This window comes from Ptychodera flava, chromosome 13, assembly GCF_041260155.1.
Source record: "Ptychodera flava strain L36383 chromosome 13, AS_Pfla_20210202, whole genome shotgun sequence".
Classification (NCBI taxonomy): domain Eukaryota; kingdom Metazoa; phylum Hemichordata; class Enteropneusta; family Ptychoderidae; genus Ptychodera; species Ptychodera flava.
In genome coordinates, this window is record NC_091940.1 from 33,922,186 (window position 1) to 34,165,978 (window position 243,793).

At 37.8% G+C, this 243,793-nt stretch overlaps 8 protein-coding genes, 2 long non-coding RNA genes and 2 other non-coding genes across 17 annotated transcripts; 6 read left to right on the forward strand and 6 right to left on the reverse strand.

Annotated features, from left to right (window-relative positions):
- The first annotated feature begins 22,302 nt into the window (after window positions 1–22,302).
- LOC139148232 (uncharacterized) lies at window positions 22,303–30,155 on the forward strand. The gene is made up of 8 exons (XM_070719545.1): window positions 22,303–22,513; window positions 22,882–23,018; window positions 24,475–24,733; window positions 25,718–25,903; window positions 26,507–26,707; window positions 27,720–27,842; window positions 28,292–28,499; window positions 28,984–30,155. Exons 1-8 carry the CDS (start codon window positions 22,405–22,407, stop codon window positions 29,309–29,311), a joined length of 1,551 nt encoding a protein of 516 aa, XP_070575646.1. The 5' UTR covers window positions 22,303–22,404; the 3' UTR covers window positions 29,312–30,155.
- Window positions 30,156–37,229: 7,074 nt separating this feature from the next.
- On the forward strand, window positions 37,230–91,406 carry LOC139148235 (acid-sensing ion channel 1A-like). Of its 2 annotated transcripts, none has more exons than XM_070719548.1 (11): window positions 37,230–37,306; window positions 79,816–79,986; window positions 80,622–80,828; window positions 81,103–81,224; window positions 81,509–81,687; window positions 85,606–85,762; window positions 86,474–86,530; window positions 86,919–87,087; window positions 87,235–87,768; window positions 88,036–88,127; window positions 88,828–91,406. In XM_070719548.1, exons 2-11 carry the CDS (start codon window positions 79,883–79,885, stop codon window positions 88,947–88,949), a joined length of 1,743 nt encoding a protein of 580 aa, XP_070575649.1. In that variant the 5' UTR covers window positions 37,230–37,306; window positions 79,816–79,882; the 3' UTR covers window positions 88,950–91,406. The 2 variants fall into 2 exon arrangements, with proteins under 2 accessions (XP_070575649.1, XP_070575648.1); XM_070719547.1 differs by lacking the exon at window positions 37,230–37,306 and adding an exon at window positions 74,012–74,519.
- LOC139148583 (uncharacterized) lies at window positions 42,468–45,341 on the reverse strand. Its single transcript, XM_070720068.1, has 4 exons — window positions 45,215–45,341; window positions 44,514–45,044; window positions 43,991–44,115; window positions 42,468–42,589 (listed from the first exon to the last, which is right to left on the reverse strand). The coding sequence occupies exons 1-4, from the start codon at window positions 45,307–45,309 to the stop codon at window positions 42,468–42,470; spliced, it is 873 nt and encodes a 290-aa protein (XP_070576169.1). The 5' UTR covers window positions 45,310–45,341.
- Window positions 51,142–52,159, reverse strand: LOC139148763 (uncharacterized). The gene is made up of 3 exons (XR_011556001.1): window positions 51,961–52,159; window positions 51,601–51,722; window positions 51,142–51,314 (listed from the first exon to the last, which is right to left on the reverse strand). It is a non-coding gene; the product is annotated as an uncharacterized lncRNA (long non-coding RNA).
- Window positions 56,806–71,256, reverse strand: LOC139148234 (acid-sensing ion channel 1A-like). The gene is made up of 11 exons (XM_070719546.1): window positions 70,929–71,256; window positions 67,370–67,540; window positions 66,808–67,014; window positions 65,214–65,335; window positions 64,741–64,919; window positions 61,669–61,825; window positions 61,226–61,282; window positions 59,413–59,581; window positions 58,681–59,217; window positions 58,322–58,413; window positions 56,806–57,746 (listed from the first exon to the last, which is right to left on the reverse strand). The coding sequence occupies exons 1-11, from the start codon at window positions 71,177–71,179 to the stop codon at window positions 57,625–57,627; spliced, it is 2,064 nt and encodes a 687-aa protein (XP_070575647.1). The 5' UTR covers window positions 71,180–71,256; the 3' UTR covers window positions 56,806–57,624.
- Window positions 91,407–93,310: 1,904 nt separating the features above from the next.
- Window positions 93,311–103,994, reverse strand: LOC139148259 (glutathione S-transferase Mu 1-like). Its single transcript, XM_070719607.1, has 9 exons — window positions 103,760–103,994; window positions 100,788–100,863; window positions 100,428–100,492; window positions 99,946–100,027; window positions 99,335–99,435; window positions 98,349–98,444; window positions 97,668–97,757; window positions 94,659–94,679; window positions 93,311–94,018 (listed from the first exon to the last, which is right to left on the reverse strand). Exons 1-9 carry the CDS (start codon window positions 103,793–103,795, stop codon window positions 93,920–93,922), a joined length of 666 nt encoding a protein of 221 aa, XP_070575708.1. The 5' UTR covers window positions 103,796–103,994; the 3' UTR covers window positions 93,311–93,919.
- Window positions 103,995–109,500: 5,506 nt separating this feature from the next.
- Window positions 109,501–127,567, reverse strand: LOC139148258 (glutathione S-transferase Mu 1-like). 4 transcript variants are annotated; one of them, XM_070719604.1, is made up of 9 exons: window positions 127,435–127,553; window positions 114,875–114,950; window positions 113,813–113,877; window positions 113,207–113,288; window positions 112,646–112,746; window positions 112,291–112,386; window positions 111,506–111,595; window positions 110,426–110,446; window positions 109,501–109,707 (listed from the first exon to the last, which is right to left on the reverse strand). In XM_070719604.1, exons 1-9 carry the CDS (start codon window positions 127,468–127,470, stop codon window positions 109,609–109,611), a joined length of 666 nt encoding a protein of 221 aa, XP_070575705.1. In that variant the 5' UTR covers window positions 127,471–127,553; the 3' UTR covers window positions 109,501–109,608. The 4 variants fall into 4 exon arrangements, with proteins under 4 accessions (XP_070575705.1, XP_070575704.1, XP_070575707.1 ...); XM_070719603.1 differs by lacking the exon at window positions 127,435–127,553 and adding an exon at window positions 117,207–117,380; XM_070719605.1 differs by lacking the exons at window positions 109,501–109,707; window positions 110,426–110,446; window positions 111,506–111,595; ... (3 more) ...; window positions 113,813–113,877; window positions 114,875–114,950 and adding exons at window positions 121,345–121,722; window positions 122,406–122,426; window positions 123,219–123,308; ... (3 more) ...; window positions 125,308–125,372; window positions 125,630–125,705 and having other exon boundaries at window positions 127,435–127,567.
- A 4,053-nt stretch (window positions 127,568–131,620) lies between these two features.
- On the forward strand, window positions 131,621–131,693 carry Trnav-aac (transfer RNA valine (anticodon AAC)). The gene has a single exon. It is a non-coding gene; the product is annotated as a tRNA-Val (tRNA).
- Window positions 131,694–134,191: 2,498 nt separating this feature from the next.
- Window positions 134,192–134,264, forward strand: Trnav-cac (transfer RNA valine (anticodon CAC)). The gene has a single exon. It is a non-coding gene; the product is annotated as a tRNA-Val (tRNA).
- Window positions 134,265–135,042: 778 nt separating this feature from the next.
- Window positions 135,043–157,312, reverse strand: LOC139148236 (protein mono-ADP-ribosyltransferase PARP14-like). The gene is made up of 25 exons (XM_070719549.1): window positions 156,849–157,312; window positions 156,044–156,150; window positions 153,340–153,472; window positions 151,611–151,835; window positions 149,506–151,185; window positions 149,208–149,299; window positions 148,422–148,559; window positions 148,033–148,128; window positions 147,669–147,791; window positions 146,699–146,869; window positions 144,820–144,943; window positions 144,309–144,413; window positions 143,922–144,026; window positions 143,571–143,711; window positions 143,210–143,389; window positions 142,905–143,012; window positions 142,152–142,256; window positions 141,803–141,943; window positions 141,436–141,594; window positions 140,322–140,522; window positions 139,853–139,970; window positions 138,951–139,156; window positions 138,017–138,248; window positions 137,624–137,718; window positions 135,043–136,421 (listed from the first exon to the last, which is right to left on the reverse strand). Exons 1-25 carry the CDS (start codon window positions 157,021–157,023, stop codon window positions 136,138–136,140), a joined length of 5,244 nt encoding a protein of 1,747 aa, XP_070575650.1. The 5' UTR covers window positions 157,024–157,312; the 3' UTR covers window positions 135,043–136,137.
- A 114-nt stretch (window positions 157,313–157,426) lies between these two features.
- Window positions 157,427–242,326, forward strand: LOC139148237 (probable E3 ubiquitin-protein ligase DTX3). 2 transcript variants are annotated; one of them, XM_070719550.1, is made up of 8 exons: window positions 157,427–157,603; window positions 167,386–167,564; window positions 167,865–167,929; window positions 170,565–170,761; window positions 170,876–171,043; window positions 171,358–171,437; window positions 239,388–239,605; window positions 240,117–242,326. In XM_070719550.1, the coding sequence occupies exons 4-8, from the start codon at window positions 170,632–170,634 to the stop codon at window positions 240,184–240,186; spliced, it is 666 nt and encodes a 221-aa protein (XP_070575651.1). In that variant the 5' UTR covers window positions 157,427–157,603; window positions 167,386–167,564; window positions 167,865–167,929; window positions 170,565–170,631; the 3' UTR covers window positions 240,187–242,326. The 2 variants fall into 2 exon arrangements, with proteins under 2 accessions (XP_070575651.1, XP_070575652.1); XM_070719551.1 differs by lacking the exons at window positions 157,427–157,603; window positions 167,386–167,564; window positions 167,865–167,929; ... (1 more) ...; window positions 170,876–171,043; window positions 171,358–171,437 and adding exons at window positions 172,868–173,960; window positions 174,677–175,189; window positions 238,871–239,008.
- LOC139148238 (uncharacterized) lies at window positions 218,526–226,202 on the forward strand. The gene is made up of 5 exons (XR_011555901.1): window positions 218,526–218,688; window positions 221,534–221,598; window positions 223,770–223,966; window positions 225,266–225,424; window positions 225,860–226,202. It is a non-coding gene; the product is annotated as an uncharacterized lncRNA (long non-coding RNA).
- Window positions 242,327–243,793: the final 1,467 nt, after the last annotated feature.

Genomic DNA, 243,793 nt, shown 5'->3' on the forward strand with positions numbered 1-243,793 from the left:
TTTCATCAATCCAGTTATAACTTTGTGGTGTTTAAGTGATGGAGCTTTATCAAGGAGAAAGTCAATTTCATTGACTTTAATTAAAGCACTTAAACAGTTAAACCAGGATCTATTGTTAGTGTTGTTTACCATTTGCTCCAGAAAAGATTTTAGCAAGATTACAATGTGGCAGTTGTACGATATTAAGCCAGTATTTCACAATTTTAAGTTTGATCTCAAGTAGAAGTGGTAATTGTCCTAGTTCACCCCTCACAGCGGCATTACAAGTTTGTCTATTACACTGTAAAATGTTCTTACAAAATTTGAGGTGAGTTTTTTCATTTGCTGATTTATCCCACTTCTTGTAATCCATGAAATCTTGTCCCCAAATCTCTGAGCCATACAGTAAAACAGGTTTAATGAAAACATTGAATAGATGTAGGGAAAAGTTTATCTTTTTGTTGAGCAATAAAACCCTTTTTAAACTATACAAAGATTTTGCTGCTTTATTAGCCAAATTTGTAACTGTGTCACTAAAACTACCATTTGATTTAATTGTCAGTCCAAAGTATGTATAGCTCTTAACAGATTTGATGCATATACTACCATAGTTAAATACAGCGAAAACGGAGTCAGCGTGGACTCTCTGTTGTGTCGGGCAACAAAATAAACGCAGCCACAGACGTTTTTTCAGACAGAACACCCAAACTAAATGTCATCAAAAGCACACCGCCTATTCAATAAATCCCACAAAACAAACAAAAGATTCAATTTGTATTCTTATTGTTACAAAATGTTCTTCATGGCGAGTTGAGAATAAAACCAAAATACGGTAAATTGTGTACAGAAAGAGTTTGAACGGCGCGGTATCACGTTTCCTGCGTCTGCATCTACGCAAACTTCAATCGAGGTGGTAGCTTCAGCGAAACGGGGAAAGCATCAACCGGCAAACATCGCATCAAGTGGCTCAATATGGATTGCTGCCATCGAAATGCCAGTATTATACACCTTATCTATATTATTCGATGCCACCTTCATCACCGTACGTCTATTACAAACGTCTAGACGAAATTCCGGCGACAGCGAGCACACCGTCGACTGTTTGATCGACACCTCTACCCCCAGGGTCTATCCGTACTAGGGTCGGGTACGTAGTGTGTTTTTCCATTGACGCTATCCTCTTTTAGCGTCAGCTAAAGACGGAAAACCCTTGGTTCAGTTTGTGAGGTGGATAAAATCATCGATAATATTGAAATTTAGATTTTTTTCAATTATTTTTGTTCAAGACATGAAAATATTTGTCTTACACATCCATGAGGAAATCAACACGTTCAAAAAAGTAAGTCCTGGTAACGCTAGCACGCCTTTTCAATAGAAAAAATTTCATGACATTTGCTACATTGTCTCTGTGTTTAGTCTGCAAAAAACGTCAGTGGCTGCGTTTATTTTGTTGCCCAGCACAACAGAGAGTCCACGCTGACTCCGTTTTCGCTGTAAGTGTTTATCTATCAAAGGAGATTTACTAAAATTAATTGCTTGGGTTTTCTGTAAATTAACATCAAGTTTCCAATTTGAGCAAAATGTGTGTAGTGTATGTAACTCCCTCTGCAAACATTCTTTTGAAGTAGAGATTAAGACTAGGTCATCAGCGTAAAATAATAAGTTAACTGAGGTATTATTCAACACTGGTGATTGAGTATTTATTTTGTCTAGATTTGTTTTCAAGTCATTGACATATAAATTGAACAGACTAGACTTATGTGCTGACGGCTAACACTTTCTAAATGAGATAGATACCACAGAAACGACTTCGATCTGTAAGTCGAAGCATGTGTCATTAGTCTTCAAATGTATGTATCAAGCTGTGTTTGTCTTGTGTATGTTATAAGCTCATCGTTTGATTAATAAGTAGGGCCACTTATTACAAGACACAGTGTACATGTGTAATATAAATTATGTATTTACCTGGCATGTAGAAATATCTGCATCCACACTGTTCCACAGCATAGTCAGTCTCACACTCCATCCAACACTTCGACAAAGAGTATGCACTATCGAAGTACTTCAAAGTGTTTTTAACATCTTCTACGCAGTCGACATATGGTAGGCCAAGGTTTTTGATCTGCGTAAAGTGACAATTTATTTATGCGGACATGTTTCTCATATAGAATAACGCATATAAACGCATTTCTTTGTTTACTCGATCATAGGCAATAGGAGAGAACAAGTGCTTAGTTTTAAGAAGGGGGATGTCTTGTAAGATTAATGAGAACCTATGAGAAAGATGATAAGGCGGTTACCGAGAGAGAGAGAGAGAGAGAGAGAGAGAGAGAGAGAGAGAGAGAGAGAGAGAGAGAGAGAGAGAGAGAGAGAGAGTAGCAGACTGAAAGACAGACAAACAAACAGACAGACAGAAAGACAGATGAACACAGCTAATAACTAATTTTATAAATAATCGACATTGGAAAGTCACGAGCAGCGTAATTAATTTTGACCCTTTTCAGATATTTTCCATATTTGCTAGGCAGTCAACCGACAAGAAGACACGAATGCTACACATCAAGCATAAAACAACAAATCAATTTAATCCGAGCAAACAATAAACGCATTTCAATTGCACTAGTTAAAAAGGATACGGATGATCCTCTGCAAGATTTGATACAAGGAGTATGGTTATATAGTATTAAAATCAATTCAACCTTTTGAAGTATTTATAACGTCACTACAAAACATACAATGTTGACATGCATTATCTGAGATGAAGGCGTTTGATGTAAGTAGTAAGCGCCTGGAAATTGAAAGTTTTACTCAAATTTTTCTAGAGGAAACTTCAACCCTTTCCCTTCCTAAATAAAACGTTACTTTAAGGGCGAGATTGCAAAATCTGGTACTCAAGAATCAAACAATCTAATAGAAATGACCGACAATGGATATTCGAAATTGTCGCGATCATCAGGTTACCTCTATCGAGAAAAAAATATATTTTACGAAAAAAAACCAGGCCTGTAAAAACTGTATTTACCTGATTATTTTTAAAATGAGATATGAAACAGAAGAGGTAGAGTAAAATTTAGCGGGTCCAGAAATCTGTCTCCGAGATGCATCCTTCCGTAAAACGTTAATAAATTATATACCTCATATCAAACGTCTAAGTAACAGTTATTAAGCTCAACAGGGCATCCCCTTGCCGCTAATTCTGCCAAGTCATTTCCCTTTGCTGTGGTTTCGCTAGATAGTAGATAGGGACAGTGTGAATCTCATTATAATCATATAGGAACAGAGTCAATGATAATGTCGGTGGCCTATCTTCTTTATTTTTTTTTTGCATCATCGCCAATTTTCCTACAGGAAGGATGTTCTTGCTCGGTAAAACTTTTTTTATCTTGAAAGTTGGATAGCACTACCCGTAATTTTTTCCAAGTTGCCAGGGTGAAAGTATATCGATACAAAGGGCTTTACCATTGAAAATGAAAGAACAAAGCGAAAGGAATATACAGCAATAAATTAAAAATGAAAATAATTAATGCATCAACATCAACTAGTGCACATATAAATCTCGTTTACTTTTCTTGTAGTTAGTCCAACAGTGGTTTCTGTGCCAGTTGAGATAGACACGCCTTGATTGGCAACGTCCGGTATCTCACCCTGCCCATGTACCATCAGACGGAAACCAACACTATTTCGTGGTGCTAGATAATTTTCCTCGTCTGCATAAAGCGAGAGCTTCAGTCCGTAACGCTGGCCTGTAATGTAAATCCATCGAAAATTTTAATGTGTGCAACACAATACAGGGGCATCGCCAATCAACATATTTTGATGCCCCATCTATGTGCAATTTTAGGAATTGTTTTCTTTATATATATATATATATATATATATATATATATATATATATATATATATATATTTATATATATATATGCATGTGTGTATAATATCGGTTATGAGAGGACAAGAATTTAATGGTTGAGAGCTACTTGAAGATTTAATGTTCTCTCCTGTGCGCTACTTGACGATATACGGATTTGAAGCATTTTCTATCTCACAAAAGCAATTAATAAGCTTTGTGAATTTGTTACATGCTCGATGCAGAGAACAGTAAGTAAAAACGCCATCTTGTAAAGTTCGTTAAATACGTACAGAAGCATAAACTTCACAAATACACAATGCAATTTAAGTAAAACTACTAGTAAGCTCATTTACATAAAATGAGATCGTTTTAAGTTTACACTGATTTGTATTTTTCATTAATTCATTTAATTAGGAGACTTGAGATCAATTTACACATAACATGCTTATCAAATATGGTAGCAACCATAATAATTCAATTTATGATAATTTCTTCATTGTTCTAATCACTAAAAATCATTATACACCCAATTTCATATAAATGAAGTGTGCGCTCTCTGACAAAGTTTCATTGGGTTTAAGTCCAAAGCTGCAATGTGTATTTAACAAGCACATTAAATGTGCAAAGGTTTACTATTACATGTAAAACTATTGATTGCCTTGTAAAATGGAGTTTTCGGAGCATTCATAATGAACACATCTTGCCAGAGTGGTTAAAGTTTGCTTGTACTTTAGAGCATAACTTTTATGAATACATTCATTAAGGAACTTCTCAATGTCCATAGGTATCAATCTGTTCTAAATATTTATTTCTGTAATCATATGGGACGTACCTGAGATAGTAATCATTTTACTACAATATTAATCATGCAGATGCCCACTAAAATCTATTCAGATCGAGTGATATGCAGACATAGTCCCTCTATCAGATTCACTGGAGTCGACCCGGATGGTCTAGAGACATTGATTGCACAATCATACCTTTTTCCCTAATTGTGAACTCGAAGTAATGATCAGCGAAATTAGGAGCTTACCCGCATCTCTAACCTTGTGAATACGCCCGTCGTCACCTGCGTTGAAGGTGTAGCATACACCGTAGTTTGTAACAACTTTCGTCAGGTTTTCTGAACCACAAGCTATCCCTCCAAAATCACAGCTGAAACGTAACATAAAGTACATCATTATAATCTATCGTCATACAAAAAGAAAATCCAAGTGTTGAGTTTCAGATAAATGCACTTACTGCGATTACTATCATTTTGATGCAATTTTACATATAATTAAATTTTGATATCCGGAACAGTTGCTAAAATTGTTCATTGATCATTGGGATCAGTGGCTTATAATTAGAAATATGTCCTACACCTATTAGAGATTGACACTCTCTTAAAAGTTGTTCTATTGAGTGAGAAACACAGACATGGTTTCTTCGGAAAGTTGCAAGATTTTGACATGTAGATTATTCCTGATATTTTGCTAGACCTTGCAATACGATTCTGTAATTTTTAAGGTTACTTAAGTGGTAGGATAATGACATGTTTTTCCTTTCTTTCTGGTACCTGCTTTTGTCATGTGTTTTCATGTCTTTCTTTTAAATGAAAATTGACCACAATTTATATGAAAGCTCTTTAAAGGATCTTCTGACAATATCGTGACAGAGATATGTAAAGTATTTTACTCTCTTCACAGTCATTGTTTACTTTTTGCTCTCTTTTCAAAAAACAATAAATAACAAATAATAAAAACAAACAAAGTTCATGGCTTCTTCTTATCGCTCCTTGATCCGTTATGTTTTTTCGTACTTTTGAAGCGAGAATTTGCCAAAGTCAAATCGAGGAAATGATTTAAAGGACATACTATTTAAAGGAAATTTACCCACAATTTCAGTTCATCGGCACTCTTTGTTTCCCGTAAACTAGTTTGCATAGCTTTTGCAGGTGAAAATTCAGCTGAACATGTCTTATAAGCACAGTAATGACACGTCGTGTTAAGATTGCATCCTCGACATCACATCACAAGGTATTCTACGTGAAAATATCATTTTTCCTTAAATATAGTCGAAATACTTCGATTGCTTCAAATATTTTAAAATAGGGCTATCTTTTGATGAAAAAAAAACACAAAATTGATGATCACTTCCTTGCTACACGTTTCTATGGCGACCACTTTGGTGCCGACAATATCAGTTTCCCCCTTTTCTGGAAAATATTTTTGATTGTTATAAACATTGCAGTGTAGGTTTCTTGGGTCGCAATAAGTAAAATCAATATCCGTTCTCATATGGCATGTTTCTATGGCGACCATACTACTACTATTACTACTACTACTACTACTACTACTACTACTACTACTACTACTACTACTACATGTAATAAACGTTGAAATAATAAGAATGTTTACTTCATGACAATCTGACTACTCCTGTGGGCGGACACTTCAACAACGTCAAATATCGAAACTCCTTCTCCAAATGTAAAATCATCTGGAATTTGTTGCTCCGCTGAAAACGACACTCCGCTGGCCCCAAATAACGTATGCAAGTACGGCGCGACAGCATCGTATGCAGTTGTACCACCTAGCATACTTTTCAGATTTGAAGACCTGTTGTTAAAATATTATAATGCACTTTTAGTTCAAAGGTATGGGACAATTCCTGTAAATATTGGGCAATTTGTTGCAATCTTTCAACTCGGAGGAGCGTACTACCTTGACCCAGAGGTATGAAGGAATTTTAGGTCAAGCGTTTATCTCTATACAAGCGAGTAATAAGTTAGCAGTGACTGCCTCTTGCCTGTAATGAGCAGTAGCAGGATTACAGACAGCTGTGTAAAATTTCAATTGTCTTGATGAAGTAAATTACGTATAGTCATTGCTGCTCGAATAGTAACAATCACTCTTCTAAACGGCATTTCAGTTATTCCGTGCTCTTCTGAATGCAATTAGAATATCCTGTAGATGGTATTGACATATAAAGTTCAAGGTGGAAATCCCTCAACATTTGCACTGCACATGAATCCTGAAAGTAGTGGACATGTATCTAACAGAAATCTAAAATTTGAAATGCTTCAGTACCATACTTAAAGTTAGTTGTTTTTCAACCTCTTTCCCCAACATATCATTTCACTCACAAAATGCCACAGGCTAGCATAATAATATAAAGTAATTTGAAGACTAGCTAATTTTACTGCCTCTAGAAAGTTAACCTGATGCTGTAGATTTCAATATTTCAAGAGAACAAAAATCAACAGATGAAGAGGTTGACATCGAGGTAGAGCAAACCTCGCAGCGATGGACATCACAAGAAAGGTTCAACGTACGCGGTGTATCCCAATAGGCCATACCTTATCATGTTGTTGTTGCAAATTGTCACTGCAGGAAAATCCGGCTTTTCTTTAGGAGTTACATACTCTATATCCACATTTATCGGTCGGTTGATGAATGAGTGGATCATTAGTGAGACTTGATACAGTAGTCCAGCAAGCGCCAGCAGTACGATGACACACCAGAACAGTCTGCAAAAGAAAATGACTACATTCATTTCAGCAAGAAAAAAGGATCTGAGTTTTGTACATCTTCGCTTACCAAGGTTTCTCGTTTTGGGGGCAGCCTAATGACGGAACTAGTCGTAAGATCATGTTTTTAAAGCGCCACCACACAGTTGTATATTACCTGTAAATAGCGAATCCGGTAATTGCTTTTAGTTCATGATGGCGACGTCATTAGCTAACTCGTAGAACGTATCGCGAGCTTCATTTCTGTTAAGAGTTTCACTGACAGTCAAAAGAAAGCAGTAAGCTCAATTTTAAATGGCAACGATTTCTTAAAGTGGCAAATCTTTGTGCTATCAGTCACCATGGGCTACCAGTCCAAACAAAAAAGTTATTGTTGTTTCCCTCTTGTGAGCATTAATTTTCCCGGCCCTGGTACTGTCTTACGAGGTTGTACGGCAGAAGGGCCCATACGACCAAGGAAACGCAGAGCAAAACCAAACAATTCATACGTAAGCACGGATACGCGTACGCCAATGAGTGCCTTCATGTGTGCGCGTAATTCCGCGTAAGTAAACCTCTCTAAACAGCTCCCACGCGGGCTAGTTAGCGGGATATTGTAGTCGTACTAACTACCCGTGTGAGCTTTGTGAGGACGAGGCTATGGTGTAATTGCGAAGATGAAATAAGATGTGTACATATAAAGGTACTGTTACCACCAAACAACTCAGGCTACGGAGTTGCTACAACTGTGGACCCCAAACCTCCTGCATGCCTCCTGTTTTCAAATTTATTGATTTTACCAATCAATGGATTTCGAAAGTATTGCAGTAATGCATAATGCTGTGTCTTTTTTTCCTATGATAGCTTCACACTTGGTTCGCAAATGGTCAATTCATAATTAAGTCATAATCTTTCCTTATAAATATATGCTTATTTCATGTGGACAACGTCAGAGAAATGAGTTCCAAGAAAGGCTTTTAATGCACGTTAAAATTATTTATTTGACTGTATCTATAACCGGCAATGGGTGTTTCAAGAATAAATTGATAGCTTGGGATTTGATGCTGCTCAAAGCAAAGCGTCCAGAAATTGCAAAAACAAAACTTCAAAGGGCATGTTCATATTTGAGTAGATTTCTTTTCGTAGACAGACAAAAAACGAGCATTTCATAAGTAAGTGTCGTTGATACAAAGTCGTATTTACCGAAAGGGAGAGAGGGCTTGCAGATTCATGATAAATCATCAGTGAGATAAACAATGAACGACAGAATGAAAGAATGAATGAATGGATGGATGGATGGATGAATGAATGAATGACTATATCATTATATTAACAAGACACTATAGATAGTAACTAGGCAGAAGACTTAACGATCCACGATTTCCCTCGTCCTGTTTGTGTTATAGATTCAAATTGCAGGTACGGCTTGATGCATGTGCAAACAAATAAAGTGTGCAAATTCCTGTACATGCCGTTAGTACAGTTTTAATATCATCCCATCATTGCTCTTACTCATTGCACTCTACAAAGAACTTAAACTTTACATTCAAGTGTTCAGTATAGGTAATATTTTAGAGTATATATAATGAATCGTTTGAAAACCATAGGCAATCCCTAACTTTTCAAAACGGCGGCTGACACCGGCAGTGATTATTGCCGCACAGCAGCGGGACAATCGGGAGTCTGCCAAGTTGCGACCATATTTAATCAACGCAACTTCCGCTCCTTCAAAAACCTACAATATGTACTACCTAATGTTCGCCATTTTACTCGCTGTATTGGCTCTTAGAGTGACAGACATTGCATTGTCATTGAATTTTCTCATCTACTTTGACGTTTGCCCTGAGGATAAAGTTGCACTAAATATCGGTCTCTTTGAAAAGTTCTAGAACTAATGAGATGCTTTATGACAAAAAAGTGCATCGTTAAAAGGTTTTATAATTCGATAGTAATGTCAAATCTATAAATAAAAAAACAAATTGAATAATCAGGTCGAAAAAGATAAATAAATGTTCTTAAACTTTCACATCTTTTGAACGTTCTTAAAGATAATCGGCTACAGCCAAATCAACAAAGTCCGTCAGTAAGGCTCACCTTTATCCAAATTCCACATATAAGAAAATTGCAATGTACATTCAGACCGCCGGTACAAGTTTCTATTCAAAGCCGATAGTATGTTTTCACTCAGCATCAATTCGAAAAGATTGTGTGCGTAATATAATCACCATGGTAACGTCGATAAACAAAGTGCCATACTTAGTCAGGTTATCAGTCATTCTTTTTCGGACATAGTTTTTTCATCATTGGGAAGTCATTTATCTCGCAATAGTGACATGAAACATGCTAAATGGTCGAAATAAACATTCCTTAATTAGCACCGTTTGCAAACGAAACATATTGAGAAAACGTACACTGTATATTAAACTCATTTGCATATCTCGGTGTACAGTATTGTGAGGCTATAGTTTACGCTAATTTGACAATCAATATTATTTGACGTCGCAATTCCATTAACCGGTTTATCTCAAATTTCTATGAACAGTCCATAATCACTATTGATCACAATGAATATGGGCCAAGCTATTACGATGAAGCGCTAAAGAAGTTATTTGATATTTCCTGAAAAAATGGCTTTAAAAAGCAATTTAGTGCCTTCAATGTGAACGACTATGCACGGTAGCTAAGAAAGTTGTCGTTGCAATTCTTTTAGTCTGTCCGTCTACGGGCATTAGCCCAATTACAGGATGAGGTACCCATATCTCACTACACCAGTAGAGCACTGAGGATTAAAGTGCCTTGCTCAGGGGAACAACACGGTACTGGAATCTCAAACTCACCGTCTTCCGACATTCAGTCCGTTACTCTGGATCTACCAGGTTCTCGAACTCACCAACCTCCGATAGTGAGTCCGTTACCCTAGCCACTTGTCCACGATGCCTCCCTAAATTTCATTCAGTTCCATTTGTAACTTTTTATGGGCTTTGCAATTGCAAGCAACTTACAGTTTGGAGAACTATAGGTGGCGGTAATTTACCGTCTAAATGACAAATTGTCGTTTCAAAGTATGAAAAAATCAGCAGAATCTTTAAATGTTTGTTGAAACTGGACACAACGTGATTTTCTCGATCTCAAGTTCTGTAATAATCCCTTGAACCACGTGTTTTGGCGACTTTTTCACGGCATTGATTTGCTGTTCTGGTCGAACTTGTAACTCCTGACTTGTGGAACACACTTACTATAGTTTGTTTGGTATTCTGAACGTTGCAGGGCGTTGCTGACCACGTCGTGTCGTGGCGCGGGTACATGTTGTAAAAAGAGTAATAAAAAGAAGATTTTGATATCTTCATAACGAATTTATGAGATCGATTCATCTGAATCGCCTGGAGGATCAATGTTTACGGGAAAGTACCATTAACATGGAAAATTATTTCGTATGGCAGCACATTCAAATACTGAGAGTGGTTATTCAGGTCTACGTTTCCAAAATGCTTCATATGCTGATAATCGACAAAGGACATAACCCTACCTACTAACAGTAAATGAACACTCCTAAACGTGACTTGTACTGTCTAACCAACCTTACCTTCTATGTATGGACGCTGAGGGCTCACAGATGTGGCTGATCCCTGTTAGACCAGCTTTTTGCGTGAAAAGCGCAAAAATAGAGTAACACGTCTTTTTCCTGTGCTGTTGATCTTCAGTCGTGCTCAAGTTCGAAGGTGTCCAATTGTTGATACTTGGCATGGCCGGGCAGTCAGCCGCGAAGCCGGGGTTACCTATCGCAAACACCGGCCCGCCTTTGATACCGAAATCGGCAGCAATGCGTCTGCTTGTCTGCATTTTCGATTGTGTTGTCGAAATCGGTATACCACTACAAGTGAGTAACTTCTATATATACAGTCTGCCATGGTGTTCTTGTAGTGACAAGACGTATAATCACCAGGGAGACGAGGCCATGGGCTGAATAGCAATCTTTGTTGATAAGGGAACCAATGGATTAAGATAATGGCTTATTAATGGCTGCTATTAAGGGATCTAGAAGTTCCCAAGCATCATCACTTTTCCTCTATTATTGACAGGATATGAATTATGTGACGTAGAGTGTTACATTAGTTCTTATCCAACGGGGGAGATGCAAGGTCATCCAAGTAAGCTTTGTTTATTCTTATGTCTGGAAAAATTTCCACTTAGTGTCATTGTTTCCAATGTGTACTCTGACTGCACAACGTATGTGACCCAATTTAAGTACAACCGAGAAACGCTTTGAAGCGACGCATCCTACAAACACACAGCGTGATTTTAAGTTGCTTTAATGCAATTCACTACTGTTGTACGTGCCCACATATTGCCAAGAGGTTGGTGTACCTTAGTTTAACCATAATATCTAAACCTGAAACATAAGAGGTGTCACCTAACAATTAAAAGAAGAAAATAGTAATAAAAAAGTAAAGAGCGTTAAAGCTCTATTGCTGGCGCGCATTATACCGATACTTTGGCAAGGGGAGTAAGAATTTTCCGGCTGCAACAAAGCTGACAGCCATGTATGCCCTAAGCGTGCAATATTGTTGTTCTTGTATTTCATTGACAAGATTTATCAACCAAAACAGACAGGTAATCGAATAAAATATCATTTGACGTTAACGATACGTTTCTAGTATTAAGGCAGAATACCCCTTTAGGACACGTATGATGACTCTCAAACTTTCACAATGATATTTTTTTGGCCTGCCTCTTGTTGTGGCTCATTTGGAACCTATGGTGTAAAACAGTTTTCATTGGCTTAGTTATGCGAAAATTGGAAATTTCATTTTTCTCCAGTGAGATAACACTAAGATGGTGCCATTTTGAAGTTCAAATATCAGTAGGTATTCATAAGGGGACGACTGCATTAACTTGCATGGTACCTGAAACCCGAGTCCTTGCCTGAGCAACTCGGGTGACAAACAGAAGACTTTTAATCCCCTAGGTTTGAATGTTCCATTGTTATGTTTATCTAATCCAGCTGGTGCTATTGTAGTGCCATTGTAGGAAAGGCAGGTCTGTGAAATTGATCGTCTAGGGAAGTAGGGTATTCCTAAGATAATGGAGCCTTCCCGTAATGTGAATATTTTGTTCCTCTAGAACTAAACTTTGCACGATTACTCCTGATTTTTATTGTTTAATTTGAAAGAGAATAGATCAAACTTTTCTTGTTGAAAGTTGAACAAAATGTACATTAAATCTGTCAAACATTTTCGCGTAATGTTACAAAGACATCTACGAAATATTACTTCCGCATAATTCCTTGCTACGAAGGTATGGTTTGCCAGAGTAAAAATGTTCATAAGGAGATGGATATATTGTATGAATGCTCTCAAATTGTCCAAAAACGTAATATTACACCGCGGTCCACAAACGAAGATGCATACACCTAGTACCTGCTGGAGCTATCCTCCAACAGTATGTGAAGAAAACTTAAAACCGACGTTTACACTTAATAGAAAAAAGATTTGACAAAGGATCTAAGATGATAAGTCTGCGAGATGCATTATCAGGGAGCTTTCAGTCGCTGAAATAAACTCGGATACACTTTGTGACCCAGATTACTTGAATTTTGTAATATTAAATGTAATTTTTATCGCATTGGAAGAAGTGTGTCCTGCGTTGCAAGCAAGAAGAACTCTGTGCTGAATCAAGACACCCATACCCCCACCTCTACCCCTGGGGGCAGACATATTTTGCAGCCCCTATGGTCAGTCGCATTTGTGAACACTTCCAAGGCATTTATGCAAGATATCTGTCTTTGATGATCAGAGTACAGCCTTACTTCGCAACACAATAAACACCGGTAGATTATAGTAGTGAGTAAAACAACGGCGGACATTGACACCTCGATCCTTTCGGTCGATTTCTTATTAACGAAGAACATACTTCTTCCAATGCGATAATTGCATTTAATATTGCAAAATTGAAGTAATCTGGGTCACAAAGAGTATCCGAGTTTATTTCATCGTCTAAAAGCTCCCTGATAATGCATCTCGCAGACAGAAATATCGATCGTAGATCCTTTGTCAAAGTTTTTTTTTTCTATCAAGTGTAAACGTCGGTTTTAAATTTTCTTACCCCGCCCCTGCCCCTTGGAACTGACATTTTGAGCAGCCCTATGAACTCGCCTAAAATGGTACCACCCAGAAATGGAGGTGGTCGCACCTAGGACCTAGCGCGTTTTACGGACAGCATGCAATGAAAACTTAAAAAGGATCGACGATCGATCTTTCAATCTGCGAGATACATTATCGGAGAGTAGTCAATGGAATAAACTTGGATGCACTTTGTGGCCTAAATTTCTTGAACTTATTCTTACTGGTGGTTCATTGTGTTCAATCTTAACTACTCCCTTCCTAAAATAGAGCATTATGAGACAGCTAGTGACACGCTTATAATGGATTTTTTTTAATGGTGTAATTCTTAAGACGACAATGAATTGCTGAATTTGCCATCACTTTTAAAATAATCCAAACGCATGCTGCATTTAGGCTGATTCTGTAATCGATGTTGTGTCTTCAGATCAAACACTGAACACTTTTGTAAGGGAATTGCAGTTTTCACATGACCAGGATTTCTTTCAACTTCTCTAAAGTACCGTATGTTCAAATATAGACGACAAAAACCTGTTACCTTTCATATTTGCATGATTTGGCGACACAACATGATTATTTGAATTTCACAGCCAGCAAATTTCCCCCTGATTAGTATAACCAAACAGTAATATTATTTCCAATAAATGTTTTGGCCTTGTAATGAACGGACACAATACGATTACAGAGTAAAATTCGGCCAGTTTCGGATATTAAGCATTTTAAAACTTTTAGTTTTTAGTTTTTTCCCCACATTATCTTGATACACATTTGAATTCAAATATATGGAAAACCGTCACCATCACCATTATCATTATCGTCATCAGCAGCATCTCGGTGGCCCTCAGAAAATAAGGCTTTAAATTATGTCAAATGTCTATATAAGGAACTCAATTAATATATATTGAAGAGGCAACACTGTTTTTAAATCCGGTTTGACATTAGGAGCTATAGAACGTTTAGAACTGCAAGCTTCCTGCCACTGAAAAGGGCAGAAGAACTCATATTGTACTTACGTGCTGAATTCTGGGAAGGTTAAGTGCAATGACCGCAGATATGCATTTTACTTCGTGACCCAGATTGCTTCAACTTTAAAGACTTGCTGAACGACTCAGCGATTTCGATTCAGTCATTTATTGAACGATTATCGATCGAAACTTTCAAAAAGGTTTGCCTGAAGCGATAAATGTTTGGATTATGCATAACATGTAATTTATCTATTCGATCCAGCTAACGGGGAAAGATCCTTTTGTACCATCTTTTCTGGAGAATACCATAAAATGTTAACCTTCAGGAGGATAATTCTTCTCTAATTTGCATAGAGAAATATATCTTTATTATTCTGTCTATGGTTAATTAATAAAACTGTTCTACAGAAATAATAAGGTTGAATTTTCAAAACACTTACAGAGTAAGATAATTTTGGAATGCTAAGATAAAACATGCCATCCATGTTGTGGATATTTCCATGGCAACCCTTTTAGTCGTCAAAATTGACATTCATCAAATTTACAGTTAAAGGTTTTTAATGTTTCTGATTCCATCCATTTTGTCTATGTATGTTTCCATGGCAACTGTTATTTCTCATTAAAACTATTCATGATAATCAAAAATTGAGTTCCCTCAAATTGACGGCATAAAGTTCATTGATTTTTGTGATTACGAATATAGGATTCATTTTATGTTCGTTTTGTTTCCATAGCAACGGTTTCTGCCATTAAGATTTGACAAAATTAAAGTGGTGCAGGGCAACACTCCTGATGCACAGAATTTGTACATAATAATACCACAAGCCACTGGTACAGATGTCATTAGTTTGAAGATTGAGCTGAAAGTGTTTTGTTTAGGTAAGGGACATTTTGGTAGTTTTCATTTAAATATCCATTGTTACCAGATTTGAAGGAAACAATTTCCTCAAATTTACATACACCAGTTTAGGGGTAATGATATTTAATATGATTACCAGACAGAAGTATTTTTTCTCAATGATTGATATGTTGTTACCATAGCTTCTATTGTAAGCTGACAAAGCATATTAGTGTTTCCTTTTGCATGACCAGGTGAATACAGTTCTGTACAATTTATGCGTGATCAGGTGTGTTCACGAATTATTTTTTTGCTTCTATGTGTGTTCTATATAAGTACAATTTATGCGTGATCAGGTGTGTTCACGAATTATTTTTTTGCTTCTATGTGTGTTCTATATAAGCACACGCATCGCCACGTCGATTATCTTCTGTTAGAAGTGTGATCTGCAGAAGGTTCGTGTACTTTGGAGGCCATATGACATGATAAAACATACGACAGTTGACACAGATTATATTTACTCTATGATGAACCAGATCCATTTAGAATAGTAATTTAACTTCATTATACATGTGGTTAATTGAAATGCAACTATCAACAGAAATTGTGGACGTATTTAGCTATGAGATATGGCTGCAAAACTATACCTAAGAATATACATGGGGGCCATATGACACAAAACAGACAAAAGCTGACAAAGTTCACACTAAATTCATGATAGATCTGTATAAAGTAAGATTAGTTTTTTGGATAATAAATTACTACTCTACATTTATGCGATGTTTCAACTGTAATAGCCTTCAAATAACCAGATATGAACTGAATATGCTCACGTGTTTTACAACAGGTTCATTAATAGTCAGTAAACAGACTAGAAAATTTTAGTATTTACTCAACAGAACAACTTGACCTACTAATGTGATCCCTGAATGGAAGGAATGACTTTGAGTTTGACAAAATTACAAACTTAGTTATCAAGCATTGAAATTGACTGCTGATGACTCGACATGTATTGACATTTATCAGACACTACTGGACGCATGAAATAATACAGTATGACATGAATTACTGCATACTTTTTGACTGTTATGAAGTTGTGTAAAACAATTGTACCTTTGACCTGTCTCATATTAAAGTGACAAATCAACGAGCAAGGAGATGTTACGCAACTTTTGCAGACCTCAGGATAATCACTAACCAAAACACAAGAACAAAGACAGACATTGTATATTCTGACAGCAGTTCAATTGAGCACACGACGCGGAGTGGAAGACAGACTTCTGATAAGACTAGCCGTGCATATGGTCTATTGCCAGAGTAATTATCTCTGACGAGGATTTATTGTATTATGTTTTTCAATATTCCTGTCAATAACCAAATTCAAATGTAATGCTGTAATGCTGTAATTTTTGAGTAATATCACTTATTACAAAGTTCATTTAATATGCAAATGAACCCTTAATTAACTCCACACAACTAAATGCTTTACACCACAATTAGATATCTGTAAGATCAGTATCTGCAGTGGATTTCATCACATTTAGTTCAGCTATTTCGGAGGTATATGACTAATTACAAAACTTCATAAAATGTGCAAATAAGCTACTTGTTAACTTGACACTGCCAAATGCTAGTCAGTACAATTAGATATTTATCAGATCAATATCTGTACCAGATTTCACTGACTTGGGTGCCGTAATTTCAGAGTTACATACCTAATTACAAAGTTCATTAAATATGCAAATGAACCCTTAATTAACTTGACACTACTAAGTGCTTTACACCACAGTTATATATCAGTCGGAATAATGTCGGATCAGTATCTGCAGCAGAATTCATCAAATTGGTACAGTTATGTCGGAGTTATGTGACTAATTATAAAACTTCATAAAATATTCAAATGAGCTATTTATTAACTTGTGCGTGTAATTTCATCAAATTATCAATACTTTTACAGCCATGTCATGAACGTGAGCCCAGATAGACATTAATTTTCCGAAATCTGTCACGATTTTCTGAAATCTGTCTCCAACTTTTCATAATAATCTTTGGATGAAACCGTGCCTCAGTAGCAGAGAGACAAGACGGTGTCAAGTAGTTGACAAATCTATATCCATTGCGTAGCTTTCGCCGATCTTCGCTTCATTTTGTCAAATTTTGATGATGTCATCTTTCCATATTCGGTAGAAGTAAGCTTGTATGTTGGGGCTGGGCGATTTCGATTTTTTGCAAAAAGGGGACAGCTAAAGCCAGAACTCAACAGTTCATCGGCGTTCATTTACCGCGGAACTTAGTTCTACAATAGTTCGGCTCCAGGATTCTACTAAAGGTATTGCATGCGTCTACTCAGATGGAACCTTCTCGGGGGACTATGATGCGTATAATAGTGAAAAGTACCGTTCTTGTGAATGTGAAAATTGAGCACATGACGGAATGATTTCGAGTCCACTTGCGCTTGCAGACAAAATAAAAATATATCTAATTTAAATTTACAATATATTAGTGCGTTTTTTTCGGAAATTGAGCTTAAGAATTAAGGTTTTATGATCTAACTTTCTCCAATAAAATGTTGAACATTGGTTTCAAAATTAAGAATAAAAATCAGTCACCGTGCAAATTTTTCACATTAGAGAAATACGTTTTCTGATTTTTGAAATTCAAAATGGCCGTCACTCCGAGACCTGTGTTAAGATTTTTGATTCTCAGAAAAGAAAATCTACATTTACTTCTTGCAAAACTAGCCACCAAAAGTGGTTGACCAAAAAGTATTCTAGAAGTTTGAAGGGCAACATATATCCCAAAGGTGCGTTCCACCATAACTCCGTCAAGCCGGAATAGAGCGTTCTCCAGTATCTCCTATTCGAAAAGCTCGGGAAAATGTTGTTGTAAGATACAACGTATTACTGTGATGCTCATTTTGCGAGAGCAAATTTTTTGAGATTATTTTTTTCTTTTAAAGCAGCAGAGGGGGCTCTCTTCGATGATATCGCGCCTAAGCCCTTAAGGATAATTGGACAAATAATTTCAAAGTTACGACGAGGTCAAGTTGATTTTTTCCCGCCCTGCGTTGCAAATAGAATTAATAGGCTTATTCGTAGTATACCAACCGCCGAACAATAACAGTGTCGTTTGCCCATGACAATTGAATGATATTAACATGTCTAAAAGCAAACATTCAATCTAGAAGTCCACAGTCAAGAAACCATTCGTTCTACAGTGTCGTAATTGTAACACTTATGATTTTCACACAGTGAGATGACAATCAAAGAAATTCATTTCCAAAAATGTTCCGAATAATGTGCCAAAAATAATTTTATAACTCCTTCGGACGTCTACGACCAACAGGGAAAATGAAATTAATTGAAAAAAATCCCCTTCTCGAAAAGTTGCATATATACTAAAGGGAATTATATTGGAGACAAGGATCGCAGGTTTTGGATTAAGGTCACGGGAAACACTTGATCTAGACTGATCCGTCGTCCTCGGAGGGCGCTCTCTACCTTCATCCCATCCTTACCGGGCGTCCCTCCCTCGAACAACGAATCTTTCTGTCTACCCTTATTCGTACTTCATCTGATCAAAATGTCGCCGATCCTAGTCGCTTAAATCACGCGGAATTGATTGAAGTGATCAAAAGTCACTTGAACTGTCAAAAAATGTCATAAACAATGATGATCATTCATCGCGACATTTTGAAAAAAATGCTTTTCCAGTCCGCGAATTCGAACCGCTGCATAAATTGCAGACAGAAAATGCTTACTCTCTGAGCTGTAATTGACCGTAAGCCCCCCTCCCACATAGACAGTAGTTTTTGTCCATAGTCCATCAACTGTGCGACATCAACGATTAGGTGATCTCTTTAACACTCAGGGACGCTTTCTTTTATAATGAACGATGGAAGTACACGTACGTCAAGGTCACCTTGTCGGATAATCGATTGCACGGAGTGAGGACGTACGTCACCGTTTGTACATACCAGTGCAGATCATAGCATGATCTCCTGTAAAGTGTCTCGTTAATTAAAGGCCTGTGTAAAGTGTCAGATTGTCTTGCCAGGAAATTCACTTTCTAGTAAATTCAGTGGAAAACAAAAGACTATGACTATATCATAATCTTCTTACAGACTAGTACAAAACATGATCCCTGTGATCAAGTGCCCCTACCTTTAATAGATGCACGTCTAAAGCCATATGCACAAGTAAGTAGTGATTCAGATTTGAATATGAATTGGAGTTGCCTCTTGCTATCATGGAAACGGCAAACAAACCGGCGACGTTGAAGGTGCAGTTACGTAATGAACGAAAGTGTGGCATTTAAGTTTACAGGTTCGCACTGGCCTGTTTGTCGCCTTGCATTGGAAAGCTCCCACACTAGGATAAGGATATCCGGCTCTTCGCTGACCCTACAGTGTGTTGTACAATACACCTGACTGAAGATCGGAGACTTTTTCAGAAAAGGGAGAAGTCGTTTCACCACAGGGGATAATATCTACTCGGCTATGGCTGTCTAAATACAAATCCTTCGCTCGAGAACCTTACAACTCGAAACCCAGGGCCGGCATCAGCGGACACGATGCTACGCAAGACAATCTGAAAACACACAATGCAGCTACTGTTCCGTCCAAGAAGTGAAACCCTTGCAGTTGAAACAGTTTATGAATGATTGTTTTAAGAACTAAAAGGACTGCTGTGACGTTGCAGAATCGTAGGACACAATTTTTTTTACATTTTTGGTAAGATATATCTCGAAACAGTGTGACGTATAGATGATAAACATAGTACAGTACCGAGTTCTTTCAAAAAGCAATGCTATCGCAATGATCGACATATTCCGATATCAGTAAGATTACCAATGTTTACTGATTATTAATTCATTAGATTCTCACGCCTATGCTGTTATCAACAACATATCGATTAATCCATAGACCCTAATATTATATAGGGCTCAGCCCTTGGTGTCGCGCCAGGGGTTAAGATTGGCAATGTTATTTGTATTGATTCATGACAAACTGTAATTGTTACTTCATAAACGTTTATATGACAACTATGCCCAGTTTCCCTCTGATGAAAGCAGTTCACGTACTTACACGACGTCAAACCCTGCAGCAGGGCAGGTATAGATTTTCTGTAGCGTGTAAAAATTTTCGACAAAAATTGGCAATTTTTACAATGATAACAGCCTATGGCGTTAAACAAGGGACGTATTATGCAATAATCATTGCAATGGTAACCGCACTGCCCACCTTCCACTTGCAAGCTGAAAACTATAGCGTTCCGTCTAAAAACTTGCAATTTTTGAATCTAATTATTGACACAGGGGGCGCTCTTCTATAATTCAATCCCAGCATTCTTTGCGTATGCCCCCGTTCATATGCACGACAGTTTTCTCCGTTTATCTATATCAACGATACTTTGTATCAGCGACAAGGTGTATAATAACATTTACTGGCTAATAAAAGAGGTATATTTTATAAAAGGCATGTTATATCATAGTAATTTGTTTCGTATTTGTTTATTTACGAGTACTCAAAAAAAAACATGGCGGCGCCCAGAAGGGTACACTTCCGGTTACTCGCATAGTATATTATGAATAAGCGCATGCGTAGTCAGTAAGCCGCTGGCGCGACTAAAAACATATCGATTAACCCCTTTTATCACGTTCGACACAGACGTGACGTCATCGATCGATCACAGTATCAACCTTTTTGATTGTCATGAACTAGTGTATGCAGTAATACATTTAACATGAAATAAATTGCCCTCTGGTAGATTATTTCAACTTCAAGCAATAGTTTTAAATCGCACGTTTAGTCTGGTATTTGCGTCAATCCCTCTGTTCACGTGACTGAACTGCTCAAGTGACTGAACGTGTATATCGCCCTACTAACTTGAAAGGCTTCAGTGTTTGCAACATAATTTTATCGCACTTATCATACTCCTTCCACTTACCCTAAAGTCGTAAATACCCCTAGTATTTATTTCAGGCACAGACTTGTTTCTGTTTCTTGACAAGTGTCAAAAGTGATGATATTGTCTTCTTTTTTGCTCAATTTTCTTTGCTTCCGCACTTTCCTACCATTTTGGCTTTTGGGTATCAACCGAAGTGACTATTGGACTTTAAGGCCATCTTTATTTTCAACATTTTTAGATCGACCAAAAGGGACAAACCAACCTCACTCATTGATTGTATTTGGTGTCATAACACTATGAATTGTTTAGCCGTTCGATGGCGGTGAATTTGCCGCACATATCTGCGTTATGGGAAATGTTCTGACTCATCCAGCTATTTTCTTCATTGCATTGGGAACAATTGCGAGCAGTTAGTACATTCAGTAGCTATAGGTGACACCGATTGGCAGGTTTTGAAGTGACGCAGGTAATGATAAGAACACATGTTTTGTCTCGTGAGACAAACTTATCAACTTCAGTCATTATTGGAAGAGAGTTGTGGCTATAAGTAGTTCATATCTACGAATCGCGGTTCCCTCTTGTGGGTGAGTTTATGAACCTTTCACGTCCGTCAAACTTAAATTTTAGAACATCAAAATTTCCACTGGAATTTCTGCTCAAGTTCGAAAGCTGACGGCGCACCTGTGGCATGTTATGCTTCATGGTATTGAGCTCGAGGCGGAAGCTGGCTAGCCGAAAATAATCACAAAATGACATAAAAACTTTTCCAAGACAATGAAAATTCTTTCTAAAATCATAAATACTTGGAATGGCTCTACCAGTCAGAGTAAATTAATGTTCTGACAGAAAAAACACTAGTGTCACTGTGTTTAACCTATTCAATGAAAGTCTATTATAAATGTAGTCATAGAGAAACATGCCTTTCAGTTTCGATGCAATATAAGATTACAACTCTGGCCATTTGAATTACAGTTTTGTGACATAATTGAAAACAAAAACATATTCGAACCCCGTGATGATAGTGAATTTTGTTTGTCGGGAAAAGAATCTCTGGCAATGAGATGGAATCGGCTGCATTCGCTAGCTCGGAATACTTTACAGCTTAGTACTGTTGTCACAATTCCATTTCAAAAAAGTATTAAATTTCATTTCAGATAACGTGGTTTCGGGAACGTCGAAGAGTTTCATCGTTGTGGTTTTGCCACGAGGGTGTCATCCAACATCAGCAAGTCTTATCAACATCACACCGTCGTTATGGAAACGAATTTGGTTCACCTATTGATTCTATCAATACTCGCATCTACTCACCTCTGCAATGCTGTACAAAGAAAAGATTTCAATCCGCCGATACGCCATGACAGGAGTAAGTAATCTGTGTAATGTATACATACATACATACATACATACATACATACATACATACATACATACATACATACATACATACATACATACATACATACATACATACATACATACATACATACATACATACATACATACATACATACATACATACATACATACATACATACATACATACATACATACATACATACATACATACATACATACATACATACATACATACATACATACATACATACATACATACATACATACATGCATGCATGCATGCATGCATGCATGTATGCATTAATTCATGCATTTAGCCTGGACTGCATCGCCAAACGTTGATGTTTTTTGTGTTTGTTTGTCGCATTCCCTCAGATAGTCGTGGTGTTGAATGTAATGGTTACTCTAGCGAGACACTTGGTGCCATCAAGTCACCCAACTACCCGTCGCCTTACGATGACTATGCCTCTTGCAGTTACAGCATCGAAGTGCCTTCTGGGTATACGATTCAAGTGAGTTTCGGGTTATGTTTTTCAAAAGTGACCTCCTCATTATAAATATTTTGATCCCTTTTTGCAGTTGAAAGGTCCAGCCTTGCCGTACAACAAAACAGGGCTGTAGTACAGTTTTGCTAGTAAATAATCAATGATCGGACAGACTGTGTACTTCCTCACTATTACTTTGCTCAATTTTTTGTGCTTCCATTCCCTTGCTGCTACATTACTATCTTCCTTCTTGCTTAGCTTGTATTATTCTTTGCTTCATTTTGCAAACGTAACGGCCTTTTTAGTCACAAGTTCTGTTCTTACCTTCTTTCTAACTTACTTACTTTCACTTACTATATCCTTGGCCTCTTGGGTCATGTAAATGTTAAACAATTTACCAGGTCAAAAGAACACAGAGCGTACTCTGCCAGCATACTATACCCGTCACGATTGACCAAAGTGACACATCTCGTGTACTCAATCAAATCCACCATATGTACGTTTGAGTCAAAGTCAGGAATGCGGTCACTCTGCTTTTGATAATCAGACCTGTCGTGTTTCGATTACATTTCCGTACCTACCCAGAACTTCCTAAATAACCTAACTAAATAACCTACATATCGAGAATCCCTGCCTCACAGGCTTTTTTTGCGAATAAGCTGTTTTACCAGAAAGTCTGTATATAAAGCTTTTACACCATATGTTAGGTGGTGGATATGTGTACATCGTCAACTGGAGCAGATTGAATATTACTTGACGACAAGGGGTAGTTTATGATTTCAAAAGTGAAAGAGTCTCTATATAGCCACATAGTCTTGTATGCACTGTATTTCGTATGATTTCGAAAGGTATGTCTAGGTATTATGCTTAGCTCACACTTTCAGATGTTGCTTTGATTTCTAAGTCATAAAAGTTGAGTTTCTTTATGTCGAAAAAATGCCCCGCCCCCATGTTTATCTTTCCCGCCATTAAAATGAATGTGTAGTCCACTACTCACGTGATGCAGCCTGTTCTAGGTCCTCAAATGGAAAGCGATTGCCTATATTCAACAAACAAGCCAAAGTACACTGATGAAATGCTTTGCACGTTCTAGCGCTGTAAAAACAGGGAACGGGTTTTATGCACTACATATATTGAAAAATGTTAGTTAATAATTTGTAGAAAATGTTGCTTCCATGCTCTATGGATCCAGCCACATCATCGGCTTAGCAAGCTCATTTCGCATTGTTGCTTTCATTTTTTTGTGATAGAATCAGTGTCAACAAAATATCGTACACTACAAAATCAAAACGGTGACCAGTCACTCTTCAATTCTTACTAACTTTCACTTACTATATCCTTGCCCTAAACGTTAAGCCAGGATCACTCGGGACTTTTATCACTCATTACACCCTCACAGCCCCATTTACCCACCAGAGGGGAATTAGAAACTGAGTTCCGTTGACTATGATGGTAACTCATTCAAAGTCGTCTCTTATTTCAGTTGATATTCAGTTCATTCGAGCTTGAATCCTCGTACGACTACCTGTACATCTACGACGGCCAGGACGATTACACCTACTTCGATATGGTGAGCTACACGGGATCCGACTTGCCGAGCGACTTCATCACCACGTCCAATCACCTGTACTTGGTATTCAACGGCGACGGTTCGATTTCGAAAGACGGCTTCTATGCAATGTATGTCGCGTACGATGACGGCAGTTGGGTTGAACATGAGGAGGTCGGCACCACTGTAGAAGGTGGGTTAACACAGGTGATAATGGTAAGATCAGCTTCAGTCTTTCATGTCCGAATGCTTCGCTTTTTTCCAAAAAACATTAGACTGGCAACCCAATCTTCCCTTTTTACACCGGTCCAAAATTGTCATACGTACTGAGAAAATATTTAAGTTGACCAGATTTGAAAGGCATGTGACAAACATAAATTTTGTTCATAAAACAATCAACAATACTTCACGGAAGCCTGTCGCTGGAAGCACAAATAGCTTATAGTTTGTTTTGTGGTTTTTAGTCATCGTTTTCCTTCGTCTCATGTTTTAATCTTGCCTTTAACTTTCTTTCTGTTCAAATTTGGCCTTTATAGCATGTTTACATACTCGATCTGTAATTTATAAAGGGAACACTTCACGTATGGAAAGCATGCCATTAATCAAAGCAATAATTCTCTGAACAGATACTGTGCAGGCTGGATATGAGATCTATTTGTATTAGTCTATAGATAATTATTACATTGCGTAAATGTTGCACGTAGACATCTAGGAAAATCAAGCAGGTATAAATATCGGCCCTCATTTTATTACAACACTCACTGTTGTTTTTATTACGCGGATAAAATTGACAACGGCACGTACAACAGTTCAAACAACAACAAGAAGACAAACAATGCTACATAAATAGCACGTATCCAAGGATACTGAGAGCAACAGTGATAACTTCGCACGTTATACAAAAACATGTGATTGGCAGTTAGGACTTGTTTTATTTTGAAATCAGATCATTGGTCAATGTCAATATGTCAAATAAATCGTATAATCTTACAGTGTCTCTTCCCCCAGTCCGATGAGTGATTTGTACGAAAATAAATTCAGCCTGAGAAAATATCTGTCACGCTGCTAGTATAACGAACACAAACTGCCATACTGGCTGCTGGTAGAGTAATGGCCTATTTTAGCGTTCAGTTTTCTTATAATGTTTATTGGTATTTTTTCTGTCTGTCCACATTAGTATGCGCGGGTAGGCGACTTATCAGTTCAGCCGGCGGAACAGTTCGATCTCAGGCCGAAGAAGTGGATTCGTATCTCGATGAAAACCCAGAAGACTGCGAAGTAACTTTCATATCTCAAGACGGCTTCACCGATATGACTCTCACTTTCACTGAAGTGCATACCTACAAAGACAATAATGATCCATGTATGTATAATTCCGTGTAAAGAGGGATACCTTGCTGGTGCGTTCGTTGTTGGCTTTGTCAAAGTGATAATCTGGTGACAGCGTCCACAGATTAATAATTTACTCTAGCTTGCTTTAGCGCAATAGGCAATCAAACATATCAGATAATAGAGGCAACACAGTGACAAAACTGCGCGTAAGATTGTCATAGGGCAAATACGTGATACTCCGAAGAAGAAAAAGAAATCGTTCCAAAACCAGTGCTAACATAAGACCAAGACACCAAAGGTTACTAGTAAAAATCTTTATTTACAATACATGTCACAGTCAAACGTATTAAAATGAAATAAACCATGGCAAGAAGACACCTGTGCTGAGACCAAGACACCCCTACCCCTGGCCCTACCTCTTGGGTCATTTGTGCAACCCCTATGGTAAAACGGAAAGATGAAGAGAGTGGTTTTATTTAAACTTCCCTTATAATCATGGGAATGTCAAATGCTCGGGATTTGGTGTCTCCATTGCTGGCCATTAGAGAAAATGATATATACGACAAAGTTCATACCACACAGATAGCATTCACTGCACATGTATCTGATACGCTAATGTTTTCCAATATTGTAGATTGCTGGTCTGGCGAGTCGGATGTGGTCGAGGTTATTGATGCAGAGAGCACCTTTGATCAATTGTGTGGCGAGCAACCGTATATGACTTACATCTTACGGCTGCCTGTCAGAATCAGGTTTAACTTCACCTCAAACAGACCAATATTTGGTGGACAATCGTTCACCGGATTTCAGGGAATGTTTGGCCTCTTCTATGATCGTAAGTATGACATGATTTGTCAAAGGATAAGGTGTAAATGCGAGACAAGAGGGGTTTACATACCCAACGTGTAAAGGGGATAAATTCGAATTCGCGGTCTCTAGACCTAGTTTTAAGTCACTTGAAATGAATTTGAGAAGTCCGTTGCATTCTTTTTCAATTCACAAGACCAATAAAATATAAGTTTTCAGACTCACAGTCAACACCTGAAACGAGAAAATTTTTAAGTCATAACAGTTACTGAACGTTTCCTCGTCTATTGAACAGCAAGAGTAAGCAATGATCAGGACATCACATCATACACACAGACAAAGACAAGTAGACGCATATATGTTATATAATACACACATACATGTATATTTATAACTTGGACTTAAGTTAGATATTAGATCTATACAGAGAGAGGGGGGAAGGAGGGGTCCCGATTGGTTAATATTCATTCTTCATTATGCTAAAATTTATACACAGAGACATATATATATATATATATATATATATATATATATATATATATATATATATATATATATATATATATATATATATATATATATATATATATATATATATACCTTTATATGCATACATGCATATTATAAATATTTTATTATCTATGATATAATACATATTATATTTTATTACATTGTGTTTTAAATAAATTTTTATATAGATATATACGCTTATATAATATATAGATGTATTTACCAACATATCTTGGTAAAATATTATTTAATATAAGAAATAATAATGAAACACTTTTGCTTTACTACATTTATCGCTAAGTGTATGTGTAATAATGAGAGTATTTATCAAAAAGAATGCACAGATCTTGATATCGTCATTTCGAATTTCCAACTTATACGGTTGAAAGAAAATCAAATTGTGTTATTCAGTTATTTTGGCGGGTTTGATATGTCTCAAAGGAGACGAAATAATGAGCGCTGTAGGAAAAGGGTCAAAGATCACATTATTTCTCGTAATATTGATACATTGGATGTCTTTTGTCACGCAGCAAACGATCAGGACGACTGTCGAACGGGCCTGTTCAAGTGCGATGATTCAACTTGTATGAGTAGTGACCTGAGATGTGATGGCCTGCCGCATTGTTTGAGTGAATCAGATGAATGGGATTGTTGTAAGTGATGTCAATGACGTCATATATCGCAATTAAAAAATCTTTGGCATACTAATTATAGGTCAATATGTTATATGTTATATGGTCATAATAGGTCAATATGTTATATGTTATATGTTATACGGTTGGTCCGAATCCTCCCTTGTAACCAGATGCTGTCGTAGCGCCCTCTTTCAACTTCAGAGACCGAGTGGTGTTTGTGTCGTATTCTTGTGTGCTTTTTAATGAATGTAAATTAATGTTGCCTATAGTACAGCAGATTTCATGTGATCTCACAAAACAAAAGCAAATTTTCCATACGCAGGTCACTGGACTTTAGATAAATTGAAGTAATTCGCGAGTATAATCAATTATGGCCTTTACATGAATTATTAAAGACATGTATGAGGGATGTCGATTCACATTGCCATTTATATATTGTCAACATTTATTTTTGTGTATCATTCTAGCCTCCAGCAACACCGTTGTAATTATCTTGGTGAGCGCTCTAGTACCCGTGGGCTTAATTCTACTGCTGGCGCTGTGTTGTTACTTTTGTTCCGAGAAGAAATCACCAGCTGTAACGCCTGCAACGGGAGCCACCTCGACAGCGGCCACATCAACGCCAATGACTACCACAGGTGCCAGGCGAGACATCAGAGCAGCACCGCCTTTTGGGTAAGAGGAAATCAGAGCTTTCGAAACTTGTTTGAGGGATCGTCCCAAGTTGTGCGGATTTTGTGATAATAATTCTTTCCTCATTTCGATTAATTTATACGGCAGAGTAAAAGATCAAGCTTGAAGAATGTACGTCTGACGCTTTCGCCACCATCGATAAGGACAGTTTTAGGCCGTAAAGCTAGTACTCTGTGCAACAAAGTTGGAGAAATAAACAGCGTGCATGTTGGGTTTGCCAACAGAAATCAATGCCGGAGCTTTTTGTTCTACAGAAAGGGTGTCGACAAGTGTTTTAACTATCGTCATTATTATATTACAGGTTTTGTTTTTTTTTTTTTTTGGGGGGGGGTCATGTTTTTACTATTTTCTGCAAAGTTCAATAATTACGTCACTAAGTCACAAAAGCCATCCGACAAATTTATTTCTTCTTAACTCTTCCTATAATCGCGATTACAGCCAACTCAATCTTTTTCTTCCTGTAAAGGTTTACGTCTGAAAAGCCAGCGGCATACGGCAACCAACCACTTACATCAGCAGGTCACCTACCACCTCTACAGAACCCACAGTTCAGCCAACCGACAAGTTTTGCGAATACCCTGCCACCTGTTCCCCAATCAGTCCCGCCAACGACAACTCACCCTGGACACGTGCAAGACCCGAACCAAACGGGCTACCCGAACCCCTATCAGTTCGAACAAGGAGTAGAAAACGACCCGGCGTATCCACCACCTCCGGAAATCGCAGTCCCTACAGCGCCACCATCTTATGATGAAGCCGTTAACTATAACCAGGCAACGCAGCCCCATCTGTAACCATAGCTTCTGTTTCAAGGCAGCCTACACTGGTAGAGATTTGTAATAGTTTGAAATGTCACAAAATGAGCCTGCAATTTTCTGAGATTGTTTTATATAACGGCAGCCTACATATTCAGAAGGTTTTCATCCGGTTTCCCAATATTTTTCTCGGCGGAAGACTGGATGTCAAAATCAGTATTCCTTTCAAACACTCACCAGTATGTGATGGGGCCATGATATCGAGTAGGTTCAGGTTTTCTGTCATCTGCAGCGTAACCCGATTCACATTGATGTTTGGACCTCGCAACTGTGAAATATAAACATCCAGTCAAAGGCGGTCCAAAAGTTTTCTTTTGTACCTCATACAGGTACAATTTAACCTCTAATAGATAGGTGTAATATTCACGTAAGCACTTCGAGTGTCCTTGTCTAAAGCACGCCCGCGAATTTTGCCAAGTTACGTATGGAAAAAAGTTTTTTTTTAAATAACTCAGTTCTAAACGCCCTCGGTAATTTTAACAAAAAGTGTACTGTAAGATATTAGGCTAAATAAATAACTACGTGTGTTTCCGGCAATCCAACCTAGACCTTAGAAAATCCCACCGACTCCGAGACTAGATATATTTTTTCCCATTTTCAAAAACAAATGATTATTTTCGCTGATGTTTACCTCATTTTATAGGTCTCAGTAAACAGAACTCAAAAAAAATCCTCCAAAACACCTACCCTAATTTTCTGAGGCATGTTATTATTTTTACTTTTATTTTTATTACATTTATTTTAAGAGGCTAATCTGATTATAAAACGGTTATTGTGATTTCCATCAGAGCCCTCCTGAATAAAGAAGCAAAAAGTACACTAACAGATCGTCATATACACAGGCTAATCGAAGTCAGTTCCTTCATTACAATATTTCATGAAAATATATCTATATAATTCTGATTTGGGCGTGCTCAAGGCCTCACAGTTTCGGAAAAATTAGGGAAATGACATTCCAAATTTTCGCAGTTGAGATACGTTTGATTCGTCTGAAGTTGTGCGACACAAGGTCCAACATTATGCAATTGCTGTGTTAAGATTCAAATATGTAGCAACAGTAACCTTTGCTGGATCATTTTCCCACCCTTATAGGCCACACACGGCTGATCCATGAATCAAAGTAAACTCGGTCTGACAGTTGCTCTTGACGACTTTTACCTTTCATACAGTGTACACTCGGCAAGACCAAAATCATATGTTTCCCTTGTAGTGCCTTGAAGCATCAAGATGCCAGGGATGTTTGGTCGCCGGGCAACCCTTCTTAATTTTTTTTCACGAGTTTTCACATGAATTAAACACCAGCATTGAAAATTTTGCCATCTTTTAAATAGGGTAGCTCAGGGTTACCCGAAACGCATACATTACCTTTGACAAGGCAAGTTCCATGCTTCCATGTACGCAAAACTAGGTGGAAGAGCTCATTCATAAAATCAATAGCGTTGTCCTTATTCAAAAATGTTCCATACAGCATGGTCCCTCTATGTGGTAGAGGGACCGTGCATACAGTGACGAACAGCGCAAAGTTTATTTTTATCCATCGTACACCCAAGGCCAGACTAGCCCACTAGTCACTTTGCGTGTTTTTTCGTTTTTGACTTTTAATAAAGATTGTCAACTAATTCAGTCATTCCCTCTCTCTTATTGCTGTTTTTTATCTACGTTCCGTATGTGGTTTTGGCCATGTCACTTGATCGAGGGGATTCGCCTTCGTTTCTTGTAGGTTTGTGCTCGCTAAGCGTTGGTCCAAGCATGGCGATCACACTGCTATTACCCGATCACACCACGCACGTAAAATTAAATCAAGACAAATTTTGCTTTAATGTATTTATTTTATTACGACATAATTAATCCCACAGTCTTGGGGCAGATGTGTCCTAAGGTGAGTTTGTTAGGGCAACTGGTCGACTAATATGCAGCCTACCTAGCAATTATGTCAACAGCAGTCATAAATTATAGGCCAGCATAAACAATAGTTAAATTGTTAACAACAAGTGATGATGAAAACTCAAAAGATAAACTGCGACCAGAAGTAGAGCTCAAACAAAGCATGATAACCCTGCCTAAAGGTACAAAATGCTGAAAATAAAATCTGGTATGTGTCTGCACATGCTCATCAGGGTTGGTACATTGGTTTTAATGCATCAACGTAGGCAAGGACGTTCGAACTGACGAAGTAACACATAAACTTTACAGCAAGCTTTGATGTATATACGTATCTGTTTTATGCATTGAAGAGCAATGACAAATTCGAGTTTGCTGGGCCTAAAGTAAAAAAATCGTGCATAATGATTTTTGACAAATGCCGGAAAAAGACCAATTCCCTTTAAAACCGGGGCGTTTGAATAATTATTGATCGATTGAGCTCGCAGTCAAGCAGCTTTTAAGGTAGCACTGGCCTCGAACTTCGGAAATACTTTAGTTTTTTTCTCAAACTTTCCCAAACAAATGTTTAAACCATGCTCTTTCAAAATCAGGAATAGGAATCAGGGGTCACCATGCAAAGTTTTGCGATATGGGGAACCAATTTACCTCGAATTGCTGATATTTGAAATGGGGGAAAGTAAACTTTGCTCTATGTGATTCAAAATGAGCTCCCACAAGTGGTAGACTGAATAACATTGTTCATGTTTGAGTTCGAATATCTCGCCCGAGGCGAGTTCTACCTGAAGTATAAGTTATTTGCTTTATTTTAGTAGAAAGCAGTGTTATATTAGTGTGCAAATATGATTTACTGCCCCAAATATTCATATCCATGAAAAACACACATAAGCTGCCTTCATTCATTAATGCTCAGTCGTCTTTTAATGAAGTTTGTATATTTTTACATTACATTTTCCTTTAAAGGGACGATACCATTTTAGATAGTTCAAGAGGAATCTGCCCTAGGCGATTTTTTATATGTCAGAGCAATAGTTTTTGGTCTGGGTACAGGAAATCTTGTTTTTACGATCTTTAACTCGCGCGTTCTTTTCAGAACGAATAAAACAAAAGTAGAAATAAGGTGCATCATGGGAGAAAAGCGCCAAAGTTGGCGCTTTTGTCACATGGTTTGGACCATTTCTCGATGGGTATGGCAGTGCTGACTCGCCTAGTAGTACGCTCACCTCGAGCAGCCCTTGATCGAGGTGTCAAATTTGCACCGAGTGTCCCTTTAGTAAGCAATCTATAGTAGTTGGAAAAACTGTGGTTACACCACTTCTGTACTGTTTACTCTCAAATAGCTGATTCTACCATAAACCTTGTACTTCGCTTATAGTCCCAATTTTCTCGATTGTGACATTGCTTTATTGTCAGTCGAAATCAAACCATATAAGTTTGAACAAGTCGGCGCGTTCCAAGTCAAATAGACGGTAGCAGTGAAGACGAAGGCCATTCAGAAGTGAGTGCTGCTTCATCTCGAATTTGCTGAGCAAAAAAAGGCATGTCCTAGTTTGGACTCCATCCATCCATTAAATGGAATTTTATCGCATTGGAAGAACAGCAAGCTACTGTGTCCTTCATTAGTAAAAAATCGACCGAAAGGATCGAGGTGTCAATGTCCGCCGTTACGTTGCTTTACTCACTACTATAATCTACCGGTGGTGTATCGTGTTGCAAGGCAACGCTGTATTCTGATCATAATCAGATAGATATCTTGCATGAATGCCTTGTAAGTGTCCACAAAAGCAACTGACCATAGGGGCTGCACAAAATGTAAAGTACCGTATTTCTCAATGTAGACTACAAAAAATTGTTATCTTTGATATTTGCATGATTTGGCGAAAAAACATGATTGTTTAAATTTCCAAGCCAGCTAATTTCCCTCCTTATTAGTATATCCAAATAGTAAATATTGTTTCCAATAAATAGTTTCACCATGTAGGGAAAGAAAACAAATACGATAACAGAAAAAAATTCAGGTAGTTTTCGGCTTGTATTAAGCATTTCAAACTTTCTGTTTTTAGATTGTTGTCTACCTGATACCATATTTTGATACACGTATCAAATAACGTACGAAGCCATATTTTGAATTCGAATATATGGAACAACAACCGTCACCATCATCATTATCAATGTCGTCATCAGCAGCGTCTCGGTCGCCCTCAGAAAATCAGGTTTCGCAATTATGTCAAATGTTTATATATGCACCTCAATTAATATATATTGAATAGGCAAACTAAGTCTTTTTGAAATCCGGTTTGACATTAGGAGCTACAGACCTTTTAGGACTGCAAGTTTTCTGCCACTGAAAAGGGCAGGAGAACTTATATTGTACTTATGTGCTGAATTCTGGGAAAGTTAAGTGCAATGACCGCAGATATGCATTTTACTTCGTGACCCAGATTGCTTCAACTTTAAAGACTTGCTGAACGACTCAGCGATTTCGCTTTAGTCATTTATTGAACGATTATCGATCAAAACTTTCAAAAGGTTTGCCTCAAGCAATACATGTTTGGATTATGCATAACATGTAAATTATTTACTCTATCCAGTTAATGGTGAATGATGCTGTTGTACCGTTTGTTCTGGAGAAAACCATTAAATGTTTACCTTCAGAAGGAAGAAACTATTCTAATTTGCATCGAAAAATATATTTTTATTGTTCTGTCTATGATTAGTTAATAAAACTATTATAAAGAAAATAATAAGGTTGAATGTTCATAACATTTACAGCATAAGATAATTTTGGGGTGCTAAATAGTATAAAACATGTCATCCGTGTGGCTGATGTTACCATAGCATCTCTTTTGGCCGTCAAAATTAATATTCATCAAATTTACAGTTAAAGGTATTTAATGCTTCTGATTCATTTTGTAAATGTATGAATCCTACGCAACTGTTTTTTTAAAAATCGTTCATGATAATCAAAAATTGAGTTCCCTTAAATTTACGGCATAAAGTTCATTTATTTTGTGATTACAAATATAGGATCCATTTTATGCTCGCTTTTGTTTCCATGGCAACAGTTTCTGCCATTAACATTTGGCACAAAAGTGGGGCAGGTCAACACTCCTGATGCACAGAATTTGTATATAATAACACAAGCAACTGGCACAGATGTCATTAGTTTGAAGATTGAGCTGAAAGTGTACATGTTCTGTTTAGGTATAAGGGAAAGTTTGGTAGTTTTCATTTTAATATCCATTGTTACCAGATTTAAAGGGAAAGAATCTCCTCAAGCTTACATACACCATTGAGTTTATGGAGTAAAACGACATTTCATATGATTGCTAGACAGAATTATTTTCACTCACTGATGGATATGTTGTTACGATAGGTTCTATTGTAAGCTGAAAAAGCAAATTAGCGTTTCCTTTAGTATGACCAGGTGAATATAGTTTTGTACAATTTATGCGTGACCAGGTGTGTTCATTAATTATTATTTTGGTTCTATGAATTATTTTGTGCTTCTAAAGAGGCACACGCATCGCCACGTCGATTGTCTTTTGTTAGCAGTGTGACCTGCAAACGGTCCGTTTGCTTCCCAATTGCTTGCCAGTGAAATTTGGATTCTTCGGCGACGAAGAAATAATGCCAAGTTGTCTACTGGCCGGACTGTTTTTCTCCGAAAAAGTTCTTATGGTAGGAATAGCACGCCGTATATGTGGTTGGTCGACCCTAAAACTGTATTACCGCTGTTACTTCGAAGTTCTTCGTCAAGTGTCCCACAAGCATTGTTTACTCCGTATGGACAATCGTAACCGTGTCTAGTCTGTTCGTAACCAACGTGGTTCCAGACTGGAGAACAGGTCTGACGAATCTATGCAGTATTTTGATAATCCCACAACAGATTCAGGCACGCGTGGAAGCCTGAGTTCATCAAAAGATGGTGAACTTTACTACGCATATCTGACACAGTGCGCAGTCCGTCACGTCTCAAGCGAGAAGAGCGTATAAATAAGAGAAAGGCGGAAAAAAAACTTGTAGACAATTTTTCTTTGGTTTTTATCATATAAGTGTTTATTGTCCCTGCATATGTCCCTGTGATTGGAGGCTATATGACACAAAATCTACATAAGTTGACACAGATTATATTTACTCTATAAAAGTGTCAGTTCGTTCTCTGTATTACCTCAAATATCTGTTAGTATTATTTTTCTGAAAGGTCTTATTAATTTATCATATACTTATTATGTCTTTCTATATTCTCAAAGCAACAACTTTACAAAACTTAATCAAATGGATTTTTAATTAAAGCAACAACTTTACAAAACTTAATCAAACGGATTTAATCAAACGGGTTTTTAATTAACAATTCAAACACCAATAAAACAACTAAATAAGAACACCCTAAAGATATTGTTAGTAAGCGCTTACAATTTTCAGTATTTTGTTTCTTATATTTTGATACATCCCACTATACTTGCAATTTTTCAGCGTAGTGCACTTAAAAATATTTTTAACAACAACACATTCCGAATATCTAGGTTTACTTTTTTACATCTTATTGTAATTATGTATACCGTACTTGTACAAAAAGTGTTTAAAATGTAGGTAGTTTACCTACAACATAAATTTAATATAATATAATATAAAATATAATCGATCTAAGAATTCCCCTGTTCATGTTTCCTGTAAATAGAACAAGTAAATCTTTCCGTATCCATCATGATCTGTCGTCTTGAACATTTATTTCGTCATGAAAATTTGCAAGAAAATGATAGCTATTTCATTGAAACTGAACAACTTAACCTGCGTGATTGAAAGGCGATATTGTTTTTATACTTCGAATGATCAGAAAATAAATTCCATCGTTGAATCTCTTCATACCTTATTCATTTATGTTACAAACGGCAGCTACATCGATATAGTTTTGTAGACTCGCAAAATGCTTATTATATTACCATGCCCTGTCCATTGCGTTTTAATTGGTCGAGCTGAACCACATGACTGCCCACAAATACACAGTAATGGTTTGTTTTCATGCCCGTGAATATGAATAATATCGTAAACATAGTAACTTTACGGCTAAAACGAAAATTGTGATTTGTACAAAGATCATAATCAACCACAAAATAAAATGGTCCAGCATTTGTGGGCCAAGTTTAGGCGTTTTTTTCAAAAAATTCTCCGGTTTTGCAAAATTTTTGCAGCGCGCGCACTACTCACTGACAGGTTCTGGGGCCCCGTTGGCGTTCGCACAGGATATTTTAGAAAATTTTGACGGTTTTTCGGGGTTCGTTGATAATATAATTGAAATAACAGACTCCGTGCTGACCATTAACGTTTATTTATGGGCGCGGGATCAAGGAAAGCCAAATTAACGGGTTCGGCAAGCCTCGCCCGTAAATGTTTGCTTTCCTCTCGCCCTTGCCCATAAATAAACGTTAATGGTCAGCGCGTCGTCCGTTATTTCTATAATATTCGGCAATATACACACATATACTGACTCTCTACATATGTCAAACACGTTAGGTATACACGTAAATACACTAATAAAATGCACAAGTACAGTGTACACTCGGTGAGGAAAAAACTGCATTACGTATACTCTTGTTCTGCATAGATATACTCTACGTATATCAATGTATTTATATGTTCCATTTACAAAGATATAGGTAACGTGTACAACTAATAGTGTGTTCCATAAACGTCAATATGCGTAATTATATCACACCAGTATATTGATGGTGCAAACACTACGATCTGATTGGTCGAGACGTGAAAAGAATCGTGGTATATTGGCGATATACCACGGCTGCAAAACGCGTGAGCTCTCGGCTTGAGCAAAAATCCGTTTATGACGTTCTACGCCAAAATTTCAGTATACTGTTGTGATAATAGCAATAAATCACACCCGGCGATTTTGACCAGTTCACTTCATATATGCACTCGCTATCGCTCGTGCATATATGTCGTGAACTGGTCAAAATCTCGTGGTATACCGTCGCTGGGTGTGCTTTATTGCTCGAATATACTGAACTGTATCAAGATTTTGCCCAGTGAAAGTTTTTGTCATTAGGGTTTACAAATGGATTCAGATCTTCCCTGAGTGTAAGTATTATCTAATTTATGTAATTTTCGTTCACAGTCCAGTGTGTTACACTCAACCTCGTTCGACTGCTTTACCATATCAGCTGTCACAATATGCTACCTACCTCTTCGGTATGGTCCAACATAAGATGTTGATGTTTTGCAAATACATGAAAGGCCATATATGCCCCTGTAAGTGAATATATGACAAGATTTCTCGGACCCTCGAAGTTAAGTACGAAAAAGATGTTGCACAACTAAAGCGTTAAGTATGTCAGACCTAAAAGGTCAAAGAAAGCACGATAATAATTAGTTTGGTTCTCATACTCTGAAATCCAAAATGACTAACAATATATTTCGATAAACGCGAGTTACTCAATAAATAATACCTTCTCATGGAGAGAAAGGTGATTTATTTCGTGTAAAAGAAGTCCTTGACCCTAGGTTCGACTTTTCATTGAAAAGCGGTAATGACGTGCTCCCTCTGATTTGCCTGTTTGATTCCATGTAGCTCACAGTTATTGTACTTGGGCCTCAGCCCAAGTACATTTGTTTTCATTCCGTGGGAAAAAACTCTGTAAGGTATAACCATTTCTGGCTGAGACCAGGGAGGGCAAAATGTCTTGGCTTCATCTTTCTTGGCATAATAAATGGCGTAATGATGTTAACTGAATGGAAGTGCTGCTCTCAGCCAGTCTTGAATAAGTGAGATGTGAATATTAATGCTTCTCTATCTGAGTTTTTACCACAAAATCTTCTGAATATAATCAAAATGTGCATCGAAATGCAACAATTAATGCACCCTCCGTTTCCTAGGCGATGGCACGACCCTTGCTACACCCACTGGACGAGCCAAAGTGGGAGGGGTAATTTCAGTTTGGTCGAACAAGAGGGCTCGAGACCAGAATTTAACATTTAAACTTGTAGCATGTTTAATCGCTGACAAGATGTGGACTAGTGTTAATTAAAGTAAAATTGTGAAAAGGAAAGGTTTTATATCCCGGACACAATGAAAAACATTACGACTGGAAACTGTACCCCCAGTTGAGAATAGTAATGCCCACAGCGATGGAGAACACTTATCCTTGAGCTGAGAAAACCAGACCATCATTTCGAAATAGAGCTGCAGATTCGAGAAGCTCGTTCAAAATAGCTAGGTACACCCCATAAAGGGGTGGTTTCGAGTTTTGAGGGCAAATTTCGCCTCCTTCATATAGAAATCGTACGTTTGTTTTTCCAGGAGAACACACCATTTGACACAAATTTGCATGTAAAGGGGTCTCCAGTAAGCACGTGGTCAAATCTGGCATAAGAAACAATATGAAATGTTGGGTAAAGCCAGTCCAAAATAAACTGATTTGAACTTTTGTGTTTTGTAATTTATACCACTGCAGTAACATCACCTTTTTTGACAACATCACACAATGTAATACGTTTTGAAACTGAATACTCCGACGTATTCTGTGTCTCCCTTGCTAAAAAATACGGTATGCCGATTACCATGTAAGGAGATGATGATGTCAAGACAGATTTGTAGTGCGTTTGGTCCTTGATGGTGCACGAAGTTTTGTCAAGGTAGCTTGTGTATTTATTTCCTAAATGGGAGAGATTAGGGTCGATCTAAACGAAGGCCGAAGAATGTTATGATACTCTAAGCGAGCTGAACTCTAACGCGAATGGTTGGATAATTTGGAGGATGTTTAGAATGATCTCGTCTCATTAAGATTATTTGGCGGCCAGTATTGAATTTCAACTGCGTCACAAGTTTGCGAAATGAGTATTCCGTCGAACGGTCAACGAACGATATTTTAGAAATCTGGAGACATGGCACATCGCATTTTTATTTTAGTATTTTATATTTTACAAAAGATTTACAAAGCAATGATTTTGTCGAAAATTCTGAAAAAAATATAGGAAGATTTGATCGCGAACACGTTTTCACTTGGGGTCAACTAGCCCTGCGTACGATGCTGTGTGTTCCGCTACAGCTAATCGCCCCGCTCACCACAGCCCTGCAAAGACCCGTACGTAGGGTCGGTGACTTCAAATCCATTTTGGGACTTGACGTAAAAAGCCAAATTACTGCCGAAATTCAGCGTTCTTGGGCCCAAGTCGTATCCCAGCCTACCTCAGCTACTCGATCGCTTCCAAAATGACAGTCTTTTATTCAGTTCTCGTAAATAACCGTCGATGTCGGCAACTCTGTCGCTAGCCCTGCGTACGATGCTGTGTGTTAGCTGTAGCACATAGCATCGTACGCAGGGCTAGGGGTCAACATGGGGTCGCAGCCATGTATGTTGCCTCAAAACTTATTTCTGTCTGCACTCAAAACTCAAAAATGTCGGATATGAACCTGAAAAATCGATGCAATTTTGTCAAACTTCGGCGAAATTTCAGCCTATACAAAATTTCATCTAGGTAAGGTAAATTTACTGAAATTTGATCGACAAATAATCCTGAGCTTGAACGTGACAGCTCGCCTTCTCCGGGAAGTCAAGTATCCAGCTGCCCATACACAGTTGCCCATATGGCCAGGTTTATGAGATTGTTTTCAAGCGACGGCGGCAGACCGTACGGGGCTCTGGATATGAACCTACCGCCGATGTAGCTGTAATAACTGTTGCGTTGTTTTTAGTGCCCACGGACGAAGTCCTGGGCGAGTTATAGGTTTGGTCATGTCAGTCCGTCCGTCCGTCCGTTCACGCAGATATCTCAGACATGCCCTGGTCAATTTCTTTCAAACTTTGCAGCACAAGAATAGTACCCAACCCCATACAGATGCACGTCGATTTGTTTCACAATGCGATCGAATTTGGCCGTGTTAGAGGACTTTTTAGTTTACACCTCCATAGACTCCCATGTATAAGGCAGTTCTCCATAGACTCCCATGTATAAGGCCAAGAAAAATAAAAATTTAGTTTCTCATCGTATTCATATTGCCTAAAGGATGCAGTGACACAGTTTTTAGTCCCCACGGATAAAGTCCAGGGGACTTATAGATTGGGTCATATCCGTCCGTGAGTCCATCAGTGAGTCCATCAGTTCACGCAATATCTCAGACATTTTGACAAAATATCATGTGACCTTGGTGACCTTTGACCTCAAATATACATTATTGTCCATAACTCAGTAACCACAAGTGCTAAACCTTTCATATTTGGTATGATGGGACACCTTATGACGCCACATATTGTACTCCATTAATTATGCGCATATCTAATTTTGAGCGAGCCAATAGAGCTAGAGGTCTGATTTTTGGTATATAGGGATAAGTTAACAATATAATTTGTTTGACAAAACGTCACGTGACCTCAATGACCTTTGACCTCAAATATACATATTTGTCCACAACTCAGTAACCACAAGTGCTACACCCTTCATATTTGGTATGATAGGACACCTTATGACACCATATATTGTACCTCATTAATTATGCTCATATCTTATTTTGAGCGAGCAAATAGAGCTAGAGGTCTGATTTTTGGTATATAGGAATAATTTAGCAATACAATTATTATGACAAAATGTGACGTGACCTGAATGACCTTTGACCTCAAATATATATATTTGTCCACACTCAGTAACCACAAGTGCTACATCCTTCATATTTGGTATGATGGGACACCTTGTGACACCACATATTGTACCTCATTAATTATGCGCATATCTAATTTTGAGCGAGCAAATAGAGCTAGAGGTCTGATTTTTGGTATATAGGAATAACTTAGCTATACTATTATTATGACAAAATGTGACGTGACCTGAATGACCTTTGACCTCAAATATATATATTTGTCCACAACTCAGTAACCACAAGTGCTACATCCTTCATATTTGGTATGATGGGACACCTTATGACACCACATATTGTACCTCATTAATTATGCGCATATCTAATTCTGAGCAAGCCAATAGAGCTGGATGTCCGATTTTTGGTATATATAGGATAACTACAGGGTAGAAATCTAAATATGCCCATCTAAATATTAGACATCTACCATCGAGAACAAAAGAAATTTGCAGTAATTTGAATATTTAAGGAGTTTAAGCAATTTCCACTATAAATAAAGAACCCCTGCCTCAAACTCCACAAAAGTTGCTAGACATATTTTGCCGTTGTCATGCCATTGCTTCGTTTAATAACCAGTTAATCAAATGCCTAACTGACAGGAGGAAATTCAAGACCATATTTGAATAGTAGTATATATTGTCCTCAAAATTACTCTATCATGGCCCAAGTACTCATTGCCTTCAGCAATACTGCCTTGTTGTCTTTGAAGTTACAGTCTAAACTTAGTAACAGCTTACATGCTCCAAAGGCCGGTCGAAGTTGCAAAGTAAATTGCGGATCTCCCGCTCCTCTAAGTGTGGTTGCCGGCTACGATTGCACATATCAGATGATTAGGCCGTGAGTGGCATCAAGGTTTTCCCTACGTACCCGTCAATGGCAAACTGTGTGAAACATTAAATTACAGAAGCATTTAAACTCCATTCCCTCGGTCACTATGCTCTATTCTAAATTTGGCACACGCCGCTTTTCATCATAGAATATCTCGCTAAACTTGCCACAGGAATATAGGATTCACTTGAAAACCCACTTATATCGGACAGAACCCTATATATTCCGAAGTCACAAACAGAAACCTAAGAGTTCAAGTTTGAACCAGAGCTAAGATATTTTCTTCTGTTTTCGTTAGAAGCTGAATATGTTGAAAACTAATAGGTTTTGATTAGTTTTGAATATGAGCGAGAGAGAAAGGGGACTGCGCATGCTTCACTCAGTGTTATGCGTCACATTTATGAATTTAGAAGGAAACTATCGTTGATGATGTCCTCAGAAAAGTGTAAGACAGCGCCCGCCACGTTTGAAAAGTGAAGTATTGTTTTACATATAGTATAGTTATTCAATCATCAACAACAGATAACAGATACAAGATACAAACAGGAAACTATCGTCAAATCCCGTGCAGATTGTTGTATAACCGAATGTACATGTAATATCATACAATCGCTGCAGTCTTAAATCGTACATGAATGGATATGAAATGACAAGAATATTCGTATTGTATCCCTCCTATGAAATCGATAGCTCTCTGTGCGGTATATGTAATCATCCGGGTGCAGGAAATATTTACAAGGCTTCATATGTAATGTTACTTCGGGAAACCTTGTCAAAAAGAAATCATTTGCTGTCTATCTTGTTGAGTTTCTTCATCCAGAATTGTACTATGAAGAAATCGATGATTTCCAAGAATGTTACCATGCTCGCTCCGAAGAATAACCCCAGAGATCCACCGATGTCACCTGAAAAAAAAACATTGCCGCATACGGTATGAATAGCTACGTGTACACTTCGTCGGCATAAGAACTCTAAAACGACAATCATACCTCAAGATTAACTCTATCTATCAATTAATTTGACTACACCGTGAACAATTAAAACACGTACGTAATCGCGCTCATATCGCTCTAACTACAATTATACTCGCCCGTAAACGCCATGGAAACCATGATTGATTAATAGTTCGTTTACTTTGTTTACTGTTTGTTCTGGCTTGTTGTGTATAATACTGAGTGTTGCGTAATTGCCTTTCGCATTCGAGTACGTAATCGTTTGTGTTGACGATAACGAAAAACCGACCCTTGTCGAAGCATAGACTTTAAAGTCTATGGTCGAAGGGTTATTTTCCCGAAATTTGTCCATTGTTTGCAAGCTGGTTTATCGTGATTCTTGTGGCACGCGACGTGTTTTGTTTCCTTGGTATGTATGTTCGCTTGGTATGGGTTTTAGTTAGCGCTTGGCGCGTTTGTTTTGGCGATGAACCTAGCTTTTTTATGCTTCTTTCCGCCGATTCGATGTGCTTGGTGAGTAGGTGTTTACCGCCTTTTTGTCACTGTGTGTGCGTACATTGACAGTCTGCATAGCCCTTGAATGTGGTCTCGATTTTGATCAAACTTACAATTTAGGAGTATATACCAAAACTGATAAATGATTTATGTGATTACTGTAGCTATAGATAGGCTACATTCTCCAGGACGGGCCAGCGACGGGCAGTAATTAGTAGGCGAATTTGGTTTTCACCGTGGGCAGAACTCAGTGCAATGATACTGAACATTAATAGTAAGCCTGTCACCTTGTATGTAATGCTGTAGGTGAAACAAGGACTTCAAACGCACGATTGTACAAACATGGAGGTCTCTTCCTACCTCCATGGTACAAACAACACCACAAGTGAAACGTACACATAGAAATACACGCGTTCCTACGTTGTGCCCACCCGGGCATGAGTAGCTACGTGTACACTTCGTCGGCATAAGAACTCTAAAACGACAATCATACCTCAAGATTAACTCTATCTATCAATTAATTTGACCACACCGTGAACAATTAAAACACGTACGTAATCGCGCTCATATCGCTCTAACTACAAGTATACTCGCCCGTAAACGCCATGGAAACCATGGCGACCTTTATGCGTTGTACTCAGTCATCGTTCATATTTATTTAAATGTTTGTTGTTCAGAAAATTAGATGGTACTTTAAACTCCAAATGCCCTATTTCAACAATATATCGTAATGTGCATGTCATAATGCACTTCGATGTTGGGGTTTCGTACTTCAAAACGGTCATTCAAATGAAGGTGTTTGAGGTGCAACGCAAATAGTTTCGGGTTTTTTTCATAATGCGAATTGAAATAATTCACGGTCACTAAGTAAATGATAACAGGCATACATACAGATAAGGTTGAATGAGTGATATCCTGGCTGCTGTGCAATCGTATTCACTTTCAAGTCTTCGAAGTAAACGGTTACCTTAGACAAGTTTTCTCTAAAATGAAAAAAAAAGTCGATTGTTTTAATTGAAATAAAATATTAACTTGCTTCATTTGAAAGGGAAACGTCAGCAGATATGCGATATACGGTATTAAAGTTTTCACTAAAAGCAAATTAATTTAAAATTTCTCAACTGAAAAAAATATTACATGTTTGCCACGCATTTGAAAGGAAAAATTAAGCTAACACAAATTCATAAATAGTTTCGCAGCAGCTGATGTAATTTTGAATTTTAGTATTCTGTTATATTTAAGTCCGTACTGTGTTTTAAACTTTTGTCTACAAGACAACAAAGGACTGCATATTCGGTTAAAAAGCAGTTTAATATTCTCAGGACAGTATCGCCTTTGTTCTGAAATTTAAGGGAAAAATAATAAAATACAAAATACGCACTGCATGTAGTTTTTGCATACTGCACCGGTTTCTCCTTCTCTCAATTTAGCCGTTCTGTTATTACGCATTTCTGTCGTTTTAGAATAGCTGTAAACAAACGTTTCTTCAATTAGAGGTATATAGTATCCTCGGAAGAGGCTGTCCACCAGATACTCAATGACGTCAGATGTAAGATTGCCTGCGATAAACATGCCCCACATGGTTGCATTCAAGTCGCTCAAAGGGTCCGCTGAGACGTTGGTGTACTTTGCAATAAATATGTCCTTTGTTTCGTTATACACTGCTGAGTCCATACCGTCTGCCGTCTTGCCGTTGAGCGATGCCAAGGCGTGTAAAAGAACTTCAAAAAGCACGTCATAGAATGCGTCTACACAAACCCAATTCAGAGCATTCACCATAATTGAGTGGAAAACGGCTGCAGGTATGAAAGCGGAGATATTTTGACCTTTAGCCTCGATAGCATAGTATCTCTTCATGATCAATTCTTTCATGTTCTCAGAGATAGCCGATAGCTCCTCTGACGATTGATCCCTGTAATGAATATAGTAATATATGTTTTAGCTAAAAACTGATTACAATGTATATAGCAGGCGTGACAATTGATGATGGCCAAAAGAAGAAAACTAACTTTGCTGACTTTCAACAATGACGTGAAATGAAAGAGCGCGTTTGAATGGATGAAAAGTTCCTGTACCACTTACAGCAAGTAGTATGCCAAAGCTTCATCGCAGGGCCAACTTACAGAGTAAGCTAAGAGGTCGGAGTAAATCGTAGACGGGTAGCTGCTGTAAGACATTTTAGTCCCATAGTTGGTCTGCACGCACGGCTCTTCACAGTGTTTGCATAGGTCAGCCTTCAAAGCAAACTCATCTGAAAGCAAATAGTTTATAACTTAGGAAGTGTAAATGTAGCCAGTGGCACAACACATTGAAACCTTTTTAAACAGTTTAGTTCATCGTATACACGATTGGAACTAATTTGGGATAATAGGATCTTCATATTTTTTCAAATTTCTCAAATTTGTTAGGTGCCTTATAGCTGAATGTGGCAATATTACAAATTACTCATACAAACAATTTTTAACTTAAAGAGGAAAGCAGATGAGCTCACATTCGCAGATTAAATTGACATTAATTCACCATCCGATTATCCAAAATTAGTTCCAATCGTGGTAGTAGTGCAGTCCAATAATATTCAATACATGTAATAGACACGCAATAATATGTGAAAGTTTACATGTACTTGATGTCTCATATTGTAGACAACAACAATTTGAATCTTTTTTCAGTCAAAGCCTAAAGGTATGATTGAAAGTTTTTTACCACTTTCAAACTAAATTAATATTCACCCTTTTTATCATAATGGTTTGGCCAAAACCTCCTGCTGTTGTGATTGTGAACTTGTCAGGGAATTGGGGTGCACAGGTGATGTTCTCAATCATGATATTTCAATTTAATCTCGTAAACTTAACTTTATTATCATAATAGTCTCTGGAGAGTTACACAAAGATTCAAAATAAAACTGAAAGACTAAGTTTTAACCCCCGTTGAACCCCCGCCCTGACCAAAACGGGATCTAGCGGACATGACTTGCAATAACTATACGTGAAATATACTAATGGTATGGCCTGCGAATTAGCCCGGGCTGTTCACAACATACGCAAGGTGTCATTAAAATCGTTGTTTCGGGACAATCGTAGTTTCTTTGAATAAATCGTTTTTAGCTTCACATGTTTCAATGGTTTCCTATAACATACTCTAAGGTATTATCCAAAGATCAGATATCTGTAAGTAAAGATATACATATGCTTACTCATTTTGTTAAAGTAGCAATTCTGTAGCATGTACGGAGAACAGTACGTTGCATTTCCTGTATCGAAGAGACAGATATCATCCACTTATTATCTCCATATATATCGGTCGTATACATAGTTGATGACTTTCAAACCTGACTAAGCATCGAAGTGATACAGTTTGTTAACGTCCATCTACGTTTCCTTTTACAAACTGAATTTACAACCATTTTCAGTATTAGACAGAGAAGCTACTGCAGTGAACTGCAATAAAACTGCTTACACTAATTAGTTTCAGCTGTAGCAAGCTGGCAGATTGGCATGTAGTGTGTTCTGGGCAGTTTCTGTTACACCCTTGGCCATTTTAGTATTGATCAAGGCTACTTGATACAGACAATAATTCTGCTTGTCAAAAGGCAACTAGCTCTGTCTCTGGTTGTAAATGAGAGTTTACGATTGGTACCGTGTGTTAAAGATTAAGATACAATGTAACATTACCATACACAGGTCCATGTACAAATCTTGCTTATTTCAACTTCCCCAGACAAACTGTCTGCATAGGACATACAATGTTGTCGACTTTGCCAGCTGGCGACAGCTGAAACTAATTAGTGTGAGCAGTTTTATTGCAGTTCACTGCAGTGGCTTCGCTGTCTAATACTGAAAATGGTTGTAAATTCATGCGGATCAATTTTCAATTGTGCTTGTATGATACATGTGTTGATGAAGAAGGTGGAAATCTTTGATTGCTCATTTCAGTGGTTAGACAAAAAACGGCAAAGACAGCTGCAAAAATACACTATTGAAGATTTCTTCATAACTTGAACATATCACATTAAGATCATCCCCAAGAATATGTTAAACAAAGCTATATGATGAATAGTTTTTTGAGAATCAATTTATTTTTACAAAAATGGCAAAAATTGTCCCCAAAATACAAAATTGCAGATTTCATCATATATATCACATTTAGTATATCTGTAGGAACCTTTATCACATGCAAAAGCCAAGTTTGTCGTCTCCGAACAAAAAATACGGGATTTATTCGCTGGTAGTTCTACGTCACTACAACCCGCGTCTATGTCCTCAATTTTGGTGCGTCGGACCATTTTTGCGTCGATCTTCGGTGTGCTCGTCAATGTAATCAAACAACATGGCGGCCGGTATTTCTCCCACGAACAAAATGTGTCTGACGTGAAAATATCGTAAACATTAGTTATGATTACTAGAGTCTGACAAAATACATCAATTGGGCAAATTTTTGATTCCTCGTGCTTTAGTTTTGTCGCCAATATGCATGGGGCTTCGTATTCGTATAGACCATGCCGATACCTGAACTATCGACGCACAGTGTACTTTCAGCATTCATGCGGTAGACCTACGGTTTCAACTGCAACAATGGGGTCAAGTGTGGTGTCCAGGCCTCCAAAAGTCATATAATGAAATCGATATTTTCACAGACTACGACAATAATAACAATGTAAACACAAGAGTGTACCGCCTGTATATTCCGAAGGAATTACGGGAATAATTTGCGGAAACAACGAACTTGAACCTGGTCGCGTTACCGTGGGTTCGGTAAGCATTGCAACCAGGGTCAGGCGCGATGTTCACAGTATTCGCGCCGTCGAGATTCAATCGATTTTTGTTCCCGAAAAAAGCATATGTTCTTCTGAGGTAAATTTCTAAGCCTATGCTATCTTTGAAATAGTGTATACATATCTTTGCGGAAAGTACGTATAGACTGAGAGATCGTCTGGCATGTGCTCCATACACGGAACGAACGTGAACACCGTGTTCCTCGGTCACGCGACGGACGACTGGAAATGATCGACAACTTGCGCACGGTGTATTTATATTATTCCTAAAGTAGTTCAAAGGTTTAAACGCGGAATCGCAACCGAAAGTTTCTTTTACTTTGCAAAAAATAACGAATTCTTGGCTTGTGCATGTGATAAGTATATTATTCCCTAATATTTTTCTTCGTTCAGCTCGGAAAATACGAGTGACGTAATGACCGCGTCACCACTCGTCTTCGACTCGTGGTGACACGGTCATTTCGTCACTCATATTTTCCTCCGCTGAACGTAGAAAATATAAGGGAATAATATCTAAGTATACTGAATATCTAAGCTAAAAGACCAGTACATTTTTAGAAACAAATTTTTTGACCAAAAGTGGCAAAATTGCCCAAAAAATACAAAATTGCAGATTTATTATAATTTCGATATATCACATTCAATTAATCTGTAGGAAGCCGCATACCAAATATCAAAGCTATCAGACAAGTACTTTTTGAGATACACATTTTATTTGACCAAAATGGCAAAAATTGCCCCTAAACTACAAAATCGTAAATTTCATCGTAATTTCAATATATAATAATTTGCTGATCCAATAAACCTATACACTAAATATCAAAGCTGTCAGACAAGCGGTTTGGTGAAAAAAAAATTTTGATCAAAAATGACAAATAGTGCCTTAAAAATTCAAATTTGCATATTTTTGAACAATTGGACAAATCTGAAGTAGGTCATCCCCAATGGAGCTATGTATCAAAGCCATCTAACCTGTAGTTGTGAAGAATAAGATTTTTAAAGATTTTTGACCAAAAATGGCATATTTGTATTTTTATTCAAATATTCAAATTTCACCACGATTTGAACAAATCTAACTGAAGTCACCATAAGTAAGCTGCATATCAACTTAAAAGGAACAGGAAATGACAACAACAATACAAGACATATCCATTATTAGATTTACGCGTACCAAACTTACATAATTCACGTGGAGCGAATAGTTGCGTTGAATGACAAAATGTTAATCATTTTCTTTTACAAGTATGTGAAGAAAATTCTATGTAGGGAACTGTTTACCTGGCATGTAGAAATATCTGCATCCACAATGTTCAACAGCATAGTCAGTCTCACACTCCATCCAACACTTCGACAAAGAGTATGCACCGTCGAAGTACTTCAGGTTGTTTTCGATATCTTCAACGCAGTTGCCGTAAGGCGAACCAAGATTTGAATTCTGTGAAAAGAAAGAAACTTACAAATGCGTACCATTTCTAATATTAGTGCAACATACATGGCTATTATTTTCATGTGTGGTATATGAACTTAGTAATTTTCTGTTTCACTTAGAAACTAAATGACGCTGATGTCGATGATGATGTCTACAACGACGATCGTCAACATCGTCATCATTGACAAAATTTACGCCGGACCTGCAATAATTATGTGAGAAGTTTTAGGCGTAAAAAATAAACTTGACGGCAGTTTTTAACATATCCATCAAAAAAATATCATTTCGGCGTTTCGAAAATTGTGCTATAGATTTTAATCATTGCGTTTCAGCCGTGTCTAGCGATCAACTCTTGTCGCGACAGGTCAACGATTAGAATAATTTTCGACCATTATAGTTGTCTTCAAATAATTACGCTTATTAATAATTTGCAGAAAGCGCGCTGAATTTATTCATAGTAATTACCGAAACCTGTACAAACATGTTTTATATACACAAACAAAATTAGCGAGTGTTTCTACTTTAAACTGTAACTCGGTCAGGGTAGTTTACTTTAGCTTATATTGTAAATAATTAGTTTTCGATCGAATGTTTAATACAATATTCTATAGACATTTAGCTTTCAGCCAGTTGTGTCGTTAATGAATTATTGCCTATCCCAAGTTAGTAGTGGCAGTTGCAAGCGTGTTTCTATCACAAAAAGGAACAATCATCCCGTAGAAATAGTTGCTTTTTGTTCAGGAAACATAATGAACACAGTATGAAGGCGCCTGCCAGTCATTATATATTATTGTTCAGTTTGCCACTATGAAACCGCTGTTAATCATCTTTTATGAAGAAAGGTTTACTTGTAAAAATTCGCTTACGTGTCGTTTTGATAATTTACTCTGTCAGTAATGTCAGTAATCAGAGAAATAATGTAGATACATATGTGATATCTAAAGAAACATAATTCTAACAAGGCCAGAGCCTCTCTGTTCAGTGTTTTTCCACGCTGCAGTATGTAAGCACTCGCAAACAAGACTTACTGCAGGCTCTAAAATTCTAAAACGATAAAATTTCATGCCCGTATATTCATTGTCATTAATGAACAAAGGAATGTTTAAAAATTGATGAGCATTGTTTCGGTTATCAAATTTTATGCTAATGATTCTTTATCAATTGGGAATATTCATGTACCTCGCACCTTGCATTGTATACCCTTCAAAGCAGACGGTAGAAGTCATTTGATATTTGTCTGTTTTTGACCCGCTATATATGGCAAATTTGGATAAATTATTGAAGTTGTGACCACATCAAGGATCATTTGTCACTGTCATACACAGCTAACATTTATAAGCTCACTTGCAATAAGACTGGATATTTTGAATAATAAATTCGGGCCAATGTGAAAGTAATGTGCTTTCATTATGCCAAGTTGTAAGATCGATCAAGGCGTTAGCCATGAAATGGTTCAGTGTAAAATCGATCAATGAATAAAAAGATGCTCCTTGAAGGAATCAAAGTCGTGCGTATAGGTCATGCTAAACATGAATATTCTTACCATCTACTTAAATAATATTAAGAAAGGGAACTTTTCCTAGATTCTGGAAAAAGTCAACTACAAATCGTTTTGAACAATTTCGACTTAAGATACACCAAATCTAACGAGCACGTATATCTGACTTGTTGATGGATTTACAAGCTTTCATTCGTCGGAGGCATGGTCAACAGAGGCTAAGTAAAGTAAAGAAAAGAATTAAAAACCATATAAATTTTCAAATTTAGATAACTTTACTATGAAAGAGTAATTGTATCAATTACCATCGTAGATTTTAGCCCAATGGTGGATGCAGTCCCAGGTGAAAGCGATAGGCCGTAATTAGCGACGTTAGGTATTTCGTCCTGCCCGTGAACAATCAGACGGAATCCTACATTTGAGCGGGGAGCTACATATTGTCTCTCATTGACAAATAAAAGAAGTTGTAAACCGTATCGCTGGCCTGAAAGAAAATAACATAGTATTCCTCTTACTAGTGTCTCCTGTCTTTCACATAACACCAGATAATTTAGACGACTCGTCTTTAGTGCATGAGAAGACTGTTCTTATCAACGAAAATACAAGATTTATTGTCATCAAAATGGTACGTATGGCAATGTTGCTTAGACTCTTTTGAACTAGTCCATAGAGAAGCTAGAGATAAGCACATTTGGAAAAAAACCATTGGTGATTAGAAAAAAGGTGGTCATTTTCATGGATTTGTCTCAATGTAGTCACTTTATACTCACCTGCGTTTCGAACTTTATTGACATAGTCCTCTTTGTTGGAGTTGAAAGTGTAACACACTCCATAGTTTGTAATTACTTTCGTAAAATTCTCGGGTCCGCATGGTACGCCTCCGAATGAACAGCTAGCATATCCAAAGGGCAAAATAAAATTTCTTTATTGATAACTTTTCGACAAAAGACTTGATCTTTTTGAAGTTTTGTAAAGGAAATTTTAAATCGACATTAAATGAACTGCGTTCTTGTGCCACATTTGGAATTCCAGTAAAACATGTGTATATGATTACAGCACATTTATGTACAGCGATTACTTTCGTTTAATAAATATAGTTAATTCAACAAAAAATAAAAAAACACAATCACCTTCTCAACATATCTGCCACGGAGTGAGCACTTTCATCAATGAATGAAAACTGATTTTGTTCTTTTCCGTAATCCGAATCTTCTGGAATTAGCAAGGATTCAAAATCGGCAATCTTTTCCCCGTCCACTGAAAATAGCGTGTATATGTAGGGGAAGATAGTGTAGAATATGGAAGTCCCTCCTACTAGTCTTACCAAATTGTCGTATCTATTTGAAATAAATTTGATGAAAGCATCGTCTGTGAAATCAATGTCTAATGCAGGTAGCGGTGAATTACTTTGATTATTTAAAAAAGATATGTCACCACACGTCTTTGACTGACGATTGCCAGTGCTTTTGCTGACACATTTCTACATACAAAATGAGGTCTGACGAAGTTATTTTAGATTTTAGGATTTTTTTAAATATCAGAGGGCAATGAAAGGAGAATTTTTATTACTTCGACTTACACTCTCTTGTCCGTTAGTTATGTATTTTCGTATTTTAATGCTGTTTCTCACGTATGCTAGTGGTTAAAAACAGAATGGTATATTTCTTTTTGAATGCGGTTAATTAGTGCAGACTGGTTTTCGTATCGTTGTGAATTATGCTACGCTTTCAGTAATCCCTTGTCATAATACTAAGGTTACCGGAATGAACGTTGGAGTAAGAATACTAAAATAGAACGATTGTTGCTTCAAAATCAAGAGGCACTTTGCAATAGAGTTTTCTTGGTGAAATGTTCTGAATCTAAGGTAGTTATGTGAGCACTGATGTCAATAATATCGAAATGATTAAATTTGTTTTCATCAAAATTAGTACTGTTTGTCCATGGAGCCATTTCCTTAACGCCGGACATTGAACACATCCTAATTTTCAAGATGGTCAATGCTACTCCTTGCCGATTGAAGGTTTTATAGCCCAACCATAGATGGCAAATCACTTCTTCAATGAGTTTCCCTGATTTGAAAACTACTAGTCGAAATCCAGGTCAACAGAATAGAGCACGCTAGATTGTTCTTTTTAATTCAAGGAAATTTTATCAATCGCGTATAAAATATTGATTTTAGTTTTACGTGTATTCTTAATACAGCATAGAGTAATACTACAAAGTAGAGCAAAAAGTAAAATTTTACCATCTACAAGGTAAAGTATAGTGTCTTTTTCTTACTGAAAAGCTAAGCCATTGAAGCAGAATTTTATCTCACGGCGACTTCTTTCTCTATGGCCAAACTTTGAGTGCGTACTCACTTGAACATGTTGTTGTTGCATATTGTCACAGCAGGAAATACGGGTCTGGTGTCAGGCTCTTCAAACTTGATGTTAACGTTAATTGGCCTTTCTGCAAACGACACGATTAGTCTGATAACTTGATAGAGGAGTCCAGACAATGCGAGAAGAATTATTAGTAACCAGAGAAACCTGAAAATAGAAAAACCTATCTTATATTTATAATCATGATTGATACTTCAAAATATAAATAACTAGTTATTTAAGCGCAACTACAGAACGATAGCGTGTAATACCACTGGTTTTACCCTTTGACCTATCTTAGGGGATTCAGAAACAGAGTGGTTTTTATTACTTTTATTCGATGCATTTTTAAAACATGGAATCTGATATTGAAAATTCAATATTCAAATAACTTCCCAGTGTCAGTGAACATTTCGTCTGAAGGACAATAACGTCAATTACATGTAATTCAACTTCAGTCTTCAGTAAAGCATCAGTCTTGGCATTTGACCATTTAAGCATTGCTAAAAGTGTAGTAATTCTGTAAAATTTCTCAAAAAAATCGTTTACATGCTCACGACTGGTTGATTTAAGGGTTGAAATAAATTGTTTCTTGTGCCAGATCATTCGGCTCAATCTATACGCTTGATTTCCATACCGTTCAGTAAAGCAAAGCAACAAGTAATTGTCGGGCAAGTTCTAAAAACAGGAGAAGCAGATACATAACTAATACTGCAAAGGTCAAGGTATATCACTTGCACATTTACAGTATTCAACATAAAGAATCAGGTAAGCGAGAATTCTACACAATTCTACAACATATACATGAAATTAGACTTAAAGATCATAAAGTCAGTCACTTCTCAAATCGATATTGACTGACAAAATACAAAGCAACCTCAATCAAGTCAATTCTGTCTAATATAAAAAGGTTACATTCAGGATATTTGTCGTGACTATGGTTACAAAATTGACAGGTGTCAAACCATCAATACATTTATTGTAACAAATTTTATGCAGGCACAAAATAACGATATGCAATAACGAGTTTAGCTTTTGGTTCATATGCAATTAATCTGTCAGCAAAAATTGTGAATGCAGCGTTGCTAACAAACTGGAAAAGTGATTGTGTAAATTTCCATTTGCATTAGTTTGATAGAGATTCTCCTAAAGAAAGGATAATCAAAGAGCATTTTATTAAAAATCAACGGTAATCCTGACTTCCACCAATGGTTATATTTCATACAGCCTTTGCTTTGTCCGTTTTTAGATTTGTCGGTTCTCAAATTCGCAAATTCAGGCAACCGTCGTCAAACGCCTAAATTGAGAAAGGAGCTTTTAAAAGTGAATATCAAAATACCTCAAAATAATCAAACAGCGACAATAATAGTTGTGCAGCGAGTTTTGAAATTAGTTAACCGTACCTTCTTCCCTGTGAAGCGTTGACGTCACCGATGTATTTCACACCAGAAACGCCCGCTTCTTGTGCGAACGTTTTCAAAACTCCTGGCCATGTCGTGTTGTTATTTCTGGATTGTTGTTCATCTTGCTTTGTATTTCTATTGGTAGGCACATCCTGTGGCCGTCTTTCGCTGTGTTCGTAGCCAAAGTTGTCCATCTGTAGAATTGACGAACCGTTTACATTGAATCTACTCGTGTCAACCATTAAACGCCATGCATTGTCGGATAGTTTTGTGAAGGTTTTTACCCAATCACTGCAGTCACTTTCACGCAGGCTCAAACGCCGTCACGACAATGCTACTTACAACCATTTTCAGTAATAGAGCGCGAAGCCACTGCAGTGAACTGCAATAAAACTGCTCACACTAATTAGTTTCAGCTGTAGCCAGCTGGCAAAGTCGACAACATTGTATGTCCCATGCAGACAGTTTGTCTGGGGATGTTGAAATAAAAAAGATTTGTACATGGAACAGTGCATGGTAATGTTACATTGTATCTTAATCTTGAACACAGGGTGCCAATCGTAAACTCTCATTTACAACCCGAGCCCCAGACAGAGCTAGTTTTGCCTTTGTACAAGCAGACTTTTTGTCTGTATCAAGTAGCCTTATTCAACACCAAAGTGGCCACGGCTACAGCTGACACTAAATAGTGTAAGCAGTTTTATTGCAGTTCACTGCAGTGGCTTCGCGCTCTATTACTGAAAATGGTTGTAATTTTAATGCCTTGAGAACAAGCGGCAAAAGGTCCACTGAACATTTAAAACTGTGAATAGATCACAAAAATCAAAACAATGGGCTATTGAACTGCAGATCATGACCGAAATATCAAGCGTAAAATCGGCCGACGGCAAAGGATGGTCATGAAATTATAATAACAATACTTTATTACCATGATATGAAAAATAATACATTTCAAGTGCCATGAAGGGCAGATATAAAGTTTACAATTCAATGGTAATATGGAGCCAGAAATATAGCTTTACGCTAGTCAGGCGCGGCCCATTTACGAAATTCAAATTGCATACTTAGATAAACAAGTGCGCTGTTATACAAAATTGTTTGTATGTACATGAGAGATAGTTTGATACCAGAGTGAGGTATTCCTGTAAAACTATTTTCATGGTCTGAGGTATTACACCTTCGGGAAATTGCTTTAATGATTGATCACTGAATTACATAACGACTATTATCATGACTTAATTAGTTCATAGCAAGGAATTCCTGTCACAGAATCTGACAAGTGTCTCAGTGCTTTTGTGAAGCTACACCTGGAAGTGTTTGCTTTGATTACATTAGGTAATGAGTTCCAGAATTGAACACCCGTATACGATATTGACGACTGACCTTTACATGTGTATTATTAGTCTCGTTGGATTAGATAATCGGATTTGTTGATCACTAAAGACTTCATGCAGTTAGTGTTAGTGGAAGTCGAGAGTTGACCGTATCGCATCATCATTAAAACCATATTTCATTTGTTCTTCTCGATGTCATTACGCTGTCAATTTAGAGAGATCAACGTTAACTAAGGAAAAGTATCTTCGCAAAAGAGTTTGCTATTACATATTATCTCTTTGACCGGAAATCTTCTTTGGAAATTCGAGTAGGAATTTTTCTTTCGAGTGAATATCCTTGATCGTCGTTCGTAGTTAGCAGTTAGGACACATAAACACATAACACCGTCACTGCAGTAATAAATATATCTTTCATGTGATATTATATATATATATATATATATATATATATATATATATATATATATATATATATATATCAGTATTCTGGACGGCGATTCCCCGTGGAGCGGCAATATCCATCCAAGCCGCAGGCGAGTGGGATACGGCCGCTTCAAAGGGAATCACGAGTCCGTGAGTGAGGAATACGGGCGAGTATGTATTTATCACATACATAGACCCAGTTTTCCGTTAAGAAACCTAGAGGTATGATATCTCTCACTAACGCTGCGAAAAAAAACGATAGGGACCATTTTGAAAAGAATACATGAGCTTGTGTTTAATGCAGTCAAGGCTGGGTCACTGCTGACATGACCGCGCTCGGCTGTTCATGGCCATGTCAAGGTTACCTTGGGCACGCCGAAGCTGCTCTTATGGATAGCATCATGTCGAGTTTTTCTGAATGAATCAAGCGGAAATAGTGACCAGAGATTTTTACAAGAATGGTCAGGGATTTTTAACGCAAGGTATTTATTTGGTACGTACTATAACGACAATATTATAAGGGTAAATTCATTCATCAAAATAACACATGACGTGCAAGTGCGACGCCGCGACATGTTACGCTTGTTATAACCAAGAAAGGGTTGGCATTTGCAAGTTTGTGAATGTTCGAAAATCATTAATTCAGAATGCAGTTCTGCTTTGCAAACACTGTATGCGTTCCTATCATGCAAAGGTTCTGACAAGTAACAGTTCTGCTTTATCATTATGTAATCGCGGTGAATTCGATTGAGCAATCCTGTTAAACCTTTTGCTAAAGTCATTTACGAATTAAAGCTTTAGTCTAACAGTTTTTATAACGACATAAGAAAGTTTTTTTACTAGAGGGGAGAAACAGAGACAGACAGATGTCCGATTAAACATTTTCGAAAGACATCCTTGTTCACATCCTCCGAAAAATAGAAGACCATCGTTTGTCAAAAGTTAAGTTTCTATGATATAAAATTGTAAAAGTTTCAACGACGATATACATGAACAGTAAATGTCAAGTCAAATCTGTTATTGCTGTATTGATGTATGATACAATGTCATATCATATCCTCGCTTTAGTCCTATATCTAACTCGAATCGGAGACTGTAATGACAGGAACGGTTTGTATTCAGTCCGCTCAAGCATAGACCCTCGAGACTCGAGGGTCTATAGCTCAAGAAACCGACAGCTCTGTTCGCGGTATACACGACCGTCCGCTTGCAAAAAGTAGTTACATTACTTCACGTGTAATGGTACTTCAGAAAGAAAGTATCAAATGCAATCATTTGCTATGTCTATTGCTGAGTTTTTTCATCCAGAATTGAACTATGAAGAAATCCATTATTTCCAAGAAAGTAACCATGCTTGCCCCGAAGAACAATCCAAGAGATCCTCCAATGTCACCTGAAAAAAAAACGAACACATGTGACTCATTACGAGTTACGTCATCTTCATTGCTCATATGGCGTAATGAACCACGTACATTGCAATCATGACACTGGATTAACTATAAGTTTGCAATTGATATGACAGTAGAATAGGCAGACGCTGCGTCAAATGTACAGGTGTATATATGATATGTAATAGGTTCGGCGTAAAATGGCGTCGAGACAATCAACCATAATTTTTTTTTGTTTTTCAAGTATAACTACAATTTCTTAGGTATATAGATTTTGCGAATATATCTATGGCGGATATAGGAACATCCTCTTACCGTTTACACATACAAATTTGACTGCGCTGCTACTAAAACACAAGCATGACATATAAGTGCTATAATAACTAGGTTCAGGGAGAGAGGGTTCAATAATTATTGTAAATTTCTATTTTTCCATGCTTTAATTATATTAATTCACAATCTTCAAACCTTTCATTTATTGAGGAGGGCTTGATGTAAAAAGCAATTAGTTTTGTTCGCTACGCTCACTTATTTTAATTATGCATGATCCTTAAGTGTAGGGGAAAACAGGCATACATACAGATAAGATTGAATGAGTGATATCCTGGCTGCTGTACAATCGTATTCACTTTCAGGTCTTCGAAGTAAACGGTTACCTTAGACAAATTTTCCCTAAAAGGAAAAAATTGATTTTGTTAATTGGAAAAATATAGATATTACATTTGTTGCATATTTAACAGCGAAACGGCGGCAGATACAATATACGGTGTAGAAATATATTTTGAAATTTAGTCCTGACAAACTTAAGTTCATAAAATACGGCTGTAACATTGTACATCAAGTCGAGAGTTGCTAGTCCACGAACGAATTCATTCTAATGGTAGTTCATATTGTTGTATCGCCTTTGAAATGAAATTTAAACAAAAGAAAATTACGCACTGCATGTAGTTTTTGCATATTGCTCCAGGTTCTCCATCTCTCAGTATGGCCGTTATGTTGTCACGCATTGCTATCATTTTTGGATAGCCGTAGACAAACACTTCTTCAAAGAGCGGTACGTAATATTCTGTAAAGAGGCTGTTTATCAGATACTCTATGACGCCAGCTGTAAGATTGCGGTTCAAAGCAAACATGCCCCACATGGTTGCATTTAAGTCGCTCCAAGGGTTCGTCAAGAAGTTCATGTACTTTGCCGTTAGTATGTCTTTGGTTTCGTTATGCACTACTGAATTCACACCGTCTGTCATATTTCCGTAGAGCGATACCAGTGTGTGTAAAAGAACTTCGAAACGGAGCTCATGGAATACATCTACGAAAAGCTGATCTATTAGTTTTTCCGTCATAATTAAATGGAATTCCGCTGAGGGTATGAAAACGGATATATTTTGACCATTAGCCTCAATAGCGTAGTATCTTTCGATGACGAATTCTTTTACATTCTCAGAGATGGCCGATGCCTCTTCAGATGAGTGATCCCTGGAATTAAAAGATTAATACACTTTTGGTCACGGATTTATTGTGTAGCAGGTGCGACTTTGGACGGGAGTCAAACAATGAAATACTGATGTTGATGTCCCTTATAAATGGTGTGCAATGTAAGAAAGTGCTTTGCAAATGCAATAAAATTTTTACAGCAGGAGATTATAAGTGTGTCGACTTTGTTTCACTTACAGGAAATAGTAAGCCAAGGCTTCATCGCAGGGCCAACTTACAGTGTAAGCTAAGAGGTTGGCGTAAATAGTAGACGGGTAGCTGCTGTGAGACAATTTTGTCCCATAGTTGGTCTGCACACACGGCTCTTCACAGTGTTTGCAAGGATCGGTTTTCAAAGCAAATTCATCTGAAAGTAATTGCGAACAACTATAAAAGTACAAAGAAAGTATACGTTACACAACATCATAACGTTGTCAACTTTTGCAAAAACTGTAGTACATGTTCAATGCATCGTAACGCGTGAAAGTCTACCTGGTGCCAAGTATTGCAGAATGAAATAGTCTGATGATCTTTGTAAACAAAAAATTAAAATAATGCCAAGCTCATATAATTGTGAGTTTAATCGATTAAACAACTAAATAGACGTACCGATAATGACACTATCGTAAATTCTTACAAGTATTACATACATTGTTATTCCGCCGACTGCAAATTCACTATCGCTAGTCTTTAAGGGGTTAATGTGATGAAAAATATTGCAGCCAGGTCAACACGTGGTTGAACAACTGCGCTGATCGAAACAGCAATGGGCGGACACGATTTACCTACATGAAGTTTACAAATGATATGGCCTGGAAAGCCCGGACTAGATAGATTTTAGTTGTTTTAGTGCTTGTTTATGATTAAATGGTTTTCTCAGCCCAAAAGTTTTACTTCCATTTTCCTTGATTAAAGTAGAACTTTTATAATTGCATTTGCAGAGCTATGACATTTGCAGCAATTTGCTGTGTTTCAAAGCTTTATTGTGAATAAAGTATACGTTCTTTGAATTCCATTACAGAAACGCTAACAATTAACTGATTTAGCTTCGCATATTTACTTTGTTCGATGATGTTGAATATTCTGGGTAGTTTTCAGAGTTTGAAAAATTGCCCTCTCGGCTAAACAGTTTTTATACTTCCATTTTTTTATTTTCTTTTTGATTAAATCTAAGATTTTATAAAATATTTGTAGAACTATGACATTTGCAGTAGTTAGTTCAGCTTCAAAACTTAGTGAATAAAGTAGACATTGTCTTCATTCCATCTCCAGTGTCAATTTCCTCCGCCAGACTCCCTGGTGATTTATGTAAACACATTAAACTGCAAATGGTCGTATAATCGGAAATTAAAGGAAGAAGACACAGAATATAACATCTCGGGAGAATTCCTAAACAAGCGAAACCGTACAGCCCTATTATCAATAGATTCAAAGTATGCCTAAGGGAGAAATACTTCATAATATGCAAACCAAAACTGGTTGCATAAATTAAAATTTCTTTATCACGCAACTTACGACTGTTCGACAAGCTTAAAGGTGAACCCAACCAATATTTTTATCTTGGCTTAACAAAGTAATTAAAATTGAATGATTATTTGCAAAAAAAAAAATATTTTTGAGCAAAATACACTGTGTTATGTCCTTATGTGTAGCACCCCCTGAAGTTTCATGCATCCTGCAATCTTAAGACAGACTATCAGAACTGACTGTCTGCAACGAGGATAGATAGATAGATAGATAGATAGATAGATAGATAGATAGATAGATAGATAGATAGATAGATAGATAGATAGATAGATAGATAGATAGATAGATAGATAGATAGATAGATAGATAGATAGATAGATAGATAGATCGATAGATAGATGTAAAGAAGACATCGCCATACCTGAAGCATATTATTGCTGGTCACATTACACTTTCCACATAGAAACATTGGTTGTATAAGAACTTGCTGTTTTGCGCGCCCCTCCCCCCCAAAAAAGGTATTGCCAATGAACAGTATACTTACTCATTTTGCTGAAGTAGCAGTTCTGTAGCATGTATGGCGAACAGTACGTTGCATTTCCTGTAATAAGAAGAAAAACATCATCCTATCTTGTTCTGTTTGAATTATATTACCCTGACTAATTTTTAACTTGACTCAGCCCCAAGTTCAAATATTATAACTTTCATTTGCATTGCCTCGACGATCAAGGCTTAAAGTTGAATGTAAGCGATACCGTGAGTTAATATAATCATAGTGAACAAACCATAAACACCAGATGTTAAAAACAGTGATGAATCATTTATTCAAGCGTTTTTAACAAAAGATCACGGAAATAAATTACACATATAATTTCTCAAGAAACGTAAGGATAGACATATTTAACACTTATTGCCAAAGAGTAAAAAGTTAAACTTTGACTTTTACAGATAGTTGAAGTTATTAATATATGACGGGAAATGTTGTACCTGGCATATAGAAATATCTGCATCCACACTGTTCCACAGCATAGTCAGTCTCACACTCCATCCAACACTTTGACAACGAGTATGCACCATCAAAGTACTTCAGGTTGTTTTCAACATCTTCAACGCAGTTTCCGTAAGGCGAACCAAGATTTGAAATCTTTGAAAAAAATGAAATTAACAAATGGATCTAGTCTTATACAATAGTGCAAAGACGGCATATTTTTGTTCCGGGTGTATTATACGAGTTTTATATTTTTCTGATTAAGGATGATGATGATGATGATGATGATGATGATGATGATGTCAACGACAACGACGACAAAAACAATCATCTATATCACCACCACTACCACCACCATCTTCATCATCATCATCATCATCACCATCTTCTTTGACCATTTTTAGTCCTGGAAGATTTATGTCATAAAAACATTACGCTGACAAATGAACGATCAGAATATCTTTCGAGTATTTAACTTATGTTGTGAAACAATTCCGTTAATAAATAATTCGTTGAAAGCGCGCAACATTTGTACATTGAAGTTACTATGATGTGTATAAACAGGTTTTAAGTGAAGAAGCAAAATAAGTATAGCTTAATCGTAAATCGATAGTATTTTGATCAAATGGTAGGTGTGTACAAGTGTTTTCGTACCGTGATAAACTATTTTTGAGCTTTCAGCCAATTATGTCATGATTGCATTATCGCCTTGAGAAGTTGAAATATTGTAATAGTAATTGTTGCAGCCCGGTTTTCTTAAATCTGCTTTAATAATCAGAAAAGTATATATTTTCAGGGACAAAATCATCATGCTCCTATAAGAGGTAGTTGATCCAATTTCCTTTGAAAGCAAACGTTAAGTAAGGGATATATCATACTTCTGTTTCGTTCTGTTTGCTTAATGTCTTATCTCCGTTTAATTAAAAGTCCTGTTTATTGGACACGTAAAGGCTGTTCTCTTTCTATCCTCCTTTCTTGATATAGCAATCACGCACAACAGTTTCTGCTATCCCTACGATTTGCTTCAATGTGGTTCTTAATGCTTATTTAACGACTTATAACATAACATTGATAGAATCATACAGAGTCCGGCCTGCGAGATTCAAACACGTTTATATTCCATCTGTATTATTGCAAAGTTGACTTTCCTGACGATTGCAGTGTTTGCTATGTAAATATTGAATCAGTTCGTGACATACTGTTCAGTTCCTGACCTTTCATAGTGTATGACATTTATTCATGAAACCTGTACAGGTCATTTGTATTGCAATCCGCATCCTTTGGCTTCCATGGTGATCAAACCATTTCGATACAAGTACATGTCAAGCAGGTAGAATGCTGATTTTATTACAGATCTCGTTTTTAATTCCATGCTTTGCTTTTCATGTAGAACTTGTCAGGGGCAGATTTTAGCCCTATAAGGTATTCAAACAGTGTTGTCCAAGCCTACTGCTCGCGAAAACTAAATTTGAAACCTGAAGTATAATTAAGTTTCCACTGACGTCTGTTTTGTAAAAGATTGAAATTTTAGGCTTCCGTATAATGTTAACACAGCGTATAGTGGCCATTTCGGTTTGGAACATTTCTATATATTTCAGGATCCCAAATGCCAAAATTTGAACTGTAAACCTTAATTTCTACCTCACGGTTATGAAGATAAATAGTGTTAATATTTGCTTGAAAAAAAAAACATGTTCAACGGTGTAAAAGTGTCACAGCTTTAAGAGGTTTGCAACATTCAATTAAAACGAAATATCTCAGTAAAATAGTAAAATCTTAAGTTGTAAAATACTAAGGAATAAGTTCAAGCTTGTCCTCCTCTTAAAACGTCTATATACATTCAAGACGAAATTGTTCTAGAAAATATGACTTTGATTAACCTGTTTATAGTAAACTGATTTAATTCTAGGGGCCTGTCACTTGTCAAGCAACTTAACCAAAATAACAAATAATGAAGGCTAAGAAATATTCATGAACATGAAGTATATTGATAGAGTCTGCGAACGGGGAAAATTGGTTTGAATATGTCTGAACTGCATAATATTAAGGGTTGTATCGTCCGTGGAACTAATGTGATCTAGTCACGAGAATATTTTTATCTCTGTCATACATATTGTACTTCCAAACCTCTCTTGCCAGGAGAGTAGATATTGAAAAATAAATGTGAGTGTATGTGTAAGTAATGTTCCTTCGCTGTGCCAAATTGGAAGAAAATTGATCGAGGCGTGAGCTATGAAATAGCCAGGTTACAAGCGGATAAGGGAACAACTTCGAGCTCAGATTAGAGATTCAATTGACATCTGTTCAAGATTTCAAGAGCGATAAAAACATGTATAGGCCATGAAATTGTTGACTTGGACTCGCGGAATCTTACTCGAAAGTAAATAATCAATGAATCTTCCGATGCCAATAATACCCATTTTTCAACGTATCGAATATTATAATTTAATTATATTTTGTTTCTTCGCCTCGATAAAGTTTGTATGTGCGATGTGTGATAGTGAGCATGCGTGAGTGAGTGCTTCACGAACTCTACAACGTGTGGAGCGGTCTCAGTCAGAAAAATGTAACAACTTAGCCGGCTATTAAACCACTCTTTTTGAGAGTGGGGATTTAGTCGAGCGCTTCTCTCTGTGGCCTCTCCGCTAGGCGACTGATGCCGTATGTTGTGGGTTCGAACCCGATTGAAAACTAGCCGTATTAGGCATAACGCAAAGTTAAACATCTGGACATCAATTTCACATAAATAAAAAGAGTGAACAACATTACTTCATTTGTACAGTTCAAAACAGTATTATTACCAAGACAATTCACAGGAAGTCGACCAACGTCATCAAAGAAAAAGAGAGTACGTGGTAACATTTATAAAGAACGATATAATGTTTCTAATTTGATGTTTGCACAATTTTGATTTATGATATATCCAAACAAACGAACACTTATCAATCTTGTTGACCGATATTTTAATAATTCTGTTAGGAACAAATTGCTATGGCGTCTATTCGTCCAAGCCATTGTAAACATAGAACAAATGTAAAATTTCAATCGCTTTGTTTAAAAATAAATATTACCTGCGTAGTTTTTAATCCAATAGTCGACGCCGTTCCCGGTGAAAGCAATAGGCCGTAACTGGCGACGTTTGGTATTTCGTCCTGCCCATGAACCATCAGACGGAATCCTACATTGGAGCGGGGAGCTACATATTGTCTCTCGTTAGCAAACAAAAGAAGTTGTAAACCGAATTGCTGTCCTGAAAAGAAAATGAGAGATTTTTGCTTACAATTTTCTTCTTTATGTTGCAAAAACGGAGATACTATAATCTTGACTAGTCTCTTATTGTACAAAGTAACTGAGAACGTCCCTCTAAAATAACAAAGAAAGGAACACTGTGATCAAGGTCGATCCGTTCATTACAATGGTAATGTAACTCTCCCTGTGCTAATTCACAGGGAAGCTCTACAGCTAAACCACATATGTAAAATCATTGTAGCTAAAAAAATGGTTATTTTCACAGGTATGTCTGAAATTAGTCACTTACACTTACCTGCGTTTCGAACTGTATGAACGAAGTCCTCTCTATCGGAGTTGAAAGTGTAACATATTCCATAGTTCGTAATTACTTTCGTGAAATTCTCGGGTCCGCAAGGCAAACCCCCGAATGAACAGCTAGAAGTGTTCAAAAGGCAAATAAAAATTTATTTGTTGACAACATATTTTTTAACTCAACACTATCGGTCAAAAATATTGATAACAGTCTCGGATACTATAAGATCGGTATTCCATATTTGGAATTCAAGTAAAATTACGATTACTATAGGTAAGCGGACGAGTAGGAGGCGGTTTACGGAATTTAACGGTACAGTTTGCCAGTAAAACTCCGAGGCCCGCAGGGCCGAGGAGTTTTATGGCAAACTGTACCGTTAAATTCCGTAAACCGCCGACTACGAGTTCGCTGACCGTGTTATACCACGAATTTGCCGAGTTTTAGAGCCTTGTTTGCACGCCGAAAGTTTTTATTTGTAATTTTAGTGCATTGCACGTTGAAACTTTGGCAGGAAAACATTGACGCGTTTTGACACCTTGTTGAACGAAAGTATAAAAAAACAACCCATGATTGGATAAAACAAAGTTGACATGTGTTGCTATTGTAGTGCGATGACGTGGTTGAGCACCTGGTCTTATTTGAATTGTATGAATTTGCTTGATTGATTGGTTGGTTGAATGAAGTGAAAGGGTGTTTGCAGATCGACATTAGAGTTACGCTTTGCTCATTTGGGTCGAAAACTTTGAGCAGCATACACGCAATTGCCGAGTCGCTCTACGTAGTTCGATATGGCGGATGTCGTACAAATGAAAGCTGTATCCGGTGCACTTCAACTACCAAAGCCAAAGATGGAAAAGAAAAGTCCCCTGTCACGCCAGTGCTAACGGCCACAATCGGAAGACCTAGCTACACAGCCACATCAGAGAAATGCGCAACAGAAAGCAAGTACAAAAAAAACAATATGTCTAGATCCACAATGACTGTGGTACTGCGTGTGTGTTTCCTATAGCTAGATTTAACTTTACCGAAGGCGACTGAAATCTCCACATTCAGTGTTTGACAACTGACTTTGAAGTCTTAAATTTCAGCTTCGAATGATCATGATAACAATAACCCTAACACAGAAGTGATATTTGCAATCAATACCGTTATTTCATGGTGACCTGTAATTGATTTGGAGATGTACAGTCATGCAAAATTAATTTAGTCGTTACTCTGTACTTGATTGTGAAAGAAATTCCTTCTGGTTAATGTCTCGCATTTGTTTTTTTTACTAGTCGTCGCCATGTGATTTTCTTTTGTTTAAAAAGTGTCCATTTTACAAGTTTACTAGTAAACCGGACAGTTTTTAACAAAAGAACTGTCCGATTTACTTGTAAATCGGACACTTTTAAACAAAAGAACTTGTAAATCGGACACTTTTTAAACAAAAGAAAACCAGGTGGTAATTATAAAATATTCGGTTATGGAAATTAGAATGCATGGTTAGAACAATGGGCACGAGGCGGAGAGTGGTATAACATAATATAAAAGTAATCAAAATGATTCCATTTTTAAAATGATAAAATCCATTCATGAAAAAATTACAAATTACCTTTGTAACATTGTCTCGAGGGAATGAGCACTTTCATCAATGAATGTGAACTGATTTTGCCCTTCTCCGTAATCCGCATCTTCGGGAATTAAAAAGGAGGCAAAATTTGCAATCTTTTCCCCGTCCACTGAAAACAGCGTGTAGAGGTAGGGGAAGAGAAAGTTGAATACAGAGGCCCCTCCAACTAGTCTTACCAGGTTGTCATACCTGTTAAAAAATAAAATGAAGAATAGAATCAACTGAGAAGTTTATAACTTAAATATATAACACTTTAAAACTGATTTCGACTGATTACTTTTACATGTCATCCATTGTTACTCATGAAATTGAGGTGAATAGTATAATGCATGCCAGAAAATATTTATTATTTCTAGAAAGTTTTACCAACTGCTGGATGTTAATTCGCGTTAAAATGTGTTAATGTAAAAATGTGTACTCTCAATACAATATACAACAATTCGAAAATGAAAAGCATACAAGTTGGCTTTTGTTATGTCCAGACAAATCAATGGACGCAATAGCTATCGTCATTGGTACCTCCATTGCAAAATTCATTACTTACTCAAACATGTTATTATTACATATTGTCACAGCTGGAAATTTAGGTCTGGTGTCAGGCTCTTCAAACTTGATGTTAACGTTAATTGGCCGTTCAGCAAACGACATGATTAGTCTGATAACTTGATAGAGGAGTCCAGACAGTGCGAGAAGAACGATTAGTAACCATAGAAACCTGCAAAAAGAAACGTTTAGCTTGATTCGTATTCCCAGTTAATACTTCAAAAGGTTATATAATAAATACGTTAATGTGGAATAACATTATTATCGTCTGCAGTACCACCTGGATTTACTTTTTGACGGGTCCGTCTTAGAGGCCATAAGACTGTTGAATGACATAGTATGTCATGTTGAATATTCAATGTTGCAATAGCCTTTCCATCATTACTGGAAATTTTGTATGAGAACGACAACGACAATTACTTGTAATTCGACTTAATTAGGTTTCTTCCTTGTCATTTGACTATTTAAATGTTGCTAATAGTTCACTGCAGGTAATGTTTACCTAAATTGTCCCAGCACTACGTAACTTGGATAGTATGCCTAATATTGTAATTTGGCCGCACAAATTTCTTATATTCCTCATAAGCGGTTGGTGTGATGGTTGAAAATTAATGATTGCCTTTGTCCGATCAATCAACTCAATGTACACGCTCAGTAAAGCAATATCTGCATAGTAAGTTCTAGACAGTGCAATCGACTGATAAACTAATGCTGAGGTAGTCGAGATGCACCCCTACATACAAATAGGGCTCAAATTAAAAGGAGAAGCAACGAAGGGGATTCTAGTCTTGTCAGCATTAAGGTGATATTTCACATCATTCACCAAGGGGTCAAAACACACCTTACAGGAAGCAGTTTCCTACAGCTGATGACGAAAACTTTTCTCGGAAACCCCCGTCCATTTAAATTAGAGCTAAGGGCACAATGTATTGTCTAATGATGGTAAGACATGTAGTGTACGACCCTATAGCCAGGTTTTTTTCTAACATGAAACGATACTTGTTGATATAAACATGTGCGTTGCAAATGTGTGCGGTTCGATAGAGACTGTTGACGAATTAGACAAAGAAAAAAAGATGTTCATCGGGCGAGGTGCTTCAAGCTTGGAGAGGTAAAGGGTAGGTCGGTATTATTTTTTTCAAGTTTTTCTTTGTTTTTCAGGGTTCCTTTGCAAAATGTATTTTGTACCGATTTTTGAACTCCCTTAGAGGTAACATGTGCCAAATAGATTTTATTTATTTTAAATAAATTTAGCTTTATTTATTTATTTTTTTCATGTTTCTATACTGATAATTCTTACATCATTTCTGCCATATCAAAAACAGCATCGATGCCATGAATCGTGTACAATTTTCAAGTACTACAGTTTTACTGCTGGTGCCATAGGCGGAGAATGCACATATCGTCTATGCAAAATATATAGTTGTTATGAAATATATATATCATAAATAAATAAGATTGGTTAATCAGAGTTGAACTTCCTTTCCTTCTAGAAGAATGCTTGAAAAATCACTAAACCGATTCAACAAGGTTAAAATTTCATTTCCGCTCCTCAGTACGTGAAAAGTCACAGGACAAATATGGATCACACTTGATACAACCGTTTGCGGCGCGTTTAGTATATGGTATATAATTGATATTCATATTTCATTACTATTATGTTAAATATGCAGTCTCTGTCTGTCTAAACGTTTTATAGGTACGCTTTTGATGAGCTTGTCAATAACAGTTCATTGTATTTGGACGTCGACCAGACTTTCATGAAATAAAATTACGTAGAATATTTGTAGAATATTTGTGCATATTTTAGGGAAAAAACAACAAAATTTGTGAAATGGACCAAATCTAGGTCGGTCAGGTCTTTTAAACAGATTTTTTTTTCTCGTCTTCTACCTGTAACGTCTTTATGTCTATGGTTCCATCACCAGTTTTTATATATATATCATTCAACAAATCTATGCATTTATTGAGGTACTATGATCATGAAATCATCCACGCCACTTTTAATTTCATTTCGAATACGACGAACGTTCATGTTGAGTCTGATCTTGAATGACATTTTCAAAATGTTTGTCACAACTGCGACTACGAAAATCGACAGATATCGTGCCACCAATACATTTGATGTAGCAATATTTATATATAATAATGCACGCACATAGTAACCATATTCAAAAGCAAGTTTAATATTTGGATAAGATGCAATTAATCTGTCAGCGAAAATTGCCGCCGACTGTATGCAGACAGCTAATATGACATTAAACTGGTCCAATAATCATTTCCATTCAAGTTAATAAATTGCTAGGTCCATGGGACATTTGTGATTTACAAATATAAGTAGGACCATTCTGAACCACTGATAGTCAGTGGTCGTGGTACCAGGTGTCCGGAATGGGTAAGCGTACCCTGCTATCATGCTACACCCGTCAGGATTGGTCCCAAAATTTTCTAAATATTTTATGAAATGATACAGGATATGAATCACTGTAATAAGTCAAAGCCGGGAATGCTGTCGTTAATCGCTTGAGTGACCGAGGTGTCATATTTGGCCATAATGTCGTCATATCGACCGTAGAACTTTTTGAAAGTCCTGACGAATTTTTTTGTTGTGTATCCCTGTCTCACTAATTTTGATGCCAATTAGCTGTGTCTCAGTTGAAAATCAGCATAGGAATCACAAGCCCTACAATATCTGAGAAGTTGAGACACGTACACACCATAAGCAGGTGCAGACGGAATATTACTTGACAAGTGGGGATAATTTATGATTTCAAAATCGAAATCATCCCTTTTGTAATACAGTTTAGTGTGTAGCCCATTAGTACCCACTTGTAGGACATCAAGATATGAAGCAGAGTTCCTACCCTCTGTTGTTTCTTTAATTTCCAACTCATCAGGGTAAATATGATGTAAGTAATTTGATATGTCTGGATTGTCTAGACTAATCAGATCATCAATATACGTGCGTGTTGTTAAAACGCTTTGCAAGTTTTTTAGACCCTGCTTTATAGAGAGATTCTAGGAACTCTGCTTCATATGAATACAGAAATAAGTCAGCAAGAATAGGTGCACAATTTGTACCCATTGGTATGCCGATAGATTGTTGAAATGTCATACCGCCAAACTTAAGAAATATATTGTCGATTAAGAAATTAATTACGTAATTGGTTAATATAGTGTTTCCTTTGAACTGACAAACGGAAAGAAGCCCTATTTAAAATTCTCCCTTTGAATATATACTTTATACATGATGTCAGAAAGAAGAGAAAACCGGAGAACAGTGATCAGGAATAAACTACTATCGCTTCTAAATAAGAGTGCTTTCCATTCATGGAGCCTTTGACTCTCCAATTTTCTTCAGAGCTACATTTCACAAAGCCTTTGTTCGTTTGCAGAGTCGCAGACAACCGTTGAATGTAAGCGACCCTTGCGCAAACTCCTTACTCGAGAAACGTTTTTTGTGCGACTCGATAGAATCAACCAACAAAATATCAGATAGGTAATCAAACAGCGACCGCCGACAATAATCGTTGTGGAGCGAGAATGTAACTTTAACGTACCTCCTTCCCTGAGAAGCCTTGACGTCGCCAATGTATTTCACACCAGAAACGCCCGCTTCTTGTGTGAAAGTTCTGAAAACTCCTGACCATGTCGTGTCGTTGTTTCCGGATTGATGGTCACTTTGCTCTGTAATGCTATTCGCTGACTCATTCCCTGTTCCTCTGCCACCGGAAAACTCTGTCTCATAGCCAAAATTATCCATCGGCAAAACAGACGAACCCTTTCCATTGAATCTACTCATGTCCACCATTAATCGGGTACAGTCGTTTCCCGATGGTTCAAATACTGTCACAACAATGTGACCCGACTTTCCACGCCTTGACGACGAACGACAAAAGGCCCGTCTGCGTCATAATCAACTATTCAAACCGTAAATAGGTCACATGAAACCTGACCAAAGGCTTTCGTGCTGCACATTGTAGAGGACGTGTATGCATAGAATGGAGAATCGCGCGTGAATGTGATCAGCCGACCTTGCCCACATGTTCATTTAACGGTTAAAGATATCGTGAAATCATTCTCGTAAAGTAAATAGATTTTTTGATCACTATAGCATTCATCTGGCGAGTGTTACCGCAATAGCGGTACTGCCGCAAATACACTTTTCTCTTGTTCTCCTCCATGCTGTCAAGCTGTCGAATATGAAGTGACTCATGAAAAGAAAATTACCCTCGCAACTCAAAGTGTGTCAATATCACTAAAGAAGAGCTCCGTCAGCAATGGCACTCTACGAGTTGGACTTTCTGTTCTAAGTGTACAGCTAGAAACCTGGCAACATATAAGTACATGACTGGTATTTATCCCGGTGTTTGTCTGTGCATAAATCTAGGTACAGTGTCAACGTTGCTCGGCCATTTTAGGCACATTTGTAGTGATAAGGAATATGATGCCGACGGAACAACATCACAGCCTGAGTGGTAACATCGACGTGTTTTTGTAACCTGTGGCGGTGCAACGCCAGATAGACGGTAGGATAGATAAAGTTCAACTTAAATCACAAGTGAAATGTACTGAAAGGACAAGGTTTCCCACTTCAGCTATCAAATAGCGTATTAAAGTTATGATTTTACGTTCTGTGTCGGTGTAGTAAGTGCTCAAAGTGTAATGAAGCTTATCTTCACAGCAAATATCTTTTCGCCATACTTCAAATTAAAATGTACATTCCACTACTAAGTCCTTGGTTCAACCGATTTGTCACAAACGAGAATGATAATTTGCGTCGTTTTAAATAGGTACAATGATTTAAACGATACTGTTGTCGCGCTCGTAGTTAGGGGAATTGCGAGTTGAGGTACCAGTCTGGACGTAATGCTTTCAGTAATATAATTGAAGCTGACACACAAAGATGTAGTTTGTAACATAGCCTTGTACTTTATTGCAAGATGGCGACCGTGTCGTTCACCGTCAAAGGTCTGATAACAAGTCCTCTTGTCTAAGCTCTCTACAAAGTTACATCTTCAAAGTTATATAATTACAAAAGTTATCACGTGGTAATTTTCCCACCAGTATTTGATTGTTTCTGAAGATTAAATAAGATCACACCATGGAATATCCCGTTCTCGACTGTTCTCGTTGAAATCTTAACCAATAATAAATTTAACTATCACACTATCTCTTATCTGCTTCTCGTACGATCTGAGTCAATGACCTTCACACGCCTTGGCCGCGTAAGGGACGCTTCCAGATAAATCTCTACAGGGAGGGGCGTTACACTGTCGCGGACTTTGTGTTTCTCTGAGAGCGACTGGCCCGTAACAACCACTCACCGTCTTATCCACGCTGATAAGACTGGTTAAGACTTCACATCGACCAAGACTGTATTGGTAGCGCAAAACCGACGGGAAGGCAAGTCAAACGTTAGTGCAGTGGCTTCCTATAAGAAATGATGGGAAGTGAAATTATATGCAAAACACAGGCTGCAAACAGTATTGCAGAGCAGAAGTCGAAAAGACTTCCGGCATCGACCGTTGCAGTCCGAACTCCCTTGTCTTTCATCTTTTCCTTGGTAAATTCGAAAAAGAGGCATCGCCTGAAAAGTCACATGACATAAAAACAAAACTCTTATTATTGGTCAAAAAGTGAGAGGATAACTTTACTGTAAGAGAAACAGTAAATTACTGACATAAAACTTGAACGACTGTAGTGTAATAATCGTCTGGAAGTAACAAGGCATGCGCTGCCAACAGCTTGTATCTCCAAAGTTAGATCACAATAAGCAGAATAAGGTAGTAAATAAGGATGATAAAATGGAGGTTTTCCATCACAATATTATCTACTAGCCTCATGAGAAATTGGACAAAAGTAATTGATTGAACTAACGCAATGTAAAAGACAGAAAACATGATCATTTCATGTTCCACATTGCAGGTTGAATCTTCGAAAATTTGCTTTTATCCCTAGGTCTATTACATAATTTGCAATGACATTTCTGTCGATATATTTTTACCTTGTACTGCTTTTAAGACTTTTGTGTCCAGATATTTTTATTCATAGGGTCCATTCTCTGTACATATTATAATTTCAATTGTAGTTATGGCTGTTGATATTGTACTGTTTGCTTGTTTGTTTGTTTTTACTTATTTTCTCGGAGTCTGTTATTAGGCCTTGGGACTTTTGACCTGCCAAATAAATTAATTAATTAATTAATTAATTAATTAATTAATTAATTAATTAATTAATTAATTAATTAATTAATTAATTAATTTAATTAATTAATTAATTAATTAATTAATTAATTAATTATTGATTAATTTAATTAATTAATTAATTAATTTAATAAATTATTTAATTAATTAATTAATTAAAAGTATTCATCGCTGTGCATTCTCAGTCAACATCATGTAGCCATTTGTGTTGTAGTTATTGTCATGCTCATGGTCTCGCAATCTGCTCACAATTGTTAATAACATTAACGTCGAAAGATAAGGCATTCACATCAATAGGCGATCGTACAAAATAAAAGAACAAGTCAGATAAACAAATATTTACCAACAAATTAAACGTTACAGGACCGTGGGCGCACAATAGGGGATATATATAATATGTTTGTTGAATATGACGACAAGGTGGACCTATCACCTTCATACGCGATATATCTGTTCCTTTCATGAAAACGTCCTTCTCAAGCTGCAGTACGTTGACCAACGCTCAGCTTTTATGTTTACGGTTTGAAATGTTGATTACGACATGGATTGGTCTTTTGTCGCTCATTGTCAAGGAGTTAAAAGTGTGGTCGTATTAATACTGCTGTGATTTACCTCGCGTGAAAGCGACTGCTGTGATTTTGTCCTGAAGCTTCACGTGACTATGTGAAACAACACTACCCGGTTATGTTGATTAACGTTGAATATGAATAGAGTCAATGAAAACGGTTCGTCTGATCTACCGATGGACAATTTCGGTTATGAAGTAGAGTTTTCTGACGGAAAGCGAATACCGGATGAACCTACTAATTGTAAGACAGAGCAAGGTGACCATCAAACCGGAAAAAGCGGCTCGACATGGCCAGGAGTTTTAAAATCTTTCACACAAGAAGCCGGCGTTTCTGGTGTTAAATACATCGGTGACGTCAATGCTACACCGGGAAGAAGGTACCTTTAACTATGTTAAATCTCTGTCAACAACGAGTGTTGTGGTCTCTGTTTGATTTACGAATGGGTATTTTGCTCTAAACTTCTATCAAGTCTCACAAGAACTCTCAATGGGAAGGGGAGGGGAAAACACTCTCAGAAAGAGCACAGGGTGTGTGAAATGCACCCTTTAATGGGTATGAGGAGAAATCATTAACTCCAGAAGGCACTTGACCTTACAAGAGAAATGAACTTCGTCTGTCCTTTGTTTCAGATAAAATGTATAAAAGAGTAAATAACGTTTTCGTCGGCTTCCATTTTGTTGTAAACGCCGTATGCAAAAGTAGCATAATTTTGATGTCACCACAAAGTTTGTTGTCACATTTGATGACAGATTATTTGTATCTTGTCGAAATTAGTGTTTGCAGACAAAAGTCTCGGAATACTTATTATTACTACTATTATTACTCCTTCTCCTAAATGTGCTTGACATTCCAATAGCATATTGATTCAATCGACGTGCTAGTTGGAAAAGTCGTAAAAGACAGACTAATATTATCATATGACCACGCCCTTCTGTGACATGACCTGGCGGCCATCTTGGATTTTAACTTTAAAATACATCTCATTTTCAAATAATTCTTGACCTATAGAAACACTCTGATTACACTTTTTGTCCAGAATGCGTAGATGATGAATACTAGATATCAAGATCATTGATTCTGTTGCCATTCAGGAGAAGATATTTCAGTATTTAAAATCTTCATTTTCAGCACTATTAATTATGCAAAAGTAAACTTATCTGCGAGAAAATAAGGGCTCGTGATTTGTTTTTTGGTGGATTAGATCTTGATCAGTGTGATAACATAACCTTTTCCAAGATATTTTTGACGACATCGAATGTCCTGTGGCCAATTTTCAATACTCAGGAAATACAAAAGTTTGTCGAAGATATTTTTATATTCCCATGTGCGAATGAAATTTACTTATAGCCTTATTGGAATGATGAGCTTAATACCCTCTGGAAATCCATGCATGAAAAGAACAGTTGTTCTTGTCTTGTCGATTGAGCAACTCCCGTTTCAAACGAGAATTGCGTTGTGCCTTCAAACATGCCCAGTATAAGTTTGATAAAAAATTACGGCATTATGAACGTTGTTGGAGAAATGGTACAATTGCTGAAATTGAGAATGTCTCCACAAAAGACCCTAAAATGTTCTGGAACCATATTCAAAATTTACGTCCCCCAAAAAGAAATCAATTTTGATGGAGGTGTATAATGAAAATGGTGAAATCATAACAGATCCAAATAGAGTGCTAGATTCTTGGCGTCAACAGTTCTCATCTTTATATGAGGACAAAAATTCCCAAGATTTCAATGCTGGGTTTCATGATCAAATAAAAACACATAAGATATTGATGGAACAAAATATGTCGGGTCCAACTTATCTGCCAAATCAAGAACTCAACAGAAATATTATTTACGACGAAATAGACAAGGTTGTAAAGAGAGCAAAAAGTGGTAAAAGTTCTGGCATAGATGGTATCCCGTATGAGGTTTTGAAAAATAAACACACAATAGAGGTCCTGGTACATTTGTTTCAATTATGTTTTGACACTGGTATCATGCCATCACCTTGGAAAACGGCTGTTATTATTCCCATACCTAAAGATACATCATCTGACCCACGTATACCTCTAAATTATCGAGGCATCAGTCTGCAAAGTACTATCTCGAAATTGTACAGCTCGTTTTTGAATTGTAGACTTTTAAATTATTTAGAATGTAATGAAATTTTAGCAGAGGAACAGAATGGATTTAGAAAGGATAGGTCTTGTCAAGACCATATTTATGTTCTGACTACCATCATTCGCAATAGAATGAATGAGAATCTACCAACGTTTGCTTCATTTCTTGATCTACGTAAGGCTTTTGATTTTGTAGATAGAGATTGTTTACTTTACAAGTTATTGATGAATGGTATAGATGGTAAAATGTATTCCTCCATAAAAGCAATTTATAGCGATACAAATGCAGTTTTAAATCTCAATGGTAACCTATCAGCTACATTTCACACAACTACAGGTGTTAGACAAGGAGATAATTTATCACCAACTCTATTTTCTTTGTTTATTAATGATATGGTTAGTGATTTACAAACCTTAGATTGTGGGATAAAGATTGGTGGATCAAATTACTGTATGCTACTCTTTGCTGATGATATTGTTTTGTTTTCAGATTCAGAAATGAACTTGCAAAAGATGCTTGACCAGTTTAATGTCTGGTGTAAAAATTGGCGCTTGACAGCGAACGCACTTAAATCTAAAGTTGTTCACTTTCGAAGAAAAAATAGCAGTCGTAGCGAGTTTCAATTTCACATTGGAAATGTCAATTTAGATATTGTTACACAGTATAAATATCTTGGAGTTTTACTTAATGAGCACCTTGATTTCTCTGTAACAGCAGCAGCTCTTGCCGAATCGGCAAATAGGGCCCTTGGTGCAGTTATGTCGAAATTAAGTTTTTAAGTAATATGGGATTTAATACGTACACAAAAATATATAATGTCTGTGTGGTGCCGATCTTAGACTATTGCTCAGGAGCTTGGGGTTACAATACGTATAAAGTGTGTGAAACGGTGCAGAACAGGGCTTTGAGATTTTTCCTGGGGGTTAATAAATTTGCACCAATATTAGCAGTAAATGGCGACATAGGTTGGAATACATGTATCACAAGGCACTGGGTAAACAAAGCCCGGTTATGGAATCGTCTATGCTGCTTAGATGAAAGTAGATTGACAAAGAAAATTTTTTTGTGGGACCACTCACTGAATATAATAACTGGTCATCTGAAATATACAATATATTTGAGTTCTTGGACATAGATGATATTTTCCCTTGCAACATTCACAATATAGAATTAAAAAAACAAACAGACTGTACTAAAAATTGGTCTGACTTTGTAAAAAACAAGCCAAAATTGCGTACATATGCCAAATTTAAGTTTAATTTTGGAACAGAAAAATATTTATTATTAGATTTATCAAGAGCCGAAAGATCTTTACTTGCTCAATTACGGTTAGGTATTCTTCCACTCCGTATCGAAACTGGCCGATATAGAGGCGAATGTGTAGAAAGACGTACCTGTCAGCTGTGTTCTTCAAATGAAATTGAAGATGAAATACATTTTATGTTTCACTGTTCCTTGTACAATGACCTTCGTGACCACTTATATAGTACATTAAGACTTTCAAACCAAGATTTTGTTTTATATGACGACACTCGAAAACTTGCATTCCTAATGGAAAATAATACTAGAATTACAGCGAAGTATATAGTCAAGGCATTTCATAGGCGACGTAGCACTTTATTTCAGAAATGATATTAAATAGATTTTTTTGTTGTTTTTGTTGTACTTTCATTTGAGTGCCAAATGTATTTCAATGGTTCCAATACTATAGTGACTTATAAGCCCGTTGGGCTGGGTGACCACTCACTCTATAGATATTGTATTTTTTTACAAGTGATGTATATGATTTTAGTGATGTCACATGTCACTTTAATAAATAAATACTACTACTACTACTATAGCAATTACCTTTGGCCATGAGGAACATTTTGGCGTTACTAGAATTGAGGTAGTATGGGTTTTGAATAAGCTAATACTACCCCGTATTGAAGTGAAATCTGTAGTAACGTGCATTGAATTGGACGAGTTGTAGGAAAACGCGATGTAGACCAGTGTCAGAAATTATCATTAAAGGTTTGTCAAAAGTATGCATGGCACCTTAGTATGACTTGTATGTTTATGCAAGGATTTTAGAAGCACAGCCAAATGACAAAGCAAACTGTTTGGCAAGGGAAGACTTTTTTATACCTTCAGCGGTTGTTGATGTAGCTGACAAAGTAGACGAGTCCGCTCGTGAATAAAACTATAACAATGCGTAGTGTACCTTCAGTGTGTAAATCCTGTTAAGAGTGAAATGAATGATTTCAATGACCTTTTACCTTCATGTGTGTACCAGCAACTGTTAAAATGCTCTGTGTCAATTTTAACTGAAATGCTCGTATTATGCCTCAAAACCCGGTTATCGCTGCTCTGTAGCCATATTTAAACTTGCTATTGAATATCGCTACTGTGTGCGTGCATCAAATATTGCTGTAATGAATGTGTAAAGGCGCAATACAGGTCAACTTTTGTAATAGTGTAATAACCAATATCCTCAATATTTCCTCATGTATCACAAAATCGACTTGATAAAACTTGCGCATGCGAGTATGTTACTGATTATATGATGTCAATACCTGCATACATGTATGTTTTAGGAACGACATATATTGTATTGAAATTCGTGGTGAAAACAAATGTTTATGCATATTGGAGATATAATTCGTAAAGCAACTTCCGAAATGCTAGTCTTTGCAATAAGTTGAGTACACATCAAAGACCCATTTCATGTTTGTAATCAATACCATTGTGTAAGGGTCGTTCACTACTACTGTGATTATTTGATGGCCGTCTCTATTCAAGCCCACAGTCAAATAGGAAACAATGGCTCCGAAAGTTAGCTTCATGAGCAAGAGCCTCCTACAATCTGTAGGCTGTGTTTGGGCGCGAATTATATGGAATATTATAATCAAGGCTAACAAGACCCAAATCCTTTTCCGGTACGCTGTTGGCAAATATGTTGTTCACCGTAGAGGTATACATATGCAAGCACTGTCACATTATCAAAATATTACTCTTTTATCCGTTTCTTTATTTTGAATGCTATTAATGTGCAAGTGATAGATGTATTTTATCAGAGCATTAGTCATACTTGTCCATAGTATTATCTAAAGCTTACACTGCCGTAGGTGTCTTATCTTTGCTTTACCGATCCATACGCACGGTCTATCGAATAGTTTGCGGTGATTCAGTAACAACCATTGATTTTGTACAGTTAAATTAACCTCTTTTTGAGCAATCAAAACAAATTTGTTCGGCGAATTAAAAACAGGCTTACTGTGATAGTCACTTAGTGATCGGAAAATTTAGGTAACATTATACAAGCAGTGAAGTTTTGACAATGTGTTAATTATCAGATGTCAAGGCTGAACCTTTGTAAGTCGAATAAGAAATAATTGACATTATCTTTTTTTCTATGAAATGTTCAGGGAAGGTTATTGCAGCATCGACCTCAGATAACCGTTTTATGTCTTATTGCCTCTGAGGCCAGTCAAAGAAAAAACTAGTGGTATTGCATTCTATAGTTCTTGATATAGCATTCCCTATTTATCTGTTAGGTATTAACCAAGTACATCTATCTATTTGCAGGTTGCTATGGTTAATAATCGTTCTGCTTGCATTTTCTGGACTCCTCTATCAAGTCACCAGACTAATCATGTCATTTGCGGAAAGGCCAATCAACGTTAACATCAAGATTGAAGAGCCTGAGACAAGGCCTGAATTTCCAGCTGTGACAATATGCAACAACAACATGTTCTTGTGAGTGTAGAAGTTCAGCCCTGCGGGAACAAGCAAGACTCGTTCTTCTTCCGTGGCTTAGCTTATCAACGACAAAATATACACTCATGTTCCGGAGCAAAAGATACTTAAAATTTCAAAATTTTTAAGAAACTTCCTGTCACCTGCTAAATGACAAATCGAGAAGGTTTTTTCTTCTATATTTGCCGTTGTACTAAAAAACCTTGAATTTGCGAAAAAAAACATTAACCATTCTATCATTATCAGGTTGAAATGCTATAGAAAAGAGGGATTAACAACAAACAGTATGTAACCTCACTATTGGCCACTAACGACTACAAACATTTTCAAATGTTTGATCTACATAAATGTATGACGGTAATTTAAATACTGTTGACCACAGTAATCACACTGCCCTGTATATTGTCGTTACACACTCAAAAAGCGTGTGACAAAATCTAGAAATATACGACTTTGTTTACGTCTGGCGAAAATTTCTGTTAGAACAGTGACAATCCCTTGACATAAACATTATATTAAATCAAACTATAAAGACGGTGTGATGTCATATCTTGTGTAAATAATTGTTCTTGTTCACTTTTAAGTATTTAATTCATAAATTTCTGACTCGATTGTGCCATTGTTTTTTATAATAGATACGACAATCTGGTAAGACTGACAGGAGGGGTTTCTATGTTCACCGCTCTCTTCCCATATCTGTACACTCTGTTTTCAGTGGACGGGGAAAAGATAGCAAATTTTACCTCTTTCTTGATTCCGGAAGATGCGGATTACGGAGCGGGACAAAATCAGTTCACATTTATTGATGAAAGTGCTCATTCCCTGGAGGATATGTTGAGAAGGTGACTTTCTATTATTCCTTTAATGCATTATACCACTTTTCAAAGTAATTGCTTCAGTAAAATATCTTATCATCATGTGTTTTACTTGAATTCCAAGTAATGGACAATTACGTAGTCTATTTGGCATCGATTCTTAAATTTCCTTTTAGTTTTATCAAATATTTTATTTCACTGATTTAAAGGATTTAAGTTAACAAAAATTCAAAAATACTAAAAAGTCTTTAGGTGAAAAGTGTTCTCAACAAAGATATATTTTGCCTTTTGGAAAAACCAGCTGTTCATTCGGAGGTTTACCGTGCGGACCCGAGAATTTCACGAAAGTAATCACAAACTATGGAATATGTTACACTTTCAACGCCGGCAAAGAGGACTACGCTCATAAAGTTCGAAACGCAGGTGAGTATAAGTGACTACGTTCACACATACCGATGAAAATAACAATTATTTCCTATCATCAATGATTTTACACTTGTGGTTCAGCTTTAGGTATAGCAGTACAGTAATCGCTGCTATTGCTATGTGATCATAATGTATCGACAGATTGGGAGAAAGAGGTAACTGTGTTTATTGTTCAATGCAACGCTCTTCTTTTGCACTATAAAATACGAGTCCTGATTATCTGCTCTTGTTCACCAAAAAGGAGACACTAGTAAGCGGATAATATGTCATTTTCTTTTCAGGCCAGCAATACGGCTTACAACTTCTTTTATTTGTCAATGAGAGACAATATGTAGCTCCTCGCTCAAATGTAGGATTCCGTCTGATGGTTCATGGGCAGGACGAAATACCAAACGTCGCCAGTTACGGCCTATCGCTTTCACCGGGAACGGCGTCGACAATTGGATTAAAAACTACGCAGGTAAAACGTCTTAAATCTATAGGGTTTTATTTTTTATCATGGAAACTTAATTTTTGTTGATAAAAGACACCCTAAAACTGGTCGGAAACGGTACGATTGACAAATCAGTCCAAAAACTGTTATAAATGTTAGATCGTTTGAATCTATCATAAATCAAAATCGTTCAAACAATTTGTGAGTTCGAATCAGATCGAGAATTTACAGCATTATATAGTTGACACTTGGCTTGTATAAAATTGTTATGAGGGAGGTCGAATTTTCCAATAGACAATTTGAGTGGGGTTAAATTTTACAAATGATTTGTTTGAACTGTACGAAATAAATCTGAAATTTCAAACACATGGAATAGAATAATTTGTTTTGTTTGAACCCCGGGAAACCAATTAAATTTAATTCAGCAACAGTGCTGGTCGTAAAAGTAAACAAGCAGCAAACTGCACAAATACCGGCATGTAGCTTAATAAAGATAATGATTTGTCGTTTCAATATTACACTTCTTACCTAAAAAGGTAAATATCTTACAATGTACACAAACAACATGTGTCTGAAGTCATTATGATGACATGGCACTTTAATTGTTCGAAATTGCATGCAAATCAAGACGAAAAAATGAAAATAATTATGGTTGTGCCACAAAATGACGCTATGTTAACCTCGATATACTAAATATTCCGGATTTTCGGGGAGTACAAAAAGAAACGTGATCTGACTGCTCAGAGCAAAATTCTGAAAACATACTAGTTACAGATATTGATCATAGGATCAAGTTATGTGATTGTATTTTAAATTCAAGTGCCATATCTTGATAGTACATCATGGCTACATAATAATTGTAGAAACATGTATTCAAATCAATAAATTTGACTGGCAGTTCACATTTCAAAATTGATCAATTTAAAGGTAGTTCATAGTTTAAAATGAATACTTTGAGGGGTTAGCTTTACATTTCTAAGATTTCTAAAATTCCACCGATTTCCCTACCCGTAAATAATAAAGGGTTCCTAGATAGTCAACTTCAAGTCGACTTCAAGTCAGCTTCACCGTTTATATTGCTTGCCTCACCAGTAATAACCCTGTTCTGCATTGCATTGTACAAATGAAATGAACATGGAGTAAGTTATTCAGTCTATTTCGCTTATATAAACTTTATGTAAAGATGTATTACTTTAAGCTATACCTAAAGCAAATGACCAAACTCAAACAGGTTGGACATTATTGGCATCAGAAAATTTAGTTGTTATTTACCTTTGAGCGAGATTACTCTCATCATTGGTCTATATTCGGACCGCTTCACAAAAATCATGTTCTCCTGTCTCTCAAAAGTCTTGAATATTACGTTTAATCCGTCAGTAACTGGACCATTTCACGGCTCACGCCACGATCGTACTTGCGCATTTTCTCAGCTACAGTTTTCAAACTAATTGCTGCTCTGGCAAGTGAGGTTTGGAAGATACATCAGGTATACCAGAGGTAAAGGATCCTTGACTCGATAAAAGGCGAAACAGCCCCTTTATACTATTATGTTACCCAGAAATAGAACATCGTTTTTATAGATGCAGCATCTATCACCAAACTCCATGTACGTGTTCATAACTTTCTTTGTCTGCGTATTAATTTGATTCAGTGCATTGACAACTAACAGCCCATGCCTAGGTTTTTCCACATTAGAGGCGAAAATTATAATATATTCGAAGGAAGAGATGATTTTGTTAGGAACACATTTTTGCACTGGTTCAATTAGCCTCTTTGTATTATTGGTTGTCAAACAAATGGTGATTCAATATCTGCTTTTGACTATGTTGAAAAAAGGGTCTGTGTACAAAACAAATAGAACAGATCCAAGACCTGAGCCCTGTGCACAACATCAAAACAGATAGATGATGATGTCGATGACCATGGAAGTAAATGATGCAGATAGTAATGCCTATAATCTGTTAAATATTAATGAATAAATGGTATGACTGAAAACAGGTCACGAAATAAACACTTACATTACTGACTGAGTACATATTTCTAGTGCAAACACTGCAACCGCTTGGAAAGTCAACACTACAATATTCCGGATAGAATGTCAATCTGTTTAATTATGTGAATATTGCGGGTTGGAGACATTATCGATCATGATAAATTGCGTTATTATTCGTAAAATCCATTGAAACCATCTGTTCACCACTGAAACATTGTCATACGGTGTGTGATTAGTGCCAACAAATAAAGGGGTATAGGACGTGGACATTGCAGCAGAAAATATCCAGTAATGAACACATTTTCAGCAAATGGCCAAAGTTGCAGTATACAGATAATAGTGGTGAGGCAATGAAACGGAAAGGCATAACATGACCCCTTAGATCCGGTCAGCTTTCAAAGCAGGTCAGATTAAACTACATTATATTACCATGCCCTGTCCTTCACATTTGATCTGTTCGAGCTGAACCACGTGAATATGAATAATAATGTTAACATCGTAACTGTACAGCTAAAACGTAAACAGATATTTGTACCAAAATCATAATCTATCCCAAAACAAAATGAAGCACTCACGGGCCAAGTTTGGACACTTTTTTCGAAAAAATATCACCGGATTTGCAAAGTTTTACGGCACGCGTGACACTGCGTCGCGTTTTGCACAAGTTCTGGGCCCATTGTCTTTCGCCTGGGAAATTTTTTGGATTCTCGATAGTATAATGGAAATAACAGACTCTACCCTGACCATTAACGTTTATTTGTGGGCGTTGGCGCGAGGAAAGCCATAATTAACCGGCTCGGCAAGCCTCCCGTTAGTTTTCGCACTTTAAAAATATTTCTATGTTCTCCAATGTAAATTATTACACGAGCGTTAAGGTTGTTTGTGTTTAGGTGTTATAATTTCAGTTTTTTGTCTTTACATTTTAAATAATATTTTCGGGACAAATAGCAGCACATTTTTACAGGATTATTCTTCCGTTATGTGATCTCTCTTGCAACTATTAATGTTAACTTATCTTGGACAAAATTCATAAACAACATATGTGACTTTAAGCTCAATTATGGTATAAAAACCTTTGAACAAAAATCTACATTAAGCTAAGGTATTCTGTTTATCATGTAAAAAACCAACTATTTGACAACGAAAATAGAACTTTCGAAACTAACTTCAAATTTTTCATCTGTCGCTACAAAAGCCAATCGCTTGAGGTGGCGGAAACGCACTTGTATAAGCTAATCGATCGGATTCCAACTCGCAACGTACGAAACCTACAGAAAACATCGCAGTCAAAACCGCTCGGCTAAATCCTCACCCTTGAAAAGAGTGATTCAATCAATTTCTCTGACCCTGTGATTCCTCTACACGCAGTAGAGTTCATGAAACACTCACACACATACTAATAAATCTCAAATAAACGTGATCAAAGCAATGATCACATCTCTCAACTACGCAAAAGACAAGCTTCAGAGCAAGCAGAGCTGTCAACTCCGGGTAGAAAATTCGGATTCGAACTCAAAAAACGTAAGGCACCCTTCCAACTGCGAAGACAATCAGAGTCAAAGCCGCTCGGCCAAATCTGCACCCTTAAAATAAGTGTTACAATACCTTGCTTGAAATTAGTAACCGATGTTTAAACAAACTGTGAATATTTCTCGAATGGATATTTTAACAACTTCAGTCAAATACAAAACTTCGCTGTCAATATTATATTTTTATCAAATTTTAATATTTCTGGAAAACCATTGATCAAAGATGATTACTGCGAAGGTAACGACAACGAGATCACCACCATTATAATCTACCACGCACACGTATACCTATACTCAATGTTAGCACCTTACTGAAACAGATGTTTGTTTAATTTATGTACAACACACGAAAATAATAACACCATGTTTTAGCTAACATTATTAATGGAGTGAATGAATTTGTGATCTTTTTTCCTCTCTAAGATTTCAAACCTTGGTTCACCTCACGGCAACTGCGTCGAAAACGTTGAAAACAACCTGAAGTACTTCGACGGTGCATACTCTTTGTCTAAGTGTTGGGTGGAGTGTGAGACTGACTATGCTGTGGAACAATGTGGATGCAGATACTACTACATGCCAGGTTCATAATTCCCAAAACAGAATTAACTTTTAATAGTTGTAAAGTTCATTGTAACTTTTTGACACTTTGACGCGTATTGTAATATCTTATACGCAGTGCAGTTTTTTGCCAAACATTATGTTAAATTTACCCCAGTAATGCTACCTTAGTTATGGTAAGTCAATTGATGGCCATCTCTTGTATCGTCATTTCCTAGTTGGTTATTTTATCCACTCCAGTTCATCCTGTGGTAGATTTCGCCTGGAGAGGCAGATATTCTGACTGTCGATATTGTTACAATGCCTCTTGCTGGGGCTCGTTTTTTAAGGTCTCGGAGTAGGTAATGTTTTTATTTTGAAAACCGAACATTTATTTTTTTCCAATAAAGTAACTACCTGCTGTTTAAATTTTCAATTAAAAGTTTGTTTTTATCCTGTCACCAAAATGTGCACAACGACCTCTGACTTTTGCTGTAGACTTTCAAAAAGAATGGTTTAAAGTTTCTTTGAAGGGAGTTTCAGCGAGGGTTTAAGACTTTCACTTTAAAGGCGCATACTATTTAATATGAAATTAATCATACAAATTACAATTTAAAAGGTATATCAACGGTAAAATTCAAATGAAGACCAGACCATTTCAATTTCAGGCTGCGTAAGGTAAGAGGTCATCAACCATTTACGACCGACTCAGACAAAGATGCATAAGTTCATGATGTATTTCTCTTCAATACAGGAAATGCAGCGTACTGTTCCCCGTACATGCTACAGAACTGCTACTTTGGTAAAATGAGTAAGCATAGAGTTCATTATCTTTATTCTACTTTCCAATAAAGTAACATAACCAATTTTACGAAAGTCATCTATACCAATAGATAGCTAAAGAAAATGCTCTATAGAAGAACTTCAACTTCGACGCATTTGTTATATAAAAAACAGATAAAGGTTAAAAGCTTAAAGGGGATTAATTTATGAGTCGTGTTTTCGCGGATTCATTCGATGATCTCCGTTTCGAAGTTCTTTTAAACACAAAGTAGACTCTCAAGCATTGTGACGTATTTGTGTTACTTGTACGAGACACGATACTACAACTACTTTTACTGTATATGTTGAAAACGTTTTGATTTCATGTAACGCGTACTTTCTTTACACTTCTCAAGTTGTTCACCCATTTCTTTCAGATGAATTCGCTTTGAAAGCCGATCCCTGCAAACACTGTGAAGAGCCATGCGTACAGACCAACTATGGGACCAAACTGTCTTACAGCAGCTACCCGTCTACGATTTACTCCGACCTCTTAGCTTACTCTGTAAGTTGGCCCTGCGATGAAGCTTTGGCATACCACTTGATGTAAGTATGTCCTATTGCTGTAACAGTTTCAGTTCATTTCAATGCACTCTTCTTATATCTCATATCATTTTTGAAAGTCAGCAAAGTCGGAATTCCTCCTTGACACAATCGTCAAAATTTATAAACCTATCTATTTATTGATTCCAGGGATCTCTCATCTAAAGAGGCATTGGTCATCTTTGATAACATACAAGAATTCATCATAGAGAGGTACTATGCTATTGAGGCTAATGGTCAGAATATATCCGTTTTCTTACCTTCACCGGAATTCCACTCAATCATGTTGAATGCTCTAGTGAATCGTCTGTTCGCAGATTCGTTTGAAAATCTCCATTTCTACGCTCTTTTACGTACACTGGCATTGCTCAACGGTAATAAGAACGACGATGTGAATTCTTCAGTGTACAACGAAACCAAAGACATGTTCACGGCAATTTACACGAACTTGTCTGCGGACCCTTGGAGCGACTTGAATGCAACTATGCGGGGCGTGTTTGTCACATGGAATCTTACATCTGACGTCATTGAGCATCTGATAGACAGCCTTTTCCAAGAATATTACGTACCGCTCTTTGAAGAAGTGTTTGTTTACAGCTATGGCAAAACGGCAGAAATACGTGACAACAAAACTGCTGAAATAAGAGATGGAGAAACCAATGCAATATGCAAAAAATACATGCAGTACGTATTTTTATATTAAATTTTGGAACAAAGGCTTTACAGTCCTAATAATAACAATAAATCGCTTTTGAACAGAAATGAAGTCCTGTATTCTCCAGCAAACAAATATTTGAAGCATGGAGCCTTGCGACCGTTTTGTATGGATACGAGAAGTTCAGTACAAGACTTCGGTGGTAGATTTAAATAGCGGCCATTCCCTTTTTTAAATATACTGCAAGCGTGGATTATTTTTGTCAATTAACATAATTAATCATAACTTTGCTTTAGGGAAAACTTATCAAAGGTTACCGTTTACTTCGAAGACCTGAAAGTGAACACGATTGTACAGCAGCCAGGATATCACTCATTCAACCTTGTCTGTACGTATGCCTGTTATTATATTTTGGGACCGTCGATAATTTCAACACGCGCATCAAAATCAGTGCATTTTATCTCAATTACCCTCCACTAAATGACCGTTTAAAAGTACAAACGATGATGATAGGAACTTCACAATACATTGTTGAAATGTTCTGTAGAGGGTTTAAATGCAAACACGTTTTTGACAACAATATAGTTCATAAAAGTATGCGATGATGGTTTATTGAATGTCAGACGTAAACAGTTTCACGGTTTCAATAGCGCAACCATTGCATATAGTTAGAGCGAATATGAGTGTTATAACAACGCAATGTTCATTTGTCATGCACGTGATTTAATGGTCCACGGCTTCTTGGAAAGTTAGTGTTTTTTTCTATCTTATCTGTGTAGACGGATAGCCAAAATGCTCCAGTCCCAGGATTTGTCACATATATGTTTAGAAATTTATTTACCTACCGAGGAGGGTTGAAATGGTCGAAATACTTAGATCTCTGGTGCTATTGTAAGGATACACTATCACGTATTATGAATATCTAAATATTTTAGGTCGCATATTTGTTCTCACCATCATATTTATTAAAAAAGTACAGTTAATATTGTGTTATGATAAAAGTTTTACGTCTTAATAGAACAACATAATCGAGGTGTACACTCGAGGCTATTCATATCTCTGTGTTTTTTTTGTTTTTGTTTTTTCAGGTGACATTGGAGGATCTCTTGGCTTGTTCTTCGGGGCAAGCATGGTAACATTCTTGGAAATCATCGATTTCTTCATAGTACAATTCTGGATGAAGAAACTCAGCAAGAGAGAAAACAAATAATTCCTTTTTATGCAGCATCTTATGTTCTGTAATCAAACTGCTGGTCCAAACGCAGTATATAGGTATTTTTGTTATTAGGACCAGCTGAACATAAAGATGTTATCTTTAGTTATTTTGGGTGCACTGCCTATTTTGAGCCAGTTTTGACTTGCTTGTTTTGAAGTTGCCCAAAATAGGAAAATAAGAGTAGGGATGAGGGTACTTTATTACCTGCGTAATGAACAAGCATGGCATACCATAAAACGTATGTATCTCAAAAGCTGAAACGATGCTCTTTCTAGAAAGAACAGCAAGTGTTAGAAAAATCCTATCTTAGACAGTCATATGGAATTGTAAGCAATTTATTGCGTTGATTTGTTTAATTTTTTTGCGGAACTACTATGAGATAATCGTGATTTCTTTCGTAATTAGCAAATTTGAGGTGAGTGTAGGGGTTACTTTGATTAGGTGTATGAGATGAACACAAAACAAAGTGTAAGTATTAGGTATATTGAGATTTAATGTTTCTTCTTAGTCAATTTGAGCTGCATATGTTTCCGTATACTATGTGGCAAACCTAGGACACAGGTAGAGATAACATATAACGGCTGCTAGAATACATACTGGTATTCGTTGAAAGCTCAAATACTGCCATTTCTAATAGTGAAAGATTTATAAAAGACAGCGACATATCTAACACAGTAAAACAGCCTTTGAGGTGAATGATGTGGGATTTGATTTTAAATTTGTACTCAACGCGCTTTACAAGGACTACAAGTTCCAAAAAAAGCAACGTTGTGAGAAATTTAGAGGATTTGTTTACTTTTTGACAAGTTTTGAAAGAGTACGAACATTTTAATAACATTGTTGTGTCAACATTTGTGCATGGTTTATCGATTATGAATGATATTGTTTCATCATAAAGGATATTTGAGCAGATAAGGGTATGGGTAAGGTATTCCCTTCTGGCGGAAATTTGGATATTAAAGACTATTTTCCTGAAATCTGATTGAATAGCTTTCCCAAGAACATTTACTTCCCTAATTATTAATGCTTGTAAATTTAATAGTATGCAAAGAAAACTAAAATTTGACTTTTTTACGAAACACTGAAACTTCGATCAAATGGTCCACATTCGTTCTCTCGGTCTGAGCGAAGCGTTATCGGAGAGCTTTTAGTCAATAAAATAAATTTGAATACATGTCAAGTCAAAGATTACTTAAACTTTTCATGCACCTCGAAATCGAAAGCCTAAAAGTTTTGGTCAAAATTATCGTACACGAAAGATTAAACCACTTTCTTTCGAAACCAAAAATTAAAAGGGGGGTCGCCGCAAAGGTTCTTTTTTGGGGTTATGTGTTTGTGTTACTTTAAATTTAATATTGAAATTGAAAATGGACGCTATCTCTATGTTTATTCTGATGGAAAAAATTGCATTTGTGATTTTCACCGGTGGAAAGAACATGAGCTTCAGAATGAGCTCCATTTCTTAGATTAAAAAGCCTTATCTAAAAAGTAGTGAGTATCTAACTGTCCTATGGGCTCCTGTAATTTAATCACTATCAAGTCAATAGAAATTTATAACGTCATCCGGGAGGAATCGGCCTTAATCATACTTGTGTCGATGACCACTATTTTATTACATGAATCACAGTCTTAAGTTTGATTTATAGTGTTGCATCTTCACATTTTAACTGCAATTATACGATTTCATATAGATAAAACGCCTTTGAAATTTCAAAGCGATATGAAGGGGCAACCGTGAACAGAAAATATGCCTATACACAGTCCCTATAGGTACCTCGGTATATTGCAAACCTGCCTCAAATCAACTTGAAAAACAGGTGTAATTAAACCAACGACGATGAACTGCGAACTTGCGAAGCAGTTTGTGACATGCGCTAAGTTGAAAATCTCAAATTTGTGTGTTTTCAGATACCTAACCAATGGATTTTCCATCTTTTCCCCCTACTTCACCGTGGCCAATGCTGCAGTTGATGTTGTGAGTTTACATCACTCCCTGAGAATTTTATTGCAAAAATTCAACGTTGTCAACGAAGTTGACCAGAAGTGTTCACTTCTTCGTGTAAATAAAGATATAATGGATGGGTATAAGGCAGAAGACAGGTCCCTCAATATATGCCATTTCTGTTTCTTGACATTTCGCATAAATACTCTAAAATAATGTATTTCTTCATGTCGAAAGGGGAGAATGTTCAAAATATATTACATTTGTATGACTTTGCAAGACAAACATTAGTGGTAATTTTATTAAAATCTAGCGCATTTTCTCGTACATTTTGTGACATTAAATAACTGGGCTCTAGCACTAAGGGGTAGAGTCAGTAATAGTAAACAGTAAACATTATTTCCTAAACTTGTGTTCATCATGTATTAAATTGACAAGAACAAAATGCATTGTAATATTTATATTATTTTGTTGATTTTAGGCATCTTAATAAACTTTGACAAAAACAACGATTTTGAGAAGATGTTTTCAATCAGATTCCGGCCTATTTTGACCCCAATTATTAATCATACAATTAGATATTATTCCCTAATATTTTTCTTCGTTCAACGAAGGAAAATACGAGTGACGTAATGACCGTGTCATCACGAGTCTTCGACTCGTGGTGACACGGACATTACGTCACGAGTATTTTCCGAGCTGAACGAAGAAAATATTAGGGAATAATGTACTTATCACATGCACAAGCCAAGAATTCGTTATTTTTTGCAAAATAAATAAGTTTTCCATGACGATTCCGCTTTTAAACTTTGAACTACTTTAGGAATAAATATCAGTACGCCGTGCACAAGTTGTCAATCATTCCAGTCGTCCGTCGTGTGCGTTAGTACTCACGTTCGTTCGTGTGTGGAGCAAATGACAGCTCTCGGTCTACACGTAGCTAGGCTACCTTCCGCAAAGTTATAATCTATTTCAAAGATAGCATAGTCCTAGAAATTTATTACAGACGAAGATACGCTATTTTTCGGGAACAAATATCGACTGAATCTCGACGGTGCGGACACTGTAAAGGTCGCGCCTGTTTGCAATGCGTACGGAACCCACGATAGGCTATACGCGACCACTTCGAGTTCGTGTTTCCGCAAATTATCCAGGTAATTCCTTCGGAATATACAGGCGGTACACTCTTGTGTTTACATTGTTCGGATTAGTAACGTCGTAGTCTGTGAAAATATCGATTTCATTACATGACTTTTGATCGTGGAGAAACATCGGCCGCCATGTTGTTTGTTTACATATTTACGAGCACACACGAAGATCGACCAAAAAAAAAGGTCCGACGCATCAAAATTGATGACATAAACGCGGGTTGTCGTGACGTAGAACGACCAGAGAATAAATCCCGTATTTTTTGTTTGGAGACGACAAACTTGGCTTGTGCATGTGATAAGTTATCATTATCATCAGTAAAGGCATATTCGTCCTCGGAATTGTGGTTTTACTTTTTTGTGTGTCATATTTCCAATAAATATGTCACGCATTTATTATTTATTGAATCGGCGGACTGAGTGACGTTTCAATGAGACGCAAAGATTTGGAAGATGGAGGCATCATGGACCAGTGAGTTAAGTAGTAAACGCATGATCACAGGATGGTGAGTTCGACTCCCGACATGGCTATGGTGTTGTGTCCTTGAGCAAGGCACTTTATTTCTCATTGCTTCTCCCCACGCAGGAGTGATGGGTACCTGGTAGGACAGTGGTTGTAATGTGTGCGTTTAGCTCTGCAGCGCTGATTGGCTGCACATGTGAGCTTTTATTTGCTCCCCAGGGAGTTGAGTGGAATCATATTAGGTCCAGTGACCAGGGGTTACAAAAAACTGTAAAGCGCTTTGATCACATGTACTTGTAGATATGTGCTCTATACAAAACAATTATAAAAACCCCATTAAAGATTTGTTTGAGTTTGCGTTGAAGTTGAGATCAAGAGGTTTTTTGGATTTTAAGTTTCTTGGAATTAAAAAAGGTTTGGTAAAATCGTATTGTACAGGTACTTATGTACTGAATTATTAAAAAGGTTCAGGGCAATGATCGCGGATATGCATGTCAATTCGTTGCCCAGATTAAGTGAACGTTACAGACATATTTGCTTCTATTCAGCACTTACATTTCAATCATTCAAAATGGCTATCGATAGGTACCTTATTGTCTACCTATGCCAATGTGAGAACGAATGTTAGCGTTGATAATATGACAATTGAGATGTGATGATGATATACGGCAATTCGAAAGCATGAGATTACGCATAAGAAAGTGTAATGTTTAGTGTTTTTAGGTATATGTGCGTTCGTCGTAAGTTGCGGTTCTCCCTTTCTTAAGCCGGTAGTAGGACTTTCGAGCACTTTTTTCAATTATAATTGGTTCAGTAACAACAAAATTCAAGTTAAACATATCAATAAAATATAGCTTTGGTCAATATCATTTTAAACACTTCGAGAGCGTCTTTCCGCACATTTTGACAGAGGCCCGGTTCAGAATCATATTTTTTGAGAACGTTGCTTTGGTTCAAGAGGACAAATCTTTATTGTGTGATCTGCTTGTGATCACTATGATTGCAATCCGTAAATACAATAGAGCTAATGACGTTGCTACAAAGAATCGAGTATGTTTATTTCTTGTATTTTTCGTCGATGTATTAAAGAACTGAATTAAATTTTACATACTTAATAAGTGAATTTTGTACAACATTATCCAATGTACATGTACCTACAAACATACTGTATCATAAAATGCTTAAGATGTTCAAAAGAACCTACAAAAATAGCATGTATTAACCGTTTATATGTTAAAATTCAAGATCACGTCATGATATATTGGATGAAGAAAAGCGAATTATATTAATAAACGACAGGGTGGCAATTGAAAATGGGCATTCGCTTCTGTAGAATAGGAAAGCAAATATTTCTTGACTTTACTAACATATCAGGTTTGCTAAATTTTATCCCGAATATCTGAAACAGCGATTAATCATTGACAACTCCGCCGAATGTAGCAGCCTCCGTGTAGATTGGAAAACTCTTACAAAGGTCCGTTTTTCTGTAGGCTGCGATCGCCGGAATAGCCTGCAATGAAGCATAGAATCATTACTGTTTATGATATAAGTAAAAAGTGACATTTAGATTCATCCTCCGATACCACGTAACAAGGCAGCAGGTAAAAAGAGTGGCAGTGACTTCGAGGTCTGAGTCATCATGAGTGACGCTGCCAAATTTGCTTTCAACCATGCATTGAGCAGAATATGCTGCAGCAAAACATAGTGTGTTTATCCTGTAATTTAAATTGGTTTAAATCTACTGTTGGAGTGAAGAACAGCGCCCTCATCATCATCTTCTGTTTTAGTCTTTCTTTTTCAATGTTTTACCTTTTACCTAGCCAGCTTGCCAATATTGGTACAGGTTGTAATTTCTGACATGAAGTAGGCTTGATATCTTTGGAGATTACATGTACAGTTTGCCAATCCAACGTTTGCATGCAAGGCCGCTTGGTTAAATAGTGACCTCGTCATCATCAAAATTTAGACTCAACTAGCTATCAATTTGCAGGTTATCTTCTGTCAATTTAATGACTGCATCGAATGTATCTTCAAAGTTCCAGACAATTACGATACAATCGGCACAGTAGTCGAAAGTATCCACCATTGTAAACTGAATGTTGGTGCATGCAAACACGGAATCTGACTTTTTGAAGCTCGGTCGTACTAACCTCAAATCGATCCTTTAGGTCCTGGCGTGGGGAAATAGAGAAAAATCTAGTATCACAAATTAAGATGTCATTTTACTTAGCCGTATAGAAAGAAGGATAATTATTTTTTGGTTTCTGTTCGTGTCTTTGTTTTAGGTCTGTATCTGTCAACGTTCTTCTGTTCGTCTACTGTAGTTGTGTTGCATACGAACTCTCTCTGCTTTATAGTCTTTACCCCATTTTAACATCGTCGCCGATTTTTAAGTAAGTTAAACATCTCTGTACCTTCACTTGTCTTGAAGATATTTTAAAAGCACTTGTTTTTATGCTTAGATATCTTTGTTAGCACTACCAGGTTTTAGTTTCCTGAGTAGTGGAAGAATTTAAAGAAAACTCCAAATCTTCGGGATTAATTACAACAGTGATTGTACATACTGAACTATAACTACAAATGAAAATAAACTATAGCCTCTGTGCTTTCATTTGCACACAGATGGTACTTTGCATTGTCCAATAGCTACCCTCAGCCGTACTTTTGGTTTTTTTGCTCCCACACACCATACGTTGAACAGGCCAGCAGATATTTACTGCTTCACTGAATGAAATTTGACACTGAATCCCAAAAATACGGTGGCCCAAAACTACCTGTTCTCCGCATTCAAGTCTGCGTCGCATTCAATTGTTTTTCTCTCACATATGTCTCCGCATTCAAAGTCTGCGTCGCATTCAATTGTTTTTCTCTCACATATGTCTCCGCATTCAAAGTCTGCGTCGCAATCAAATGTTTTTCTCTCACATAAGCTTATGTCTCCGCATTCAAAGTCTGCGTCGCAATCAAATGTTTTTCTCTCACATATGTCTCCGCATTCAAAGTCTGCGTCGCAATCAAATGTTTTTCTCTCACATATGTCTCCGCATTCAAAGTCTGCGTCGCATTCAATTGTTTTTCTCTCACATATGTGTCCGCATTCAAAGTCTGCGTCGCAGTTAATTGTTCCTCTCCTAGATGGGCCACAGGCGGCCCAAACACTATTAATAAGCTTATTATTGAGTTTTTCTCAGTTTTCTCTATCAGTTCTTCTCCCTTTCTTCACGCTCTGACTGTTCGTAGGAAATAAAAAGAAATTACTTTATAGCCTTACCTAGCCGCTTGACTCTTTATTTATTTTACACCCTATTACAAGGACGTTTATCTCTCATATACACACATCTTGTAATTAATTAGTCACATGACTAATTATGCTAATCCGTGGACTTATCAGGGATTTTATAGGTTAGTCAACATCGCGAAAGATAGGAAGGTTACTGAAACCCCTTTTTCATTTACATCTCTATCTTTCCAATGTTGACCAACCCTTGATAAGTCCACGGATTATTAGTTGTGTTGACTAATTAATTACAAGATGTGTATATGAGAGATAAACATGCTTGTAATGGGGTGTAAAATAAATAAAGAGTCAAGAGGCTAGGTTAGGCGATGTAGTCATTTATTTTATTTACTACGATCAGTCAGAGCATGAAGAAAAGGAGAGGGACTGACAGTGACAGAGAAAACTGAGAAAAACTCAATAATAAGCTTTATTAATAGTGATTGGGCCGCCTGTGGATGGTCGTCGCAGTCAATGATTTTGTCACCCAACATGAAGGCGTTGGCAAGTTTTGGTGAGCGTGACCCTCGCTCCATGACCCATGATTGCATCCGGAAAAAGTATCACTCTTTTAGTGTTCGTGATCGCGAAAAGCTCATTTTTGAAGGTAAGTGACAAAGTAATTTATTGTATTGTAAGCTTATGGGGTTAATGATCTAGCCAAGGGGGTACGCTGCTCACCAGTATGGGCGCATCATAATGGGTCCCACATGAGCGTCCGAATGTAAAACGGCAGCCCGTCCCACAACTGCCAATACATCCAGGGCTAGACGGTGGCTAGATCATTAACCCCATAAGCTTACAATACAATGAATAACTTTGTAACTTACCTTCGAAATCAATGAGCTTTTCGCGATCACGAACACTGAAAGAGTGATACTTTTTCCGGATGCAATCAGGGGTCATGGAGCGAGGGTCACGCTCACAAAAATTTGCCAGCGCCCTCATGTGTTGGTGACAAAATCACTGACTGCGACGCCCATCTAGGAGAGAAACAATTGAATGCGACGCAGACTTTGAATGCGGAGACATATGTGAGAGTTAAATATTTGATTGCGACGCAGACTTTGAATGCGGAGACACATGTGAGAGAAAAACATTTGATTGCGACGCAGACTTTGAATGCGGAGACATATGTGAGAGAAAAACATTTGATTGCGACGCAGACTTTGAATGCGGAGACACATGTGAGAGAAAAACATTTGATTGCGACGCAGACTTTGAATGCGGAGACACATGTGAGAGAAAAACATTTGATTGCGACGCAGACTTTGAATGCGGAGACATATGTGAGAGAAAAACATTTGATTGCGACGCAGACTTTGAATGCGGAGACATATGTGAGAGAAAAACAATTGAATGCGACGCAGACTTTGAATGCGGAGACATATGTGAGAGAAAAAAAATTGAATGCGACGCAGACTTTGAATGCGGAGACATATGTGAGAGAAAAACAATTGAATGCGACGCAGACTTTGAATGCGGAGAACAGGTAGTTTTGGGCCACCGTACAAAACATTCAATGTCACTTGTCCCTAACTCTCCTACGTGAATTCACAGTAACAGAAATTGTAAGTTTCAGGGGAAATGCTCTGTCCAAATCATTTTGACGCCTAACGCTTCCTTTGTACACGTGTTGCATCCCACACATATGAGGAATAAACACAGTGAATAAATTTACCTCTCTGGAGTATATTTTGAACCAGAAAAATGTGAGTTTTTACTTTTATATAGACCAAAGACAGGCTGTCTCGGAGCTTCATTCACTGTATTCTGAACAGACACAATCACAGACGCACTATGTCTTCTGGGATAACATCGTACAGGGAGCAATCGTCCCCGTTGGTGACAGATATAACACTAATGCACTTGCATCACTTACCTGTAGGTTTTTGTAGCCGTCCAAAAGGCTAGAATCAACCATTAGAAATCTATCCAATAGTTCGTGCATGACGAAATCGGCGTAGGTAAGCTGTGATAAGTCGGATGAAAAGGTAACGATGGTACTATTCAAGGTTTTATCTGCTGCATCAGAAATATCAAACGTTGACCGACGTAGTGTATATTGTACTGAAGCACGGTTTTGGGGCAAAGCTCAGGCTTAGCAGGACGTATTAAAACTAGCCTCTCCCCCGCCCAACCCCCCCCCCCCCCAAATGTTGATTAATATATTTCTGAATGTATTAATACACGAGTATATTACCAAACATATTCTCCCGGTGCGTCATTATCTAGTATTATAATTGTCTCCAGATGATTTTAAGCGTAGCTTTTCTAACATGGCCTTACGGGTCTTTTGCTGTAAGGGGTCGTGATGACATGTTCAATTATACTAAATTGTCAAATTTGTACTTATTTTGGACTTAATTTTACTTAAAGTATTGAATACTACCATACAAATATAACCACTAAATACAAATATCACTGGACATACGTGTTCTAGAAAGTTGACTGATATTGAGAGACTGAAGTTGCTACACTTAATCATTATCCAAGCAGTAATACAGCTATAGAAAAGTTGCGACGCAAAAATGTACAGGAAAATGTATTCGAATTCACCTACATTGTCCCCAGCGAACCACTTATTTCCAACAAGGAAATCGGAGTAAGATGTAAGCATTTCGCCTGCATACTTCACAATGCCCGGTTTCAATTCTTCCTGTTATGATACAAATAATGTCGTTAGCATTTCTGCCTTATTGATATTAGGCAATATCGACGAGGAACATATACCTGTTTTCAAAAAAGGAAGGCATACTTACGTGTATCTAAATTGATGTCTTTTAAACATTTGCCATTTCTACCTAACAGCTTATTAGAATGCGTTACAGTAAAATAAATTACCCACAATGCCGTTTGATTTGTACCAACGGGGTTAGTTTTCTTTTAACTTTTTCAGTTCTGCATAAAAGCAATAATGTGAAGTCCTAGATAATTGATTAATTATATTTATTAAAAGTACGTGAAATATTGTAGGATAAATTTCAAAGAAACCATTAAATAACCATACAAGTCACATTCTGCAGGTTCTACAAATGTCACTGTAAGTTTTGGGAAGCAAGTTATGACCAACTGAAGGGTCATTCTCCGAAAAAAGTTAGCATGTAAATTTCTTTTTCTTTTTTTATTTGGAAAAAATCAATATCCTTTTGTTTTATAAAACAGATGCAACTAGTCTCCCTACTTTCCATCACCTTATTCTGTAAGGCTGACGATACAATCAGTGGAAAATTTACAAAAATGCTACCTCCTCTCTCAATCAAGTACAATTTTCTTGATCCTTTGAAATGGGAATTCAGAAGAAAGGTGCTTTTAAAAGTACGTTTTCAGAATTTTTAGTCCAGGACTTTGTCTACACATGGGAGACATGACAGACTTCACAGGGAAATCTACGTTGGTACAAATCATAATGTATTATGGGAAATCACTAGTACTTTGAGTCAGGATTAAAGTAGAAACATGGGTCTGTGGAGGTTCGTTTGAACAGAAACGTTGGCAAATGGCGATGAGGAACTCATTGCTAGTGCAGTTATGTCGTGATCGACCTACCCACTTAGGATCGAAGGCAGCCGTCGCCATCTTGATTCTAATGTCTCTAGCCACTTCATTCACCCAGTCCGCTCGCATTCTTTCAACATCGTTGGCGCCCACTGTCAAACAGATAATATCGAGACGTGGGCAACCGCTCTTGGCAGATTCTATACCTTTAGGACGATGTCCTATCTATTTAAAGTTACTAAATGTCCCAATTTCTTTAAAACTTTGTAAGTCCCTATATATACTGATAAGTTATAGACCTCGTGCGCAGACCGGAAACCTGAATTCCATTTGGTTGGTATCTGGGGATTTTTGCTGCAGTATTTGTCCTCGACATTTTATACGACAAATTTCGCAATGACAGGTGCTGTCATGAGCACATTCCAATATCAAAAATCGCGAAACGTCGGTTTGCCTTCACATTGAATTGATATTGAAACATTCCACAAAAAGGCCAGTTCTTCGCCTTTGCCAAGTCTGATATACATAACTACAGCAAAGACCTACATGTATCATGTCGTCTAGAACATTCTTTGTGAGAACTTGCATCCCTACTCAGTCGTCTCAAATTATTGACAACAATTATTAAATGTAGACGAAATAGTTCCTTCATAGATACTTACGAAGGTTTGCTTTTCCGGCTAAATATCTCAGTATCACATTGCTCTGTGTCAGCTTGATATCTCCATCAATCAAATATGGCACCTGAAATAAATGTCACAAACGGGTCACATGACATGACATAGTATTACAGCTGATTTATTGACAAGAGATGTGGGAAAAACATCTATAATTATAGACAGATGTACGACAATTATATATATATATATATATATATATATATATATATATATATATATATATATATATATATATATATATATATATATATATATCAGGTTTCCGGTATTTTCAATTTCTTTGCTGAGTTTGCATCCCTTCTTCGCAGCTGTCACACCTATTCACATTCCTTGGTGCAAGTAGGACAATTCCGAGGTCGCGAGGATGGCATTGTCTGTTACCGCAAATTGTGATCTGATTTCTCTGTAGAGTCACTGAAAAAGTTTAAAGAGGCAACAAATCCACTTGCTTTCAAGGTACTTACATTTGGAAATGCTAACCCCAAGTTGTGTTTTTCTTTCAACCAACTCTCTTTGCTGCACTCGGGCGCTATAATGAATGAAGAGTTATTGTCAAGATGCAGACTATATGACCAAAGGTGAGTGTCGTTTCAACAATCATCAGCTTTATAAAGTATGGTTGCAGTAACCTTGGTGTATTTCTTTCCTTCAACCTACAAGCCTTTCATTGTCTGAACTCTCTCTTCACATGAGTTTTGAAAACGGTTCTATTCTTCATATTTCATTCGAAGTGCTTTTGGTGACGACAATTAAAGGAATATTCACTGTCTTCGCCTCAATATGTTTCAAAGGAACGCCGCACGAAATAACAATTTACGGCTTACCTGGTCCAAGTTCGTAAAATTTCTCTTCATAATCTATGCCTGCATATTCGAGGATACAGCGGATTGGTTGAACAAGCTAAAAGGGAAGCAAATATGCACGAATTTGCCAACTTTAAGGTAAATGCTGATATTACTTATTTCTAACCCCTTGAAGTCTGACCCACTTCTGAAGACGTTCCATAGGGCAGAAGGGTCCTGGCAACATCTTCGGGACTTGCTTTGAAATAAAAATTTAAATCTTCGAAATTCCTTTAAAAGGTGCCATTCATATGCATTTCCTCAACATAGATGCTGCTTATTGGCCTCTAAAAATTGAAAGAAGGGTGCCCAAAATGTTTCCTAGATTCGTACGCAGCTTCAGATCGAGAATTTGCAGTTTTAGAGCATTCTTTAATTCAGAAATATGTTAAGAACTATGAACGTAATGCCTTGATTTGTTTTTTGAATAATAAACTGCATTCACCAACATTGGGGATGGAGGAATTCGGGAGCAGGTTTAAAGTTTTTTGAGTAGTCGAAGGGGATTCAGGTTTTCATTGAATATTTGGGGAGTAACTGAAAATGTTTTGCTTTCCTATTTTTTTACATGGAATTTTTCACAGTTTCGTAGGTAAGTCAACAGTGAAAAGTATGAGTAGCATTGTTATATGATAGAATGGCTCAAGTCTAAATATTCATAAGAAAGAACATGAAAATATAGCTTTTAACACGAACAGAATCTGCAAGTGTTGATAATTTGTTTAATCATACATTACATAATTATACATAACTAACGTTTCTTGCTATCTTGCTATCTTCAGCATGCTTAAAGAGGCACTCCCACTTGGTAACATTTTTAAAACACATTTTTTGAATGCCAATGGTCGATATTTGACGTGGCGACTGCGCGCGGATCGCAAGATATCGATAAAAACATGTCCTCAAAAAAGTAAAAGTTTGAATTCCGGTGGCCCACCTAAATTCAGCTTCCGAACATCGAACGTTCGGCACTGGGGCCATTGTCAACTAAGCTATGGAGTACGAGTCTACGCTGACGCTGCTGTACGCCACAGTACCACTTGCGTCAGTGATCGGTCATGCCCCGTGGGAGAAAGCTGAGTCTTACTGACTTGGCGAAAAAACGAAAAACAATTTTTGTTGTAACACACCTCATCCGCAGTCTGTATTCTAATTCGTCAATTGATAGTCACGTGGGATGCGTTCTTTTTGTGCTGATCCACGTAAACGGCGTCATCAGGCATCATATGTTTGAACTGTTGCCTGCCAGGCATCAGTTCCGAAAAATGATGCCCGCTGACGTCAAAAACGACATTGATGCGTGCACGGACCGGAATGTAAACAAAGATGTCGTCTGCGGCCGATCGAAACGATAGTCGAGAATTTTTTTGGTTTATCCTACTTTCTGAAGAAGAATTGAATGCTTTGGTTTCCAACAAGGACTCGAAACGGACGAAAACTACAAAGCTGCATTGAACGTTTTGCAGAAGTATTGCGATCCTGTTAGGAAAAACGTTTTCTTACCGAACCACTCCACCATATTACATCATAGGCCTACATGAGACACTGAGTTTTGTGTATAGTACGTTCTTATGCATGGCTACGGATGAGATGTGTTACAAAACACATATTGACTGGCCATGAGGGCAACAGCATACGTCTGTACCCCGAGGGACTGTGAGTCACCCCTAAAAACAGACAACAAAAAATGTGTTTTAAAAATGTTACCAAATGGGAGTGCCACTTTAATGTCTTGATTGCATCGCACAATAATTGTAGTATAACTTTTGATTTGAAATCATTTCTGATAAATTGTCATCAGAATGCTTCAAACTTACTCTGAAAAGACAAAAAACTAACCACTGAAAACCCACAAAATTGTTTCATCATTGTGTACAAAGGGTGGAAAATAACCTCTAAAACCCTAGGAAATATCAAGGACGGCTACGATCCCTATCCAGAGGGAGGCTCATATTCTCTCTCTCACTCTCTCTCTCTCTCTCTCTCTCTCTCTCTCTCTCTCTCTCTCTCTCTCTCTCTCTCAAATAAGATCTCAAAATTTAGTAAAATATTGTTGGCTCAAAATTGTGTGTATAAATAATTCTACTAAATTTGTACACTTTGATTATATAAAGGGGTGAGATTTGAAATGTTCTGGGAGTATTGACGGAGATGTAAGACAAATAACGATTTAATAGAGATTCCTCCGGTGCAATACTAAACCGCACTATGATGATAAGAATACGGCAATTGATCTCTGATTTTATTTGAATGGCCTGTCCTGATAAAAAACAAACAAATATACTGAAAATTACGAAAATGACCTTTTGTACAGTGCTCTTGTTAATTTTAACCTGCAAGCCAGTCAAAATGGGCGTTCACCTACTACGGGTTATGGCATGGAAAGGGTTAAATATGTGTCTGCCTGATTTTATCACTGTTGTTAACCTGCAAACAGAATATAGAAAGTGAGTTCACCGTAAAAAGGATTGTTTGGCATAAATGTGCAGACCTGTGTCATGTTTGCGAAAAATAACTTATTTGAAAGTTTACTCTTAGATAAGGTCGGATTTGCTTCAAGCGCTGATCGGGGTCACGCCAAACCACATATCATCATTTCATGGTTTGGTAATGTAACTGTAGATACGAACAAACACAAGGATTGGTGTGAAGGAAATTATGTCAAACTTGACAAGTCTGAAGAAGTAAACTCTCAGCGGACATCATGTGCTCGTTACAAACTTCAGCAGACTCGTGAGTTGGGTGTCTAATGTCAACCAGAAAAAAACTTTGTATATACCTACGACGATGCCAGCCAGTGCCAGCCCAGTCACGTTTCATGTGATATTCTCAGTCTCCATTTCAATCACTACCATAGTAATACTTACTGCGCATCATGGTTATGTGTAGCTACAAAGAAAAAATGTGCAATTCATCTCAACACCGCTTCGTTGACTCATTAAAGGGCTACTTACCCCACGAACTTTAAAGTAACCAAGTAACATTGGCATGGTGATAGCAATCCTTTCTTAGAATTCCTTCCAAGAGACACGAGTACTTGCCAAAGATGTGAGTTAACTCAGAAAGAGTGGATTTGTAATCCCTACCAGCGTTAAAATCAATAAGTATTTGCGAGAGCAAATATGATTTGCCAAATGAAATGACCTGAGGTGTCAAGGAAACTGTACACTGTATTGATCAAGTTAATCATTAAAGCTGTTACGTGTTTATCTACACTTCCATCATTTTTTTTTATCATTTTATTTTTATGGCCCTGCCCATGCAAGTTCCTAGACCAGTCAGGGTATTGTCTCAATACAGCATAGTTGGGAAGACCCAATGGCGTACCGTATATGTAATATGGTCGCTTTGAAATGAGATGGCGATCTGCCCTGATAGATCAACGAGTCGATCGAGCGCGACTGTTGGCTATACACGGAACTGTCTAAGACCGAGTCTATTTGATACGTTCTCGCGAGTCCCGTTTCAAAATTGTAAGGATTAAGTTTTCTTCGTGTCTTACCCCTCGACCATGTACGACAATGAGTATTTGGACGTTTTTTGTTCTCTTTTCCCGCTATTGACTAATTTTTCGGCGATTTGATGCGACGCGCGTTGTTGAGTGAAGAGTCTGAGAAGGGTCAATCTTACAAGGAATTGCGTGATGATCGAAAAATAATCATGCTCCACAGTGCTCCGATGACCGACAGGAACAGTTGACCCATCGCTTTTAACAAAGTCTCCATGATATTTCAGCTGGGAAAGTTCAATTAAAATTTGGCCAAAAATAGGCGATATTTGGCGACAAATAAGTTGCTGTATAAGGGTCAAATCCTGATTACTACAAATTCTAGGAGCGGTACCTATCCAGAAATACCATCAAAAGAAGTAATTTTTAATGTACTAACCACTAGTGTAGGTCGCCATCACGACCATACTGAACCATGTACGTGACGTTTACATCTAAAAAGTACCTAGTACTTAACATAAAGGGTGACATCTGGCCGAAAAGTTCCGAACTCGTTACACGGTTAATTATTCATTAAGTTGGCGACTGTGGTTCGCTGATTGGTCAATACACAGTCCCTCCATGTGTGTGGAGGGACTGTGGTCAATCTATGCTCCATCGAGACATAAACCGGGCTGTAGACTGTCGACAGTCCCTCTTGAGTTCTTTGCCTGAAGCTCAGCGAATCGTTCGAAATGATGCATGCCACAATGATTTGGCTGCCGTCAGTCCAGCAAGTCTCTTGCTATCATTCTCTCTGGGCCCATGATGAAGAGATGTTCAATGAAATTAAGACTCTTATGCACCTTTATCATTCCCAAATTCGCAGTGAAGACTGAAGAGACGCACACGTCATTCTTGAAGATTTGAACCGGTGGCATGTACATATTCGCGTCAGCAAGCAGAAAGAAGCCCGAGGGGTAGATCTCAGATGTGAAGTCTGTGTGCTCTACATCTATGATATATGATATTCATGTTAGTCAAATTTGAATTTGAGTCCTGGCGAGCAGTTAGTTTACGCTAGCTGTCCTAATACCACACACTTGTGCACTACTCAATGTACACAAATGTTATGCGCCTATGAGGAAATGCTGAAGCTGAACCTTTAAACAAGGGTCGGAGCCATAGGGACGCGAATAAAACCACGTATTGTGCTATGCTCAAAATTATATGATCGTAAGGTGCTACGGAATCTGCAACTTTGCAAACTTATATATTTTCAATGTTTCATTCCTGATTTCATATTTTCATCAACTGTGTGTTTCCACAATGTTATGGTTATCTCTTTCGCCTCACACGCGAAGATTCCACAGTTCTATTTTCTCATTGTCCAAATATGAAGTTATTTTTTGTCATTTCCTGTCACTATTACGCCAACGTAATTACTTTCATATATTTGATTTTCTGCGAATTGCAAAAAGTGACGCCCTTTGTGAAAGAAAGTACACTAGCGAACGTCTGGACTATGCAGTCCATGTGTAATCAAAGCGGCCTCAGCCGACAACTAATCATACATGTATAATCTATGTGAGTTACATTTGTTCGATTATCGTGTCATTGATGACTTGTTTGTCGATTAAGAAAATCGATTTTTGAATGATAATCATGACATAGTAAACTGTCACCTATAGCACAGTGTGTTCAGGCAGAACACGCTTCGAAGAGTGATAAACGGAGTGCCAAATCATGCAAATTTTTCGGTATCTACTGCTTTTGTTGATTAATCGCACATTGCTATGTCAAAGGTCTTAATGTAACTGTTGGCTTACATTTATGCTCAATAAACGTGCAACTAAAAAGTATAAAGGTCCGTTTACTATAGGTAAGCGGACGAGTAGGAGGCGATTTTTTGGAATTTTATGGCAAACTGACCGTTAAATTCCATCACAGTCCCTTTATATTCCATACCACCGAGTACGAGTTTGCTTACCGTGTTATACCACGATTTTGCAGAGTTTTAGAGCCTTTTTTGCCCTCAGAAAGTTTCGATTCGTAGTTTTAATGCAAAGATAAGTTGAAGCGTTGGCAGAAAACATTGGGGCGTTATGTCACCTTGTTGAACGAAAGTGTAAAAAATAATCGATGATTAAAAAAAACCAAATTGTATCATTGCTACTATGGTAGTGCGATGACGTGGTTGAGCATCTGGTTTGATTTGAATTGTATGAATTATATTTGATTGGTTGAATGACGTGAACAGGTGTTTGCAGACCGACGGTGAAGTCACGCGTGGCTCATTAGGGTTGTATACTTTGAGCATCATGCAGCACACACAAACAATTGCGGAGTTGCTCTACATATTTCATTATAGCCAAACCTCTCGCTGGCATGATTGACTGAAAAACAGAAATTCAGCGGTTAGAAGAATGAAGAACAAGCGAAGGCTGTACCCGATGCCCTTCAACCACCAAAGTCAAAGATGGAAAAGAGATCTCATCCTGTTACGTCAGTGCCGACCGCCAAAATCGGAAAGCCAAGCTGTACCGCCACGTCAGAGAAGGGCGCCCCTGCAACTGAAACTGCAAGTACAAACAAAACAACATGTCTGGAGTCGACCAAAATGAGTGTGGTACTGCGACTTTGCCTGTTAATTTAACTTTCACCACAGGGGACAGAAAACTCCACATTCGTAATTTCAGCATCGAATGATCGTGATAACAATACCCTTTCCGTACCACATTGTGCTATTTGCAATCTAAACAGTTATTTCACTGTGACCTGAGTCCGTAGCACATGCTGGCCAACCAATAAACCAATTTGCATCTTGATTATTAACTGTTAGGAAGTTTTAAGATTTGACCTGAGATTGAAATATGGAAAATAGGTATATACTGATGTGATGATGTCATTTTGCGGCCATCCAAATTTCCCTCTGACAAATAACTGTGACCATGGTGACAGTTATTTGCGCTCGCAACTTGTTTTCAATGGGTCGAGTAACGAACATGTAAAGAACCAATTGTGTTGCCGCTGGAAAGGAAAGTTCGGTATAATCAGTTTGACCTGAGCAGACCTATTAAAGTTTTGCGCTCTTCCCGAGAATGTCGCTAACTTGTACGTTGCACAAAAAATTGTGACAGCCATCGGCCCAATCAGATCGCAGCATCCACATTTAATTTTATCTGATCAATTTATTCAGCTGTGAATTTTTGTACGTACCAGCTCGTCTTTTTCAGTTGAAGTTGAGGTTCCAACGTCAAAGTCTGGTTCAAGATCGACGAACGCAATGAACAGAACCAATTTTGAAATTGAAGGCGTTTGTATAACGTCGGAAACTATATCGTCTTACATTTCGTTCAGAGATACCACTCGCACTGGGCAAAACATTTAGGAGAGGAGCACTTATTTCGCGGTGACTTCTTCCCTTATCAACCGTTCTTGAATTCCATGCGCCTGAATGTAACCACTTAAATTCATTGCTTGAAGTACACGTACTCTACCAACCAAAACCAGTGTTTACTTCTCTTCCAGTATAACTATGTGGGTCGTTTGACGATGTTATTTCCGCTAATTTTTAAAATTATATTGTTCAATTATAGTTACCAGCCCCTTCCGAAGTACATCTTGTCACGCAGAGATAAATGTTACACCTAAATTCCAAATCGATACAGTTATTTCCGCCATAGTATCAAAGGATACTGAGCCACGCCCAAAATGAAAAGGGAAAATTAGACATTTAGTTTATTGAAAGACTAAAATACTGCATTATTAGAAACAAATTTGTCAGAGGGAAATTTGGATGGCCGCAAAGTGTCATCGTCGCGGCACTATATATATTTCCTATATTTTAAAATAGGCCTCAAAGTTAATAATCAAGATGATTAAATCATTTGAAAATTGAAAATTGCCCCTCTTACGATTTTCTTTTTTAAGATGCAAATTGGTTTATTGGTTGGCCGAAATGTGCCACTGATTGACCTGTAATTGACTTTGAGATGTACTTGAGAAATGCATTCAGTCTGATGCGTCTTCTTCCTTCAAAGTTTCCTTGCATTGTACTTGATGGTGAAATAAATTTTTTCTGGTCAACATGTCGCTTTTTGGGTTGTTGACTCGTCACCACGTGACTTCCTTCGTTTAAAAGTGTCTGATTTACTTTTATACCGGACACTTTTAAAAAAAGAACCGTGCGATTTACTGGTAAATCGGACACTTTTAAACAAAGCAACTTGTAAATAGGAAACTTGTCAAAGAAAAAGGCAAGTGATAATTATAACATATTTTGTTATGGAAATTCAAAAAGATATTTAGAACAATGGGCACGAGGCGGAGAGTGTTATAACTATGTTAAAGCAGGAAAGGAGGGGTGGGTACACCAACAATGTGTCGAATATCCCCCCTTTCTGTATATTGAACGATGCCTGGCCGCGCCGAGTCGGCTTGCTCAATAAATAACGCAAAAGACAGGAAAGCTTTTGCCCTATACCCTTTGTCAAACCCAATAATAAAAGGTTGGTCAATGGTCACCTCAAACCTTCATCTACCGATTTCACGTATACGACATGAAATATTTCTGTAGAGCAACAGAGGACAACGTCCATAGGACATTTGCATGATTGTGCAAGCCAAACATCAGCGGTAAGTTTATTCAAATTTAATGTGGTTTCTCTTACATTGTATGACATTAAATAACGGGGCATTAAGGGGTAGAGTCAGTATTGGTAAACAGTAAATATTATTTCCTAACATTGCGTTCATCGTGTAATGAAATGACAAAAACATATTTATATCCTTTTTGTTGATTTTAGGCATTTTTAATCAAAATCAACAAATATGGAAGAGATAATTCTGGATAGAATTTTTCAATTAGCCTTATCTAAAGGCAATCATTTAATTTTACTGAGCTTAAGAGATCATATTTTTTACTTCAAAAATAAGGAACAACATAGTCATCATCAGTAGCAGCGTCTTCGTCGTTTGCACAATAGAAGTTTTACTATTATTTGTGTTAAAGTTTTGAAATATTTTTATTAAATCGGCGGACTGAGTGACGTCTCAATTGTACGCAAAGCTTTATCTTAGGTTGACGTTGCCATCTTGAAAGGTTGGGAAAATTGTATTGTACCCATGGTGAAAAGGCTCAATTAAGTGTATCTTGTCAAACGTTACACATAAAACCTTATCTTATTCATTTGTGTGGTAAAATGCAAGATCACATCATGATATAAAGGATGAAGAAAATGGAATCATGTCAATACATTAGAGACCAATAATCGAAAATGGGCACTCATTTTCGTAGAATAGGAAAGTAAATGTTCTAAACTAAACGACCATATCAGTTGTGCTAAATTTTATCCCGAATATCTGAAACAGCGATCAGTCAATGACAACTCCGCCAAATGTCGCAGCCTCCGTGTAGATTGGAAAACTCTTACAAAGGTCCGTTTCTCTGTATGCTGCGATAGCTGGAATTGCCTGCAATGAAACACAGAATAAATATTGTATATGAAATAAATAAAAAACTAATGTTTTGAGATATCCTCCGATACCACGTAAAAAGGCAGCCGATAAATGCGCAGGCTATTTTGTGCACTGTCCAAGGGGTAGCAGTGACTTGCAAGTCTGAATCATCATGGGTGAAGCTCGCAATCCTTCTTTCTACTATACATTGTGTAGGATTTTGTACAACACACTGGCTTTATGCTGTGACTTATTCTTTCAAAAATACTGTAGAGCGCCCTCATCACTGTCTTTAGTTTTCGTCTTTCTTTTTCAATGCTTTGCGTTATTTCAAGATCAGTACTCTTGGCACTCAATGTTATCAAACGAGTCATTGCATTGTTAAAGCAAAATTGTTCATATTGGTACAGGTTGTTACTCCTGAGATAAAATTGGTCTGAAAATTGGCTTGATATCTCTGGAGATTACTTTTACATATTACCACCCCAATATTTGCATGCAAGACCGCTTGATTAAATAGTGACCTCATCATCTTCAACATCGAGACCCGAGCAGCTGTCCACATTACAGATTATTTTCTGTCGATCTAATGACTGTCTTGAGTGTATCATCTTTAAAGTTCCTAAAAATGACGATAAAATCGTCACAGTAGTCGAAAGTATCCATCATTGCATACTGAATGTTGATGCATGTAAACATAGCACGTGACTTTTCGAAGCGCGGTAGTACTAACCTCAAATCGATCCTTTAGGTCCTGGTGTGGGAAAATAGAAAAGAAGTATCCAGTATCAAATGCTCAAATACACACACACACACACACACACACACACACAGTGTCACATAAACACACACACTGATGAGTCTGCTTTACTTGACCGTATAGAATAAAGCGTTATTTGTGTTTCCTCCCCGTCTTGGTTTTAGGGTTTGTGTCTGTCTATTTGCCTACGTCTTCCTACTCGTCTATTGTCGTTCTGTTGCTTAGTATACTCTCTCTCTCTCTCTCTCTCTCTCTCTCTCTCTCTCTCTCTCTCTCTCTCTCTCTCTCTCTCTCTCTCTCTGCTTTAAAACCAGTACCTTTTTTCACATCGTCGCCTCTTTTTCTCAGCGAGGTAAATATCTCTATGTACCATCACTTGTCTTGAACATAAAAGCACTTGCTTTCATGTTCGAAAACATGCTTAAATATCATTGTCGGCTCTACCAAGTTTTAAGACTTTAAGAGGTGGAATTATTTAAAAAGAAGCTCTCAATCCTAGGGATTAAATACATCGATGAATATACATACTCAACTTACACTTAAAAATAAATATAAACTCCATTTGTGCCTAAGCTTCTTTTGCTCAGCTCCACACAGACAGTATTTGGCATTGTCCGATAGTTACCCTCAGCCATTGTTTTCGCTTTTTACTTCCATAAACATACTTTTGAACTAAAGGTGTCATATTCGCTGCTTTACTGAAACAAGATTCGACACTGGATCACCGGAATATGTCCCTAACTGTGTTACGTGAGTTCATAGTACCATTAGAAAATTGTATATTCATCGGAACCCTTGTTGAAAAATTGACGCCATGTTGCCTTTGTACATGTGTTCTACCCTTTTTCATTTTAAATGAAAAATTAGGGGCATAAACAGGGTGCATAAATTTACCTCTGTAGAAAATATATTGAAGACAGGTAGATCCGGAGCTTTATACACTATATTCGCAATATTGTGAACAGACGCGACATGCCTTCTCGATTTATATCTCAAAGGGAGCAATCGCCCGATCGGTGACAGGTGTGACACCAATGTAACTGTATCACTTACCTGTAGGGTTTTGTAATTATCCAAAAGGCTAGAATCAACCTTTAGAATTCTATCCAATAGTTCGTGCATGACGAAATCAGCGTACGTAAGCTGTGATAATGTATGGAATAAGCCGGTGAAAAGTCAATGGTGACATGGTAACTTAATTGTAACAAGAACTGAGAGGACATGCGTGTCTCTTCTTGTTTCACGGAAGTGGGGGATTTCTGTCATGGCCTGCTACATATCATAAGTACGTGCAAATTTTTTTGATGTACTGGTTCAAGATTTTACTTGCTGCGGAAGCAAAGTCAAAGGTTAAGCGACGTAGTGTATCCTGTGCTTGAGCACGGTTTTTGGACCAAGCTTAAGAATTATAAGTTAAGGATTAGCAGGACTTATTACATCTACAATTTTTTCCCAATGAATACGTGTCAATTAATATATTTCTTAATGTATTAGTACACCAGTTGATTACCAAATATTTTTCTGGGTCGTCATTATATCTTATCATCAGTCTCTAGAGGATTTAAAGCGTGACTTTATTAACATCACATCACGAACCCACTACAAATTTTGAGGAGGGAATGATGTACAATACCAAATTGTCAAATTACATGAATCTGTATTTAAGTCTGCCATGCAAATACAACTGCAAAATACAAAAAGACACGAACGTTCAAGCGAGTCGAGTGTTATTGAAATATTAAAATTTCTTCACTGAATCGTTATCTAAACAGTACATACTACAGCTATAGAAAAATTGTGACAAAATATGAAATGAAAATCTATTCGAATTCACCTACATTTTCACCAGCAAACCATTTGTTTCCATCAAGAAAATCGGAGAAAGATGCCAGCATTTCGCCTGCATATTTCACAATGCCTGGTTTCAATTCTTCCTATTATGATAGAAACAATGTCTTTAGTATTTCTGCCTCTTTGACATTAGCCAACATCGACGATGTACAAACCCACTTTGACAAAAGGAAGGCACACTTTTCTAAATTGAGGTAATGCAAACATGTGCTGATTGGAATGCGATAGCGTCAAATTTGAAAAAGAAAAGTGGGTCTGTGGAGGTTTTTTGAATGGAAACGTCGGCAAATAGCAGCAAGGAACATAACATTGCTGGTGCAGTTATGTTGTGGATCGACTTACCCACTTCGGGTTGTAGGCAGCCATTCCCATCTTGAGTCGAACGTCTCTAGCCACTTCATTAACCCAGTCCGCTCGCATTCTTTCATCATCGTTGGCGCCCACTGTCAAACAAATACCGGGACATGGGCCATGGCCTTGGCAGAATTAATACCCTTAGGACAATGCAGTATCTATGTAAACTTACTTAGTTTCCTGTGCAAACCATGTGCGCGGCGCTGAAACGACGTTGGTTCATATCTGCGGGCATTTTCCTAAAATATTTGTCCTTGGCATTTTACACGACGAGTGTCACAATGATAGATGCTGTCATGTGAACAAATCTCAATGTCAAAAGTCGCGAAACGTCGTTTTGCCTTCACATGAAACTGATATTGAAACATTCAACAAAGAGGCCAGGCCATTTCGCCTTTGCCAAATTTGATATTCGTACCAACAGCAAAGAGCTACAGGCCATGTCGCCTAGAGCATTTTTTGTGAAAACTTGCATCCCTACTCAGTCGTATCGAATTATTGGCAATAGTTATTAAATGTTGACGAAATAGTTCCTTCAAAGATACTTACGAAGGTTTGTTTTGCCGGCTAAATATCTCAGTATTATATTGCTCTGTGTCAGCTTGATATCTCCATCAAACATATATGGCACCTGAAACAAATGTCACAATATGGTCAAATATTACGTACTTGTAAAGCTCATTTATTCAGCAGATATATATATATAAATATATATATATATATATATATATATATATATATATATATATATTATATATGCAGATATATATATATGAAATTAGAAAATCTTCACGGGTTAAAACTTGGCATCTATTTTCCACTAGTCATCAATTTGTTTCGATGACGACGCTTTGTAACCAACTCAGATCGTTCGCTTAACAGTGTATATTGTTAGCATTGATTGTACACACACGCGCGCGCGCACACCACGTCCGGTTCTTTGGTGTTGTCCATTTATTTTATTTCCGGATGAATGTGGTTTGCATTTCTTTGGAAGCAGATGTCGCATCGTATCACATTCCTTTGTGTAAGTAGGGTAATTCCGATATCGCAAGGATGACATATTGTGGTAACTGCTATCGGTGATCTGATCTCTCAGTGGAGTCGCTGAATGTTGTTGACGGTAAGAAAACCGCTTTACTTTCAAGTACTTACGTTTGGAAATGATAACCCCAAGTTGTGCTTTTCTTTCAACCAACTGTCTTTGCTGTACTCGGGCGCTATAATGAAATAAGAACTGTTGTATAACTATAAAATACGTGACCAGGGTAAACGACAGCTTTATTAACAGCTTTATTAACATCTTTAAGGTGGAGCTGCATGTTGCCAGCAGTTTTTTTATAGCAATATTTCTCATCAAATATGACAAGAAAACCCTCTCACACTATATATTTTCAAAAGCAGAGACTCTAAAGTTTAGTATAGTAGCAGTAGTTTACCGGAAGGATGAAGTGAGGGTGTATTTTGGGTAAAAAACTCAATTTTGGTATTAATAATTAAGTAAATGACTTGACGCTTTTTCTGAAACGTAACATTTCACTTACAAGAAGAGTATATGTACAAAAACGACTTTTTTGCATTATCTATTCTCATTCTAAATTGGCATGGGTTGGAAATTGAAATTCAAAAAAATGATTAAAACCATGATTAGCAAAATTAAAATGCCTCTTATTTAAAAAGTAAGATTTGTATTGGCAAACAAAATTGCAGTTTCATTATATAACACTTAGAGAACACAATGTGAAAATTTCAGAAAATTTGACCCAGTCAGAGTGGAGTGAAATTCTTCGGAAATCTTGAAATTGGGAGAAGAAAGAAGCCAGGAAATCGGGTGATTTGCATACATTTGCATAAACTAGCATTTCCTTATCACACAACTTACGACTGTTTGATAAGGTAAAAGGTGAACCAAACCAATATTTATATCTTGGTCAACAAATTAATTCAACTTCAATGAATATTTGCAAACAAGTGATTTTAGAGCAAAATACGCTGTGTTGAGTGCCTCGCCACCTTAAGTATGATTACAGTAACCTTTGAGTAGCTTTTTCCCTTCAACACATTTTCTGAACTCGCTATTCACGGGGAATTGGAAAACAGTTCTTTTCCTCATACTTCATTTACAGTGCCTTTTGTCAAGGACGATTAAACAAATTCATGTTCTTCGCCTCAACATGTTCCAGAGAAATACAACACAAAATAACATATTACGCTTACCTGGTCCAAGTTCGTAAAATTTCTCTTCATACTCTATGCCTGCATATTCGAGAATATAGCGGATTGGTTGAGCAAGCTAAAATGGAAACAAACGTGGGCGAATTACCACAGGGAAATGTTGAATACCCTTTTTCCCTAATTGAAACCTGGCCCACTTCTGAAGACGTTTCATAGGGTTGAAGTGTAGCAGTCCTCGTGCTATCTTCTCGTCTGCTATCGAATAAACTTTTGAGTCTTCGAAGTTTCTCCAAAATGTGTATTACATATACATATACATGTACTCACCATAGATGCCGCGTTTATTGGCCTCTAAAAATTGAAAGAAGAGTGCCGCAAAATGTTTCGGTCGTAGCTTCTAGAATTTGCAATTTTGATTGCATCCTTTAATTAAGAAATATGTTGCCGGCAACATTTAAAGAATGAGAATAATGCCTTCCTTTTTTAAAACTTCTTAGGATGTATTCACCAATACTGGGGGGTGGAGAAATTCGGGGGCTGGTTGAAAGCAGAGGGGGATTTGAATGGTTTACATCGGCAAGGTCTATGTGGGTAAGATGTGAAAAGGTTTGGCTTCCTTTTTTATATTTGCATGTTTGTATATTTCACAGATTGGTAGGTAAATCAACAAAGAAAAGAATGAATAACTTTGTTATGTCATCGAATGGCTCTAGTGTGAATAATAATTAAATGAATTCTGGAATCATTTTATAGCATTTCATGAATTTTTTAAATCAAAAATATCATGAATGCTAATGAATTTTCATAAGAAAAAAACAAGTAGACCTTTTAACTTAGGACAGAAGCTGAAACTGTTGATAATTGTTTGATAATTATAACTACAGTTTCTCGCTGTCTCCCTGCGGCATACTGAAACACGAAATTTTCTACTGGTCGACAAACCTGGATATGAATGTATACTGTAGATTAATGTAGATTCTAGTCTGAACTTCATTTGTCAACGATAGAAGTTTTAGCAAGCTGAATACTGAATAGTTCAACATGATACTATTAGTACTCTACATTGAACTGCACAATTACTGTAGTAAAACTTTCACTTGTAATCATTTCTGAAAAAACGTCATCAGAATGCTTCAAAATTATTCATAAAACTCCGAACAAAAAACTAACCACTGGAATCAATACAGTTGTTTCAGAATGTACACAAAGAGGCAGAAAATGCTCTCTAAAACCCCAAACGTATCAATGACGGCTAGGACCTCATCCTCCCTCTCGAGGTATTCCCTCTACCTATGACTGTCGGTCATCTGCTTTAAACACCAGACAGTTGTCACAACTTTTTAGCCTGATGATAAAGTAATTAATGAATGTCCTGCAATAGGGTGTAAAACAATAAGATATCGAAATTAATTTAATATTGTTGCGTTGATAAATGTTTGTCTATATAATATGGGATTTAACACTTTGGAATCATACTGGGATGGGATCTGGATTGTTATGGAGTATTGAGGGCATCTAAAACAAATTCAGACACTTATCGCGATACCTCCAATCCCACATCATACTGATAGTGATCAGAACAAAACATATGATTTGTGGTTTTATTTGAATAACCTGCCCTTAAAAAACACAAAACAAATATACTGAAAAATACCAAAACGACCTTTAGAACACGTACTAACTTTAGCCAAGCAAGCCCGCCAAAGTAGCTGGCTACTGATGACCCGCAAAGGGTTGAACATGTGTCTGTCTGATTTAGTTGTTAACCTGTAAACAGAATAGAAACTGCACTTACCGTAAAACAAAATTTGGCATAAATGAGCGGACCTTTGGTCGCATTTGCGAAAAATAATTGATTCGAAATTTACTCTAAGATTAGGTCAGATCTGCTTCACCCTGCTAAAAATTAAGCCCCGGCCGGAGTCACGCCTAAACGTGGGATTGAAACATAACACATAACCTTACATTCCTTTAAGAACGATTTGATAATGTAATAGTTGATAAAGATAAATATAAGGATTGGAGTGAAAAAAATTATGTCGAACTTGACAAGTCTGAAGAACTAAACCTCAGTAGACATCATGTGCTTGGTATAAAGTTCAGTAGACACGTGATTTTGTTTTCGAATGTCGACCCGACCACAATCTCGAAAGCAGAAGAGAGGGCACTGGTAAATTTTGAAGCTTTGTTTAGAAAAAATTGTAAACCTTGCGGTGCCGGCCCGATCACGTTTCATGAGATAATCTTCAGTCTTCATTTCATTCACCATCATGGGAATGCGTGATATGCATCATGGCTACGTGTAGCTGCAAAGAAAAACTATGCTAATATTCCCTTCAACACCGCTTCATGGTCTCATAAAAGGGCTACTTACGCCACGAACTTTCCAGTAACCGAGCAAAACTGGCATTGTGAAAACAGGCTTTTCTTAGAATTCCTTCTAAGAGACGTGAGGAGTTACTTGCCAAAGATGTGAGTACGCTCAGAGTGAGTGGACTTGTGATCCCTACCAGCATTTTAATCAATAAAGTATTTGTGAGAGAAAATATGATTGGTCAAATGAAATGACCTGTGATGTCTAGGCAACCGATAGGTTGTATTGGTCGAGTCTATACTGTTTATCTGTACGTCAATCAATTTTGGCCTTGCCTATGCAAGTTCCAAGACTGTCGACATTCCCTCGTGACTTTTGTGCCTAAAATATCCATATAACCACTATGGCTGGTGCCATACAGTATATTTGTCCCCTCGACCGGGAGCCGAAGGCATAAGGGCGAGTGTCGAATGCGCTTATGCAAGAGAGGCGCACGGGGGTCGTCAGTCTAACAAGTCTCCTGTTATCATTCTATATGAGCCTAAAGTGTTGATCGGTCGTGATTTGCATGAAATGTCAAAAACACGATTGCATTGTAATATTTCTATCCTTTTTGTTGATTTTAGGCATTGTAATCACAAAAGACAGACATGGAAGTGAGGATTCTGAGCAGATTGTTTAGCGTTATCTAAAGGCACTAATTTAATTTCAGCTTAAAGAGGCACTCCCACTTGGTAACATTTTTAAAACATGATTTTTTAATGCCAACGGTCGATATTTGACGTGGCGACTGTGCGCGGATCGCGAGATATCGATTCAAACATTTCCAGAGCGTATTTTTCACATCCCGAAGTTTCTGATTATGACCCGAAATCCCCCGAAGGTTTGTTGTTGTGCTGATGGACGATTCTAGGGAGTCCAAAAACGTTCGAATGACGCAATTAATTACCTCCCACTGCGAAGACTTTATGTACATTATTATGCCTTTACCTCAGGTATTTTTTTTAAACTTCTCCTTTAGTTTTTGTCGTTTTCATTATTCTCAATCTGTTGTATTAGATTTTTAACCAATACCACATAGATATCAGAGTTTTTTACGTGTTAAATATTAGCCGCCTCAGATGACTACATTTTGTCGTCTGCCAAACAGTTACGCATGGTTCGATACATACATAGCGGCCACCGCATGGTATTCGTCTATGCATAGAACGCGGCGGGTGCTATTTATAAACCAAACGTAACTGTGCCAGTCACCTTTGCGATTTCTGGTGGAATCAGCAAACTTTGTTTTTCGGGGGTTTTTTGCCGAGTCAGTACGTCTCGACTTTCTCCCACGGGGCCCGATCACTGACGCGAGTGGTACTGTGGCGTACAGCAGCGTCAGCGTAGACTCGTACTCCATAGCTTATATGACAACGGCCTAAGTGCCGAACGTTCGATGTTCGGAAGTTGAATTTAGGTGGGCAACCGGAATTTAAACTTTTACTATTTTGAGGACATGCTTTTATCGTTATCTCACGATCAGCGCGCAGTCGCCACGTCAAATATCAACCGTTGGCATTAAAAAAACATGTTTTAAAAATTTTACCAAGTGGGAGTGCCTCTTTAAGAGATCATATTTTTGCTTCAAAAATAAGGAACAAAGTAGCCACCACCACCACCACCACCACCATCAGCAGCAGCAGCAGCAGCAGCAGCAGCATCTTCGTTGTTCTTTGAATTGAAGTTTTACTTTTGTTTGTGTCAAATCTCTGAAAGATACTACGCAGCAATTTTTAATTGAATCGTCGAAATGAGTGACGTCTCAATTAGATTCAAAGGTTTGTCTTAGGTGTAAGTTGACGTTGGGATCAATAGGCTTAAGTTGCCATGTGAAAGATTTGGTAAAATCATATTGTACTGATGCTTATGTACTAAATGGTAAAAAGGCTCCGTGCAATGGCCACTGACATTCATGGCCCAGATTAATGGGAAATTGCAGATAGTATGGTCCCCTGCCTGCGCTGCTCACTAAAGCTGCTCACAAAAATAGGATTCCTTTTTTCGTAAACCGTCGCAGCCTGTGGTAGGGTACATGGGTAGGTTATAGACGTAATTATTAAGCCGAATCAATCGAATGATATCACTACACATGTAGAATATTCATAAGGTAAATCTTTGTCTTTCCTTTTTGTTTGAAAAGTCTTGGGACAAGCGCTTAGGCTCGATAGTTGATTTTAGCAAGGACTCTCAAGAAAAACGTTTTGAGGCTCGATAGTTGATTTTAGCAAGGAGGCTACAGGGATATGTACGCTGAGGTACGAATAAGATTGTGTATAGTGTGCGAGGTGCTAAAGAATGAGGTGGCCATATTTCGTTCAAGTAAAACGTGACAATGCACTAGCAGTGCAGGTGTGCATTTTTGCATATATCTGGCTGGCATTTGTGGCCAAATTATAGAGAGATGTTTTCCTTCTTTCTACAGTTACCTGTAGGAGATGCACTGCTACAGTATTGCAAAGCAGGGTTGAAAAACTGCTGCAAACTGTAGACTCCGCAAACAGGGAAGGGGCGCGGCGCTGCACAAGAGATGCTGAAAAATTGATAATATTGCTGAAAAACAAAGAGGGGAAGAAATTGAGTTAAGTGAGGAGAAGTTTCCGAAGAAGGTTCGGGGTGACTCGTGATAACCGTACCTACTGGCCAGCGACGCACATCGGAGCAATAAAACACGAAATGTTATGGCTATGAAAAGGAGGGCCATAGTGCTAGGCAGTGCCCATAGTTAAAATTTAAAAGTTTTGTAAAATGTAGGTGTAACAACTTGAAATCAAGATGGAAAATGATGTGGAAAAAATAAAATTTTCTGGAAATGGGTAAAGTTTTAAAAAGTATACAGTAGGTTTTTGTACTTGTTACGAACTGCAATTAAAGTATCTGTCTCCTCTCCTGAGCGACCTATCGTTCGGTAACCTTGAAGGAAAACCAGTCAGCCCGCCAGCTGATACTTCTAAGCCAATCCACTGGCTATCGCCCTGGTCTTCTTGGACAGGGTATCTGCCTCCTGAGTGCCTTCGCCTTTTAGGCGGCCAGCATTTCGTATGGTCCTCACTGGGGGTGCCCCGCCCTGGTAGCTTCTTTTTTCCACGTAAAATCGCTGGAAGGTGAGAAAATGGCGTAATTCTCGTCATCTCGACAGATGCTCAGCAATGGGAGTATGAACATCCTGTAGAAATTGATAGACGACTAAGAGGAAGCTTTAGCCGGCTATCGCTTGGGGCACCCTGGACAGGTGCGAACTAGTGCAAAGCTTTGAATAACTTCATAGTGTCGTGGATGGCGCCTATGGAGCTTCGTCATTCCTACTGTCCTTTAGAATTCCAGACTTGATTATTGGAAGTGAATGGCACAATCGCATTAATAAATAGGACAAACTTTCGGATAGCACTGACGATAGAAAATAAATCCTGTGCTGGTTTTCTCATGGTGTATAGATTTTCAGGTTTCTTTCAACATTAAAAAAAAAAACATACGGGAAGAGAGCTCGATCATACGCCCTCCTTTCCAAGGCATCATGTATCATTTCTTCAGAGACTTTAACAGTTGTGGACGTGGGTGTATGCAGGGGACAAACAACAGAAAAAGAAAACTACTTGATCTACAGAGTAAAGAAAAAATGTCTCTCTCATCGAAATCCTTATACAATGGGCGAAATTATGAGGCTTTAAATATTATAATACTTCAACCCAGCGCTTTCACATCAATCATTTAGAATGGCTATAGATCTGTACCTTCTTGTGTACCAAAGCCGAAATGAGAATTAATGTTATCTTTAAAAGTATGACAATTGTGATTTGATGATGATGTACGGCATTTTAAAGGGATTAGATTATGCAAAAGAAAGTGTAATATTTAGTGTTTTGAGGAATTTGTGTCTTCGTTATGCATTGTGCTTCTCTTTTTCTTCTACCGGTAGAGGACTTTCATGCACTTTTTCAGTTAAAAATGAGGTCAGTAACAATAAAATCATCAATACCATTTGTCAATATCACTTTGTAAATGCTTTGTGAACGTCATTATGTACATTTTGACAGAAGTCTAGTTCAGAATCATAATCATGTGAGAACATTGCTTTCGTTTAAGTGGACAAAACTTTGTGTGCTTGGTTTGTAAACAATGTAATTGCAATATGTAACTGTAATGAGCGAATGGCGTCACGTAGAGTCAAGATTGTTTATTTCTTGAAACTTTCGTCGGTATTAAGTGTATTTGTCAAACGTTACACATACAAGTACAAATATATCTTAACTGTTTGTGTATAAAAATTCAAGATCACGTCATGATATAAAGGAAGAAAGTATAGTAGACTCATGTTAATAAAGGACAGGCTGGTAATCGAAAATGGGCACTCAATTTAGTTGAATAGGAAAGCAATTATTCTAACCTAAACGACCACATCAGCTTTGCTAAATATTATCCCGAATATCTGAAACAGCGATTAGTCAATGACAACGCCGCCAAATGTCGCAGTTTTCGCGTAGATTGGAAAACTCTTAGAAAGGTCCGTTTCTCTGTAGGCTGCGATGGCTGGAATCGCCTGCAACGAAGCGTAGAGTAATTATTGTATATGATATAAATAAAAATGATTTTGACTTATCCTCCTATACCACATGACAAGGCAGCCAATAAACGCTCGTGCTATTTCGTACACTCTCCTAGTAGTAACATTGATTGAAAGGTTTGAATCATAAGAGGTGAAATTTTACTTTCTACCACACATTGTGTAGGATATTTCAAAACCTACTGACTTTACGCTTTGACATGAACTTGTTTCAAAAGTACTGTTGAATTGAAGAACAACGCCCTTATCATTATCTTACGTTGTCAGGTTTTTTCAATGTCTTGGCACTCATGGCTACCAAATTTGTCACTCCACTGTTAAAGCCAGCTGGTTAATATTGGTACGAGTAGTAATTTCCTGGACAAAATAGGTTAAATATCTCTGGAAATTACATGTACATATTGTCAATCCTATGTTTGCATGCAAGTCCGCTTGGTTAAATAGTGACATCATCATCTTCAACATCTAGACCCGAGTAATTGTGCGCTTTACAGATTCGTTTCTGTCAATCAAATGACTTGCGTGGGCGTATCATCTTCATAGTTACTGACAGTGAAGATACAATCGTCATAGTAGGCGAAAGTATCCACCGTTGCATACTTAATGTTGGTGCATGCAAACATATAGCATCTGACTTTTCGAAGCGCGGTAGTACTAACCTCGAATCGATCCTTCATTCCCTGTTGTGGGAAATAGAAAAAAAAATCCAGTATCAAATGCACGAACATTGACATGTCATTGTTACTTGACCGTTTAGAATGAAGCATTATATTGTGATTTCCGTCTCTGTCTTGATCTTTCTATTCGTCTACTGTCGTTAACTTTTTTCTCAGCGAGCTAAATATCTGCATGTAAAATTTATTGTCTTGAACATATTTAAAAGCACTTGCTTTTATGTTTGAAAACATGCTTCGATATCGTTGTTGGCACTAGCAGGTTTTGGTCCTTTCAATTATGATGGAAATATTCAAAGAAAAAAACACCTAAATCAGAGCTATCAAATACGCTGATGAAGGTGCATACACAGCTATACTACACATGACAATGACTGAACAAAATAGTGTGTAATATTCACTGCTTTCCGGAACCAAGATTTGACACTGGATCCCCAGAATATTCAATGTCATATGTTCCTAACTCTTTACTTCACAGTGGCATCAAAAATCGAATTTTCATCAGAACTTCTGTTTCTAAATCATTTGACGCCAATATTGCTTTGTACATTTGTTGTAGCATATTTCGATGAGATATATGAGGCATAACAGGCTCAATAAATTTACCTCTCAGGAAAATATATTGAGCCGATAAATGTGAGTTTTGACTGTTATAACAAAAACAGACGGTCTCGGAGATTTATTCACTATATTCGTAATAATGTGACCAGACGCGGCATGCCTTCTCGGATAATATCTCAAGGGGAGAAATCGCCCCATCGGTGACAGAGGTAACACTAATGCAACTGAGTCACTTACTTGTAAGTTTTTGTAGCCGTCCAAAATGCTAGAATCAACCTTTACAAGTATATACAATAGTTCGTGCATGACGAAATCGGTGTAGGTAAGCTGTTATAATATATGGAATAAGCCGGATTAAAAGTTAACAATGGCATGATACTCTTATAACTTAATTGTAGCAAGAGGTGAGAACACATGCGTGTCTCTTCATATTGCAAAGAACAAGAAATTTGTCTCATGGCCTGCTATATATCATAAGTATGTGCAAATGTGTTCGATGTACCGATTAAAGATTTTACTTGCCGCAGCAGCAATTTGAAAGGTTGATAGTAGCGACGCAGTGTATGTACTGTGCTGAAGTACGATTTTGGGGCGAAGCTGAATAATTATAGGCTCAGGATTAGCAGGACATATGAAATCTAGCCTTCTCCCCAAGAAAATGTGTTGATTAATGTATTTCTTCATCCAGCAGATTACCAAATATTCTTCTGGCGCGTCATTATATCTTATTTATAGTCTCTTGACGATACTAAGCATGACTTTTCTAACATCGCATCACGGTCCCTCTATGCATTTTGTAGAGGGACGTACACGGCATGTACAACACCGAATTGTCAAATTTGTACATGTGCATGAATCTGTATTTAAGTGTCGAATACTGTCAAACAACTATAACTGTAGAACGCAAATAGACATAAATGTTCTAGCAAGTTGAGTGATATTGAGGGGCGGAAGTTGCTACACAGCTTCATTATCCAAACAGTAGTACAGCTACAGAAAAGATGTGAAACAATACTGTACAGGAGAATCTATTCAAATTCACCTACATTGTCCCCAGCAAACCATTTGTTTCCACCAAGAAAATCGGAGAAAGATGTCAGCATTTCGCCTGCATACTTCACAATGCCTGGTTTCAGTTCCTCCTATTATGATACAAGTAATTTCGTTAGCATTTCTGCGTCTTTGACATTAGACAATATCAACGATGAACAGATCTGATCTAATTTAACAAAAGGAATTCAAGCCACTTTATCTAAATTGAGGTCTTTCCAACATTTGCCATTCCTGTCTTATTGGTGATTGGAATGCAGTGGTGTAAGAATTGAACAAGAAATGTGGGTCTTTTGAGGTTCTCTTGAACGTTGGCAAATGGCAGCGAAGAACATTGCTAGTGCAGTTTATGTTGTAGATCGACTTACCCACTTTGGGTTGTAGGCAGCCATTGATATCTTGTGCCGAACGTCTCTAACCACTTCATTCACCCAGTCCGCTCGCATTCTTTCATCGTCGTTGGTACCCACTGTCAAACAGATAATATTGAGACGTGGGTCACCGGTCTTGGCATTATCAATACCCTTAGGACGATGTCGTCTCTATATAAACTTATTAAGTGTCCAATTTCTTATCAAATTTTGTCGGTCACATTAAATGCTGGTATATTAAAAACCATGTGCGCGGAGCGGAAACTTGACGTTTGTTAGTATCTGTCATTAGCTTTTTTCTACAATATTTGTCCTTGAAATTTTACACGACAATTGTCACAATGATAGATGCTGTCATGTGAGCAAATCTCAACGTTAAAAATCGTGAAACATCGTATTGCTTTCACTTTAAATTGACATTAAAACATTCAACAGCGTGGCCAGGTCTTCACCTTTGCAAAATCTGATATTCATGTCTGCAGCAAAGACAGATCATGTCGTCTAGAGCATTCTTTGAGAGAACTTGCATCCCTACTCAGTCGTCTCGAATTATTGGCAATGATTATTAAATGTAGACGGAATAGTTCCTTCATAGATACTTACGAAGGTTTGCTTTGCCAGCTAAATATCTTAGTATGACATTGCTCTGTGTCAGCTTGACATCTCCATCAATCAAATATGGTACCTGAAACAAATGTCATAAAACGGGTTACATGACGTACTCACTAGTAAAGCTGGTTTATTGACAAGTGATGTATGAAATATTGTCCATTTATTCCGAGATCGCGAGGATGACATCATCTGGTAACCGCAAAGGGTGATCTGATCTCTCTGTAGAGTTGTTGGAAAGTCCTCCAAGGTAATAAAACGGCTTGACTTTCATGTACTTACATTTACTTACTTACATTTGGAAATGATAACCCCAAATTGTGCTTTTCCTTAAACCAACTGTCTTTGTTGTACTCGGGCGCTATAATGAAATAAGACAGGTGACCATCGTTTCAACATCACCTTCATTAAGTATGGTAGCAGTAAGCTTTGCTGTCCCCATTTCCCTTCAGATGGTTTTCATTGTCTGAACTCTCTCTCTTCACAGGACTTTCGAATACAAGGCTCGTCCTCATGTTTCAATCACAGTGCCTTTGTTAATGACGATTATAAAACATTACGGTCTTCGCCTCAACATATTTTAAAGGAATACCACACAAAATAACAAATTACGCTTACCTGGTCCAAATTCATAAAATTTCTCTTTATACTCTATGCCTGCATATTCGAGGATATAGCGAATTGGTTGAGCAAGCTAAAATAGAAAACACAAGGACGAATTACCCAAGGGAGAAGCTGAAATTCATTATTTCTTAATTGAACCCTTACCCACCTCTGAAGACGTTTCATAGGATTAAAGGATTACAGTCCTCGTACAATCTTCAGGACCTGCTATCAAATAAACTTTTGAGTCTTCGACGTTTCTCCAAAAGGTGTAATTTATATACATGTACTCACCATAGATGCCGCTTATTGGGCACTAGAAATTGAAAGAAGAGTGCCCAAAATGTTTGAAATTCCTAGATTAGATTCGGTCTTAGCTTGTAAGATTTGCAATGCCATTGCATCCTGTAGTTAGGAAATATGTTGCCGGCATTATTAAAGGAGCGAGAACAATGCCTTCATTTTTTAAATAATAAGACTGCATTCACCAATACTGGGGATGGAGGAATTCAGGGGCGGGTTGGAATTAGTGAAGAAGATTTAAATGGTTTGTATTGGGTATGTTGGATAATGCTTTGCTTCCCTTTTTTAACATTTGTATATTTCACAGTTTTGTGGTAAGTCAAAAGCTCTCCCCTGTACTATGATTTTCGGTCATCTGCTTCAAACTCCAGCCAGTTGTCATTTCTTAAAAGCCCGATGATAAAAAAATTAATGCTCTGTGATAGGATGTAAATCAAGAGGTTGGATCTAATACAGAGGGAAAATATACTGAAAATAAGATATCAAAATGCAATTTGATGCTTTTGCGTTGACAAATGTTTTTCTATATAATGTGGGATTTAAACCCTTTGATTACATACTGGGATGGAATCTAAAATGTTCTTGGGTACTGAGGGCATCTAAACCGAATTAAGATTTTAATCGCGATACCTCCAGTCCCACACCATTACAGGACACTTGCATTTAAAAACCAGAGCATTTTGGCCCCCTTTCTGCACTGATAATATGCGATCTTAAGTAGTTATATCAGATATTACATAACACTGAGTCAACAACTTCAAGCGCAAATGATTGTCTGTAGGAGTAAAGTGTATTAGGAATTGGGCTTTGCCCTACACTTATCGCTATCTCTAATCACATACATTGTAAACGGCTTACAAGATAGCAAACAATTTTAATTAGGATGAAAATACCCGACTTCCTATCTCATAAGTCGGGTATTTTTGCACTGTTTTTAGATGGGGGTGTCCCGTCATGCCATACTGATAGTGATAAGAACACGACAAATGATTTGTGGTTTTATTTGAATAACCTGCCCTTACAAAACAAAACAAATATACTGAAAAATACCAACACGACCTTTGGTACACTTGCTAATTAGGTCACGCCAAAACTAGGCAGTGAAACATATACGTTACATTATTTTAAGGACAGTCGTGAAATATGATTGTTAATAAGAACAAAAATTAAAATTGGTATGAAGATAAGTGTGTCGAAATTGACAATCCTGAAGAAGTAAGCCGTGCATGAAGCTCGCAGCAGACATCATGTGCTCGTTATAAAGTTCAGTACACACGTGATTTATTTTCGAATGTCGACCCGACCACAATTTCGAGAGCAGAAGTGAGGGCACTGGTAAAATTTGACGCTAATTTCGTGACAAAGAATTGAAAACATTGTTGTTCCGGCCAGATCACGTTGCTGTTTTCATTTCATTCACCATCACTGGAATTCGTACTAAGCATCACGGCTACGTGTAGCTACAATATGCTACTCATCTCAACACCGCTTCATGGACTCATAAAGGGGCTACTTACGCCACGAACTTTCCAGTAACCGAGCAAGACTGGCATTGTGAAAACAGGCTTTTCTTAGAATTCCTTCTAAGAGACGTGAGGAGTTACTTGCCAAAGATGTGAGTTCAGTCAGAGACAGTGGACTTGTAATCCCTACCAGCATTTTAATCAATAAAGTATTTGCGAAAGAAAATATGATTGGTCAAAAGAAATGACCTCTGGTGTCAAGCAACCGGTAGATTTATAGGTCGAGTCTATCATTTAAAGCTATTAGGTGTTTATCTACATCGTAATCATTTTAAAGTCCTACCCATGCAAGTTTCTAGACTATCGACAGTCTCTCGTACCTTGTTTGCCTAAAATACCAGTGTAATCACTTTAACAGATGCCACACAGTATGATTGTCCCCACAACCGGGAGCCGAAAGCACGAGGACGAGTGTCGAATGCGTTTTATGCTCAGCGAATCGTTCGAATTGCATGCCACAATGGCTCGGCTGTCGTCAGTCCAGCAAGTCTCCTGTTAATATTCTATCTGTACCGACAGTGTTGATCGGTAGTGATTTACATTAGTATTATACTGAGGTCTCTCGACCACAAGTGCTCGAATTTCTATCATGAAAGGGTCTCGACCATATGTTTATGTGAGAGCAAGGACCAGTACTTTTCTTGTATTATGGTCAATTATTGACAGAGCATACAGTTACTATAAGATAAGCAAGCTATGTATCTTTGTCTGTTGGAAAAGATACACATAGTCAATGCTGTCAATTCTATGCTATTCATCAAAAGACCCGAGTTGGTTTCAAATTGTTGTCGACATATGTCGTCCGTACATACCTTCAAATTTTGTTACTTGACGGAAACTCTGTTGTCAGAGTCGATTTTCGATAATACATCCACAGCGCCGCACTGCAGAGTTCAGGCTACAGCTCGACACGTATGTCTTCGCTACTACAGCCCTAGGCCGCGCTGCAGGTTTGGCGGAATCCGATCGAGAATTTACAGAATTTCTTATGTGATGAAGGACATTTATCGTTGTTCGTCGAATGACTTGATGTTTGTGCCTTCCATGTCGCTTATTTATTCATTTGCGCTTATGTTGAGATGTGGCTTTCGGGTTTATCGCCAGGTACGACGTCCACATTGAGCCTTGCGACTCGACTGGAGCCGCGACGTTACTGAGCCATTAAACGATGGACACTTTGTTTTGCTCTTTCGGAGCCTTATTCAGATGATCGGAGTATGATGACTCATTTGATTTGAAGATCCTTATACACCTTTATCATTTGCAGATTCGTAGTATAGATTGGAGAAACTGATACGCCTTTTTTGAACATCGTGACCGGTGTTGTAGACATATTCTCCCAAGGAAGGAGAATGAAGCCCAAGAGGTAGGGTAAAGCAGTAAAGCCTGTGTGCTTTATATCTCTGAAATATGATATTCATTTTGGTCTAATCTGAATTTAAATCCTTGGAAACTTTTTTTTGACTAAATTTCCTATCACCATACGTTTGTACACTACTTCATCGTGATACCATAGTAAGAACTTGGAGCGGATGATGAATGATCCGCGCCATGGGGACGCGAATAAAACCATTCATCAAAATTGTGCTCAGAATAATATGATTGTGACGTAGCCACTCGATAGTTAATATTATATGATATTTTATGACTTGAATTTAGTTTGTATGACTGACAGTGAATGACCGACAGTGACCTATAGTAACCCCTTCTGCACGTGGTGCATCGTGAGAACGACTCCCTTGTTTATTTTCGTGACCTTTGATGTAACCGTTCATCCGTCTTTAGTGAACGTATTGTTTTAACAACAGCTTAAGTCATTAACACCGACCGGAGGCTTAAGCAGGACCTCCTGCGTTATGTTGACAGATGTACTGATGACAGCTGAGCTTCCTGTCCTTTGCACGTATGCCGACTGTCTTTAGTTAATTCTTTAGATAATGATATACGCATACCAAAGTCATGACAAAGCCAGATATTCACCCAATATAAACTCTGCATTTTAGTGTGTTAAAGTAGAGAACCTGTTGCGACGCTCGAGACGACACTGACCGTGACCGACGCCTATTATTAGACTAGTGTGAGACATAGAAGTTTTACCGTGTAACTTATGTTACTCAGCTGAATAAAGTGCTACGACTTGGAATATATTTCGGTGTATCGTGCCGTCTCTTATACGTCTACTGCTATATCAAGCCACGCTACGTGACATATTTGGTGGCAGCGGTGGGATCGACTCAAGCCAGAAGCCTTCGCCGTTATTGCTTCATCGGTATGTATGCTGTTCGCTGTTCTACCGTTTGTTATGTGCTATTCCCGAAGACAGAGATCAGATTGAACTGTTGTAATAGATGGAATCTTTTGATGAAGAACATTGACTAGATGAAAATGACAACTGATATGATTTCATGGCAGCAGAAATACGGACATTTAACGATCTGAGAATTTGTGGATATTACGAAGAGGCATGTGAAATTGAACCTGTAAAGGAACTGTTGATGTAATTCACATTAGTTACCGACGACGACGACTATGGCGCGTGTAGCAGTAGACGACAGTAGCAGTAGTAACCGGGTGATGATTCCAGCGCGCGGAGACGATCATCAGCCCACGTTCCGGTCTGTAGTGGACGAAGACCGAGGTTCCGGCAGAGGCTTATTACTGTCAACCGGCCACAGGAGGCGTTGACCCGAAGGTAATTTGTAATGCCGAGGAGATGTGTTTTGAAGTTTTTGACGACGATGATGTTATTGTATGTGTATCGAATTTGGGTGCTGAAAATGACGACGTGTGTAATAATGATGATGATCACCCAGTGAATGCCGGTTCTAGGCAGACGTGCCTTGACGAGGACCGATGAAATTGCGACCCAGGCGAATTACTGGCAACGGGCCCGGATGAGGTGTTGCCCGAAAGGTAATTCGAGGAGCCGCGTGAATCTGTGCGAGACGACAGATGTGTCTGCCGAGCAGCCAGGACAGCTGGATGAGCTGTGTGTGGAATACAACTTTTTACGGACATTGACGAAGATAAAAGAAGACGGACGTGTGTAATATTGTAGTGACAATACGAGAATTAACCACTTGACAATGCAACTCCTGTATATGTAAGTACCTGCTTGCCAGTGAACTGATAGAAGCGAATACAACCCATGTACGTATGAGCGATGATTACACTGAAAACATTATCAATGACTCTGTAGTTATTGTTTACGAACAGACTCTGTGGTATTGAATTTGAATCATCATTTGAGAGTATTGACAACATTTGATTTAAAAGCGAATATAAATCGACCTCTTACGAACTCTGAGAAATGATCACAACTGTAGTGAACTCTACTTCACAGTGTTTTGTAACACCTGTATTCATTGATTGCTTTCTGTTGTATTCTTATGATTTTGGACTTTGCTGATTTTGTTTTGTTTTGTTTTATTGTTTTGTTAATTTTTTGATTTGTAGATCGAGCGAGGACGCCTTTCGATCTTGGTTGGGAGGTGTGATGTAGCCACTCGATAGTTAATATTATATGATATTTTATGACTTGAATTTAGTTTGTATGACTGACAGTGAATGACCGACAGTGACCTATAGTAACCCCTTCTGCACGTGGTGCATCGTGAGAACGACTCCCTTGTTTATTTTCGTGACCTTTGATGTAACCGTTCATCCGTCTTTAGTGAATGTATTGTTTTAACAACAGCTTAAGTCATTAACACCGACCGGAGGCTTAAGCAGGACCTCCTGCGTTATGTTGACAGATGTACTGATGACAGCTGAGCTTCCTGTCCTTTGCACGTATGCCGACTGTCTTTAGTTAATTCTTTAGATAATGATATACGCATACCAAAGTCATGACAAAGCCAGATATTCACCCAATATAAACTCTGCATTTTAGTGTGTTAAAGTAGAGAACTGTTGCGACGCTCGAGACGACACTGACCGTGACCGACGCCTATTATTAGACTAGTGTGAGACATAGAAGTTTTACCGTGTAACTTATGTTACTCAGCTGAATAAAGTGCTACGACTTGGAATATATTTCGGTGTATCGTGCCGTCTCTTATACGTCTACTGCTATATCAAGCCACGCTACGTGACAATATGATCGAAAGGTAAGAATCTGCAATTGCAAACTTATTTGATTTATGCTTCATTTCTAATTTCACGTCTTCTTCAACTGTGTGTTTCCGTAGTGTAGTGGTTATCACGTTCGCCTAACACGCGAAAGGTCCCCGGTTCGAGCCCGGGCGGAAACAAAACTAATTTTAGATCTTTGTGATCATAGATGATGTATGATTTCACCGCTTGTCTGTCGAGTATGTTATGTATGCTTGGCAAATGAATTTTCCTGCTGTCGAGACAAGTAGCAGTACGTTCACTTAAAACCGTGTGATTTTTTTACGTATCGTGATAATTGCATATTTGCTATAAGTTACGCCAACTATATTTGATTATATTTGATTTTCCCTGAATCGCAACACCATGCTTTTTGTGAAGGAAAGTACACAGCGAACGTTTTTACAACACAGTGTGTAATCAAAGTGCCTGAACTGACAACCAATAATACATGATTTATATGTGTTACATTTGGTACATTATCATATCATTGATGACTTTTTTGTCCGGTGTCAGTTTAAAAAATTGATTTTGGAGTGATAATAATGAAATATCCAAATGTCACTGATAGGCAACGTATATAATTCAGGCGAAATACGCTTCGAAGAGCGATATTCTGAGGATAACAATCATGGACATTTTTTCGTTATCTTCTGCTTTTATCAAGTTGATTAATCGCAAAGGTGCTCGACACATCGCTATTCCCAGGGTCTAAATGCAACTGTACGCTTTCGTTTCTGCTCAATAAACGTGGAAATGAAAAGTACACAGGTCGGTTTAAATCCGAAAAATAAGTGGCATTTGGTCACCCCCGAGAATTTTATCGTGAAGATGAGGTGACTTATAAAAGTGATTTGTGTTGTTTTGTTTGTTTTCTTTGTTTTGGGGTTTTTTGTTTTTGTTTGCCGGGGGGGGGTTGAAAGATTTTATTTCAGTACCACTTTTTTAATTGCGAATGCCGTACGGAGTCCATGCTATGGTCGATTAATCGCTAAATCTGCTCTTCGGATAAATCCCGTTCCACCACCACCATCACCACCATTTCGAAGGATCGTTCAACTGCAGGAGCATTTCGAAGCGTAATGACATACAGGGTTATAGGCAATGAATGTAATCTATACACGTGGCTAAGTGTCAATCTGTCATCACAATGACAGTGAAACGGGAGTTGTCCGAAGAGCAAAATTTACAATGTAGCTGTTTAGCCCGATTCGTTGTTTTATTTGCAAACAAAAATAATCAATTGACTTTAAGTATGTAAGTGCCCCATTTATCATGGCGCAGCTTCCGAACTCGACGATAGCTGATAACAATTTCATCCTAGATTTAAAACATCTATGGGGTAAAAGCCTTCTTACCTTTCGTATTACTTAGTGAGCAAGCTGAGAGGTCGAACATCGCTAATTTAGTAGAAAGGGATGCAAGCACACTATAGGTGTGATTGCCCACCATTCAATAAGCAAGACGACAAACCGACATGTGCACGTTTATTGAGAACATGTGCATTCGACTTAATGAAGACCGTTGACTTTAGCAATAGGCACCTCTGCACAATCTTAGGTACATGATAGGTGATTATCACGGAATATGATATGCATACTGAAAAAATAACACTATTTCAAATTGCGTGAAATTAATAACTCGCTGATCATTAGAAAGAGAGAGCACACAGAACGGCGACAAACTGAATTTCGAACATCAGTAGATTGCAGCCAAGCCCCGACTATCTAGCAGAAATGCTTACAGTACGTCATACTGGTCGTACACTTAGGTCCCAGTCTAGTGGTGCGATCATTTTGCATCAGCCTGTTTGCAACACGGCTTTTTATGGCAATAGAGCCTTTTCTGTATGTGCTCCCCATTTGTGGAATGCTTTACCATTTGAGATAAGGCTTGCTAATTCTTTTAACAATTTTAGAAGTCAGTTAAAAACTTATCTTTTTAGATCATTTTATTCCTAGACACTTTTGAAAATTTTACCTCTTTGCATTTTATTGGTGTTTTCTCGTAATTTTTATTTATAATTTACCTCTTTTTAGTGTTGTGTAAAGCGCATTGAGATTTTTAAAATGTAATGCGCTCTATAAGAAATAAATATTATTATTATTATTAATTTCCACTCTTTATACACGTTGACCCCTGTCCTATTTGTAAAGGTAGAATGTGGTTCGAGGATAAATATTCGGATTGTCAAACTTCACAGAACTTTTATTCTACCACTTGTGGATGCTCATTTTGAAGCTTTTAACATAATTAACTTTTTAGCAGCTTGCTTTCGAGAAATCGAAAATTTATTTTTCCCAAGAGAGTTAACATGGGGATGATGGTCATTTTCAATTTCAAATATCGGTAACTGTTGAGTAACTTATTTCTCTGGTACAAAATTTTGCCCGATGACCCCCGATTTTTATTCTACATTTCGAAAGTTACTGTTCAAAATTTCCTCACGGAAAGTTTTAGCACAAATTTTCGGTACTATGGTTTCGGTTTGAACCAAGAGCGGAAATTGTGTAATGTATTGCCTTTGAACTGATCAATGATAATTTGATCAATTTCGTCAGTGATGATTTTGTTCTGGTAGTCCTGTAAATGATAGTTTTCTTCCATATCATTTTGACACAATTATATTCATACATAAGTTTCCGTAGTGTAGTGGTTATCACGTTCGCCTCACACGCGAAAGGTCCCCGGTTCGAACCCGGGCGGAAACATTTTTTGTAAACCTGTATGTTAAGAGTAATGTGTCGGAAAGCGGGAATAAATTGACTTTCCGTATCGGTACTCTTACGTTTTTGTATATCAAAGGACATAATTACTAAATATAGTAATGACACTGCAAAATATTAAAGAATTGGAGAATCAAGAAACACTACCCCAATTATATGATTCACTTCAAAATGGTCGCCATTTATACAACGGGCAGAAAAGGCTGAGTTTATGGTTCCTTTACTCCTCTCAGTTCATTTTGATCTGATCACGATGTTCCTAATTGTGTCTCAGTTAGTCAAATAAAATTACAGCCAGAAAGATAGAAAGGTAGTTACGTATGTATTACGACTGACACAGATATAAAAGTACCTCATACGTAAGAGTGATCTTTCTCACATTTTCTGATGATGGATGATTTGTGTACATGAAAAGCGAGAAAAAACATAAACAATCACATTTACAGTTATTTAAAAACGGCTACTTAAATTTTGGCCTATCTGTGAGAGGAAAAAATAGTTCATCATCAACGCTCTAGGTTCATAAACAGTCGGTGGAAAGATTTTAACACTAATTATTGTTTCCATCGGCTCGAGCTTGGGCGTTTTGCTCGCTAGGCCAACGTAATAAATGGTAATGTATAAAACTACAATTCTAGCAGCTGCTCGATAAGTCACTTATTTATTACACAATAGAATGACTGAACAATAGTTTGACTTGTTACGCGCAAAATAATATACCAAAACAAACAAAATAAATGAATCTGTGCAATGACATACTGTCAACATTCAACAATATATGTGCTCTTTAATGCTCTAGAACATATACTGTCAACATTAAAATCAACATTCCAAGAATGAAAAGTAAAATATTCCTGTATTGGGCAAATCATCATTCGCATTGAGCTCACCATGATAACGTTGATCATTTTGCAAATGTCAGCGATAAAATGGTTTCTGTGGTAGATAATTACATGATAGTTACGCTTCTGAGATTCACTATACGTATTTTTTATTGTTGAACACGAAAAGTGAGGCATGTTAAAAACACTATTCTTTAAGGCAGGGGGTTACCCGAGCGGTTTTGGCTGTGATTTCTTCCCTAGGTGACTGGGTGCCGAATGCCATCTAAAATCTACTGAATTCACATATACGACATTGGCTTCCTAAGTATGATGAGAATTACCGACACGATTTCTAGAATGGAGAAACGTTACAAAATATGTTTGCAAAGCACACCTGAGTATATACTTTGCAGATTAAAATGATTGGGCATATCATATATTCCTAAAATAAGGAATGCGATTACATACAATTCGAAATTGTATTACACCATCAGTCTTATGCAACTCATCATTGCAGGTTGGCAGTCAAGATTAATGAAAGTTACATTATTCCGATAATCCTTGTAGACCCCTTTGTGCTGTACATGTGCAGCTGTCGATCAAATGTTCATTTAAGCTAATGCTTCAGTACATGATCTCCGTATTGCGCTGACATGTAACATCGATACAATATAATGTCGGAGTAATTGCACTATCCAAGGTAAATGATGTGACGTTGTATCTTGCATTTCCGAAGTACAATATTCGACCAATCTATAAGCTTTGTGAAAACGTTTTAGGGTGTCAATAGTGACAATATGCTATTCAATTTAAGTACAATTTTCTCATAATGCTGAAGAGGTACAAGTATTCTTGATTAAATGGCAGCGTTTTCCGTCTTTATGGTAAAAAAATGAACAAGACGACAATAAGTGGAAGGAAAATATCAACTTTTACATTGGTTGACTACCACTCTACGCTATCTTAACTATAGCACATATTGCAAGCAAGTTTATATTAATATACCGCAGGAGATTATGGTGAAAACGTTGCATTCATACAGTGAACGTGATGATATAATCTGGACAAGCCTGGTTGTCATAGAAGATGGTGAAGGCTGTAGGGTTGTTCACATTGTCTGCGACGGAGTCATAGCGATCCCCTGTGGCTTTGAATGGAGGGGCAAGCATTTCTCTCGAGCCTTTTGCATACTCGCCAACCAGAACACTGACTTCAAATATCCATTTATATCCATCATTGTCTTTTGGGGTGTATTTATCTTGCATGGAGTAAGCGGAATTAACGGCAAAGTATGTACCCTTTCCGTACCATGTACCACCTGAGATAAAACAAATGTTAACATTACATTTTCAAGCGGCGTTGTCGCTCTTTGATCTGTTTGTACATGTTAACTTGATGCCAACAGGTCAATATATAATCCTGCAATAATGGTCTTATCGCATGACATTGAAAAAACGCGGACCGTTTCAAAGTGCGATCCTAAGAACCGGACGTTTTTCGATTATGTCAGATTTACACATCATGTGTATTATCTGATAAAGACTATTATAGTTTTGACTTGTGCTTTTCTAGGGAGGTCACACGAAGCAAGGTGACGCGTGCGTACCGTATAGCTGAGATTTCAATACTGTCATTTCCTAACGTCCAATCTTGAAGTTCGGAGATTGCAATTCCTTGAGCCATGGAAATGCAAACTTCTCTCCCCCCTCCCCCCGGAACAAATCACCTTACAGATTTGGCATTATTTTGGGGTAAAAGACAACATATAACCAAAAATAGTATGAATTTAGATAAAACATAGACCGTTTGTATTAAATAGTATGTTGAAAAAAATGTCATAGAAATACAGTGTCTCTTTTAGTTTCTAACTTCCAAAACATAATTGAGGTTCCACAGGGATCCCTACAGCTTTTCGATACGTGTTTTATGTTGTTGTCATGACTGTTGCCGATGATAACCATAAGAAAAATGAAATGGGTCTTGCTAGTAAAAGCAACGTCCTTCACCTTTTCAGCCCTGTACCTTTTGCTCACTAGTACACGTCCATTGTAACAAACATAATATTTTCATGTACGGCACATATCATTATTTCAAACCTTCACAACATTTCTTAATCATATTTAAATGTATGCATAAAAGCGACACAGGTAAACGTTTATTGTTATTTACATAATGTAGACGGGTTAGAATCCTCATTATTGCGTTACAAATCTCGTCTGAATGAAACAATAGAAAAATTCAATCCGCAGGTTGAGGGTTGCTTTTCTTTCAAATCTTGAAACACTTAAATTGTAAAAGTGCACATTATTTGATACCAAAAAAATATCACATTACACGAAAACTCTGAAACCTTCTACTTCCTTTAAATGTAATGAAGAATGATTTCATCAAATGTGAAATACAGCCAAACACCTTTCATTCTCACCATGAACGTTTTAAGTATTGCTGTTCGTTTGAACCCCTGAAAGTAGGAATTCAAAGTATCGATTTTTAAACGCGAACATAGTGTTTTCTTCTTACCTGCCGTACCAGCAAACGCCCGGTTGAAACCTTCCTTGGCAATAATCTTTACAGATTCTGCCTTTGTTTCCTGGAATAAGCGCCATTCATTTTTGCTGTAGAAAAGCAAAAATAATCTTTGGATCCGGCGGACAAAATAATTCCTTTCATAATTTTATCAAGGTGTAACATTTATGCACATCATCAATCAGTTTTTTTCCTTTTTGGTTTTCAGAGGTTCTCATGAGTCATGACCCAGATATAATCGCGTGGTAAGCATATACTTGTTCCATCATGAAATTTCATGAGTGTGTACCCTCACACTGCTATTGGCAGGAACACGAAGTGGGCCATGGGCCGTAAAATAAAAAATATAAAAGTTACGTGTTGTTTGAATAATGATCATTCACTTACATTTTCCCGTTTTTTCTCTTGAAATGCATCTTCTTTGAGTTGTATTGCTCGTATATATGTCGATTTTGCACTCTTTGTATCTGTACAATATTCTTTAGTGAGGCTGCATTCTTTTTGAATCGCCTTTCTACATCCTGGTACTCTCTGGAAGATTGATCAAGTTTAACCAGGAGTGGTTCGGTCGCTGAATGACCAGGGGGGAATTTTTTCCAATCTTTCGGAAAAGTCATATCTGTTGACGAATATAAATTCAACAGAGTGGGTATTTGCAATGAATTTCCTTGAAGTTAGAGTTCTCAGAGTTAGCATTTCGCTAGGCTCTTAGCAAGTGGTACATTTCTCGTGTGTAAAAGATGTGGATGTGTGTCACTTCTTACCTGCCGTACCAGCAAACGCCACATATCGACCCAGCAGTTTTAATGGCAGCATATGCCGCTTTCTATGTACATAACATTGTCTTTTGTCATACTTATTGTGATTCATACTATTCTACAGGATACTGTGCTCATGAGTACTCCCTACATTCGGAACGTTTTTTACTCCCGATATAAGATTACAGTGTCGCCAGTGACTAGCATTATGTCTTTGGAACTTGAAAAATGCAGTTATCCATCGAAATCCAAACTTTCCCAGACACGTCAGTTTCATATCGAATTAGCAACATCCGCACATGACTTCGAGTAAAATATTGGCCGTTAAAAACTTTGTATTTAGACAACATATTTAGAGGATGTTACTAAAGACAATAGCACAAAGAATTGATCCAAATTCGAAACAGATGTCTGTGTTAACGTCTTTTGTGTTCATTGCTTCTTTGGAATGACAATGATCTCTCTGCCCTGGAATGTTCCTTAAAACAGGTATACATTATGTCCCGTTCATCATCTCAGAAAGACATTGATTACTGGAAACTCCTACCATCCATGATACTTACCAGCACTTTTAGTTTCTCTTTCAATTTTCCCTTGCCGTCCTGTTCTCATGTCCGTGCTAACTTTGGCTCTAAGGTCTACGTGGTAGTGAGGTTCACATCCTTCAGGGAGATGTATATCGGCCTTTTTCTTCTTCCAGGCTTTTTCGATTGCGGCACTGCTAACTGCATCAAACTCTCGTTTGGAACCGGTAGCATCATGGTAATACCTTAATTGAAAACAGAAAGTTTGGTTTAAATTAACGAAGTTGAAGAAGGGCCGAAATATGACACATAGAAACTTACTGATTCTAAAGTGTGTGACGACAGCATTTATAATGAAGAAAATATCAACATTAAAATTCAAGATGACTTTCAAAAGTTGCTTAAAATGTTGTTTTTTCTGTGAACATGTGACAAAATAAACACGACTGGAACTAATTTGGGATAATTGAATCTTCATGTTTTTAAAATTTATGTTAGGTGCCCTATAGCTGAATGTTGAAATGTTACAACTTACTTATAAAAAAACAAGTGTGTTAGGCCTACTTACAAAGAAAGTGGATTAGGTTCCATTTGCAGATTAAATCAACATTATTTCTATCCAATATCCCAAACTAGTTCCAATCGTGTTAATAGTTTTTAATAACTTTATTTATGGAGGAAACTGATACTGATATGTCGTCTTCTAGACCGTTACATGAATTTTTTTTTTTTGATTTAGCCAAAGGAAATTACTATCAGAATTTCCAATAATATGCTCCGATGAAAACGTCGAACCTCGAGTATCGTGGAATTTTAAACCATTTCAAATTTGATATTGATTTTTTCTCATTAAATGAATTTATTGAAGATTCTGATTTGCACAAAGTTTCAATGTATTACTATATAAACAGCCGCCCTACATTATTTCAACTTCGACTTACCATCTAACAGTTGAGCTGAACATTTGTGCAATCTCATATCTCTCTTTGAAATTGCTGAGTTCTGCCTTAAAAGCTCTTATGTCTTTTTCTAGTCCTTCGACCGCAATTTCACATTTTCCTGCAAATAACACAAACAGATTATTCATAAATGTTACAATTTATCAGAGCGTATTCCTGGTTCCGCAAACGGCGTTGAAGTCTTTTAATTTATCCTTTTTCGGCAGGTGATAGCAATGACTGATGAAGTAAATTTTGTATAGAAAGGAGTAGGATTTCTGCTCTTTTCGAGTTACCAAGTAACCAACACTTTTGTCTCATCAATATGACAAGTGACACAAATCAATACAGATGCTGTATCATTATTAATGATGCAACTGTTATCGAATTTAAAGAAATGCAGCCTTGGCTATGATATGAATTCATATTTACAACATTTAATGAATGCCCACAAAAGTTTTGGGTTGCTTACTGTTATCCACACGGCTGTCAAGACAAAGTTTGTCTGCTGTATCCTGTATCTGCTTGATGATACCAGGATCATAGTCACTCAGATACTTGTGATGTATTCGTTCCTTCTTCACATTTCGTTTTAGAAGAGTTTCAATCGCCGTGAAAGAGTCCTTGACTTCATTTTTACTCGTCGCATACACAACTAAAGTCACAGAAGCAGCTGAAATGGATTGAAAGAAGGGGTTAAATTTGACTGAGAAATAAAGTCCCCAAATTTGTTCTGCTGTATGCGACGACGACGATATAATTACAGTTTTTGTAATACGTACCTATGTTGTATGCGACGATAAATGATACACTCTACAACCAACCTCTGCATTTACGCCAAAATTGCTCTTTTTGAAAGTTAATCTATTCGATAAACTTCTCATTTCTCGTTCGTACGAGTGAAAATGATGTCATTATACTCCAAAAAACTTTGCGAAGATATCTGAAATTCTCTGGCGAAGAAAATGTTACCTATATGCACTAAATAATTTGAAATTTTCGCAAGTTGCTAAACGTATAGTCACTTCATTAGTTTATGATTACACGCAGTTCAAAAATAACGATTTAGAATTTGGGCATGCGTTTCTCGAGTGAAATTAAATCTTTGACAAACATTTTCCGGGGAAGAGATCAAAGGCAAAAAGAGTTTCCCCAATATGTGTTGAATAATGGCCATCATGGAAGTCCATGAGAAATTTAATTCACCAGTTTGAGAAATAAAGGCTGCTACAAGATTTCTTAAAGTGAAAAATGTGTTCTAAACAGATGTGGGCTTGCGGAGAACCGAGGTTCAGAAAAAAAATGTTCCTAAGTTCCTACTGAAGTCTAAATTAGATTATAGATGCGGCAAATTTAACTACTGCGTACAAACGTTACACATTTTCTTTGAATAAGGAAGTCAAAGTCTTCATTTTGACCGAATATGTCTATATTTCATTAAAAGTTTCTTTGTCAGAAGTCTACACGATGCAAAAACAGGGAAGGGTGGGGTTTAACATGTTGTATACCCTTCCAAGAGAAAGTATTTTTCCTTCAAATTTTAAAATGAAAATTTTGTTATTTTTTTAATGCATATAATTAAATACCTTCATCTTTGAGTTCCGCCTCGAACACTTTCATCATATCCTTTTGGAATATCACAAAGTGTACATCCGTAAGATGAACAGGTTTGTACCGTGTGACGTAATTGATTACTCCATCAGTCATATTCTTCGCAGCGGTTTTGGCAGCAATCCCAAAATTTCCTTAAAGGGAATAGTAAATGAAAAACAGCAACACCTAGATTGAACGTATACGTCAGATTTGCATCCTCAGAAATCATTATTCAAAACAGACGTTCATAAATCATTTGAAAGTCAAAGGCATTGCCATCCCGCCGGCGACCAGTATACTTAATGTTTTGTCCATTTTGATCTCTCACTCGAGTAGAAATATTAAGCAACTGTGCCATACCCGTGCCTATAGCAGGAAGTGCAACGGAAGACAGATGTTTCTCCTCTGCTAGTTTCAGTACAGATATTACCGTTCTCTCTAAGTCGCTCGCATCCGGTGAAATGACGTGTATAACAGACTTACAGTCTAATTTTCCAGAACCTGAAATACCAAGGAGATCTAAATATTAAAAAGCAATTTTCAATGCAAAAGTGCCAAGACAATATTGTACTATTTAAATTTTTTAAGGCACAACATATCAAAGAGCGAACATGCTTACATTGACGTGATTATAAACAATAACAAACTAAGATATGAAGCACAAACCCCTTCGTTAATGTTTCATCGTAAAGTATGTCATAATAATTACCTGTAATCACAGGGTCTTTCTTTACATCTCCTCTTTTCTTGTGATACTCCTGATCAATAATTTGTCCACCGTCCGATATTATGGATTTTCCTATTATGTAATGACCTGACAAGAAACGTGGAGATCAAATTATTCTCGTTACAGTCTAAGATAAGGTTTTATCTATAGACGATTACGGCACAGATAAGATTTGACGTCTACTTTCAAATTGATATTTTGGATTTTTCGATATACCTGACAATTAGTTCCAAATATCTACGCGTTTCATTTTTGTGAGGCGCCCAATCAGTCAATATTCCGCTTGTATAAGTAATAGTAAATGATTTTGATCATGATCATGAATAATGTCTGAATAGGACTTCTTATCTTGCAAGATTACGCTATGCTGGCTTGCAGCTTCTGGTGACATCGTGCCAGATGTCCAAGGAACGATAGTTTGTTTCTCTCTGCGGTCATGGTAAGCTCTGACTACTTCAAGGAGGTAGTTCTATTGGTCGTTCGATGACGTGTTACATTGTCTCCATTGATAATGTATGAAAAGATGAGAGTTAATAATGAATAAATTATGATATTCCAATATATTCTATTTTTACTGAGAACCTCGTTTTGAACATGTAGTCACACCAGAAGTGGCATCAGAATATTGGCGGTCGGACTTACCATTTTTCGTTCTCAAACAGTATCATCTTTTTTTCGGCATTTAGTGACTACACTTCTACATTATTAGTTTCCTTCTAAAATATAATGCCCTACCTCCATCTTTGCCGACAGGGTTAACGATAGCATCTACTCTAGATTTCGTGATATTTCCGTTTCTCACGACCAACTTGACTTTGCCATCTATTACCTTAACCTTTGTATCTGTAGGTTGACAAGTTGTAGCATGTTGATTAGTTTACAGTTAACAAAAATGGAAGAAAAGACAAAATCCCCCTAAACCTACATCTGTTGCATATCTTGTCGTTGCCCAGGTAGGTAGGTTGCATGTTTCGTGTGCGTAGTAAAATGTGTTAGCAATACATAATTGGAGAGGCGTGTCAAAATTAGCAATATCTAACCTGCTCTTCCAGGGGTTGGAGGTGGGTTTATGTCATACTGTTTCAATTCAGACAGGAAGGTGGCGACCATAGCCTGCTGGAACACTACAATGTTTACAGACACCATAGTTGTTGATCTGTATTTTGAGATCGCCCTGAATGTAGATTTGGCGGAAAGCTGTGCTGGTATTCCGAATCCACCTGTAAAGATAATAATTATAATGTTTATAACATTCTTGTCTATATGTTGTTAAACAACGACCGATATCATTTGATAGTGTAGGATTGATGGAAGGTTTGATAGTCTCAGGCTTTGGGTGTTCAGTCACTTTTCTGTTCACAAGTTCCGTAATTGGTGTTCATGTCAGTAAGACAAGCTTACCTGTTCCGAGAGCCGGGAAAGAAATCTCCGTCATGCCATTTGAGTCAGCTACATTGAGGCATGCTGAGACGCTATCTTCCAACCGACTTGCATCCTGGCAGATAAAGTGAATGACGCCTCCACATTGAAGGTTACCAGCGTCTGCATGGATAAAAACAAGAGTTCTTTGCTTGAAGTAAGATTAAATAGTTTCGAAATTTTACAATTAGGCTAACATCTGCTGTTTGTACTAAATGGAGCTTAGCATATCAACATTGTTCCAAAGAAATTTCAGAGAAAATTAGTCCAGTGATTATCTTCTATTTCCTCGAAGAAGTGGGTGTAATATCGTGATTCCAACTGACTACTAACCTGTGAGGATTGGCCCGTTTTTAAAGTCTTGTATTTTCTTCGAATACTGATCTTTTATTGTGTTCCCACCTATCTTCAGAATTTCGTTACCGATAATGCCAAAAGCTGTAAGTTGAATTAAACATTTTCATTAATTTTCAAGGATATATACCGTCAGAATGATACGACTTACACTTGCTTAGCGCATGGCAGGTAAACAGACTTATGTCGCCTGTTCCGTGTTTGGAATTCGTGTTTAATTCTGTATTCATTAACACAAGTCAGCCTGTATAAGAGCAAGCAGTCGTTACGAATTTTTGGGGAATTTTTTATTCGTTACCACGTTGGATTACATTGTAGCAATATTTCACTTAATAGCGGATTCATTGCAAGTAAAAGACCACTTACAACAATCTCTGTTCACAGGATTGACAATGGCATCACAGCTCTCGTTCATCAAGTTACCTTGTTTGACTTCCACGGCGATATTTCCAAGCGTTTGGCGGGTTGACACTGTAAGAAGAGTTATAATATCAAAACGAACGTCATTAGCTAAAATTAGTTTTGCTCAGCATATAACACAGATATATGCAATGAATGTAGTCAGAATTACGGGAGATTTGTGAGCTAGGGAGACGAATTTATAATTGTTGAATTAAGAGCAGAGCCTATATGTGTAAAAAACTTACGCCTGGCCATTGACAATTTTTATCATAAACCTAATTTCCTATTTATTTTAAACCTTTACTGTTACAAATGCACAACATTATCAAAGTTTAAAGATTTAAAATTCTCGAATGCTTTTGCTCATGAGTTGATTTCATTCTCCTCAAAATCAACAGCTCGATAAAAACTAATCGCGACGAAAAATTTGTCAAGAATTAAAACATTTACATCATAAAGACAGAAAAGGACTTACTTGGTCCAGCTCCTCGTCCGTGTGTGGAAGTAATTGAAATTACAGATGACAATTTATGTATTCGATTCATTTCATGTTGGAAAGAGTCTATAGTTTCTTTGTCAAAGACAACAAATCTTACGTCCTGTAAATCAAACAATGACAGTTTGCTTTAAAATATGACAATCCGCTCCAAAAAGGACAGGATAAACGTGGGCTAATCAGGGGTGAGTAAATCCCGTACTAGCCAAAGCTCATGGGTTGGTACTCTCAATGCTTTGGCTGGATTACTATCCAAGTCCTGTGAATTAACTATCAATAGTACTACGATGTTGACTATTTTGTTAGTAGACACTGGCTGGGACTTTTATATGGCGACTATCAAGTTACCTAGTGGACCTTAAAATCATTTGCTTATCCCTAGCTTACACTTTATGACCAATAAGCTCATGTAAACACTATACGCCTATGTTGCTCATTATGACCGAAGTAAACATTTATTAGTGAAACACATTTTGGGCCGACATAAAGGATCAGTATACACATATTGACTGGCCATGAGGGCAACAGCATACGTCTGTACCCCGAGGGACTGTGAGTCACCCAAAAAAAACAAACTGTTTCCCGAGGCCGTAGGCCGAGGGAAACAGTCTGTTTTTGGGGGTGACTTATGTTTTTCGGGGTGACTCACAGGCCCGAGGGGTTAAAGACGTATGCTGTCGCCCGCATGGCCAGTCAATATGTGTTTTATAACACACCTCATCCGTAGCCATGCATAAGAACGTACTATACACAAAACTTGCCGCATGGCATGAATGATGTACTATGATGAAGTGGTTCGGCAAAAAAAGTTTTTCCCGACAGGGTTGCAATACTTCTGCAAAACGTTCAATACACCATTGATTATCGTTTCGTTTTCGTTCGTTTCGAGTCCTTGCTTGTTGGAAACCAGAGCATTTAGTTCTTCTTCAGAGAGTAGGATAAACCGAGAAATTTCTCGACTATCGTTTCGCTCGGCCGCAGACGACATCTTTGTTTACATTCCAGTTCGCGCATGCGCCAATGTTTTTTTTGACGTCAGCGGGCATCATTTTTCGGAACTGATGCCTGGCTGGCAACAGTTCCGACAATTGATGCCTGATGACGTCGTTTACGTGGATCAGCACAAAAAGAACGCATTCAACGTGACTATCAATTGGCAAATTAGAATAAGACTGCGGATGAGGTGTGATATAATGAATAATGATATGACAAGAATTGGTGATAGGGTAATATCACATAGGGTTTAGTCCTTGGTGTCGCGTCAGAGGTTAAGATTAGAAATTTTATTTCCGCCTGAAGATGCACAGTCGCACTTACATGGTCAATAATAGTATTGATTCATGACAAGTAATAAGAAAGAATAGAATGCAATTTCTTACAATAGTTACTTGTTATATACATTAGTAAGGCCACTGCGCATTGCGCACACAATGAATTCAAACACTGAGAGTTTACTTGGTCACCAATTTATACTGTAGCTGTAACTTTTAATGATATTTTCACCATGACGATTTTAGTTTTTATGTCAACTCAAGTTTCTTGTACTTCTCCGCAAAGCACATGGAGATACACAGTATTAAGGTTGTCAAGTCAAGTTGTATATGGTCACACTAAGTATTAATTTTGATAAGTGAATTCTAGTTATTACAATAATCCAAATGTGAACAATAATAGTGCTTGCTTAGCGTACAAACGCTGTGTTGTCAAGCAACAAACTATATTGATAATGAGTCATTAGCAAACAATTTTAATACCCAAACAATACTCATCCAAGTAAGATGCGTAAAGTGTGCTAATTTACCTCACATCTTCCACCTCTTGGATGGTCATTTTATAAACATGGATTAAGAAAGCTTACCTTTAAGCTACTTTTTGGATTTAGCACACTAAAGTGCTGAACCTCATCGAAGAATATGAAGGCAACTTCGTCCTTTGGAAAGCCCATGTAGCCTGTACCAATAGCCGGTATCGCTATGGATGTATCGTTGATTGCCATCCCAAGGCACTTCGAGATCACCGATCTTAATCGCTATGTTGAGAGTTAAACATTTAGAATACATGACATACGCCTTTTAATCCCGCCAACTAAAGGTAAACTGACGCACAGTACTTTACATTACCCACCATTCCATTTGATTTGTACCCTTGAAGGCTGCCAGTCTAGTAACGTTTTGTGTCATATCTATTGGAAACTCAAAATCAATAACTTTTTTCATTTTGTTCATCTTGTGCAACTTATCTTACTGTTGTTACGTTACCCTTTCCTTTATGAATGAGGACGTGGTGGATGGTTTACAAAAAAAATATGCTATCTCCTCTCACAATCAAACACATTTTTTTAAATCATTCAAAAATGGAAATTGAGAAAAAATGGTGAGCTGAAAAATACTTTTTCAGAATTTATAGAGCTGGTCTACAAATGTGTCTATACATTGGACATATGATAAACTTCACTGAGGAATCTCCAAGGGTACAATGACAGGATATCTCAAGTACTGTGCAACGGATCAATTTCATATTGCAGTGCAATGGTAGATGGAGACTTAATGGCCTCTATGAAAATACAAGTTCGATACATTGATTCGACGGCGGATATAAGACAATGTTAACTAAATCGATGTGTTACACAAATTTACATAAAATAGTATATGAATGTAATGATGGCGAATTCTTAAATTTTCTGCCATGTTCATCAAAGGTAGTTGATTAAGTAATCAGGAAAAAGTAACATTGCTACGGAAAGGTAAATACAAACTGGATCTCGTAAAGTACTGTGAGGTAATATTGTCTGTTCAGTTCGTGTTCGTTGGTTAACGAAGACAACATACCATATCTCCTGTTTCCGGATCCCAGCCTCCAGCCACTGCCAAAATAAGTTTCTTGCAGGGAAGACTGCCCGGATCGATCGCAGCTATATCACCATTCTTTACAGTTTTTATCTGCTTACATTGCTTTTGTGAAAACAAAACAATGAGGTCAAACAATCATCGTGTCATCGAGACTAATCCACCATAATAAAACTTTCTTAAATAAAATAAACTGTGAAATGAATATTCGAACTGTCACAATGAACTACACAATCCTATGATATCAAACTGCGCGGTGATTGGTTTGATGCTTAACACAAAGTTTCACAATAACTTCTTATACTTTGCATAACTTTGATATTTTTTTAAATTTTCCCTCACTTACATCTTCAATTGTTTTGCCTCCCTTTACAATCAGTGATTTAGCCGCGCCACTTCCAAGGCTAAGGTCATCGCTACAAGGTAGAACTAAGAAGTCTGCCTGCAATTCAAACAAGTTATCAGAATAATACATGTTAATGCTGTAATTCGTTCTTTCTTTCAATTGGATGCACAAATACAAAGACGAAAATCTCAATATTGCCATGGATCGAAAGACTTGTCGGATGACTGAGAAGTGACTTAAAGCCTAATAACTGGGTACCTGATACATACAAACACGAAGCTTTACTTTTAAAATTGTAAATCAAAATATTTGAAAAAAGTAGCAAAGCAATCTGTGTTTTTCGTAACCAGTTTACAAATTTTAAACCATATCTGTATGATTGTCATTACCTTTTCGTCAGCTATATTTCCTTGCTTCAGAGTGATTGTGACCCCTTCCTTTGTGGTCATTTTACTTGCAGACACAACGCTGCCAGTAGCGCTGACCTTTGCTCGAACAGAATGAGTTAATGGACTTTGCAGTGTGCCCTGTCGTCAAAACAAACAAAAACGAATAATCAATCTTGCGAAAACGTGGATGTAAACTAATAGTAACGGAAATATATTCGATCTATTTCAATGATCTCACATTTAAGTTTTTGATGAATAGCATTTCACTTTTCTATTGATTGATGGATCAATCGATCAATCGATCTCGATTGATCGACAGATTGATCGGCTGCTTGCTTGATTGTAAGCTGAATCGATGTGTATCATTTTGATGCATTCATTGATCGCAAAATGAACAGTTTTATGGAAGAAAATTATAACCAGTCATTGGTATTTATTTGGGCTTATCAACTAAACTTGCGATAAATATATTTTTTGCTAAATGCGATGGACAGTTGTTTGTTATGACATTTTAGTGTACCATGCCTGGGAGTGAACAGAACTCTAATGTAGCAGCTAGTTTTGATTTGAAGAGAGAAAAATCATCATCAAGACCCATTATGTATCCTTTATGAAACGTTTCTGCTTAAACAAATGTGAATTTATTGAATATTATGAAAAGAAAGCTATCTTGAAGCCTAACTTCAAGACAGATTTTTTGATGGCATTTAGAGTTGTGATATCACGATGGCATATCACTTGCGGTATGTCGGTAAAATCCAACGTAAATCAGTGTGGAAAACATACCCGTGTCTCTACTCGCGCAACAAAGTTGTGTTTTTCCTCCAAGTTTTTCAGCAAAACTATACCATTCTCTTCCATGAAAAGTTTACATATACCTGGAAAATATGGAGAGGAGATATTCTACAGAATGACTGTAACATGGCTCTCGAAGCGACAAAAAATAGTTCAATTTATTCTACTACAGTACCTCACGTGTTTCGCATTATTGGTTATAAGTTTACATGCTCAAAGTGCCGCTTGTGAGGAAAACCGGTATTTCATTCAGTCTTAAATTGAATGGTTTTGGATGTCGAATTCCTACCTTTTCCAGTGAAGCGCTTCTTTTCGGCACCATTCTCAATTTCTTGAACAACAGCCTTCACTTTTTTGCACGCCCTTTGAACTCCCTCAATCGATCCCTGTACAACAAAGCCTTTCTTCGGTTTTGGATATATTATAATCTGGTAATCACTCAGTGATCTGGCAATGCTCTCTATTTTCTTATACTGCTCGGTTTTCTGCAGGAATTTGAACGGCTGCTTTTCTACTTCAACCAACTCCTCCTGTATCGCGTTGCTGCCAATGAAGTCACGCAGTTCTTGGCAGGACCGGATGACGTCATCCTTGACTCCCGAGATGACTACCTGAGAAGTGCCGTCACTTTTCAGCGTTTCAACGTTCACGACCTTCTTCTCCTGTAACTCCTTCACGAGAGAGCCAAACTTTGCGTCCTTAAGAACATGAGCGGTCGCCACATCCACATCTACCGTCAAATGTATGAACTCTTCGGTGATAAACTCCTTGACAAGTTTTGCCTCTCCTCTGTCCACCGCCAGAATGACGACTTCATCATCCTGCACATCCACGGCAGCATTGATATCCTTATTCGTAAGGTAACTTGATATATATTCCTGACCTCGACCACTTCTGATGATTGCCAACCTTTGCTGGTGAATACCGACATGAGTGGTGTCTACTTGACTTAACACGATCATCAATTCCAGCCGTCCTTCGTCTACTTCACTTTTATATCCGCTCAATTTTATTTCACAGTTCCCCAGGTCACTATCAATATCAAGAGCTGGGAACTTTTTGCCGATGTCGTCCACATATCTGCCCAAAAGTTTAATTTTACCTAAGTTCGGGCAAGTAACTTTTGCGCTTGTTTTGGTGGCTTCAAGCTCGGACTTGGCCTTTAGCTCTTTTACTTGCTGACTCATCTTTGACTTTGCCGTGTATACGCAGCTGGCAAGCCCAGTAACTGTGATGTGACAATCAGATGAATTGAACTTCACCTCCAGCGCAGATGGGTGGTCCTTGAGGAGACTGTCTTGAATGTCAAGACAGGCGTTTCTCACAGTTACCCAAAACTTCTCGTCTACTTGGATGTCTGTCGTGTCATAGCCTTGAAGGAAATCATCTACTGCTTGCTCACTCTTGTTCTTCCAAATGTTAAAACTCTGTAAGTTTTGAAAAGTTTTTTGGGATTGAATCTTACACTGTGAACTTCCTGCTTTCCAATGCGGTTCACTGTCGACGAGTCTTGCAGCACTGATGAAGCTTGAGTGATGATCTTTATTGTTAAAGATGAAGTTCATGATATCTTTGTCAACATGCATTGTGAATTCACGATCAGGCTCAGCTAATTTCGGAGGAGGTGCCTCGGGCATTGAGGAATAGATGTGACTGCGGGATGTTGGCGGTGGTCCAGTGAAGAGGGGGACTTCAGTGACGACTCTCTTTCTTGAAGTGGCTGGGTCATCTGGTACCATTGATATGAAAGAATCTGAACGAAGTGGCTCAGGTGGCGCTGTATCCACGTCAACATATGCGTGTGCAGACAAGTCAGGTCTCACCTCGGTCACAAAACTTACAGGGGAACTATCGCTAAAGGTTTCAGCTGCATATTTCGATGATGGTTCATGGAGTGCGCTGTAGTATGGTGAGACCACTAAAGTTGTACCGAATACACGATGTTCACGATCAAGGACAGAGTCTATCACTAAAGAATGAAAATGAAAATATAAAAAAACATTTCATGAAGGACGAGACTGCAATTTCGATAACTCGAACGAACCAAAGATAAGCTTGGACCAAATCTTCTATACCAAGAAGCATCTTAAATTGACATTAACCAAATCTTGCAATTGACTTTGACCTTTGGCAAATATGAGTGAATTGCATTGCGATTGCTCGAAATAGACCTATAAGTAATGAAATGTATTTGTCTTTGATGGTTTTACCAGTAATGAAATTGTAGCTGGACAAAAAGTTGGGTATGATGCCATAGGGAGGCTGATATTGAGATTGCCAATGCACAGAAAAAACTTAGCGAGCATATAGGGAGCGTATCTAAGGGTTATAACCCTTACTTTTGTTCAATATCAGGAACACTGTGGCTACGAACGCTGTGTAAGTATGCCATACCTGAAGCATCTTCAAAATATACGACAGCGTGGTCTCCTTCCATGTTGACGCTTTCCACGTCGCCACCACCGCTCTTCTTGTTTTCGAAGTAAAATGATAGTGCATCCTCAGTTGTTGATTGGTTTAATCCCCTCACCATGATAGCGTTTGTTTCTAGTGGTGTCAGTTTCACACATTTGCCGCCCAGTCGCTTCTTCTGACATTTCGTGACGGCTTTATCGAAATCTGTGATTTGAACGATGACAAAAAGTTGCTATTTTGAAAGGAACTATTTGTCGGCTTTGACTTCGGCTCTACTGTGATTTTCCCTCTGCCCCACTTTACCTACCAATACGACCAAGCAAATGCAGGGGGCTACAGCATTTGCGGATTGTCACCTAAATATCTCCCTCGGAATCCGAACATGTCTATCGTTTAAGGTAGTACAAGCCTTGAAAGTGAAAGAGAAACCTTTGCTCAAACTTTCCTCGCGGGATCTTTTAACTATCCTCTTTCTAAATCAAGAATACAAAATGGGGGTCACTGTGCAAATTTTGGTACTAGAGATACAAATTACACACGATTTATCCAAGATATCTGAAATTCGGAATGGCCGCCATCCCGTGTTAACTTATGGAGATAGCATTTTCGATATTTTTTAAACTGGACGGTAAAAAAGTTTTGTTACACCAAGAGCTTTAAAATGAGCCCCACAAGTGCACTGAAAAGAATTGTAAACGTTTGAGAGTCCGAATATCTGTCCCCGAGGCACATTCTACCTTAAAGATGTGCATTATTGCGCAAGAAAATTGATGTCGCATTGCTACAGGGGACGTCTAATCAATCGTATTCGATCCTGGTGATGTAAGACTGTTGTCATAATGGTAAAGTTATCCTCTATGCGGGAAACCTAGTCGCAGTTTCACAATAAATTTCTGGAGTCTGAAAATACGCTTAGGTGCTAGGCCACAAACCTCGACTAATTAGCTTGACTAACTCTGCCATTTTACCATCGTGGGTAACTAACAGTCTAAACTGATAGTGTTATGCAAGTAACCTAAAACAAAGATTGTAGACAAATGGCTGGGGTGAAGTAGACCTTTTTCGGGGAAAATACAAGGCAGTTTCACTTTCACAATACAGACTGGAGCCGCGGATTCGACTATGCTAGTAGTGAATTAACAAACGTCGGCAGTCAAATGAAAAAATCAAGACTATGCAAGACTACCAGTACTTTATCTTCTGTTTACACAAGTCATTTGATTTGCACGACATGAGAGGCAGAAAATTGGTAAAAGGGGCAGACACATTGTGAAAGGGAGAGTGGTGGCTAACACTTCAAGCATTCCTACGCTTTCTCACAGCCTTTCAACAGCTACGCCAACTCAGATTATGCCAGTACCCGCAGTTGAAGCATGAAGGCAGCACACAGACTACCTCAATAGTTGAGCCAAGTGCAGCTCGGCTCAGTGAGTCCGCGAAGTCGGTGAAGTCGGTGATATTTCGTTAGGCGTTAGCCCGGCTGGCTCAGTGAGTATTGCTAGGAAAATCGTTGAGGGAGAAAAATCAGTGCCGCCGAGCGAACGAGGTGGCTGCATTACCGCCGCCTAAAGGATTCCATATGCAGAAATAATTTTATTATGTAGGATTAGATCAGCGCTCTACCCTTGTAATTGTCTCGTGATGTGAATAAGTATTCCTCCACAGGAATATTCCCTTACATCGATTTTACCGAAGTCAGAATACTTACCTATGCTGCTTTCAAATGAAACGACTGCAGTTGTCGGGTTATGCCCTGCTTCGATACTCTTGACATCGATGCCCTCAGATAAACTCTCCATGAAATAAAAGAGCGCATCTCGAGTAGTGCCGGACGGTATTCCCTAAAGGTGAATTGTAAACCCAATAGTAAGGTCAAAGTGAAAGCCGAGTTTAATTCAGAAAAACAAAACGTTACTGCAATAATTATTGCAATTCGTCGGCCAGACGATATGTACGCTTAAAACTTTACTTGACATTGTATGAAAGTTTACTTGAAATTGCAAAAATTATCAGTGACTGCGAACTTGGTCGAGACTGACAGCCGCTAAAAATATACCTTTCACGGTAGGGCTCGCATAACTTATAATTTGCGGTTTATACGCCATAGTACTTTTTTCAATATGCGCTTGATCTGGTACCTTTGTTTGAGTAAAGTGTATAAATGATACTAGTACAATTCAATGTCACCCTTCGGGGAATAGTCAGTGAGAAGATGTCGGGATACATAAACAGTGTAGAGGCTCAATGTCTTCAAAGATGACACCATTTATTTCGTATACATGGATGTTACATGTTGCCAAGTGTTGACCCTTCTCCATAAATCAATTTCTGTCTCCTAAGGAGCTGTCTCTTCTCGTTTCTACTGCTTGTGTTTGTAAAGACACCTACTGTAAACAATCTGTACAGTGGTTATTTACATACAATTATCATTTCATCATTAGTGTATCGCCCTAGTAATGACGTATGTATGGCCAAGGCTCACATCGTTGGCTAACACCATAAACACCAGAACGATTGTTTACTCGTTTGATTTCTCACCGTCCGTATCGCTATGGTACATCGTTCAAAATTCTGAACCTGATAATTGACCTTTATGCAGAATTGACGTCACAGTGAATGAGCTCTGGAACAATATAATGTATGTCAAGCGTATCCTAAATAATTATCTTTATGGCCGTTGCGAGGCCTGGACCGTTGCTAGTCATGCAGTCCCGGACAAGCTTAAAGTCACTGATAATTTTTCAATTCTAAGCCGTCCGATGAGCGAATGATTTTCCGTTTGTTACCGTAGTTAAGCAAATACAATGATACACAAAAGACACATGAAATTTAAAACGTAGTTGTACGGATTAATATAGAAATGACAAAGCCTGTGGTACAAAGGTTACAAGGTCGCGATGTGCCATAGGCTTGTTGTTAGTGTTTGTGCTAGCTCGCCAATTAGTACCTTTGCAGCATCGAAGTAATAGAGTCGTCGTCATTTAGATATTTAGCGATTTTAACTAAATTGAGAGATCAGTTGTATTGTTTGGCATCCTGAATGATGCTGTGAACATGACCGTCAAGTGGTATGTTCAGTCTCAGTTACCAACAAAAAGGGTATGTAAACAACACCGCTACTTCCTCGTATACAGTCCTAGATAGACTGGACCGGTATGCGCCATTTATATTTATAGATTAACGGCCGCTGCCTTCTGTAACCTTTCAAGTTGTATGCAGTGGTATTGTCGCTAGACATATAGTGCATTGACATAACAAGAGTTCCCCTTTCAATTATTTTTTCAAAGACAGACACACAACACACAGACAAACACACACAACGTCAAAATAGCGACTATCCTTTCAATGAGTGTTGTTAGGGAGCCTTCAGTAGTTACAGGGGGTGGGCCGGGGGAATTCCGTGCGCAACTGTACTGTAAAATGTGACCTTCCCCCTATCGTCTTGTCTAAAATGTGACCTTCCCCTTGTTCGACATTCTAAAACTTGACCTTCCCCCAATCACTGCAGTATTCTCCCGGGAATAATTGAACCGTATCAGCTAATTTATACAGTAATTGGTTTAATTGTTATGTAAGTTAGGGACAGAAATTACAGAGGGAGAGCTGTCGCTTTCGAAGGTAGGGTCACAATTTATCACGCAAGAACTAAAAATATCAAATCATAATACATGGTAATCTATCAGGCAAAATATTGACAATTCCCCCCCCCCCCGCAAAAAAGCTATATCTGCACATTTATAAGCTTATTGCTGTTATATGTGAATGTATTTTGCTTGAAGTGGGAAGTAAAGTGTGCATGTGTGTGTACATGAAATTGGATTTTTGAATTTCACCGAATATATTGATCCACTATACATGGTAGGCTATGAGGAAACTATATGAGTAGTACTCTTGATCATTGAATTTGATGTACTTGATTAGACTAAGGTGGTTATACAAGTGGATGTGTGTGCAAGATTAATTCAATATATAACATTAAACTAACAATATCTGTACATTTCTAGATGTTTGATAATTGATATACACTTTGAAACCTGATTCGTATGTTTTTTGTCTCTTGTCTTTCATCAGTTTTAACTGTTCAATGTGTTTAATGTAGGATACCACTGCATCTTCTTTGTTGTGAAACTGCGCTTGTCGATAATGTTTGTATTGAAAAGAATCAATGTATTTCGTCTGTGATTTCCTATTGAGGGAATATCACATGGAAAATTCAAAGTTTGGCCTTAAAATCAGCGATTTCTGGTAAAAAAAAGACCCTCCGCCAATATAGGTTTATAAAAAATTACCCTCCCCTGGGACAGTTTTCTAAAAAGTTACCCCCGCTCCAATTCCCGCGGCCCACCCCACTGTAATTACTGAAGGCTCCCTATAGACTGTCATTTGAATAGAAGACTTGACCTATTACTTACTTCAACGATCACCCCTTTGCACCCTCCATCTTTTCCTGGTTCATACAGTTTGAGTTGCAATGTTGCACCATCGATTACGTGTGACCTCCCAAGGACATCAGGTATCACTATGACATATTGCACAAGTAGATTTATGCAACTTTAGATTTAGATACACAACTCTGCTAAAAATCGACCAATTATGACGGGAAGAAATTAATTTGTTTGTGAATGATGCTGAGGTGAATAGTTAATCCATGACTTTGGCAGCTGCTTGTTTGAACATGCGATTTATTGATATATGGAAACTCAACAGTATCGACCAATAATTCATAGATATAAAAAAATATTTCTATGTAATCGCAGTCTGGGAGAAAACAGGCATAAAGTGAAGAGCAGTAAGTCACACTCCCTCCAAATAGACTGGTATAAATCCGACACATGATACCACTTGTTTGTCATGTGATGCTGCTGTGTATGGTTATGTTTCCTGCGTTTAATTATCTACTAAATTGTACATGTCTACAGCTAGCCATAACTGTTTCTCTTTCATGAGCCACTGCACAATTCAACCGTGACTGTTCTATTTGCTTTCATTTATACATCGTACACTTAGAAATTCAACAGGACATGATATATGAATCTACGGAACTGGTAAGTAATGTATGAAAATCAAACAGCGCTCCAACACCAACAAGTTGCTTATGGGAAGGCAAATCAGCATAGCAGTTGACATTCATATGATGGAGCTATTACTTCCACTTTCGGTTTTAAGTATTTAAGCTTGATTGGGAACAACAGACGTCTTTGTCTCCCAAGGTCTCACCTGTAGGGTCTTCAAATGTGATTACATATTTGCTTCCGATCCGTTTTATGTCGGAAATAGTGCCTCCGCCTGAACGTTTCTTGATTTCAAAGTAGTTCTCTAGGGTTTCCTCGGCGGTACGATTTGATACACCGACGACTTGAATCGATGGTTTGTCAGAGCTTGCATTCGCCATGTTATTGTGATCGAGGCTGTACTCAGTGATCCAGTTTGTATACCAGTGCAAGCCACTAGCTGACAACACCGACCTGACACGGCGCGTCGATCGCTTCGGCTCTATACTAGTCGAGTCGAAAAGTAGGACACTTGGCAGCCATGATTATTTGAGCTGCACAGTAAACGAGTCCTACTGAGTGTACAATGCTTTAAATTGTGTACCCGAGGAGAATTAAAAAGATGACGAAATTTTCTACGAAAACTAAGTTGAGTCATTTCTGCGAAAGCAAGCATGTAGGGGAAATCCCGTCCAACCAATCGACCAATGAGTGTTGTTCACTCAAAACGACAGTTGGTTGGATATGTTAAGGTTAGTACCAGCTAGCGCCTTGTTCGCCCATTTGTAGTTTCCACAGCGTTATTATCTATGATTGGGTCTCATAGCCTGAGTAACAAGTACACGAATGAATGCAACGTCCACCGCCATTTTGCAGGACAGCGGGTGCAAGACATGAGAAAATCGACAAAGGACAAGCTGATGTACTTGTTCATGATTTCGGGCAATAGCTGTGTATAATGACTGCAATGTATTTTGACAGGTAAGGATACATTTTAAAGCGCTGGTGCTGCTGTGTACTCACACGCATACATCCGGGCCCTGAAATTTGGCAAAAACACGTCCTTGTCTGAGCACAGGGTTGCATCATTGTTACCGGCTGTGCCTCCAACCACAGCCAAGAACAATACACAACCCTGCTAGGCAGAACTCGTCCCTGGCACATATTGGGTTCACAATCGAAACATGCGATAAGCTTAAACATTCGATAACAAGAGAAATGGAAGGCAGGTTAGAACGTAACTGAAACCCCTAAACTTCATATTGTTATGTGTATTACCAGTTTTCAGTTTCAGAGCTAGAGTCGTGACCTTACATAACATAATGGTGGCTGACTCCATAGCGTCTAGGGAACGAGGACAATTAACGGCGGGAGGGGATGGAACTGGAAAAGAAAATTAGAGACAAAAAATGGGTGGGGGCTTGAAACAACCGGAGTACCGAGAGGGACTCCGACTTTTTACTCAGTGCATATTATACAGATATCTATGGAACTCCGCAGCATATTTATCTTTACAATTTTAAGAACACGTTTCAGCATTTCAGAACATACTAGGTATTACTATAACGTCATTAGGCATTCAGATCCTGATTTTAGGCCTTTGCAATACTTTTGTACGCATTATATTAGACATTTTCATAAATGCTATGGACAATTTAGCTGATTGTTAATGCATGTCGTTTGTTATTTTAGGCATTTAACTAACTGTGATGTAGCCATTTGCATAATATTGTAAGCACTTTTATTAGTGTTATATAAATGTGGCTGATAATAAAAGCGTTTATTTGTGACATTAAGAATGTTTGACAACTTAACAGCCCTTTGATTAATTATTTACCAGTTTACAAGTATGGGAGGTATGTACATAATGATTTAAGAATCTTCAACAATTTAAGCTGTTCATCTACTACTACAGGTATTTGTAAAAACGTAAAAGTCGTTTATTATTTTAGGTATTGTCGATGACTTCTGTTGGCATTGCGTATACTGTCTTTCACATGTTCAGTTCATGCTCGGCATCGCACTTATATCGAAGATATCAACATAAACATCGTTGGCATTTGCATTGATGTTTAAGGCAATTTAGCTAGCGCTTTAGAGCATTTAATTGGGATTTTAGCTATTTGCGATATAATAGTAAAATTTTTTATTATTTTGAGAAATCTACAGTAATGTTGATGGCATCGGTGTATAATGGTTGTCTTTGGCATCAGCATTTAGGCATTATTGAAGTTAATGCTTGGCATGTGCAATAATATGTCAGCAATTTGGCTCTTACTAATCTATATTAGACATCTTAATGACGTTAGAGACATTTAGTCCACATCTTAGGTAGTTGCAATGATATATTAAGCATTTACTTGAAGGCCTTGAAAATTACGCAGATTTGTAATACATTCATCGTTCGGGAATAGCTAGCGAGCAAGAGGACGTCAAGATACAGAAACGAAGTAGTGACTCAAAGTCTTCAAATATTTACCTGTCGAAGACAAATAACAGTTTATTTGAACTCTTTGTAGTAATATGATCATGCGGATCCTGGATGCGATTCATTCAGCCAATCAGACACTTCAATGACTTTCTACCAATCACAGTGGACTAATCTCCCGCCAAAATGTTTCTCCTTTGGTTTTCTATCACGTTCGTGCAAGCACGTTTTACTTTGCTACATTTTCTAGTCTTGTTCAGTCTGTTCTTTCCCTCGCACCGTCTGTGCAGCAATAAACCTAGCGAGTTCATTGCAAATACACGATTGTTGTTGCTTCTTTACCGAGTCAGACTTAGCAACCTTGATCATAAAACCCCATCCCCACATTTACTTCTTACAACATGGATGTAATACATATTGCCAGATGTTGCTTGTATTTGGAGTAAAGACCTTATGCACAGTGGCCATCTGCGTACAAGAAATGTAAACTGGTCACATCATCCTCTGTACGCGTGAATATCATGCAGTGCGTGATCAGATCCTCTCACACTGCTACGTCAATATCATTATATCAATTTTCAATGAGTTCTTTACTTTTGGTCACAAGGCCAAAGGTACCGAGTGTATGTATTACATAATAATAGCAAAGTTGACGTCATTGTGAATGACCTTTATAACAAGTATTTTAGTATCAAATCATCAGCGTTCTCACCAGTCGGGATTCCGCGACATCGCGTATATTTCTGTTTTGTCGCGGATTTCTTGGGCGTGCGCGCCAATAGTCGTGCGCCTTTGAAATTGTAAACTTTCGTGGTGCCAGCCGTATGGTCGGCCGGCCGTATCATGCAGCCAGTACTTTTAACCATGGACGTAAGGGACGGGCCATTAGATCTTGGGAGGGGGGGTGGTCAAAAACAGAAAAAAAATTTCAGAGCAGAAAGTTAGGGAAAAAAAATCTTCAAACTAGTTTGCAAAATAAAAAATAAATAAATAAGAAGACAAAGGTGTAAAAAAAAATCTGCAAAAGTCTTTAAAATTTTGATTTTTGTTTATACTAAGATTTTAGCGACAGAAAGCAACTTTCTGTATTTTTTAGTGCATCCTCCCGGCACATTTTTAATTTTAATTTATACATTTAGAGTGACTGTATCCCTTATACTGGAAGTTGTGATTATCTTATCTTTTCAGGAATTTTGTATTCTGATCACTTGAAAATTATGAAATTATAGAGCCTGTTTTCTACTTGTTTCCTGCGTACAAACCAAGCAGGTACACTAGGTAAAACATTGAAACTATGGTATGGTTGTCAAGACAGAAAGTTGTATTTGCCTTTTAAGATCAAGGTAAACAGATGCAGGCTACATCAGTTTCATTTTTTCACAGCATTTTATTGCAATGATGAATGCCTGTTTTCGAAAGTTGGAATATGGGGGATCAGCCACTTTATGACGTCGGCAAAAATAATCCACCGCCCCCTCAGGGCAAAGAAACTCACCAGTCCCTTATGTACAAGTCCGTTGATGTATGATAAACAGATTGATTATGCAACATCGCTGCAATAAAAAAAATTCTTTGAAGGAAGACCTTTGTTCACATTTATACTGGTATACTACTCACCAGAACTGAATGTAGGCGTGGATGTAAGCCGACACTGCGATCGTACGACCGGTCATATAGCATGTAAGTAAAACGTTGGTGAGTAGGCATTCACTCAAGGATTGAACAAGCGTTGAGTCCATTCGGACAGATTCAAAATTTAAAGCCAAAGTACTGAGAGACATTGATTCGAAGATTCTGGAGGTCACCTCTTGTAGTTTGAACCAAGTGGGTGTTTGACACGGCACCGACAAAGCAGATGTAGCGTGTATACCATGGAGGACCATAGAGATCTGTGCTACTTCCATGTACGGAAAGTGCACGGGGGTGATGCACTTTAATGTTTGGTTCTACTGTGAAGACTAGAAGTTGAGAACAGCCCCCGCACAAATGGGTTCAATAGTGATGGAAATGCCGACGACAAGCGAATGACTTGGACTGTAAAGTGCGAGCCTACAATTGATCTGATCATCATAAAAAGGTTACGTCAATGATATGATACATTGATTAAAAACTTTGGCGATCTCAGATTACAGAACAGCGCCCGCGCAGTACGTTCCAGGGTAATGTGGATGGCTAATGCAGCAATCACAGTGGATTTAACAATGAAACCAATGCAAATAAATAATTCTCAGTGCTTTCACGTGGAGATAATCACCAAAGAAGCGGTTGGTTAAGCTCCAAAATAATCCAAATAATACAAACTTTGGAAAAGGAAATAGAGAAGCCGAAACAAATTTATGAGAAGTACATTTTTGATGATGTATTGTAACTTTCAGAAAATAACCATAATGTTATCTTAAATAATACCAGTTCATATCAAAGTCATAAAGATATCGATATATACTATGAAAAATAACTAAAAATAAGCGACACGATTTATAAATACAGGAGCACAGCATAGAGAATTGCTCAATTATATTACAAGTGCCAACACCTGTACAACAAGCACAAAGTGATTGAAAACTCACATTTCAAATAAATGCCAAAAATAACTATAAAATAATACATGCACACTTATAAATAAAGTGGGATTATTTTTTAAAGAGTAATCATTTGAAAAATGTCCAGCCTACTATTCTCAATAACTAGTAAAAATGATTAAAAGAGCTTATTTCATAATGTTTGTCTCAAGGTAGTATGCGCCTCGAAAGTGAAAGACTTAAACTTTTGCTCAAACTTTCCTGAATGAAACTTTCGTCCATTCTCTTACCAAATCAACAATAAAAATCGGGGGTCACCGTGCAAAGTTTGGAACTAGCGAAACAAATTGCCCAACATTTTGCGATATTTGAAATTCAAAATGGCCGCCATCCCTGTGTTAACTCTATTGGCGAAAAAGTAAATTTTTGATTTTCGAAAAACTAAGACGGTGAAAGTTTTTCTTTCTCCAAGAGCTTTAAAATGAGCCCCCACAAGTGGTAGATCAGAAAAGAATTGTAGAAATTGAGTCAGACTATCTGTCCCCGAGGCGTGTTCTACCTTCATACAATGAGTGCCTAGAATACTAAACAGAAGCTATTGCAATATGTGAGTGAAGACTCGCAAATCAACATAGATGCCTATAACGATGGCTCTAGTGGCCTGATATAAGCGTAATAGGAAATGCTTCCCATAATCGGCTAAATGCTATAGTTAGGTTGAACAGTATTGCAATAGCAAAGTGACCGACTTAGTGCATTACACAACTAGCTAAATCCCCTACAACATTGTTCGAAATGCCAGAGATGATCAATTGCATGTAAGTAATATTAATGCAAATGCCTTAAAAAACAACCTCAATGCCTAATGAAGACAGAGTAATGCATAACGTGATTTGAAAATACAAAACATATTCTGCATTTACGAAGGCTACGGCCTTCCATAAGGCAAAGTCGAGTACAGTATGGAGTGCAATCATTGCTTGAGTCCATTACGGGTCGAAAGAGAATTTATTATCGGCATTATATTGTAGTTTTAGGGATGGCTGTCATTTTGTAGATGAAGACAACACCTGGGCCATAGTGCTCGATAATCGTACAAATTATCAGTAATAATCTGGAGAATCATGGCACGAAATTCACTGGTATTAACAAAGTTATCATATAATATGCAATAATGGTACATCATTCATCTCTACATAAATCACTATTATCAATTTATCATTGACCACAATTTGTGCATATGAGTACTAATGTTGGCTGTCAAAGTGTGGGAATGAGAAATGACAACTATCATTGACAGTTGGGACTAAAGAGGCAGACATTGGGCTTGGGAAAACGTTCAGGCAAAATAGTAATCTAACAGATACAGCTGGTTTTCTACCGAAAAATGTTTCTGCATAGTTTATCCTGTAGATCCCCTTGTAAAGAGCATGGTGTTGTCACGTAGCGTGGTTGTGATGTGGCTATCGTCGGGTACGTACACTGGAACGTCGGACTGTAGACGTATAAGAGACGGCAACGATACACCGAAATATACTCTAAATCGTAGCACTTTATTCAGCTGAGTAACATAAAGTTACACGGTAAAACTTATATGTCTCACACTAGTCTAATAATAAGCGTCGGTCACGGTCAGTGTCGTCATCGGCGTCGCAACAGGTTCTGAACAGCTTCTACAGGTTCTGAACAGCTTCTACTCTAACACACTAAAATGCAGAGTTTATATTGGGTGAATATCTGGCTTTGTCATGACTTTGGTATGCGCCTATCATTATCTAAAGAATTAACTAAAGACAGTCGGCATACGTGCAAAGGACAGGAAGGTCGCTCCCATCAGTACATCTGTCAACATAACGCAGGAGGTCCAGCTTAAGTGTCCGGTCAATGCTAATGACTTAAGCAGTTGTCAAAACAATACGTTCACTAAAGACGGATGAACGGTTACATCAAAAGGTCACGAAAATAAACAAGGGAATCGTTCTCACGATGCACCACGTGCAGAAGGGTTACTATAGGTCAATGTCGGTCATTCATTGTCAGTCATACAAACTAAATTCAAGTCATAAAATATCATATAATATTAACTATCGAGTGGCTACGTCACAGTATGTTTAAGTGAAATTCCAAAATCGTGCAGATAGTCACTACTTCTACTTGGGGTAGAGATTCAACTACTTTCTTTAGTCATTTAATTTGTCAGCTCTATATAAATTCCGATGTTGATAATGTTATTATTTGTGGTGATCTAAATGGCAGAGTTGGTTCATTGCTAGATTATGTACCAGATATTGATAATGTAGGTGAAAGATGTTGTATCGACCATACTGTCAACAAACATGGAGAAAGCCTTATTGGTTTTGGAAAGACATCAAAATGTGTATTGTGAATAGTAGGACTACTCGAGCCAATGATAATTTTACTTCAATTTCTCATAGAGGTAAAGCGGTAGTTGACTATTTTTCTACCGCACAACAATATTGAGTATTGTAAGGAATTCAAAGTGTTACCAGTATCTCAGTTGATTGATTGTTTTAATTTGCATTGACTTTTAAGTGATCGTGCTGCTCCAGATCATTCTATTCTTTCTATTGTGTTTTCAACATGCGAGGCTTGCATGTATAAAGCGTCTTCAAATATGTCTGATTCCACTAGTGAAGCAACACAAAGAAAGTACAATATTTCAAGTATCCCACCTAATTTCTTGATTCTGATATGTGTAGGCATGCCATAATTCAAATCGTGGACACTATACAAGCTAGCCAACAAAATCAATATGTCATTGATAATTTTGTATGATTCTCTCTGTCAGTGTATTTTTCATGAAATGGACTCGAAACTTGATTATCGAGATTTTCCTACTTGTTCTAGAAAACGTAAAACGTCTAAACCATTCTGGTCGAGTGAACTTTCCAGTCTTTGGAAAGATTTAGGGAAAAAGAACGTAAATTTCTGAATAGTCATTGTTCTAAAAGAGTTGGTCTAGTTTTGAAACACGAGTTTTTGACAGCACGAAGAAAGTTTGATAAAACTTTTCGAACTGCCAAGAGAGAATATCATCGTAAGTTGATGTCTATTATAGAATATTTAATGCGTCAAAGCCAACAGAATTTTGGAACCAAATTAATAAGTTATGACCTAGGTGTAAGAAGGACATTCCTTCTGAAGTTTATGGTGACAATGGTATGATAATTAATGATATTAATTTTGTTTTACATAAATGGAAAAGTGATTTTGAGGGATTATATAATTTATCTGATATCGAGAATGAATCGACTTTCGATGATCTTTTTATACAAAAATCATCGGTGCTAAAGCTCAGTGTGAACAAATGTATCTAGCAAATAATGCAAGTCTAAATGTGTATCTGAATAGTGATATTTCTTTACAAGAAGTTGTTTATGTTGTTAATCGCTCTGAATGCAACAAGGCAGTTGGTCCAGATAAAATCCATACGAGATCTTAAAGAATGATCATGCGATTAAGATTCTTCATAACCTTTTCCAACTTTGCTTTACTTCTGGTAGAGTGCCCTCACAGTGGGGAAGGGTAGTAATCAAACCCATCCCAAAAAGTTCTCTGTCTGACCACGTGTCCCGTAAATTACAGGGGATTAGTTTATTGTCTACCATTAGTAAGCTTTACTCTGGTATTTTAAATAATAGATTAACGAAATACCTTGATTTAGAAAAAATAATAGTTGACGAACAGAATGGTTTCAGAAAAACAAGAACTTGTCTTGACCATATGTATACACTTAAATTTATCATACGAAATAGAAAAGCTCAAAATTTACCAACTTTTTCTGTTTTGTTGACATAAAAAAGGCTTTCGATTGGGTTGACAGGGACTTACTGTTCTATAAATTGTTGCAAAATAATATTAATGGGAGGTTCTATGAGTCTATTAAAAGTATGTATTGTAACTCTTTATCATGTATTAATGTAAACGGAAACCTTACGTCTTGGTTTGCAACAACTTATGGAGTCAGACAAGGTGATGTACTTTCCCCAACACTTTTTTCTATTTTTATCAATGATTTAGCAATTGAGATTAATGATTTAGCTTTAGGTATCCCAGTTGGTACTCATTAATTAATATTTGTTGTATGCCGATGATATTGTTTTGCTTGCTGAAAATGAGACAAATTTACAAAAGATGATTGACCATCTATAAGATTGGTGCAAAAGGTGGGCGTATGATGATGAACAAGTCCAAAACACAAATTGTTCATTTTCGAAATATGGGACAAATGAAAACAGACTTTATTTTTCAATTTGGTGGTACAAATCTTGATGTAGTTTCTCAGTATAAATATTTGGGTTTAGTTTTGGATCAGTTCTTAAATTTTGAAGTGAGTGCTGAAACCCTAGCAAGTGCTGCAGGTAGAGCTTTGGGATTAGTTATTTCTAAGATACACATGTTTAAGGATTTAAGATATAACACTTTTACAACTGTATTTCATTCTTGTATTACTCCAATTTTAGAATACTGTTCTGCAATTTGGGGCTACCGTTTCTCTTCAAAATGTGAGTCAATTCAAACAGAGTGATTACATATTTTCTTGGCGTCCACAAATTTGCCCCTATACTTGCTATAAATGGAGATATGGTTGGGACCCTTGTCTATTGAGGAATAAATTGAACATGGTAAGACTCTGGAATAGATTAGCAGTTATGCCTGATAACAGAATGATTAAGCAAGTTTTTACTTGGATATCAGTTACAATATAAAAACTGGGCTAAAGATATGTTTGATTTATTTTCAGAAATTGGTTTGCAGGAAAAATTTGGCAATTTAGAGGCTTGTAGTATTCCTGTCATTAAAGATGCATTAAAAACGTTGTATATTAGTAACTGGACATCCCAACTGAGTGAAAAGCCCAAATTGCGTACATATTTGATGTTTAAGACAGAATATGGAATGGAGAAATATTTACAATTTCCCATTTCTAGATCAAAAAGATCACTTTTAGCACAATTGAGAGTTGGTATCTTACCTCTGAAAATTGAAACTGGGCGTTACACGAATGTGCCTAAAGAGGAAAGACTATGTGATTTTTGTCCAAATGTAGTAGAAGATGAGCTCCATTTTATTTTTGATTGCACACTTTACAATGTTATTAGGAAACAATTGTTCTCTAAAGCCAGAAACTTGTGCTCTGTATTTGATTCATTTAATGTACACAGAAACTCAAATTTCTAATGAGCGACATGCCATCCTAATTGGCATCCTATGTCTATCATGCATTTTCAATGAGACAAGAAGCTTCTTATACTTAAATTACATTTCGAACTATTCATATCTATGTACTTTATTTACTGTTTCAGTGTCTTGTAAGCCCTTGGGGCTGGGTGTGGCAACCAAGTTGTTTAAGACCACACATGACACTTTAATAAATAAATATAACATAACATATCTAATCACCTTATTATAGTCAATTACATATATCAACAGACAGGGTAATATATCATAAAGATACGATCGTGGCATAAGCGTGGGGATAAAATGATACATTTAATTATTTATTTATTTATTTTTCTATTTATTTATTTATTTATTTATTTATTATTTATCTATATAATTCATGAATTTATTTATTTAAACTATTATTTATTTATCATTCAATAAGATTAAACTGTAATGTTCGTTTACTGATCGTTTGTTTTTCTCAAACTCTTAACGTCATTGTCGTACATTTGATTTTATTAACCACAATGTATTCTTTTTGAAACCTTCGGATCCCTAGTTGACTAGATGCAGTGGCCTCGAGAAAGTTGATTTTTATACATATTTATGTCATATGCTGATTTCTACAGTGCGAAAATGGATCCCACTCGCACATTTCATCTAACAGGATTTGCATCCTATAAGAGGAAAGAAGCATTAGAGAGAATTATCAAAAAGTCAACCAGCGAACCGTTTAAGGTCAAATTACCGGATCAGATACAGGCCATTGCTAGTCCTGGAGCTCTTGTCCGATTTGAAAGGCAGACAGGTTGGTATAGTATTCTGAAGTCATAGAAATACAACTGTCAAGCCTCAACATACAACATTTTAGTTTTGAATTTCCATGATACATTGTCAGAGGCGACGGCAGTCATGAGGAGACGTTTCTTGATGCGAAAACGTTTGTCTGCAATGCCTGCTATACATTAAGTATCGGATTAACATCGACTCGGCCTCGAAAGAAAAATACTGCTTGCATACATTAATGGAACAGACTCCATAGCTCTCAACACATCACATAGTTCTTAGCATGAAGGATGATTTTCATATTTTCTACATACAATTTCAGATGCTATGTCATTCTTAAGTAACTACAAAAAGGAACATGATCTACAAGTTGCGCCTTGTACCCAGGTACGTGTCTTACTAAGCGATTGCAGTATGTGCGCAGTGTATACTTCAACTGTCACACAGTTTTACACGGATTTTACCGTAAACTACGTCGCAAAACGCCTCAACATCATGTTGAGACAATCAGAAAAATGAGAAATCACAGTCGAATCCAATATCAACATTACTCTCAAATGATGTTTCAAATTAAATTTGAACACTAGCGGACGCTGTAATATTCAAAAGCCAGGAGGAAGTATAGCTATTTGCAGCAAAGACGGGATCGAGTTTAAAGAAGGTAAAAGGTCATCTAAAGTTGTCAAATCGTTTGCAATAAATGTTGGCGCAGTTCACGTCAATATCTATCATAAACTAAAGCTTTAAGCTGTAGTAGCTGAGATACACTGAAGTAGATGAAAGGTCCACCCAAGGTCATCTATAAAGTTTGGGGGCAGAAACGATTACATAAGTACCAGAATGCATGAAACACAAAACCTGTAGACTCTGTAATTACTGAGATGCACGGGTCGGCACTATGTCAAAGGTCATCCAAGGTCATCCCAAATTTTGGAAAAATTTTGGTCCTACATTTAGCAATATCGAATAGGAAGAAATCAGAAGGCACTGTTGTTTGCTGAATTAGTACTATATTGAGTTTGTCAAAGGTTACCTAAGAGCATCCGAACAATTGCGAAAGAATGGCCCTATACATACCTGTAACAAAACCTGTACATCTTATGGTCGCTGATGTACACAGAAGTTGGTCAAAGGTCGTTAAAGGTAATCATAAAAATTTGGAAACATTTTGGTCTCATAATTACCAATATACGATACGAAAAAAAACCTATACTAAATTTGGTAAAAATAATTGGCCCAATACTGTGGCATGTGAAACAAAATGAGACCTCTATCCCTATTTGTTAGCCTAAAATTAGATATGCATATAATTAATGCGGTTAAGGAGGATGGAGGTGACTGTTATTTTCTGGACAAATCCTGGTTATAGATAAACCCTAGTGCATAAACATGAGCCGTCTGGTACTTTCACTGTTGCTGGTCCTAGATATGCGCATACTTAACAAGCTGAAAAATTCTAGCATGGCGGCCATATTTCTTATTTTTTCAAATGTCGTTAATGGTTTTTATTCTAACCATACAGATGAACAATGTACAAAATTTTAGTTCAAACAGCCATTTTCTAATGAAGATATTAGCTGTTCACCTTTTTTCGCAAAAAAATATTGCCTGCCAAACGGCACGACAATCAAAATCCTTATGATTATTTTGTAAACCACCTTTGAGGACAAATACGGATAGTTTTCAATCGGATTCGAACCCACAACATACGGCATCAGTCGCCTAGCTGAGAGGCCACAGACAGAACCACTCGGCTAAATCTCCACTCCCAAAAAGAGTGGTTCAATAGCCGGCTAAGTTGTTACATTTTTCTGACTGAGACCGCTCAACACGTTGTAGAGTTCGTGAAGCACTCACGCACGCATGCTCACTATCATACATCGCACGTACACACTTTATCGAAGCGAAGAAACGAATTTCATCGCTTTAACTGAGCGAACGATAACCTCGGGGACAATTCTGTCCACCAGCAGTGTTACCAACCCAGGGTAGAAAATACGGATAGTTTTCAATCGGATTCGAACCCACAACATACGGCATCAGTCGCCTAGCTGAGAGGCCACAGACAGAACCACTCGGCTAAATCTCCACTCCCAAAAAAGAGTGGTTCAATAGCCGGCTAAGTTGTTACATTTTTCTGACTGAGACCGCTCAACACGTTGTAGAGTTCGTGAAGCACTCACGCACGCATGCTCTCTATCATACATCGCACATACACACTTTATCGAAGCGAAGAAACGAATTTCATCGCTTTAACTGGGCGAACGATAACCTCGGGGACAATTCTGTCCACCAGCAGTGTTACCAACCCAGGGTAGAAAATACGGATAGTTTTCAATCGGATTCGAACCCACAACATACGGCATCAGTCGCCTAGCTGAGAGGCCACAGACAGAACCACACGGCTAAATCTCCACTCCCAAAAAAGAGTGGTTCAATAGCCGGCTCAGTTGTTACATTTTTCTGACTGAGACCGCTCAACACGTTGTAGAGTTCGTGAACAAACTCATTTTTGCCCAATGTGTGAATTCACTATCTCGAAGTACTATTCGTCTTTATGTCAATAGAGTGTCACGCCGCAATTTCAAAAAAAAAATCGATAAATCTAAACATAACGTACTTGTATTTCTTATGTGTCGCAGTAACACGTTTTTCATGTCAAATATGTATCATAAATCACCCCTACAAAGAAACCTTGTTCTGATTTCTCTGTGAAACATTTTCGAACACATTGCCCTGTAAATATGTGTACATCTGTCGCGGAAGTGTAAACATGTCTTCATTTGCATCTCAGCAGTGGTATGTGTCGTACAAAATAAGAGTTTTATGAAGAAAATTATAATTGCAAATTATATATAACGAATATTTGTATCGTCTGCGGACAAAGTATGCAAATAAAATGCTGTTTTCTGCCGATTACTATCATTTAAAAGAGTACTGGTCTAAGTACTGAGAAAGCTCACTTGAGAAGCATGTAAACCGAGTAATCATCTTTCCTTGTTTTATTTCAATATCACTTCAGGTTTTTCGGTTGTGTCTCGCTAAAGTATCCCCGTGGGTGTATAGTCTTTCTGACACAGTGAAACAATATGCCGAACAACTTGGTTTGGAATTCTATGGTACTTATATACCATTACTCAGGGGTGCGGGACATTTTCCCAATATTGGAAGGGCAAATATTATCGTTCCTCAACGCAAGATACAGTACAGGACAGAATGGTAGGTTACTTTTCAATCTTTTCTGTTTTTACTATTATTGTGATATCTGTAATTTCTGGTCCGATTTTCTACCGAATCACTAAATTAACAAAAAATATTTCACTTCTGTTACAGATGTACAAGCAGATGGTGTTTCATTGCAGAATGTTGTGTGGATTTGTGATATACCTCATGGCTCAATTGAACAGCAGCTGCTAAAACTTCTTCGCAAACATTGTAAGGACTTGGAAAACGTATATTTGCGAGGATATGAGGCTATTGCAGTTTTCAAATCAGAAGAAGGTAAAGGCCCATTGACAACTTGCTAATAGATGAACGAAAAATGTGATTACTTATTTTCCTAATAGACCATCAACTAGCTTGGGTACTTTAGATGTGAAAGCAAATCATTTGCTACATAAAAATTCGCATACCATCCGAGCATCAGAAAGTCATTCGGATTGTATCCTCTGTATGCACCATTTTGAGCGTAAAATCTATGACGCCCTTTGTATGAATTTACAATTCATGGGAGTCAATTTGACTTTTATGAAATCATAGACTGCGATAAATTTACAGATTAACGACACCCATGATATTCTTATATATTTCCCAAGGAGCTAAAAAGCTTTTAAAAAAGAAACTTGAGTGGTTCTCAACCAGTCGTCGTTTGAAGGTTCAACCTTGTAGCAGGCAGGTACGTAATGAATTACACTAATGAAGAAAGTAATATTTCTTCTTGGATTCACTTTATGAATTACTCGCATATATGTCAACTTTAGAATACCATTTCTTCTTTCCTTGATGGTTTGTAATGATGACATAAAATATTACATAAATAGCACTTCGACATCGTTACATCTCTTTTTGTATTCAACTGAAGTCATAGATGAGTATATAAAGAGAAAAGGTGTCTGTGATGTGTTAACGGCTTTCCTTATGGCATCAAAATTCAAAATGATTAAAAATTGAAACAAAAGTTGTCTGCAAATTTCAACTTTAGTTTCATATATTCATATCAATTTGAAAGTATTTAGTGAAAGCGTGGGTACCGTTTTAACACAATCTTCATTTCGTTGACATATAAGAAAATTATTTCCTTCATGCTTATACGTAACGAATTACGAAGCAGTGTTGTTTGCCTGAATATCTTTGTACGTTCCTTATTTTTCATGAATCATCGCCATCGTTAAATTTCATATATTTTGATTGATAGATAATTACAATATCGTCAGCGGTGGGTGCCAGATGGCTTGTCGCAGATTACGTACGTGGTGTGAATTAGCAAGATGTGCTAACGTTCGAGAATCTCGTGACTCTCGGGTCATCACCTTCACGGGCGACGACAATGGACTGAGCACCCTTGAAGTGTTGCTAAAACAAGAATATATCGATGATAGCGAAAAGTCGAGAAGTGATTTAAATTCTAAACTCAAAGACAAAGAACGCGATCGTCTAACTTCTGAGGATGGAACCGGTGAGATGAATAGTGAGACAGGCGTAGATCGAACACAAAAGTCTCGTCATTCTTTCCAAACTTGGGAACAGCTTCACGGGAAACAAACCAAACTGACAAATAAATCTTCAAAAGATGAAATAATTGTCCAATCAAGTGAATCAAAAGGAACCCATGGTGGAGTGAAGTTAGTAGATTATAAGGGCTTAGAACTCAAGCTGCCCCCAACAACTCAACCGAACGCTGATAGTAAGTCACAAGGAAAGAAGAAATCAATTGGCAATCATTTGCCTGGCACAACTTCAAAAAGGAGATATAACAATCAAGAAGTATCAGTTGAGCTAGAAGACAAACACAGTGTTGATCGTGAATCTGAAGATAAAATGGGACAGTCGACATCTGCTATAGTTTCTCTCGAGGATTCAATGAACTTTTGGGGCGTTGAGACTTTAATGAATGATATTTTCTCGAAAAATACAAAACCCGAACCAGCTATACAGAACGAAAACACCGACAAATCAAAAACATTGTAGAATAAACACCCAGATATTACAGCACTCCACGAAATGCAGTCAACCAAGAAAATTATTCAGGGCAGGGAAAGCGTTGGCTCACAATGGTCACGACTTTCCTGATGCGACTTTATCGAAACCGTCAGTCGAGCACACCATTTCAGTAACAGAAAAGGTCGAGTTTGACACCGAGGAAATACCGATGGATGAAGACATTGTAACGTTCATGTTTAAGGTGAAGCGCAAGGAGATTGAAGAGATTAAAAAGTCAAATTCTGTGAAAATGTCACGGGATGTAAAACCATTTAGGATCAAAAGACGAACTGATTCCACACAATTCGACGGACCATCCAATGCGTCAAACGATATGAAAAGTCTGTACAAAAGCATCCGCGATAGTGTCCTGACAGATAAACTCAACGTAGGAGACTTAAAAGTAACCATAGTTTCACTTCGTCGCATATTGGAACGTGTCAATGAGGAACAGCCCTTTGTCTACGTGAAAAATAACCTGAACGATTATGAAATTGTTGTCTACGGTGAGGAGAAGCGGCACATAGATCCTGCGATGAAGAAATTAAAGGCATACTTCGAGATGAGGAAGAAAAATGTAAAACACCCGAAGAACGCCAAAGAACAAATCCTATGCCACAGTTCTTAACATCATATTGCAAAGAAACAAGTTCCTCGATCCAACTTGGACCCCGAATATCGGAAAGATTAAGCATATCGTCAAGAAGTGACACCTCTAATTGTACGGGCAGAGCTACAGATGAGAGCACTACGAGATCCGGTGGTAAGAAATCTTTACGGAGAGCTCAAAGTTTGGACGAAGAACTGCAGCTACACCTGGAGAATCGTCACTACAGCTTCACCACCAATGAAGGCTTACGTGTTGTCGTTAAACATGGCGATATTACACAGGAAGTTGTGGACGTAATCGTTAATGCGGCAAATGCGAATCTTGAACACGGGGGAGGTGTTGCAAAGGCTTTAGTGAGAGCAGGTGGTCGCGAGATACAAAGACAATCTAGAGCATGGGTTATGAAAAATGGCCTCCTCAATTTTTCAGAAGTAGCTTTGACTGGGGCCGGAATGCTTAAAGCTCAGGGCATTTTACACGCATATGGCCCAATGTGGGATTACCATGGACCGGCAAGTGAACGCTTATTATGCAAGACAGTGGAAAACGTTTTGCAGTATGCCGATGCTATAAAGGCAAAATCCATTGCGATTCCGGCCATAAGCTCAGGTAATCAGCACTATACAAATTTCTGACAAACACCTCTCAGCTCATGATGCTACACATTTCTGAATTCTGGATGGTGATACTTTATGACAAACTGAAAAAAACGAAACCAGCGAAACAGAAGAGTATGTCACTGGTTAGAGCACTTTTTACAGAGCTTTAAAAAAATAACGGAGATTTTAAAAATTCTTTTATTTATCTTCTGACACTGAGAAACACTGGGGAAGCTGTTGTAGTAAAACGAGTCGACATGAACTATCTACAAACCCTAACCCTAATGATTTCTAGGCTACTCGTGACCACTGCAAGATGCTAGATGTGTACTCTGATGAAAAACGGTAGAATGCACCTCAGGGACATATATTCGAATTTAATACTTTTTTGATATACCACCTCGGGGCCCTTTTTTAATGGTGTGTATAAAAAAATTCATCGTCTTATTTTTTTTGAAAATTTTATCATCCCAATAAAGTTAACAAGGAATGGCGGCCATTTTGAAATTCAAATATCGGTGATTGTCAGTTAATTTGCATCTCTGGTATCAAAGTTTGCATGGTGGCCCCTGATTTTGATTCTTAATTTGATAAAAGAATTGTTGAAATTTCATTGAAGTAAGTTCAGAAAAAAAGTTTGCTCTTTCGCTTTCGAAGTGCGTAATACCATTGACATCAAATTTATGACCACAGTTGTAACTTTTTTCTTTTAACTTTGTGTCGTAGGCGTACATGGGATGTCAAACGATACGTGTGCGAAGGCTATGTATGACGCCCTGATCGATTTCTCGTCTAAGATCAACAAAACTGTGCACCTCGAAGAAATCGTTTTCGTAAACATGGAGCGGACACTGTGCGAGCGTTCATTGTCGAGTTTTCTCTCGCAACATAGCACAAGCGTATGGAGATTTATCAACCAGACCCCAAGTCACAAATACATCGTCGCTTTTTTCATCTCTTCAACCAAGTAATCATAGATCACATTCTCCGGCCGGCCATTATGGAGTAACGTCGCAGGGTTCTCCATTACATTCAACGGGAGCTGGTGGACCTACACTCCTGACGGGAGCTATGTCAAATATAGACTCCATTTCGCAGGATGATGGTATCGGGGATTGTACGATATGTGCAGATGACAATGTCAAACTGAAGAAGTTACTCTGTTGTGGTTTCCTCATCTGTGAAGCGTGCGCTGGCAAGCACTTTGCTAGCAACTCTAAATGTCCGTCATGCCTAAAAGCTGTCGTACCCGTAGACGGAAACCAAACTGTAGCGAAAATGAATTAATGGTCATGACTATTAATTCATTTTGCGATGGTTTCATTTAATTTGTCTAAAAACCGGGGTCGAATATATGCTTGGTCACCCATTGATTTGTATCTTTCAACATGTCAAACAACGTAAGTAGTATCTCGTATCAAACGAAATTCATGAAAATATGGCCGACTTGGTTCCTCTAAGAGGGTACATTTTGACTGTGATATTTATGGCACTGTTTCGATGTAACAACGAATCTCATGTATTGTAATAAAAAAGTTACGAGGAAACATCAAATCTAACTGACTTAAAACTTAATGCTCTTTACATGGAAAAGGAAATTGTTTAAAATTTCCTGAAAAAATCACAATGAAAAAAATTGTGTTGCTGCTATGATAATTTTGTGATATCTCCGTTTAAAACTTGCCCGATAAATATGCCTTTGTACTCTTTATAGTCTTCCATAACACGCATGTGATATCTCCTCTTCTTATCCGCCATTTTTTTGTAAATTTAAGTAATGACTGCGAGAGATGTTTTGACGATGATGCATCATCTGAAAAATGACTTTGGTGTTGCAAAAATGCGTGTCCTTTTACCTTGTAAACTATATAGTTTTTTTGTATTTCTATGGGTCTGACTGCTGATGCACATAGATTATAGACCTACATGTATAAAATCCCAGATTATAACTTTCTGTCGTCCTTTTTTCTGTCGAGAGCGAAAGTCCAAAAAACTTCGATTCAAGTTTTCTGGTCGTCTGCCAAGCGATCCTTGTTTGAATAATGACGACAAAATATATACAATTGTTTCGTTGCTTTTAAGCGTCAAAGAACTACAGACATTTCAGGGGTAGTTAACTTACTGTGAGACAAAGTATTGTCCAGGGCCCATCCATATTCCACAGAGGGGATTAACTGAGCGATTTTGATGGCTTACTGCGCCTGGTAACGTGTGGGAGTGAGCTCGAATCCGATGCAGAAACTGCTGAATTATTTAGCAACAATATTTGAACATGTTGAAAAAATGTTGAAGATGTTGCATTTAAAACCAAAACAAAGTGTACTCAGATACTCACTAAAAGCAGAAGGGGGCGTGTTGACAGTGTTTAGTTTAACAAGTAGATCTCACCTGTTTTGATGTGTAGTAAAGTTCTTCATCATGTATCGCGCGTAAAATAACACTTTTCTTTGTCTGTGTCGTATTACCTGTTATTGTGTATTCGGTTTTATTACGTTGTCGAAACTTAAATTGTTAATCGACAGATTTTATTACTTTATGATTATGTTGTATAGTGGAGCCTTATTTGTAATATTTGTATACAACCCGGCCATCAAAAGTTACAGTTCTACCTTTAGTGTTTATCAATACAATGTTCAAGTAGGCTACATAGATGTCGCAAAGCAATCAGTAGGACAGTTGTTTATGAAAGTGCGTCTTTGCGAAGGGAGAGATGTTGTTAACCTGAAACAGTACCATTCATTCAGAGGGTTTCAGTTTTGTTAGCTGCAGTTAAGTTTGTAGTGAAACTGTGCGCATTAGTATCTACCCGTTAAAGTGGTACGTGCCTCTAAATGAAAGATTATATCGTCTCTCAAATTTTTACTCAAAAAAACTTTACATTATTCTTTTTCATATTCGCATTTAAAATTAGTGGTTGTCGAGCACATTTTGGAAAGTTACCTTGTTGCCGATGTGTTGAACTATAAAATGGCTGTCATCCCTTCAGGCCCTGTCATGACGATTTAGCCAGCGTATGCCAACGTATGAACGATTTGGCGAATACGCTGGGAGTACGTCGAATACGTTATGGGTAAGTTTGTATAAGTTTAGAGCACGCTGAAGCACGCTGGTATACGTCGGAGTACGTCGAGGAGGTCGTCGAAAACGTTTGTGCATGCACAAAACTTTTCGACGTATGCCAGCGTATGGCGCATACGTCCCATAACTTGTTGGTACGTTATGCGCTCGTTAACACACGTTTACACACGTTACTTATAAGTTACTCGTAAGTCGAAAAACGTCGAGATAATTGTCAAGCGTACCCAAAACGTGTTTTAACATATTAGTACGTTATGAATACGCTATGTATACGCCCAAAGTTAAAAGATACATCGTTAGTTCAGCAAGCAAGCGTTTTAGAGAAATTTTGGTACGTCGGCATACGCTGGCTAAATTGTCAAGCTGTGACAGTACCCTTAATTTGTTCTATGGTAAAAAAATGAGTTTAAGTTATTTGTATATACATGGCTTAAAAACTTTTTATAATCGAAAAGTTGCAAATGATTCCACATAAGCGTCATATCAAAACGTAAATCTGTCCTTGAGGCGCGACACATAATAATAATTACAATCAATGTTATCACGACGTGAATTTCTCGTTACCTGTCATTGTCTTTTCATGTATGAGACTAATTTCTATAGACAGAAAATATCATACAGCGACCAACATCCGCCATTCGGCTACATACTGAGTGTGTCCACATATGATATGTTGCTGATAGATAAAACTGTGTGATTTTAAAGTCCCTGTATGGTGTAGTAATTTTTAGAACTTGCATGTAATGCTCTGTCTTAGTTATAAAAATGTCATGTGAATAAAATGTAGATACGCTGAAAAGAATCTCTAGCTCATCATTCCTTATTTGTACCAGACTTATACAGAGTGGTGGAGCGACTGCGAACGACCATTGCAGTCTTAAAGAAACTATGCATGACATACGAATTTCTGCGAGAGCTTTTGCCGACTAAATGAGTTTGTGGTGTGTATATGTGAATATGTACGAATTGATAACAATGAATTTTAAATTTCACGCCTAAACCGAGCATGGTCAGTGATTGGTCAGAAACATCGTTCCACTTATCACGAACACCTCCTATAGTATAACAAATTGTTTATCGGATCTCAACGCTAGTTTAGTACAACTTCAGACGTGAGCTGAGCACAATTACCTTAGTTTTCTAGACAAAGCATATATAAAATTTTCACTGGCGCTTTACACAGTGTTGCATGACTATGCTTTCTCAAAGAAGTAGGAGGGGGTTGTTGGTCTTCCTGACACACTGACGCCCTACCGGTTACTCAAGACAATGATTGTCTTGAGCACCCGGTAGGTCGATAAAATTAAAGGTTGGTGTGGTTGTGGTCGATAAAATTGAAGTATAAGTTAGCACTACATACCTGAGTAGAACAAGAACTTGCATGTGAGTTCAAACAATCACAACCTTCACCGAATATAATACCGGTAGTTAAGGTTCTGATCGCAAATCTGGAATGGCTTTTTATAATTTGATGACCACCGCAATAAGGAACCAGAAACAACGGAGGAAGATTGAGAAGGTGAGAAAACGCATTGTGAACGATTGGGAGGAAGAGGTGGATGCCAAAAGTTGCACTCCAGCTACAGCGCTAGCGTTAGCGAATGAACACAACCACGTCAAATACGTGGAATACCTCTTGAAATACCATCCTTCATCTTGCTTGTGAGTTGGTCGGGTCAGATGCCTTCAAACATTGCTCAGTTATGGTGCCACCCCCGGCAACGTCGACACATGGGGACCAATCACCTCTGGAATACTGTTTGTTGGAGGCGAAAGTGCGATCGGGGTCTGAGGGGGAGCTGTTGGTACAATGCATCGAGTTGCTATTGAGAACGCTAAAAATATCAAAGTTTCGATAAGAGAACAGTTAAAGGAATTGAAGATTGAAAGGGCCAGTGAGCACCTTATACAAAGCATCGAGCTTCCGCACTGTCCGATGCCTCTTGCTCACATAGCCCGCTGTGCGATAAGGGACTGTATCGGACTGGGTAGGCTGCCACACGGTGTCAGCGGATTGCCCCTGCCGCTATTTCTAAAACAGTATTTGACTTTGGAAATGTAACCCGCCATGACAAATGGATGTAGTAAAAATAAGATAATATAAGAAAGCCTTTTCTCACACCATGATTTTACTTTGCAGTTTACCATGTCACTTTTTTGCTTGACTTTATAGCAACACACAATTCTGAGTCCATAATTAGCATCGGGATCAATTGTCATGACCGATAGCTATACTCTGTAAAATAAATGTTACAAATGAATGTTCAGATAAAATACGAAAGCCGTTTGTGACATCATAATTTTACTTTCAAGTTTGCAATGTCACTTTTTGGTTTAATTTATAGCAGTACACAATTCAGTATCGATTCATGACAGATAACTATACTCTGTAAAAATAAATGTTACAAATGAATGTTGTGATAAAATAAGAAAGCCCTTTGTGACATCACTTTCAAGTTTACAATGTCACTTTTGCGTTAATTTATAGCAGTACATAATCATGTGCTGAAAATTTAGTACGGAAATCAATTGTCACAATGTTTGAATGTAGCCTGTAAATTGAATGCTACAAATGAAAATTAAGAAAAAATTAGAAAATCGTTTGTAAAACCATTCATTGTACTTTGAAGTTTGTACTTTTGGTTGAATTTTTAACACAACATAATTATGTGCTGAAACTTTAGAATGAAAATCAATTTTCACAACAGATGAATGTAGCCTGTAAATTAAATCCTACAAATAAAAAATATTCTCGACTTGAGAATATGTGGTACTATGAATGATTATTTTTCCGAAAGTAGCGATTCTGCAAGTTCGTGCAAAGAATCGGCCGACCAAATACTGATTTGTGCGGTAAAATGCATTTTAATTTTGCCTCTCAAAAAGTCTGCAACAAATTTCGTAAACATATGCAGTGTTCACACGTTTATGTTGTGTAGGTGAGTTGCAAATAAGGCGTGCTGTAAATAATGACTGAGTACAGCCATACAGTCAGGACGGAAACAGTGGAATCTATAAATTTCTTGCAATGTTCAAAAATTCATTGGTGGAATAATACTGAATGACTTACTCACAGTTTTGCCCTCCCAAAAAACTACACGTCTTGAAAACTATCATCTGTGTAATGGTTAGTTTGTCTAGTGATCGTCTGTGTTTTTCAGTTTATTCCATTATCTTGATCGTCCTGAGCAATTTTTATGTAACACCCGTGATCTGGACAGACAAAGAGTTTACAAATATCACACAGCAATTCGCTGCTATGAATATGTACCATTATAACGTTTAGTGCCGATGTGTTTGAAGTTCTTCTCGCATTTTTACATCGATGGTATCTATTATAGCGAATCGCTTTTGCATTACTAAAACCTTTTTCACGTAAATCAAAACAACAGGGATTTTTGAATGAACGCTTACAAATGACACATAATTTGCGTGGTTCTTCGGCCGCTGCCTGAAATCGTATGCTTTTACAGTCAAAGCATACGCTGCTGCATTAAAGACGGATCCTATTCTGATATACATTCTTGCATTTGTTGGAGTAATAGGACGACTCTACAAATCAAACATTTATGTAATGACATCGTAGTGCCGATCGTGGTGGTATAAATATACTGACTTGTCTGAGTCTTGTCCTTAATAAAATGATGGTATTGAAGTGACCTGCAGAAACAACATTGATTTGAAAGTCAGGCAATACCTCTCGAAAGTTCTTTATTTTAACAATACCACATATACCAAAATCAACTACGGTCTTCTGATACAAATCGATTGCTAATCGTTTAAGTATAGACCGATCAATTGACACCTGTCTTCATCAGGGTGGGAGGTGGGTTTACCCGCAACAGCAAGCACGGCGGCCAGTATTCACTGGCATCAGAGATTATCTGGATTTTGTTTGAATTATCGAGCGCATGGGTAACAAAAACTAATCGCGATTGATGACTTTAATAGTCATAGGTTTACCACTACCAATTGACACCACAACGTAACTTTATAAAATCACCGACGTTTATCTCAAACTGTGTTTTTTTTGGGGGGTGGGGGTGTAAAACCTTGTGTAAACTTCACTAAAAGGAAAATCAACATCCATACCCCGAATATAAATAAACGGTAGGTTGATGCCCCTATTGGTATTGATCAGGCTGAGCAACTTTCATGTAACACCCGTGATCAGCCCAAGCAAAGGATTTACAAATACCAAACTAAAATTCGTCGCAAGAAATTTTTGAATAACTATTTACAAACGGGGTGTGATTTGCGTGGTTCATCGACAGGGGGGTCATTGTATGCTTTTACAAACAAGGCATACGCTGCTACGTTTAAGACGGCCCCTTTTTGACATGTCCCCTCTTGCATTTGTGACAGTAATAGAATGACTTTAAAAATCCAGCATTTTTGGTAATGACAACGTTGAGATGATCGTGGTGGTACAGAGAAATTGGTGTGTAACAGTCTGGCCCTAAAATAAATGCTCGCATTGAAATGAGTCGTACAAACAACATTGATTTAAATGTCGCGTAACATCTCCTGATTTTTTATCTCGGCAATACCAATATACCAAATTCGACTCCTGCTTTCTGATACAAATTGATTGCTAATCTTTTCTCTATAGGCCTACCAAGTGAAATCTGTTTTCGCTGCGGGTTTTTACTCACTAATAGCGCGCGGCGACCAATATCCGACCACAGCAGAGATTGCCAATTTTTTTTATTTGAATGATCGAGCTTACATTTCCAGCAATCATTGTAATTCAGAGATGTTTACTGCGGCCATAATCGGCATCAGTAATGACTTGTTCGATGGAATCGGTCGCTGTTGCGGCCGTCGTGAACCGGTCAAGGTATAACAAAGTTATAAGTTTTTTGATTGAGGGATACACACTGTGTTTCACATAAGCAAGTGACAAGACCAAGCAGCGTTGTCATATTTCAAGTTCAGGGTCATTTTAATCACAAAAGAAATATAAACACAAACATTACACACATAACACGACAGCCAAAAAGGTCAAAAGTATTCAGTTACAGTATACATTAAAGTATAAACATTCAAACAACAAACTTTTAAATTATGTAATCAAACTGTTCCACTCTGTTGTAGACATAAATCTATTATTGTAAATCCCTTTGTTCATCGAAGTCATCATGCACCCAACTTAAACTTTGAATAAGCAAGTGACAAAACCAAGCAGCGTTGTCATATTTCAAGTTCAGGGTCATTTTAATCACAAAAGAAATATAAATACAAACATTACACACATAACACGACAGCCAAAAAGTCAAAAGTATTCAGTTACAGTATATATTAAAGTATAAACATTCAAACAACAAACTTTTAAATAATGAACTCAAACTGTTCCACTCTGTTGTAGACATAAATCTATTATTGTAAATCCCTTTGTTCATCGAAGTCATCGTGCACCCAACTTAAACTTTGAAGTAATCTCAGCATTTCTTGCGAGTTCATCGATGGCGAGATTGTCCTCGTTTTCTCTTGCCATGATTGAATAATGCGCACGAGATCCATACGCTTGACAGCATCGTTAAAATATAGATACATACAATCCTGTGGTTCCAGCATCATACAGTCATGCTTAATTTGTGATAAATCGCCCCCGTTGCACGCCTCACAACGTTCTTCCGTGATTCTGATGCAGGTTGTCTTCACCTCCTCGGAAAATGCTCCCTCTAAGCCATGCAGCAACTCTTGCTCCCTCAAAACGTCGGTGATCATGGAGTTGTTGGCCGGTGTCGAGTGCATGGACTGGTCATGGACTGAGTTGTCCCGGGGACCGTTGCCCTCATCTTGCGATGGTACTTTCGTCGCCACGCATGCTTGACAACTGCTAGCCAAAGGCTCGTTGAACGCTGGTTTTTGCTGCTTTGGGTTTCTGAGCGGCGTCCTTGCAGTTCCTGAGCTATCGCCCTGTGTAGCATCATCCTTTGTCGGAGTGCGATCACCCTCTCTGACAGTGGTGAAGTGGTGAGAGTAATCCCTTGCTAATTTAGCACGTATAGGCTGCATTGTGGAGATTACTCATAGATATCGCGACGTGACGCAGTAGGCCCTGAAACTCAATGTCAATGTTGTTGTACAGGGTGAATGTAGTACTCACAATGCGGCCGCTATCCTTTATACTGTGAACAGTTGGAATTCAAGATTAATGTTTATCAAGTTAATCCTAATATATTCAGAGTGAGTTGCTCCACTATGTCATGCATTTCTTCAGCCGTAGGGCGTGGTGTCAACAAACGGAAAGCGTCTACCCAAAAACTGGTCACTATTTCTTGCTCTGTTCGATAAATTCCTCTTCCTTTGTGGTATGAGAATAACCTTTTCAATACCATTCTCCGTTCGTACTTTTCTATCTCGTCCACAACAATCGACGTTTCCATTTTTAGCTCACGTGTGTAAACACGTGGGCTATTGTCATAGCGATGTCTGTCTGTCTGTCCGTGTGTGTGTGTGTTAGTGTGGTGTGTGTGTGTGTGTGTGTGTCTGTCTGTCTGTCTGTCTGTTTACACGATAACTCAAAAACGCCTGAACGGATTCAAGTCAGATTTGGTACACAGGTACCATATGCTACTTGCAAGAACTGATTAGATTTTGGTTAGTGTGGCTTGCATATTAATGAAGTTATGCAATATCGTTTTTTTCCGTACAATGGTTTCCCTATGGAGACGGTAATGACAGTGTAGACATATATCAAGAAATATTGCACAAAATTTCATGAAACTTTTCACAGATGACAATCTCAGAACATTATGATGGTACTGTGAGTGTCATGTCAATTACCTTCTCATTTGCATATTTAATGAACTTTTGTTATTAGTGAGATAACTCTGAAATTCCTGTACCAAACTTGATGATACTTGCAACAAATATTGATCTGATATATATCTAATTATACTTTGAAGCATTGGGCAGTGTCAAGTTAATAAATAGGTCATTTGCATATTTTATGAAGTTTTGTAATTAGTCATATAACTTCAATATAACTTGACCAAATGTGATGAAATCTGCTGCAGATACTGATCCGACTGATATCTAACTGTAGTGTAAAGCATTAAGTAGTGTGAAATTAATTAGGTAAGTAGTGTGAAATTAATTAAGGGTTCGAATCCGTTTGGGTTATAGTAAATTTATATGCATATTTAATGAAATTTGTAATTAGGTATATAACTCTGAAATTACGGCACCCAAGTCTTTGAAATTTGGTACAGATACTGTTTTAATAAATATCTAATTGTAATGAGAAGCATTTGGCAGTGTCAAGTTAACAAATAGGTCATTTGCATATTTTATGAAGTTTTGTAATTAGTGATATAACTCCAAAATAACTGCACCAAATGTGATGAAATCTGCTGCAGATACTGATCCGACAGATATCTAATTGTGGTGTAGAGCATTTACTTGTGTGAAGTTAATTAAGGGTTTATTTGCATATTTAATGAACTTTGTAATTAGTGATATTACTCCAAAATTACAGCGTTAAATTTGATGAAACTTGCTACAGATGTTGATCTGATAAATATCCAATTGTACTGAGAAGCATTGAACAGTGTCAAGGTAATAATTAGCTCATTTGCATATTTCATGAAGTTTATAATTAGTCATATAACTCCGAAATAACTGCATCAAATGTGATGAAAACTGCTGCATATACTGATCTGACAGATATCTAACTGTGTTGTAAAGCATTTAGTAGTGTAAAGTTAATTAAGGGTTCATTTGCATATTTAATGAACTTTGTAATTAGGTATATAACTCTGAAATTACGGCACCAAATTTTGTGAAACGTGCTACAGATATTGATTTGATAAATATTCAATTGTGCTATGAATTTTTGAATAGTGTCAAGTTAATTTAGGGATTATTTGCATATTTAATGAACTTTGTAATTAGTGACATTACTCTAAAATTACTGCATTAAATTAAATGAAACGTGCTACAAATGTTGATCTGATGGATATCTAATTGTCCCATGAAGCATTGAGCAGTGTCAAGTTAATTAACAGCTCATTTGCATATTAAATAAAGTTTTGTAATTAGTGATTAAAATCTGAGAGTACTGTGCAATGTTAAAAAAAACCTGCTTCATATAGTGATAACATATATCTTATTGTTCTGTGAAGCGCACTACTATTAATGAACCTGTTGTAAAACACGTGAGCATATTCAGTTCATATCTGGTTTCTATTTCAAACACCCGGTTTTTTCCCCGGTAAGCTTATCAAGAACGTCACACGTCAAGGCGAAGATTATCATACACCCCGCTATGGAATGAGTGTTTATCTCTATGACTTGTTAATTAAAACAATGCTACACAGCTACACAGCGCCGATGTTTGTAAATTAAAATGAAGAAAGTGTATACAAACACATATAAACACGCATTATTTGTATTAATTTTAAATTAAAGAAAAGCAATGTCCCGCGTTAGAAAAGACACTTCATCATACATCTTGCCAGGCAGACGCGTGATTGTGCCTTGAGATATTACTTAGGGTTATTCAATACAATAAATAGTAATCACACTATTCAGTCAATACGGATAGTTTTCAATCGGATTCGAACCCACAACATACGGCATCAGTCGCCTAGCTGAGAGGCACAGACAGAACCACTCGGCTAAATCTCCACTCCCAAAAAAAGAGTGGTTCAATAGCCGGCTAAGTTGTTACATTTTTCTGACTGAGACCTCTCAACACGTTGTAGAGTTCGTGAAGCACTCACGCACGCATGCTCACTATCATACATCGCACATACACACTTTATCGAAGCGAAGAAACGAATTTCATCGCTTTAACTGGGCGAACGATAACCTCGGGGACAATTCTGTCCACCAGCAGTGTTACCAACCCAGGTAGAAAATACGGATAGTTTTCAATCGGATTCGAACCCACAACATACGGCATCAGTCGCCTAGCTGAGAGGCCACAGACAGAACCACTCGGCTAAATCTCCACTCCCAAAAAAGAGTGGTTCAATAGCCGGCTAAGTTGCTACATTTTTCTGACTGAGACCGCTCAACACGTTGTAGAGTTCGTGAAGCACTCACGCACGCATGCTCACTATCATACATCGCACATACACACTTTATCGAAGCGAAGAAACGAATTTCATCGCTTTAACTGGGCGAACGATAACCTCGGGGACAATTCTGTCCACCAGCAGTGTTACCAACCCAGGATAGAAAATACGGATAGTTTTCAATCGGATTCGAACCCACAACATACGGCATCAGTCGCCTAGCTGAGAGGCCACAGACAGAACCACTCGGCTAAATCTCCACTCCCAAAAAAGAGTGGTTCAATAGCCGGCTAAGTTGTTACATTTTTCTGACTGAGACCGCTCAACACGTTGTAGAGTTCGTGAAGCACTCACACACGCATGCTCACTATCATACATCGCACATACACACTTTATCGAAGCAAAGAAACGAATTTCATTGCTTTAACTGGGCGAACGATAACCTCGGGGACAATTCTGTCCACCAGCAGTGTTACCAACCAAGGGTAGAAAATATGGATAGTTTTCAATCGGATTCGAACCCACAACATACGGCATCAGTCGCCTGGCTAAAAAGGCCACAGACAGAACCACTCGGCTAAATCTCCACTCCCAAAAAAGAGTGGTTCAATAGCCGGCTAAGTTGTTACATTTTTCTGACTGAGACCTCTCAACACGTTGTAGAGTTCGTGAAGCACTCACGCACGCATGCTCACTATCATACATCGCACATACACACTTTATCGAAGCGAAGAAACGAATTTCATCGCTTTAACTGGGCGAACGATATACCTCGGGGACAATTCGGTCCACCAGCAGTGTTACCAACCCAGGGTAGAAAATACGGATAGTTTTCAATCGGATTCGAACCCACAACATACGGCATCAGTCGCCTAGCTGAGAGGCAACAGACAGAACCACTCTTCTAAATCTCCACTCCCAAAAAAGAGTGGTTCAATAGCCGGCTAAGTTGTTACATTTTTCTGACTGAGACCGCTCAACACGTTGTAGAGTTCGTGAAGCACTCACGCACGCATGCTCACTATCATACATCGCACATACACACTTTATCGAAGCGAAGAAACGAATTTCATCGCTTTAACTGGGCGAACGATAACCTCGGGGACAATTCTGTCCACCATGCCAGCAGTGTTACCAACCCAGGGTAGAAAATACGGATAGTTTTCAATCGGATTCGAACCCACAACATACGGCATCAGTCGCCTAGCTGAGAGGCCACAGACAGAACCACTCGGCTAAATCTCCACTCCCAAAAAAGAGTGGTTCAATAGCCGGCTAAGTTGTTACATTTTTCTGACTGAGACCGCTCAACACGTTGTAGAGTTCGTGAAGCACTCACGCACGCATGCTCACTATCATACATCGCACATACACACTTTATCGAAGCGAAGAAATGCATTTCATCGCTTTAACTGGGCGAACGATAACCTCGGGGACAATTCTGTCCACCAGCAGTGTTACCAACCAGGGTAGAAAATATGGATATTTTCAATCGGATTCGAACCCACAACATACGGTCTCAAATATAATCATACCAGTTTATGTAACAGTGGGGACTCTTCAAGTGATCATGTCAATTAGCTTACGTCATATGCTAATGAAGTGTACAATACTCACAGTCATTAATATGTAATTATGCAAATGTATTCATGTATGCAGATATGCTAATGAAGTGTACCATACGCACACCCTCCACTACTAATATATCACAATTGAATCACATATATATCTTATATGGGTATACTAAGGCCTACATTGGATAAAAAATAAAAACAGTTCGCCGCCGGCTCGTATACGTACAAAGCTGGGACACAGGCTACCCAGACAGTATTAATAAGCTTATTATTGAGTTTTTCTCACGTTTTCTCTATCAGTTAATCTCCTTTTCTTCATCACAGTCCCTGTATGGATATAGGGACTGTATCTTCATGCTCTGACTGATCGGAGTAAATAAAATAAACGGTTATATAATCTAACCTAGCCTCTTAACCCTTTATTCATTTTACACCCATTACAAAGACGTTATCTCTCATATACACATCTTGTAATTAATTAGTCAACACAACTAATTATGCTAATCCGTGGACTTATCAGGGATTTACGGGTTGGTCAACATCGCGAAAGATAGGAAAGGTTACTTTTTCATTTCTCTATCTTTCATTCTCTATCTTTGCAATGTTGACCAACTCTTGATAAGTTTGCTAGTATCCATTTCAACTTAATGGACAAAAGTCACATCGTGAGGTGTCGCAATTCTCAAACTACCAAAAATATAGTCGTTGTGGACTTACCAGGTGGGAATGCAGAGAAATACTTAGAAGAGCCAAGCGTAGAATTTTATATTAAGTGGAGATAATTTGTTTGAGTTCCTGCCAGCCTTATCCGATGCATTCTTTGAAGTTTTATCGCCCTCGTTCACGCTGAATATTCATAGACGTGGTGGTTATCCGGTTCTCGGGGCCTGATACCACGTCAAAATTTGTATGGGCAAAAGCTGGAATATGGTGGATATGCTATTTTCATGTCTGATTGCAATCTTCCGTGAAGTTTTGTGCTAATTTCTGTGCTTGAATTTCCTCGAAACTGTTATTTCCGTCCTTGTGTCCTCGTGGCAGGTTTACTTCCAAGGAACGAGCATATCGGCAATCTATCACCTTTTGATATTAAGAATTGATTACCTCTTTCCTTATTTTATTTGTTGTATCTGATTGTTCCTACCATAATTGACGTATTTATTATCCCCTTTTGATCTTTAATTGTATTTGTGAACTTTGAAAGACGCACATAGGTGAATAAATGTATATTCCCAGTACCCAAAGTCACCCTAGCATTGAAAAGTTAGTTGTAAATCAGGCTCGATTTGAATGACGTCATGCAATCAAAAATGGCTGCTGCCACAGACGCTATTGTTAAACTAAAAGAGTAAAAGCAAATAAAAGTAGCCTCAGAGTGAAATTCTAGTTTTTGTATTAGAATGCATACCTTTTTCAAAATTATTCACACTCTATTTGATTAAAAGACGATATTACTACTGCTATTTCTGACAAGTATTATGCATGCAAGAAAAACGACGTTTTAATTAACCTGAAATATACATGGTCGTTGACTGTTAATATGTAACGCTCTTTCTTTCTTTTTTCTTTCTTTCTTTCTCTTTCTCTCTTTTTCTTTTTCTTCTTTCTTTCTTTCTTTTTTTCTTTCTTTATATTTATTTATTTATTCTAAAGGATAACCCATTTACAGATACCAACTGAGTGAAGGTTTTCCGAGTTTGGCCGTAATCTTCTACGGGTCCTATATAATTCATAAAAAAGGCTGTGCAGATCAAAAAAAATAAATAAAAACACTTAAAAGAATGGGGGAAATGAGTCAGACATAAAATAAAGAGCAGCAACAAAATAAAAATTACGATTAAAATCAGCTATTTGTCAATATTATCTTTAATAAAATGCTTCATTTCGGTTTTAAAAGTCGCAAGACTTGGACTCCATCGAAGATTCCCTGGCAGTGATTTCCAAATCCTGGAAGCATGCATAACAAAAGATCTCTGACCAGACTCGGTTCGAAACTGGAATTTGCAGTTTGCGCGTAGAGGCGCGTGTAGGATAAGTATGGACATTCATTAATGAACAATCATGTCAGCAATACAAGTTGGAATAGAATTCTCGAAATATTCAAAGACAAAAATACACGTAAAATAAAAAATACATTGTTTTACAGAGAGAACATCGGCGGTTTCCAAACTGTGTTTACTCGAAATGTCAAAATCTGCAGAAGGAGGGCTCAGTCAACATAACTTTGGTTTTTCTCGCAAAAGTAACCATACCGTTACTTTGGACCCAGTTGTTAACAGAGATTGCGTTATTTTGAAGTGAATTATTAACTTGGGAATTTGAAGAAACAGATGAAAGAAGAGTCTGGTCATCAGCGTACATGTCTAAGTTACAATTACAAGTTAGGGACAGTGGTAAATCATTAAACAGAAAAGGACCAAGTGTTAAGCCTTATGGTACACATGTATAACTTTTGCGCTTTCTGAGATATTACCCCTGGACAGGAAATCTGTGAACGACCAGATAAGTAAGATTTGAACCACTTTAGATTTTTACCTTTCAGCCCATACAGGGACAATTTCATAAAAAGAATGCCGTGATCAATAAAATCAAATGCTTTAGAAAGATCTCGACAAAGGACTGCAGAGATACGACCATTGTCAATATTTCGTACAAAATCGTCACACATACGTAGTAAAGCTGTTGCAACAAGTAATGTTTTCTGAAACCTGACTGCTTCTAATAATGAAAACTTCTATCAGTCAAAAATTACAAAATTATTATGAACATGATTTTCCAGAACTTTTGAAAATCTGGTAAGATTGAAATTGGTCTACAATTAGACATTTCATTAACATTACCAGACCCCTTATAAATCGGAACAACTCTTGCACATTTGAAAATATCAGGGAATGTGAATATCAATGCTCAAATTTAACTATTTGGTAAGAGACAATGAGATGACAGGTGCACCAACGCGCAATAGCGTAGCGTTAACGTTATCAACACCTGTGGACTTAGCTTGTAAGGGTGCCTAATTTGATGTTAAATAAGGGATGTCAAAATTTACATTGTCAAGTTTGCCAATGGAGAGAAATCTAGATTATTGTTGACGGAAACATTAAGAGAACTTGAAATATTCGTGAAGAAGGAATTAAACGCATTAGCAATAACAGAAGGGGCCGAAGCAAGGGTACCGTCAACTAATGTGGAATTTTCTTTTGCACGTTTTATTTTGCAATGTTGTTGTAAATGTTCCAGACTGCCTTAGGTTTGAACCTTTACTTCTCAGTTCTTGCAGAAAGTACTAGTGTTTTGATTTTTCAATCATGCGAAAAACTTAAATCTTGCCCATCTATACTGAGAAAGTTTGCTAGGGCCCGATTTCACTTGGTTTAGCAGAGCATCTCTTTCATGCATACATTTAAAATATCGGTATTCATCCATTTAGGTTGCCTAATGCGTTTAATTCGTTTTGCAATAAATGGAGCGTGAATGTCACAAATTTTGTTAAACATGGGAAACCAAATTCCCATCGCAATATTTACATTGTTACAATATTTACTAAATTCCATGGTGCATTACAAATATCAAGAAGAAATAAACAGTGGTCGAAATTGGTAAAAGTAAGTTAACTTTAGTGAACATATTTCAGGACATTTTATCTTTGTACCACCACTTACTATCATGGTTCATGATGGTCCTACTTGACTTGATGTCCCTGGACCTGGTAATGTATTCCCTTGTGTAAAAATTATCATTGGAACAGTTTAATGTCATATGTTGAGGATAACCAAATTTGCGTGTAACATGAAGCAAAAGTTAATACTAATTAGTAAAAGAGCCGCTCCATTTAATCATAAGGAAAATGTTATTTTTGTCCTCACAAATGCAATATATTGAAATTCGGTAAACAAAAGGCTTACTTGCTAGAAGAAAGTAATAAGTAAGTAAACATTGCTTGTGCAGCATAAAAATCTAATTCTCTGAAAAGGTCTATACTATTGTAAAAATGACATTCACTCAATATCATAAGTACTTGAGTGCACAGTATTCTGCTTCGTGCAAAGACATGAAAACCATTATTGACCTGCAGACTGAGCAGTGCTCAGAGGAATAACATTCACTATATCAGTTGGTTCTAATTTTACATTTTTATTCTAAGAGAACAACGAAATATCGTGCAGAGCAATGGGGCATAATAATGGTGAGTATATGAGTACATGGACTTTTTTTTTAAGCTCAACAAACTACTATCTACGCATTTTTTGGAACTGGGTCGCCTAATCAAAGACCGTGTTTCATTTCCTTTTCAGGAGCGACTTTGCTGTCGATACGAATTATAAGAAGAAATGAAGAAACTATATAACTTCCGAAATATACAGAAAATGTTTCCCCAAATTAATTTTTTTTTTATTCACACAATAACCAATAAACGTGTTGGATCACAGAATAAGAACAACTATATAGTGATTGTAGCAGTTCTATTAAGATAGTAGACGCCTCGAAATTAGAAGACTTGAACTTTTGCTGAAATATTCCGCATCGACACTTTAAACTATTCGATTTTAAAATTAAGAATAAAAAGTAGGGGTTACCGAGCAAAAGTTTTTACTAGAGAAACAAATGATACTTGATATTCACCGGCACTTGAAATACAAAATAGCTACAATGTCCATGTTAACGCAAAGGGGACATATTTTTTTTAAACCTACCGTTTACTTCATGAATTTCAAACGTGCCCCTACAAATGGTAGGTTATAACAGTAATGTTAACGTTTGAAAGTCCGAATATCTATCCCCAAAGGTGCATTCTGCTTTAAACATGGCTGTCGCTCATTATCAGAGTAAGCTACGGATTCACGACGCTTCAAAGACTAAATACAAGTAGCTCAAAGATTTCTCCGCTGAATTAGTATTGACCAATTGACGTATTCAGCTCTTAATATTTTCAATGTGCCCTGAACGAGTTTCCAACATAGATGGCAATATTGTCAAAAAAATGCCAATAAAGGCAAAACATTTTCTATTTCTTTTTTTGAAATCACAAACAGACATTGCAAAGTCTTTACAATATAGTGCAGGTACCATTTTCTTATCTATCTTGTTGTGGATGTAAATTTCAAATGCAGCGCTTTCATTTTTTTAATTTGAAAAGTTTTCATGCAGGAACAATTTTTTCACATATGTCTGGAAAATAAAAATAATAGAACAATTATACATGAATGATGCTCTCGGCATATTTGATTTAAAATCATAAATCGCGGACCTTATGTACCTTTTGTGTAGGTTCTCTTCAATTAAGTTGTTATGCATGGTGTAGATGCTTTATTCTAACTCTCTTTAGGTGTTTTATTAAGGAACATTACTTCAATACCCTGTTCTATTAGTTCCAATAATACTCAATATTAAGGTGTGTATTGTGGAAGTTGAGATTATGTAAAATACGAATTACGAGTTAAGGGTTGGTATTTAAAATCCTGAACTATTGTTCTGACCAGTTAAGGGTTGGCATTTGATTCAAAAACTGTTTGTCTGATAAGTTGAGGGTTGGCATTCGAAATCCCTGAACTGTTGCAGTTAAGGGTTAGCATTTGAAAGCCCTGCACTGTTTGTCTGACCACTTTAGGGCTGGCGTTTGAAACCCTGAACTATTGGTCTGACCAGTTAAGGGTTGGCATTTTATTCAAAAACTGTTTGTCTGACTACATGAGGGTTGACATTTCAAATCCTTTAAATGTAAGTCTGACCAATTGAGGATCGTTATTTGAAATCCCTTAACACTGGGTCTGACCAGTTAAGGGCTGGCATTTGATTCAATAACTGTTTGTCTGACCAATTTAGGGTTGACATTTGAAATCCCTGAACTGTTGGTCTGACCAGTTGAAGGTCGGCTTTTGAAAGTTCTGCACCGTTTGTCTGACCACTTTAGAGTTGGCGTTTGAAATTCCTCTCACCTTAAAGGGTTGGTGTTTGAAATCCCTGAGCTGTTGGTCTGACCAGTTAAAGGGCGCGAAGCTATGGCGGCGTTCAGTGTGTAAGTGGACACCAAACAGGCAACACAAGGGTACACGCTCCAGAAAATGCCTCTTTTTCGTTTTTTCCTGTCCCAAAAACGCGGACAGACTGCCAAGCGGTCAGAGCGAAGCTGCTGCCGATCGAACATAGTGGTTTATTCAAATTATAACGTGACTGGAAGACGATTCGGGAATTCGAGCGTTGTTGGTGGGGAATCTATGACCGTTGGCGATTTGAACCGACTGTCAATCGAACGCTCGTATAAACTCTGATTGCAAGGTTAGCAAAGGAACCAAAAGGTTGAGATCAGTTTGTGTAATTACTGTGTTATAGAAATCAAACATCGTACTGGCCAAGTGTTTGAATGGGAGGAGAACTCCACTTATGCGAGAACCTGGGATTGAAAATTGCGGCTTAAAGGGTTGGCATTTTGAATTTCTGAACTGTTGGTCTGACCAGTTGAGGGTTGGCATTTGAAATCCCTTACTGTTTGTCTGGCCAGTTAAGGGTTGGCATTTTAAAGCCCTGAACTGTTTGTCTTTTGGCATTTGAATATAACCCAGTGATGTATCGTTGGGTTTTATTCATTTCAGCCACTGTAATTATAACTTCAAGAGTGCAGTGCAGGTAAGATAAATATGGGAAAATATTTCTAGAACCATGTTCAGGGCTTATAGAGCGACCAAGCAAAGATACTGACATTCTCTATCAGTGCTGCCAAAATTTAATTTCACTATGGATTTATTTGCATAAAACGTAAATTAGACATGTCGGTTGGTAAAATAAATGCCATTTCAAGTTTTATCAAGTCAGAAATTTTTTTTCTTGTCAATAGACATTTGGCGGAAATGCAGCTATTGTTGCCACTGGCTCGTGCTTTCAAATTGGTCTTTTCCCTCACTAGGCCAGCGTAATGAACGGTATAGTGTGAAAATATACTTGTCCATAGTTGTGGCTTCATAGGTAACTTATGTTCATCATGGCCAACTCATTACTCAATCGAATGGCTAAACAAAAGTTCAATGTGTTATATGAACGTGATACATAATGTAAATTATCCAGACGAACAACATAAATGGGATTGCGCTATGCATATGACATACCGTCAACATTCAACAGTGTTATTCAATGTACATACCGTCAACATTAAAATCAACGTTGCAATAATTAGTAAGCAAAAACTTCGAGTATTCAGGTAAATAATCCTCCGCACAGAGGTTCCAATAACGTGACCGTTTTGCAAATGTCAGCGATAAAATGGGCTCTTGGGTTGATAACTACTTGATAGTTAAGCTTACCATTGTTCCGTTCATCCTCGTAGACCTTTCGCGCTAATGTGAAGCTGTCGATATAATGTAGGAGTAATTGAGCTATCAAGAGTAAATAATGTCACGTTGTACGTTCCATTTCCAAATACCAAGTATTATATTCAGCCAATCTATAAGTTCCTTGAAAACGTTTTATGCTGTCAATAGTAACAAAAAAAAGAATATACTATTCAATGGAAGTACAATTTCATAATGCTGAAGAAGTACAGGTATTCTTAATTGAATAGCAGTGTTTAAAATAAACAGAATAACACAACACGTAACAATAGGTGAAAGGAAAAGACCAACTTTGGTTTGCAACCATTCTTCGTACCCTTGACCTTAAGGTCAACTACCAAATATTAAAAGCACGTTCATATTAACCCTTTCACCACCATGGTTTGTCCCAATCCGTTGTTTTCTATGGTAAAGTTGGACCTGTATACAGGGAACTGGGAGTGAAAGGGTTAATATACCGGAGGAGATTATGGTGAAAACATTCATACATTGAATGTAATGATATAATCTGGACAAGCCTGGTTGTCATAAAACATGTCAGGGTTCTTCGCTTTGTCTGCAACAGAGCTGTAGCGGTCCCCTGCGTTGGACTTGTCTTTGAATGGAGGGGCAATCAGATCTTTCGAGCCTTGCGCATATTCGCCAACCAGAACACTGACCTCAAATATCCATTTATTGCCATTACCGTCTGCCGGCGAGTATTTATCTTGTATCGAGTATGTGGAATTTACGGCAAAGTATGTACCCCTTCCGAATTACGTACCACCTAAGATACAAAATGTAAATATTACAATTTCAAGCCGCATTGTCGTTCTGTGATGTGTTTACATTTTAATATGACGCCAATATGTAATAAGATCCTCCAATAATGGTGTGATCGCACAACATTGGAAAAACGCGGATCGTTCAAGGTGAGACCCTACGATCCGGAAATTGTTCGATCATGTTCCATTCACACATCTGAAGGTGTATCATCTGCTTTGGTGTATTGTCGTTTTGATTTGTACTTTTCTAGGGAGATCACACGAAGCAAGGTTACGCGTTCGTACCGTCTAGGTGAGATTCCAAAAATGCCATTTCCGAACGTTCAATCTTCGGAGCTTACAACTCATTGAGCCATTGAAATGCAATTTCGGATGATCCTTGGGTAAAAGATAATATGTAACAAAATAAAAGATTGTAAATCTGGTTCCGCAAACTACTGAATAAGCGTTCTTTGTCAGATGAAGTAATTTTGCATCTAAAGGAGCAGGACATCTGCTTCTTTCATGTCACCGAGTAACCGAACGTTTTGTTTTAACAGCCAATTCTCAATATGACGGGTGATTACCGTAACAGATCAATACAGATGTTGCATCATTAATATCGAATTTATAGAAATGCAGCTTCGCTGCTCCGATATGAATTCCTGTTCTTAACATTAAAATGAATTCCAATAAATATTTCCGGTTGATTACTGGTACCTACACAGCTGTTAAGACAAAGTTTGGCTGTTGTATCCTGTATTTGCTTGACGATACCGAGAAAAAATGATGTGTGTAAAAGTACGTTTTCAGGATTTATAGAACTGGTCTACAAATTTGTCAATACATTAGAGACATGATAAACCTTACTGAGGACTCTCCATGGGTACAAATCGTAATGAAGCATAGTATATCTCAAGTACTGTGCAACGGATCAGTGTCATTTTGCAATGCAAATAGGTGGGGACTTCATGGCGTCTATGACAATATGACTTCAGCACATTGATTTGACGCGACGGCGGATATAAGACAATGTTAACTAAATCGTTGTGTTAAGCGAATTAATATAAAAAAGAATGTGATGATCGTAAATTCTTACACTGGTATGCAGATAAGAATGGACAGTGAAATTGATCTAGATGATGTCACTCTTGTGTAATTGGTTTGTAAAGTTGTTCCAAAACTTGCCTCAGAAGTTGCACTGAGTTGTTATAACTGCGGTGAAAATCAAAGAGCTTTTATGGACCCATAATAAACACACCAGGGAGTACACTTTGAAGTGCACTTCACATACACAGACTCATATTACATTCCTTATATACTGCTGCTTTGAGTTACATTGTATCACAGCCAAGTCAGAGTCTAGTTGTCATTAGACTCTTGTTGCCTTTGCATTGTATGAAGTTCTTTGGCAAAAAAATCATGATCTACAAGAAAAGAGGTGTACATACACCAGAAATAATAAGTGAGAAAGTTGTTGAAATGTACGGGGATAGAAAGTCAGGAAATCTTTACCCTACACACACAGACACTAATCAGTGTCTACTTTATTGCTTTATATCAACAATTACAGCAGAAGCCTACTGTGAAACAACACTATCATCCGTCTGTTGTTTGCCGCAACTCAACTAAAGTTACCGATCCTGTAGTAAATTTCGAAACAACTTTACAAACCAATTACACAAGTGTGACAACATTTAGATCAATTTCACTGTCCATTCTTATCTGCATACGACAGTAAAGTTTCTGGCATGTACATCCAAGGCCCTGGTAGTTGATTTAGTGGTCAGAAAAGAGTAACATTGCTATGGAAAGAAAAATATATTTATTTAAGTAAACGTACATGTGTATGACCCGAACGCAATACTGGTTCCACTACAAACAAGATCTGAATGATACACTTCATGCTCTTAAATCGCTTTTTAACGACCTTTTAGGTCAAATAACAGAATCATGTAACACGGTCTATTTGTATTATCCACCACTGTAGGTCGTTTGACTGCACGAGACAATTCCCTCCAAAGGCAGCGAAACTGATCTCGTAAAATATTGTACATTAAAGGACTATATCTGTTCAGTTCGTGTTCGATGGTTACCGAAGACTATTTACCCCATCTCCTATTTCCGGGTCGCAGACTCCAGCCACTGTCAAAATAAGTTTCTTGCAGGGAACACTGCCCGGATCGGTGGCAGCTATATCACAACTCTTCACGGTTTTATCTGCTTACATGGATTTGTGAAAACAAAAAAAAATCAAAATGGGGTCAAACATTATCGTGTCATCGAGACTCATCTACCAAAATACAATTTTATTTAAAAGATAAATAAACCATGAAACAAATATTGAAGTGTCACAAGAAACTACACAACCATGTGATATCAAACTGCGCAATGATTGGTTTGATGCTATAGATCTAGTTTCAAAAGAAGTTCTCATACTTTTCATGACTTCGATAATTTTTTTCAATTTTTGCTAACTCACATCTTCAATTATTTTGCCATCCTTGCCAATCATGATTTAGCCGCAGCACTTCCAAGGCTAAGGTCGTCGCTACAGCTCAGTTCGTATGCCTGCAATTCAAACAAGTTATCAGAATAATATATGTAACTATTATAATTCATTCTTTCTTTCAATTGGATGCACAAAGACAATGACGAAAATTTCAATAGGGTGTTGCCGTGGGTCCAAAAACTTGTCGGATGCAAGAGAAGTCTGACTTCAAGCTAAACAACTGGGTACATAAACAATGCATTTTCCCTAATACATACAAACACAAAGATGCAACTCTAAAATTGAAATCAAGATATTTGAAAAAGTAGCAAAGCATTCTGTTTTTACGTAACCAGTTTACAAATGGTAAATTATATCTTTAGGATTTTCATAAACTTTCGTCAGCTATATTACTTACTAAAGCGTAATTATAACCCCTTCCTTTATGGTATTGTACTTGCAGACACAACGCTGCCAGCAGCGCTGACCTTTGCTCGACCAGAATGAATTGATAGACTTTTCAATGTGCCCTGTCGTCACACAATAAAAGGAAAAATCAATATTGGCGGAAACGTTGATGTAACTAATGTTGACGAAAAGACATTGACGCGCGTGTCAAGGATCTCACAATTAAGTGTTTGATACAAAGATATGACTGTTCCATTGATCGATTTGTAGATGGATCGATGGATCGATGGATCGATAAACAGATAGATTTGTTGAATGATTGCTTGATTAAATTGATCTAAGTATATATCACTTCGATTTATTCATTGGTCGCCAGAAAAAAAGTTTTGTGGAAAAAAATTAGCCATTATTGACATTTATTTGGGCTTATCACGTAAAAATGTGATAAACAAAACTTATTTTGAATGTGACGGACGGTTCACGACCTTCTTCTTCTGTAACTCCTTCGTGAGAAAACCAATGTTGCATCCTTAAGAACATGAGCGGTTCCCTCATCCATGTCTACTGTCAAATGTATGAACTCTTCGGTGATAAACTCCTTGACAAGTTTTGCCTCTCCTCTGTCCACCGCCAGAATGATGACTTCTTCATCCTGCACATCCTCAGCAGTATTGATGTCCTTCCTCCTCAGGTAACTTGAGATATATTCCTGACCTCGACCGCTACTGATGATTGCCAACCTTTGCTGGTGAATACCGACATGAGTGGTGTTACTTGACTTAACACGGCCACCAATTCCAGCCGTCCTTTGTCTACTTCACTTTTATATCCTCTCAATCTTATTTCACAGTTCTCTGGGTCACTCTCAATATCAAGAGAAGGGAACATTTTGCTGATGTCATCCGCATATCTGCCAAAAAGTTTCATTTTACCTAAGGTCGGGAAAGTATTTTTTGCGCTGGTTTTGGTGGCTTCAAGTTCGACTTTGCCTTATTTCAGCTCTTTTACTTGCTGACTCATCTTTGACTTTGCCGTGTATACGCAGCTGGCAAGCCCAGTAACTGTGATGTGACAATCAGATGAATTGAACTTCACCTCCAGCGCAGATGGGTGGTCCTTGAGGAGACTGTCTTGAATGTCAAGACAGGCGTTTCTCACAGTTACCCAAAACTTCTCGTCTACTTGGATGTCTGTCGTGTCATAGCCTTGAAGGAAATCATCTACTGCTTGCTCACTCTTGTTCTTCCAAATGTTAAAACTCTTTAAGTTTTGAAAAGTTTTTTGGGATTGAATCTTACACTGTGAACTTCCTGCTTTCCACTGCGGTTCACTGTCGACGAGTCTTGCAGCACAGATGAAGCGTGTGTGATGATCTTTATTGTTAAAGATGAGGGTCATTATATCTTTGTCAACATGCATTATGAATTCACGATCAGGTTAGGCTACTTTTGGAGGAGGTTCCTCGGGCATGGGGGTATAGATGTGAGCGCGGGGCGTCAGCGGGGTCCAGTGAAGAGGGGAACTTAGTGACGACTTTTTCTCGAAGTAGCTGGGTCATCTGGTACCATTGATATGAAAGAATCTGAACGAAGTGGCTCAGGTGGCGCTGTATCCATGTCAGCATGTGCGTGTGCGGCAAGCCAGGTCTCACCTCGGTCAAAAAAACTTACAGGGAACTATCGCTAAGGTTTTCAGCAGCATATAAGGTTGTACCGAATACATGATGTTCACGATCAAGGACAGAGTCTATCACTAAAGAATGAAAATGAAAGTATAACAAAGACACTTCATGAAGACGAGACTGCAATTTCGATAACTCGAACGAACCAAAGCTAAACTTGACCAAAACCTCTATACGACAAAGCACCTTAAATTGACATTAACCAAACTTGCAATTGACTTTGACCTTTGGCAAATATGGGTGACTTGCACCAAGCAATATTGCTCGAAATAGACCTACTATTTGTTGGGTTTGGCTTCTGCCCTACTGTGATTTTCCCTCTGACCCACTTTACCTGCCAATACGACCAAGCAAATGCAGGGGAATACAGCATACATTAACCACTTGTGGAGTGTCACCTGAATCTCTCCCTCGGAATCCGAACGTGTCTATCATTTAAGGTAGTACGAGCCTTGAAAGTGAAAGACTTAAACTTTTGCTTTGAGTCTTTAACTATCCTCTTTCAAAATCAAGAATACAAATGGGGGTCACCGTGCAAATTTTGGAACTAGATATACAAATTACCCTAGATTTACCAAAGATATCTGAAATTTAAAAAGGGCCGCCACCCCGTGTTACTCTATGGAAAAAAATGTAATTTTCAATTTTTGAAAAACTAAGACGCTAAAATGTTTTGTTACACGAAGAGCTTTAAATGAGCCCCAACGAGTGGTAGATCAGAAAAGAATTGTAAATGTTTTCAGTCCGAATATCTGTCCCATGGCGCATTCTACCTTAAAGATGTGCATTATTGCGCAAGAAAATTGTTGTCGCATTGCTACAGGGGACGTTTAATCAATCGTATTCGATTCTGCTGATGTAAGACTGCTGTCATAATGGTAACGTTATCTTCTATGCGGGAAAACCTGGCGATCAGCTACTAGCCGCAGTTTCACAATAAATTTCTGGAGTCTAAAAATGCGCTTTAATGCTAGGCCACAAACCTCGACGAATTAGTTTGACTTACTTTGCCACTTTACCATCGTGAGTAATTATCGAGTCTAAACTGATAGTGTGGTGCTATTCACCTGAAACAAAGATTGTAGACAAATGGCTTGGGCGAAGCGGACGCTTTTTCGTGAGAAATGCAAAGCAGGTTCACAATACAAACTGTAGCTGAGGATTCGACTATGCTAGTGGTGAATTAACAAACGTCGGGAATCGGACGAAAAAATCAAGACTATGCAAGACTACCAGTACTTTATCTTCTGTTTACACAAGTCATTTAATTCGCACGATTCGGACATGAGAGGCAGAAGATTTGTAAAAGGGGCAGACACATTGTGAAAGGGAGACTGGTGGCTGACACTTTAAGCATTCCTATGCTTTCTCACAGCCTTTCAACAGCTACGCCAACTTAGATTATGCCAGTTCCCTCAGTTGAACCATGGAGGCAGCATACAGACTATCTCAACGGTTGAGCCAAGTGCAGCTCTGCTCCGAGTGAGTCGGTGAAGTCGGCGAGGTTTTGTTTAAGCGATAAGGCACACCCAGCGACGGTATACCACGAGATTTTGACCAGTTCACGACATACATGCACGAGCGATAGCGAGTGCGTATTTGAAGTGAACTGGTCAAAATCGAGTGATATACCATCGCTGGGTGTGATTTATTGCTTTTATATCATAACAGTATATTAAATTCTGGCATGGAACATCAAAAAACTGATTTTTGCTCAAGCTGAGAGCCCGTGCATATGCCAGCTGTGGTATATACTGTATATATCTGTATTTTTTATTTATTTATTTATTTATTTATTTATTTATTTATTTATTTATTTATTTATTTATTTATTTTTGCTGGAACTGTAATTGGGCGCAAGCTCGTTGTTCCTAGTCAAATAAAATAAAAATAAAATAAAATATATCGCCAATATACCACGGTTCTTTTCGCGTCTCGACCAGTCAGATCACTGTATTTGCGCAATCAATATATACTGGTATGATATAAAAGGCGTTAGCCCTGCTGGCTCAGTGAGCCTCACTCGGAAAACCGTTGAGGGCGCATCATGAGCCGTAGAAATCGGTGCTGCGGAGCGAACGAGGTGGCTGTAAGAGAGTCTGAGTTTAAATGGGGGCGCTGCGCCCAACATAGCGCATTTTGCTCAAAAATCACTTTTTTGCAAATATTCATTCCATTTAATTAATTTGTTTACCCAAGATTAGAATATTGGTTTGAGTTCTTCCTTTTAGCTTCTCAAGCAGTCGTAAGTTGCGTGATAAAGAAGTGTTAATTTATGCAAATATATGCAATTAACCCGATTTCCTGGTTTCTTTCTGTTCCCAATTTCAAAATTTCCAAAGAATTTAACTCTACTCTGGCTGGGTCAAATTCTCTGAATGTTTCACATTATGTTCTTTAAATGCTATATAACAAAACGACTATTTTGTTTGGCAATAAAGTTCTTACATTTGGTATAAGAGGCATTTCATAATGCAAAATAAAATAGTCGATTTTCTTTATGTACTTTTCTTTCCAGTGAAAAATTACATTTCAGAAAATAGTGTCGTTTTTGACTTGAATTCATTTTTATCTTAATACTAAAATTGAGGTTTTCTACCCCTAATATACATTCCCTTCAAACTTTGAGTAAACTACTGCTACCATACTAAACTTTAGATTCTCTTTTTTTTTGAAAATATATAGCATGGGGTTTCCTTGTCATCTTGATGAGAATATTGCTCTGAAAAAACTGTGTTGGCAACATTCAGCTCCACCTTAATTGTATAGAATTAGACCACCGTTCTATCCTTGTAATTGTCTCGTGTTGTGAATAAATGATGTCGCCACAGGAATATTCCCTTACATCTATTTTACCGAAGTTCGAATACTTACCGATGCTGCTTTCAAATGAAACGACCGCAGTTGTATGGTTATGCCCTGCTTTGATACTCTTGACATCGATACCTTCAAATAAACTCTCAATGAAATAAAGGAGCGCATCTCGAGTAGAGCCGGATGGTATTCCCTAATGGTGAATTGTCAACCAAATAGAAACGTCAAAGCGAAAGCCGAGTTTAATTCAGAAAAATAAAAGTTACTACAGAAATTATTACATTTCGTCGTCTAGACAACGAATTGTAATCGTCGTCTTGACACTGATGAAAGTTTACTTGAAATTGTGAAAACTATCCGTAACTTTCAACTTGACAGAGACTGAAAATCGCCATAAAAATAACTTTCACGGTAGGGCTCGCATACATTATATATCAGTTGTTGGTTTATGTGCCCTAGTACTTTGTCAATATGCTCTTGATCTGATACCTTTACTCTGGGTATTAATGTACAATTGATGCGATGTGTATGAGACCTGTTTTGAAGAAGTATTTGTATGACTGTTGCAAGTCCCGGACAAGCTTGAAGTCTGTTATTTTTTGAATTTGAAGAGAGCTTTTCAACGTCTAAGCCGTCCGACGGGCGAATGGTCCATGTGTTTGTTGCTGTTTTGAGAGTTTTAACGAATAGGGCTTCAAATACAATGGCACACAAACACATGAAATTTGGGAACGTGACAAAGACGGTGATACAAAGGTCACAAGTGTGCCAAAGGTTTGTTGTGCTAGCTCGCTAATTAATATCTTTGCAGAGTCGAAGTTTTAAAGTCGTCGTCATTTAGAGACATTAGCGGTTTTACTAAATTAAGAAATCAAATTAGTTATAGTGTTCGGCATCTTTAATGATGTGGAGTTGTCAGTAAAACGGTACTTCTCAGTCTCAGTCACAGACAAATGGATATGTTTCCTGGCATCACAGTCCTCAAGGTCTGGGCTGGTATACACATTCAATGGCTAACGGCCACTGACCTTCCTGTAACCTTTGGAGTTGTTTGCAGGGCATTGTCGCCGTCGCTAAATGCATAGTGCATTGATATCATAGTGATCAGAGTTCCTCTTTCAGTTTTTTTTTTCAAGACACACACACAGACATACACTAACATGCAAACCTAAAATCAAAAGAGTGACTATCTTTTCAATGAGAGTGAGACTTTGCCGATTACTTATTCACGATCACCCTGTACACCTGCACATCTTTTCCTGGTTCATTACACTTGAGTGGCAATGTTGCAACGTCGATTACTTGGTGCCTCCCAAGGACCTCAGGTATCACTTGACCATAAATTAAAGTAGATTATATTACGCTTGAGTTTGTCGGAGAACCTCGCTAAAAATCGACTCAATATTGAGAAGGAGCTTAGGCTGAGGTCGAAATCGTATTGAAATTTACATAGACAATTTATAGCTACTGTTTTACAAATAGCGCACAGGAGAATAATAAGACTGTGACTGACTTTCACGGAATAAGTAAGTAATGAATGAATATAAAAACAACACTCTACCGCCAACAAAATGCTTATGAGAGGCAATCAGTATAGAATGACATTATATAATGTAGCTTACTTTCAGTTTCATATGGTTAAGGGACTGGACAGAAATTCCAGGGGGCGGCATTTTATGGATAGGATTGCAAGTTTTTACTCAGGCAATGTTGAAGAGTCGTGAAATTTCAATGCACTTGGGGAGGGTCAACGTTTTTTGCAATTGCAATTTACAAGTATACCGAGAGCTGTACATTCCATAACTGTTTTAGATGTACCTAGAAAACCTCTAGCTATAGAGTGTAAGGTCGTACGCAAGAAATAAATCCACGTCTAGCCGAAATAAACAGAGTGTCATCGAGCATCCGTTGCACAATCCACTGTGGATCTTCTGTCCTGGATTATTGTGTTATATATATATAATACATATATATATATATATATATATATATATATAATATATATATATATATATATATATATATATATATATTATATATATATATATATTTACAAGAGTAGGGTTATTGAAATTGCATACGTGTGAAAGAACTTTAATTGAATCGCAATACATGAGCCCGTTTATGGGGCAAACTTTCGACGATTTTCTCCTCACACTAACATTATCTATATAATTTTGATGATTGATTTAAGTGTACTTTACTGTGAGTAGGACGTTGGAGGTGCGTGTTTGTACAAGAAATTTGATTTGGGATTTCATCGAAAATGTTCATTAACTATACATGGAAAACTATTAACATTTTATCAAATGCATAGCTAGCTATATCTGTAAAATTATAATGATTAAATGTAACTAAGTATAGAACAGGATGGTTACAAGTGTATGTGTGTTCCTGAAATTTCATTTTCAAATTTCACTGAAAATGTTGATTCACTTTACATAGCAGTCTATGAGAAAACTATGACTATTTTTAAAATACAAATGCTGAAACATCTTTGCATTGTTTGAAAATTAATATTTCTAAATTTGATTAGTAAAGGATGATCGTATGTCCTGGTATGAAAATAGACATGATGTTTGAATTTCACTTAAAAATGTCAATGCACATGACACAGTAGTCTAGCGGTAAACTTATATCATTTTTTCCTTGCAATACGTGCTATAGCTGTGCATTTTATAAGTATAGTTTACTGTTGAGCCTGATAAATTGTGACAATAATATTGCTCTCTATATAACTAGAAGCCCAAAAGTATTCATTGAAAGGTCAAATGGGAAATTAATATAATATATATATTATTGATATTTACGCATTGCCAATTCAGGAGGGTCATTTTTTTTCCGCGCAAACAGTTTTGAAGGGTCAAATAAATAACTTTTCAAGCAAAATTCTGACGAACTCCGCACCCCCCCCCCCGGGAAGTTTCTGCCCGGTCCCTTAATGGGAACAACGTCTTTGTCTTCAAGGCCCTCACCTGTAGGGTCTCCAAATGCGATTACATATTTGCTTCCAATGTGCTTTATGTCGGAAATAGCCCCCCGGGGTACTTCCATTACTTGCCAATATGTATACGTGCCGCCCAATGGGGTGGGTATTTCAGCAACTTGGTCTAAAATGGGGGTATCAATTCACAGTAAACCAGGGTCTAAAATGGAGTCGATTTTTGAGTGCCACACAAGAACAAATTCCAACTGTCAGTTCCCGTCTTCCCAGCAGGGTTTTGAGCTGCACTCAATAAGCATCGATATCTTTTTGTGTGGCAGGGGAACCATTAAAGAGACCCCCTGGCTTTAGCCAAAGTAAATATAGACTTTGTTTTAAAACACTCTCATTAATTGGTCAGAACTCTCTCTATTAATGTATATGGAAGAATTTTGCCCAATAGGAAATATCGAAACAAAGTGACTCTACTACTACTATCATAACAGGTCGACCATGGGAAAACTAGCAGCGCCTTATGGACGAACGGTGAGGCTTCTTGTAGTTTGGAATTTTAAAAATCACCTGTCAGATTGTAACTGCAGATAACTGATAATTTCAGAAGCTTATGGAAGACGGTCACGACATGCGACATGCGGGTTTTCTTAACTGCGATCTGCGGTTTTGGTTTAGTGTTAAGGTTAGGGGTTAGGGTAGGGGTAGGGGTAGGGTAGGGTTACCTGCGTCTTTAAACTGTGATCTGCGACCTAACCCTAACCCTAACCCTAACCCTAACCTAACCCTAACCCCTAACCCTACCTCTAACCCTAACCCAAACCCTAACCCCTAACCCTAACCACTAACCCTAACACTATAACCCTAACTGCAGATCGCAGTTAAAAAAACTCGCATGTCGCACGTCGTGACCGGTCTTCCATAGAAGCTGGACAAAACTTTGGTGAGGGTGAAAGATAGTTTCTTTCACTCAAATTTTTCGGAAATCATGGCTTTGCCAGCAAAAACATAGCTGTAAATGCAGTATAGGCTCTGCCGGTAACTCGGTCATGCAAATGCTTGCTTTTTACCCGATTACGTTTTTGCAAATTTTGACACATGACTTTTGACCTGGGTCAGAGGTCATGAGGTCTAAAGTGGGGTCCTAAAATAACGAGATTCAGGAGATTTTAGGTCTAAAACGGGCCCCGGGTTTTTTACGTGCAGCCGCACACCCCTACCACTTCTCAGAGCAGTACCCCCCCCCCCCGGGAATAGCCCCTCCGCCAGAACGTTTCTTGTTTTCAAAGTAGTTGAGAAGGGTTTTTCGGCCGTCAGATTTGATACACCGACAACTTGAATCGATGGATCGTCAGAGCTTGCGTACGCCATTTGTAGTGACGCCGTGTAAGCCTAGCCTGTATTTGAACTGCAACACCTACTTAGGGGAGAACCATTTGATTTCTGGGGGGGTATGGAGGATTTGAGAAAAAAAAAATTGTCGCCAGGTGAGATAGAAGAAAAAAAAATTGATCCTGTCATGGCCTGAGAAAAAAAAATTGTCATAACAGACAAAAGTGAAAAAAAAATTGTCACAATGCCCAGAAATTAGCAAAATTTGAAAACCCTATTCTCATGTATTCTTTGCCGGCGCGCCGCCATAGGCGGCGCAAATGTTTTTTACCACAAGTAATTCTTGTTTTTTTCCCAGCACTTATGATATAAGCATGCACTACATTGGTCTACTTTACACCTCAGTACACTCAATGTTTTCCTTCCCTTTTCTGACCCAAGAAATCATATTTCAGGATTTCTGTTGCAATATCTCAATGGCGTAGGCACTATCTAAAGGGGACTTTTTGACTTCTGTAAATTGTGAAAATTTTAAAACACAAGACAGGAGTCAATAAACTAGTGTTAAAATCAATATATTATTCTCTCAATATAAATATATTAGGAAGATGTACAAGTTGACAATGAAAAATTGAGGAACAACAAATATAATGAAATACAAGGGAGGGGGTCACTAAAAAATAGAAAACTCCAGGGGGCGTTACTCAAAATGTGGAGAGGAAGAAGGGGGCGGGGTTACTCAATTTTTTTGGCGAAATAAAGTGAAACACATCTCAGATTACACCATTGCACACATCCATTTCTCAAAATTTTCAATGCGAGAGGAGGGCACCCCTCTCGTGCTCTCCCCCCTTGGGTCTTCTAACAGTTTTACTGGTAAAAGACAAATTTAAAATACCTGTCGGATTGCACTACACACTGCACCGTGGCGCACATCAATTTCTCAAAATTTTCACAGGATCTAGGACAAAACTGAATTGTTGTGAATTCATCCTTTATTATCACAGAAACATGTTTTCATTTACCTCAGTTCAATGGCCATTTTGACAGTTAAACATACCATATTCATGTTTTTCATTAGAAGCTGGCAGCTGGAGAAATGACACAAGAAGGTCACAGATTTTCCGTTCCTGTATATTTATTTATCTTCAGTCTCTGGCAAACAGAACTGTTTTTCACAAATTGTATTGTCATTGTTTGGTTGTTGAATATTGTGACACAAACACTGATCATGCAAAAAACGTAAAAAATATTGCAGTGTTCAATGTCATTTTCAAACAGTTTTACAGAGTGCAAAATAACCTGAAAGTCCTCTCAGATTGCACCATTAAACACATCAATTTCCCAAAATTTCCAATACGAGAGGGGGAAACCCCCTCTCGTGCTCTCCCCCTTGGGGTGTTCTAACAGTTTCACTTAGTAAAAAAATTAAAAAGCACCTCTCAGATTCACCAGACTGCACCATTGCACACATCAATATCTTAAAAATTTCCATGCAAGATAGGAAAAGCCCCTGTGACACTTTCCCCCTAAGCCTCTCGCGTGTTCTCCCCTGTACTTTCAAATTCTGCCCGGTCAGATATCCTAGTGAAAACTCTGTCATTCGAAATTTCTGAGTTTCAGGCCGTAAATAATGACGGCTCGCTTATATACAACGCATCACAAACTTGATGACAAAGAAAAAAAAATTTGCATTGCTACTCCATTTGAAAAAAAAACCAGATATGAACTGAATATGCTCACGTGTTTTACAACAGGTTCATTAATAGCAGTACGCTTCACAGAACAATAAGATATATGTTATCACTAAATGAAGCAGGTTTTTTTCAACATCGCACAGTACTCTCAGATTTTAATCACTAATTACAAAACTTTGTTTAATATGCAAATGAGCTGTTAATTAACTTGACACTGCTCAATGCTTCATGGGACAATTAGATATCCATCAGATCAACATTTGTAGCACGTTTTATTTAATTTAATGCAGTAATTTTAGAGTAATGTCACTAATTACAAAGTTCATTAAATATGCATATAATCCCTATATTAACTTGACACTGTTCAATAATTCATAGCACAATTAAATATTTATCAAATCAATATCTGTAGCACGTTTCACACAAAATTTGGTGCCGTATACGTAATTTCAGAGTTATATACCTAATTACAAAGTTTATTAAATATGCAAATGAACCCTTAATTAACTTAATTTACACTACTAAATGCTTTACAACACAGTTAGATATCTGTCAGATCATTATATGCAGCAGTTTTCACCACATTTGATGCGGTTATTTCGGGGTTATATGACTACTTATAAAACTTCATGAAATATGCAAATGAGCTAATTATTAACTTGACACTGTTCAATGCTTCTCAGTACAATTCGATATTATCAGATCAACATCTGTAGCAAGTTTCATCAAATTTAACGCTGTAATTTTGGAGTAATATCACTAATTACAAAGTTCATTAAATATGCAAATAAACCCTTAATTAACTTCACACAAGTAATACACCACAATTAGATATCTGTCGGATCAGTATCTGCAGCAGATTTCATAACATTTGGTGCAGTTATTTATGAGTTATACCACTAATTACAAAACTTCATAAAATATGCAAATGACCTATTCGTTAACTTGACACTGCCAAATGCTTCTCAATACAATTAGATATTTATCAAAACAATTTCTGTACCCAATTTCAAAGACTTGGGTGCCGTAATTTCAGAGTTATATACCTAATTACAAAATTCATTAAATATGCAAATGAACCCTTAATTAATTTCACACTACTGAATGCTTTACACTACAGTTAGATATCAGTCGGATCAGCATCTGTAGCAGATTTCATCACATTTGGTGAAGTTATATCGAAGTTATATGACTAATTACAAAACTTCATAAAATATGCAAATGACCTATTTATTAACTTGACACTGTCCAATGCTTCTAAGTATAATGAGATATATATCAGATCAATATTTGTTGCAAGTATCATCAAGTTTGGTGCAGGAATTTCAGAGTTATCTCATTAATAACAAAAGTTCATTAAATATGCAAATGAGAAGGCAATTGACATGACACTCACAGTATCATCATAATGTTCTGAGATTGTCATCTGTGAAAAGTTTCATGAAATTTTGTGCAGTAATTCTTGATATATGTCTACACTGTCATTACCGTCTCCATAGGGAAACCATTGTACGGAAAAAAAAAAACGATATTGCATAACTTCATTAATATGCAAGCCACACTAACCAAAATCTAATCAGTTCTTGCAAGTAGCATATGGTATCTGTGTACCAAATCTGATTTGAATCCGTTCAGGCGTTTTTGAGTTATCGTGTAAACAGACAGACAGACAGACAGACAGACAGACAGACACACACTAACACACACACACACACACACGGACAGACAGACAGACATTGCTATGACAATAGCCCACGTGTTTACACACGTGAGCTAAAAATTGATGCAGCTCTGACAGTAGAAAAAAAATTGCTGTCACTGTGACAGGAAAAAAAAATTTGCTCCAATACCCATTCCCTCCATACCCCCCCCCCCAAAAAAAAATCAAATGGTTCTCCCCTTAATATCAGAGCGTGAGTGTACTTCCGTCACACTTTGGGATCGAAAAGCAGGGCACTGAGCAACCATGATTGTTTGATCAAGCCTTGTCTGGCCATTGTGAAACCAGAATGAAAAGGGTGAAGAAATTTACTCTGAACATCAAAATGAGTCATTTCTACGAAATCATAGAATAGGGGAATTCCCGTTTTCCAATGGACCAATGGGCGTCGTTCACTCAAAACGACGGTTGGTTGACAAGGTCGCCATTTTGAAGATTCGAGGCTGCGCCTGACAATTTAAGAAGAACGAGAAAGGTGATATAATTTGCATTTTTACCACTACATAGTGCAATAACACTTATGTTATTCTATTTGTACATGTGCAGAGTACAAGCTGATATGAATTCGAAATGAGCGTGGCGTACAGTCCATCCATATACCACCGACAGTAGCGTCTGAATACTCACACATTGCCGACAAACATACACGTCCCTTTCTTTATACTGAGAATTACAAATCATGTCAAAAGTCAAATGCACTCGCAAGTTGAATAGATATCAGGTCATCGCCATACTTACATTTTTAAATGTTACTCCATTGATTTTCTCTTGTTTACAAAGAACGGTCATACCTCCAAACAGACAGAAGACAACTAAGTACTGGCTATTCTCCATACATTGTTGCCACTCAGGTTCGTTATGTGGAAATCTGCCAGGGGTCATGACCCAGATGACGGATTTCTTTCACATTGCCTGTTTGTTCGCCTTGAAGAAATATTTTGCTGTTGTAATTCACGAAGCGTTTATATCACTACAGAAATTTAAGGTTCACTTTTTCTAAAGGATAAATCTTGGTATATCAACACTAGGTGAAACAAGTTTACAAGTAGGCCCTAATCGCAGTCTTATAGATAGAAGCTTGAACTTTTTTACCAAAGGCTAATTTGTTTCTCGTCCTTGCGTGTGTGTATACCAACCGTGTCAATGTTTTTTGACAATCCCATGTATGATAAATATCAACAGACCTCGAATGCCTACAGGAAATGTCTTCCAGAGAAAATATAGTATGGGTAAAATGCCGTTCTGAACCTTGTCCTCATTAGCGTACGACTGACACAGGGTTAGCTTTGATATCGCAGCAGTGTTGTGGCGAGGTCGACCCGCCAAATGCGTTAGTAAACTTCACCTTTTTTCGTAAAACAGCTCGAAAATGACCTTAAGGTCTTAAGCCAAGCCGAAAATGTCAGAAAATATTCATTTAACTATTATCAACATTTGGTGAAATTTTCATGACCGTGTGACCATGGACATGTATTTGCGGCAGTGTTGAATGTTTGCATGTAATTTAACATTAGGCTATAGCTGTTTTCGTATATCTCGAGGGTCTATGAGTATACGAACACACGTTACGCTATGTACACTCCACGCTGTTTACCGCGACCAAACCACTTGTTGTACACACGGGCGTTACACGATTAATCTTTCATTCTATTCAAAGTTTACTCCTATAATCAGGTCACTTATGTTATGTATAATAAAAGCATTTAATTAATGTCACATTATGACTATCAAGATTTAAAAAAAACTAAAATTTTCACTAATTATAAAATGTGCCAGTCAAGTTCGAGCACGCACGGTAATGCAGCAGGGACGGCCGCAGCTGTTAACCGGCTATCATTCTAGCCGCATCAATATCCCAGTACTCGTGTTTGGGATACAGGGTAGCTGTATGTATCCACGGAGATTTTGTGCGGTCAATGTTATTTCCCACAGTTTTTGTATGCTTGCTAGCTACTAGAATGCGAAAACAGGGAAAAATCACTCATAAACGAAACAGCACTGCTAGTCAGAACGACGGGTGTCTACTACTAAGTGTACGGCCGCATATACAGTGATAGACGTTGCCCTTCTGTCACCATAGTGGTTTTTTTTCATTTGCGCTGTCCACGACTTTACCGAGAAGCCAGACAGGCAGATTGTGTTGGCCAGTGAGGTAACACAAGCTTGCAGTCTGGCTTCCTCGTCACAATCATTGAAAACATAAATAGAACTGAAAAAATCTGCCAAGTTAGCCGGTGAGGACCGAGAAAGAGCTGAAATAGTCTACGTGTACACTCACGCTGTACGCTGGTCGCCATGTTTAAACGTCGCTGCATAGTCTACTTCAACGAGACGTGTTTCAAAGTCTGAGATTTTTTCAGATCGTAATGGACCTACTCAAGATATGTACCCTCCTTACTTCTCATGGAAATTTGACTTTGGCTATGCTTTTGCGACAGTGGCTAGTGAACGGCATTTTCGATCGCTCGAAAACCATGAAAATAAGGCAACGAATTGAGAAAACCCCACAGAAAATTATCGGCGATCACTAACCAAGAGTACAATTCAGCCGCTAACTTAGACTTGGTTCAAGTCGGTGAATTTTTAAAAAATAAAATTATTTATAATAGTTTCTCTTGTGTCTCTCCTGTTTCGTATAAACCTATTCGGAATTTGGTAGCCCAGGCTAGGTTTTCCCAGCGATTGAATACGTTACCTTTGAGTCTGCGCAGTACAGTGAGTTAGTTTCTGCCGGATTTGTCTGTGATTCCGGGTGAAACTCCCCTGTATAGAGTTCACCTCACTCCTTGCGTCCACTCACGCGCGCGGTTTTCTCGAGGGTCTATGGTTTCACATGAAAGCAGAATACAAATCATTGCGTTCACTCCACTCAAACATTCACAAATCACAGACTTGAACCAGTCTACCGCTAACTGGAAATAGGACGGATGCTAAACGAAGGCTGTGATATCTGTGGATAAAATTCTGGCGAAAAATGCCATAACCGTCACTCACTGACTAGAGGGCGCTGTTCGAATTTGAAATAAATTCTTAATTATGCATGCAAATGAAGTACCCTCCTTTCAGACTGTTACTCTTAAGGGTAAAATTTGACAGAAACACTTCCTTATTGCCGACTTCTTGAAAATACCAGGAATGTTCAAAACCGTACGAAAGAAGAATATTTTTGACAGATGTTGCCCAATTGCGTCTACCAAAGTTGTCTAAATTATAGAACATATTGTAAGCTTGTCAAGGTAGTCTGGTGGGTGGCATTTCTACTAGTTTGAGCCAGGACGATATATATCTGCGTAAGGTGGTAGCAAAAATTGGTACACGCCCACATTCTCCAATGACAGCCTCACTACAAGTACTTGATCGATGATACATAAAGCAAATGTCTGCACCACTTTCTTTGTACCTTTAAATATTGGAAGCCCCATATTTCTGCTCAATAACTTAGAATTGGTAAAATCATAGAATCAAATACTTTAAAATGGGATTTGTATGAAAAATTACCATTTTACTGCTTGTCGCAATTAGGCTATACATAGCTTTAAAGTGAAGACAGCTTTGGACCATGTTTCTTGATGAAATACTAACCCCAAATAGTTATAATATGTTACCAATTCTATAATAGTGCTCCCAAAATACCATTTTTCTCCTTTTGCTCTTCTCCCAGCTTTGCGGAATATCATAATTTTGTTCTTATCTAGATTCACTTCCATTTTCCACCATTCACAAATTTTTTTCAATAATACGTTTATAAGAAATTGTAGATGTCCAATTGAATCTGCAAATATCACAATGTCGTCTGAATATAACAGAGCAAATAAGTCAAAATATCCTTTGTTAATTGAATGCCCATACGATTGGATGTGAAAAACATACAATTCAGTTCTTCGATGAAAAAGGAAATAAAGGATTTAAAATACAACCTTGCCGTACACCTGTAGGGCAGTTGATGTAATATTTTTTGCCCTTATACATGGTTTAACATTCCCATAAATAGAGTACAGAACACGATACATTTTCCCATCAATACCAAGTGATTTTATTTTGCACAGTAAAGTGAATGATCCACCTTGTCGAAAGCCTTTGAGAAATCGACGAACAAAGCATAAAATTTACACCGACTGTAGCTTAGATATTTTGGATCATAGCGTTAAATATGGAAATCTTATCAAAAGTACTATGCCCTTTACGGAAACCAGCTTGACATTCTGAAATTACATTATTGGCTCTGACCATTTTGTTAGACGATTGTTTAAAACAGTGGTGAAAATTTTGCCTTAGGAATTTAAAAGAGAAATCCCTCTGTAGTTGTTCACATCACTTCTCAAACCCTTTTTAAAAAGTGGTATTATGATGGGCTGGTCCATTCCGTTGGAAATGTACCCGAATCAAAAATATAATTAAAATCTCAACCAAGAGTGGGAGTATTATACGTCCTGAGTATTTATAAGATTCGTTTGGGATCCCATCCGGGCCCGGAGATTTCCCTTCTTTCAGGTTGTTTGGGCTGTGCAATATTTCCGGTTCTGTAATTGGAGAATTAATGAGTGTACTGTGATCATTGACGGGGGATTTTTCCCCTACGTGCCTATCAGTATTAGCAAGGAAAACACGAATCTCCTCATCTATTGAGCTCGCATCATGGCTTTTCGAAGCACAATCACAGGACCTATTAAATAAGTTACGAAAATAGTTATACCAGTCTTGAATATCTATTTCGTTACTAACACTTTCACTCTTATGGACAATTCTTTTAAGAACTGAGCAAAAGTCGTTAGGCCCTTTGGACGATGCTTCTTCAACTTGGCTGTAATACTTGTTCGATAATTTAGCTTACTTTCTCTACAGGTATTTCAAAGTCTTCTTGATCTGTTTATATTCCTGTAACGCCACATCTGTACCAAAATTTCTAAAACATTTGAGTTTCTCATACATACAACGTTTTAACTCCACGCACCGTTGCCCATACCTTGGAGGTTGGCTACCTCTTTGATTGTAACCCCGGTTTTTACATTGTCGTCAGATCCCGCTAGTTTCAAGGCATCATTTAATTTGGAGATGGCAAGACTGACATTCGGCAATGCATCCTTTGCCTCAGAGATCAATGCCTGGGGAGCTCTTGACAGCAAATTCTGAAGGAATGAATCTGTACAGCTGTCTGTCCAGTGGAAATGCGCAGCGCTTTCAGTTTTAGCGGTATGCGAAGTTGGATTCTTATGCAAATTAGTAGAAAACGAAACCAGTTTGCAGGCGAGTGGAAAGTGGTCCGATTCAGCTCTGGGAATGACATTGAAATACGCATGTGCTTGAATAACTCAGATGACAAAATAACTGTAATCAATATACTGCAACCGTTAGCAGTTACACATGTAATGCTACCAGCTGTGTCATTGAACAGTCTACCATATGTATATCAAAGCATTTACATAACTGCAAAAGAGCGCTACCAGCTGCATTGACCTCATCATCTTTCGAATTCCTATCCATTTTAAAATCATCTGTAATGTATTGCAAGTTATCAAAGGGCAGATAGCACGTAGAATCATCAGCAATGTAGTCATCTTGTGTTCCTGTACGCGCATATAGAATCTCCACCCAACATAAATAGTGATTCTGGATACAAATTACGAAAATTGATTAATAACGACTCTAAGGCATCAAATTTATCTAACAAACTGTCGGGTCTGAAATTGCAGCATCCAAGGATCACACTACAATGGTGTTTGAAAAGAGATTTGTCAAGTTGAACGAAAATAAAATTTTCAAGGTCACTAGGCAATTTGGGTATACATACATCAACAACATACCCAGATTGCTAGTGACCTAGGCAATTTTTAACCTTCGTAACAATTTCATTTCTAATATAAACAGCAACACCACCATTTGGGCGTCCTTATCTCTGCGAAATTTCTCATTTCAGTTGTTGTATGGAGTCTTGAATATCGCCGAGACATTTCTGTTTCTCTTCCAGTGAGTTTAGTTTATCCCTGTTCTGGTCTGCAAACTCTTTGAGTTCATGCATTTCGTCTCTCCATATTTTTCATTCTAGTTTGCACACAGTCTAGTTTTAACATTTATGGCTTGAGTGTCACGGATCAACAATTCAGTTTTTCCAAAATGCCTGCCACGCTTCTTTCGTGCCGCCTCCCGTGTCTCTGAGCGCAGCTTTGGTGGGCCTGGATTCCTTTCAACATTCCCGCCTAGCACAAGTAAACTCAATAGGCATTGTCTTACTGTAAGCATAGACTCTCGAGAAAGAGTCTATGCTGTAGTAACACCTTGCAGTTGAACAATGGAATTCGCAAGGTGGCCATCTTTGGTAATTTTCGTTGGCGGGCTGGGTCTCCACCGGCAAATATCCCAATTTTTGCCCTGCATTGCTCAATATCAACACTCATCTTCAGAGTACTTGTTTACAAGCCTAAGCTAAGCTAAAGCGCCAAGTTGAAAAATTACCTCAACATAAGTGTAGAAGGCCCATAACACAGACGTTCTTTGCGGAGCCCACTTGCGAGCGTGTTCTCTCGGTAACGTAGTCATGTGGTCCACGACATTGTTTGAAACAACCAAAATAGTACAAAAATGTCGTATCGACTGAAAAAGGTGACGATGTCGACGATAGTATCCCATGATGTTTAATGTGTTTTGACATGCGACATGTACATTGACATTGTCCCAAACCGAGTAAAGTTGTTATAAAATATGGTATAGCTTTAAAACTTAGACGATACTAGACTATACAGTCGATTGTGTATAGGATGTAGTCTTATCTGAAAATTTGGACCATTCTAGACGATTTAATCGATACTATCTATTTACTATGGTAGATTATATATTCGATATCGAGCATATTTGCCATGTCGCCCTTTCCTCCTATGCATTTAAAATCTACCAAAATTTGGAATTTGTAAAATAAAATAGTAAGATTGTGCTTTTGACTATGCATTATAGAAACGTTGTTCAGAACAGCTACAAATGAATGAACCAAACATTATCAACATCTGACACAGATAAATTGCATGCACTGTAATAGAATTTTGGAAATATATGTCGCATGCAAGACATAGTAGAGATTAATAACTGGCATGTGTAATGGGACAGATTTCTAGATTCTGAAGTATTTGACAGTGCAACAGTATGCATTGCCCACTAAACTGAAATCTTACATTGATTAGTTCAGACCAACATTTCCAAAACTGATGATAAATATGGCGTTAAAGGTTGTTTTCAATTAGGAATCCAGCAGAAATCGTATAAGACATTTCATAAGGATCCACTATGCCCCTAATTGTGTATCGTTTAAATTAGCGCAAATTTTCCAATGAAAATCTTTTAGGATGACAGCGAAGTTACTTAGGCCGTGAGGTTGCTTGTGAGGGCTTTCATTTTGAGTAAGACTTTACCACAAGGTTTATTTTGATATAGGAAATAGCAAAATCAAGGAAACGCCATACGATAACTTAAATCACAAAGTCATTTGTTTCGTAACGTAGAATGCCATTTTTAAGCAAAAGGTAAATATTTTAACAAATTTGCCGATCCAATTTACGTCGTGTGACCATGCTCCGTACAATACGTGTGAAATGAAACTGAATCGTTTATTTAAATCATTTTATTTCCTGTTAAAGCTAACGTCACCATAGTAGTTTTGACTTTGATGACGAAAATGAGCGGTTTACCGGATCTAGCGTATTCAGGGTCGAGAAAGTACATGTTTACATAATACTTATATATCTTAATAGAACGAAAATGGACCTTACTCGTACGTGTCATCTCACGGGATTTCGACTCAGTACGAAGAAAAAGACACTAGAAGAAATTATCAAAAATCAACAAGCAAACAGTTTGAGATAAAATTACCTGATCAGACTTTTCCCATTTATGATCCTGGAGCTCTTGTGCGATTTAAAAGGCAAAAGGGTGAGTATAAAATCTGGTATATCTGATAAGGGAACTTAGCCCATCTGTAAAAATAAAACTTATATAGCTCACCAACTGTCGTTGGTTAAATTTTGTACAGAATTTGTCGCAATCTGTAATTTTAGACGACTGGGACGTTACGTTGAGTTCTGCACTATGTTTTTTCTATTTTCTATTGATATATATACAAACCTTGTACTACTAAAAGACACAAGAGCAGGTTTGGTTGCTCTGTCGCTTGATGCTACAAGCACGGTTGTAATTTGCTCCTGGTACACACATTCTCGCGAGCCAGAGCAATAATTTCTGCTCCGCTGACCTACGCAAAAATCAAGCTCTGGCAGATTACGCCGGGAAAATGCGGAAGTATGAATATGGGTTAATTAATTATTCATGAGAACATATCATCCGAATTAGCCAATCACGAATCCGTTTTACAAAGTCATTTCGGGTCGATCGTAAGCTCCTCATTGTCTGTGTGTACACAATCGAGCTTTCAGGGCCTGAGATCCTCTGGTTCCGTTGCATCTCTTCCGATATATGTTGCATTAAATCCGACAGCTTTCAAAATTTTGACAGTTTTTCTGTCATGATCGAGAGCAACGGCGACACCATGTGAATACTATGGCTTCGGTATGTACACAGACTACGGCCAGCAACGAACCCGGCCCGGTCCCACTGCAAGGTCGTCCCCGTACACTCAGTGTGACTATTTTCGGACGATCTCAGTTCGGACATTTAAAGACATGCTGTTCGTTGTACTCACTTCGCTCCGTATTGATAGCGTTTTACAAGTCATGATACCGCATATTAAGTCAGGTGACGCTGCTGTCCCGTTTTGAATAGTTAGTTTTTTCGGTAGAAGCTATTTCGGGCGCTATAAAACTTCGCGAAGTTAACATACCGTACGATACAAAAGGTGTCGAAAGCAACACACAGAGACAGCCCATGTCCGACGTAAGTACAATACACGTCGAAATATAGTTGCGTCGTCCATGGATTGAACGGAACTAATTTATCACAAAATTTTTACAAACAGTTTTCTAAACACATCGAAATTGAAAATCGAGGGTTTGAAGTTTCAAAATATCAATATTTAGCCCTATAATCACATTCCAAATACGACGTCCGATTACTGCGATAGCAGTCCGATTACTACGCACTCACTATGGAGTCAACAATTTGGCAACTTTGACCCCCTAAATACCACTTCCGTCCTGTTAACAGTTTTAGGATAAACACAATAAAGTTTCGAAGGGTATGGTAATAAGATTTCGTACTGCTGCTCGTCATTTGTGAAACGGCTTTGGGCGAAATTCACAATACCCTGTCCGAAAACTGTCACCAGGTCACACTGAGCGAGTGTATGCATATACGTGGTCGCACCCGGCTGAACTGCAAACCCATGCAACAAACTAAACCTCTCTTGGTTTGATTCCGTTGTTAGCGTAACTTTTGTGATGAATTAATGAAACATAATCGGACTTGAACAACTACGCAATTTTCCGAGATCTGTGATTTCGGCAGTGTTGAGACGATCGGGAGCCTAGCGTACATTTGTGATTTGTATCGCGGAGCACCAGCTCGAATGAAAGGGCCCAATATACCATTCATACGTTTCTAGCTCCATGTATACCCACAGCACGATAAGAAAGCTTTCAGTGTGAACCTAAATGAAGAGATCGATACATAAACGTTTATACATAACTTGTGGTAAAGTAAATTTATGATCAATAGTTTTGACTAACGGGTTTTACACAGCGGTGTTGTTCTACGCCTGGGTCGGACACTGTGCACAGCGAGGCATGGGGCCAGCTGCTCCAGTTATGCGATACCCTTCGATATAACGCTCGTGAAACACGATGGGCCGGGACGGCCTGCCATGCCTGGTAGCATACAGACTTGCCACCGCTGGTCCTCGTGCAAAGAAACCCATCTTTTCCTTGTAAAATAATTATCAATGGCGTCTTTTTGGTGTAAATAGAGAGGTTGAGTCCAAAAACATTACACATTTACACATTGCGCGCTCTTCGTCGAAAGTGAACCACAGGCGCTTGGCACATTGCTGGGATAATAATCGTATTTAATATGTAGAATGTCTATATACGACTTGATTATTCAGTAAAAGAATCACCGTACCTGAGATATTAGTGTAGGCCTATAGGCCTACATGTTGACTGGCATTATACCGAGTGGCTATGGCTGCCAGGCTCGGGCCCGGCGAACGCACTGCATAATCATCAGTGAGTAGAATGTCTACATGACTTGATTATTTAATAAAGAATAACGGCACGTGATATTACTGTACATTTCGGCTAGCTTAACCGAGTGTCTGTAGCTGCAGGGCTTTGGCCCGGCTTGGGCCCGTTGTCCACTGCTGCACAGACATGGCGTGAAAGCTTTTCACCGCCCGATTTCATAAATCAGCGAAATTCAGGATCTCTGATCGTTTTCGGTGATAAAAACTGGTCATCGGTCAGGTGGTTGCATAAATAATCGATCGACTGGCCCTTTTGCCTAAAATCATACCTTACCCTATGCTACTGGTGAGAAATCGTCCTAAAATCGGCTGGGCACACCAACCCAGCGCCGGCCATTTTGAATGAGCTGCATGCAATGTATGCGTCTGTGCATACAACCCTTGGCAGATAACGTATTATCTTTCAATTGCTCTTCTCTCATTGGACGCGTACACTGCAGGAAGCGTAGTGTCTGACGGAACTAACAAAGATGTGTTTGTGTACGCAATATGTTTATATGACTACAAAGATGATAAGCCATATGTAACCAAAATACAGCAACATCCTGTAGACATATAATTATGTTCACACTTGTGTCATTTTAGATGCTGCGTCATTCCTCCCAAAGGTTTCAAAGGAGGGGCAATTCAAGGTTGATCCATGTACCCAGGTATGTCATTATGAGTCCTTTATACTCGCGAATTATTTCGGAACTTGACAAACGGTGTTTTGGCGTACCCAGAAAGGTTGCAGTAACATTCTTTGCAACATTCGTAGATGTTAATAGGATTTATTTGATAGCAAATGTGAGCATAAACCATCTGTCCGTTCATATACCTTTCTACCTTAAAGGTATGGAGAACCTGAGAATAACCCCATATCTTCCTGAGCATTCATTATTGAACATGAGTGGCACATGATATGAAAGCAGCGTCAACGAATGCTCCTGGAAATCTGGATCATTCAAAAACCACGATGTAAATTAAAGCACTGTGCCAACGTATTACGTTTTGTGAATACTTGTGGCATCACCTTAAAGGGACAAAGTCGGCCATTTTTCATGAATTTTGTTTTATAGGAGATATTACTTATGTTGTTTGACATGTTGAAAGATACTGAATGAATGGGTGACCATGCATGTATTCGACCCCGGTTTTAGACACGATACATGAAACCATCGTGAAAATAAATTAATGGTCATGACCATTAATTCATTTTTGCAATGGTTATCACTTAATTTGTCTAAAACCGGGGCCAAATATATGCTTGGTCACCCCATTTACTCAGTATCGTTCAGCATATCAAACAATATAAGACGTATCTTGCATCAATGAAAATTCATTAAAAATAGCCGACTTTGCCCCTTTAACTTGTTGGTGAAATTAAGGTCACTGATATATCTATCATACTCACTCCGGTTGTAAGCGTTTCCTTTTCATAGGGATGTTAGATTACTCAACTCCTGAATTTGATACCTACTACAGATACCACTAGTATCGTTTTGGACTCCACGATGCTGTGCCTTCTGATGGTTTGTCTTAATCTAATGATAACGATAGTATGAATAATTTCTTTTTCCGTATATAAAGATGTCAAATTACGGCACTTCTTTGATGTGATATTATTGTTCTAATAGTGAATAAGCCTCTTTTACGATGTAATGTGGTAATGATATCGATTTTATGGTATATATTAGTTTTGAAATACCATAATGTGTGGATATAAGGAACTCTTCCCTAATCTGTTCCCTGATTGTTAAGTTTCGTGATTTCCGTTTACATTTTAGCTCCATATCATCGACGATGAGTAGAAGGTGATTTGGATATTTCAGAAGAGGTTTTTGTAATACAAATATGATTCTATACTTCTTTAAATTTACTTCCAGAACAAGCAAGATGTAATGTCATTGTACTATTGTAATAAACGGTATTGTACTTGCAATTATGAATGTAGCCGACACAAACTGGAGATTTACTACACATTTCCATGATTTTAAATATCTTCGATATTTTTTCAGCAGCCATATTCCATTACATCTGTTATAATTACAAACGATGGAGTTAATAGGGCTAACGCTCTAATACCTCCTGTCAAGGTGAAATTACTCTGTCTGATAATATTGCACAACTTGGTAACTTGTTGAGGACGATAATCTCCCTTTCCCATGAAAAGATAAATTAATTCAAATAAAGAGATATGGGGCTATTTGTAGTGAAATACATCATTATTCTGATATGTCATATGCGCGTTCGGAATGCTGGTTTGAATGCTTGACATATTATTAAACTTTTGTGTCGGCATCGTCTGACATTCATTAATTGGCAGTTTCCCTTTTAAGGAGAAGCAATGTACCTAGGCCAGGTTATATCTTGAAAAGTATAAAATAACAAAGTTTGAACATCGTAGAGGGTCAATATTTTACAGCCCAGAAAGAATTATGATAACATTTGAATTTCTTCACTATTTGTTTAGCTGTAGGCAATTTACGTATTTTTATATATCATATTTTAAATATCGTGCCGAAATACTGTACAGATCGTGTAACTCATCATTTGCTAAACAAACAATTTCTTGAACTTCATGTAAAAGTATTTTTTATATTTTCGTAGGGGCAACGAAAACAGTCACTGGCCTTTTGGGTTTTGCAAGTCAAAGTTCAAATGAATTCAAGAAGACCTAAACACCCTCACACAGTAGCTTATCGGAAAACTGTTGTTGCAAACGTTTGTCAAAAGAAGAAAAGCTATCTTAGTTTAACATATCACAATTTGCCATGTCGAGCTGTAAGTTGAATAGTGTTAGTTTTCCTTTATCAATCGTATGTGTGTCAATTCTCCATAGGTTTTCCGGTTGTGTACTGCTAACCTATCCCCGTGGCTATACTGTCTCATTGATGTCGTGAAAGAATATGCCAAAAACTTGATGGGAAATATATGGTGGTGTATATGCATTTCTGCGTGGCGACAGATCAATTCTTCCAAAACTGGAACAGCAAATATTATCTCTCCTAGACGTCAGATTCAGTAGAGGAGAAAATGGTATGGCAACTCTGTATGATTTTAACTTTTAACTTTATAACATCAATGACACGGACACATTCTAGTCACATTTTATTTCCGCCTTGATTAAAAATGATATTATCATATGCACTACTGTTGTATTGATATTTCCTATTGTTTAAGGCTCCAAGACAAGAAATTGACCTCTTTAATCTAACAATTCTCTGGTGGTTAATAAGCTCAGAACCCCCGTACATTATACATTTTCTGAAAGCCTAGATATAGGGAAGATTTTGGTAATCACAGTGTCACCATTGTTTACATAACTATCACGTGACAGGTAATTTGCATAACCTTTCAAAAATCGGTTTTCCTATGTTTTGTCTCAATACTTCAAAATATCTGACTCAAACTTGCTGGAATGCAAGCTGTCACAACGCTCTTCAAAAGTGTGTCTCAGATTTTTTATATCTTGCCTAGTTTTTATTTGAGCACAATTTTAAAGAAATTAACTAGGGTTAAATTCACCGCTCTGGAAGTTTTTCTGACATAAAAACTGTTTAGAAGGTTTAAAAAAATTCTGAGACACACTTTTGAAGATCCTAAGGACAGCTTGCAATCACACAAATTTCAGCCACATATCTAAAAGAATTGAAACAAAACATAGGGAAACCGATTTTTGAAAGGTTATGCAAATTACCTGTCACGTGATAGTTATGTAAACAGTGGTGACACTATGGTAACGAAAATGTTTCCCTATATCTAGGCTTTCCGAAAATATATAATTTACTGGGGTTCTGAGCTTATTAACCACTAGAAAATTGTTGGCATAAAAAGGTTGATTTCTTGTCTTGGAACCTTAAAGGGTATAAATATAACCTGTATTTTAATGTGTTCAAATATCCATCATATTTTCACTGTGGCCGGACCTACTGAAGGCCATTCTTAGGGGTGTTCACATAACATAATTAAACAACATAACTCGTAACTCTCCGAAATCTCATTAATAGTCATAATTTTCTTGCTTACTTTAAGTTTTTGGTCGTTACCTTTATTTGCACGCACTGTTTAAAAAGTTAAGAAACACATTGGAAATCAGTATTACGACTGAAACTTTTCAAAAGCATACGTGATTTTTCATACCTTCATCTACTAAAGAGTATGGTCGACAGAGCATATATAAAAGAATGAATCTCTGTACGCCTATTTTCCTGATGACGGGTTTTCAAATCCAGAAAGTGAAATTACATGTAGCATAACCATTGCTGTGCAACTCATTAAAATACCGACACATCACTCAAATAAAATATTTACACTTTTTATTTATGTATTTCACAGAACAAGAGATTTCACTTGGAAATGTAGCGTGGATTCGTGATCTACCTTTAGAATGCACTGAAGTCGAAGTTGAATTACTTCTAAACAGGCATTGCAGTGAACTGAAGAATGTTTATTTGCGAGACGGCGAAGCACTTGCAGTATTCAAGACGGAGAAAGGTAAACTTGCGCCAACATATGAGAGTTGCATCGGATGAACGAACTGATTAAACAACAGTCGATTTTATGTCTATCCGTTTTTAGGGGCAGTAAACATTCAACAAACGTACTCATGCAACCGTTTGTAACATTAGCAATGCGGTGGCTTCTGACTTCACATGTTTTTGTTTTCGCTATGATTGATTGGAGTACCAGATATTGTCTTAAGGTTTAATTTTTTCTTACATAGTATTTTCAGTATTCTGATGTGATGTGGGTAAAGGACATGATGCATCACGATAGACATATTTTTTTACTTTAGTCTCATCAAATACTGAAAATTAACATTACGAAAAGCAATCTGCTTGTTTACCATTGGCTGGTTATACACGATGACGAAAGCAATAAAATTTTATTCCAGTAATTCCGTACGACTATATTATATATGCATTCCAGGAGCCGAAATGCTTCACAAAATGAAGATTCATTGGTTCAACACCAGACGTCGTTTGACAGTTCATTCCTGCAGTGGACAAGTTAGTAACATGTTGTAAATGCCATAAGCAAAGTATCTTCTTCCCTTCATAAATTCTTATTTAGAATCAAGAGGGTGTGGACGAATATAAGTTATTGCCACTATATTACATCTTTTATATCTAGGTATTTTATCGGAAGGGTTAATTTGTCTCTGAGTACAGAAAATTTGCATCACTTCTTACTCAAAAGATGCGTCTTTTTCTCACAAATTTCAGTTAAAAACTTCAAATGTGGGCCCTGCACAAATCCAAAGACAGTTCTGGCCGACTGGTCGTTATACTTTTACAAAGTTGTCGATCATTGCCCTTAATGTAGCTTAGTGTACACCTTGCAATTCAATGGATCTGATGCTGACAGAACACCATATTCAGACAGCATTTTTTTGAATCAAGGCTTAGTTTTCTTTTACTAATTCATTCAAAATACTGATCGCAAAAGAGGAAAACCAGACTATTCATACCAGAATTTATGTATTTATGTATGTAAGTTAGATTTCACTGTTTTAGAGATAGCCATAGTGTTTATTCGTGACGTATTTCCTAACTGTAACAGAAGATTCACGTTCAGCTCGGATCACCAGTGTTCGATCACTAAGCTAGCTTATAACTGTGACATTTTTTGCATAATATCATAGAACCCATGGCCTCGGAGGACGCTCTGTGGCGTTCTGAAGGTATTTCCCGTGGGATACGGTGTATTCTGCCGCCAGTACTTTTCCTCACGGACGCCATAGAGCGCAATCCGAGGCCATGGGGTTCTGTTATTATTACAGATGTTCCCTAACTTTGTCGATCGCATTTGAATGAAACAGCTAATCGCGAAGCGGCCTGATTGCATATAGATTCCACATAGTGTGCATTGATATGCTCTGAATGACCTTTTCATCACAATTGAGGTCACTGATTGGATCAGGGAAACTTTCTACTATTCTTATGCAACTATTTCGATACTGAGTTCACTCTATCGCTGTATTTCCATCTCAACTAAGACAAAACAAACAGACACAAACAAACACGTTTCAGGAAAGAAATCTGAAATATTTTAATACATGTGAACAAAATTGGTATTAAGAGTAACAAGATCAAATGCAATAAAAATTCGAATAACTGAAAATTCAAAATTGTGCGTGAAATTGAGTCTAATCAGAATCAGAGTCCAAGAACGGTACGACTGAACTGCATGCGTTGGTTTGAAGACAAGCATGCAGTGCACGAACAGCATCTGACAAAGAAAGACGTGGGTGAAGAGTTGTTTCCTGTGACTGCGATGTTGAATGTGAAGTTCAAGACTCCTCCGGTGATATAAGTATTGGAGAATAGCCTGGGTAACTGGTTTTGAACTTGGTGGCTAAACCACTGCAAGGATTGCAGCTGATCTATCGCTCGCTGTGCTGGCCATGGTCACAGACATTTGTCTGTGCCATGGCCGATGACATTTGTCTGTGCCATGGCGACACTGTACTACACTATCGCTTGCCGATGTGTTCGGTCACGGGATGAATTTCTTATTAACCCCACTCAATATGTTACTTATTTGCCGTTATGGATCTTTGTTGGCGACTGATTTATGGTAACTGAATACCGAATCTAGCTCAATATTACTCTTCATTGCTATGTTTCCGTACGGTGACGTACTGAAATCTGGCGAGTAGTTAGTCAAGCTCGCCTGGTGGAATACTTTAGAGCAGGGCTCCCGCTACCTATTCGCCAATTCGCCATATGCGAAAGAAAGTTAAAAATGGCTACAAAAATTCCTGTTTGGCTAATGTAGTGGCTATTGAATTCTTAGACCTCCTCAACAGAAAACTAAACCTAACAATAAAATGTTGTAGATGTTGAAACAGTTTACCCTCCTTCCTACAAAGTTGCAATGTCTTGAAACAGTTTAATCTACTTTCTACAAAGTTCCAAATTCCCTGGTACGTAAAACAAACACTGTTGCTGTTCGATCTACAATCATGAACGTAAGGTCCATGAATACACTGCTTTGCCTCCGTACGTGAGTCCTGGGTCGTCCTGAGTCTATCAAAAGTTTTACCTACTTTGGTGTATCAAAATTTGGCCTGCAACTACTCAGTTTGATAGTAAAAACCATAATTTCAAAGGAAACTTTCACAAACGGAGCCATAATACAAAAGAAAAGGAGAAAAACTGAGGTTTTCTGAAAGGTCAAGTCTAGGTCATCTCATCATGTGATGTCATGCATGAAGACCCCCTAATTACACAATTATGGTTCACAAGAAACCACCTAGGGTGGTCCAATAGGTGAAAGGTAATTTTGCTGCCTTTGGCATTCAGCTTGACTGACTCCCATTCGGCCTACTTTCAAACTGCTATAACTTATACAAGAAATTATGTGATTCTGAATGATTTTAATATTTTTGTAGATTCTACCAGTTTAATGATCTAGAAGTGAACATCACCAGACATTTCTTGATGATATCAAAATATCAAATGAAAATATATCTGGGCTAAAATGTTATCATAATCATTAAAACAATGAATGCAAACAGTGAGTAATTTAAATGAACATATATCGTTGTGTCTTGTTTTACAAGAGTTTTGTTTGGCCCAGCCCTTTTTGTCTCAAGAAAAGTACTTATAATACTCAAGATGCTATTTCAGCCTGCTTGATCACAACTATGACATACAAGTAAAACCAGGCCCTTAAATACCACAATAATCGTATCTACATTGCCATTGCGCTATACCATAAATGCTGTCTTCTGCATGAAGAATTGTTTTACTTGTGTGGCTCAAACATTTTGGTTATGGAAGACTGCATAAATTTGCCACATGAGAAGCCTGTAACTTATGACAAGCTATCATACTGTGAATACTAACTTAATGTGGCAGAAGTATTCAATCTGTACCTCTTGTAATATACACTTAACATTGCTACCAGATTTTTAGAATTCAATTGCTACCTAATTTTATTTCTGATGTTTAAAGTTTACCACCAAAAATGAGAAAGGATTTCTATCCCTGAAATGTCATAAAAACACAGATTATAAATGCAAAATCTAAACATATTTCGTTAGTGTAAAAACCATCATGAACATCATACAAAACATCTTGATTTGTAAAATTAGGGACTCCTGAATGACGAGAAAGCTGTTGCCACACTTAAGATCATAAACTGGCTAAAAGTTACTTAAAATGGCTAAAAGATTTTTGATTTGGCTAATGAGTTGGCTAATCATTTTGGTGACTTAGCGGGAGCCCTGTAGAGGCTACGAGTTTCCATTGTTATTGGCCAGTCGTCAACAAAAGCAACTGCGCGATGCGTTTCATAACGGTATTTTGGGGATTTTTGCAACCTGACGAGAGCCTTGAGGTCTTCAGTGGAGACTGCAGTGCAGCAAATCTTGAAGATGTGGATGGCTTTACCGTAGATTTCTTCGGCGCATTCATACAAACCTGTTAGAACTATACATAAGGCTATGTTCTCTACAAGCTGTTTTACCCGTCTATAAAAGTACAATCGCCCACCCTACGTCACTGACATCACCGCTCAGTCGATGCCTTCTTTGATACCGTCTCGAACTTTTGTCAGCTATTCCCATTATCTTTTCCAAGTGTTCTTGGTAATCCGTTCAAGTTCGTAAGTTTTCTTGCGCTCGGTGATATTTGTCCGATTTGCCTAGCGATATAAAGGTAGGTTAATCGATTTTCGATGGTGTTTCAACCTAGTTTTATCTTCCGCTATGGCAGACGTATGTTTCTGGGCTTACCATACTTCGTTTTTTAGCAGTAGACCATCATGGACACTGATCGAGTTTCATCGCATTTAGAGTCGGGGTCTATGGACCGTAGAGCCGACTCTCATATTGCGAAACTTGCGGACACTACCATGTCGGCAACGGATACTCCCGCTCAATCTCAAAAAGCGGGACAATTTACGAGCGAAAGCAAAAGGAGGGATAAAAGATCTGGACATGAAACCCAGAAATCTACCACCTGATCAAGCACGCATGGAGATATTTAAGGTTCCAAGACAAGAAATGTGACCCTTTTAATCTAACAATTCTCTAACGGTTAATAAACTCAGAACCCCCGTAAAGTATACATTTTCTAAAAGCCTACTATATGGGAACATTTTTGGTAACCACAGTGTCATTATTGTTTACATAACTATCACGTGACAAGATAATTTGCATAACCTTTCACAAGTCGGTTTTCCCTATGTTTTGTCTCAATACTTCAAAATATCTGACTCAAACTTGCTGGAATGCAAGCTGTCACAATGCTCTTCCAAAGTGTGTCTCAGATTTTTTATACCTTGCTTAGTTTTTTTGGAGCACAATTTTAAAGAAATCAACCATGGTAAAATTCACTGCTCTGGAAGTTTTTCTGGCATAAAATCTGTTTAAGACGGTTTAAAAAAATTCTGAGACACACTTTTGAGGACCTGTTGGATAGCTTGCACTCACACAAATTTCGGCCACATATCACAAAGCATTGAAACAAAACATAGGGAAAACCAATTTTTGAAAGGTTATGCAAATTACCTGTCACATGATAGTTACGTAAACAATGGTGACACTATGGTAACCAAAATGTTCCCCTATATCTAGGCTTTCCGAAAATATACAATTTACGGGGGTTCTGAGCTTATTAAACACTAGAGAATTGTTAGTTTAAAATGGTCAATTTCTTGTCTTGGAACCTTAAGCTTCTGAAGAGTTTGCGGCTAACCTGGCTGAAGAGGTGGCAAAGGCTCTAGTTGAAATGGAAGATTTAACCATAAGAGCATCAACAAGATTCAGTCTGAATCGCCCTGAACTATATTTTGATGAACTCAAGATCGGTGATGAAAGTGACAGAGTTGAACTGTAAAAGATTTCTCTCAACGGACCAGATCTGTTTGGTGGGAAATTTTCTGAACTAACTCACAGAGTGACAAGATGTTAAAGGATGCTCGCACTACGTCAGGGGTTTTCAAATCCTTTAGTTGGGGGAATAGAAAACCTTTTCCTAACACCTAAGTCTCCGAAAAGGGGATTGGGCAACATCCCTGGATCTCACAGACGCATATTTCCAAATAGCAATTTACCAAGAACACAGGAATTTCCTACACTTTGCTTTCGAGGGCAGGGTATATCAGTTCAAAGCCCTCCCTTTCGGCCTGTCTTCAGCACCAAGGGTTTTCACCAAAGTGATAAAGACAGTCCTTGCTTACTTGTAAAAAAAAATCACTCTTTCCCCCAGCGTACTTAGACTATTGGCTCCTAAGACAGACCATAAGGGAAATATTAATTACCCAAACCCAAGAAATGGCCCAGCTTGTAGTAAGACTGGGATGGGTTCCAATATTGGGGAGATCCGACCCAATTCCGAGGCAAATATTCCATTTTCTCGGAGCAGCCTTCAACTTAAAGTTAGGCAAAGTTTTCCCTTAACCAGACAGGATAAAATACATCTAGAGTGTGTAAAGAAAATAAAAACCAAAACAGTAATTCAGAGTCTCTTACTACTCCATCTTTTGGGCCTGATGGCTTCATGTATAGACCTAATACGATGGGCAAGACTTCACATGAGACCAATACAGATATATCTGCTTGCTCATAGGAGACCGTTGTCTCGAAATCTGCATTTCCCAATTCCAGTGATATGTCACCTAATCATTATTGCAATGGTGGGAGGATCCATCAAATCTCCTACAGGGGACGAGCTGAACACAACCCAATGCCACTTGTGTACTAACAACAGATGCCTCAAACTTAGGTTGGGGAGGACATCTGGAAGACTTCCAGACTTTAGGCCAATAGACCAAACTCCAACAGAAGAGACACATAAACTGGCTAGATATGCAAGCCGTATTTCATCATGACACTAAAGCACTTTGTAACCTTAGTGAAGAATCAAGTGGTACAATTCAGAACGGACAACACGACAGTTGTCAGTTATATAAACAATCAGAAGAGGGGAACAATTGCTCAGTCTCTGTATTCTGTTATGTAACATACTCAGGTGGTGTCTAAAGAGGGGAATGACACTGAAAGCAGCTCACATACCAGGACGAAGGAACACCCTGACAGATATCGATGCTCTGTAACGGGGAAGATTCTCCAACAGAGTGGACACTGAACCGATCCATTGTTTACATAATATTTTTTTCAGAGGTGGGGCCGTCCACTCATAGACCTCTTTGCATCAAGGTCTACCATCAACTTCCAACTTATGTATCCGCAGAGCCAGCAGCATGATGCCCTGTCGATTTCATGGGCAGGAATGTTGGCGTATGCATTTCCTCCACTAGCACTCATCCACAAAGTCCTAGGGAAAATCAGAGCACAGGACAGTGTTGTAATTCTGATAGCTCCCTTTTGGCCAAGGCAAGCATGGTTTCCCGAACTGATAGAATTACTAGTGGAACCCCCCCCCCTCTGTCTCCAACCAGGGGATCAAATGTTATACCAACCCCTCAGCAGGATTTTCCATCAGGATCCATAGATATTCAAGTTAACTGGAAATTGTCAAGAATCAGTTCATTGAGAAAGGCTTTTCTGTCCCAATTGCAAACAGAGCCTCGCAAGCAAGGAGACAGTCCACATACAAGACATACGATGGTCGAATCAGAGTGTTTTTCTCTTGGGCTAGAGATAGGGGAGTACCTCCTCTGTCAGCCTCTGTAACTCAGATCGCTGATTTCCTTGAGTATTTATTTGTTAATAAGAGCCTAACAGCTAGAACTATAGCAGGTTACGGAGCAGCTATATCAGCCATTCACAAAGTGGGGATGAATCAAGAACCTGAGAAGTTACTCAAAGCATACTTACCGGCTAGATCACCAACAAGGCGCCTGGCCCCTTCCTGGAATTTGCCATTGGTACCACGTATGTTGGGTAAAAGCCCATTTGAACCAATGAGTACAGCATCATTAAAACTGCAGACTTAAAAAACAGCATTCTTGATTGCAGTTGCATCGGGAAGGTGTAGCTCCTTACATGCTCTGTCTGTGAATTGCAACCACATGCACCGGGACCCTGGCGGGGTAACGCTCATGCCAGCAGCGGGGTTTTTGGCCAAGAATGACTCTATGTCCTATCTGTCAAAAGCTATCCACATCCCCAAACTATCTGATTTTTTAGGGGATGCAGACGAAAGATTTATCTGTCCATGTAGAGCTCTGAGATATTACCTAAAAGCAACAGAAAACCTCAGAGGAAACACCAAGCAGTTGTTCATTACGTTCAAGTCAAACAACCACAAACCAGCGACGAGAGACACGTTGGCAAGCTTGATTGTTCAAACTGTACAGATGACATGTGAAAGCGCAGTTGAAAAAGATGCAATTATTGTCAAAACACATGACACAAGGAGTCTCTTCTCTTCATGGGCCTTATTCCAAGGAACGCCACTAAATGAGATTGTGGAAGCTGCATCTTGGATAGTCAACACAACATTACTTCCTTCCATATAAGAGATATATGGAAGAAAGGAACTCATTTGGTAGAGCCGTTTGCGGTCTTCCAACAAAAGACGATAAGGCTGGTGAGTGTGGGATAATTTTGTTTCCTCTCGGTCATGAACCCACCTCCGAGTATCTTTGCATTCTTTTAGCCTAATGTATAGTTCTAACAGGTGAGTATGAATGCGCCGGAGAATACTTTTCTTAACTAGAAAGGTTTTCTCCTAGCTTCATACTTACCTGTTAGGCTCCCATCCACCTCCCTCAATACTCATAATCCGGTGTATAATTTCGAGGTGATGGGCGTCGAGAACATAAACTGAGTGGTGATGCCAGTGACTTAGGGTGGGCGAGCAATGGGTAGAACAGGTTGTAGAAAACATAGCGTAATATATAGTTTTCACTTGAGAAAAGTGTATTCGTCGGTACCACTTCCATAGTAGTCACAGTTTTTTGTTCCATCCGTGCCGAGACATTGGTTTCACTTGGATAATAAATCTTGATTCCAAATGTTCAAAATAAGTAAAGTTCTGCCAATCGTAATAGTTATTTTCATCCACAGATGTACAATCCGCTTCAATCTTTATTGTTGTTCAAGACCAGGCGACCATATTTAGCAATAGAGGGTAGAACAAAAAAAACAAGTAATTTGCATAATTTAGCGTGAATTAATTTCTTAACATGTTTTTTTTGTTAATATTTTAATGGCACGTGACCTACTTTCAAAATGCTTTGCCATGGCAAAACACATGAAATATATGACACGTGGCACACTGTAGTGGCGCGCGCCCTGCTTCTGTCTTGTTGACTCTCTGGAACGTTATTAAGGTTAACCACTCTGACAGTGCAACGCGCCGAGGCAGTTGTGAGACGTTGGATTCGGAGGTCGTGCAATGAGGCGATCCTTTTTTTGAAATGTCATACGATCCGCTTTTATGTCTGTTTCAAATACTGACTGATAGCATCAAATTAGGATGTGTCAAAATGGTACAAAAGGACGATGACACATTAAAGCCCCAGAAACGCCAACTTTGGTTCATTTTTCATACTTTTGTTTCAAACGGCACCTTCCCTTTATAAAAGTACATGGTAATGATGCTGAATATGCATGCGAAGCCCATCTCACAATCACATACTATGTATGATAAAACGACTGAAAATTAAATTCTAGTCCGGACAGCAATTTCAGGCCTCGTGTACGGAGAACAAGTTGCTCAATGAATTGACGAGTGAGAGAAGAATTGTTTTTTTTTTCCATTATGTGGTATTACCAACATTTCGTCGAAAATAAATAATTGATCTCTGATCCGTCTAGTAAAGATATGTTGTATAGACAACACAGCAATACATCTTCCGTAGAATTTTTTTAAAACATACAGAAGAGAACAAAACATACCTTGAATGCAGTACCAAAGTCGTACTTCATCGCATTTTATAATAAATCTTAAAAAAAAAACATTTCAAAATGATATCGAACGTACCGAGTATCTAATCCTTACAAGGACAAGTGCAAAGGCTTAACCGGCAAGAGTTTTGTACTTTAGAATTTTCGCAGAGATATATATAGGCCTCGCCTTGACTTTTCCTGGTCATTCAGCTCGTCGGTATGCAATAGTACTTGCAGGCTAATAAGGCCTTACGTTTACAAAGATTTGAAATCTAGCCGTATTACAACTCATTATCTTCGTGACATTCTGCTAAAGTATGTTGCTACAAACGAAATTCATTCACAGGTCATTTTGCCATTGATAGCACGACGTGTAGACTTGTATATTGATCGCGCAGGTGGCGTGGTCCCGGACATCTTGCGAGGTCGATATGATGTCACCAGTATCAGCGTTCTCATTTACATGCACAACATAGACTTTATCAATAAACCTACGCGGCATGTCAACTCCGGCTGCACAAATCTAGCGTATTTCTTTCCACAAGGAATGTACGGGAATAACGGGTAATATCGAAGGTAAAAAAATTGTTAAAAGTTAGCATCATTGAGGTTTTAACTGGCACTGAGTAAGAAATGTACACGTCTCCCATGTCAATGCACAAGCATATTTTACGAAATTTTAACTGTGATATTGTTATATCAGTTTGTTATATTTTCCTTCCTTATTCCTCACTAGATGTTTAAAATGACCTCAGCACAAGGCGCTAAATGGCTCAGTGCAGATTACGCATGGTATGCCATTTAGCAAGATCAGCTGGTGTTAAGGAGAGTCCGAAATATCCAACAGACTTCACTGGCAGCGACCATGCCTTGAAAAGTTTGAAGTATTGCTCCTGCAAGAATACATCGATAATAGTGAAAAACAAGCAGTGATCTCAAGTATCAGCTCAGAGACAACAATGGTACTTATTCAGCTTCTGTAAATCGAGAAGTAGAGACGAACAGTGACGTGGAAACAGATCAAACATCGAGGTCCCATGATTCTTCTCCTCTGAATTCGCAGCAGCTTTTGGGAAGAGTATCTACGGCGACAAGAGTCACTCAGAAAGTGATACGATATCGAATCAAGTAGACCAAGAGAGGTCACTATTGATGAGGAGAAAATGCGTTATGGAGTATCAGGACCAAAGATGTTCCGGCTAGTCAGCTAGACAAACAGAAGGTGTGGCAAGAAAACAACGACAATGACAGTGGTGGTGATTTTCTAAACACAACCTCGTCACAACCATACAACAAGCAGGAATATACAGTCGAAGATTCCCAGCCCTCGCAGAGTGACAAGAATGCCTTTGATTTAGCATCTGAAGATCGGGAAAGACAGATGATGATGACAATATTACTTCACGAACCTCAAACGAAACCCCCGGGTTCCGAGACTTTAGTAAGTAATGTGTTATCAGAAAAAGCACAAACGAAGCTAAGTAAATCATTTGAAACGGACGATGACAGAAGGACGATCAAGAGAAAAGACGTTGCAGCACTCCAAACCATTCAGTCAAACAAAGAGAATGAGTCACAGAAAGGGAAGCCATCAGATCGCACTGACGACGATTTGTCTTCCTCAAATTTATCAAATCGATGTGACGAGCGCGATTACTTAACAGCAAAAAACATCACATGTGACAACGAGGAAATATCGATGGATGAAGACTTAATTAGGTTTATGTTTAAGACGAAGTGCAAGGAAATTAGACAGATTGAGCAGTCAAATTTTGTGACAATCTCACGCGATGTAAAACCGTATGACATTAAAGGCCTAACGTGTTCCACTCAACTAGATGGACTATCGAAGGCGTCTAACGATATGAAAAGTCTGTACAAAAGCATCCGCGATAGCGTCCGGACAGATAAACTCAGCGTAGGAGACTTAAAAGTAACCATAGTTTCACTTCGTCGTATATTGGAACGTGTCAATGAGGAACAGTCCTTTGTCTACGTGAAAAATAACCTGAACGATTATGAAATTGTTGTCTACGGTGAGGAGAAGCGGCACATAGATCCTGCGATGAAGAAATTAAAGGCATACATCCGCGACGAGGAAGAAAAATATGAAACATCCAAAGAAAGTCAAAGAACAAATTCTATGACACAGTTGTTAACATCATCTTGCAAAGAAACAAATTCCTCGATCCAACTTGGACCCCGAATATCGGAAAAATTGAGCATATCATCAAGAAGCGACACCTCTAATCGTACGGGCGGAGCTACAGATGAGAGCACTACGAGATCTGGTGATAAGAAATCTTTACGGAGAACCAAAGTTTGGACGAAGAACTGCAGTCGCACCTCGAGAAACGTCACTACAGCTTTATCACCGACGAAGGCTTGCGTGTTGTTGTTAAACATGGCGATATTACACAGGAATTTGTGGACATAATCGTTAATGCGGCAAATGAGAATCTTGAACACGGGGGAGGTGTTGCAAAGGCTTTAGTGAGAGCAGGTGGTCAGAAGATACAAGGAGAATCTAGAGCCTGGGTTAAGAAACATGGCTTTCTGAATGTTTCTCAAGTAGCAATGACTGGGGCTGGACGACTAAAGCTCAATTTATCTTACACGCATTTGGCCCGATCTGGGTTACCATGGAACAGCAAGTGAACGCTTACTATGCGAGACAGTAGAACACGTTCTGCAGTGTGCTGATGTTAGAAAGCAAAATCTGTGGCGATTCCGGCCGTAAGCTCAGGTAATCAGCACTATAAAAAATTTTGACAAACACTTTGCAGCTCATAATGCTACACAATCCTGAATTGTGAATGGAGAGTACTTGATTGTAAACTTTACATATAGTGAAGGAAAACAACAGCGAAACAGAAAACTCTGCCAGTGGTCACAGCACGATTTGTAGAGCTTTGATAAAAGTAACGGAGATTTGCAAAATTCTTGAATTTTCTTTCCGACATTATGAAACATTGGGGAAACTGGTGTAGTAAAACGAGTCTATATGGTGTAGAATACGCCTTCGGGGACAGATATTGGGACTTCAATTCTTTTTTCGGATCTACCACCTGTGGGACTCATTAAAGCTCTATGTGTAACAAAATATTCATCGTCTTAGTTTTTCGAAAATGTTATCATTCCATAAAGTTCACACAGGGATAGTGGCCATTTTGAAATTAAAATATCGGTAAATGTAAGGTAATTTGCTTCTCTGGTACCAAACTTGACAAGGTGGTCCCTGATTTTGATTCTTGATATGGTAAGAATGGTTCAAAATTTCATTGAGGAAAGTTTAAGAAAAAAGTTTGGTCTTTGACTTTTGAAGCGCATACTACCTTGAGCAAATTGTAATTTTACATGGCATTTATTGACTTCTGTTGTAACTTTTTTCTCCTCTGTTAACTTTTTATCGTAGGCGTACATGGAATGCCAAAAGATACGTGTGCGAGGGCTATGTATGATGCCCTGATCAAGTTTTCGTCTAAAATCAACAAAACCGGGCACCTTGAAGATATCGTTTTCGTAAACATAGAGCCAGACACTGTGGGAGCGTCATCGTCGAGTTTTTCTCTCGTAACATTGCAGGAGCTCATGCAAATTTATCAACCCTTCAGGGACAGGCGTCACCAACTACTTCCCGTTCAGGTCATGCTTCTGTAACGCCCAAGACAGATCACCGACACCGATCACAACGAACGGCAAAACACCTGTCTATAGATGTAGACACTTTAAGGAAGAGTTCTAAAACGTCACAGCATATATCTTCCCATCATCTTTCATTGCAACTTAAGAAACCCCAAGTCACAAGTACATCATCGCTATTTCCGTCTCTCTCGTCATCATATACCTTTACCAAACCGAGCGATCTTGGTTCACATTCCCCATCCGGCCATTATGGAGTAACGTCGCACGGTTCTACATTGCATACAACGGGATCTGGTTTAATAACCACCAAGATAGGAGCAACGTCAAATATAGACTCTATTTCGCAGGATGGTGGTATCGGAGATTGTACGATATGCGCAGATGACAATGTGAAACTGAAAAAGTTACTCTGCTGTGGTTTTCTCATCTGTGAAACCTGTGCTGGCAAGCACTTTGCTAGCAACTCTAAATGTCCGTCATGTCAGAAAGCTGTCGTACTCGTCGATGGAAACCAACCCAGGAGTAGCAAGATGGAGTACCAAGTCGATTCATCACCGTTACCGGGTTACAGTAGCTTTGGTACCATCGTAATCGACTACTTCTTTCCAGATGGTATACAGGAGGTGTGTACTGATTGACTAAAATAATGAAATTTACATTTTCAATGTTTTAAAGTTTCATTCGGAAATCATAGATCAGCCTGACAAACTGATCCCGCGACCGATGACTCTGCCTCTCTAGAGAAACTTTCGTAAATATATTTTTGCGTGTGGAAGTTTCAGATATCAGCAAATTTGGGAATGGTTGTATTTATTACTTGGCGAAACCTTGATGATATATATAGGGTCAAAATCTCGATATATGGCCGCTGACCTGTAAAACAGAGTAGTCTTGCATTGCCAAAATGCAACAATCATGACATACACTTATTAAACTAAACACTAATCACTAGTCACCAAAAACATAAACTCTGTTATTATGACGATAATTTTGTTCTTGTAGGCAGAGCATCCAAACCCCGGAAAACCGTACACTGGAACTATGAGAAGAGCATATCTGCCCAACAACCCCGAGGGGCGAGATGTCCTTGATTTGCTTGAGAAAGCATTCAACAAAAGATTACTGTTCACCATAGGAACATCACACACAACAGGACAGACAGATTGCGTGGTTTGGAATGATGTCCATCATAAGACCAGCAGAACTGGAGGACCTACTAGGTAAAACGTTTTCTTCTAATTATGTACCTGCACTGTAATTTATACATTCAGTAGGATAGTCTGTTTTTAGAATGTCAGCAGCTTACCTATAGATCGTGTTCTGAATTAATGTTTACAAAAACAAACTTCAAGATTTAACAGTACAGAAGGTGTGAGTATGATAAGTGCATTTAGTGAAATTTTTACATCATACCATGACAAATATTTGGTAATCGTGTTGGTAATAGTGCTTCCATGTGATCACAGTCTTGAAATGGAAGGAAAAAGCCATGGTGTTGGAATATTAATCGCCGAAGTCATCGCAAGGACATCGTGTACTGATTAAGTTATCGTATGCGCATTGCGCAATTATTGCTACCGAAAAGAACATATCGGTGAACGTTAGCGTCGCCATTGGCACCCCGTGTCGTTAATATTGTGACAATTTAGCCACAAGATCCCTTCAAAGCATAATTGCTCTAGTTGTATGCGTTATGTAATACTAGTTTGTATTTATGTGTTTCATCTCCAGCTATGGTTACCCCGACTCGGACTACCTAAGACGAGTGAAAGATGAACTGGCCGCCAAAGGAATCAAATAGCAACGTGAAAAGTTTCGAAAGTGTGTGATCAAATAATCTTTTCACATGAGGGCATACTTACACGAGTAACTGAGTTTTATATTGAAAATATGAAGCATAGAATAATACTGTAGTATTTTAGGATGTACAGTAATTGTGAATTCCTTCTTAGCCATATTCTAATGTATACCAATTACGTATAGGACCATATTCGGTAAGCAAGAAAATAAGCTGGGCAAAAAACTGTATGAAAATCACTTTACAATTCAGCCGTACAGTTAAAGATTCAACGTTTTACAGTAACAAATGCCAAAAGGTAACGTATTGATGAACAATACTAATAGTTTATGTGATAAAGGACGATTTTCTTTTTAGATGTATCAGAGATTGAGAGCGTAGCGTACATTTCGACTGTGACACTTTTCGCACAGCCTCGATATGGCAACGGATCTCAGACATTTAATTAAAGAGTTACGGAGAAATGGTGCATCTACCTGACTCAAAACGTAATGCTCGTTACGTCGAAAAGAGAATTATTTCAAATTTATCAGACAAAATTCATAATGAAGAAATTAATTTTATTGCAGCCATGATAATTCTGTGATATTTTCGGTTGGAATTTGCCCGATGAATATACCTTCTTACACTTCTTAGTCTCTAACAACGCACATGTCATATCTCCCCCGCTTTTTTACTGTTTTTCTTTTTAAATTAAGTTATGACTGTGAAGGATTTTTGGCGATGATGTAGCATCAGAAAATATCCTTGGTGTTTGAAAAATATGCTTTCCTTGTAACTTGTAAATTATTTTGTATTTTTTTATTTCTATAGGCCTGACTTCTGATGCAGATGAATAGATTATAGACCTACATGTGTTAAAATTTAAGATTCTAACTTGTCATTTTTTTCTTCTCGAGAGAGAAAGTCGGAAATACTCAGATTCAAAGTTTTCTTGATCGTCTGCGGAGCGAATTCAATAATAATGAGAAATTATATATACCAGGGTCCCGTATCTTCTAAGCTCCCAAGAGCTACAGACATTTCATTAGAAGTTCAAGCACTGTAAGACAAAGTATTATCAAGGTCCATATATTCTGTAAGTATGGATTTACCGAGCGGTTTTGATGGCTTACTCCGCTAGGTATCGTATGGGACGTGATTTCGAATCCGATATAAAAAATTCTGAATTATTGAGCAACAATTTATAACATGTCGAAAAAAGTTGAACATGTTGCATTTTACAACCAGAACAAAGTGTACTCGGATATACATCAAAAGCTGAAGGGGCTTAGCCGTTGTGAAAGTATTAAAAATCATCTAGTTTAACAAGTAGGGTAACTGTTCCGCTTTGTAATGTTAAGTTTCTTCAACATGTAATGAGGGAAAATAATTAAAACTTTGCTGATCTTTTGTTCTGTATAGTGTTACCAGTTATTGATTTGTATTCGGTTTTATTCTTTATTTGAACTTGAATTGTTATTGGACAGATTTTATTACTTTTATGATTATTTTCTGCAGAGGAGCCATATTTGTAATATCTGTATTTAACGCGGCCATCAACAGTTATAGTGTTACGTTTAGCGTTTATCAGCACATATTTTGTATAAGAATAATTATAGGACAACGTGATTATGAAAGTGAATCATAGCGAATGGTGAGGTTCAGTTAATTCTATATCAGTTCAATCCACTCAAAGTGTTTAAGTTTTGTTTTGTGGCAGTTAATTTTGCAGTCAAATTTTATGCATCAGTAGCGTGCCTTGTTAAACTTAACGATTTATACCGTCCCTCAAATTTTGCTCAAGAAAACTTTAGGCTATTCTCTTTCATATTCACTGAGAATCAATCAATCATATCCATAATACTGAGAATCAATGTTATCGCCGCTTGAAGTTCTTATCACCTCCGATTACAATTTCATGTTTGAGACTAACTGTTAAAGAAAATGTTGTACAGAGGCAATGACAAGCTGGTGAAATACAAGATCCGCCTTTTGGCCATTTACTGATTGTGACCACCACATGATGTGTTGTTGATTGTCATGGTGAAAGCACTGTGACTTTAAAGTCCCTGTAATGGTGCAGTAATTTTTACTACCATTTGCGTGTAATGCTGTGTCTTTGTAAAAAATAATGTAAATAAAAATGTAGATAGTATCGCTGAAATAATCTCTGGCTTATCATTTCTTATTTGCACCAAACTAATGCAAGGTGGTGGAGCGACTGCGAAGACATAATTACTGATCATGAAAAGAGCTGCTACCTTTAATCACAAGGAAAATGTCAGGTTCTCCAAACGAATGCAATATACTGAAATCTGGCAAACAAAAGTCTTACTTTCTCGATGAAGGTAATGAATTAAGTGAACATGTTATTGTAGTCAACGTAAGTGGCCTGTGCAACATATATATCTCATTCTCTGACATGTCCTTACCATTCCCATGTTCCATGGCTCTGCTCGAGATTTCGTTGTCCCCTTCGAATAAGAGTGCAAAACTAGAATCAACTGATATAGAGAATGTTGCTCTAAATACTGCACCATCTGCAGCTCCCCGATGGCGTTCATGTGTTTGCACGAAACAGAGTGGTGTACACTCATGTACTTATGAATATTGACTAATGCCTTTTTCACAATAGTGTAGACCTTGTCAGAGAATGAGGCATTTATGTAGCACAAGCCACTTACGTTGAACTACTTAAATCCTTTAACAAAAACTCTTTGACATGATGCAACGATACAGGCTTATGTTTGACATTGTCGTGCCACAGAAATCGACCATGAAATCAAACTAAAAATTATATAGTTTCGGAAGTCCCTTTAATGTTAAACACACAAATATGATATTCATTTGAAAGTAATGATGTATTCTGGATATGCCTGCTCCTCGCGAAATGTTATAAACGTGTTTAGATAATTGTGTCAATGGATGTGGTGTCGTAACGATCTTTACGGCCCTGATACGGGTTTTGCGGACCGAGGTTGTACGGCGGAAGGGCCCGAGCGTGCGAGGGCCCGTACGCCGTACGACCGAGGTCCGCAAAACCCGTATCTGGGCCGTAAAGGTTTTATCATATACCTTATTGAATGGTTGTGATATGTTTCAGTATTTATCAATAAAATTTTGTTAAAGTTATGGGCGTAAATTAAAAAAAAACATGAGCCACGCAACTTTGCGGATTAGGCCTAATGTGTACGATGTTGTCATTTGTTCTGTTGTGGAACGCGTCACGAGCTTGTTCTATATTTGCGAACGCCAATGTCACTACAGAATGAGCACAGATGAGTAGTTGATCCTGCTCGTTAAAACACACTTTCTCAGCAAAACATTAAGAGGAGACTGCTTCTTTTAAACCAATTTTGATCGGAATAAGATTCGAACTGTCTACAATTTGCTTCAAAACTACGAGCGAAGCGCATAGAAACGGGTTCGAATCTCGCCCTGACGTGCTTTCGAATGGAATGTACGTGGATAGCAACGCGCGTAGCAACGACAACGAAAAAGTTCGAAAAAGCGCGCACACTACCTTATTTGGGCAAAGTGTGCCTGGGCGTGATACGGCAACTTATTACACACCTGTAAGAGCGCCTTTTCCCATAGGTTTACATGGGTACGTGAATCTAGGTATATG

Excerpts from the sequence above, each read along its gene's own strand:
- LOC139148232 (XM_070719545.1), top strand. The coding sequence starts at position 22,405 with ATGGAAACGAATTTGGTTCACCTATTGATTCTATCAATACTCGCATCT. Across the intron at positions 23,019-24,474 it reads CTTCTGGGTATACGATTCAA|TTGATATTCAGTTCATTCGA; the intron begins GTGAGTTTCGGG and ends CTCTTATTTCAG. Across the intron at positions 27,843-28,291 it reads ATCAGATGAATGGGATTGTT|CCTCCAGCAACACCGTTGTA; the intron begins GTAAGTGATGTC and ends GTATCATTCTAG.
- LOC139148583 (XM_070720068.1), bottom strand. The coding sequence starts at position 45,309 with ATGTCTTACAGCAGCTACCCGTCTACGATTTACTCCGACCTCTTAGCT. Across the intron at positions 45,045-45,214 it reads GCTTTGGCATACTACTTGCT|GGATCAATCGTCAGAGGAGC; the intron begins GTAAGTGGTACA and ends TATTCATTACAG. Across the intron at positions 44,116-44,513 it reads GTATGCAAAAACTACATGCA|AGAAAACTTGTCTAAGGTAA; the intron begins GTGCGTATTTTG and ends TTTTCATTTTAG.
- LOC139148234 (XM_070719546.1), bottom strand. The coding sequence starts at position 71,179 with ATGGTGGACATGAGTAGATTCAATGGAAAGGGTTCGTCTGTTTTGCCG. Across the intron at positions 67,015-67,369 it reads TGTAATAATAACATGTTTGA|GTATGACAACCTGGTAAGAC; the intron begins GTAAGTAATGAA and ends ATTTTTTAACAG. Across the intron at positions 59,218-59,412 it reads GCCTTGGCTTACTATTTCCT|GGATCACTCATCTGAAGAGG; the intron begins GTAAGTGAAACA and ends TTTTAATTCCAG.
- LOC139148235 (XM_070719547.1), top strand. The coding sequence starts at position 74,278 with ATGAATAGAGTCAATGAAAACGGTTCGTCTGATCTACCGATGGACAAT. Across the intron at positions 74,520-79,815 it reads AATGCTACACCGGGAAGAAG|GTTGCTATGGTTAATAATCG; the intron begins GTACCTTTAACT and ends ATCTATTTGCAG. Across the intron at positions 88,128-88,827 it reads TCACTCATTCAACCTTGTCT|GTGACATTGGAGGATCTCTT; the intron begins GTACGTATGCCT and ends TTGTTTTTTCAG.
- LOC139148259 (XM_070719607.1), bottom strand. The coding sequence starts at position 103,795 with ATGCCAATGTTACTTGGTTACTTTAAAGTTCGTGGG. Across the intron at positions 100,493-100,787 it reads ATTTTACGAACTTGGACCAG|CGCCCGAGTGCAGCAAAGAG; the intron begins GTAAGCCGTAAA and ends CATTCATTATAG. Across the intron at positions 99,436-99,945 it reads AGCCGGAAAAGCAAACCTTC|TGGGCGCCAACGATGTTGAA; the intron begins GTAAGTATCTAT and ends TCTGTTTGACAG.
- LOC139148258 (XM_070719604.1), bottom strand. The coding sequence starts at position 127,470 with ATGCCAGTCTTGCTCGGTTACTGGAAAGTTCGTGGC. Across the intron at positions 112,387-112,645 it reads CTGCCTACAACCCGAAGTGG|GAAGAATTGAAACCAGGCAT; the intron begins GTAAGTCGATCC and ends CTATCATAATAG. Across the intron at positions 110,447-111,505 it reads ATAATTACAAAACCCTACAG|GACCTAAAGGATCGATTTGA; the intron begins GTAAGTGATACA and ends TTCCCACACCAG.
- LOC139148236 (XM_070719549.1), bottom strand. The coding sequence starts at position 157,023 with ATGGCGAATGCAAGCTCTGACAAACCATCGATTCAAGTCGTCGGTGTA. Across the intron at positions 151,836-153,339 it reads TTCATTTGAAAGCAGCATAG|ATTTCGATAAAGCCGTCACG; the intron begins GTAAGTATTCTG and ends TTCAAATCACAG. Across the intron at positions 148,129-148,421 it reads GAAATATAGCTGACGAAAAG|GCAGACTTCTTAGTTCTACC; the intron begins GTAATGACAATC and ends TTTGAATTGCAG.
- LOC139148237 (XM_070719550.1), top strand. The coding sequence starts at position 170,632 with ATGCCGAACAACTTGGTTTGGAATTCTATGGTACTTATATACCATTAC. Across the intron at positions 171,044-171,357 it reads AGTTTTCAAATCAGAAGAAG|GAGCTAAAAAGCTTTTAAAA; the intron begins GTAAAGGCCCAT and ends ATATTTCCCAAG. Across the intron at positions 239,606-240,116 it reads AGAACTGGAGGACCTACTAG|CTATGGTTACCCCGACTCGG; the intron begins GTAAAACGTTTT and ends TTTCATCTCCAG.